Source organism: Globicephala melas, chromosome 1 (genome assembly GCF_963455315.2).
Source record: "Globicephala melas chromosome 1, mGloMel1.2, whole genome shotgun sequence".
In the NCBI taxonomy this organism is placed as follows: Eukaryota; Metazoa; Chordata; class Mammalia; order Artiodactyla; family Delphinidae; genus Globicephala; species Globicephala melas.
The window spans coordinates 171230632-171510764 of NC_083314.1; the positions used below are offsets into that span (position 1 = coordinate 171230632).

General features: G+C 48.6%; 3 protein-coding genes and 2 non-coding genes across 19 annotated transcripts; 4 read left to right on the top strand and 1 right to left on the bottom strand.

The window, feature by feature from the left end:
• The first annotated feature begins 10927 nt into the window (after positions 1-10927).
• Positions 10928-77786, top strand: USP48 (ubiquitin specific peptidase 48). Of its 4 annotated transcripts, none has more exons than XM_030875693.2 (27): positions 10928-11310; positions 23372-23492; positions 24661-24817; positions 27452-27579; positions 27918-28042; positions 28529-28637; positions 32434-32567; positions 33176-33258; positions 40927-41106; positions 44022-44150; positions 44840-44989; positions 48470-48667; positions 49585-49699; positions 50620-50750; positions 53450-53521; positions 59920-60044; positions 60207-60329; positions 60626-60687; positions 60953-61063; positions 61628-61758; positions 62096-62202; positions 64439-64543; positions 68147-68302; positions 71933-72058; positions 73683-73731; positions 76155-76181; positions 77244-77786. In XM_030875693.2, the coding sequence occupies exons 1-27, from the start codon at positions 11177-11179 to the stop codon at positions 77264-77266; spliced, it is 3111 nt and encodes a 1036-aa protein (XP_030731553.1). In that variant the 5' UTR covers positions 10928-11176; the 3' UTR covers positions 77267-77786. The 4 variants fall into 4 exon arrangements, with proteins under 4 accessions (XP_030731553.1, XP_030731561.1, XP_060165917.1 ...); XM_030875701.2 differs by having other exon boundaries at positions 44025-44150; XM_060309934.1 differs by lacking the exon at positions 40927-41106.
• LOC115867311 (small nucleolar RNA SNORA18) lies at positions 30717-30851 on the top strand. Its single transcript, XR_004045056.1, has one exon. It is a non-coding gene; the product is annotated as a small nucleolar RNA SNORA18 (small nucleolar RNA).
• A 9802-nt stretch (positions 77787-87588) lies between the features above and the next one.
• Positions 87589-153658, top strand: RAP1GAP (RAP1 GTPase activating protein). Of its 11 annotated transcripts, none has more exons than XR_009566313.2 (26): positions 87589-87703; positions 104563-104598; positions 124195-124288; positions 130647-130682; positions 131700-131747; positions 133001-133039; positions 133526-133711; positions 136911-137014; positions 137258-137336; positions 137711-137764; positions 138866-138949; positions 139151-139251; positions 139385-139514; positions 140568-140723; positions 141189-141260; positions 141873-141959; positions 142388-142525; positions 144352-144483; positions 146428-146505; positions 147476-147585; positions 148516-148671; positions 150242-150365; positions 151343-151445; positions 151808-151942; positions 152211-152252; positions 152628-152724. XR_009566313.2 is itself a non-coding variant. In XM_060309943.2 (26 exons), the coding sequence occupies exons 1-25, from the start codon at positions 102414-102416 to the stop codon at positions 152217-152219; spliced, it is 2304 nt and encodes a 767-aa protein (XP_060165926.1). In that variant the 5' UTR covers positions 102362-102413; the 3' UTR covers positions 152220-152252; positions 152628-152735. The 11 variants fall into 11 exon arrangements, 4 of the variants coding, with proteins under 4 accessions (XP_060165926.1, XP_060165936.1, XP_069901918.1 ...); XR_009566305.2 differs by lacking the exon at positions 87589-87703 and adding an exon at positions 102362-102457; XR_009566308.2 differs by lacking the exon at positions 87589-87703 and adding an exon at positions 102362-102457 and having other exon boundaries at positions 148558-148671.
• Positions 153659-168014: 14356 nt separating this feature from the next.
• ALPL (alkaline phosphatase, biomineralization associated) lies at positions 168015-225461 on the bottom strand. Of its 2 annotated transcripts, none has more exons than XM_030875827.2 (12): positions 225326-225461; positions 187518-187681; positions 182761-182880; positions 182333-182448; positions 181036-181210; positions 180081-180256; positions 176715-176858; positions 174750-174819; positions 172516-172650; positions 170251-170442; positions 169663-169782; positions 168015-168965 (listed from the first exon to the last, which is right to left on the bottom strand). In XM_030875827.2, the coding sequence occupies exons 2-12, from the start codon at positions 187576-187578 to the stop codon at positions 168700-168702; spliced, it is 1575 nt and encodes a 524-aa protein (XP_030731687.1). In that variant the 5' UTR covers positions 187579-187681; positions 225326-225461; the 3' UTR covers positions 168015-168699. The 2 variants fall into 2 exon arrangements, with proteins under 2 accessions (XP_030731687.1, XP_060145116.1); XM_060289133.1 differs by lacking the exon at positions 225326-225461 and adding an exon at positions 222296-222346.
• TRNAR-UCU (transfer RNA arginine (anticodon UCU)) lies at positions 188914-188987 on the top strand. The gene has a single exon. It is a non-coding gene; the product is annotated as a tRNA-Arg (tRNA).
• Positions 225462-280133: the final 54672 nt, after the last annotated feature.

Sequence of the window (280133 nt, forward strand, 5' to 3'; positions counted from 1 at the left end):
CAACTTCTCGCGGGTGGGGTTCGGGGGTGCATCAAGGCAAGATTTAAGGGCAAGGTTAACGAGGGAGAAGCATTTGCATAGGTTTTCAGGGAATGGGCGGGGCTCTTTCTGGGTATGGGTACCACCTTTTTTCCTGCCCTTTAATGGTCCTTTGGCATCTGAGTGAGAAGCTGGTCAAACCATCATGGTGCAGACAGGTGGAGGTCTTATGCAACTTGGTTGGTTGGTGGTGATTTAATCAGGAGTCAACATCATCAGTCTTCTGGTTCCCAAGGGTCTGGGTCTATATGCTTGTGGGCGGCATACAGTTAACTTCCTCCACCTGGTGGGGGGTTTCAGTACCTGCAAAATAGCCCAAAGGACATGGCTCAGGATATTATCTATAGCCCGTGAGGAGGAACTACAGGTCCTGGACTTTGTTTAATGGCTGAACTATTATTATTTTGTCTTGCTTGACTGTTTTCCTTTCTACGTTTTCTCAGTTCTCTGATTAAATTCATTCTTTGTAACTCAGGGAAGGCTAAAGTTTTTCTACAAATAAGAGGCAGGTGGAGGACATGGCAGGGGCAGGGGGTGTGTGTGCCCCAGGAAGGCCCCTGCTTGGTTACAAGATGGCTCTGGGTCAGGAAAGTACTTGATTCTGTCCCTAAAGTACAGTCATTGAGGGATACAGGTTGGAGTTAGGAGTGGCCAGATCATTTACTTTTTTTTTTTTTTGGCCATGCCACGCCACATGTGGAATCTTAGTTCCCCAGCCAGGGATCGAACCCATACCCCCTGTATTGGAAGCGCAGAGTCTTAACCACTGGACCACCAGGGAATTCCCAGGAATGGGCAGATTATGAAGTGCCCTTGTATTAGTTTCCTACTACTGCTGTAACAAATCACCACAAATTTAGTGGTTTAAAACAATTTATAATTCTGGAGGTCACAAGTCTGAAATGGGTTCACTGAGCTAAAATCAAAGTGTTGGAAGGTCTTCCCTTTGGATGCTCTAGGGGAGAATCCATATCCTTGCCTTTTTTTTTTTTTTTTGCGGTACGCGGGCCTCTCACTGTTGTGGCCTCTCCCGTTGCGGAGCACGGGCTCCGGACGCACAGGCCCAGCGGCCATGGCTCACGGGCCCAGCCGCTCCGCGGCATGTGGGATCTTCCCGGACCGGGGCACGAACCCGTGTCCCCTGCATCGGCAGGTGGACTCTCAACCACTGCGCCACCAGGGAAGCCCCATATCCTTGCCTTATCCAAGAATCCATTCCTTAGCTTGTGGCTCCATCTTCTGCCTTCAAAGTCAGCAGTGTAGCATCTTGTCTGACACTAACACTCCTGCCTCCCTCTTATAAAGATCCTTGTGATTACATTGGACCCATTCAGGTAATCCAGGATAATCTCCCCATCTTTAGATCTTTAGGGAGCTCCCTGATGGCCTATGGTTAGGATTCCAGGCTTTCATTGCCGTGGCCCAGGTTCAATTCCTGGTTAGGGAACTGAGATCCCACAAGCCATGCAGTGCAGCAAAAAAAAAAAAAAAAAAGATCTTTAACCTAATTCCCTTTTGCCACATAAGGTAACATATTCACAGGTTCAGAGGTTTTGGATATAAGGAAATGGACATCTGTCTTAAAACCTCTGGGCTCTATTAACAAAAATACCACAGCCTGCATGGCTTATAAACAACAGAAATTTCTCTCTCGGGTAGTTCAAAATGAAGGCACTGGCAGAGTGTCGTGGTGAGAGCTCACTTTGGGTACATAGAAGGCTGTCTTCTCACTGTGTCCTCACATGGTAGCAGGGGAAGGGACCCCTGTATCCTCTTTCATAAGGTTGCTAATCCCATTTATGAAGGCTCCACCCTCATGACCTAATCACCTGCCAAAGACACCACCTCCAAATACCATCGCATTGGGGGTTAGGTTTCAATATATGAATTTTAGGGGGACAAAAAAATTCAATCTATAGCAACACTTCGGAGGGGCATTATTCTGCCTACTACAGCCCTATAAATCATGAAAAGGAATTTATATTTTTATATTTGGCCATACCTTGCGGCATGTGGGATCTTAGTTCCCTGACCAGGGATCGAACAGTGCCCCCTGCAGTGGAAGCGTGGAGTCCTAACCACTGTCTGTGGAACCACTGTCATTTCTGGAATTTATTTTATTTATTTATTTTTGGCTGCATTGGGCCTTCCTTGCTCCACGCGGGCTTTCTCTAGTTGCGGCGAGCGGGGCCTACTCTTCATTGCGGTTCGCAGTCTTCTCATTGCAGTGGTTTCTCTTGTTGCAGAACACAGGCTCTAGGTGTGCGGGCTTCAATAGTTGTGGCACATGGGCTCAGTTGCTCCACGGCATGTGAGATCTCCCCAGACCAGGGCTCAAACCCGTGTTCCCTGCATTGGCAGGCGGAGTCTTAACCACTGCGCCACCAGGGAAGCCCCGGAATTTAGATTTTAGTTAAAGTGCAAAAGTATGCCAAAATGGAGTGACGTCTGATTTCTGGTTATACTTCTTTGTTTCTTTTTTATTGACTGATATAGAAGAGGGCCCAGGACAAACACGAGAACTCCAGCTGTGATACTGTGATTTATAAGAAATACGTATTAGTCTTCCGCCATTCCTCACAGAGCTCCTAAGATCCTCGGAACTTCTGAAGTGATTAGAGTGATAAAGGTGTCTTTTGTTATTTGTAACAAGCTCTTTTCAACCACACCTGAGTTTATGTTAATACAGTGAATTTTGGAAAGCCCCTAGGCGACCTAGGCAAGGGGGCTCATTGCCAGGGGAACCAACCACAATTAACTGGTGCTTTCATTTGTACTCCCACCCTCCATCCCTATCTCCCAGGAGATGACGTTGAGGGACTGGAGATTGAATTCCAACACCGATGGCCAATGGTTTAGTCAATCATGCCTGCTTGATTAAAGCCTCCATAAAAACCCAAAATGATGGGGTTTGGAGAGCCTCCTCGTTGGTGAACCGTGGAGGTGCTGGGAGGGTGGTGTGCAGAGGGCATGGAAGCTCTGTGCCCCTTCTCAGGAGCCTCGACCTATGCATCTCTTCCATCTGGCTGTTCCTGAGTTACATCCTTTTATAATAAACTGGTGATTAGAAGTCAAAATGTTTCCCTGAGTTCTGTGAGCCACTCTAGAAAATTAATCAAACCTGAGGAGGGGTCGGGGAATCTCAGATATACAGCTGGATGGTCAGAAGTATAGGTGAGAACCTGGACTTGCAATGGCATCGCAGAATCGCTTCCATGTGTGGAAAACCCACACATCCGGTGCCAGAAGTGAAGTAGCGTTGTAGTGGAGTACTGAGAGTAGAGAAGACACATAGGAGTTTTTTTTAAAAAAATAAATTTATTTATTTATCGCTGTGTTGGGTCCTCGTTGCTGCGTGCGGGCTTTCTCTAGTTGTGGCGAGTGGGGGCTACTCTTCGTTGCAGTGCGCGGGCTTCTCATTACGGTGGCTTCTCTTGTTGTGGAGCACAGACTCTAGGCACGCGGGCTTCAGTAGTTGTGGCTCACAGGATCTAGAGTGCAGGCTCAGTAGTTGTGGTGCATGGGCTTCTTTGCTCTGCGGCATGTGGGATCTTCCCCGACCAGGGATGAAACCCGTGTCCTTTGCATTGGCAGGCGGATTCTTAACCACTGCACCACCAGGGAAGTCCAGGAGTGAGTTTTTTTCTTTAGAAAGCCAATAGAGGAGGAGGAGGTGGCAAAGAAGACTGAGGAAGGAGCAGCCACTGAGGGAGGTTGAAAACCAGATGATTCTGAAGCCCTGCAACTCAGATTGGGACTTGAACTCGTGGGCTGGGACTCAAACCCAGCCAAAACCCACACTGGGACTTGAACCCTCGGTCTTCCAACTGAGATCACACACCTGGTCTCAGGACTTAATGAAGCTCAGGTTCTTGATGTCTCATCACAGAAAGAATTCAGTGAGAGACAAAGCCATAGGTAAGAAGTGGATTCGTTTAGAGAGAGACACACTCCACAGTGTGCGCCATCTTGGAAGGCAAGAGTGGCCCCAGTGTATGGGGTTGTCAGTTTTTATAGGGATGGGTAATGTCATAGGCTAATGAGTGGAAGGAGTATTCCAGCTATTTTGGGGAAGGGGTGGGAATTTTCAGGAATTGGGCCACCACCCACTTTTTGACCTCCTTGGAACAGTCATGGCACCTGTGGTTGTGTCATTTAGCTTGCTAATGTGTCACAATGAGCATACACTGAGGCTCAAGGTCTAGTGGAAGTCGATTCTTCCACCATCTTGGACCTATTTGGTTCTAATCAGTTTATGTCGTGTCCTCGGGCTATGTCATTCTTTTAACGGTTGTGCCCTGCCCCCTTCCCTCCTGCTTCAATACTGCCCAGAAACCATTTCTAGATGGTGAGAGTGGTCATCTGTGTAGGTGATTGCAAGGAGCTGAGGATGAGAGAGCACTGGATTTGGTAATATGGAAGTTATGGTAACCTTGATAAAAGCAGCTGTAGAGGAGTGATCAGGTCATGGGCCAGATTGGAATTGGTTGAAGAGTGAATGGTGTTACTAGAAAACTGGGTTCGCCTCTTGTTGGGTGTTGAGCCAAAAGCCACAACCAAGGCAAACAGCAGGAGAAGGAAGGATTTATTACTTGCAGCAAGTAAGGAGAACACTGGGGATCTTTCCCAAAGCAGTGTCTCCCTGAACAGCGAAACTGTGGAATTTTTAAGCTAAGGGTACACGTGTAAAAGGGAAGAACTAAATCGGAATCATCTGTTTGACTGTAACCTTTGCTTTTCGTTGCTTTTGTTATTATAATCAACATAATGGCCTGCCTCAGGGAACCCTGCCCCTTTGCCTCTGTGTTAAACCAAAGTGCCTTTGTACATCCTGACCCTGTCCACCTGTGGATGGCTGCAAGAAAGAAGAAATTAACACATCCCCTCCCTGAGGCTGGCCATTCCAGGGGACATTTGCAAATCTTATGGCCTTTTTACTTTACTTCCTCATCTCCTCCCCTCCTCTATTCTATGAAAGAAACTGGCATCCAAACCCCGATAAGATGGTTTATCAGAGACACTAGTCTGCCATCTTGTCTGCCGGCTTTCCGAATAAAGTCGTATTTCTTGCTTCAACACCTCGTCTCCGATTCGTTGGCCAGAGCGAGCTTGGACTCGGTAACTCATGCATATTCATGAAGGGGCTTGAGCAGAGGAGAATTCAGCATAGAATTAGGGCAAAGGTTGAGAGAGTCCAGCTTTAGTGGATTGAAGTCCTGAGGGTCAGCAGAGATCAGCATCATCATTCCTTAGGTTTTGGGATCTCAGCATGTAGTTACCATCCTCCACCTGGGTGGGGCATTTGTTCCGGCCGAACTCAGAGATTATGTATATCCCTTGAGGAAGAACTAGGACTCTGCTTTATTGATGAACTATTGTTTCTTGACTGCTTTTCCTGTGTTCCTGCCTTCCCTCACTTTCCTACAGATCTTTAATTGCTGAGACCGGTTCAAGGGCAAGCATTGTGGCCAGGCTTAGATCACAAAATGGCTTAGCCTAAAATGGCTTCTCTTTTGTCAAGGAAGCCGTGCTGGTTCTCTTTCTCTGGGGACCTCCTACCCTTTCTGCTTACACTAGGAGATGAGGATGTCGAGAGAATATAAAACTGTGCCATCTATTATGTTTTTCTGTTTGTTTTTTTGCGGTACGCGGGCCTCTCACTGTTGTGGCCTCTCCCGTTGCGGAGCACAGGCTCCGGACGCGCAGGCTCAGCGGCCATGGCTCACGGGCCCAGCCACTCCGCGGCATGTGGGATCCTCCTGGACCAGGGCACGAACCCACGTCCCTTGCATCGGCAGGCGGACTCTCAACCACTGCGCCACCAGGGAAGCCCTGTGCCATCTATTATGGTAGCCACTCACTACATGTGGCTATTGAGCACTTGAGTGTGGCAAGTTTCAAATGAGATGAGCTATAAGTGTAAAATGCACACCAGATCTCCAAAACGTGGTGTGAAAAAAAAGAATGTCTCATTAATGTTTTAAAAATATTGATTTCACGTGGAAATGTAAACATTTTGGCTATAGTGGGTTAAATATATTATTAAAGTTGATTTCACCTGTTCCTTTTTATTTTTTAGATGTGGCTACTAGAAAATTTAAAACTATCAATACATATGTGGCTCATATTATATTTATATTGGACAGTGTTGGGGTAGATAATTATTTCAATAATTTTACTGTGAAGGGAACCAAGAAATTAGAAGGAAAATAGAGAGGAATTTAACATTGCTGACCACTCCCATCTTCTTGAAACTATCCTCCCTAAGCTTCTGAGTTACTCAATTCTTCTGATTCTCCTTATATCTAACAATTGTTCTTCTGGACCTTCTTCCTAAGGTCCTCCCCCTGTTCCCAAAACATCAGGTGAAGAAGCTAGCCATGTGGCTGTGCAGGGGAAGAAAGTTCCAGGTAAAGGACACAGCAAATGTAAAGGTCCTGAGGCATGGGTCTGCTTAGGGTGGTTATGGAACTGGGAGGAAGACTGTCGTTGGAACACAGCTGGAGAGAGTGTGGTAGGAAATGAGCTCTGGCCAATAAGGTGTAGACGGGAGGGACTTGGTCATTTACTTTGAATGAGGTGCTAAGTTTTTGGAGGTTTTTGAGCAGAGGAATGTTCTTCTGGTTTACATGCCAAGAAGACTATAAAGAGGTGTTGGGGGAGGAGAAATTTTCCCCTCTACCCCTCTTGAGTTCTTGTGGCTGGACTAGTAATAAAATTGACACAAGACAGATTAAAAGGAGAAAAAGAAACAAATTTTAATTCATATGCATGGAGGCCCCATAGAAATGGGACCTAAGATGTGGCCAAAGCAGGCAGTTTTTATAGTTTTTAGACAAAGAAATAATAACTTTGTGAGAAACTGACAGGACAAAGAAACTAAGGTTTTGGGTACTCAATTAATGAAGAATCTAAACAGAGTTTGGTCTTGGGGCAGTAAATTAAAGAAGTGACAAGGCTTGTTTATCTAGGCTTCTCAGCCTGAATTCCCTACCTTTGGCGATTAAGCATGTCCTCTACCTCCAGATGCTGGGAGTGCACCTTTCACATGAAAGACTTATTTCCTGCTTTCAGGGAGACAGAAAGGAGGGTCAGAGTGTATCCCTCTTGCATTGCTCAAGTAACTGTAATTCAAAATAATCAATAGGCCATTGAGGCACATTTTGGGGCGGCCTACTCTGGGCCCCAAGAGGCAAGGGCGAAAACAGGGAGACCAGTTAGGAAGTTTTTGCAAAATCCAGGTGAGAGGCCAGGTGGTAACAGTCCCTGTACAGTAGTTGCATTCTGTATATACTTTGAAGGCACACACAGTTGACAGGATTTGGGGAAGTTCTGCATGGCGATGTAAGAGAGAAAGAGGTTAAAGCTACAGCTAAGAGTTCAGGAAGGATGGAGCTGCCACCTGCCGAGATGGGGAAGATTACAGAAGGACATTTGGGGGTGGCTGGAAGTAGAATATGTTTTGGATCTTGAAAGTGCAAAATACCTATCATACATTAGAGGTGCCAGGTATGCAGTAGGATATACAAGTCTGGCATTTTAGGAGCAAGGTCAGGCGATCATGGAATTTGCGAGTCATTAACACACAGCTGGTATTTAAAGCCACACGAGATGAGATCACCCAGGGAGTAAATGTAGTTAGAGAAGTCCAAGCACAACCCTAGGCCACTCAAGTTTACCGGTTAGAGAGATGAGAAAGAATCAGCAAAGGGCATTGAAAAAGAATGGCCAGTGGGTGATGGAAAAACCAGGAGAAGGTGGTGTCCTGCTGAAACTGAGGAGGACCCTATGGGGCTCTCTCGTACAAACGCCTTCTGTTTCTCCCATTTCTTGTTTGTAGAAAATAGGCTTCGGGCTTCCCTGGTGGCGCAGTGGTTGAGCGTCCACCTGACGATGCAGGGGACACAGGTTCGTGCCCCGCTCCCGGAAGATCCCACATGCCGCGGAGCGGCAGGGCCCGTGAGACATGGCCGCTGAGCCTGCGCGTCCAGAGCCTGTGCTCCGCAACGGGAGAGCCCGGCGTACCGCAAAAAAAAAAAAAGAAAAGAAAATAGGCTTCATTCAGCCTCCATGACGTTCCCTGAATTCCAAAGGGCAGGTTCAAACAGTTGCTAATCAGGGAAGGGAAAGAAGGCAGAAACAAGGGAGGAAGAGTCAAGAAACAATAGTGCAGCCTTGTGGAAGGGTCCTGGTTCCTCCTCAAGGTATACATAACAATATCTGAGTTTTTATGCAGGAACTAAGGCCCCCAGACAGGTGGAGGATGGTAACTTCAGGCTGAGCACAAGATTCCTGGAGTACCGCCATGTCATCTCACCACCAACCAATCAGAAGAAAGCCACATACCCTGCAGCCTTCACCCCAAATTTTGCCTATAAAACCTCTCCCCCCAAACCATCAGGGAGTTCAGGTCTTTTTGAGCACAAGCCAGCTGTTCTCCTTGCTTGGCCATGCAATAAACCTTTCTCTGCTCCAAACTCCAACATTTCAGTTTGTTTGGCTTCACTGTGCATTGGGCACATGAACTTGTGTTCAGTAACACTGCAAGTTAAGAGAAGAACCTGTTCCCAAGAGGAGAGAGTGAAGAACTAGGTCAATGCTGCAGACAGGTCAAGTAAAACAGAGTGTGAACTCACCACTGAATTTAACAACGTGGAGGACTTTGGTGACCTTTATGTGGTTGGTTTTGGGGCAAGAGCCTGATTTAGAATGGGTTTAAGAGGGATAGGAAATTAGGGAACTGGAGAAGAGTCTAAATCACTCTTTCCAGGAGTTCTGCTATAAAGAAGAGCAGAGAAGTGGGATGGTAGTTGGCGGGGGATGTGGGAGTCAAGAGAGAGTTTGTTAAAACTGGGAGAAATTACTGCATGTATCTAATGCTGATGAGAATCACCCAGTAGAGACTGGAAAATCCATGATGCAGGAGCAATATATCCTTCAAGATTCAGACTCACGTCTCCTATCTCTACATGGATGTCCCTGATGCACTTAAAATGCAATTTATTAAAAACTGAAATCATCATCTCCCTTCTAAACCTTCTCCTTCTTCTCTACTTTTTATCTCATTTGGTAGAAACTCTATTCGCTTAATTACTCAAGTTAGAAAACTGGCATATAGCAGGGACAGCACAATGAATAATATTCATGATTTTATCACGTGCTAAGTGAGGTAATGACACAGGGAGCTGTAAGCACCTAGGAAAGGGCTATGACCTACACCTGAAGGTCAAATAACAGAAAGGTAAACAGACTTTGCTTAGACCAACTTATCAAGTTTAGCAATTCCATGTCCTAAATATCTTTCAAGTTTGCCTCCTCATTCCATACCTATTACACTGCCCCATTCTGGCCTTCATTATCTCTGGCTTGTATTACTTCTGTAGTCTTACAAGGTTTCTCTGTCTCTGTCCTTGACCTAGACTGAGGAAGTTATACAAAATGAAAATCCCCCTTATATCACTCACCAGCTTTAAACATTTCAATGAGTCCCTCAGATAAAGCAAAGTCTTGGCCAGCCTCTCAAAGTCTCACCTCCCCTTCTCAGAGTTTGTGACCTCATACCAAGAAGTTTCTCTCTTCTGTGTTTTTGTTCCTTGTAGTTCCCTTTGTCTAGAATGGTACTTTTCTTCTAACCTGGCTAAGTTCTGCTCATCTATTAAGGGTGGATTTAGGAGTTATCCCTCCTGGGAAGACTTTCCCCAAGTACTCCAAACCTTCCAAGGAAGGGAAGGGGACCTTACTTTAAGTTTCTACTATTCTCCCCTCACCCCCTCTTGCATAAGTGCAAGGACCATGTCTTATTTTCATCGTTCCTTCAGTGAACGTTTGTCTAAACAATTGCACACATAAAGCATCCAGTCTGGGTAATTCCCTGGTGGTCCAGTGGTGAGGATTCCACGCTGTCACTACCGAGGGCTCAGGTTCTATGCCTGGTCGGGGGAAACTAAAATCCCACAAGCTGTGCAGTGCAGCAAAAAAAAAAAAAAAAAAAAAAAAAAAAAAAAAGCATCCAGTCCAAGGTTACCCAGCTGGCAAGCTATCGAGTATTGTGTCAGAAGTTAGTGCTTAGACCGCCATAGGGCTCTCATTAAAATGCAAAGTTTTCAAAATCCTCACTCAAGCAGTACCCTTTACAGTTCGCAAAACACTCTGATAAGGCTACTCTTTATATCCAGAAGCAGAGATTGAAAAAAGGAGATGTTTTCAAACCCTGGAGCTAAACAGGACCATCATTAAAGAAGAAATCAGCATATGGAGATAACAGCAGTGAGGAGGGTCCACCACCTGCAAGGATGACCTTCCAGGGCAGAGAAACCCCGCCCAGGGACCCGCTTGCACCCCAGCACAAGCCAAGGCACAGCAAACCCACTACTGCGAAGACTACAAATCCCGGCATGCCTGGCATCCAGTGAGTGACAGCACGCAACGCATGCCGGGACACGTAGTCCAGTTCTAGCTCAGGAAAAGGCCAGAACATCACGTGACGTCAGGAGTGCTCAGGAAAGGAGTCAGAACCGGTCCAGGCTCGAGTTAACCCTTCCAGAGAGCCGACCCTGGTTTCTTTGGTGACCCAGGTTTCAGGTCCCACCCCACAATCCAGCGGACCTATGGTGTGCGTTAAGTAGCCTCTCGCGTGATCCTTCACGGTTAAAGGGGAAGTACCAGAGGACAAGAACAGGCAGACTTTAGCTCCCCAGGTGCCCGCTTGGAAGATTAGTGGTGCGCAGAACGCTATCCTAGACAGGAGCTGAGACGTCGCTTCCCCTGCAGCGCCGGTGAGGACGTGGCAAGGGTCTCAACTAGCGGCTTCCCCTTCCTCCGCCCGTCGGGCAAGAGGCGCAAAGACTGCTGGGAACGCGCATGCGCCCACCGCGGCGGGGAGTACACCTACAACGTCTGCGGGTGCGGGGGGTGTCGGGTGTCCGCGGAGGCGCTTTGCGGCCGGTCGTGCGGGTCGGGTGCGGGCGCGCGGGCGGGCGCCCGGGCAGAGGCGCGCGCAGGTGATTGACTGGCCAGCTGGCTGAGGGAGCGCCTGGTCCTCATCGCTGGCAGGTGGCGGAGCCGATTTGGGCGGTGGTGGAGGCGGCTGCGGCAGCCTGGGCGGCCGGGCTCTGGAGGCACTCCTCGGGCCAAGGCCATGGCCCCGCGGCTGCAGCTGGAGAAGGCGGCCTGGCGCTGGGCGGAGACGGTGCGGCCCGAGGAGGTGTCGCAGGAGCACATCGAGACCGCCTACCGCATCTGGCTGGAGCCCTGCATCCGCGGCGTGTGCAGGTGAGGCCCGCGCACCGGGCCTCGCGCCCCCCTCGCGTCGGACCTTGGAAAACCAGGCCCGGGGCTGGGGGAAGGAAGACGGCGGCCCTTTCCGTGCATCTAGCGGGCGTGGAGAGAACAAGGTGGAGGTTTCCTCCTTTCCGCCTTCTGGGCGACCTGGGAGAAAGGCAGCCTTTCCGGGCTCTGCACGGAGGTGATGCTGCTGAAAGCCCTTCAGAAAAGGTTTTGGGTTTTTATTAGAAGATGGCGGTGGAGATGGTTGAAGGCAGGAACTAAGACCTTAGCAAACGTTGGTGGTTGGTATATCCTGGCCACTGCTCGGTTTTTTGGTTTGTAAAATGGGAACTTCTGCGAAGTGAGCTTCATCACTGTATATCTCGTATTGGTGTTGACGCTGAAGGCGTGATCATATTTTTGGGTAGGGCGGCTTTCGGAAAACGTACGGTTAGTCTGCGTCATCGGTACCCTTCATCCCCAGTTGACCTTCCCCTCTCTCGGTAATCTAGTATTTTTTAGCCTTTTTGGGGGGGGTGGGGGGTCGCTCTGGCTGAACACCACTCTACCGAGTACAAAGTTAGAGCTGTGTAAGTGCTGTCCTTCACTTCTACTTAGCCCGTGAACCTTGTCTTTCCTTTTAGATCGAATCCTTAGCTGTTTTTCCACCTTTTAACGCGGGAACTATAGTTTGTGTCCGGAATGTTGTTGAATTGACTTGGCCAAGCCGGGCATGCTCAGTAGCCTTTCATCAAGCATTTAGTAAAGACTTTCTGGAGTTTTTACATTCCACGGTGGGATCCGGAAGGAATGGAAGTCAAGGTCTCAGATTTGGAGCTTTAGGTCTAGTATGGGAAGTGAAACAAGTTAGAGAGCTTCCATAAAGCAGACGAATAATTCCAAGCTCTGGGAGTCTGGCTCATGAGGAAAGCAACAGTCAGTACTGGAATGACGTGGCCGTGTATAATATAAGCTTCAGTCAGTTTCTCCACATATTAGGTTCCAGAGCAACCAAAAAATATAAACTCTTTCATTGTAATAGTTATGATTTTAATGGAAGTAAAGGAGTAGAAATTAGCTGAGATCACTATAAGGGGAATGTCACGGATGTGAGTTTTAAGCTGCAATTGCAAGGTTTATATCCAAGCAGTTTTTTTCATAAATAGCTTTGAGATATAATGCACACATCATATGATTCACCCATTTAAAATGTACAACCCAGTATTTTTTATTTGTATAGTCACAGGGTTGTTCAGCCCTCAGCACAATCCGACCCCCCTAAAAGAAGCTCTGTACCCGTTAGCTTGGCACTCAATCCTCCCTGTAAACCCCACTCCCCGCCCTCCCCCAGTTCGAAGTAACTACTGATATACTTTCTGCCTCTAAATTTGCCTATTCATATGGCCATTTCATGTAAATGGAATCATACAGTATGTGGACTTTTATGACTGGCTTCTTTGACACCATAATGTTTTCAAGGATCATCCATGTTGTAGTATTTGTCAGTATTTCATTTCATTAAAAATCGTTTTGTAAAAGTCATGTAAAATGCACAACGAAATTTACCATTTTTTAAAAAAAATATTTATTTTTGGCTGCGTTGGGTCTTCGTTGCTACTCACAGGCTTTCTCTAGTTGTGGCGAGCAGGGGCTGCACATTGCGGTGGCTTCTCGTTGCGGAGCACGGGCTCAAGGCACGCGGGCTTCAGTAGTGTGGTGTGTGGGCTCAGTAGTTGTGGCTCGTGGGCTCTAGAGCGCAGGCTCGGTAGTTGTGGCGCACGGGCTTAGTTGCTCTGTGGCATGTGGGATCTTCCTGGACCAGGGCTCGAACCCGTGTCCCCTGCATTGGCAGGAGGATTCTTAACCCCTGTGCCACCAGGGAAGTCCCACTATTTTTAAAGTACACAATTACACGGCATTAAGTACCTTTACGATATTGTACAAACATCACCATTGTTTAGTTCTGGAACTTCTTCCATCATCCTAAAGGGAAACTCCATATCCATTAAACTCCAGTCATTTCCCATTTCCCCCTCCCCCACCCCGTGGCAACCACTAATCTTTTTGTCTGTAGATTTCTTTATTCTGGATATTTTATATACGTGGAATCATACAATACGTGGCCTTTTTTTGGTCTGGCGTTCACTTAGCATAATATTTTCAAGGGTCATACATGATATAGTATGTATCAGTATTTTATTCCTTTTTATGGTTGAATAATATTCCATTGTTGGATATACCACATTTTATCTATTCATCAGTTGATGGATTTAAATTTCCCCCCCCCAACTTTATTGAGGAATAATTGACAAATATAACTATATATATATATATTTATATATATATATATTTAAAGTGTACAGCATGGTAATTTGATGGACCTTGTGGAATGATTACCAAGATCAGGGCAATTAACACATCCATCATCTCACAGCATGGTTAAGTTGATGGATATTTTGGTTATTTCCGCTTTCTGGCTGTTGTGAATAGTGTTGCTGTGAACATTTGTGTACAAGTTTTTGTTTGAACACCTATTTTCAGTTCTTTGGGATATATACCTAGGAGTGGAATTGCTGGGTCATAGGATCACTATGTTTAACATTTTGAGGAACTGACAAATTGTTTTCCAGAGTGGCTGCACTATTTTACATACTCACAGACAATATATGAAGATTCCATTTTCTTCTCATCCTTACACTGTTTTTGTCTTATAGCCATCCTAGTGGGTGTGAAGTGCTATCTCATTGTGGTTTTGCTTTGCATTTTCCTGATGACTAATAAGGTTGAGCACCTTTTCATGTGCTTATTGGCCATTTGTAGATCTTTGGAGAGAGGTCTTTTCACATTCTTTGCCCATTTTAAAATTGGATTGTCTTTATTACTGAGTTCTAAGAGTTCTTTATATATTCTGGATATAAGTCCCATGCATTTGCAAATATTTTCTCATTCTGTGGGTTCTCTTTTCCCTTTTTTTAAAAAATGCTTTTCTTATTTATTTTTTGACTGCGTTGGGTCTTCATTGCTGCAGGGGCTTTCTTTTTCTTTCTTTTTTTTTTTGCTTTACGAGGGCCTCTCACTGCTGTGGCCTCTCCCGTTGCGGACGCGCAGGCTCAGCGGGCATGGCTCACGGGCCCAACAGCTCCGCGGCATGTGGGATCCTCCCGGACCGGGGCACGAACCCATGTCCCCTGCATTGGCAGGCGGACTCCCAACCACTGCGCCACCAGGGAAGCCTGAGGGGCTTTCTTTAGTTGCTGAGAGCAGGGGCTGCTCTTCGTTGCAGTGTTTCTCATTGTGGTGGTTTCCTCGTTGCAGAGCACGGGCACTAGGCACGCGGGCTTCAGTAGTTGTGACACGCAGACTCAGTAGTTGTGGCGCACAGGCATAGTTGCTCCGCGGCACGTGGAGTCTTCCTGCACCAGGGCTTGAACCTGTGTCCCCTGCATTGCCAGGCAGATTCTTAACCACTGCACCACCAGGCCGTGTCCCCTGCATTGGCGGGCGGATTCTTAACCACTACGCCACCAGGGAAGTCCGGTTTTGCCTTCTTTGAACCGGCACATAGCACAAAGAGCCTGGGAATGTTGAGTCAGTCACCAAAGTTTTGGAAAGGGGTTAAAGTTAGGCAGTGACCTGCTGTAGCGCCCCTCCCCCCCTCCCCCGTCAAAGGATGGGGAGCCTTCTGAATTCCTTATTTGTTGACGTCTGGTTAGAGACCCGTTTGTGATTATGAAATAAAATGGTAGAGGGACAAGAATGTTCTTAATTAGAGGGGACTAGTTTGGAAGGGAGTTCCTGAACTCAGTTAATGGACCTAACCTAACCAGCTGTCATTCTGATAGAGTGGTGACATTTGGAGTTACAGAAACAAGTTGAAGTTTTTGAGGAAAATTCAGACAGTAAATGGTTATTATTGGAAACATTTCAGTAATCATTGGTTAACCTATTCTCTCCCCCTCCCTCCCTCTCTTTCCTTCTCCCTTTCTCTCTCTCTCTCTGTGTGCACACACAAATCACTTTTTAGAAATCTGGTGCTGCATTAGGCAAAGCCTTAGTGGAGTCAGGGGTCTTCCCTGGAAGCAAGAGAGTTGGCTTACTATCCTTCATTGATTTCTACTTGGGCTGTGTGAAATGATGTCCTAAGAGCCAAGAAACTAAAAGGTGTTGAGGGAGAAAAACAAAGCAATAACTCTTTAAATGACCACGCAGAGGGAGTAATATCTCCACCCTCCTCTCCCATTCAAATAATAAAATTTCTTTGTATTGCATAGCATCTATGAAATCATTGACTAAATTTCTGTCCATTGTGCTGGAAAACATACTCCTAAATGACAGATCCTTGGAGATCTGTCAAAACAGAGCTAAAACTACCACTCTTACCTATGGTCAGTGTAGAAGGAACTTTGCACCCCTAGATACTTAGCCTACTGTTTTTTTCCCCCACTTTGCAGTTTTTGATTTGTGAAAAATTGTTTCCTTTCTGTACAGTTTTGGATATCATTGCAGATGTCTCCTTTTCCTTCTTGCCCACACCATCTAATCAGCTCCCAAGTCCTATTTCATTGCATTGATATGCTGGAATTCAGCTTTCTTCTATTGCTTGCATTGCCACTAAATTGGTTTAGACTAGGAAAATTGTTATGTCTCAGGCTTTGTTCAGCCTCGGTCCATCATTTACATTGCTGCGAAAGCGTTTGTTGGCCTAAAATCACAGCGAATAACGTCACAGCTGCTTAACATGTCATACCAAACATTTGGGGAACCTGCCCCCTGCCTACTGCTGTAGCCACTTGGTGTTCTTATATCCATGGCCCTAGAAAAAAAAAATGTACCTGTTAGAATTCTTCATTTTGTTTCATTGCCACAGTGTCAAACATATTCTGTGGACACGTGCCCAGAAGTATTGAAACAAAATATTGGTGCCATTTAACATTTTGAGACATTTTCTCAAGTTTTTCCCAAAGCGTTGTGTTTAACAATGAATGGACAGCGACTCTCACTTTACCGTGATTCATGATCAAAACTTTTTTCTTTTGGCCGCACTGCGCGGCCTGTGGAACTTCCCCGACCAGGGATCAAACCTGTGCCCGCTACAGCAGAAGCAGAGTCTTAACCACTGGACCACCACGGAAGTCCATCACCAAAATTTTTTTGCTGATTTCATAAGTGAAAACATCTTTCATGGCTGTTTTAAACTCACATTTCTCTGGAGCTGAATGTTTTCCCCTGTGTTTGTTAACTGGTCTTATAAGAAAGCTTAGAGGAAGAGGGGCAAAGCTGTTTTTAAGAATTCGGAGATCAAGGAGTTCCGTGGAAGTCTGACGGTTAGGACTTTTCACTGCCGTGGCCCTGGGTTCAGTCCCTGGTTGGGGAACTGAGATTCTGCAAACGGCGTGGCGCGACCAAAAAAAAAAAAAAATTAGGAGATCTGTTAGAGACTGAAATGGATTGTTGGCTCTTGGAGGTAAGTTAATAACAGAAAAAGCTTTATTTCGTTAGTCCATATTTGTTAGGGTTCCTAGATACAGGTGACAGAAACTTTAACATAGTGTAAGGGAAGTGCCTCAGTTAACAGATCTAGGGAGGTGTTTGTTTTAATTCAGGAAAGATGTGGACAAATAAATCATGGCTAGGGCAGGGAAACACTTGAGCCCAGGAGAGTCATGAACCTCTTAGAGCTGTTTCTCATGCAAATCAGCATGTTGTTTCCTTCTTAATGTTAGGACAGCTAAGCTGTCAGAAGGGTCTGCTACTGAAGAGGGATTGTTATTTTGGGGTTGTTTGTTTTGTCTTTCTCTCAGTTCCTATTTTAAATATCTTGTGAGGCTGGTTTTGGGTGCTAGATGGGAGCTGCATCTCAGCAGCCCTTGCTAGAACCACAAGAATGGAGGAACAGTTTGTTCTCAAAGAAAAATAAAAAAGGCGGGGAGCTGAAGAAACTAGGCATGTACAGTAATAGTCAACTGCCACACAAAACAGAAACCTAGTCATAAGCCGACTGATGCATAAGTAAATGAGATATGAGTAGTGGGAGAGAGCCAGGGGAGAACCAGGATGGTGCTCTTCATGCTTTGTTTTTGATTGTGATTCAGTTCTCCCTCTCTGATTCCCCTGTAGGCAGAAGGAAGGGTTTCTGGGAAGAAGACCAGTGGAGGGTGGGTAGAGGGTACCCACTAAGGTTGTAGGAACTTACTATTTCAGAGAAGGTGAATGGCATCACTCTACCTAGATTAAATCGGGGCTACTTGTGACCTTGAAAAAGTTACTTGCTTTTTAAGTCAGCATTAGCAAATTCAGATGCTTTCTAGGGCCAAGTAAGTTGTATAAATTTGAGTCAACAGGCTAGGGTATTTACACATCAAACATGTAAACATGTGTCCCTGTCTCACCTGTCTCTCAGCCTCCTTGATCTGTCTCTTACACTGATGGAAACAGGTATGCAGAAGTATTTTTCTACTATAAGAAAATTGGTACAAACAGGATGATAGCTGATACTTGACACCTGTAGCCTACTCCTAATGGGGATAAAAAGGAGCTTGGGGCTTTGGAGACTGGGAGAGGTTTTCTTCTACAGGGGGATTTCATCTAGCCTTCTGCACATGTCATTCTGCTGCACTGCTTAGGTTGGCTTGGAAGTAATGGCTTATAATATAAATTTTTATTTATTTACTTATTTATTTATCTTTGGGTCTTCGTTGCTGCACACGGGCTTCCTCTAGTTGCTGTGAGTGGGCGTTACGCTTCATTGCGGTGCGCAGGCTTCTCATTGCAGTGGCTTCTCGTTGCACAGCACAGGCTTTAGGCGCGCGAGCTGCAGTAGTTGTGGCTCGCGGGCTCTAGAGCACAGGCTCAGTAGCTACAGCGCACGGGCTTAGTTGCTCTGCAGCATGTGAGATTTTCCCGGACCAGGGCTCGAACCCGTGTCCCCTGCATTGGCAGGCAGATTCTTAACCACTGTGCCACTAGGGAGTCCCAATAGAAATGTTTTTATGATTTATGCTTCTTAAGTAGATTCTCCACTGCTCCAAACAAGAAAATAAATAAACAAACAAAAAAATCCTCCACAACATTGAGCCCATGTACCAAAAGAAGGCTTGGCCTCAATTTGGAAAGCTTTAGTTGGTTAGCCTAAGCTACTTTTAATGCAGTGGCTCACCACTGACTTTGGTTCTCACCTGGAGTGTGTCCTTAGGCACCCGGAAGCCATAGGTTCTCTGGGGAGGAGGGTGGCGGCTGGTGCTTTAACACAGGTTCATCTCATCTACACGGTGATGGCATTTTAGCTGATGGAACCTTATTCAGTAACACCTCACCATCAGTTAATTTAAGAAAAGCAAAAACAAAAAAACAATGCCAGCGTTCTAGGGCTAAATAATACAAGTCGCTCCCAGCTTCTCACATCTGTTTTTGGAAGTCTTTTTAAAGTTAAAGAAACCTATTGCGTGACATTTTTACTTCATAGCTGTGTATTTTATTTGCTCATTGAGGCCAACTTTGGACCAAGTGTACAAGATTTATTGTGTGTGTGGGAGGGGAGGAGCGTGGACAAGGAGAGCCTCCTTTTGTTCATTTTCTCTATTTTGCTGTTAGGAACAGGAGACTAAAATCAGAATGGTTCTAATGGAACCGTAGTTGAGAGAATGATCTGTGCTTTTGACCCACAGGAGAGTGCCTGTCTTCCCAGCCAAAACCTGTGAAGGACTTACCCCTCCCTTGTTTACGAGGAGAAAACAAACTTGGTATACCTTTGAAAAGCATATTGGAAAGAGCAAGTACATACTTACTTAGTTTTAGAGATAACATTTTCACTCTAGTTATTGATGCTAACTTTTCCTGTTCTAAAGACCTTGCAGGGCTTCCCTGGTGGCGCAGTGGTTGAGAGTCCGCCTGCCGATGCAGGGGACACGGGTTTGTGCCCCGGTCCGGGAGGATCCCACATGCTGTGGAGCGGCTGGGCCTGTGAGCCATGGCCGCTGAGCCTGCGCGTCGGAGCCTGTGCTCCACAACGGGAGAGGCCACAACAGTGAGAGGCCCGTGTACCGCAAAAATAATAATAATAATAATAAAAAATAATAATAAAAGAATCTTCCTTATTTATTTATTTATTTTTTAAAAGAATCTGCCTGGTAAGTCCTTGCCCCTATTCCAAGGAAAGATTTTAGGTTGCTTTCCCCTGTCTCTGAATCAGGTTTTTTTGTTTGTTTCTTTATATCTTCTCTTGGTAGAAGAGAAAAATTACTTTTGTGTAAAAGGAGAGATTGCTTTTACTCATTGTAATTTCCTTGTAGTAGTCCTTTACCATTAGAGGTGAGTTATAGGCACAAAAAATAACTCCTTTTAGATCCTCCCCCCTCCCCCCACAGTGGATCAGTTGTACTTTTATTTCCTTAGTAAGTTACTTTCCAACCTGGCTTTGACATAATCCTGAAAAAACTGCTCTTAAGTTGGCCAAACTTGTTTTCATTTTTATTTTTTAAAGCCAAGAAGACAGTGTGTTTAAGTGGAATATTAAGAACAATTATTTACTGATTTCCCGATTATGTAGTACTTTCCAGAGTTCTAAATCTGAAAGATACAAAATGTGATGGGGGAACATAGGAAGCCCTTTATTCTTAGTTTTGCAGCCAGCAGGTAGAGGTAAACCTCCTCAAAGATGGTTGTTCCCAGGTTATAGTGCGTCTTGTTATCTAAACAAACAAACAAACAGGTCTGTCATACCCCAAACACACACACTTTTTTTTGGCCACACCACCTGGCATGTGGGATGGGATCTTAGTTCCCTGACCAGGGATCAAACCCGGGCCCCCTGCATTGGGAGCATGGGGTCTTAGCCACTGGACCACCAGGGAAGTCCTCTTCACACCCTTTTCTTTATTTTTAAATTTTTTTTTTTTTTCTTTTACGGTGTGCGGGCCTCTCACTGTTGTGGCCTATCCCGTTGCGGAGCACAGGCTCCGGACGCGCAGGCTCAGCGGCCATGGCTCACGGGCCCAGCCGCTCCGCGGCATGTGGGATCTTCCCAGACCGGGGCACGAACCGTGTTTCCCTGCATTGGCAGGTGGACTCTCAACCACTGTGCCACCAGGGAAGCCCTAAAAATTTAATTTTACTTATTTTTGGCTGCATTGGGTCTTCTTTGCCGTGCGCGGGATTTCTCTAGTTGCAGCGAGCAGGGGCTACTCTTCGTTGTGGTGCATGGGCTTCTCATCTTGGTGGCTTCTCTTGTTGCGGAGCACGGGCTCTAGGCACGTGGGCTTCAGTAGTTGTGGCTTGTGGGCTCAGTAGTTGTGACTCGCGGGCTGTAGAGTGCAAGGCTTCGTTGCTCCGTGGCATGTGGGATCTTCCCTGACCAGGGCTCGAACCTGTGTCCGCTGCCTTGGCAGGTGGATTCTTAACCACTGCACCACCAGGGAAGTCCCCCCCACACCCATTTTTAAACACTGCTTTGTTCCTTGCTTTTTTCAACTAATGATATTGTTACATATCACAACATAATAAAGTTTCTCCTTATCTTTTTTTCCTAATTACAGTAATTTCCATTGCTTGGCTGTATTATTTAGCAGATTCCTATTGATGGGCATTTATAGTGTTTCCAATCTTTTACTGCTGTCAATAAAGCTTTAGTGGGTAACCTGAAATATTCAGAACATACTGACTTAATAAAGTCCTTCACAGCAAAAGAAAATCTAGGCTCGTATGTTACAGTCAGTTGTGTATCTTAAGTCTCCTTTAATCTGGATAATTACTCAGTCTTTCTTTGTATTTCATCATATGGAGGGGTTTTTTTTAACGTCTTTATTGGAGTATGATTGCTTTACAACGGTGTGTTAGTTTCTGCTTTATAACAAAGTGAATCAGTTATACATATACATATATCCCCATCTCTATATGGAGGTTTTTTAAAAGTATAGGACACTTACTTTGCAGAAAGCTTCTCAACTTGGATTTGTCTGGTGTTGGCTTATAATTGGGTTTAGGTTATTCACTTTGGTAGGAAAACCACAGAAGTGATGTTGTGCTCTTAGTGCACCACACCAGGAGGGGCATACAGTTAATTAGACCCATTACTGGCTACTTAAACTTTGATCCTTTGGTTAGGTGGTATCTGCCAGGTTTCTCCACTGAAAGCTATATTTCCTTTTGTAATTAATAAACAACTTGTGCTGAGATAACTTTGAGACTATGTAAATACTCCGTTACTCCTCAAACCTTCCTACACTGGCATCCATTGACAATCCTGCATGATTTCGTTATTAATCTGATGGATGCCAGCCAAACGGTGAATTTCTAATTCTGTCCTTTCTTCCACATTGATAGTTGGCTTTCTTCTTTAAGGAGGAGATTTCTCATCCATCCATCCATCCATCCACCCACCTTACTAATGGATTCCTACATTATTGAGCGGGTTGTAATCCAATCATTATTTTGTTGCTCCGATTGTTCCAGATTTGGGTACAACCTCTTCCTTTTAACATGTCCCCCTCATTCTTTGAGTACATCCTTATTTTGGGGGCACAGCAGTATGTCCATGTTTATCTTGCCCAGGCTTCAAATTGGCCATCTCTCCCAGGAGCTCTGGGTTCTTCGCGTGGGGAATATTTAGAAATCAAGATCTGCTTGCTCGGTGTGTTCGTGTTACTGCTCTTAGGCCCTCGGCTGACAAAAAACTGTCTCGTTTAGGCTGCCCATTAAATCTAAATTTCAGATAGACAACAAATACTTTATAAATATGTCATTGATCTGAAATTCAAATAACTTCTGTCCTGTATTTTATCTGGCAACACTAATCTACCTGTCTGTATATATTAAGACCCTGTGGATTTTGACTTAACACCTGTTATTCCTAATCAATACTGCAGGGTTGGTTTTATTCTTCTTCCCTTATTTGTAACTTTCCTCTCCAAAACTTGATTCCCTTCATCCCCAGTATACATGTACTTATTTGTTAAATTGCAGAATGTACAGAAAGTTTCAGAATTGTTAACCCATGTATCTTTGAAAAGGAAGCTATTAAATCAGTTTGTTGTTTGTTCCTTATGTCTTTATCCTGACACTAATAAACTTGCTAATGACCAAGTTCAAGTTACTTGGGTCAGTGCCCCACCCTCTTCCTTTCAGTGTATGTAACTCAATTGAAATATGTTATTGTTTGTGTTGAATTTAGGGTTCCCTCCATCCTTACTGATTTGTGTGTAACATTCACATGGCCCCCAAATTCAACAGTGTATGGAACGGTATATTCAGGAAAATGTCCAACGCTTCTTTTTTTAAAAAAATCTTAATCCTACTCATGTTCTACAGGTAACCAGTTTCACTAGTCTCTGATTTATCCTTTTGGTGTTTTTCTTTTTTTTTATACTGTTATTTTTTCATTGAAGTATTGTTGATTTACAATGTTGTATTAATTACTGTACAGCAAAATGATTCAGTTATACACACGCATATATACATTTGTGTTTTCCTTTTTGCTCAAATGAGCAGATACATGTGTATTTTATTTCCCCATCTTTCTTAACATAAAAAATGCCATGCTATAGATAACTCTCTTGTACTTTGCTTTTTGCTCATTAATATATCTTAGAAATTACATCAGTTCACAGAGATCATCATGTGTTTTTCCTGTCACAGTTGTGTGGTACTCCACTGTGTGGATGTACCATATTCCCTATGTTTGGTCATTTGGGTTGTTTCCAGTATTTTGCAGTCACAAACAATGCTGTAATGACTAACCTAGTGTATGTGTTTTTGCACTGTTGGAGGTCCATCTTCAGGATGAATTCTTAGAAGTGAAATGGATAGGTCAAAAAGCAGGTGTGTATGTAGATTTGTTAGCAATTGGCAAAATTCCCTCCTGTAAGAGTCCTACCAGTTGGCATTCTCATCAGCAGTAGATGAGTTCTGTTTCCCCACAGCCTCACAAACTGGGTGTGATATTATGCTTTCTCAGTTTTGCTAATCTAATACATGAGAAATAGAATTTTAAAAATGGTATCATTATAGTTTTAATTTGCATATTTCTTTACCATGGAACTATGGTATTTTTTAATCATACAATATTTTTTCATAGACGAAACTGCAAAGGAAATCCGAATTGCTTGGTTGGGATTGGTGAGCACATTTGGTTAGGAGAAATAGATGAAAATAGTTTTCATAACATTGATGACCCCAACTGTGAGAGGAGAAAAAAGGTAAGCCATCATTTTTTAAGCGATTTCTATATGGCATTCTTGTGTGTTTTATTTTGTGCCTATGATCAGAAACCATTACTGATTTCAGGTAACCTAAGCAGCTTTAAGATCAGTAGTGGAATTTAAGACTCTAAAGCACTTGAATTGGAACAGTTCTTGATGGTATGCTTTAAAACAGGTAGCTATGTAATCCAGTAAGCCTTTGAATAATAGTTTTAGTTCAGTGCTGATTCTGCGTTTGCTTTAATGTAGCATGTTTTATGTTGAGCTCTTTTTAAGTCTCTTTAAAGGAGGTGGTAAATCCAGGGCACAAGCTCTCAATGATATTACTTTGCTTTCTTGGGCTTGTATTTTTACATATTATACATACAACAGAAGTTTTACCTTTTTTTTTTTTTAACGGTAATACACATTAATACTTTCTAACGATAAAGCCTGGCCTTTACAATATAGTCACCTGTACAGGTATTTTCTCTCTTAAAAAGAACGATTCTTTGTAAGTTCAGGAATTCTCAGCCTTATCTTTAGAAAAAATTGCAACTAACTCCCTCCATCCCCCCATCTCCCAGATCTATAGGATAAAAAGGAACTTTTCTGGAAGTTTCACTTTGTCATTCTGCTGAATGCTGGGCTCTTAGGAATATAGCAAACGAAAAACCTATGTACATATGTTTAAAATTGATGTTTCCTAGAGCCAACTGTTCTCTTAAGCTTAGATTTAAGTGGCTGGAGAAGGCTAGAGATGCTGTCCTAAGTCTTTCCCCACTCCCATAGTCAACCCAAATGGGGCTTTCATGATAATTATGCCCTAACCTTTCCTGAGAGAGGCTCACAGGGTTTAGTGGTTGAGGCAGTTTAACACATTTTTAATCAAATTAAAAAAAAATACTTCTCAGGCTTCCCTGGTGGCGCAGTGGTTGGGAGTCCGCCTGCCAATGCGGGGAACGCAGGTTCATGCCCCGGTCCGGGAGGATCCCGTGTGCCACGGAGCGGCTGGGCCCATGAGCCATGGCCGCTGAGCCTGCGCGTCCAGAGCCTGTGCTCCGCGATGGGAGAGGCCACAGCAGTGAGAGGCCCGCGTAATGCAAAAAAAAAAAATAATACTTCTCATAATTTTTTTATTTAAGGGGAAACTGGTTTTATAATTGTAAATTCTGTGTCTTTGTAGAACTCATTTGTGGGGCTCACTAACCTTGGAGCTACTTGTTATGTCAACACATTTCTTCAAGTGTGGTTTCTTAACCTGGAGCTTCGGCAGGCGCTCTACTTATGTCCAAGCACCTGTAGTGACTACATGATGGGAGATGGTATCCAAGAAGAGAAAGGTGAGTGGGGATGGGTATGGGGAGGGCTTACTGCTGAGCTTTTTGCTAGCTAGACCACTTTGAACCAACCATATAGAGGAAACTTCAACTACAGTTTCCCTCTGTAAGACACTGTGATTGCAGTCCATTAAATTCTAGTGATTGAGAGAAATTAGTAAAGCAGACAATGTTACTCTTTTGCCTAGTTTGAGAGACTTAATAAATACTTCAGTGTACGCACAGCCTTTTGTCTTGATTCCCAAATAGGCTGATTTACAAAATACCCTCTAAAATTAAGATTAAATTAACCAACCTTGGCAAAGCAAGCTACTAATATGCGACTACACTCATTGCAAATTTAGAAATCAGTTTCAAACTGTTCTAGTGGAATTATTTAGTTTTTTTATGCATAATATGTGGATTATTATTCCTAATTGATATTTCTATTTAGAGATTATTCTCTTTGAGATGGAACTTCCATGGAATGACCAGGTTTTTCTTCTCAAAGCTGGGGGATAGAGGGAAGTGAGTATAAGATTACACAGGTCTAGGAGCTCCAGGTTGGGAACCTTTGACTCTTGTTCTCATTTGTAAATCCTGTGCTGTCTTTTATGTGATCTGACTTGGGCACATAGCTCATCATGTCTTTGGCTCTGAGAGAGAAAAGATAGGGTTCCTAAGTCCCACGTCTTCCTTCTTGCTGCTCTTTAGACAACTGTAATACTTTTGGTCCTTGTTAACAGTTCAAAACAGTGCTTAAAAATTCTTACGTTTGTTTCCCCAAAGCTTTATTCCTATAGTTCTGAATATTTAAATCTAGATTAATAGTATAGAAGATATTGATATTTAAAGAATTAGTGTATGTAAAGGATGAGTAATGGAAAATGGATCATTTTCAGTTTTAGCATTGTTTTTGCTGAAGTATAAATTTACCAATGAGAAGATAGCTAAATAACAAGTGGAAACTAAATGTCTATTTTGTAAAATGATGTACCATGGCCACCTTTGGGTATTGTGGTTTTAATATGTATCTTCAAGAGATGTGGTTTTTTTTGTTTTTTTAATTTCTAAACACTTAGATCTTACTATTTCACCAAAGCCCTTAACCTTGTTCTCGGATAAGAGTGTGCATTTCTGGTGCTATTAGCAGACACAGTGCAGTGTAGTGAGAAGGGTTTGTGTTGAAAATGATGGGACTTGAGTTCTAGTCCCAGCTCCACTACTCCTTTATTTTACAGGTAGGAAAACCAGCAGAGGATAAGTTATTTAAGATCTCATGTAGTATCTAATCTGTAAATAAGAAAGTTGGAGTAGCTACAAACTTACTTGAAGGGCTTTTAACATCCTGTAAAGCCCCTGCACCCCAGGAAGTAAGATTTTTATCTTTATTTTACAAAATGAACTATTGACTTCCTTTTCACAATTGGTGAGTCGCAATTGGTAGTAAAGAGGTAAACCATTCAGACCAGTCAGGAGACAAACTACACAGTGATTTGAACTGACAAAAAATTATTAATAGGAAATTAGAGTAATAGGGGAATTGGTTAGTAAGAATTGAAAAGGACTTGAAAAAACACAGATATAGCAGATAGGGGAGCAGCCACTACCCCAAGGGCTGAAAAAGAATACAAAAGGAGGAGTCCCACACCCCCACTGACCAGGCCTGAGATCCAGACCTCATTGGAGAAAGCACTGCCTTCCTGAGCTCACTGGATGGCCAAGAAGGTGCTGAGATGCCTCAGTGGGTTTCCTAGCTGGAAACTGTCCTCAGGGAGGTATTGGGCCTTGGAATCTCTTGCAGAGAGTGTCCAGGAGGTCATTCACAGGGTGGTCATTCAGGAGGAAATGCCTCACAAGAGGCATCCCACTGAAGCTACCAGAGGAGGTGCCGGGAGAAGCTGCTGGCCACTGCTGGCTGAGGGAGCCCACAGAGCCTGGTGAGACACGGAGTGGAACCCTGGAGCGCCCTCTACTGACAAGACTCAACGTTACACTAGCTGGCAAAGGAGGAATCTTTGCAGAGCTCATCTCTGTTAGCACAGAGCAAGCAAAGAACGGTGGATTTGGAGCTGAGAGGCAGTTAGTTAATCGATAACTGGCACAGAAGAGAATACACAAATCTTTTAGGGCTCTTGAGATTCATGCTTCCTATTTTCATACCTTCTCCGAACTCACTAGAACTTGAAACTAAATTTTAAGATCTTTAACAGTAAGTTGTTATATTGTTCATTCAAGTTTGAATCAGTGTGCTTGAGATTGCTGTCATTTGCTCTGTTTGTGGCAAGTTCACGTTAATGAGATTATATTAAAGTATTTGGCCATTTAATGCAAATAGTAAATATAGTGTATGGTTTTTATTACTGGAATGGATGTTTCGGTGTGATTTGACACTCTAGAAGCCATAGTCATGATTGCTATTGTTGTTGTAACATATGTATAGCCTCTTGCCTTTAGGGGATGCATATAGGCAGTCATGGCTGCCTCATGACTTCCAAAAGATGTGATTACTGATTTCTTTTAAAGTTTTAAAACTATAATAAAACATTATTATAGTTTGGATATAAGGGTGTTTAATTATAATTGTGTTCTCATGTGAAGAGGAGTACATTTTTTAAAAAGTAGCAGTTTTTAAAAGAACAAACATTTCTTTAATAGATTATGAGCCTCAAACAATTTGTGAGCATCTCCAGTACTTATTTGCCTTGTTGCAAAACAGTAATAGGCGATACATTGATCCATCGGGATTTGTTAAAGCTTTGGGCTTGGACACAGGGCAGCAGCAGGTAAGAACCTTTTATTTTTTTAAATATAAAAAGCATTCCTTACAATCTTTATAGAAAGAAATGAAGAAATTTTTTAAAATTAATTTTTTTCTATTTTATTTACCGTTCAGTATATTATACATTTTCCTTGATCTCATTTCTGAAAATCCATATGTGGGCACAAACTGATTCAGCATAGCTCTAGTCCTTGTTCCAAAATGCTAAGTTCAAAGTACAAAAGTACAAAATGCTAAGTTCAAAGTTTCTGGATTATTTTACTTATTACTATTTGTAACAGAAATTGAAAAGCAAGGTATGATTTTTTTTTTTCTTTTTATTAACCCAAACCTGCATTGTAGGATGCCCAAGAATTTTCAAAGCTCTTTATGTCTCTTTTGGAAGATACTTTGTCTAAACAAAAGAATCCCGATGTGAGGAACATTGTGCAACAGCAGTTCTGTGGGGAATATGCTTATGTAACTGTGTAAGTGTGTTTCCACTTTTTCATCATGCATTTTATTCTAAGGCGGTTGCTTCTGTGTCTTCTAGTTCAGTTCCAGGTTATGGATTTAGTGGCCTATCATGGGACCTGAAGTATTTATAGTAATACGTTTCCATGGGAACATGTAAACAACTGACTAGATAATTGCAGTTGAACGCATCCAGGTGTTGGGAACTGTGGTTGAGCTCTTGCTGTTTACTTCATGGCTGTGGTCTGGGCTGAAAGCATGAGATTGGAGCCTGCTGGAGTACTAAAAGTAAAACAACTCTTAAACTTTTTCCTAAGCATAAAGTGCATGGCCTCATCAATCACTTTGTTTTCATTTTTTTGAATATACATAGTGTAGATAATTTCAATGACAGAATTAAGGTAATAAATGCTTCTTTGTGTATTTCCAGGATGTAGTACAGTAGAATGTTATTGCTTTTCCCACTCTGATCTTAATTTTATCACTCTGCTTTATTACAGGTGCAATCAGTGTGGCAGAGAATCTAAGCTTTTATCAAAGTTTTATGAACTGGAGTTAAATATCCAAGGCCACAAACAGTTAACAGATTGTATCTCAGAATTTTTGAAGGTATTCAGATTTTGGCGTATATGTTGTTTCTGTTCATTAACACTATTCTGAATGTCTTTGATTTTATGAATAAATTCATCATTTCAACTTTTTCTACATACGAGTGTCTCTGTTTATGTAATGATGTAGAAGAGACTTTGTAAATTATAAAATATTAAAGTAGGCTGCATTTAAAATAATTTTGGGGGCTTCCCTGGTGGTGCAGTGGTTGAGAGTCCGCCTGCCGATGCAGGGGACATGGGTTCATGCCCCAGTCCGGGAAGATCCCAAATGCCACGGAGCAGCTGGGCCCGTGAGCGATGGCCGCTGGGCCTGCGCGTCCGGAGCCTGTGGTCCGCAACGGGAGAGGCCACAGCAGTGAGAGGCCCGTGTACCGCAAAAAAAAAAAATAATAATAATTTTTGACTGTTTCAGTTTATTTTATATGTAGAGTTATGTATGTGCAAAAACTTGTGTGATTGGGGTGTAACAGAGTAAGAAAATGTAAGTGATGTTACCATAAGGTTAATTTACTTTTTCATTTAATGAGAACTAGACAGTGTTGAATGCAAATATTTTTTTACATCAAATACGGCCATTCTTCAGCCTCTCCACTCCATATCTGTGTGTGTGTGTGTGTGTGTGTGTGTGTGTGTGTTTATTTTGGCCACACCAGGCGGCATGCGGGATCTTAGTTCCCCAACCAGGGATTGAACCCGTGCACCATGCATTGGGAGCATGGATCCTTAACCACTGGACAGCCAGGGAAGTCCCTCTTTGTATATTTAGATTTACGCAGAGACAGGGAAATGGTTCCCCTTTGTTTGGAGTGGAAAAGTTGCTAAGAGGCAGCCTTTGTTATCATGTAGGAACAGACACATAGCATGGTATTGATAGGTGAGCTTATTATATAGCTTCCTTTCTTAAAATAATTTTGTACTTTTCCTCCTCCTTTAGCACAACCATTAGAATGCTTGAAGTTCTCATTTATTGGGTTCATTCAGCTAAATATTGAGTGCTTACATGTTCAGGCAGTGTTTCAGCTGTTGGGAATAACCATATGGAACAAAACAGACATTTTTGCCTTTAAGAAGCTTATAGTGATAATGGTATGGGGACCAGTGACGGACAATAAAATAAATGGAAGTAAAACATCTAGTGTGTCAACTGTAATAAGGGCTATGGAGAAAACTAAAGCAGGGAAGGGGCATGGAGAATGTGGAGTGTGATTGAAGGTGGAGTAGTGAGTCATCCAAGAATTGGGGAGAAGAGTGTCTGGGGCAGATGAAATAGCAAGTGTAGAGCATGAGACAAGAATGTGCCTGGGGTTTGAGGAATAGCAGGGAGGTCAGTGTGGTTGAAACATAGGGAGGATGATAGAAGATGACATTGTGGAGGTAACTAAGGACCATATCAGACAGGGCCTGGTAGACCTTTGTTGGAAATCTGACTCTGAGTGAGATGAGATACCATGTAGGGCTGTATGCATAGGAGTGATGTAATCTGTTTCAACAGGATAACTCTGGTTGCTGTCTTGAGAATAGGCTGATGGTGGGGCAAGGGGGCAGACAGAAGGAGTTGATGGTGGCTTGGACCAAGGGTTAGCTGGAGAGGTGATAAGCAGTGTTTGGGTTTTTTCAAAGTAGAGCTGATAAAATTGTAGATTGGATATGGGGAAAAAGAGAGGAGTCAGGGATTACTAAGGTTTTGCCCTGAGCAACTGGAAGAATAAAGTTGGCATAACTAAGATGTGAAGGAGTGTGGGAAGAGCAGGTTTGGCAGAGGAATTAGGAATTTGCGGTGGGGCATGTTAGATTTGATAGGTATAGTTCAGGGGAGAAGTCAGGGCTTGATCAAATCACCAAGGGCATGAGAGAGACGAAGACCAAGGATGGAACCCTGGGACATTCAAACATTAAGAGATCAGAGAGATAGGGGAGCAGCTAGTCAGAGATGCTGAGGGGGATGTGAGTTGAGTAAATAGGCGAGTGTGGCTTCCTGGATCAAATGAATAAAGTGGTGGTACTAGTATTGTATTACTGTATTTATTGTCTTGTAGCGTAATCTGTACCAAAAAGCTCTTATAGAAACATAAACGAGGTTGAGGTCTATCCCGATGGAGCTTTTTCTGTAAACCTACAGCATTGGAAATGCCTCATAGAGTAACTATGTGGTTTCCTTTACTCACAGAACTACCTGTTGTATCTGTGGGAAAGAACTAACTATAAGACAGAGCTGCCAGGGCTTCCCTGGTGGCGCAGTGGTTGAGAGTCTGCCTGCTGATACAGGGGACGCGGGTTCGTGCCCCGGTCTGGGAGGATCCCACGTGCTGCGGAGCGGCTGGGCCCGTGAACCATGACCGCTGAGCCTGTGCGTCTGGAGCCTGTGCTCCGCAACGGGAGAGGCCGCAACAGTGAGAGGCCCGCATACTGCAAAAAAAAAAAAAAAGGACAGAGCTGCCAAGTAAACTGTGAAAAACCTAAGTCAAACTTTTTTTAATCTTAGATATTGGCATATCCCAACGATCTGTACTGTTGTAGGGTGTGATAGCTTAGGAATGAATATGATTTGAACTTAATACAATTTTAGAGGGTGTCAAATTCAGAACCAGACATATCCATCTCCTGACCCTAAACATGGTCCTACAGTAAATTGCTTGAGGAAACTGGATCCCAAAGGTTATAGGTGGGGAATTTTGAAGTTTGTCCGTATTCCATTGGAGATCAAAGAAGCCCAACTAAAAGAGTTGTGGACTGACTGACATGACAGCTGTGGATTGAGCAAAACTTCTTTTTGAAAGGGCTATCTTATCTTGAAGATTATGACTTTGGAGATTATCACTAAAATAATCACTAAGGTGATTGGCAGTGGAAAGAATCAGAACATGTGAAATTCCTTAAAAATTTATTGACTTAAATAATTTTGCCTATGTTACACATAATAAAAAAACCCTTTACACTGTGCAGAAAGTCAGCATAAATAAAAAAAGGAAAAATTTAAAAAGAAACCACCATTAGCTCTAACATTGCGTTTTTCTGCACTCTTAGTTTTGTGTCATGAATGTGGTTCAGTAACTTTAACTGTGTGTGTTTGAAATTTGTATATATAATTTCATATTCATTGCCCATATGTAGTTTCCGCCCATTTTCACTGTTTTAAAATTAATTTTGCTGCATCAAAGTACCTATGATTTCTTTTAATTAATTAATTAATTTATTTATTTTTGGCTGCGTTGGGTCTTCGTTGCTGCGCGTGGGTTTTCTCTAGTTGCGGTGAGCGGGGGCTACTCCTCGTTGCAGTGTGCGGGCATGGGCTTCTTATCACGGTGGCTTCTCTTGTTGCAGAGCATGGGCTCTAGGTGCACAGGCTTCAGTAGTTGTGGCTCACGGGCTTAGTTGCTCCACGGCATGTGAGATCTTCCCAGACCAGGGTTCGAACCCGAGTCCACTGCATTGGCAGGCAGATTCTTAACCACTGTGGCACCAGGGAAGCCCCTTATGATTTCTTTTCTAAACCTACTTCCTTACAATTCCCAGAATTGGGATTATCAGGAGAAAAGATCTAAAGCCAAGTATTTTTAAAATCATACGTTTTGGAAAGAGAAACATTAGTTTTAAATCATTGTATACAAATTAATAATGTCACTGCTAAGCTAATACAATCTTATGTGTCCTGCATTATTTATAATAACTTGATCTTAAAGAGCTTGAATAGAAATAGAAGCTATTAACTAAAATGAAATTATAATTTGCATCATAGGGTTGATCACTTAAAAAATCTTTTCTTTTTTTTTTTAATGTGTCTTATTCCTGATCAGGAAGAAAAATTAGAAGGAGACAATCGATACTTTTGTGAAAACTGTCAAAGCAAACAGAATGCAACAAGGAAGATCCGACTCCTTAGTCTTCCTTGTACTCTGAACTTACAGCTAATGCGTTTTGTCTTTGACAGGTAAATATGTGCATGTCGTAGTGTTTGTTGCTCACTGTGGACTAGTATGTACAGATTTTACCATAGATAAGATAGTAAAATGCTTATAATTTGAAAGTCAAGATTTGGGGATGAAAGTTACAGCCTGTCATAATTAAGAACTGGAAAAATAGAGAATCCTTATTTTTTATTCTGAAAAATTATTAAAAACTGCCAAGGAAAAGCAGACATTTAGGTAGGAACTGAATTTCCTTGACATTCTGTTTTACTGTATAAGGACTTGAGTAAATTTTCTACTCACTACAGTACGTCTGCCATTCCCATGGAGATAGATCAGGCAATTTTTTTTCACATGTGCAATTCTTCTGTAAAGCAGGAACATGTATGGTTTCCTTTGTAATAAAACTAAAACTTCTAGAAATGTACTGTTTGGAATTAGCACTTTAAATTCATACCTTTTAGGGTGTTGATTATTTATTGCCCAATTCTAAGACAGTATTATGTTTTGAGCAAGATTGCTAAATGAAATCTACCTAGCTGCTATCCAGTTTATTAAAATAACCAGTAGACCTTATACATTGTTTTATGGTTGTTTTAAATATAAATATAATTAGCTTTTTCTTGGTTAGGCAAACGGGACATAAGAAAAAGCTGAACACCTACATTGGCTTCTCAGAAATTTTGGATATGGAGCCGTATGTGGAACACAAAGGTAATATTTTTACCAAGCAGTGATAATTATAATGCTCAGAGACGAACCTGTGATCTATTTGTGTTCAGTACAGAGTAGCATTTTACTACTAAATTTTATTTGCTAATCTTTGAGAACAAAGGCATTTTAGGTGAGCCGATATGTTACTTTCATTTTCTATGAGTGAGTACATAACAAAGATTAGATGGTTCATGGACGTATATTGGGATTGACCAAAATGTTCGTTCACGGAAAAACCCGAACAAACTTTTTGGTCAACCCAGTATATAATTAATGGTATAAAAGAATAAAAAATGAAAAATACTTAGCTGTTCCTGTACTCAAGGCTTGTTACCTTAGCCTCAATACCATATCTGTAATTCCTCGTAAAATTAAGGGTCTCCAAGCTGCCTCCATTCACGTTTTTAAAAACCATTTTATCAAAAACATTAGATGGCCTAGTTCCAATATTTATGCTATAATTATATATATGACCACTGATAAGTTGTAGGATGTTGCGACAGAGTCTCTAATAACTTACTCTTCTTTTTCTTTTGGTAGTCTTCATCCTACCAAACAGGATGATTCTTGTTAGAGAAAAGAAACATCTTGCCCTTTGTTTCTCCTGCCCGTACTGGACAGACCATTTTACTTCTCTTTTAAGATTGACCTTAATGTTTGTGAAATTTTTAATACAGAAATTATATCATAAACTCTGTCTCCGTAGAAAAGTTCTGGTGGCAGCTTATAAATAGGAGCAAGCCATAAAGTAAAACCTTCAACAGAAATGATTGGGGAGGTTGGGGGAGGTGATGTGGTAAATATTTAAGCCTTAAAATGTATGGTGCTCTCTAATCAGTACTGGAGTTTAAAATTTACACCTGTGGAAGAAGGAAACTACTGTAGAAGTTGCTGCTGGACTTTGTTACTATTATATTTGGCTGAATGAATAAACTTTAGCAGTAGTTCACTTTACGTAGTAGTTTGCTTCCTGCCTCCTTTGTTTAGGTAATTATTTGAAATTAGAGAAGCCTGATGGCTTAGTGATTTCTCAGGGTCAGAAACTTAGGAGATGTAAAAGTATTCCTTTCCTTTTTTTTTTTTTTTTTTTTGGGGTGCGCTGTGTGGCTTGCAGGATCTTAGTTCCCTGACCAGGCATTGAACCCGAGGCCACTGCAGTGAAAGCATCCAGTCCTAACCCTGGACAGCCAGGGAATTCCCAAATTATTCTTTTCCTTGACTCCAGTGTATGATTTTGAATAGTTCTTATTATTCAATTTAGTATATATTTGTCCAATTTGTATTGTAAAGAAAACCTTTGACCATAATAAGTCAAAAAAGCTGTATATATAATTTTAGTATGTTGGATTACTAAGTAATTTTTTTTTTTTTTTTTTGTGGTACGCGGGCCTCTCACTGTTGTGGCCTCTCCCGTTGTGGAGCGCAGGCTCGGCGGCCATGGCTCACAGGCCCAGCCGCTCCGCGGCATGTGGGATCTTCCTGGACCGGGACACGAACCCGTGTCCCCTGCATCGGCAGGCAGACTCTCAACCACTGCGCCACCAGGGAAGCCCTACTAAGTAATTTTTAATTAGAGAAATAAAAATTCTTATTTTAGAATTGTTAGCTATGACTGGTAAAATTAATCCAGTAGTTTGTAGTTATAGACCTGTTCACACTCTTTTGTAATGTTTGTTATACAAATGTATTACCTCATATAGGTAGAATACTAGAAACAAGTTAACTTGTTATAATTGCACAGGGTTCATTCTAGATAATTAGGAAAATTCAGAAAGCATAAAGAAGAGTTATAAATAAGAGCCACTTGTAATTCTATCACCCAGATAACCAGTATTTATATTTTACTAAATTCTTATTCATGTATATCTACACACACATATCCACACAAAGTGGAAAAGATAGATCTAAAAGATGATCTATTTTTTAAAGAAGAATTCATTTGCTTCTTTAAATAGTGAACCTGCAGATATACGGAGATATGTAGACAGAGGGATTCTCATACCTTGAACATTTAGCAGCTTACCCTCTAACTCCTGCCATATTTCTTGGGGATTTTAATATCCCTGTAGACCATTTTAAGAGTCTGAATAAAATTCATAGACTTTTAGAAGAAACCAATTACATTTAAAGATTTTTGTTGATGTGGATCATTTTTGAAGTCTTTATTGAATTTGTTACAATATTGCTTCTGTTTTATGTTTTGGTTCCTTGGCCACGAGGCACGTGGGGTCTTAGCTCTCCACCAAGGATTGAACCCGCACCCGCACCCCCTGCATTGGAAGGCGAAGTCTTAACCACTGGACTGCCAGGGAAGTCCCAGAAACCAATTACATTTAAATGTAGTTATCAAAATACTGACACAAATTTGTAATACAGTAATATAAGTGCAAACCAAAGAACAGGTTCCAGTAGTCAAAACCACTGTAATTCTTAAGTTGATGAGTACAGTAAATTGATAAGTATAAAATCAGGTTATCTGCAACAATGATAATGTGATAATGAAAGCCGTGATGTCTATTGGTAGTAGAGTCACAGTTACTGCTAATCCTTCTGTGGTTTATTGTCGTCATTAATAATTTAGGGAATACTACTAAGTACCACTGTTGTAGACAGTCTTCAGCTGACCTCATTAACAACTACTCTCCTTCAGTGATTTTGTCTTTCACTCGGCCTCAGTCCTTCTGAGGGTCATAGCTACCTTTTTCTTCCATAGTTTAAATTTCATACATCTTATTCCATCCTATTTTTCCTCCTCTTCTTAAAATTATAAAATGTAACACATTCATCGAAGTTAAAATACAAAAATGTATGGCTCAGAATTATCACAAAGTGAATATCTTCACGAGTACCACCCAGGTCAAGAAAAAACATTCCCAATACTCCAAAGATTCCTGTGTGCCCCACCCAGTTGCAATCTCCTTCCTCCTGAAATATAGCCAGTAATCTGACTTATATGGAAATCACTTTTTTGTCTTTTTGCTTTAGCATTTTACCGTGTAAGCTTGTGCCCCTAAACGTTATAGTTTAGTTTACCCTTTTGCCTCCTGGGACATAGCCAGGTGAAATCTGACCCATCATTAAATCTTAACCTGCCTCCTCTGCTCCTTCATCTGGGCCATTGATCCCTGGAGAAAAACACCACAGGTCTGTCTGTCTTCTTAACCTTTTTATTTTGGAGAATTTCAAATTTATATGGGAAAATCCAATCTGACAGTTTTGATCTTTTAACTGGATCAGTTCATCTATTTACACTCTTAATTCCTCTAATTCAAATTTACATCACTTTTTATAGTTCCCTGTCACTTGCATATATTATCAAGTTTCTCTATAGAGAGCCCAGTTTTATAATCCATGACTGATACTGGTGGAATATTATTCAGGTTTATTTTTGCTGTCTGATTTGGTTATTTTAATGTTGCCATGTCTTCCGTACCTGGTTATCTCTGGAAAATTTTTATTTTATTTTTTATTTTTGCCGCACTGCATGGCATGTGGGATCTTGTTCCCTCACCAGGGATCGAACCTGCGCCCCCTGCAGTGGAAGTGCAGAGTCTTAACCACTGGACCACCAGGGAAGTCCCTGGAAAATTTTTTACGGCGATTCACTTAGGGCTGGGATGAAGCCACCTCCTTCAGAGAGACCTCAGGTTTCTTTCTGCCAGGCACCTGGGGTCCCTACTAGTTAGGTATCATCACAGATCAAGTTCGCTACTTGAGGTTCCCTTGCTCACTCACGCTATAAGAACCCGGCCAATTTAACCCCATGACATTTCCCCCCATTCTCTTCCTGTTGTTCTGCTCAGGGTTAAGGAGTTTTCTTTAGGTTCCCTGAGGTTGGGGAGTGGAGAGGTGGTTTCTCGTTCACCTTTTCCATGAAGTGATTGGGAGAGTGCAGTGTAGTAGAAAGAAGAGTGGGTAGGTGAGTCTAGGTAAGCCCCGAAACGTGGAGTGTGGAAGTGCCCACCTGGTGGATACAACCTGGGCTGGGCTGTTTGCTATTACTGTTTTGTTCTTTCAGTGATTAACCTGGAAATTATAACATACCTAACTCTTAGAGTTAACAACTTTACCCTCTAAAAACAGTACAAGGACCTCAAACCACTAGGAAATAGATATTCTCCTAAGTTGTTTATTGTTTTCATATGTGTTTTAGTTCTACCTTAAACAAAAAACTGATAAGGGGAATCCTATGCCAGGGGCCTAGGTTCGATCCCTAGTTGGGGAAGGAAGCTCCTGCAAGCTGCTTGGTGTGGCCACAGCTGCCAAACACACACACACACACACACACACACACACACACACACACACACACACACACACACACACACACACACACACACACACACACACACACACACACACACACACACACACACACACACACACACACCCCCCCCCCCCCCCCCCATAGGATGCCTTATTATCTGTAGAATTATTGGTGTTAGTTTACCTACCTCCTCTGTTTATCATTCCTTTAATATTCTAGACCTTCCAACTGGAACACTTGAATTAAGTTTGTAAAAATGCCTTTAGTAAGGGTCTGTTGGTATCAAGTTATTTTCAGCATACTGTCTGGAAGTATATTTATTTCTTGTTGTGAAATTTACTCTAAGGATTAACAGTTATTTTCACTCAGTACAATTAGAGATTCTGTTGTCTTAGGGCTTCCTTTGTTGCTGTTGTAAAGTTGGTTGTGGTTTAATTCTTGTTTCTTTATAGGTGACCTGTTTTATTTTGTCTGATTTTGAAGATCTTTTTTTGTTTGTTTTTGTTTTGGTGTTTTGCAGTGCCACTGTGACCTGTTTGGGTTGAATTTTAGTGTATTTATCCTCCCTAAAGGATAAATTTCTCAACCATTATGTCTTAAATTTTTTTCTTTTCCATTCATTCATCTCTCCTTCTGGAATTACATTAGTCATGTATTAAGATTTTAACTTTGCCATCCATGTCTCCTAACTCTTGCTTTGTCCTGCATTCTACATAACTTTTTTCAGGCCTACCTTCTACTTTAATGATTCTCTATTTAGGCAAACCTAATTGCGCTGTTAAAACTTGTGTAGAGTTTTGTCTTTCAGTTATTGTAATTTTCATTTCTAGAAGCTTGATTTGGTTCTGTATCACATCTTACTTTCATTTTTTATAATCTCATTCCTTACTTTTAGTTTTTAGTCTATCATTTATTTCTTTAAACATAAACGTTCTACTTATTTTTACTTTTTCCAGTAACTGAGATGAAAAACTTCATGGGTTATTTACCTGTTGTTTCCTGCCTCTCAGTTATAGTGACTTGTGTCCTTTGTGTTGTGTTTGTGTGTGTTTATGTGTATGTTGGACTGAATTCATATTCTTTAGAACTGTCACTCATTCTAGGACCACATCAAACTACACTCTTGGCTTGAGGTTTTTCTGTCTTCCTAGGTAGTATGAATTCTTGGTTGAAATATTCATGAGGGCTTGATTCTTAAAAACTTGCAACAGATATTTTTTTCCTCACCCCAAGAGTCAAAGTATAAGGCAGATAATTTTTTCCTACTATTTCCTCTGCAGGGTAGGTTCATTTCTCCTTATTTCTAAAACTGAAGAACCCTAGTTTCACAATGTGAGTCCTCTTCTAGACTCCTCACCTTTTAAGGATCTTAGCTTTGGTCCCACAAACCTCTTAATGTGAAAACAACAGTTGAAGTTGATAAAGTTTCACCTAATACTCTCAGGAGGAAATTGGTTTCATTTTCCTTAACCTCCCTAGCTTCCTGCCTTCACATAGTATTTGGCTTCTGAGAATTCTTCATTTGTTGCCAGATGATCATTGCATCTTAAAAGATTTTAAAGTATTTTTATCTTAGTATTTTAAATTTATTTTCAGCTGGGGGGGGGTTAGATGAGCTTTGCTTCAGGTATTAATCTGCATTACCGTGTTCCCCCACTGAGCTAAAGGAATGCAGGACTTTGTCATTTCAGTCAACTGCTGTATTCTCCATGCCTAAAACAGTGTCTAGGATGTTTATTATTTGTTGAATGAGTGACTGGCTATACCTTTATGACTGACTTCTTGCAGTTTTAAGGAAATTACAGTGATGAAACAAAGATATGTGTGCAAAGATTTTTATGACAAAGGTAATTATTTAATGGCCATAAAATGCTACCAGTTTAAATGTCCAGCAGTGAGGGAGTGGTTCAATATAATGTGGTACTTGTATATAGTCACTATAAATAATTTTCAGAAGAATATTTAATGATGTGGAAAGATGTTAATGATATATTTGTTGGAAAAAAATCTATAAGTTTCAATATTAATAGTGGTTATGTCTGTGTTGTAGGATTGCTGATGAATTTTTCTAATGTTTTATTAATAAAATGTAGTAGCAGTGATTGCTTTAAGTACATTTTCCTCCCTATAATTTAAGTTTAGAATGTTTAAAAGATATTTTTCAAACTTAAAAATATTTTGTCTTAAAACGTAAATGTTCTTTCATTTGCTGATATTTTGATGTATGGATAAAGCCTTCCCTTCTTGCATAAACCATGTGCATAGTAGATAGGCTGTGATATGTAGGTTTTGTTTATTTATTTTAATTTATCTATTTTATTTATTATTTATTTTTGGCTGCATTGGGTCCCCGTTGCTGCGTGCGGGCTTTCTCTAGTTGCTGCAGGCAGGGGCTACTCCTCGCTGAGTTGCGCAGGCCTCTCATTGCGGTGGCTTCTCTTGTTGAGAAGCACAGGCTCTAGGCACGCGGGCTTCAGTAGTTGTGGCACGCAGGCTCAGTAGTTGTGGCTCGCGGGCTCTACAGCGCAGGCTCAGTAGTTGTGGCGCACAGGCTTCATTGCTCCGCAGGATGTGCGGTCTTCCCGCAGCAGGGATCGAACCTGTGTCCCCTTTATTGGCAGGCGGACTCCCAACCACTGCGCCACCAGGGAAGCCCCGGTTTTGTTTATTTAAAGTGGAATAGTTAATAAGTTAAAATACTCATAAAGAAATCTGAGTGCAGAACCCAGTCTAGATTTTTATTGTTTCTTTCTCTGTATTTTCTATTTGTCTCGTCTACACCGATTTTTTTTTCCCCCTCTTTTGGCCGTGCCACGAGGCTTGTGGGATCTTAGTTCCCTGACGAGGGATCAAACCCACGTCATCAGCATTGAAAGCACCGAGTCCTAACCACTGGACCACCAGTGAATTCCCTTGTCTACACCTATTTTGAAAGCAATTTTCCTTAATGACTTATCTCCAATGTTTAAAAAACATTTTTCTTTTTTCTAGAAACAATAGCTTTTTAGTTTTGCACTCAAATCTTATTAGTTTGTGTGTAGTTAATTTTTGTAATAAGTTGGAAAATATGAACAACTGATTCTTGGTAAGCATATGGCTCAGCCTGTTAATGCAGAAGGGAAAGTATACTTCAGAATAGCTTCGTAACCCTGAGTGCCCAGAATGCCGTAGCTTTCCACCTGTATATTTTGCAGAGGGAATGGAGAGTTGATACAGTGAGCTGCTTAAAACAATGCCTGCTACTTTATTTTATGAGACTAAATTCTTTAAATCTTAGGTGACATATTTTGAACTCTGTCAGATGCATAAAGAATTGTAATCATTACAATTCAGGCTCAGGATATAAGAAGAAATAATGTTATCCAAAATTTCTTTCATTTTTCCCCTTTCTCCTTCCCTAGGTGGGTCCTATGTGTATGAACTCAGTGCAGTCCTCATACACAGAGGAGTGAGTGCTTATTCCGGTCACTACATTGCCCATGTGAAAGATCCACAGTCTGGTGAATGGTATAAGTTTAATGACGAAGACATAGAAAAGATGGAGGGGAAGAAATTACAACTAGGGATTGAGGAAGATCTAGGTAAAACCTTTAAGTTGTGAGTGCCCTTTTAAAATATAATTTTTTTTTTTACCAGAAATGTTTGTGATAAATTATTATGGCCCAAGATTGTTATGGACTATCAAGTCTATTTGCATTTCTTAAACACATGAAATCTCTGAACATCTGTTATAGAAATGCTTGAATTTTTTTAAAAAATGATTTTGCTCCAGAGATGGTTTCCATAATGTCATGTTTTCAGTACAGTTTGAAGGCACAAATTTAATTTTCAATTAACAGGTTAATTGTGGGCAGCTAGGGAAGAGGATGGTGAGTATTAAGGTAAAAATTATGAGTAGTAGATGTAATATAGTAGGATTTGTAGTCCTTTTCTCTGGGTCAGGAAATTTATTCTGGGGAAATAAGTATAGCAGGGGAGCTTTGTTCCCTGAGCAATGTCTGCCCCTCTCTGTTAAGTATCTTACTCCATCCCTAGAGTGCGGAGCAGTGCCTCTGGGGAATAAGCTGCTTGCTGTTTTGTAGTGATGAGGTCTGCTGTAAACGATACCTCCTGAAATAGTATTATTCTAGTGTGTAGCTCTCATCACCTCGGTTTTCGTGGGCTCCGTACCCATTTGTTGTCGAATGGAGTGGGCTGTTCTTCCAATAGGAGCCATCTTGGCTGAGGTTCTCATCACTTTCTTACCGTATTTGTCATTTTGGGGTGAGGCTCGGACAATGGGATGCGAAAAGAGAAAAGGATTGGGAGTAGGTGTGTGTCTCCTGCCACCCTTCTTTCTTAAAGGATCAGTACCTCTCTCCCAAGGTGGAGTAGCATGGCAGTTAAGGTTGGCTTTCAGGAAGGCCTGGGGAATCTTGCTGCAGATGTCCATGTGGTGGCTCTATTCTTGTAATTGGAAGAAGTATTTTCTATTTTTTTTATGTATACCATTTTTTTCTTTTTGCGGTACGCGGGCCTCTCACTGTTGTGGCCTCTCCCGTTGCGGAGCACAGGCTCCGGACGTGCAGGCTCAGCAGCCATGACTCACTGGGGCCAGCTGCTCTGCGGCATGTGGGATCTTCCCAGACCGGGGCACGAACCCGTGTCCCCTGCATCGGCAGGCGGACTCTCAACCACTGCGCCACCAGGGAAGCCCCATTCCAATGTTTTAATACCTCTCATTATATGCAGCTTACATTGCTCCTTTTATCTATTTTATCAAAAATAGAAAATACTTATTCATTAAATTCCATTAGTCAGTCATTACTATATTCTCTTGTGAACTTCTATGAATCATTTTATATTCCGTCTTATACAAATTAATGAACATGTTTTTTTGAGTTTTCCCTTTTTAAAAAATTTTTTAAAAAAATTATTTATTTATGCTGTGTTGGGTCTTCTTTTATGTGTGTGGGCTTTCTCTAATTGCGGCAAGTGGGGCCACTCCTCATCGCGGTGCGCGGGCCTCTCACTATCACGGCCTCTCTAGTTGCGGAGCACAGGCTCCAGACGCGCAGGCTCAGTAATTGTGGCTCACGGGGCTAGTTGCTCCGCAGCATGTGGGATCTTCCCAGACCAGGGCTCGAACCCGTGTCCCCTGCATTGGCAGGCAGATTCTCAACCACTGCGCCACCAGGGAAGCCCAATGAACATCTTAAATCTTAACTTTTTAGTTAGGAATGACCAACGTCTTTTCTTTGTATACATGCTCCTGACAGTTTTAATTCCCTATGACTGTGGTCTTCAAACATACTTGCTCCTGTAGTCCCTATAAGAATATTGAACAACTTTTGTATTTCATTGCACATTTTAAAATCCAGCATTTTTCATTGTAAATTTAAATAGCTTCAAATAATGTAACTTCTGACAAATTATAAATATTGAAACTTAAACTGCAGCATTACTGTTGTATCCAAATGAAATTACATAACATATAGATTCCATACATCCATGTCATCCTTTTCAGAGTTAAATGAACTGATCTTTTTTTATGACAGGATTTTTTTTTTTATGTTTCCTTTTTCTCCTATACTAGTGTTTCCATTACACTGACCCTATAGACTTTCATTCTAATGGAATATACTAAGTTTTCTGTAGCTATAAAGCTCTAAATAGTTAGAAAGTACTTCTGGATTGAGTGTTCTTTTTCTTTTTTTTTAAATAAAACTATATAATTGATCAAACCAATGTAAGTGTGTTAGAAATTTTTAAAAATTGAACTGCAAAATTTTACTGTAAACATACCTTTTGGTGAGATAAGATTTTTTTTTTGTCACAGGTAAGAAGAGGTTATATCTTTCTTTTGTAAGGTGGGGAGGCAGATGACTGAAAGGAGAGGTGGAAACCATCAGTGAAACCTGAACAATTTTAGAAAAATACATTGTCAATTGAGGATCTGATAATTGATTTCCTCAGAGCTATGCATGACCTCCTACCCATTGGAAGGTTATCCTGGGGTAATCAGACTCAATTTGAAGATCCCCTTCATGTGATGTATGTGCCATGTAAAACACGAATGTTTTCCACTTGCTTCTGAATTTATAGAGATTAGTGGCTAATCTTAGCATTTTATTTCATTTTTTTTCAGGAACATTCCATTTTATTTCTTTGCACAGTTAAGTCTGGATTTATTTTTGTAATTTAAGATCAACAGTAAAATAAACTCATAATAGTTTGTGGTTTGTTTTTTTTTTCCTGGTTCAGGTTTGTCATTGTGAAAAAGAATACTTTCTTTTCAGCTTTTAAAAATGGAATATGGCAGGCAATGCGGGTTAGTAACTTGTTTAAACATTAAAATATTTGTCCAGCCTGCTAAATTTGTATTGCCTTTTAATGTATTTTGAGTTCGTATTTTAGGAATTGTTTTCTATGACCCTCCCCCTCCCCCTCCCCTGCAAAAGAATGAATAAACTCTAGGCATTCTAATTTAGTCATCTTTTGATTTCTCTTACCTCAGCAGAACCTTCTAAATCCCAGACACGTAAACCCAAGTGTGGCAAAGGAACTCACTGCTCTCGAAATGCGTACATGTTGGTTTATAGACTACAAGCTCAAGAAAAACCCAACACGACTATTCAGGTACCAGGTGAGCAATTTTCCAGGATTACATAAGGCAAGTATTTTAGAATACCATGCTCAAAGGTCAATGACGAGAACGGATTGCTTTTATCTATTATGGTAGGTTGGTTGCATATGGTAAATGGTGAAAGTGTATATAATCACAGATTTGCTTTAAAGTGGTGAGTTTTTATGATAAAGGAGGCTTTAACAGAACTGTTCCACTGACTGCCCCTAAAGAAAAGCAAAAGCAATTAAAAAAAATTCCTGTGGATTATAAAGATGAATTTAAAGAGCAATTTGGTTCTGTTTTGCTCAGTTTTGTAAAGCAGTTTTGGGTTTTAGCCAGTTATAAATTTTCTAGATTTAATATAAGAAAGGAAGAGCTGCTGCTTGGCTGAAGGCAGTCGTCAGTTGTCATTTTACCTAATACTGTGCTTTGCTCTGTCTGTGGCACCATGTGTTTTGAATGGTGTTTCTGACCCATTTGATGCTTCCAGTTGGCTGATGATGTCATGCAGAATCGGGTAGGGAAACCCCCTGGTATTATTCCAGGGTCTGTCTTCAGTTTTACTTCTGCCTGCAGGTTGTAGGGAGACCATAGTAGGATTTTGCCACCAAAATCTTAGCCAGTATTTGTTGTAATTTACAAATCAGCATGGTTCTTTGTCTTTGAAAAACAGGATAAAGGTTTTTGTGTCTTTTTATTCTGAATAGCCTTTCTTCAAGAGCTGGTAGATCGGGATAATTCCAAATTTGAGGAGTGGTGTATTGAAATGGCCGAGATGCGTAAGCAAAGTGTGGATAAAGGAAAAGCAAAGCATGAAGAAGTTAAGGAGCTGTACCAAAGGTTACCTGCTGGAGCTGGTCTGTAAGATATTCTGGGACAGCACTGTTGCCATTAAGTGCCTTGTTTCTTTTATGTTCACAAATGTGTATGAACAAACTTTCCCCTGCCCTTTCTTATTTATAACTCGTTAATGCCAGCTTGTGCACTATACAATTACTATGTAAACCAACAGTAACTTAATGTGTAGCATTCCGTATAGTTTTCATTATCGTGTACTTTTAAAAATGGGAAGCTCTTAATAAATTATGAGGTTTAGGTCAGCACTCTGCATATATAACTCTTGTAGATATTTCTGATTTCTGAGGCATTAACTTGTTTTGAAAGAAAAATCAGATTGGGCTACTATGAAAGCAACTTGCCTAGTCTATTTCCTTGTGTACTTTGTGCCCTAAGAGTATTAACAGGCATTCTTTTATATGAGTACTATTTTTATGATACTGTTAGATTATTTTGAAATTTAGTATCAAATATTCTAAGAATAGGAAAGCTTTCTGCTGACCCCTAATTTCTTAAGAATTATCCCACACAGTCCAGCTCATTCCTTTACTGTGTATGTTTATTCAAGTTTATCTAATGCCTCAAAAAGGAAACCTCAACTCCTTAAGGCTGGTATGCCATTTGTAATAAAGTTTTCGGTCATTTCATAGGCAATTCCCCATACCCAACTCCTACTTTAAAAAGAGGCAGTTTTACTAATTTTAGAAAATAAATACTCAAGCATAATTGTACTTGTGGTTTTGTCTTTTTGATATCTCAGTTTTCCATTACTGGTATTACTTTAAGCAAAAGATGAATATAAATTGCTACATCTGTAAGAATATCTCTCAAAAGTTCTGTCTAAACTATACCTTAATTTGATTCTGACCTTTCTTTGTAACCTGTTAACTCTGCTTCAAGGGTTGGGATTATCCTAAATAAGTAGACCGACCTCAGTTTTATTGGAAACAATTTGGAAATGAACATGTAATTCAGATCTCTAAATTTATTCAAAGGAGTTGGTACCTAGAAATTTGTTTTCTGAACCTTATTCATGGTTTCCTGTATTCACTGGACAAAAGAAAGCAACTTACTGGGTCTATAAACTAAAGAGAATCACTCTTTAAAATTGTATGGTCCAAAGATGTTATGTGTCAAATTTACACTGTGTGGCCTCTTGCCTGTTTTCATTCCGTCTATAAGAACCAGTGCTTGTGTTCTTTAAATATGTATATATGTTATCAATACTCTTACCAATTATGAGGTTTATAATTTTTTCCCGTTTATAGTAACCTTATATGATAGTAAGTCCATGTTTTCCTAAAATATTGTCAGATCTCAAAGCTACTGACCATGGTTTTGTGCTGCCAATCAAAGTCTTATGTTTTTTCTAAATCTTATCTTTGTGAACATACTAAAAGAAGGGTCATTTATCCTAAAATATAAACCTCACTGGGAACCTGAACCCTTTTGGCCCTTTTTATTTAAGTTGAAATAAATTATCTCTAAATAATCCTAAATTATCTTTAGGTAAGTTGTTTCAAATATTTTTGATGCCATGATCTTTCTAGACTTTATAACTTTCCAAAACAAATTCCTATTCAAAATCCAGGCATTTAAAACTATATATAAATAAGTTTGAACCATAGTATACGTTTCCCTTTGGTAAATATTTTAACACTTGCTTTCCCGCTTCGTCAGATGCTGAGATTTTTATACAGTTTGTTATCCCAACTTAATAGAGTTCTTACTCCTGTTAGTTGATTCTCCATGCCTTTGGCATCACAATAATGGAGAACATCTGTGAGAACCTGCCAGGCGTCTCTCTCTAGTGCAGAAACATCTGTAGTGTAAAAACCTTCCACAAGCAGAATCTACTTTAATTATTGAGACTTGTGCTAGACCCCGATTGTTAGGGAAGCCCTTGGTAGAAATTGCTACAGCTCTTTCAAGATTTTTCTAATCTTCATATCTTACATCAATAGCCTTGAGATTACTAAAAGTTTTAACCTATGGGACTCTTCCTTGGGAAAAGATTAGATATGCTAAGACTTGTATTTTGCTCTCTGGGATAGGGATCATTCCATACATACCATTATACACTGTAAAATGCCACAACCATGTTAACCTATGCTGAATCTTACTCCACATTTATATATTGTGTGAATATATGATTAACTTTTCTATATCTCTTTTCTTCCATAAAAGCTCAAAATGCTTCACATATCCTATCTTTTACATTCAACAGCATCCCTGTGAGGTAGGTAGAAGGCAGGTATTATTACCTTCATTTTACAAATAAAAGATCTGAAGCATAGAGAGTTCAAGTGACTTGCTCAAGTTCAGTTTCTTGGTGGCAGAACTTGGTCTCAACTTGTAGTCACGAGCTCTTCCTCTGCAGCTGCATCAGAGCTGACCAATCAGTTAGGAGTCTCTCAGTTTATGATGTACAGTTTTAGCACAAATAAGGGATCCAACAGTTCTGGATTTTGTTTTTGTAAAAATTGAAATGTTTTATGCTAAACTTAAAATGGAAGTTAGTTTTTAGACTTGTAAATCTCAGGGAAGTGTAAAATTGGTCAAAATGGGCTTTGAGTTGAATTGTCTATCCCTCAGATCTCATCAGAAGTAGTATCATAATACAAATATATAAATTCAACCTCTGTATGTTTTCTTCTATGTTTTATGCTGGGACTCACTGGAGATCTTTGTAAGTAATCAAAGCTGGCCCTTTATCTTTAATTTTGGCTTTTACTGAACTCTGGGGCTCTGTTTTCCCAAATTAAAACACATTCTGAGGTGTTTGGTTGTATCTTTTAATTTTTGCAACTTCAGAATTGATAATATTCGATTCCAGTGCACTTCATCCTAGAAGTTGCTTAAAATAGCTTAATTTCCTGAAATACATAATAATGTAATGAATTGATTGTGATATGGATTTGGATGGGGAAATCAACTACCTTTTAATCAACATCAGTATCATCTTGGGTGAAGAAAAATTCAGTGGTTTAAACGGCCTTGTGAAAGTGCGGTTATAGCTGATGAGGTTAATTTTTAACTTAGAACCTAGTCAGACTCCTCATTTTAACTTTCAGTTGTATTATCACACATCGATGACAAGTGTTTATGAAAATCGTTATGGGGGTGAGGTTATGTGATTTGCGAGCTGGCCTGGAGTGTGGCTTGTAGTCACCAAGTGTCCTGATCAGAGCTCTGCTGTGCTATCAAGCAAGACACTTCTCTCTGTGGAAACCTCTTTTGTAGAATGTGGTTAATAATACCAGCCGATCTTACAGGGCACCGTGCAGACTCGTCCCTCCCGTGCACAGCTCCTTGAATTCAGATGAGTGCTAGTTAAACGGAGCTTTGTGCTGTACTCATGAAACGTCTTCCCTGAACAATGATTCTTCTGATTCTGCTAACTTTGGAAAGAGTTTGCATTGTCTTGAGGAAAATGAATGTATCGCTTAGTCAAAAAGCTGTAAAAATACATAGGCTCTTTCCCTTGCTTTCTTCCTCAGAGCCCTATGAATTTGTCTCTCTTGAGTGGCTGCAGAAGTGGTTGGATGAATCGACACCCACCAAGCCTATTGATAATCACGCTTGCCTGTGTTCCCACGATAAGCTTCATCCTGATAAAATATCGATTATGAAGAGAATATCTGAATATGCGGCAGACATTTTCTATAGTAGATATGGAGGAGGACCAAGACTAACTGGTAATTCGAGATGTCTTATCTGCTTAAAAAAGAGTAATGCAATAAGTCTGCATTATATGATCTTTATGATCATTTGACCCAGACTGTGCTTAGACCTCATATTCCTTGCACTTTGCAAAAATGATTTGCTAGGGCTTCCCTGGTGGCACAGTGGTTGAGAGTCCGCCTGCCGATGTAGGGGACACGGGTTTGTGCCCTGGTCCTGGAGGATCCCACATGCCGCGGAGCGCCTGGACCCGTGAGCCATGGCCACTGAGCCTGCGCGTCCGGAGCCTGTGCTCCGCAACAGGAAAGGCCACAGCAGTGAGAGGCCCGCGTACCGCCAAAAAAAAAAAAAAAAAGATTTGCTAAGTCAAGTATAAATTAAGCAGCGTCATACACAGTATATTTATAATGTTAGAAAAGAAACTGCTTATTCAGTTTTGTTGTGTGTTTTTTCTCACAAGACAGACAAAATAGGATACATTAGAGAAAGCCATCTAGTGTTTTGTTATTTTGTACAGTACTCTTCAGAGTATTGGTTTGGTTGATACCCACAGGAAGGTCTTAAACAATTAACATTACATTTATAGTTGTCAGATATATTGATTACCCTCCCCTCCTTTACACTCTCCATCATTTGATGGTGGTCTTGCAAAATTTGCATCTAAATCTTGTAAAATATACTTTCTGGCATAGATAGTTATAGCATATTATAACATTTTATGTCCTATAGTTCTTTCTTTATGCAGGATAACACTATTACTGTCTTGAGATTTATGTCACCAAAATAATTTAGGACATATACCAATTTGCTATATTGTGAAAATTTGTGACTTTGGGTTAAAATTCTTCATTGTTTTATGAAGTGCTGAAAACATTTTCTTAACAGGAAATCTGTATGTGAATACACCCTTCCCTTTCGTTTTCTCTCTCAGTGAAAGCCCTGTGTAAGGAATGTGTAGTAGAACGTTGTCGTGTGTTGCGTCTGAAGAACCAACTAAATGAAGATTATAAAACTGTAAATAATCTGCTCAAAGCAACAGTAAAGGGGTATGTTCACAGTGTATATTGTTTGATAAGCTAAAAAACCAAGTAGCTTATTATTTGTGGATAATAGGGACTTGGGATCTTTGGAAGAAAGAAGGGTGATGAGTGGTTGGCCACAGCAGAGTAAATTTTGTGGTGACTGCTGCTGTGGCAGAGATAAAGAGGGCTGAGGCACAGCTCCTGTGGCTATATTCCATCCATTAGAAAGGTTGAAGCAGAGATGTGCATCTGAGGCCTAAACAAGCTAAGGCAAGGTGCTCGCCTGTGTTCTGACATGGAATTGTGGAATACTTATGTTGGAAAACCATTCTAGCAGGCCTGGGGTGTCCCCTTTAGAGAGGCTGAAGTAAGTGTGTTAACCAGGGGTACCCAGTGGTGCATCCTTGTCAGGAACATACAGGCTTCTTGGAGTTTGCTGAGCCGCACTCTGTAGAGCACCTCTGGACTCAGGTGGCATTTATGATGTTTGGGTTTAATTTAAGTTGTATATTTTCCAAAGAAATATCAATCTAGTTCACTGTTTTGGGTCATTCCATAAACAGCCTCCTGAGTGGCCTAAACGTGTTTGTGTATATATATGTGAGTGCCTATATGCATTTGAAGGGTCAGCTATATGCAGTTTTGAGTAGTAATCAAGTGAAGGAAAGTGGCCAGTTGTTTGGTGTGATTGGCATAAATTTAAATGAGGGTTAGGAGTAGCAGGGTAAGATTTAGGATGGAAGCAAAGTATTTTCTATACGTGCAATTTAATATGAGGAGTGAAAATGGCCAAAATGAGGAAATAGGTTAAAAAAAATTGTGTGCACAGCAGCAAATACTGAACATTTTAATTCAGTTTAGTTGTGGCCTTTACAAGGAAAGAAGGGAGTAGGACATTAGGAAATGTCACTTGCATGATTTTACATTCTCTCTCTCTTCCACAGCAATGATGGATTTTGGGTAGGGAAATCCTCCTTACGCAGTTGGCGTCAGCTAGCTCTTGAACAGTTGGATGAGCAAGATGGCGATGCAGACCAAAGCAGTGGGAAAATGAATGGCAACACCTTGAATAAAGGTAGTATTTAAAACCTGTATGTAGATGGTTGTGAATCATACCACAAAATTGTAAGCATTTGTTTGTAGTAAAATAGTTTTGATTCCCATCCACGTAATTTCTAAGACAATTTTTGGAGTCTAAAGCTCTCAAAAATGTCTCAGAACACATAAAAAGACTTACAAGCTATTGAAAGTGAGCAAGGGCTCAACAGCTCAAGAGAGGCATTCCTTATGGCATAAGGCATTCCTTATGACCTGCTTCGGGCTTAGGGTCTCTCTAGTTAATCCCAAGCAAAATTACTTTTAATTTTGCTCCAGCTAAAATTTTTAAGAAAGGCAAGTCTGCTGCAAATTGCATAGTATGTTGTTAGCTCAGTACATTTTGGTTATAGATTATTAGCCACGCCAACAGGCTGACTTCGTCAAGTTAAATGTGCTTGAACTTGTGCATTTTTCATCCAGGAGAAGAAGCAGGTTTTGAATAGCTTTTTACTTATAAATTCTTCTGAGTTTTCTGAAGCAATGCTTTTAAATAGGAAATTATATTAATGTAAGTCAACCACTCAATTCCAATTTTGTAATCAGTATTTTATAAGATTATGGGAAATTAAAACATTAAAACCTTTTAGATTTAAAATAGAAATCAGTAGTTTGATCAGTTTACTAATTCATATACAATTAATGATCCATAAGCAATTATTTCACTTAATATTATCTCCAAATATTAGTACTTATATACATATATTTTATTATTTTAATATTCTTAACCTTTTTACTGAAATATTCTGTATTTTCTGCATTTGAACATTTGTATCATTTTATTTGGTGTGGATCTTCCCATATCACTGCTTTATTTTTGAGAATGTAAAAACACTAGAGCCACTAATAATTTTAAACTGATTTTTTTTTTTAAACATTTTCAAATTTGATGAGTGATTTTTTTCTTTTGGCTAAAGTATTTTGTTGTGCTGTGTACTTCATGAACTTAACATTTGTTTCAATTTTATTCTATCATTTAAAAAAGATATTTTAAATATAGCCAATATATTATAACAGCTATATATGGAATATAACCTGTACAAATTGTGAATCACCGTTGTGTACCTGAAACTTATTTAATATTGTACATCAACCACCTCACTAAAAAGAAAGATTAAAAACATACTGTTAGTGTGACGTGACCCAGTATGTTAAATATTTTGTACTCTTTTAAGCCTCTTTACATATCAGTGGCCCTTTTTTTTTTTAAAACTGAAGTATAGTTGACTTACAATGTTGTGTTAATTACAGCAAAGTGACTAAGTTATACATATATATATTCTCTTCCATTATGGTTTATCCCAGGATATTGACTATAGTTCCCTGTGCTCTGCAGCAGAACCTTGTTTATCCATTCTGTATATACCAGTTTGCATCTGCTCACCCCAAAGTCCCAGTGCATGCTGCCACCACCACCCCAACCACCAGTCTGTTCTCTATGTCACCGATTCTTTCTGTTTCAGATAGGTTGATTTGTGTCATGTTCTAGATTCCAGTGAATTCCTTCATTTTAAGGAAAGTTGGATGCCATAATAGAAAATGCCTTGATGTCCTAGGTTAAAAATATTTTTCATGTCGCTTTCAGAGTAAAATGCTCCTCTTCTCCCGCTTCCTCCATTCAAAGATTTTAAAAGCTTGAAGCAGAGTAGAAGTAACAAAGTAAAAAAAGCCTTTCCACCAGGTATAATCCCTGTAAATAGTGGCTTTTTATAATGGTGCTTGTTACTGGCACAGTTGTGCATCATCCTTTACCAAAACAGTTTTTATAAATTCATACATTTCATTGTATGAATATATATTTATTTAACCTATTTCAGTTTTTTACAATTAGTATGTAAACACAGATGCAGGAAATGTGTCCTTGTACCTACTTCTTTGCCTAATTTTCACATTATGTGATAGAGAGAGAGAGACACAGACAAACAGGCAGGAGACAGAGTTATCTGGTCATGTCTTTCCTTTGCCCATTTCTCTGCTTAAGCTTTTTAATGATTAGTAAATATTCTTTATGTATATTAAGTGTATTAAAAGTCTGTTATGTGCTTAACCTGGAAAATCCATGAATAAGAATTCTAATATCCCGCTACTTAGGACTTCTTCTATTTGATCCTGTTCACTGGTATACACAAGTACAAACTGGCAAGTGTCACAGTGTAGACAAGTAGGAGAAGCAGATGTTGAAAGAGAACTGTTAATAGGAAAAGGAAAGTTTTAATTATATCTATATTTTAAAAATTTTTTAAAAATTATATATGTTTGACATGAAATGTTAAATCCTTATTTCATTAGCCTTCTAAAGTTTTCTGTTCTTCCCTAAAGAGTTGATGGATGAAAGTGACATGACATGTAGATGATTATCCTGGTTTATGACACAGTAATCTGAATACCTTGACTAGAATGGATGGAAGGATATGTAAACTGTTTTTCAGTTTGAAAAAATGCATATTTTCTTGCATAACCCCAATCTTTAAAAAGCAAAACTGCCGTTCAGAAATTTTTCTTTCCTTTAAGGGAAAGAAATGAAACACTTCTTAGCAGGACTGCGCCGAATCACTTGGGTCTAATTTTTAAAATGTTTTAAAGTTTTCTGTGTTTGAAATTGTGTAGAGTAGTATCTTTGCTACTTTGAAATTTAAATACAACAGTAGAAGAGTTATTATCTGTATTTCTTTTGATTAGATGAATCAAAGGAAGAAAGAAAAGAGGAGGAGGAAGAATTAAATTTTAATGAAGACATTCTGTGCCCACATGGTAAGCTAGATAATGTAAAACTTCTGTTGTTAGCCTTACTTTAGCATATCATGTATATTTTGTTAAATATTTTACACTCAAGAGCTCAGGCCCTAATACGGCAGCCATGGTAGAGCAACTGGTTTTCTAAACTGCTCATGATCCTAATGTTTCTATTCTCTTGCCCTGTTCAGCTGTTAGCTTCTACTGCCTACTTTCAAGCCAATGCCTCTCACACATTTCCCTCTCTCCTCGCAAAAAAAATTTAAAATAATAGAATTTCCCCATATTTTATTTTATTTTATTTTATTTTATTTTATTTTATTTTATTTTATTATTATTATTTTTTTTTGCGGTACGCGGGCCTCTCACTGTTGTGGCCTCTCCCGTTGCGGAGCACAGGCTCCAGACGCGCAGGCTTAGTGGCCATGGCTCACGGGCCCAGCCGCTCCGCTGCATGTGGGATATTCCCGGACCGGGGCACGAACCCGTGTCCCCTGCATCGGCAGGCGGACTCTCAACCACTGCGCCACCAGGGGAGCCCTCCCCATATTTTAGTGAAGAAACTTATTGTCACTTGTCACATTGAAGGGTTTTCTGAGCTTGAAGGAGAAGAATTTCAGTTATTTCCCATTTATGTGTCTGTGTCTTTGTCCAAATTTGAACACTTCGAAAACAGCATTTGTATATTCTTCTTAGGGCTATTTCTGGTTTAGTTTCTTAGCTACTGTGTACTATATATTCTTAATAATAATTTCCTAATCCTTATTAATCCTGAATATTTGTTTATGTGTTTATTTGGTTTTAGTGAGTGCTCATTTGAAATAACTTTTTTTTTTGAGAAGGACTCCTTATATATGACACATGGTTTGCCATTCTGTCAGCCCTCTGAAAGCCAAAATGGTGTCTACTTCTCAAAGTCTTCTACTGTATAAGTTCCCCACTCACACTTTTTTTTTTTTTCTAACTCCACCTTGAGAAAAATTGGACCCAGAGAAGCTGGGATGTCAGTGATGAATCTGTTAACACGTTTGCATTTCTTGTTGTGTGCTAATGTATTGCTAATACTCAGAATTCTTTTTTTTAATTGAAGTATAGTTAATTACTATGTTGTAGTAGTTTCATGTGTACAGCAAATTGATTCAGTTATACATACATGTATTCTTTTTCAGATTCTTTTCCGTTACAGGTTATTATAAGATACTGAGTGTAGTTCCCTGTGCTATACAGTAGGTCCTTGTTGTTCGTCTGTTTTATATATAGTAGTGTATATCTGCTAATCCCAAACTCCTAATTTATTCCCCCTCCACCATCCCCTTTGGTAACTATAAGTTTGTTTTCTGTTGGTGAGTCTATTTCTGTTTTGTAAATAAGTTCATTTGTATAATTCTTTTTTAGATTCCATATATGAGTGATATGGTATTTGTCTCTCTGACTTCACTTAGTATGATAATCTCTAGGTCTATTCATGTTGATGCAAATGGCATTATTTCATTCAGTTTTATGCCTGAGCCTAATACTCAGACTTCTTGTTGGTCCCAATAAATTCCTTATTTTAGTTCTTACTTCATTGCCTCATTATGAACCCATACATGCCTCACCCTTTCCCTCATTCACACCGGTGCGGCGCGGCATGCGGAATCTTAGTTCCTCAACCAGGGATCAAACCTGCGCCCCTTGCAGTGGAAGTACAGACTCTTAACCACTGGACCGCCAAGGAAGTCCCCACACTAGTGGTTTTTTATGAAGAGTCCTGGTGGTGCTAGTGATAGTAGTTGTCACTTGAGTTATATTTGTGTGCCTATCTTTCTGGACACAATCTCACTGCACTTCACTAGCTGAGTGGCATTCTCATTTACTGGCTACAGAACTAGGAAGTGGGGGTGAAGGGTCATCCTGGGATGTGGATTTTTTTTTTTTTTAACATTTGTAGCATAGATGTGCACATAGCATAAGTGCCTCCATTTTGAGAGTTGAGGAATCTGTAGTAAAATACTAAGTTTTCATGCTTGGTGCTGCTTAGCAGAGTGAAACAATGCCAGAACTCAGACTGTCTTCCTCCTTCGTTCACTGACATTTGGTCTCAGCCCACCTCTCTCATCTTGTCATTTTAGTTTTACAGTTTTGACTAGAAAGCATGGCAGAGCTGAAAGTGATTTCAGGACTTATGCTGCTCCCCTCAGCTTGTCAGAAATTGTAGATGAGCTAGTTTTTTTAGATCTTCTAGCTTGATCTGCAGCTCAGTGGAATTTTGTTGCTGTACCTTGTTATCTTGCATTTAAAAAGCATAGTTCTCAACTCTTGCTTTTGCGGACGTCACCTGTCAGTGTACCATGTCCACAGGGGCAGGATACGGGACTTCACTTAAAACCTACCCCACTCTTTAGGTTTATATTAAAACTTGTTCCTGAGATGTTGTGATGGTCGTCTTAGCAAACAGATGATAGACATTTATCAAATGTTTACCTTGTGCCTAGTAGTTTTCTAAGTGTATAGATATTAACTTATTTAATCTACACAACGACCCTGAAAGGTCAGTATTACTAGTGTACCGATTGTACTGATGAGTAAGTAAACGGAGGCACAGAGAGGTGAGAGTCGTTTGCTAAAGGGTACCACACTTAATGCATAGGTTTCACCTAGTTATATAATTGTCTGAAATTCTTTTTCTTTGAAAATTTGAAGGACTTACTGTATCTTTCAATGTACCATTTGTCCAAAGCCCTTCTTAGGCAGTTTTTGTCCCTTCCACTTTTGGTAGCTTGTTAAGATCTCTGTCCACAGCATCGTGACACCTCACCCTGTGCAGGTCCTAATTCATTTATTGCTCGGGGGGTTCTGTGGAAGCCATGCACATGTGTGAGGGCAGGGGACTGCCAGCTTCCCTGTTTGGGTGTCCTGGCTGGGCCATTTCACTGGAGAATTCTCACTTTGATTATCCCTTCTTGGACTGCTCAGATTTCTCCATAAGGATCTTTCATTCTCCTGCCTGGAAAATGCAGAGCTGGCTGTCACTTCCAGGGCTGTAAAGAGGAGGGCTTGGGAGTCTCTGCATTCTGTATGGAAACATTCACTTATCCGCATCTCAGCGCACTACCTCTTATCTCAGCTTTGTGTCCCCCAGTGCAGAGGCCTTAGGTTTTATATCATCAGAGAAGCTTGTGTTGTCTTTTGTGGATAGCGGGTGCAGGTATCTGTAGGGTGTATAGAAGGGCAACTCAGAATTTTAACTGCCTCTTAGATAGTCTTTTAGTCTGTTCTCTTCTGGGTACCCCTAATTCCTGGATTTGTGGGGCCAGTTCTGTGTAGTAAGTGGGTTAATGTGTAGTAAATTGGGTTACTTCTTTTGTCAGTTTAGAATTCATTTTTCTTGTCTTATCCATCCACCTTTAAGCTTCTAAAATATTTGTTCCTGTTGTCCCATCTGTTTTCTTTTATCCATCATTATGATTTTGTATCTTTAAAAAAGGTCCCCTTACTGTGGTTTAATGGTGTTTCAGGAGGAACTGGAAGTAAATGCAGTTTTAAAACATTTTTATCAGGCTTCCCTGGTGGCGCAGTGGGTGGGAGTCCGCCTGCCGATGCAGGGGACGCGGGTCTGTGCCCCAGTCCGGGAGGATCCCACGTGCCGCGGGGCGGCTGGGCCTGTGAGCCATGGCTGCTGGGCCTGCGCGTCTAGAGCCTGTGCTCTGTGACGGTGAGAGGCCCGCGTACCGCAAAAAAAAAGAAAGAAAAAAACATTTTTATCTGGAAGTCCATGTTTGCATTTTTATATTTTAAAGCCTGGGTATATATATGATGGATTTTGTGTGAATTAATAATGGATTATATATTCCATTATATGATTGGCTACTATCATAGAGTTTAGCATTTACTGCAGATATTCCTTATCCATCAGGCTTTCTTATCCATTTCATTTTATATTCATTTAATGGTTAACAACTTCCTTAACTACCTTGTTTATTATACCTGTTTACTAAGCAGCTGAGCAGTTAAAAAAGCAGTTTTTTAATTTATTTTTTTACAAGTTCTTTGGATATTGTGTGCCCCCAAAGTATTAGAGTTTGAACTAGATTTTGTCGGGGAGAGGATTTATCCAGAATCTAAACTCATTGTTAACTAGATTTCTATTTTTACCAGAAGAATCTTTGGGGATTAGGTTATCGAATTATGTTTGGTGAATTCAATCTCTCATGACTAGTTTGATCTTGTATTGGGAGATGTTGCTTACAAAATGATTTTAGTTTATTGGCTTTGTTTTAAGATTTAAGAAGCAATGTTATATATTGCAGGATACAAGTCTAATTTCTAAAAATTCATATGTCACAAGTAAAAGTTTATTGTGGTGAGGTCGAACTATTCAGATACATTAAATCATGGTAGTTATTAAAATGATGTGAAACTAAATTTAGAAACATGACTAGGGGTAGAGTAGAGGACTTTCTGATTAATACTGACTTGGAAGTATTTAATATTGACTGCAGTATTTAATTTCTGACTGCAGTGAAGTGACTTATTAAGATACATTGCTGATTTTAGAAATAAACTTGTGTTCTTCTCTAATTACCTGAGTAATGCACATCTTACAATACAGCCAGTCATAAAGTAAAAGCAACCTTACATCAAAACAAGAGGCAGTGTATCCAGAGAGTCTGTGGAATCCTGTTTAAAATATGTGTTTGTGTATTTGCATTATTGTTTCCTATATTCTCCCTTTATGAACCAGATTGGGTTATAACGTATACAGAGGAACGGTCCCTTAAAAAAAAAAAAGAAAAAAGGAAACCACTTAAAAAGTATAATTGCCCTGGAGTTCTTTCTTTCTTTTCTTTTTTTTAAATTAATTAATTATTTATTTTTGGCTGTATTGGGTCTTCGTTGCTGCGCGCAGGCTTTCTCTAGTTGCGGCGAGTGGGAGCCACTCTTCGATGAGGTGCACAGGCTTCTCATCGCGGTGGCTTCTCTTGTTGCGGAGCAAGGGCTTTTTTGGCACGCGGGCTCTAGAGCGCAGGCTCAGTAGTTGTGGTTCACGGGGTTAGTTGCTGCGCGGCATGTGGGATCTTCCCGGACCAGGGCTCGAACCCGTGTCCCCTGCATTGGCAAGCGGATTCTTAACCACTGCGCCACCAGGGAAGCCCCAGGATAGCATTTTAAAGTAAGTTTTCATAACCTCAGAGGAAATTTGTTAACAGCCTACTCAGAAATAAAGTTAATTTTTACATTGTGATCTATTTTCTCTGGTAATAAGTATATTAAAGCAAAGTAATCATTTCTTAGGATCTGTCAAAGCTCAATAAGAGGTGACGGATGGAAGTTAAGAAGATGCATTTTGAGGCATTAGAAATTATGGGGTTTAGATGAGAGAGGTCTGGTTTCATATCCTAGCTCCATTATCCACCAGTTGTGGTGACCCTGGGTGTATTAATTTCTCTGATTCTTGGTTTATTTATTGTTATAAAACACATAAAGCAAAGAATCAGGATACTGCATTTAGAAAGCCCCTGGCTTTTATACTCATGTAAACATGCAAGTATCTTGCCAATGGGGGTAGAAACACATTTTCCTTTGGAAACTTAAAGATGGTTTTCTGGGTAAAGAACCATATAGGTACTATATGCAGCTCACTAATTATCTGTTGGGAACAGCTGAAGCAATAAAAACTGGAACCACAAGCACAGTGAGGGGTTGAGTGAGGAGAAAGGGCCTGAAATGCCGGAAGTATCAGTCAGCCCGGGAGGGGCTGCTGAGACTGAGGGTCACTGCCATCTGGGCGTTCCTGTGACCTTCAGAGGAAATGAAGGGTAGTGGTGACTAGCACTCTGCTCATTCTCTTCTAGGAATTTTAAAGACCCACGGGGTTCAGGGTGTTTGCAGTAGTAATAGCAAACTAACTGGGTCAATCGACTGGATATGGTTTTACGATTGAACAGTAGATTGCTTTACTATTTAAGCGTGAGTGTCACACAACTTTGAAAATAGCATTTCAATTCGGGATGAATTTAGTAAAGTAATAAGGTAAAACGGAGAAAATACATCCTGCAGGAAATCGTGGCATTTGAATGCGGGTGGAGATGAAATACAGACGAAATACTGTTAAACAACCCCTGGGGTGGCACAGGGACACCAGGATCCCTGGAAGCCCTTTTAGTGCTTCCTTCACTGGTAGGAAGAAAGGCCTAGATTAAGGACAAAGGAATGGCTGGCTTGTTTAGAATTAGATGGAATTAAAAGTTTAGAGACTTTGAAACTAAGGAAAGAGAGAGAGAATTACAGTACTTTAGAACAGAAGGAAAAGAGGCTCTACAAATTTGTCTTAAGTTTAAGAAATATAAAATAGATTTTTGGAGGGTATATATTGATTTTTTTTTTTAACCTTTTCTCTCTACTCCGGCCCCCCCCCCCTGCCCTTTTTGACTTAGGGGAGTTATGCATATCTGAAAATGAAAGAAGGCTTGTTTCTAAAGAGGCTTGGAGCAAACTGCAGCAGTACTTCCCAAAGGCTCCCGAGTTTCCAAGTTACAAAGAATGCTGTTCACAGTGCAAGGTGCTGCACGCTGTCCTGACATCTGTGGAAATTAGAATGCCACCTCCCTGGATTGACTTCCCAGGAGAATTGACATGCACTCTTGGTAGGGGTTAGGGAGGAGGCAGGTCCTGTGCTGTCAGCAGGAGATGGTTGATTGCTTCCTGCTTCCTTCTCTTTCAGATTTTAGAAAGAGAAGGAGAAGAAAATGAAGCCTTGCATAAGATGATTGCAAATGAGCAAAAGACTTCTCTTCCAAATTTGTTCCAGGACAAAAACAGACCATGTCTCAGTAACTGGCCAGAGGTATAATGATTCCCACAAGGGATAGAATTCATCTCACCTTTGTAAGACCCTTGCCAAATTCCTGATGAACAGTGGTTTCAGAACAACTGAGAGCTTCTCTAATTCTCATTTGTATAGTTTTCTTATCCCGGGGATTTTACTCTTAGTTCTGGTTGCTTGGTAGAGGGCTGTGTTTCCATTTTATTTATGAAGCTTGAAAGAGGAAAACCACAATAGGTGGAGACATTTTCCCTATAGGATTTAGGTTAAGAATGCAGTGAATTAGTGGATACTTTCATCTGATTTTTCTATTCTAGGACACGGATGTCCTCTACATTGTGTCACAGTTCTTTGTAGAAGAATGGCGAAAATTTGTTAGGTATATACCAAAAATTTTCTATTTCCTTTTTTATTGTTGATTTTATTATTTTTAAGAATTCATGGATCCTGATCGTAGTACCTTACTTTTACTAGCATATACTGAAAGTTTTATTTTCTAATAATCTAAATGAATAATCCTGAGAAACACATTAATTACTATCATTAAAATATATCTCTAATTTAAAAATAATCATCGTAAAAAAATCTTCTCTTTAGTCATGCAATAGTGAAGTATATTGATCCTCCTTGTTTCATTTGAGTAGAAAACCTACAAGGTGTAGTCCTGTGTCATCAGTTGGAAACAGTGCTCTTCTGTGTCCTCACGGGGGACTCATGTTTACATTTGCTTCCATGACCAAAGAAGATTCTAAACTGTGAGTTTCTTCTCTTCATGTGATTTTTTTTTTTCTTCTAGCGATTAATAGAACGTGTTTAGGAAGTTTCTCGTCTGACATAAAGAGTCTGTTTTAAGAATCTGTTTGAATTGTGGCGTTATTTCCTCTGGTATTCTCTGCTAGGTGGAGCACTAGCCTTTAAAAAAAAAAAAAGACTGCTTCTCCATAAAAATCAAGAGGCTGCCTGAGGCTGCCTTGCTCTTGTTCCTCCCTTCTCCTTCCTGGAGCCCTGCTTTCTCCTTCCAAGCTGCTGGTACCCAGGACAGTGCCTCTAGGTTACATCATATAGAATTTATCCCTCTGTAGCTAAGTTCTTTACTCAACTTCAGTTTTCGAGGTTTAGCCATGTTGATCCATGTATTGATAACTTCAGTCCATTTTGTTTTACTGCTGTTGTAACATTTTTTTGTATGAAAAAACTACTGTTCCTTGTTGATGTATCTTTTCCTTCTTAATTTTGTATTAAATATCGGTTTTGATAATTCTGGTTTAGAGATGGAGTATGTCCTTGTGTCTTAAAGCATGTTGTGTTTTTTTGCACAGTATAGCTCTCATATGGCCCAGTGAGTGGCAAATGATACAAAAGCTCTTTGTCGTGGATCATGTAATTAAAATCATGAGAACTGAAGGAGGGGACGCAAACCTTTCAGAAACCCAGTATATTTCTGAGCCTAGTAAGTTTTCATATCGCTCTTGGTTTATGTAGTTAAAAGTTGGCGTTTTAAGGGGGAAGGAAAGAGTATGTCATTATTGTATTTTCTACTTAAAGATCATGTGGTGTTCCAAAGTATATTCCGCAGATGGGAAGTATCATATAATTACCTCATTATTAGTATGTTTGTCGACAGTAAATGGATTTCCTTGTTTGCATACAATAGAATACAACGGTTAACAGAAAATATGAGTAATATTTTGATGAATACACTCTGGTAACTTTGATATGTTCTTTTAGATCTTTCATTCTTTGACAGTAATTCCTCAACCACTGCTATTTTTTTTTTTTTTTTAAAGAACTCTGTCCAGAATGTAGAGAAGGGTTATTGTGTCAACAGCAGAGGGACCTGCGTGAATACACTCAAGCCACCATCTACGTCCATAAAGTCGTGGATAATAAGAAGGTACCAGTCCCTCTTGTGGTCGTGCCTAGTAATGATCAAGCTTGCCTTTTGACTTGCTGTTGGATTTTCACTAGGGTTGCCTTATTTTTTTTTTGGTGGGAGGGCATTGTGCAGGCGGAGCCATTGGACTAGAACTGAAAAGGAATAGTTATGTGATTTATGTGGATCTAGTCAGTTATTAATCGAAACACGAATATTGGTTGAGTGTCAGCTGTGTGCTAGGAATGGTCTTGGTGCTGGGGATACAGGTGGTGCAGAAGACAGAGAAGTTACCTACCGTCAAGAATATTTGTACCTAGTGAGGTAGATCAAGAATAAGCCCATAAATTCATAAGATAATTTCAGACAAGAACAAGTACTTTGAAGGAAATCTAGCAAAGTAAAGCGAGAGACGGATAGAGGCGGAGGTGCATTGTTAGATAGGGCATGGGTATGAAAGGTGCGTCAGAGGAGGAGTTGTTTTACCTAAGCATTAACTGTCAGAGAGTCAGCCTGTGACGTGTAGTGCAGGCAAAACCGTAAGCCTAATGTGCTCAAGCAACAGAATAAGTTGTATCTAGAGCAGCACTGCCCAGTGGAGCTTTCTGCAGTGATGGAGATGTTCTGTATCTACACCGTAGCCATTAGCCGCATTTGACTGTGGAGCACTGAAATGTGTCTAGGGTGACTTGAGGAACTGAGTTTTTAATTCACTTTAATTTAAATAGCCATGTGTCACCTCTGGCTACCACAGTGGACAGCACTGGTCTAGAGAGAAGTTTCTTCCAAGGAGGGAAAGTGATAGGTGACGAGGGATCAAAATTTATCGGCCTTTATACATCACACCAAGGATTTGGGATCTTAGTCTAAGCGTAGATGTAAGCCACTGGAGTTTCAAGAGAGGTCATGATGTGTTCTCATTTATGCTTTCAAAAAGTCACCCTGACCATTGTGTTTGGAGTTGGTAAGGGCATAACGGAAAGAAGGACAGCCAGTTTAGAGCCTCTTGGATTTTTTTTATCTATTAAAGGGTAGGTGAAGTGGACAGATTTGGGTATAATTTGGGAGCAGGGGTGTTGCTGTGGATTGTTTTTGGAGCATTTTCACTATATTAGGAATGGCTCTTAGGTAGATCCTGACCTATATCTCTGGACATCTTGTTAATTTGATTCCAAGGTTTTGGGAATTAAAGACAAAATAGAATGTGTTTTATTTGATGATAGTTACCAAACACATTATTTTAGAAGGGTAACTTACAAATTATGCTCTAATGGTCTAGGGTTTTGCTTCACAAGTTGAATTAAGGCCTCATTTCCTAATTTGCTGAGAAAATGAAGTTGAGTAAAAATGTCTCAATTTTTCCCCTAGAATTTTCTTATATCTTTTGTACCTATTAGTGCATGTATATATTGGTATCTAGTACAAAATAGTATCCAATTTAGGTAAAGTTTTATTATTATTTTTTAGTTTGATAGCAGTATTTCATCCATCCTTCATTTTCTCAGTCTCAAGGAGCATTGGGACTCCTGTCTGAACTTGAAAAGGCTTGACGATCAGTGTACTAGGGAAAATGTAGAGCAATTTTGAACTTCTGCAAAATAACATCATTGTAAAATCTGATAACTGTTCTGCAGAGACCGCTTACAGTTATGGCAAACACATTAAATACGAGAATAAATCATAGGATAAGAACTAACATGTTAAAAGAGCACAGAAAAGAGAGAGAGCCCTTGAGTCTTGATCCTCTATCTGATCTATTACCCCACCATTGAAAAAGGTGTGCTTCCTCTTGATAAAGGTGGCCAGTCAAAGCCCCACAGCTGGGCTTCCCTGGTGGCACAGTGGTTGAGAATCTGCCTGCCAATGCAGGGGACACGGGTTGGAGCCCTAGTCTGGGAAGATCCCACATGCTACAGAGCAACTAAGCCCGTGTGCCACAACTACTGAGCCTGCGCTCCAGAGCACGCGAGCCACAACTCCAGAGCCCGCGTGCCACAACTACTGAAGCCCACGCGCCTAGAGCCTGTTCTCCACAACAAAGAGAAGCCACCACAATGAGAAGCCCACGCACTGCAACAAAGAGTAGCCCCCGTTCGCCACAACTAGAGAAAGCCCGCATGCAGCAACGAAGACCCAACGCAACCAAAGATAGATAAATAAATGTATTTTTAAAAAAAGATTTAAAAAGCCCCACAGCCTCCATAGCTCGCCTTCCTAGGGTCTGACCTACTTTTCTGTCTTTTCCTGACACATTCAGGTGATGAAGGATTCAGCTCCAGAGCTAAATGTGAGTAGTTCTGAAACAGAGGAGGATAAGGAAGAAGCTAAACCGGATGGAGAAAAAGATCCAGATTTTAATCAAGTATGTGTTGAAGCTGCTCTTCATTGTTACACCTTTTGCTGTTCTGAGAGCAGTCACTCTGAGCTCTTGGACATCTCTGCGTAGCCTATGCAGGATGTCGGTTCTCAGGACCCCTTTTTTTCCCGCTTTCCTGCATTGGGTAGCATGCTGTAGCTGCCCTGATTTCTCACGAAAAGCCATGGGCTACATTACTCTAGAGTTACTATGTGCTATTAAGCCAGAAAGGCTAAAATATACTGAAATGATTCACTTTTTACCTGGAAAGAAAACTTAAACTGACCCATATCTTGGCTTGTTGCTTAATCGTGGAATCTTTGTGTATGAAAAAATTATTAAACTCAGATTCCCTGACTACAAGGAAAACACACAGTAGCCTTTATAATATTGGAGTTTATAGAAGAGACTTTTGGGTCTCTTACATGTTAGGCAAATGACTAGAATCGGCATTAGTCTTTCATTTTTCTTCTATTAAAATTACCTATTTTCTGTGTATTTTGTTATGGTATTTCTACCCCCTTTTATTTGGTTGCTTGATTATATCCTGCATGTTCACAGTGATGTTGGAGAAAAATGTCAAGAACAGGAAATAATGTGGGCATATGTTTGGTTGATATATGATGTAGATAAGTTTAGCTTCTCAAAAAGTCAGACCATTATACACCAGAATATTCTAGATTTACCTTAAATTCATGGAATTTCTACTCTAATTAGAGTTTAGCTTTAATTAACTAGAGATATTTGTGTTCTTTCTTTACTGCTAAAAAACAGTGTAGTCAGATTATGGTTAGCATCCTCCCTGAAGGAATGAAAGTGATAAAATGGCCATCTGCTGTATCTGTTACAGAGCAGAGATTATCTGGGTTTCTTGGCCTCTCTGTGTATACATACTGATACTGTTACTTCATTTTCAACTGTGATTAAGAAAGTCTGAAAAGCACTCTTGACTTGAATCTTGGTCTCCCTGAGGAAAATGTTACTTGTAGCTTCCCAACTGGCATAAAGAGATATGTCAGCATTTGTTGATTTTAAAACACCTTTGGAAGAACAAAGTCAGGCGCTGCTGACCGTGATCAGCCACTCCTCCCAAATTTGTGTTTCAGTCCCTCAGCATTGGAGGGCCCCCTTGTCCCAGTGCTAACCAAATCCATACATTTTATGGGGATGTAGGTTTTCAGTTTTGTGGGGATATTTTCCTATAATAAATAATGCCCTCGTTAAAATTTATGTACATGTATGCCTTCTGTTCCTCGGGATGGTTTTTGAGATTATTGAGTTAAGTAATATGTCTCTTGAATAGGAGTTTGCAAACATAACAAACCTTGTTTGTTGTCGACTTGTTTTATGTTCCCATCTCCTCTACAGTCCATTTTTCAAGTCAGATCTACAAGCTAGTGTATTTGCTTTTTCCATTGATATATTTTAAATAGAAGTGTTTGTGTCCATCCTGATTTAGGACTCCATTCTCTTTCATTTGCTTGGCCGGCAGTACCATGGTAGTTTATTGGTAGTTTGTTTATTAGTGGGAGTATGGTGTAATAATCAATTGGGAATCCCTATTCTTCTGGTAAACTTTGTAAATAAGTTTGTAAAGCTAGATATATATCTGTGTTCTTACTGTCCTTATTTCTGTCATTTCAAGCTTTACTTTTCAGCCTAAGAGTTATTTACAAAACTTTTAAAAACGTTTTCAAGTGATTTCGATTTTGGGGAACTTTAGCTGTTTTAATGTCTGGTTTTACCTATTATTGTCATACCCACAGCAATTTTTAAATTGCTGTTCTGTTGCTCAGATACAGATGACAACAGATTTCACTTTTATAAATACGATAGAGAATATTTGTTGGGGAACACTGTTTTTTATGACATAATTATTTTTTGTACTTTCTTTTGTCTTCTCATTGTTGTATACTCTAGAATGTTTTAAACATTTTTGTCTTGCAAAAAAGGTGTAACCTTCCGTTTTGAAAAGAGTAGTTGGTCCCAGAAGAATGTCAAGAGTTTTCAGAATGTCGGCCTTCTCACATCTTTTCTTTGTAATACGTTGCACTATCTCAATACAAAGCTTCTGTAATTGCTGTTTTAAATCCTTGTAATATAAAATGATGCATTTCTATTTGTCCTTAATGGAAATGAACAAATCCCCTTTCCTCTTTTCTCTAAGCTAGATCAACCCAGTTCCTTTGACTTTGACCTTATCTACAATTTAGGTTAATAATGTACCCAGTATTGGATATTACTTAGGTAATTGAAAGCCTTCTAAAACCAGTGGATTGCTTTTCGTCAGATAAGTTCGATTTAAATTCTATGGATTTAAAAGAAATTCTGGGAAAGGCTTTTAGACCCATTAAAAAATATATCTTGCTTAATGTTCAGGGCTTTGTTATTTGGTTGTGTTTTATATTTCTGAAGTAAAATTTTAGGTTGTAGATATTTTCCCTTATATTCCTAATTGTGAAATTTAGGTCCAATTTCACCTTTTCTTGAATAGTTGAGATTGAGAAAAATGTGTCATGAATTTTTTTTTTTTAACTCCCACCTTGTTTCTTATGTTAGAATCACCTGTGTGCCTCTTCAGATGCACAGCTAGAGCTGAATCTAGCGTTGTGTGGCACCTAGCCAGTGGCCTATCACCCTGAGCAAATGCTCTTCTGTTTACCCCCTGATCCTCTCTGCTTTGTAAATCTCTGGAGCTCCATTGGTGATGCGTGGGTGGCATCTGTGTCCATAATGACCCCTGAACCGCTCTGATTATGCACACCTGACACTCAGTGACAGCCTCGGAAACCAGAGGCAGAGCCTGGGGGTTACCTCATCCAGATTTAATTAAACCAGGGGAAAAGATTATTTTAAAAATCTTGTTTCATTCATTCGCTGTCCTGGTTAGCAGAATAATCTTGACTGTTAACCTCTTGATGAGGCATTTATTGGAGTATTGTAGAAAGATACTTGGTTCTCATCTATAAAAGACTGGTACAATATATAGTATATACCCATATGTATGCCTGTACTTTTTGCTGAACCATCTTTAGGTCAATTGTGCACATCATGGCATTCCACCTCCAAGTTCTTAAACCAGCTTATCAGTAGAGACAGTGTCCTGTTTACCCAACCTCAGATTTCTTCACCTATCCCAAATGTGTCTGAAGCAATGTTCCCTCCTCAAACCAGCATACAATTAAGATATGCATTGTTTTGTATCAGTTCAGACTGTTATCCAGAACAGTTATCCTGCCTCCACACCCCTTTCTTTCCCTTTTGACACTGACTGGATTAAATTTAATAATCTTAAAAATTTTTCGGTTTATCATAATTGTGTCTTTCTAAGGTCAAAATTTTGCTTTTAAATCTCCTTTTTATAATACATACATTTTAAAATCCTGGAGCTTATATGCAGTTAGAAGTGTATTTTGTCGTTTAATTTTTTCAGTTTTGTCTGAGCCTACTAAGAACCTCCAGCGAGTTCCTATTCACTGTTGATATTGAATTTCAAATGGTTAACAGTTTGATAAATAAATTGCTTTTGCTTGCCTGATGAACTTTATGAGCACGGGTCACAGTGTGGGTAATTTCAGTGCTTTCTTTTTTTTCGGATCTTTATTATAGAGCAATGGAGGAACAAAGCGGCAAAAGATATCCCATCAAAATTATATAGCCTACCAAAAGCAAGTTATTCGGCGGAGTATGCGACATAGGAAAGTTCGTGGTGAAAAAGCTCTTCTTGTTTCTGCTAATCAAACATTAAAAGAATTGAAAATTCAGGTGAGGAGAATATAGCTTTTGTTTAATTATGCTCTGAACTTGGAGGACCTTCCCGAGTTTCTGCTTTGCACCTAAGTATTAGGCCATTGAGAGAGGGCTTTTTTGAGTTTAGAATAATGCTTGCAGGGTCACCAAATTAAAATAACTCTTTCTTTAGAAAGAGTTTCAAAGTTTTCAAAATTAGCCAAGAATCTTTCTGTGAAGATGAAAAGTATTTTGGGGATTCTGAAAACTTGAGCAGGTTCTGAGTAGCTTTCCAATAATAATGAGAAATGTTGAGAGCCATTTAACTTGTTACGTGTTGAGGTGGTTCTTTTTGGAGGTTCATTTTAGATCGTTCCCACTCTATCCCCCCCGCCCCCTCCATTGCTTTTGCACATCAGCACAGTGGATGCATTATGAAAATGCCTCACGATACTGTTGTTTCCTGGTAGCAATACTAAAGTACTGTAAATGAGCATGCCAATGGGACATCTCAAAACCCAGGAAAAAGAGGCTGATAAATTCAAGATGTACATGAAAAAAAATCTGGCCTCTTATCTGTTTTAGTCACTGATACGGATCCCAGAAGTTGACCGAATTGCCCTCTCTGCTGCTTTCATGCGGCCTGGTTTACTGGTTCTGCATTTTCCCTCACTGCTGATACTTATCGTTGTAATTGAGGCAAAAGTATAGGCTTCCTTTGAGGGTGTGATGTGTTCCAGATTGTCCCGGGAACAGTATTTCCCTTGGTTGAACCCATGGCTCTGAAAATAAATGTGTTGGCCTGATAGCTTTACTCTGTTACTGTAGCTTTTACATCTGAGAAAGCTTGTTTCTATCACCGGCGTTCTGCCTGTCAGTGGTAAACCTCGAACATTCAAAACCTTTAAATTACAAAAAGAGCCCCTGTGGATAAAGACATTTTCAAAGCCTGTGCTGCTTTTTATTGTGGACTACCCTTTTTAAAGAATAAATCAAAAGTCAGCAGAAATAACCTCTGTCTGTGAGCATGTTACCTGCACAAATGAGTTGCTAGAAGGCAGCAGCTGTTCACAGGACAGCCCCCAAACACGCTCTCCTTGGATGGCTCCTTTGCCGTGTCCCTCCTCTCATCTCCCGTCCTGGCTTCGAGGACCACTGTGATCTAAACAGTCCAAAGAAAGGGCAGTGAAGTGTAATTTCCCTTCAGTGATCCGTGGTGGTAGCTTCGAAAGCTCCCACTAGATGGGACCTTTTTGCCCAGCAGCCCGAGCACTGTTAGAGCTTGTGGTGGGCATGCATGTGAGCCTCAGCCAGTGGTGGGGGGTGACTTTTTAAGCATGTAGTGCATTTTTTTTATGTTTCATGGAGCCTGTCCTCTAGGGTATACTACATTTCCAAGTTAATAGGATGGCAACTACACCCATTTATAGTTGCTTAATTCATCCACCTATGAGGCCATAAAGTACAATTTATCCATCTCCTTTCTCGGAATATGCTTGGTGTTTAATTGTCTTATTCCATTTTCCCAAAGAGAGGTTTTGAGTGGGTAGTATTGCTTGCTTTAGAAAGGAGGGAATTTTCCTTATTTCACTTTCCTTATTGCATTTCCTTATTTCAGCCACACACTCACACCCCCATGGCAAGCAGCATGGAGCCGCTCACCTTGTAGGAACAGAGTTTTCATTGTTCCTTTTATGCCCCACAGATCCACAATGCTGCACCCGCTTGTTAAACAGACCTATAGAATGTTAATTCTTCTGAAGCATTCTCCTAGCACTTACGGTTTATGAATTATTATTATACAGGGCACAGGCCTCCATGCCTTTGGCCTGTTCCCTCATTCTGAAATACCGTTTTCTCCTCACTAGTAAGCACTGTTCATCTTTCCCAACATCTTTTCTGCAAAACCTGTCTTGGCCTTCAGCCACACAGCTAACTGCTCCTTTCCGTGTGCTCCGCTAGGAGCAATGTGTACTTTCTGCCACCATCTTCACTGCTTGGTTTTGTCCTCTCGACCTCTCCGGGGTGGGATTATTCACTTTATATTTCCAGTACCTAGCACGGTAGTCAACACACGGTGTGATAAATCTTCATGAGTTGGTGAATGAATTGAAATGTCCTTGTCTGTGCACTCAGAATATAAAGTATGAGCCTCCACCCCTCAGAGATGGAACTCGTGTCTAGAGGTATTTGCGGTTGGTCCAACGTGTGGTGGTGCAGAGACCCTGTGCATCCCACTTAGGCATGTGAACTAGCATTCCTACAGTCATGCAGCTGTGACATTGCCCACATTAAGTTGGTATCAGACACTTCCTCTGTAACTGTGCTTTCTTCTTCATGGGTCGTATTTACTGACTGGGGCTGTTGCCTCTGCCTGATGCCCGTGTGCTGGGCTGCCTTCGGTAGAACTGTCCCGTCAGTACTTCTCATGTACCAGAAATAGGCTCATTGCTTCATACACAGATCATTGATGATGTCACTGCACTGTAGCCACAGATCCCTGTTGAATCAGTCTCTGCTTGCTTCTGAGAGCCTGATGTCCTTTTGAGAAGTCCAATTATGAACCTGGCCTAACAGTTAGCGAGGAGGCCAGTGTTGTTATCCCTGTTGTTATTTACCTGTGTACTATTATTAAAATCACTTTTCTGGTCACAGTCTTCCCAGCTGGAAAGCTCTTGGGCCCAATTATATACACAGTTGGTTCAGGGCTGCTTGTTTTGTCTTTCCAGATTTTTCAAAGAGTAGAGGAATAGAGTGCATAAAACGGTAGAATGGTTTCCCTGTAACATGGATATTGGTGTAGTGAGATACATGTAATGGAACATATTCAAGGAGTATGGCACTCAGTTATGCAGCATAATAAAATGAATACTCTAGAATACACCCAAGTGAAGAATTAGAGTGTATCATTGAAGGGTACCTATGTGTGCCTCTCTGAGCCCAACTCCTCCTTACTTCGCACTGGTATTTACTCCCTGGACGTGATAAAAATTTTTCTGAATTTGAAAACAATGTTTAAGTATTATGCACAACAGTCTTTCTGAATGTATTCAACTTTTAAGACTTGGTTAGAACTGGGCTGGTGTATATGGCCCCTACCCTTAAGAAATTCATATTCTGGTTCCTAGAGGCAAGACTCGGTCTAAGAATATGTGACAGGCGCAATGGCTGAATTTTGTAGTCCGGCTGCTCACTAAGGGGATCAAAACGAGAAGAGTCCAGATAGCCTTCTGGTTAATTTAGAGATGGTCTTATGAAAGAATTTGGAATTGACTTGGTTATTAAAGCGATGTGGAACCTGGGCATGATAGGAGTGACAGTGACGGCCTTGCTCAAGCCTTATTACCAGAGGAGCTGTCAGCCCAGCCCCACCTTCTGCTCCTTTGTTTTCTCCGCACCCCAGCCCGTGGAGAGGTGGTAAGATGCAGAAGACAAGGTCCTGTGGGTATAATTGTCTCCTGATTCTCTATCAGGCCTCCTACTCAGATGTATTGGGATTAGAGTCTCAATAGGAATTTAGCAAGCGAGCTGACTGTAAACTGTTGTGTCTTTTGTATTCTGAAGTCTTTTATTTTGCCCTCAGAATCTATGCATTATTCCTTCAAATAGGGTATAAGTCTCAGTGTTTTGCTTTACACAAACTTTGTTTCCTTTATATTGGCACAGATCATGCATGCATTTTCAGTTGCTCCTTTTGACCAGAATCTGTCAATTGATGGAAAGATTTTAAGTGATGACTGTGCCACCCTCGGAACCCTTGGCGTCATTCCCGAATCTGTCATTTTGTTAAAGGTAGGTAACAGCTCTTTACCTGAGGGATTCTCATGTGTAAACTGCGTGCAGTGGTGGTTACAGTTACCTCAGGTTCTCGGCAGGGTGTGGTAAGAAGCTTCTGCTGTGAGAGTTTTGCTGGCCTCTACATTCTCCATCTCTGGATGAGCCATGAGAGACTTAGAGGAGGTCACAACATCATTGGGTCTTGTGGGGTTTTAATAATTCTTGTTTAAAATAATCTAGATTTAACCTCCTCCCTAACTTTTGGATCAGTGAATTACTTAACCATATTTCTACTATTAAAGCATCTCCACCTTTCCTCATAAGTACAAGAAACGGACATAAGACACAAGTCTTGGCCACAATAGTCAAAATACTTTTGGTTGGCTTAATGGGATTCTTGTCCAGGGTATGGAAATTGGCTTTGGGGAGAATGGATTTAGGAGAGGTAGGTGTGTTTTAGAAAGTAGGGGCTTCTGAGACTTTGTCACAGAAGAAGAATCATTCAACCAGCCTCTTTAGACCAATCCTGCCTTCCCTCAGGGCCTGATTTTGTCACTTTCCTTTGCCTCTTTTGTTTCTTTATGGCTGGAAGCATGCCCCCTGCATGATGTGATGGAATATTTTTCAGGTTTTGAACTGTGAAATATGTTTTTCATACCGTAGAGCCTCAATTCTGGTCAGATAAAGTTAGGCCCTGGAAGTGGTCATGCAGACCCATATCTACCCCTACACACACACACACCCCTACACACACACACACACACACACCCCTACACACACACACCCCTACACACACACACACACACACACCCCTACACACACACGCGCACACACACACACACACACACACCCTCATCCTGCTACCTACCCCCTGGAAATGATGGTGCAGGCCCATATCTACCCCTACACACACACACACCCCTCATCCTGCTACCTACCCCCTTCCTGTTTGCTTTTCTTGGAACTGTAGGTTCTGTGGAATTATTTTGAAAGCCTCTTTGGTTTGCTGAATCCTAAGGACGCCGTGTAAAATCCTAGAAACAGCCTGTGTAATTAAAGCGTTTGTACTTAAGATGGGCAGCTAGAGTCCATATTGGACATTGTCCTCTTGGCCCTTGCAGCTAATCCCACCGCAAGCTCAGACTCAGTGCTGGCTTCTGCCTTAACAAGGACGTGGGCATTTTTTGCTTGATGTTGAGGCGGGATGAAAATGTATTTTTAACCTAATTGGCATTTTTAGAGGACCATTCGGACTTGATTTCTGCCAACTCATGCTGTCATCACTGGCACCTTAAGTCATATCAGTTAGATCAGTGTTTAGTAACTCAGGGTATCTGAACCTTTCTGCATCTAAAGGTATTTGAGGAGCAGGAAAACAGTGCCACATCCAATGTGCAGTCTGTGCGGTTATCAGGGTACTGAGTCTAGACCTGCCATTGAGAAGGCATCCTTTGTTAATCCTGGACATTGCCAGCTCTGGTTTGAACCCTGTTTTCCACTGGACAGTGTTTGTATTTGTGTCTTGGAGCAACACACTGGTGGGCTCGGGACCAGCCTTTCGTGTGAGGTGGATGGGACGTTATCCTCCTACTGGCTTCCACTCCCTTGTGGTTTTGAATTGTTTTCATTTGTTTTCTAGGCTGATGAACCAATTGCAGATTATGCTGCAATGGATGATGTGATGCAAGGTAAAGACCAACTTGTTTTGGGGGTTTGTTGAGGAACTTGTTAAAGGAAGGTGGGATTATAGTTACTGATGCTTCAGTCGACAGTGCTTTTACTTTTAAACTTGAACAGAGCTTCTACATGTTAAGGTAGAATCTTACATTACTGCTCTGAAAAGATCTTAGTAAGAATGATATCTATGAAAATTTAGAAAGTGGAGAAAAACAGTACTAATTTACCATAGGAAACGAATGTAAGCCTGCAGGTGAAAGAGGTCAACAAAAAGCAAAGCTAATTCAAATTGCAGAACCTCAGACAGGTACAGAGGAATTGGATGCCCTAGGTGCCTTTGAACGTAAGAGTGAGGTCTAAACCTAAAGGCCGGTTGGAAGCTGTATAAGAAGCAGTTAGCTCACTACCTTGCAGATCCTCACAGCCCTTCCCTCATGTCACTGCCTCTTCTCAACCTGTAGCGTTTGTGTTTCAGCTCTTTGAAGAAATTAACCTAGAAGGGTGATAATGAGGCCCATTACCTACCAAACAAGGAGATCACCCATCAGCTCTTTCTTCAAATACTGGCAGCCCATCCCTTACCTCCCATAGTCGAGGGAAGGGATGATCCTCTGGGGAAACGGGCAGTTCAAGGAAACAGCCTACATATATTTTTAAGAACTGTTTCATCTCCCAGGTACCCTTGGGTTAAGCCCTCCACTGCCCACCGAACAGTTTTTAGGCATCTATTTAGTACCTCACACTTAAATAGGTGGAAATGGACAGCTAGAGAGCACCAGACAGTTGAGCAAAGAGCATGAAACCAAAAGACGTCAGTCAACAGACAGAAAAAAAAGGAGCCCAGAGAAAATAGACAACACAGGAAGAATAAGAAAGCTTAACAATTAACTATAAACAATACGAGAGAAAGAGCAAAATAGTCTGTGTGTAAGGAACATTCAGAGAATAGAAAATAATTCATGAAAATAAAAAATGGGTGCACCAAGGGCCTGGTACAATAAAGTATAAATCTAGGGATAAGAAGACCCGAAAAGCATCTAGAGGTATGGAAGGAAAAACCACATTCACAGGATGAAGAGTCAGGAAGACAAACTAATGGACCAGTGCCCACAAGATTCTGAGGAAGAGTGAGTTTGAATCTAGAATTCTGTAACTAGACAGACTTTATTTTAACTTCACACTTGATGGCTCTTTGAATGTAAGACCTCAAATTTCTCTCACACACCGTTTGCCGAGATACTCTGGGAGGGTGTGCTCTGTTAAATGAGAGAGTAAATCAAGAAAGAAGTCAACAGGGCTTCCCTGGTGGCACAGTGGTTGAGAGTCCGCCTGCCGATGCAGGGGACGCGGGTTCGTGCCCCGGTCCAGGAAGATCCCACGTGCCGCGGAGCGGCTGGGCGCGTGAGCCATGGCCGCTGAGCCTGCGCGTCCGGAGCCTGTGCTCTGCAACGGGAGAGGCCACAGCAGTGAAAGGCCCGCGTACCACAAAAAAAAAAAAGAAAGAAAGAAAGTCAACAGTGGAACCCAAAAACATGGATCCAGCATAGGAATAGATGCCCTAGAAGCTGGTGAGGGGGAAATTCCAGGACGGAAGCTCTGCAGCAGGTGCTGAGCACACCCGATCCAGATTGGAGCAGTGGGATGCAGGCTTTGGCAAAGGATGTCCCCTGGGAAGAGTGGAAGTGATAGATGGCTGTCTTGAGGTTTACAGCTCTTTCAGAGTTTACACTTGAATTGGAGATAGTACAGAGAAAATGAAACACGTAAATAATGCAGCAGTTACCAACCCCAGAAAGACAAAGTCATACCAGACAGGAACTATAACCAAGGTACACCAGGGAGTTCAACTGTGAGCAGTATTATGGAATAAAAACTAATGTAAACATTGGAGATTAGCTTAGCAAAAAATGTCACTGTTTCAGGAGGATGGGTTCCAGGGGCAGGTGGTATGTAAGAGGTGGGAGAAGAACTAAATTTTTCTTTCCGTGAAATTATTAGATAGTATCTAAAATTATGAATTAGCAATATAAGCATGTTATTTAGAAATACAGAGGTTAAATACCAGAAGTGGCTGCAAGGGCTGAAAGTGATTCCTTCTAGAGTGTGGGAATGGGAGGCGGAGGGGGAGAGAGGGCGATGGCCACATGGTTTTCTCCAGCCCCTCCCCCCATCATGCAGAATGTTGGCTCCAGTTATAACCCTTGTTCTCCCAGTATTTGTCTTTTGAGTGATTCATATGTATTGCTTTGATAAAATAAAAACAAAGAGAAAGATTTTCATTTGATTATTATCTATAATTTCAAAGGTAATGTTTATTGGTGAATAAGGTAATTAAAAGTTATTTTAAACTTTTCGTCTTTAGGCATTGAAGTGAACTTATTACTGTCGGTAGTGACAATCTTTTCAATTTGGAATTCTGTTTTTTTCCTTCCAGTGTGTATGCCAGAAGAAGGGTTTAAAGGTAAGTTACATTTGTCACGTTTTGTTCATGAATGTCAGAGTCATACTCTAATTTTCTATTAAAGTGAAGCCTATGATTTGATTTTAAAATTTAATTCAATCTGAGTCTCATGACTGAAATTAATTTTAGTTAAATGCATTTTTTATTCAAGCTTCTTCATTATCTGTATCAGCACTCAGGCCTCAGGCCTCAAATAGGGCCTGTGCGATAGACGTATCTACTTCCAGATGTCCATTCTGCTTTTTCTTTCTCATTTCGGGGGGGGCAGTTGGGGAATTAGCTAGTGGCATTTTGATTTTTATACTTAACCTTTTCAAATTCCTCCTGTCAGTCCCATCTTAGAGCAAAACAGTTCGTATGTAACTGATAAGAATTAGAGGAGAAGAATCTGCTGAATTATATTAGGTTCAGTGAAAAGGTTTCATCCATCTATTTAGAATTAGGCATTTTTTGGATTATTACTTTAAATGGATAAACGGCAGTGCCTCCTACTACATCTTGGCCACTATAGTTGTGCACATAGTCGAATCCAGACCTTTGACATTTACAGATTTAACTGTTGCCAGTTTGATTCTATGTGTCCTAGTCCAGAGGTCCGTGACAGGTTGCAACTTTGCCCAAGAATGAGGTTGAATCGAATACCGGGGTTTCTTTGCTAAAGCGAACAAGTGAGCCACGCTACTGGCCTAAATAAAGCCTCCCGCTCGGTGCGGCTTTTTGTCTACACGTTCCCAGTACACAGAAACTCCTGATGTGGTTAAAACAAAACAAACAAAGCAAAAAATTTATTTATGCAAAATGGCCATCAAATGAAAGCATGAGTAAGATGTGATGAACTTGTGTGAAGACAACTAACAGCCGCACGGCTCTCAACAGGAAGGTGCTTTAGCGGAAAACCTGGAGTCTGCTGATACTTTTTCTTACCCTTCAACGTCAAAAGGCTTCTGTGCTCATTTATTAAGTTGGATATTTCCTGTTGGTGATGCGTTCTTGGCAAATGGAATATATGAACTCTTACCTTGCAGTTCACAACTGTACCTCCACATGTGTTTCTTTCCCCAGGTACTGGTCTTCTTGGACATTAATCTTTTTGAACATTTGCTGACTGCTAAGAAATGACCAGAAAGGAAGAGGAGTTTGACATGTTAGGGCATTACAGAAAAAGTGGATTTAAGAATTAAACCATTACATGACTCCTCCGCAAGGCAGAAAACCATTCAAAAGTGACTGTCCCCAAATGCCTTATGTCAGATAAAGCAGATTGCACTGAAGGCCATCAGACTTGAAGGAAATGTTTCAAATTTTATATTTAAGGGGGGTGGGGGGGGAATGGGCAAGTAAAGACTGAAAAAGTTTAGTAGCAGTATCAGTAAATCATGTTTACATATGAGATTTATAGGCACGGGAGGGAATAAAAGTTCTGTTATATTTCCTTGCTTGAGTTTCATACCAGATGCATTGGTCCATAAAGGATTTGTATCACAGTAGATGGGACAACATTCTGCTCTGAACTAAAAGTAATTCTTTAGAGACATAACCTGCTTACCAATACCTGTCTTTGATTCATATTTTACTTTCAATAAAGCATGAAAGTGAAGAACTTGCCGTAATTGTGGAAAAGTGTCTTCAGAGTAGATTCCTCTCCGTGTCGGCTCCAGTGCACCTGCCTCACATCCTGCCCGCTGGTCTCTGACTTGGTGCTGGGAAAGGAGGGTGCACCTGCGTGTCTCCTGCAATGAGCCAAGGGATTGTGTCTCACTGGTGTCTTCAAAGGCTTTTTATTTCCATGCATTTCAGAAAGGATGGCGAATGTATTACATGTCATAGCATCCTCCAGTTTTACTGTTATTAAAAAGTGGGAAATCAAATACACCTTGCACTTTTGAGAAGTCTGACCACCTTATCTGAAGAGTAAAATGGCCTGAAATACATTTGGAAACTAACACGGGTTCTTACATAAAGTTTCTTCTGCCCATCCTCCAAGCCCGCCATTTCTTGGATCTCACTTCTCTTGTTTTGAAAGCATTCTTCCGAAACACCCAGAAAGGATCTTTTAGATCACATTGTTCAAAAATGAAAAAAAAATGTGCACGTGGAGTGTGCCCTGTCATCAGCTCAGGATTGTTGGTTAGCAACACGTGACCAAAGCAGGATTCGTTAGGATATCGGAGGATTTTCAAAGGAATTAAGACTGGAGTTTGTTTCACTGTTTCCTCTGAGTACGTATGTACAACTTTTTGGCCGAGATGCTGACTCAGGCGTCTCTCTTGCTAACACTTTATTTAGCCCTGGGTTTTGCTGGGCTTTTTTTTTTTTTAACCCCTCCCTTTTCTGAAAATTTAAACTGAAATACCGGATGGGGGTGTCAGGCTTCCATTTGAGGACCAGTAACCTTGGCAGCATCCCCTTTGAATAGATCTTTTTATCAGAATAATTATGGCTTTTTGGTAAGATTACAACTTCTTACCTGAGTTACCCCTCTGTGTTTGCAGTGTCTTCAGTCTGTACCCCCTGGGGAGGTAGGGGGTGTTTAATGAGTCTGTGTGGGAGAGTGCACTGCACACAGGACCCTCACAACCCATTCTAGGAACCTGTGGGCCCCACCCTCAGGTTGGCAAAGGGAAAGGAAGGACTTGAGGTCCAGGTCGTGAGCTAATCCTCATTTTTAGATCCCAACACCTGCAGTCCCCCGCCTCCCAATGGACCTGAACATAAAATAATAACATGCCAAGCAACTGCTACTTTCCAAGGGTAAAGACTTGTGTGCGAGTTCACTTAGTACGTGATGCAGCTGCTTCCTCCTCCCTGTAAAGAAGCTGTTTGTCCAGAGAAGTTTCTTTCTGGGGATTGACATAAGCATGTCAATAGTCACCCAGAAATCTGATGTATTTCCCCAGTTTGCTGTTAATAACAGTTTTAAAATGTGTTACTTGAGTCTTTTTTTTCCTCATGCAGTGATACAAAATAACAGCCTGTGGTAGGTCTTTCAGGCTGATGACCCAGTACTGGCTCCCTTATTGATCTGCACAGGTGGTGGGAGCGGGGTGGGCCCTGTGTGAGCAGGTGATGCTCGAGCAGTTCTGTCTCCTGCCCCCATGACTTAAACGTGTGCTACCAGCACTGCACTGCTCAGAGTGACGTCTTTGGCCCCACAGTACCAGCAGCACTGCGAAGCTGTATTAGAAATGCACGTTTTTGGGCTTCCCTGGTGGCGCAGTGGTTGAGAGTCCGCCTGCCGATGCAGGGGACACGGGTTCATGTCCCGGTCCGGGAAGATCCCACATGCCGCGGAGCGGCTGGGCCCGTGAGCCATGGCCGCTGAGCCTGCGCGTCCAGAGCCTGTGTTCCGCAACGGGAGAGGCCACAACAGTGAGAGGCAACGTGTACTACAAAAAAAAAAAAAAAGAAATGCACGTTTTCAGGCCTGAGACCCACTAAATCTGTATGTGCAAGCCGCCCCTGTTGGGAAGCCTTGGGCTGGGCCCTCTCCCGCCCACGGTCAGTCGGCAGAGTTACACAGTCATGTATACGTGTATTTAGTGGCCCTCACCACTTTGTACAGGGAAAACAGGTACAACATGTAACCTAAAATCAATTCTTGCCTTGTCTGTATTAATAGATGGAGATCAATTGTCTCCTTGACTTTGACCGCACCAAGGTGCAGAGACTTCCCATCAGGTTTCTTATGCATGTGGTTTTGTTTTTGCTTTTTAAAGACAGTCTTCTGTGGAAGGTAAAACGAAGCTTGAAGTCACCCCTGCCCCCCATCCCCGTTGTATTTCTGTCCATGCCTCACCCCCAATCTGATGTGTACAACATGCCATTCTGCTACGAATTGTTGCCATCACCTCAAACATAGGTCGCCGTTGGGATGTCGTCATTCCTTGGGGGCAATAAGTATCTGTATTAATGAACTTTATTGTGTAGAATTACAGTTACCATTCTGCCCAATTTAAAAGAAATGTATGTTTGTTTCTGTGGCATCATAATCCAGAGCAAGTTTTTTATTACTTTAAATGTCCATTTGGTTGGTCTGTGTGGTCATGGGCTTCTCGATCAGACCCTGGTTAATACCTGAAGTGAATGCTAGGGTTGAGTAACCTGTTTTAAATACCCAAAGGGTGATTTATCTCTTGTCTGAACAAACTGCTAAGGTGAAATGAGCACTGAAGCCTGCCTTTCCTGTTATAGAATCGCGCAGGAGTGTCACATCCTTTCTCTCTGGCATTTGGATGTTCAGCTTGTTCAGTGTTACAGGGGACTGTGAATAGAGTTCAGTCTCATGAACAACCAGCATTTTCATTTTAAGGAGATTCTTACCCCTTTGCCTATGGCCCGTGCATCCCCGCCCCAGGTGCAGGGTTTTGTCACAACTGTATTTCTGATTCTGAAAGCTAGCCATTTACCACCCCGAAAATCCAGGCAATGCATAGATACCAATATTGGCTGGGGATTTGATTATCGACATGAGTGGAATCCTTTATTCATTAAAATACAGATTACAGACATTGGTAAAATGGTAACACTTTGTTTCACATACTTCACTGAGTAACGGCTTTGTGCCAAGTCCTGAGAGCCAAGTCTAGTAGGGAGACTTGGTGCAGTGGTTAAGGGTCCGCCTGCCAAGGCAGGGGACACGGGTTCGAGCCCTGGTCTGGGAAGACCCCACATGCCGCGGAGCAACTAAGCCCGTGCGCCACAACTACTGAAGCCCATGCGCCTAGAGCCCGATCTCCGCAACAAGAGAAGCCACCGCAGTGAGAAGCCTGTGCACCGCGATGAAGAGTAGTCCCCACTTGCCGCAACTAGAGGAAGCTCGCGCACAGCAACAAAGACCCAACATAGCCCCCCCCCGCAAAAAAAAAAAAAGTAGTAGAGAGATGTAGAAAACAACGCCTCCATCTCATACATACGAAACATTTGTGGGTTTTTTTCAGATCTGGCTTTTGAGTTAATTGGGCTGAGGAGTCTGCTAGCTGTTCAGATAGCACATACTTGTGTAGGCGAGTGTTGAAAGGGCTAGTTTGAGAAGTTGGGTCACCTGTGTTACAGATAATCTCACCATTTACCTTTAACTAAGCAAAGTTGCTTAGCTTTGCTTTGTCTTGGTTTCCAAATTAGCTCTTCGAACAGAGCAGTATTTGCTGCTTTGTTCACCCTCCCACACTGAGGATCATGCAATAATAAACGCTGTTGGGGTAAAATACTTCGTGATTCTTTGTAATTAGGCTTCAGCCTTTGTGACGAAACACTGTGGAATCTTTCCCAGAAGTCTTCAAAAAGAGGTCTTGTAACTGCATAGCCAAGCTGCCTGGAACCCCCTCCCTGAGAACTTTAGGACATATGTTATGCTGGAAGCCGTTGGAGTTAAAATGATGGCTGGACAGGTGTGTTTGATTATTCTGTTATATAAGTATTTCCTCTTGGCCCATAAGGAAAGTGAAGCTAATGGCCAAACAGTAAGGTGCCTTGATTCTGTGTTTATTTGCAGGGTCATGTTGAAAGGAATTTGGAACGCGTTTGGAATGCATATTGAAGATTTATGTCTTTGTGATAGGCAGGTTCTGCCCCAGAGGGGCAGCTTCCAATGTTTTGATTGTCATTGCCAAGAACATCAGGAACAGGTGCCGTGAGCCTCAGAGGCCGGGCTGTGCAGGCACCGGGCAAAGCAGAAGACTGCGGCCAGTGCTTCAGGCTGCTCTCTGATCTGAGAATCGTGTTTTATATTCTTTGTTTACTTCTTGAGATTTAGTGAATAATGTTTTTCAAGAGTAGGGTACATGGACAGGTATTGTGCTTCCGGGAACTTCCCCAGCAGATAAGCCACAGGACCCTCTTTATCACATGACTGCAGTGTACTGCCAACCATATCACATTCAGCACTTTTAAAAAATGCATGTGTTTCTGACAAGTTAGTGACATTTGTTCATATGGTAAGAGGTATCTTTGCTGAGCCTCATTAGGTTTTGGGAAGAGGTTGCAGAATTGGTCTTGTGAATCAAGTCATCTTTGTAACTTGCCAGGAGTTGTCTGGCCTTTTTAATTATTATTATTATTTATTTCTTTATTGATTATTTTTGGCCGTGTTGGGTCTTCATTGCTGCACGTGGGCTTTCTCTAGTTGCGACGAGCGGGGGCCACTCTTCGTTGCAGTGCGCGGGCTTCTCATTGCGGTGGCTTCTCTTGTTGCGGAGCACGGGCTCTAGGCTTCAGTAGTTGTGGCTCGCGGGCTCCAGAGCGCAGGCTCGGTAATTGTGGCACATGGGCTTAGCTGCTCCGCGGCATGTGGGATCTTCCCGGACCAGGGCCCGAGCCCATGTCCCCTACATTGGCAGACGGAGTCTTAACCACTGCACCACCAGGGAAGCCCTGTCTGGCCTTTTCTAGGTGACATTGTTCTGCCTTTAGAATTGGGACCTGCACCAACTCTTTACTGGACTAAGCCCTGGCTGTGTCTCCCCCAGCGGAGGCAAGACCACGTTTCCCAAAGACATGTATCCTGCTGCCAAACGGGCTCCGTCCACGGGCACCAGTGACGCGGTGGCTCTTCTCGTGCCGTGTGTTCACACTTTGCCATTCATGAGACTGTCTGAATTCCCCCTGAAGTCAGTTCTGAGAGCTTGTCCAACATAATTACTGTATTGGTCTCAAACAGAGGGCATCATCTGTTCTCCCCCAACATGTTTAAAGGGGAAAAAACAAAAAGACGTGCTTTCAAGGATTTGGCTGGGACTGCGAAGGCCAGGGCCTTTGAAGTGAAATTGCTCTTGGTCAGGGAGGGAACCAGCCTCGTAACAGCAGCTGGAATGGCAGCATGAATTCCAGATCTGCGTTAGTGCTGCCAGGCGAGGCAGGCCCTGGGCCACAGGAAGTGGGGGACACACCCCAAGGAAGGCCTGGGCAGCGGCTGCCTGGGTTGAAACGTTGCCGGCTGGCACATGGGCCTCTGCAAGCTTGGATCTTGGTCTCCCCTCCCCCCATTCTCTGGCATAACCGAGAGAACACTAAACTGCTACCAACTCTTTTTATGGTCCTGGATAAGTGTGTTCCCCTTTGTGCCTCAGTGTTCGCTCTAAAAGGAAGTTGGGTGTAGAAACTGTCAAGCAGGAATTAGGTGGAAGGAGGCAGTGGGGCCTCATCTCTTCACCCCTACCGCCACCCACTACCTCAAAGTCCAGGGAGTGCGTTTGGGAAATTGCCCAACTGGACCACCTCTAAGGACTCTTGTTTTATATGTGAGTCATTTCTTTGATTGGTTTATGTTTGGAGTTTCTGCTGCATCTCCTCTCCCATCTGTAGCGTGCACTGGCTCTGGGTGAAGGAGGCTTCAAGTCGTGCTAGACTGTCTAGAATTCTGGAACTAGAGTGAATCACTTATTTTTGTCTTAACTGGGAGCCAGAGTTAGGGCTGTGCTGGATCTTATGTCTGCATTTATTTTATTTTTTTTTAATTTATTTTTTATTTTTATTTTTGGCTGCGTTGGGTCTTTGTTGCTGCACGCGGGCTTTCTCTGGTTGTGGTGAGCAGGGGCTACTCTTCGTTGCGGTCCGCAGGCTTCTCGCTGCGGTGGCTTCTGTTGTGGAGCACGGGATCTAGGTGCGCGGTCTTCAGTAGTTGTGGTGTGCGGGCTTAGTTGCTCCGCGGCATGTGGGATCTTCCCAGGCCAGGGCTCGAACCCATGTCCCCTGCGTTGGCAGGCAGATTCTTAACCACTGCGCCACCTGGGAAGCCTCTTACGTCTGCATTTAAAACCACTCCAAATCCCAGAAAATGAATCAACCTAATTAGTGCTGGACTGGTCTAGCTCCCTGAGGGCAGGGTCTCTGGCCATCTTATTCATCCTATGTCCTGCAGTGTGTCACATATGTTCTCAGCAAGGAAAAACCGGATGAACACTTCAGGACCCCCTGGAAGCTCTTGTCCAGCAACAGCAAGATTCCTGGGAGAGAGTTTCCTATTACTTTGGTGTGACCAGTGCTGTCCCCACCTTTAGGCTTGTCTCCTTTGTCCTCAAAATGGGGATTTCCTAGCTGTGTTCACAGTTGTGATCCAAGAGTGGGTCCCCCCAGGGTGGCATCCTCTCTGCTGTGTGTCCGGCATCAGCATGGCAGCCCACCGAGACACTGAGTCCTCAGAACCTTTCTTGACGGATGTGCCCTGGAGCTGACTGACTCTCAGTCCTCATCGGTCTTGTTCTCACTGGAGCGGAACTTTCTTCCCAGCCATCCCTGCAGCCCACCCTCCTCTTCACCAGCCCCTCCTAGACCTGGCTCAGTGTTCTGCGGACAACACACCTTGGGGACGCACCACTTTGGGGTTTTCTCCCTCTGCCTTTCCCACTGGGCAGTTCCCATCCCTGTCTTTCTGATCTGGCCAGGCAGGGAAGGGTGGCAGAGAGTAATTTCCATTCCCAGTTTCGGACTCCCTCGTGCATTATTCCAAGTTTACAGCTGTGCCACCCACGTTTTCACTCTCCAGCCTTCTTAGATGTCAGATTTTTTGAAGCCAGCTTTCATTTTTCAGCAGTGGGGAGGGAGGGCAGGGGTGGTTGCTGGGTCGCAATGTATTAAGTGTTTGGAAAAGAGAAGGCTTGTGCCCAGAGGCAGCCATGCTTGAGTGGTCAGTCTTGAGTGGTTTGGATTGAAATAGGGCAGGGAAAGCGAAGCTCCAGGGCCTTCATTCAATCTTCCCTTTAATACCCAGGCTCCATGCCAGGCTCTGTGCCCAGCCCTACGGCACGTGCTGGCTGCCTTCTCCCCAGGGCCCCTGAGAGTCTCAGCATGCTGCCCCCCAGGACACAGGAGAGATTATAAGCCTCTTGTACTGAGGTTTTCTGTAAAGAGGAAAGTGCTGTAATTGAAGAGCTCCTTGGTTAATAAAGAAGAAATAGAGGCCTGGCACAGAAGTGCCTTCGTTTCTTGACCTATTCAGCCAGGATTGGGTACATTCAGTCCCTCGGTGCCCATAGGACCACAGGCCCTTGGAGACCTTGGAGTTTGCTGGTCCAGACCACGAAAGATCACAGCTGCAACTCCTCACTTAGTTTGTTTCCGCACCTCCTCTGCCTCCATCGGGCCCCTTGCTGCGGCTCATGTGAGGCACTTTGGCTTCACTCTGGAGTCCAGTCTGGAATGGTACCACCAGCAGTGCTTTCCTGGCCAGAGTTGGAAGCCCATGGTCTCTGTCTCACAGCATGGAGGGGAAGAGGGCTTTTTGGGCGAGTAGTTGGAGAAGCTGAAGAGGCACCGGAATTTTGATGGGAACTGAATTCAAGGATCCATCTAGCCCAGTTCACAAAAAAAGACAAGAGGATGGGAGGAGATGTCGTGCTTCAGAGAACCCTGGAGTTGGTGTGCCCTTCCTGAGATGTGTGAGCCCAGCCTTGCTGTAGGCAGATTAGCCCAGTGCGTGCTGCCCTGGAAGGGCTTTGGGTTTTCAACCAGTGTTTCCCAAATACAGTTTTACTTCACCAAGCATCTCTCAGGACCAGTGTCCTGTACAACACACCAGTCTGGGGCAATTGCTGCACTGTGAAATCCCTTCTGCGCCATCCCCGGAAGTACCTTGACCGGTCTCATTGAACTTCGTCCCTCTTAACTACAGCTTTGAACCAAACTATAAAGCCCTGGCGCATCCTGAGAAGGATCCAGGCTCAGGCCTGCTGCTTAGGCAGGAAATCAGACGCCCCCCGGGGTGGGGGTGGGGGGCCCAGAGTGAGCAGGTGCTGCTCTCGGAGCCCCTGCAGTTTTGTTTCTTCTTCCCTGAAGGCCTTGTTCTGCCAGCACTATTCAAAGTGTTATCTGTGGCCCCAGAGCACCGGCAATGCTGTGAAGCTTTCTTAGAAATGCAGAAGCCCAGGCCCCAGACCCACTGAATCTGGATCAGGCCACTCCTGTGCTCTTAGAAGTTTGAGAAGCCCTGGGCTGGGAACTCTTTTCCATCCATGGCTGGGGGGTGCCTGCAGACGAGACACAGAAGGACGGGAAAGAATGCATGCCCCATCCCTACATCCCCTCTGCCTTTTCACATTTTCAGGCGGTGGGATGAGGGTGAGGAATGGCCTGCTACTCCCCCTTAATTCTAATCTCTGTTGGTTGAGGTGAGAGCCTTGGCAGGGAAACATGGCCCTGGTCCCAACCCCTGTGGGACTGAAAACTCAGGCTTGAAAGGCTCCGATTGTCCAGAGGCTGATAGAAGCATTGTTGAAGGCCCCAGGTCTTTTCCTTAATGAAATGAATCCCCATGGCTGGGAAGATGGAGGGGGGAATGGGGACCGTGGAAGTGACGGTCCCTTGTTAAGCACACAGCAGGCGCTCAACAAATACGGTGAGTAAATGAATACAAGACTTGAATCTTCCCTAAATCTTGCCTGTGAAGTGGGCTTCCTGGACTCGCTGACCTTGGAGGGTAGATGAGATGGAGGTTTTTCTCTACCCCTTTTGCGACCTCAGTTTCTCCAGTTATTAGAGCGAGGGCGTGAGAACCAGAGGTGTAAAGATGGCCTCTAAAATCAGCGTTCTGTGTGACGTGGGCCTACCAACCACAGCCTCACCCATGGTCCCCGACAGCTCCGGCCTTGCAGGCACACTGCCTGTTTTCTCTGTTCATCTAGGGTGGTTGCTCCTTGGAGGGGAGTCCAGTGGGGAGAGGAGCCCAGGAGCCGCTCAAGGGTCCATGGCATTGCTGCTGCTCACTTGATTGTGACCTTGGGCAAGTCTCTTCCCCTCTCTGGGCCTCAGAGGTCAGGTTAAGGTGATGTCTGAGGCCCCTTCGTGCCTGGGTTTTCACTCATGCCCTCACCCCACCTTTCTCCTGCAGCCTTCCCTCTACTTCTCCTTTCGAGCGCGTGGCCTGAGGTTCGCCACCCCCGTTCCCCGGTTAGGTTGGGAGTAAGAAGAGAGCTACCTAGTCCCCGGAGGATGTCGGAGAGCCGCTAATCGGCTGGGGGGCCAGCGCGCGGCCGCTGCCAGGAGGCACGCGAAGCGCCCGGGCGCGGAGGACGTGCTGCGGGGGTACAGCTTCCTCACCCAGCTAAACCTGGCCGCCTTTTCCTTCCTCCCCGCCCCTGCAGACTCGCGGGCCTAGGGCGTGTCCCCCACTTTCCCGTCGACCCCACTTGTCGTAGAAGTTGCCCCTCTCCCCTTGGAGCAGGGACAGTCGGCTGGACCGCTGGGTCCTCGCCCGGCCCTGCCAGTTTAGCCGTGTAACCTTGAGCCGGTCCTTGCCCTCTCCGGTTCTCAGTTACCCGACCTGTAAAATGGGGCGCAGAGCGCCCGCCTCCGGGACCTGCTGTGGCAGGCGGCCGAGTGGGGGCCTCCGCCGAGCCCGCGGCTCCAGCTCTGGCTCCGCAGTGAAGGGGGAGCGCGCCGGGAAGGAGGCTCCGCGGTCACGTGACGCCGCCCCCCACCCCCCCCGAACTGCGGCGGCGGCGGCGAACGCCGAGCCGCGTCCGACCAGAGCTGCAGCGGCTGCCGCGGGCTCCGGAGCGCCGAGCCCAGGAAGCCCCGGCCCAGGCCCGCGGGTGAGTCCGCCCCGCCCGGGCGGCGGCCCTGGGAGGGGAAGGGACGGAGGTGGCCCGGGCTCCCCTCGGCCGGCAGCCAAGACCCAGCGCGGGCGGGCCGGGCAAGAGGGTGCGGGCAACGGGCGGGGACCCGGGGGCTGGGGGCGCAGGCTGGCTTTGGCCGCGCTGCGGGCGGGGGATGGGGGGGCGGCTCAGACCCCTGCCTCCGGGGTGGGCCGAGGCCGAGGCTCGGGATGGGGGGGTGGGCTCGGGTCCCACCCCCCTGCGTGGGTGGGGGTTCCGTGTTGGACTCACCCTGAGGAGGGGGCGCGAAGAAACGGGCGCGTTCTCTCGATTTCTGGGGAGGGGCCCGGCCCCGACACCCACCAGGAGGAGGCACTGCGGTCCTCAGAGGAAGGAAGTGGGGGTCCAGCGACCCTGAACCGAGGGGGCAGTGATGTCCTTGCTTCCCCAGGGACAGCGCGCATCCCCCCCAGCCTCGTCCCCGACCCGCCGCGGAACAGGACACCCCCGCGTCACGCAGTCGGACGCCCCCTCGTTGCCCCCCCCCCCGCCACGGCTCCGCAGGATCTGAGGACTCGGTGGGAATCCACAGGGCGGTCCCTGCGACCCGCAGACGCTTTGGTGCCAGCCGTGGGGCGCCTGGGCTTCGGGAAGATCCCTTGTGTTCACACATGCACGCACACACACAGACACCAGCTCAGGACGTGAGCTCCCTCCCTCCATGGTGGTTAGACCCCGACCTGTGCGTGACCCCTAGTTTTTGTCGGGGTCCTACCACAGGCCTGGGGGTGGAATCAAGAAGGACACCCCTCCCTTCACACATAGCACATTGGCATCTGTCCCCGTGCTTCATCCCCCTTCCTCTCCAAAGTCAGAGGCCAGCAGGAGGGAGACTGGGAGGAGCTGGGTCAGGACAGAGCAGGAGAGACGCGCAGAGGGGAGATGAGGGAAGGAGGCAGCCTTTCCTCCCCAGGTTCCTAGTCCACCCTGCCTGCTAGAGGGTGCTGGTCCCTCTTTCCTGAGGGTGTCTGGAGGAAGAAGCTGGGCCAGGGCAAGGGGGTGGGCGGCCCTGAGTTTCCTAGCTAACGAGAGGGGAATCAGCCAAAGGGGCCCCTGGACAGGGAGAGGGCAGCGGCTGAGTGGGGCAGGTGGCAGTCATGCCCAGCTGGCCCCAAGATGGCCCCCATTCCTCTATCCGGGACCTGCGTCTCTCTGAGACCCCCTGGCAGCTGGAGGGTCTGGGGAAGCAGAGGGGTACCTTAATGGCCTTGGAAAGGATTCCAGGGTCACGATTAATCCTCAAGTGGCAGAGAGCCTTCCTTATCCACAGCAATGTTTCAGGGAGGCGAACTGGAGTGTCCATTGCACAGATGAGGAAACTGAGGCTCATAGAGGCTGACTGAACTTTCCAAGGTCACAGAGTCACCTTTGGCTGGCCTAGAATCAGTTCTCTGGCTCCTGGTCCAGACGGATCTCCACAGTGGTGGGGTGGAGACAGGGTCAGTGACAAGGTAGAGAGGTTCACAGGTGACCTGCTCTCCTGTGCGACCTGGGGTGCCGCGGGGGGAGGGGGGAGGGTGCCTCTGGGATGGAGGTGGGAAGCTGGGTCAGGTTGAGTAGGACTTTACCTCTCTTCAGGGTCCAGAGCTCAGACCTTCTCCCTTCCCAGAGCCCCGTGCTTGCTTTGCTGCCTCTGCCCACGGCCATGATGGTGTGTCTTCCCTCCCTGGGACCTTCCCAGCTCCCAGCCTTCCTTGGGCAAAGCCCTCTGCTCTCCTCTCTGCCCCGGGTGCCTGCCTGGCAGGGGTCTCCAGAGACCCCTCTCTATCCACCCTCCGCCCCTGTGAGACAAGAAGGATTCTTCCTTCGGCCTCTTGAAATGCAGGCGGTCTCCTTTTTGGCTTGGGCGTCTCTGCTGCTCTGGCCTCAGGCCCCCAGCTGGGTCAGCACAAGCCTGGGGTAAGGGAACCCTGAGGCCCCGCTCCACCTCCCTCTCACCAGGCCCCACCCCTGCCGGCTGTCCTGTTCCGGAGCCGAGAGGCCCTTTGAGGACTCCTGGGGCAGGTCTGCCTTCCACGCCACCTGTCTGTCTGTGGAGGCCTTTGTCCTGGCCGTCAGACACCGCTGAGCAGCCACACGGCTGCACAAACAACCAAGACCCGTGCACAGCCAGACACAGAGGCAAACACGCTCCGATTCACAGACACCCCGGGAGCCAGACACAGGAACGCACCGCACACTCAGGCCAAGACCCCCGCCTCTAACTCTGACCAATACCGCAAGCGGAGAGACCTGCCACCCAGACGCTGTGTGCACACAGAGGAGGAGGGTGTTGGCAGGAAGAAGAGGCGCCTCCAAAGCCCTCATGGGGCTGATAACGGCCTCCATTACCTCCTCCAGGGCACGCACATGACGCACACCCAGGAAGGAGCACAAGGAAGCCCCGCACCCTTGGAAGTGAACCTGGCAGATAGGCCCATGCACCCACCCACACCCAGGCCGCCATGGGTGCACACACGCATGCATTACATCAGCTTCCTGTGCGGGGGACACGAACTCAGCACCACCCCAGCAGGGGGTGGCAGAGGCCCCTCTGGCCGCTCCCAGCAAAGCCTCACCCTCACCTTCTTCCCTCTTTTTTGGTTCACATGAACCCAGGTTGGCTGACCCTGAGAATCCTGGGAAACTACCTGTGGTTACCCATCAGTGGGCCTTCCTCTCCTGCCCACCTTCCCCCCAGACATATACCTGCCAGGTGGCCAGAGAAGCGTCTCCCTCGGCTGCCCCTTTGCTGCCCCTGGAGGTGCTGTTCCTCAGGCCTCTCCCAAAACAGGACACCCCCAAGCCCAGGCTCCAAGCAGCCCGGGGGTTCCCTTTCATTTGCCACTTTTCCGGGAGACCTTGCCAAGTCCTGGTTTCTGCTTTGCCCTCCCAGCGAGGCTGGGGGCCAGCTGGTGTGCAGGGAGGGGAAACCTCGGAGTTCTCCTCTACCCACCTCCTCCCTCGGCAGAACCTCTGCCTGCCTGGGCCCTGGCACCCTGGCTCTGCCTCTGAGAGCCTGGCATCGCTGGGAGGCAGCTGCTGAGAGGTGCTTCTGGGGGCTCAAATGTCTTCTGCAGGGCAGACGTGGTAGGTGGAGGGCAGCGAGGGGCTCCGGGCTTTGCCGTTCTCACTCGGATGCTCACCCTGGGCTTGCCAGGGCGCTAGTTCTGAATCCAGGCCTGGCCCTGCCTCTTGCTGGCCGTGTGGCCCGGGGAAGTCATCTCCCCTCTCTGGGCCCATCTCCAGCTCTGGGAGGCAGCTTGGCCTGGCTAGGGAGTGTGAGGTGTGAGGTGGCAGCTCTGTGCCAATGAGGAAAGGAAGTTTGGCTCTGCTGGGCAGCGTGGGGCAAGAGGGGGCCCCTGGCTAAGGACTTCCGGTAGATTGAAAACTCTGGGTCCACACTAGGCCAAGCAGGGGTTGCCAGTCCAGGGATTTCCTGGGGCGACCACCCTGGGGTCAACAGAGGGGGACCTGAGGGCGGAGGGCCTGCTGCTGTAGTTTACATCTGTGAGTATTTTTATGCCCCCATATGTACTCTATTTTTAGGGCTGCAGACTGGTACTTGCAGGCAGTGACTCAGAGAGGAAGGAAGAAGAAGCAGAGGGGTGCTGGTGGGGAGACACCCCAAAACAGGGAGGTTCCGCTGGGATACCAGCCTTCCCCACTGGAAGAAAGGAGTCAACTCTGTGGTGCCCCCGCTGTGTGCTGGCACAATGGTAGGGCCCTCGTCGGCACACTCAGGAAGCATTTATCGAGTGTGTAGTGTGTCCCAGGGACAGTAATAGACACAGGTGAAACAGACATGAGCTGGGTGTGGCATCCTTCGGTCCCTGCCACAGCCCGGTGTGGTGCTACTGTGGCCATGTCTCAGATGAGGAGGTAAGGCTCAAAGAGGTCAAATGACCCGCCCACTCCTCTAGTAAATGCCTCTGCCAGCGTGGGGCCACCCTCCCTGGGGTCCCCTTTTGGAAGAAAGCCTGAGTTAAAAATCCGACTTTGCCACTGACTAACTGCACAACTTGGGACCCATTACTCCATCTCTCTGAGCCTCTGTTTCTTTATCTGTAAAGTGGGGATCGCCCACTCTATGTACCTGATGGGGTTGTTTTGAGGGTTAAGATTAATGTAGGCAAATACCCAGGGCAGTTTCCAGCTCATTGTGGCCATTTGTTGGGGACTCAGAGGAGATGGGCTGGGAGTTGTCAGGAATCCAGTTTCTGCTGTGTGACTTTGGATAAGTCACTCACTCCCTCTGTGCCTCATTTCCTTCTCCATAGAACAGGGATGATAAGCCCTTGTTTGCCTGCCTACCTGAGAGTGTTTTTTGTGCAGATCAGACATGGTGGCTGGGAGCTGCTTTGAAAAAAATAGAGCTGCACTCAGAGATATGAATGCACAGAAGAAAAAACAAACACCAGAAAAATATGGAGAAAAATCTGAAAAAAGAAACTTCAAATATTTTATGACAGCAAGAAAAAATAAGCCTTTTATTCAATGTTTTAGGGGCAGTGGGAATTGTTTCCATAACCTCACATTTCCAAGGCAGTTGGCATTACTCTTGTCACATGAGATGGGTAGCTTTCCCCCTTGGGGAGTCAGTGCCTGGCACATAGTAGGTGGTCAATAAATGGTCATGGTGGCTATGAGTGGAGTCACTACGAGTGGAAGGAGGAGTGAAGATATTTCTGGTGGCGTGACCACTACAGCATGAAAGGTGGCAATCAGGACACTGGTTTGGCTTCACTGGAAGGTGTGTGTAGGGGTGAGTTGGAGCCAGTTTATTAAGGACCTTGAATGCCAGGCTGAGGAATTTTCCCTGCAAGCCAATGGGAAAACCATTGGAGAGAGTGGCTGAGCCTTCTGTGGGCAGGCCTTGGGTAGGAATTAGCCTGGCCCGGTTCTCTGCCCTGCTCCTGCTGTGTAAGTGTGGCTCCATTGCCCGTTTCCCTGGGTCTCATTTTCCCTCTGTATGCAAAAGAGAGAGCTCCAGCATCTTCCATCCCAGGGACAGGAAAGAGGGCCAAGGCACCAAGCAGTCAGGAAAGGAGGGGGCGACCATCTGTGCTGGAAATCAGGAGACCCATGTCCCCCTTTGCCCTCATCCCAATAGCTGTGTGATCTTGGGCAAGTCGCCAGCCCCTTTGAGCCTCCCTTTCCATCTGTGCAATGGGTGGGTGCAGTTTCTGCCTTTGCAATGTGGCTCCAGTGAGGTGGAGCTGGTGACCGTGCTGTATGATCCTCAGGTGTGTCATATCTCTGGGGGAATTGTGCTGTTTCTTGCAACTACACGTTCCCCAGTCTCCCTTGAGAATCTGGGGCTGCTGCAACTTGCGGGGGACAGTGGGTGAAAACAGGCTCCTGAGTGGCCAGAGAGGCCGTGACCTTCAAGGCCACAGGAGCTACATGGCTGCCACAGCCAGGCTGTTGGGGGAGTGGACAGGTGAGGCACGTGGGTCCAGCCCTCTGCTCTGCTCCTGAGTTCTCCACCCCAAGTCTGCAAGAGAAAGACACCCCCATCCCAGCTCAGAGGACAGCCCTTTCCAAGACCCCACTCCTCTGAGTTGGGACTTTTGGGGGTGGGTGGAGGGTGACCTTGGGAATTTCTCTCTGCTTGCAAGCTCAGGGCCAGAACTGTTGGGGCAGCCCCAATTCCTCCGTTTCAAAAGTGGGACCCCTCATTAACCTGTGAGAGATTGCCAGAACGAGGCTGATGGCAGGCACGCCTCCCACCCTGGTGCCACGTCCCGACCTTGAGGGTCCAGAGAGAGGCCATGGGGCTGAGGCTCTGGGTAGGTGGGCTCCAGCCTGGCCCTATTTACCACCTGCCTCCGCCTGAGATGTGGGAGCTTTTCCAGGTGTATAGGCGTGCCCTTACGGTCCCTCTCCCAGGGCTTCAAGCCTCCGGAAACAGGACTGCACAGAGCCCCTGGGACAAAGCCTTCACCTGTCCCAGTCACCGGGCAGGGCCCCAGACCGCCCTAGCTGGAGAGGTGTGGCCCTCCGTGGTCCTCTGAGGGGCAGAGAAACCTGGGACCTGTCCCCTGCCCTTGCTCCCAGCTGCACCACTGGGGTCTGCCCTGTGTTAGCCAGGGTGGGAGCTGGCTGGCTGGCTTAGCAATGCAGGAGCGTTCCTGGCAGGGGAGAAGCAGAATGGAGGCTGAGTGATGGGGTGCAGGTGGGGGGCATTAATTGAGTACTTACAGTATGCTGGGCCCTGCGCTAAGCACTTTTCATGGATCTGTCTTATTTAATCCTCAGAACAACTGTCATTAGGCCCACTGAGGCTCAGAGAGGGTAAGCAGTCTGCCCAAGGTCACCCAGCTGGTGTGTGGCTGGAGCTGAGATTTGAATTAATGGCTGTCTGACTCCATTTTTAACCACTTTGGTGTACTGCATGCAGAATGAGATGGGGAGGGGGAGGGGGGCCTAGTTCTGGGCAGGGGTGGGGCTGGGGCTCAAACCCTAGGGCTACCTCACACCTGCAGGACCTGGCCCTGAACCTCCCAGCTCCCCCTCCCTCCCTTTTCCTTTCCCCATGGCCCGTCAGTCAGTCTGTGAGGCTCAGCACCCCGGACTGAGTTGGGGGAAGAGGAGAGAATGGGGAGATTTGTTTGCAGAGGTTCCCAGGGACGTACAATCCCACAGACCCCCCTGGATTCTCCTGGCCCCCTCTGGCTGCATGAACTCCCAGCTCATGAAATCCTCAGCATCAGATCTGGAGAGGAGCCCATGGAGATCAGCTGGTCCAACCCCCTCATTTTATAGATAATAATTATGATGATTACAGCCCATGGCAGCGATTCACAAAGGGCTTTCACATCTGGGTTGCCTCCGACGTGCGCCAGAACCCTCAGGGCCGGCAGGACTCGCTTTGCCGTTGTTATTCTCCTCACTTTGGCTGAGGAAACTGAGGTTCAGAGAGGTGAAGGGATGGGCCTCGGGGCACAAGCTGGACTCCAAACCCGGATCTTGCTTCGCCTGAGCCCACTGCACCATCCCGTGTCCCCTGAGACTTAGAGCCCACGTGGCGTGGCTCCAGGACTGCACCCTGCCTTAGGGACGGTGTTGGGGGCGTCTCTAGGGGGCGCTGCTTCTGAGACGTCTGTGTGGGCACGAGGCAGGTGTCAGGTGAAGCTCCGGGCGGGACTCCCAGTGATGCCTGCCTTCCTCCCCTGTCGTGGGAATACACCACCCCCTCCCTGCCGAGAGTGTAGACTGGGGCAGAGCTGTTTCCTAGGGGCCTCTCCACCTGCCATGCCCATGGGACCCAGGCTGCCCCCCAAATCAGACTGAGAAGGCACCTTGGAGAGCCCTCATTTTACAGAGAAGGAAACCGGGTGCCAGAGGGGTAGGGACCTGCCCACAGTCTCACGGAGCCAGTGGCAGAGCTGGGCCTAGGACCTGGGTCTCCTGACTCAGTGTATGACTGTGCTGGCACAAGTCCGGTAACAGTACTAAGGACAGCCCCCACCTATTGGGCACCTCCTGTGTGCCGGGGCTGAGCACTTGACACTGGATCCTAAGAACAACCCTATAAGGTAAGTACTATTATTCTCATTACCATCCCCTTATACAGATGAAGAAACTGAGGCTTTGAGAGGTTATGAAAATGGCCCAAAGTCATAAACCAGGAAGTGACAGACAGAGGTGAGAATTCAAACACAGGTCCACCTTACTCCGAACCCATGCTGATGTCAACCCCTGTATGTATTATGATAGGAATAAAATTTACTTTATCCTTTTTGCTCATAGCCAACCTAGGACATCATACGTTCATTCACTGACATTTATGGAGCGCCTTCTGTGCTGAGGGAGACCAGGGAGCTGATCTGGAGTCAGAGGCCAGGGGTTGAGGGTCAGAGATTAGACAGTGAGGTAGGGCGTCTCCAAACACTCCTAGACTCCCTGACCCCGCCAAGGATGGCTGCCCTCCCCACTTCTGTCCCCAGCCTGGCCACAGACTGTGTGTTTGCAACCTCTTTCTCTGCCCTTCCTCTTGCCCACGGTGTCTGCTGTCGCCTGATTGGCCCTTGTGAGAAACGTGGGCATGACTCAGCAGGGGCTTCTGGATTTGGTACACCACCAGGAAGACGGTACGGACAATAGCAACAGCAGCCACGACCTTGCAAGCTCTTCGTGGGCACAAGGCACCGTGCTCAGTCCTCTCTCTGTGTGCATCACCTTGTTTGACGCTCACCATCACCTTGTGAGCCAAGAGCTGGTATACCTCCATTTTCCAGATGTGGAAACTGAGGCTTAGAGCCCCACAGCTCAGGACTGGGCTGGAACCCAGCTGTCTCCAGCTCTGAGGCCTGTGCCCTTACCCCTGACTCACACCGCCCTGCTCTGTGTCCAGGCTCTGTGCCCAGGCTGTGTGTTTGTGCATTTAGAAGCCTGGTTCCTGGAAGGCAGGCTTCAGCCGAGCAGCAAATATTTGTTGAGCACCTACTGTGTGCCTTGGGGAAGTGCTTTGCGAGACTAAAGCTTATGAGGATGGGGAGATAGCACCCAAGTCTTGAGGCAGAGGCTCTCAGGCTTCCAGGGGTGTCAGGGCAGGGCAGCGTGTGCTGTTTGAAGGGCTTTCTTCTTGCAGGAGTGTCCCTGAGAGTGACTCAGAGCTGAGTTACCTTAGGGGGTCTTCCCTGGCCCTTGGGCAAGCCACTTAGTCTCTCAAAAGGCCTCTGTTTCCTGGTCTGTGAACAGGGATGATAATAGCACGTAGTTTACAGGGTGGTCAGGAGGACTGAACCAACGAGAGCGCTTGGTACAGGGCCCCGGGGACTCGTAGCTGCTCTTACTGAGCTGGGGTGCGTGTATGATGGAGGATGAGGTCTTGAGGGGGCGGCAGGAGAGCTGGATCTGCACTATTTGCAAACCTCAGTTTCTCCATCCATCACGGCTGACACACAGCTCTTGTGTAATCTGCCTCAGGGGGCTGTTGTGTAGATCAGCGAGGTCCCAGGGCACGTAGGTGCACCTCCATGGTCTGCACACCGAGGGATCGGTTCCCGGGGGAGAGGGGACGGCGGGAACACGGTGGGCGGCGGCACAGGTGCCACCATTGTAGCGCGCAGGTGTGTCATGGTGGGCCGGGAGAGGCGCTGCAGTTCGCGCCGGGGATTAGGGAAAAGGCACGTTCGGGAGGCCTCCTTCGCTCAAGGTGGGGGAGTGAGGAGTGCGGGGGGCGGGGGTAACCTGAGCACGGCCGGGAATGCAGGGCGCTTCCTCGGGGCTCCCTCGGGTCCCAGCCCTCCCCAGAAGAGACGCCCGGGGCGCTGTCCCTGGTCCTGGAGCCCGCCCGGCCCTAGCCCTGCAGTTCCCGTGGTGACCAGCTGAGGGCACCCGGGACCGCGGCGGACTCCTCAGGCCCACTTCAGAACACACGTTTAAAGAGCGTTCTTTATTCTCATGTAGTGGTATTCCCGGATAATGAGCCTACCCACACACACAATTTAAAAAACCAAACGACACGCTGCCCTAAGAGAAGTAAGAGCCCTCACTTCCACAGATAAATAGTCTGGCACGATCACACCACAGGACCTAGTGAAGTAACCAAATGCTTGCCCCTGTTTGTATATTAAAAAAATTTAGATTTAAGGGTAGAAAAATCTTATCGTGGTACCTGACTTTAGTTCAGAATCTTTTGAAGACTCAGTCTGTATCAAGCCATACTAAAAAATACTCTTATGTAAACCAGAGTTAAGTTGTAGGATGGGATAAACAGGCCTTTCCCCCACGTGAATATCTGGGGGGATATTTGATGCACAGCAGGTGTCCTTGGGTGGGATTCTCCCTGGCATAGCTTTCCTGGCCTCCACCCACTGAGTGACAGCCGTGACCCCAGTAACTGCAGAGGACCAAAACCACCCTCGCGTAGTTCCCTAATGCCCTTCAGGGGGCAGAGCCGTCCCCGTTGAGAACCATTGCCAAGGTGGGGGCCTTGGCTGGGTGAAGAGGGGTTCACAGCATCCCTGACTGGCTGAGTGGGAGCGTGGCACCTTAAGGAACTGTCGGGGCATCCCATCCCCCATCTTACAGATGGACCAGTAGAGGCCCAAAGCAGGAAGAGATTGTGCTAGGAAAACACAATGAGTGACCAGCTGAGCTGGGAGCCGCAACCCAGATCTCCTGTCCCCCCGTACAGGGCTCAGTCCGCCCAGCTGCCCCGGGTGGAGCTCTGGGTGTAACTAGTCTCCCTTCCAGTTCAACTTACCTGCTTCTGAAAATGGGCAGGGAGTGCCATGCCCTTAGCAGGGGGGCAGGAGAGGGAGGCTGGCTGGATTCCAGCCTATAATGTGTGAGAGGGTCTTGGCTTCCCCTCTCCTTGGGGATGTAGCAGTTGCACACTAGAGCCCTACCTTTATTTCTTCCCAATAGTTGGCTGAGCACTGTGTGTGTGTGTGATGTGTGTGTGCACGTGTGTCTGTGTGTATATTTTGTGTGAACATAATGTGATCTGTGTGGGCCTGTGATTTCTGTGTATGGATCTGTTGTCATTGGTGTGTATTCACATGTGTGTACAAACCCAGCCACAGTCAGTAGGTGAGCGCTCACCGATTTGGGACCTTGGGTGTGAGTTTGATTTGACCTTAGCATGCGTGTGTGCATGTGGGTTTGTAAGTGTGGGGCTGGTGTTCATGTGAGCACGTCTGCATGCATTTGACCTTGATATGATCGCTGCAGGCATTAGTTGGATGTATCTGTGCACAGTACAAGGACAAGTGCACGTGTGACCTGGTGAACTTTCTGTGCAGGTGCGCACACAGGTCCACTACAGACTGTCTTGTTCATCCTCTACCCCTAGTTCCTGAAGAGTGTCAGACACACAGTAGGTTTCTGAATAGGCAGAGGTCTCAGGAACTCGTTGAATGGGATGGCAGTCTCAGAGTCAGGATGGCTGGTTCATTAACTTCACTGGGCAGCCACTTGGGGAGACGCTGTGAGCCAAGCCACACCCACTCCTCCCTCCTTTCCCAGGGCCTAGGGACCCTCCAGGAGACTCCTTTTCCAGGAGCTCAGGGTTTGCAGCATCTTGGGATTGGGTGGGTGTGGCTTGGCTAGAAAGGTCATGAGCTAAGGACAATGATGCTTCGAACCTATGAAATTCTCATTTTTCCATGATTCAGTCTCTAACCCAGCAAAGTAAAAGTGGGTGTTTTAACAGATGAACAAGCTGAGGCCCAGAGAGGAAAACTGGTTAACACAGGAGGCTGCCTGGCCAGGCAGGAAGCCCGGGATTGCCCTGCCTCCTGCCCAGGATGCCCCCAGCAGATATCGTGGTTGGGAATGACAGGGGGGAGGGAGAACAGGGGAGGTTGCTGGGGACCCTAGCAAGAATTGACCCCACCAGTCCCATCTGGAGCCCAGACCTGAGATCTTCCCAGGAGCCTGCCCCTCCCTGTGCCCTTACATTTCCATGCTGAGGGTTGGGAAGTGGGAGCTGGAGGCAGGTGGGTGGAACTCCCAGAGTTCAACCCAGGGTGAACTTGGAAAGGGAGCTCTGCAACCCTCCACCCCTGCATCCTTCCCTCCTCCTTCACACAGTCTGGCACCTGTTTGAGCAACTCTGGTGCAAATCTAGGAGGGCTAGAAGGGAGGCTTCCTCCTAGAGGGAGGGCCTGGACCCTGGAGGGCAGCCTGGCTCTGGTTTCTAGGGGAGAGGCTGCAGGGAAAGGAAGAAGGGAGCTCTGTCCCACCCCAAAGACGGTAGTGGCTTCCCCGTGCCAGTCGGCAAGCACCGGTTCTGTACTGCCTAGAGAGTGTTGAGCTCCCTGTCACAGCGGCCAGTGGAGGCTGGACGTCTGGGGACTGTTAAATACGATACAGCGAGGAAATGTCAGAGCCTGGCCTGGCACCTCCGCCCTTACTGCCCCACCTCTGTGTGTGTCTGTGTGTCTGTCTTGGAGGTTGTTTCATGTGGCCACACATAGAGCTGCCCCCTTCTTTCCAACAGCTGCCTATACCGCATGGTACACTTGAACTTTGATCTATTTATCTGGATGGCTGTTAGTTTGTTTTGGAACTCTTACTAATAAATCTTTGCTAACTCAAAAAAAAAAATGGTGAGTTCATGTAGTTCGGCCTAATACAAATGATGCTGCAGCAAGTGTTTTATTTAACAAACTCATGCGATTCAAATACTATTCTCAATGCTTTGTAAGTATTAAATTAGTTAATCCTTGGCAAAACCCTTTGAAGTAGGTACTTTTATATTCCTCATCAACCCTATTTTGCAGATGAAGAAATTGAGGCACAGAAAGGTTAAGTGACTTGCCTAAGGTCACACAGCCGACAAGTGGGAGAGCTGGGATTTGAACCCTGAGAGGGTTCACAAGAATGAGGATATAAGCACTTGCCTTCCTGTCTCTTGTCCTTGGCCATTTATCTTGAGACTCACCTGTGGTGACGTAGAGGGTAAATTCTCAGAAGTGGTTTTCCAGGTTCAGAAGGTGCATGTAAATTCTGCTCTTGCTGGCGGGACCAGGAGCTGGCCTGGGAGTGTCCTGAGTGTCGCCGGCTGAGGGACTGTGACACCCACCCCCACCCCACCCCCAGCTCTTGCCAGTGAGGCAGCTGCAGCTGGTCAGAGCCCAAGAGTCCGGAGCCCACACTGGGCTCTTTGTCTTCGGTGGGAACCCTGCAGCCCCCATGGCCCCTCTCAAGGGCCCACTGTCCCAGCACCAACAGGGCCTCCCGGGGGCCAGGCCCGGCTGGGAAACTTGGCACATCAGAGGCCTCTTGGCCACCCTGCCAAGTGGACATGCAGAGCCCACTCAGGAATCATTCCCACTGAAAAGAGAGCGGTGAGGCTGAGGGAAATGTCCAGGTGGGTGCACCACCCTGGATGGGGCTGGAGTCCTGGGTCGCAGCCCTGACACTGTGCACACCCCTTATGACCCAGGCCCAGTTCCCGGTCCTTGCCTCCACCCCAGCTCTCTGGGTGCCCCTGCTGCTGCTACCACTTAGGAAGGAAAGACTTTCTCCCTCTTTGGGCCAATCTCAGTGCTCCTAGGGTTTGCCCCTCGGGAGCCCTACCAGACTGCCCTGTGAGGAGTGGGCTTCCCACACTGCCCCGGAATCTGCCACCTTGCCCGGAGCAGAAGGAGCCCAGCCCTGGCTCCAGAGCACCCTGCCAAGAGAGAGCCAGACCCTCCTCTGAGAACCAAACCAAGGGAGTGGTTCTAGGGCTGCGAAAATCATGCTGGCCCTGCCCAGGCTCTGAACTCCGCAAGGGGCTCTTGAGGGCTCCTCCACCCACCAGAATGTGTGGAGAGGAGAAGGGGTCCCGGGTGGGGCAGAGAGAGGGGCTGGCGGGGGGTGGAAATCCACCAAGACAGGAATATTTGCTGTGAGCCAAGGTCTCAGTTTCTTCACATCTGAAATTAGGAGTCTGCTGTGCCCCCCATCCCCCACCTGGGTGAGGCAAACTGTGGAGGCCGGTACCCAGACCAGCCACGTCCCAGGGGAAGATGGAGCTCACTGAGCCCTGGCTCAGGGCCCAGGCGGAACAGCTCCTGAGAGGCTTCTGAAGAATCCCTGCCACCCTGTCGTTGTGCCCTTGGGTGTCCCTTCTCCCTCGTCCCCCCACTGCATCTGTTCCCTGCAGTCCCTCTAAACAGAAAACCCCATAGAAAACCTCAGGTTTCTATGAAGGCCTCCCTGGGTGCAGGGGGTGGGGGCAGAGTGGGTGTTCTGGGAGGGGTGGGTGAGTCCTGGGGACAGGGGCAGTGTCCCCTGTCTCCTGACACACCTTTACTTGGGTCAGGAGAGACTGTGAGTTCTGGGTGAGTTGGGTGCAGAGGAGGGCCTCAGAGTGTTTGTTGAGTGAATGTGTGAACGGCTCTAGAACTTCGAGCCCAGTTTCCCTCCGAAGGGAAGGTTGCTGAGGAACCCAGGATGGATGATTTTCAAGAAGAGGTTGGGGCATCTCCATTCCCCCTCTTCCTCTTCACCTGGGCAAAGAAGGGCTCCTGGGAGTGGGGGATGAGAGTGGGCAATTCCTTCCTTCACTCTTTCAAGAGCAGAGCTTCGACCCACAGTGCGGGACTCTCCTAGCTGACACTTATTTAGCATTTACTGTGTCAGGCCTGGGCAGAGCGCTCCACACACATTAACTCACCACAAGGGCCCCGCGGGATTCGTCCTATTTTACAGATGAGAAATTCGAGGTACAATGCAGACCATTTTGACCCTGGATTCCAAATTCTGGACCCGGCTCACTATGAGCTTCCCCTTCGTGATGACAGGGGGACAAATCCGCCGACAGAACCGGAAGGCTCTAGGGGGGATGAAAGAGGGTGTCGCCTCCAGAAGAGGGTCTGCAGCCCGGTACGCCCTGGTCTGGGGGTGGAGGGTTGGCCTTGTCCTAACCTCTCCCCGACCCCCGCTACCGCCGAGGCCCCGCCCGGCCCTCCCGCCTCCCCGCCCCGAGGTCCCAGCTCGGAAAGTCCAGCAAATCCCCTGCCCCCGGCCCGAGGGCGGCGCGAACAAGCGGCCCTTTCTGCGCGCGGCTGCCGACAGCTGGACCGCAGCCCGCGGGGGCGCGGACAATCCCCGGGCTTGTGGCCGGGGGCGGGGCGGCCCGGGTTGCCAAGGTGACCCGGGCGCGGGGAGGCGGCTCCGGCTCGGCGCGGGCCGGACGGGTGGCGCGGGCGGTGGCAGCACCATGAGCGGCCGGAAGCGCAGCTTCACCTTCGGGGCCTACGGAGGGTAGGTGCGCCGGGCGGGGGCGCTCGTGCGCGCGCGGGGGTGCGCAGGGGAGGGCGGGGGGCGGGGGACGCGCGCGCCCGCGGGTGTCTGCCTTGGTTTCTGTAGTTGTGAATTTGTGCTTAGGTGTGAGGTGAGCGGTTTGATGTCAGTACGTAACTCGTAGGATTGGGAAGTCTGCGTGTGCGTGTGTGTGTGTGTGTGTGTGTGTGTGTGTTCCGATTGGGTGCCCCTGTGCACGCGTGGGGACGCGAGTGGCCGCGGGCATTTCTGTGTTTGTGTCTAAGTGTGTGACAGTGTTTATGTGTATGACTGTGTGTGGACCGGCAGGTGGGCCTGTGTGTGTGCACTCCTGGGTGCACGTATAGGTCGTGGGGGTGGGAAAAGGCAGGTCAAGGGGAGGCCCTGCAGGGGCCCTGACTTGGGCTCTGAAGCTGCTGGGCCCCAGCAGTGAGGCTTTGGAGGAAGGGAACCTAGAAGCCATTAGGAGGCCCCCGCCCACCTCCACCCCTGGGTACCTCGCTGCCCCTATCTCAGGCTGCCTGGCTCTCAGGAACCCCCTCCTCCCAGGGCTGCTGGCTGCCTGGACCTGGAGACCTGTGGAGGCGGGGGGAGTCAGAGTGGTGTCTGGTCCATCTTGGGGTCACTGTTCCTCCTGACCCCAAATGCCCACCCCAGAGGAGTGCAGAGGTGGGCTGGGAGGATCCTTGCCTTCAGCAGAGGTTTGGTAAATTGGAAGGAAGACTGGGTAGACAGACTGGCCAGAACCCCTTCCCTGGCTGGCCAAGCAGTTGCATAACCTTCACCAGGCCCTGCCTCCCTGTGGTCAGAGGGACACATGGGACCCACCTTTTGGGTGCAGAGCATTTGGGGCTCACACTGTAACACTGCAGAATATGTGCTCTTTGATCTGAGGGGATTGTGTCCAAGGTACTCCCCTCTCTGGACACCCAACCTCCAAGGGGACCCCGCAGAGGGGCTGGGTGGGGTGGGAGACAAGAGGGCTGCCCTCCCTGCCTGGGGCCCTGCTAGCCATCAGGTGATGGTCCTGGGTTGAGCCCTGAGCCTCCCGGTCAGCTGACACCGAGAGGCAGCCGGGCAGTGGGGCTGCATTCTGTTGTGTGACCTTGGGCGAGTCCTGGCCTCTCTGGCCTCACTTTCCCCATCTGCAGAGTCCGTATTAGCTGATCCCTGGGAGACCCCAGCCCTGCCTCCCCAGAAGATGTCTCCTTAGCTGGCGGAGTCCGGTTTGGGGCCCCTTTCCGGTTCTCCTCTGACCTCTGACCAGGAGGCAGGAGTTGTTTGTTGTCCCAACAGCTGCTGAGCCCCTCGGCCCCCAGCTGGGCTGGATGCTGGAGCCCTCCCCTATCTCAAGGTGCCCTCAGAGGGCAATGGGGGGAGCCTCTGGGAGGGGGCACTGCCTATACACCCTCTCTAATGCTGGACCTGGAGAGAGTGGGGGAGACGAGGCCAGCGGGTGGCCCCTGAGCTCTGTGGGCTTGAGGTCTTCCTCTGGTTCTGCTCTGGGTTGGGGGTGGGTAAGGAGAGGAAGCCCCCCATGGGTCTCCTGCTCCCAGATTCCCAGGCGTTTGTCCCCTGGGTGGATGTGAGTGAGCTCCAGCTCCGGGATCGAGGCAGGCCACTGGGGAAGTAGAGGGGGGTGTTCTTCCTGCCCACCTTTACAAATACCCACACCCTTCAGTCCCGTCTGGAAACACTCTAAGTTGGTCCAGCCACACCCCTACATCCTTGCTCTGATCCCAAACTGCTGTAGTCACTGTCCCACCCCACCTGTTCCAGGACATCCCATGCTGAACCCCACCCCTGCTGCCACCCCATAGCCTGGTCCTGGGCCCCTGCTCCCCCGTCCCCAATCCTGTCTCTCTTCCTTTCTTCTTCACCCCACAACTTCACATGTCCCTAAACTGACATTAGGGCCCCTGCAGCCTATGGGGGATGGTGACAGTGCGTCAGGCACCTTAGAAACAATACCTCCTCTAGGCCCCTCTGCAAGGGCGGTGGTGAGTTAGGATTGGCCTGATGTGCTGGGCGAGGCCTGGTAAGAGGGTCTGCCCCCCTCACCTGCTGTCCCTCTTGCTGTGTTTCAGGGTGGACAAGTCCTTCACCCCTCACCGGAGTGCGTGGTGAGTACTGAGGGGCTCTCGGGAGGGGCTGGGCTGCTTGGCCGAACTTTAGAGACACTCCCAAACCATTACTGCCCCCTGTAATGCCAGGCCAGACCCCACCAACCCTCCACCCATCCTCTGCAGGCCTTGGAGTGGGCAGACCCTCTTACCAGCTCTGTCCCATCACCACAGTTCTTTCTAGAGCTCTGCCTTGGAGTCAGGCAAATCAGGTTAAATCTCAGCTCTGCCATTGCCTGTGTGACCTTCAGCAATTCACTCACCTCTGTGAACTTCAGTGCTCTAATCTGTGAAATGGGGACTAAAATGCCTATTTAGCAGAGCGAAAGCTGTACCCCAAAAAAAAAGCAAAACAGGGCCTGGCAGAGTGTAGGCCACCAGTGAAAGGGTTTCCTTCCTTTCCTCTATCCTCTCCCATCTCATGGTGTCTCCTGGCCACTGACCCCCAAACCCTCTACTTCCACTCCATACATAGCCTTCAGGACGCCCTCCTCCAGCCCATTTCCTGTGTCTGAGGCTGCCTCTCTCTGGAGGAGGAAGTGTCTGCAGCTTCCCCAACACTGTGAGCAGTGGGTGGAGGTGCAGCCTCACCTCGGGATTCACACCCCCCAGCCCGATGCCCCAGCAGGCGGGTGCGTCCCGGCTTCCCTGGCACCGGCATCACTTGGGTCCGGCTGGCTGCTCCTGCTGCCACTTTAACTCCAGCAGGAAAGCCCCCAACTGCTCTGGCTTCTGCTTTCTGCCCCTGCTGAGGGCTTCCTGGGGTCCCCAGGCCCTGCAGTGCCCCCCAGCTGCTGGATGACTCCTATCTGGCACCATTGCCTTACCTGCTGCCAAGAGCTCCCTAGGAAGCCACACCTGGGGCGGGAGGCAAACGGGGTGCCCAGGCTGAGCTCCAGGGCCTGCCCTTTTATTTTCCTCTGATGCTCTCTGTGCCACCTGGAGCCAGTTACTCTCCCTCTCTGGGTTTTGTCTCCTGCTGCTGTGCCTCTGCTACGTGCAAAGCCAGTTTGAGTCTCTACCATGTGCAAGGCCATATGCCAAGCCCAGCGCAGGGGTAGGGCGAGGAGAGATACAGATGGAGGCGAGAAAAGTGCCTTTTCTGTCAAGGAGTTCAATAATAGTATCCCAACAACTGCCATTTGTCAAGAACCTGCTGTGCACTGGGTACTGTTAGGTGCTTGAATTGCATCATCTCACGTAATCTTTCCCACATCGCTGAGTCAGGGACTACTAGCCTTAACTACAGATGAGAAGAATGGTGCATGGAAGGGGTAAGTGACTTGCCCGGGTTCACACAGCTAGTCAGTGGCAGAGCTGGGATTTGAATCTTGATCTTCCAGGCTCTGTGCAGAGCCCAGAGTCTCACTCACTCCGTCCCAGGGCCTCCAGGCCACAGGGCAGATCTGACAGATGCACCTGAGGGAAGACTTGAAGATGGAGGAGGACTCAGAAGGATGGAGGAGTGACTCAGAAAGCCCACTCTAGGGAGCCTTGAATGAAGAGTCAAAGAGACGAGGGTCTAGGACTAATAGTAACTAACCACTGTGCGACTTTGGGCAAGTCCCTTCCCCTCTCTGGGCCTCAGTTGACACATTTACAAAATAAGGTTCTGGGATGACCAGGACTTGCCCATCACCCACAATGCCTTGCCCCACGCCCTCCTTGCTGGAGCTGCTGTCCTTGGTGCTAGCCCCTAGGCCCTCTCTTCCCTCATCCCCAAGCCAATTGCTTAGCCCCCAGCCTGTGCCTGGCATCTAGGTAGTGCCCTGTAAGTGGGTGGTCACTTTGACTATCAGTTATGATCTTCTGGCATTCAAGGCCTGTCTCCACCTCACCTTCCAGGCTGGCACTCACTTCTCCCATGCTCTGCATTTCCGATCAATGGGAATATGGTCCCCATGAGCACCACCTCCAGGCTTTGGCTCACATTGTCCCCTCCTCTCGACCTGCCCTCCCCTCCCATTTCCACAAGCCCTCACCACACCTGCAGCCCATCTTTATCACCATTTGTTGAGTGTTTGCTTTCCTGATCCCCACACCTCCTCTTTTTCTCCTTGAATGCCGTTTCTGCTGCTTACCATGCTTGTAGAGCACACAGTAGAGCTTACTCCTAGTGCAGTGGAAAGGCCATGGCCTTTGGAGTCTGACAGACATTGATTTGAATCTGCCTCTGTCACACACTAGTGGTGTGACCTTGGGTAGGTCACTTCCCCTCTCTGAGCCCCATTTGGTGCTCAATGGTATTTAATGAATTGGATCTTTCAGCGAGTTGACCTCAGTTGAGTTGAACGAATCCACACAAGAGTGTGGTGTGAGGCAGGGTCTGAGGTCCTTGAAAGCAGAGGTTGCTTGAGTTACTTTTGACTTAGGCCCACTTTCCAGCATGAGTCCCATAAGAGCTGGGCTGTACTCTTCTCATCTCTCCATCCTCCACACAGTCTTGCCCAGCTGCCCAAACCCAGTAAATGCTTAATGAATGTTTGTGGGATTGAATTGAATGTGTCCAGAGGGTGGAAGAGGTGAAACCTTGTCAGGTAGACTGAGAGGGGGTGTGGTTTTCACCACGTATTTTTTTTTTTTTTGCGGTACACGGGCCTCTCACTGTTGTGGCCTCTCGCGTTGCGGAGCACAGGCTCCGGATGCGCAGGCTCAGCAGCCATGGCTCATGGGCCCAGCCGCTCCGCGGCATGTGGGATCTTGCCAGACCAGGGCACGAACCCGCGTCCCCTGCATCGGCAGGCGGACTCTCAACCACTGCGCCACCTGGAAAGCCCTCACCGTGTATTTTTAAAAAGGATTAAGAGGTAGGGGCTTGGATCAAGGGAGCAGTGAGGCCTGGTAGAGACCAGACGTGATCATGGCTGGATTCCCCTACCCCCTGCCTCTCATCAGCAGATTATCTACAGTGAAAGAACACAGAACAAGTGTGCAAATGCCAAGGAATGAGGCCCAGTAGGGGGATTAGGAGCCAGTGGGATAGTGGGTGACTCTGGTTCCGCAGCCCTAATGGACATTACGGTGGATTCAAATGGTGGGGGGAGGAGGGAGGTGGAACAGTGTCAGAATGGGGGAATGGCTAGGTGGAGTTGTGCAGGGAAGGTGGGTTCTGGAAATACCCTGGGAAGAGGAGGTTCAGCTTTGACCTTAAAGCTGGGCCCCTCGGAGGAAGAGCAGGACCTGGCAAGGACTCAGTGCCAGTGCCTGCTGGGCATTTTACTGTGGTGGCCTCATTAAGTCATGATGACAGTCCTGAAAGTTGGCCTTAGTGTCCCCTTTATAGAGGCCAAAACCAAGACTGAGAACATTGAAGACTCTGGCCCAAAGTTGCACAGCTGGCGAAGGCTGGATTTGAATCCAGCTTTTCCTCCTGCCAGGGAAGGGTCCTTGGCCAGAGACAAGGAAGCCACAGGAATGAGAAAAATCCTGGTTACGCGGTGAGAGAGGAGGACGAGGAGAGTGAGATAATCCTGGAACACCTCCAAAGCAGAGGGCACTGCCCAGCCCCCTGTGTCCCACCGGGAGGGCCTCTCTGGTCACTGAGATTTTTCCCCGTGATAGTAATGGTACCAGTTGCTCCCATATATGAAACATTTCCCAGGTCTCAGGCCCTGGGCTGAGAACTTCATTTAAATTATTTCATTCCATCCTCATACCAGCTTTACAAAGTAGAGACTATTACTATCTGTCTCCCATTTTACAGATGAGGAAACTGAGGCTCAGAGAGGGGACCTGGCTGGCCCAGGGGAACACAGTCTGTGAGTGGTGAACAAGACTGGCAGCAGGGTCAGCCTGAGCCTGTACCTTTAGCTCCAGCTCTCCTGGAGGCTGCCTGTGCCGACTGGGGGTCTTGGGTGGGCAGCCCCTGTCCTCAGGTGGTTCCTTTCTGTAATCACTGAGCCGGAGGCCCTGGGCGGCGGAGGGAGCCTGTGTGCTGCTGCAGGAAGCATGAGGCTGGCCTCATTAGTGGTTCTGAAATGCCAGGCGGGCACAGCCTGCTGGGCCTCCTTTTCTATTATGCATCTGGTGGGCAGGACCCCGGTAGGCAGCTGGCAGAGCACAGGACAGGGGAGCTAGCTACCACTTCTTGAGCCCACACCTGCCACCACACCTCTGAGCAGGGATCCCTCAGGGCGAACGCCAGGGCAGCTCCTGCCTCATTCCCCCAGCCCAGCCTGGGTGAGGGGGTTCCGCGGGGGACAGGAGCGTGGATGCTGGTGCCCAGCTCATTAGTCTGCCTGTCTCAGCAGCTACTTCTGAGAGAGGCTGGGACCTTGATTGAGCTGAGAGTCATTTGGGACTAGGGTGGGCAGAGGCAGGCTGCTATAGAGTCTTAGGTGCACAGGCTCCTGGCTGCACAGCACCTCAGAGTGACGGTAGTCTTGGTCATTTATTCATCATTCATTCAGCTATAAGGAACTACCGAACACCTACTGTAAGCCAGACACAGTTCTAGGGACTGCAGGTTCAGCGGAAAATGAGACAGGCGCAGTCCCTATCTTCAGAGAGATTCATTTGGTCAGTTCTTCACCTCTTTGAACCTCAGTTTCCTCATGTGTCAAACAGGGAGTAGGGGAGACAGTCTATAAATAGACACCCCCCCAAAATACCAAAAGACAAACTCTGATGGTTGTGCTGAATTTTAAAGCAAGAGTACATGCTAACAAGAGCTGATCCTTACTTGGAGCTTAGCCAGCATGCCGTGTTCCAAAGCCCTTTCCATATATTGATGAATTTAATCCTCACAACCCCATGAGGCAGGTACTGTCATTACTCCTGGTTTAGGGCTGAGGAAACTGAGGCATAGAGAAGCCAAGTAACTTATTCAAGGTCTCTTGGCCAGGCTGAGATTTGAACACAAGCAGCTGGGCTCCAGCTTGTGCATCACCCTGTACTATGAAGCTGTGGGCTGATGGATGGAGTCATGGAAGGCTTTTCCGAGGAGGTGGCATTTGAACCAAAATCTGGAGAATGAGAAGAGCCACTTGAGAAAGCAGCAGATGCAAAGGCCCTGAGGCAGGAGTGAGTTTGGTGTGTCCTCAGAACAGGAAGGAGGCTGGTGTGGCTGAAGAGATGTGGGAGAGTGAAGCCAGGGGTGGATTTAGAAAGGGGGAGGGGCCAGACTGAGAGTCTCGCAGGCAGAGTAGGAGTCTGGCTGCAACATCAGTGACTGACATGCAGAACCACAGAGTCTCAGACTCTTGGCTTTGTGAAATCTTAGAATCAGAGAATTTGGGCCTCCTAGAATCTTTGGAGATGGAAGAAATGTTTGAGGCACCCTCCTATGGCCTCCCACTAAACAAGGAACCCTCCCTTGGTTCACAACCCTTTGAATATTGGAAGAAGACAGTGGGGGGCCCCTGAGGAGATCGTACCTTTTTTTCAGTGGCTTTGTAGCCCTCCTGGAGCTCATCGTCCCTGGCTGAGACCATCATGACCTCTTGGCAGCTCCTTGACTAGCCTTTGTCGCTCACTCCTAGTGATGGGGGGCTCACTACCCTTGAAGTATCCCATTCCATTCCTGAGCAACTCAGATGGATTTCAAAATTCTTCCTTACTTCAAACCAGCTGCCTGAGCTAGATGCACCTTCTGGGTGTCCCATCCCTGACAGTGGCCCTTCAGTGAGACAAGCATGGGGATTTTGTATCCCCAGGTCCACTCTTTCTTGTCTAAACAGTCACTCATCCTAGCCCACCCTCCTTTACATCCTCTATTTAGCTCAGTTTGTGCAGGCCTCGAAGCCCCCTTAGTTGTCCCTCTCTGCCTTCCTAGGGCCAGACAATGCCCACTCCTGGGGAAGGCCACTTCTTGGGCAGGGGGGACGCCTAGGAGAGACTCCAGACCAGAGAGGCCCCCTCTTCCAGGAAAGAGGCCTCCCTAACTTAAGGAGATAAGAGGAAGTCTCCTTCAGATGGGTTTTGGTCCTGGGTCTGCCGCTATGTTTCTGTGTGACCTTGGGAAGTGAATCCCCGTCTTTGGGCAGTTTCCCCATGCCCACCTTCAGCACAATCAAGAGGCAGAGATGGGGGACTTCCTTGGCAGTCCAGTGGTTAAGACTCCGCGCTTCCACTTCAGGGAGCATGGGTTCGATCCCTAGTCAGGGAACTAAGATCCTGCTTGCTAAGAGGTGTGGTCAAAAAAAAGGGAGGCAGAGATGGTCCTGGAGGGCACTTGCAGCTCTAAGTTTCCCAGTCTGGTTGGCCCTGCTTGCCTCTACATCCCAGCAGCGCTCAGGCTTAGGTCCCTTTGTTTGGGAGGTGCAAAGAAAGATGGGGGTTCTGTTTTCAGGCAGATCTGAGTCCAGATACCAACTTCAACTTTTCTTACTTGCTGTGTGGCCTTGCCCAAGCTACTTTTGCCTCTCTGAACCTCAGATTGCTCATGACAATAAGAACCAGGCTCCGTACCCCACGGGGGGCTAAGAATGAAATAAGTTCATTGTGTGCACTCAGTGGATGTTTTCCCTCTCCCTGAGCATTTGCATTTTGAGAGAAAAGACACATTAAACCAAAGAGAGACTCATTAAAATTTTAGTGCTAGAATTTTAGGCCCTGTGGAGGTGGCTTATTTGAGAAGTGATTAAGGAGGGGACCTTTCTGATATCCCTAAATCCCATAAAGACTTTCCTCTGCTCAGGGTCTCTCCCAAGACAGTCATTCCTTCATTTAGCAAATTAATTCAACAAATATTTAATGTGGGAATGCCCTCCAAGGGCCAACCAAACCCCATGCTGGACACTGGGGACATGGCAATGGAGATGACAGACAAGGCCACTCCCCTCGTGGAGTTCAAGGGCAGGGGGGAGAATAAGGAAAGAGAGCGTTCTAAGGGGGGGGGGGTGGTGATACGTGTTGATGGGGCAGATGTGGGGAGTTCTGAGAGCTCAGAGAAGGACTCCTCTCCCCTACCTGGGAATCAGGGGAGGCTTCCTGGAGGAGATGACCCAGAAGCTGAAACTCACAAAACAAGTTGAAATGGGCCAAGTGGCAGAGTGTCTGTGCGTGTATGGTGTGGGAGAGAGGGCCAGTGCCAAGAGAGTGTTCCAAGAAGAGGAGGTGGCAGGTCAGCAACGTGGAGGAGAAAAGCATTTGGTGGCACTTGCTGGGCACAGGACGGAACTGGACCTGGCAACGGACAGTGGGAGAGGCAGCCACCAGCTCATGTCCCTGTTAGCCCCACTGGGACTTCCTGTGGGTGCCCTAGAGGGTCTGAACCCCCAAGCCACGATGGGGCAGAGGCCTGCCGGGGCTGCCTGTCACCCACTGTAAGATGGGCACTCCCCACTGTAAGGGCTGCCCTGCTCTGTGCTGTCAGTCTGGGGCTGTGTACAATGGAGGATAACTTCTCTGGGTCTTATAAATTGAAGACCATAAAAGCACCTACCCTGAAGATTGTTGTGGGGATTAAGTGAGAAATGTATGCCAAGGTCCAAACCAAAGTGATGCCAGCGATCGTGGTCCCTGCCGTGTCATCCTTACAAGCTGGTCCTTGCAGTGGGGGCAGAATCGCTCAGTGTGTGGACTCTGCCCTCTGGAAGTTCACTGCCTGCCGGGAGGCAAGACCTGCCCACACTTGAGCATGCTCCTAGCCATGGGCACTGACCTTGACACTGGCCCTGAGAATGCTGGCTTTGCAGCCAGCCAGGTCTGCACTGAGTCCTGGCTGGGTGACCTTGGGCAGTACCTCCCTGGCTGAGGCATGGTTTCTTCCTTTGTGCAGCGGGGTTATTAGTTGTCACCACCTCAGGGTGAGAGGAGTGAGGAGGTGCTTTTAAAGGGCCAGCGCAGCCTAACAGTGCAGCTCTTTCAGACCATGGGAAGCCCCGGTAACCTGCAGAAACAGCACTCTCACTCTCTGAGGCTCATTTTCCTATCTATAAAATGGGAAGGTTAGCTACAAAACACTGTCGTGCTGGGGTTCTAGTGGAGTCTGATAGTCCCTAATCTTGACCTGGTCTGACTGATTGCTGTGTGACCCTGGACTAGAGACTTAACCTCTCTGAACCTCAGTTTCCACACCTATAAACAGGGACAATATTCACCTCACAGGATCTTTTCAAGGATTCGTTAGCCATTTGCTTGTTGTTTTTTTTAAAATAAATTTGTTTATTTTATTTATTTATTTTTGGCTACATTGGGTCTTTGTTGCTGCCCGCAGGCTTTCTCTAGTTGCGGCGAGCGGGGGCTACTCTTCGTTGTGGTGCGCAGGCTTCTCGTTGCGGTGGCTTCTCTTGTTGCGGAGCACGGGCTCTAGGCACGCAGGCTTCAGTAGTTGTGACACGCAGGCTCAGTAGTTGTGGCTCGCAGGCTCTAGAGCGCAGGCTCAGTAGTTGTGGTGCATGGGCTTAGTTGCTCCGCGGCATGTGGGATCTTCCCAGACCAGGGCTTGAACCCTTGTCCCCGCCTTGGCAGGCAGATTCTTAACCACTGCGCCACCAGGGAAGTCCCTCGTTAGCCATTTGTTCATTCAACAAATACTTATCAAGTCCCTGCCACGTGTCGTCTAAGAATTGGGGATACAGCGGCGAACCTGAGGTGCCTGGTGTGTGGCCTCATGCAGGTCACCTTCCAATGCAGGAGACAGATGCAAAACGAGCTAATGGGCAAATAAGGTGAATTCACATGGGTAGTGGGTAGTGAGTGACAGGGTGGCTGGGGAGGGGATACCCTTTGCTAAGGGTATCGGGGAGGGCCTCTCAAGGCCTGAATGGGAAGGAACTGACTGTGGGAAGGGTGATCCAAGCAGAGGGCAGAGTATGTGTAAAGGCCTTGGGGCGGGAACAAGATTCCTTCCCTTCCCCAAATCTGGAACATTCCAGATCATCTCCTGACAGCATGTGGAAGGTGGCTGAGTAGGCAGGGGTGTTGGAGGCCCATCCTCTCTCAGAAGAACTGCTGCTCACGAGGCAGGCCTGGGGGAGGGGGGTGGGCACTGTGGGCAGGCATGCAAGACCAGGCTTGGGTTGGGCCTCCGGTGAGATGGGGCGTGTGGCAGAAGGCGGAGCCTCTGAGCCCGCAGGGGTGGGGCCGACTGCAGGGGTGGGGCCGACTGCAGGGCACAGGCAGGAGGCCAGCCTGACGACCACCTGGCTGATCCCCCTGCCCAGAAGTATTCTGGGGTCTGGTGCAGAGACCCGGGGCCTATTTCAGGAGGGGTTTGGGGGAGGGGAGCAAAGGAACCTTGGCTGGCTTTCTCTCTCTCTGCAGCCAACCTGGGCCTGAGTACCAGTCATAGCGTGCTCCGGCGTTTCCCAGATCTGGCCCACCCACGGGCCAGAGGTTCTTTGAGATGCCCCCTATACACACGCACGTTTTTCCTGTGCACACTCCTAGACTTGACTCTTGTCCAGGCAGCTTCGTCACGAGCATACAGCTGTATACGCATTCACTTGTGTAGCATATCATAATCGGGCAGCGACTGTGTGCCAGGCCCCCAAACAGGTCGGGTCCACACTGCAGAAGCCCCGTGATCTGATAGTCACACTGTGACAAGTGCAAACCCGGGACAGGCTTCTGGGAAAGCTGGTCAGGGTAGGGGCAACCTGACCCAGCCTGAGGAGGGGGCTCCAGAAAGACTGTATAAGAGTGTAGCATGGGGCTTCCCTGGTGGCACAGTGGTTGAGAGTCCGCCTGCCGATGCAGGGGACACGGGTTTGAGCCCTGGTCTGGGAGGATCCCACATGCCGCGGAGCAACTAGGCCCGTGAGCCACAACTACTGAGCCTGCGCGTCTGGAGCCTGTGCTCCGCAGCCGCGATAGTGAGAGGCCCGCGCATCGCGATGAAGAGTGGCCCCCGCTTGCCGCAACTAGAGAAAGCCCTCGCACAGAAACGAGGACCCAACACAGCCAAAGATAAATAAATAAATAAAAATTAAACATGAATATCTGCTTATAAAAAAAAAAAGAGTGTAGCATGTAGGTGTGATGGGGGATGACGGGGGAGGGTGGAACAGGTGGAGGGTACGGTGTGTGCAAAGGCTGGGAGGTGGGACAGACGCTCAGGGCCTCGTGGGCCACGTGAGGCAGTCGAATCTCCATCCTGCACGTGGCGGGAAGCCACGGGGGGGCTTTTAGGCAGGTGGATGACGTGATAGACACAAACATGCTCGCCTACAAACCCACGCACGCCCCAGACACGAGCGTGTTTTCTCCCACCCACACTTCACGTTCCTGCCAGGCCTCCCACCTACATCCTCACCCACGGAGTTGCACACACCCTGTCGCACCAGCAGACAGCACTGCAGAAAACCCCGTGCCGGCTCCCAGCAGAAGTGTCAGACACTCGCCCCAGCTGCTTGCTGATTTTGTGGAGCAGCGCCCTCTGATCCAGCCCTTTGCACACTCCACATTTGCACAGATGTGCACATGCCCCCTCCCAACCACCCCCACAGTGTGCAGGATCATAACCCTCCCCTGCACATGGAAGGTGGCCCCTAGCTTGGGCAGTACTTTCATACGCGTTATCTCACTGAATTCTCCCAGCAGCCCTGCGTGGAGGAATTATCAACACCATTTTACAGCTGAGGAAACTGAGGCTCAGAGAGGTGAAGTGACTCTCCCCAGGCCACACAGCTAGAGCTTGGCCAAGTCAGGATTTGAACTCAAGTCCATCTGGCTTCTAGATCTGTCCATTGGTCCAGCCAGACTCAGGAGCACGCATCTGTGTTCCTCTCCTCTCCAGGCTTTCACTGAGAAGGCGGCAAGGAACTTAAAACGCCAGTTTCTTCCAGAAACACGTTGATCAACTTGGAAAGTTATTTAGAGCCCCAGTGCATGCCCATCCGCCTGGCGACCTTGAGGCCTTGGGGGGGTGGTTCCAGGGGTGGGGCTGGGCACCTGCCAGCCTGCTAGCCTGGGGCAGCTCGGGCCGGGACCTGACGCCAGGAGCAGAGGCTTCATTTATTTGCATTTGCAAATGAGGCAGACAGCCTTGTCTCCGCACAGGCTGACCGTGGCTGGCCTGGCTCCCAGGACCTGACAGCTGAGGTCCCAGGGTATAGCCCCGAGCCCAGCAGCCTGGATTGCTTCTCTCCTGCCTTCTCTCCTCCCTGCCCCTCAGAGCAGAGTGCCTTGTGTAGGAGAAAGAGCGTGGGCTTCAGAGTCAGCCAGACGAGGGTTACAGCCCAGCTCTCTCACTGCTGCTGGGGGACCTTGGCCATGTTGTTTAACCTCCCTCTGTGTCAGCTTCTCCTTGGAATACGGAGTGAAGAGTATCTCTTTCTTAAGATGATTGAGGAAGGTAAAGGAGTCAGGTACTCAGCTGACTCAAAGGACTCAGTTGTTTTAATCTTTCTTTTTTTTTTTTCTAATGACAAAACTAATCAGTGCTCGTTGTAAAAATCCAAACAATACAGAGAAATATATCCTGTAGAAGGCAGAAGTTCCTAGTGGTCCTGTTGCCCAGAGATAACCCATGTGAACTTTTACATGTAATTTAAAAGTTTTACAAGTGAGATTTTTTGGGGGCAGCCTGTTTTTTTTCACTTAACAGTATACCTCAAATTCCCTTTTCCGTCAGGACTAGAAACCTCCTTTGTCACCACTGCATGGTCTTCCATGGTTGGCACATGCCTTGTGTATTTAACCAGCTTCCAGGTTTCAGCTATGGCAAACCCTGCTGCAGTGAATGTCCTCTGTTCATATATTTTTGTGCTTTTTTGTAAGTATTTCTGGGGGATAAATGCCTAGAAGTGGAGTTGCTGGGCCAAAGCGTGTGGACATTTTCATCCTTAATGGGTGTGGCAAGCAAACCGGCAGAGAAGTAGCAGCAATCCATGTGTCACGGGAGACCCAGGAAAGTCCATCTCCTCGAAAGAATGGGAATTTATCCACTGCCTCTGCCTTTGACCACAGACCCTGGAGTCAAGAGGAATCGATTCCACATGTGGGAGGTGCCTGGCAGGTCATCTAGTGAACCCCCATGCTCCCATTATTCTCCCTGTTCCCATACTTTGGCATCTCCCCCTTCATCCCTTCCTGCCTTTGCTTGACGGGGAGCTCAGTACCTTACATGGCTCTATTCATCACATTATTTCTCATGTTGGACTCTGGTCTACCTTCTCACGACTTTTACCCAGGAGCCCTGCCTCAGTCCTCAGCAGCCTACAGAGGAAGGAAAAAAGGAAGAGAGAAGGGAAGGCCAGGAAATGCTCATGGTTAATATTTACATACTTTACATGTATGAACTCATTTAATCCTCACGACAACCCTTGGAGGCAGACACAGTTGTTACCCCCAAATTATAGATGAGGAAACTGAGGCTCAGAGAGATTAAGTAACTTGCCCAAGTCCCACAGCTGTTAAGTGGCAGAGCTAGGATATAAACCCAGGCAGTCTGGCTCCAGGGCCCACACCTCTGATGTTATGCTGTCTCTCCGGGCAGGAGCTTGTAATTTATTGAACAACACCTACGGTATTCTCAGCTTCTGCTCACCAGTGGCCTGGAACCCATGAGGGAGCAAACCCACTGGCTAGGAGGAAGACGGATAGATTTAACAAGGCCTCAGCACTGCAGGGTTTAGCATCTGAGCAGTGAGGCCACAGAGCAGCAGGCACAGCTAGAGAACAGGCCGGGCAGTGTCACTGGGCTTTGCTTTGAGGTGGGTGAGGCCTGGCTCTGATGCCAATGCCCAGCACCATTGTCTGGCCCAGAGCGGGCGTCAGGACGTGTGTCCTGAATGAGTGACTAAGCACAGGAATGAAGGGCACATGGGGGAGTGGGTGGGTGATGGAGTGAGTGAGCGAAGGAATGCATGGAGTTCAGCAAGGGAGACCCCCTGGGCGGCAAAGGCTGGGAAAGAACGATAAGGTTAAGGAGGGAGGTGGAGCGCGGGTGGCGCTAAGACTGAGCAGCCGATGGGTGCTGGGAAGGCCCCTGCGCACGAGCTCCGGCCACCCTTTCCCTGGGTGCTAAGGGCGGCGGCCTGTGCCGGCCCATTGGTAAGTTGTCCTGTGCCCACGTGGGCAAGGGCTAGAGCTGCTGGGTTTGGGCGTCGGGTGTGATACCATGGGCGAGTCATCAGCTCTGTCCCGGCTTCACTTTCCTTCTGTGTAGAATGGAGGTGACGAACGTTACCTGCCTTCGGTTCCTTGTGAGGCTGTAGGGAGGGTCTAGAGCAAAGGAAGTGTGTAAACTGTAAAGTGCCAGGCGGGATAAGCGGATGTTGTTATTAGGGAGCAGGGAGGCTCGGTCACCTCAGCGTCACTCCTCCCTCCTGCCCCCCGGTGCAGGGAGGGGTCAGTCCCCGGGGAGGAGGAGGGTCAGGCTTAGGCTGCTGCAGGCCTTGGGCCACCTGGGCAGGGGAGGCACTGGCGGGCAGCTGGCAGATGGGAGGCCCGGCTCCCAGGTGCTGTGCCCCGGGTGGGGGCCAGTCCCATGACCTCCTCTCGGGGCTGCCAACCTGTTGTTTGCTCAGGAGGCCGCTGCCTGGCGCAGCTCTGGGATCCGGTTGTCTCGGCGCTCAGCCAGCTCAGGGTGAGGGTGCGGTGCCCCCGAGCCCCCTTCCCGCTCCCCTCTGCCCTGCCTGGTGCCTGAGATCCTCTCCTCCTGCCCCCAGGGGGGCCCTGCCAGCTCTGCAGCTGGGCGGCTGCGAGACCCCGGCCCATCTTGCAACCTAGCTGAGCCTCTGCTTCCTTATCTCTGAAATGGTGTGAGGATGACAGCAGCCTCAGTCAGAGCTGTTGTAAGGATTACAGGACATCACAGCGCTTGGCTCGCCCCCCCCCCCGACCCCACCTTGTCTCCTGTGCCCTCAACACTCCCTCTTGAGTCCTGGCTGAGGTCAAAGGTGCCTGGGGAAAGGAGAGCCAGGAGCAGCCATGCCTGTGTCCCCGACGCCCCTGCTCTCGCCACCCCTCCCCAAGGGCCCCCAGAGGGGGCCCAGGCCTAGCTTCAGAAACTTGCTCACCGGCTGCCCCTGGCCACCTTCCCTGGCACCTTGGCAAGGCCAGGGGCAAGCGGTGCCGGATGGTTGAGCTCCGGAGACAATGGGCTTCTGTGGCCCCCGGGGGGAGGGGGCAGTTCCAGGGCGGCCTGTAGCCTCTGGTTTCAGGAGTCCCCTCAGACCTGACCCCGCGGCTGGGGGGCACGGGCAGCCTCCCAAGCCCATCCAGAGGGCCCTCTCTCAGGGGACTGAAGGTTCACAGGAGTGACCCTCCGGGGCAGGACCCCTTCTCACTTTGAGGTCTGTGCCCTTTCCCCATCCCCCCGCCCCAACGTGAATCACCAGTTTGGTAGAACCGGTTGATCTCATGAAGACCAGGGAGATTCAAGGGACCCTGAGCTCTGGTGACCAGTGCTGGGCTGGCCTGGACCCCTTAGGCCCCGGTCCTGGGCTAGCCCCCGACAAATCCTTCTCAGCCTTATGTTCGTTGGTTGGCTGAGCCCCTCTTCTGCCCTCCCAACACCCCCCAGGACTGGATTCCCAACTGGTGTGTGTGCCGTCCAGCACCTGCCCGGCTACCCTGCTCCCCGTCACAGGACTCCTGCCTTGGTGGTCATGTGTCACCTGCTCTGGCCACCAGAGTTTCACCTGTTTCAATTGCATTTTAAAGCATGAATGGTTTACCGGGGAGAAAAGAAGGAAAAAGGAGCTCCCAGCAAAGGGCAAAGCCTGTGCAGAGGCTCAGCCCTGGGAAACAGCGCGTTTGGAAAGCTGCCTGCAGCCCAGCCAGGTTAGGGCAGGAAGCGGCGGGTGGGGGCGGGGGATGAGGCTGGGAGACTCAGCAGGGGTCAGACCCACCTGGGGGCCTCCGTTCAGGGCAGCTCTCTCGGAATGGCCAAAGGGCCAAGTCCTACTCGCAGGATAGCTCAGCCACCCCTCTGGTGCCCTGAAAGGGTGGGTTCTCTGGGAGAGCGGCTAATAATAATAATAATAATGGCAAACACTTCTACTGGGCTTACTTGCTTACTGTAATCCGTGGCTTAGGAGGTGGGTACATTGTCTCTCATTTTGCAGATAAAAGACAGGACCCTCCCACCAACTCTCCAGCTGGTTAACAGGTGGGAAGCAACCCAGGGAGGCATCTGGTCACCTGTCCTCCGTCTTCCCTTTCTCCCCAATCACACCTGGGTCTGACCTGCAGTTTTGCAGAGTGTGGACACCCCCTGAGAGGCCCCCCACCCCAGCGCAGCATCTGTGGCCCTGGACCGGTGGTGGCCTGGTTCTAGTTCCTAATCTGCTCCCGCCTTGCTGGGTAACTTCAAGTTGGTTGTTTATCCTCTCTGAGCCTCAGTTTACCCTTCTGGGATAGCGACTACCTTATCTCCCGCTCCAGTTCCGGTGAGACTTCCAGGAGTGAGCAGATAAAGAGGGCTTTTGAAAAGTAGAAAAAGCTGCACTCACGACACTGCAATTATTACTGTTACCTCAACATGGAGATAAGGGAGGGGGAGGAGGTGCAGTGACAGTTGCCAAGTTACCGGGAGCTGTCTGCAGCAGCTTCCGGCCTGGCCCATCCCACTCAGGAGCTGGGCCACTGGGTCCCTCCCCACACACGCCGCTGCACCCTTTCCCTGGAAGAGATGGGCACTCCAAGAGGGAGGGGAGCTAGGGCCAGATGGCTGGTGGCCACACACCTGCAGGGCCGGAAGGTGACCCTGGAATGTGGCTGGCCCAGACTCCAGGTGGGCTCTGGCTTTCTGTGTGACCTTGGGCAAGTCACCTCCTTTCTGGCTGCTGCCTATTCCTGTGTCCAGGTGTCCTGTACCTACAGGCAGGTGTCCAGGCCAGACAGGGCAGCATTGGAGCTGGACCTAGAGAAGATGCTTGGCGGTGGCGGCAGGAACCTGGGGCTGTGATGGGGAGGCCGCTGGGGGCTGGGTGACAGGACTGAGGGCCTGGGTTGAGAGCGGCTGTGATGCATGTAGTAGAAGAACCCTGGGCTAGAGTGCAACCCCGGCACTGCCCTTTCCCTGGAGTGACCTTGGGCTTGTCACTTAACCTCTCTCAGCCTCAGTTTTCTTATCTGGAAAAAGGCTGATAATAATCCAAGCTCACAAAACTGCCATGGTGATTGAATGAGACAATGTCTATGTAAACTGTAGAGCGCCGTGCAGCTATGACTACGGTCCTGGCCAAGGGAACGGAAAAGTGGGGAGAGTTCCCCATGTCCCAGCTGCTGCGTGTGCAGGAAGAAGGCAAAGCATTTTAAGCTGAGCCAGGCCCTAGGGTCAGGAAGGTTTCCAGAGAAATGGGGAGCGGGCAGAGACTTGGGAGGCCCCTGTGTGAACGGAAGGATGGAGGTCGGGAGGAGACAAGGGTGGGATAGGAGAGAAAGAGAGATTCAAGTTCATGAGAGGGAGGAAAATAACCAAATAGGGGGAGGTCTGCGGAGACCAGAGGCAGAGGAGAGTGCATGGGGGGCTAGAAAGGTGGGGGAGAGGTGTGTGAGAGGTGAGGAAGGCTAAGACGAGGAAGAGGAGGCATCAGGAGGGGAGGGGGGAGGGAGGGAGGCAAGAACCTGAGTTTATTCATTTCTTCAGAAGCCCTGATTGAGCAGCTACTATCTTCTAAGAGATAATAGTGTAACATTAGGGCAGCGTCTAGATCCGACGGCTGGAGGTTCAAAGCCTCTGTATTTCACTATCAGCGTGACCTTGGACACATTGCTTAACCTCTGTGTCTTAGTTCCCTCCTCTGAACAGAATTAAATGAGGTAATACAAGTGAAGCCATTCGCTCAGGGTCTGCACGCGGTACATCCTGCATCAGGGTTGGCTGCCCTTGCTGTTGTTACTGTTATTATTATTATTATTTTTTTTGAGGTACGTGGGCCTCTCACTGCCGTGGCCTCTCCCGTTGCGGAGCACAGGCTCCGGACGCCCAGGCTCAGCGGCCATGCTCACAGGCCCAGCCGCTCCGCGGCATGTGGGATCTTCCCGGACCGGGACACGAACCCGGTCTGCATCGGCAGGCAGACTCTCAACCACTGTGCCACCAGGGAAGCCCAGTTACTGTTATTATTACTTCCCTGATGTGACGTGCTGGGTCCACAGGGCTGGCTGCCCATGCTCTGAAGTTCAGATCTTTGGCTCTGGAGTGACAAACCTGGGCTCAAATGCCTGCTCTGCCTCATTAACCGTGCGACCTTGGGCAAGTTAATATACCTTTCTGAGCCTCAGTTTCCTCGTGTGTAAAGCAGGTAGATTTTGAGCACCTGCCTCACTGGGGCGCTGTGAGGATTAAGAAAACTCATGGAAGGCACAGGGAGGCTGTGGCTTTTGTCATTATTGTCCTTCTATCCCTGCAGAGCTGGGATGGATTGGGGCAGGCAGGACCCAGGGCCTCCGATTTCTGCGCTATTCTCATCCTGGAGCCCCTCGCTTCCCCTGCCCCTTAGGGCCTCAGCAATGACCTTTGAGGTGGAGGGGTTGCCTGTGAGGGGCAGACTCTGGACAGCCAGGAACTGGAGAGCTGAGGGCCTTGGGCAGCACTCCAACAGAAGCAAGAGCCCCCTGGTCTTGAGAGACCTACCGAGTCCTGTGCCTACGTGAGCAGTCCTGCATGAGGGGGCACCTGGACACAGGGAAACGGAGACGTGTTCTGGAAGGGGAGCGTGTTGGGGAGCTGCTGCCAGGCTGACCTGCAGTGGCCACAGCCTGAGCCTTGGGGTATGAGAAGGGACAGACAGAAGGACAGCACCCGAATAGCTCAATCATGGGCAAAAACCTCCACTCGGCAGCCAGGGCCACCGAGACAGTGATCGCTGCCATCAAGGGGACCCAGCTTCACCTGGGCTTCAACTCCAGGGCTTCCTGGACTTTGGACAATCTCCGCTCTCCGTGCTGACCTGGCTGTGTCAAGGGCTTGGCTTTAAATTCTGACCCTGTCACCCACTTGCTAGGGGAAGTGGCTTCATGTCTCTGAGCTTTAGTTTCTCCATCTGTAAAAAAGGGGAAGAATAATGCCAGCCTCCCAGCACAGTAGTGAAGGTGTAATATGCCTGACACAGTTCCAGGCACATAGTCGGTCTCAAGGGTCCCCATGGCAGCCTCAGTGGAATTTGCCCGGACCATTTCTATGGGCCTCTCTCCACTCCCCCTTCCCCAGTCTCTCCCCGTGTCACTGTACCTTGTAATCTACAGAAACCTGTGTTTAGGCCATTGTTTTGCTCACAGACCTTTAATGCCTTCCCACTGCCAACATTCATTCATTCACTCACTCATCCATTTAACAAATACTTAATGAGACCCTACCATGGGGAGCCAGAGTTTCCCATGAATGCATGAATACCAGAGAATTCACTGAGTGAATAGCTTCTAGCTGCCCAGGCTCTATGATGATTTTTTTCTGGAAACTGAGGCTGAGAGGGGTGTGTCACTGATTTAAGGTCACACAACAGTTAAGTGCCTGGGAATATCTCCCCTACAACGATGCCACAGGCCTGAAATGTCACTGCCACCATGTCTATCCTCTGGGTCAAGCACTCCCCAGTTCAGGACCCCCTTTTAAGGTGCTAGTCCCCCTGGGAGGTGGAGAGGCAGCTGGTGCCTGCGGCAGGGCTATGGACAGTTCCTCTGAGCTGTTTCTCCCTGAGTAGCTGGGCCCAGGGGAGCCAGCAAGGGGGCTCAGACCTTCCTCAGCATCTCCTTCCTGGGCCAGGTTCCCACAGGCCCTTCCCCTCTTGGGGTGTGGCAGTCCCAGCTCCGCCTGACTCAAGCTGGCCGTGGCCTGAATGACTCACCCTCTCAGGACCAGCCTTCGAGGGACTGGGGCGGGGGTGCAGCCACGTCAGGGTGGCCCTAGGTGGTGGGTGGAAGCCAGGACTGCTTGCCCAGCCCTGGGCCACCTGGGTCCCAGGAACCACTGGGCACTTCCTCTCCCCGGCCCCAGAATGAGCCTCCTCGGCAGACTTTCTAGGGTAATAGGAGCTGACTTCACCCTCACCAGACCTGCTTCCTTTCCTCAGGGAAGGCCGTGGGTGTGGGCAAAGAGTCTGGGCTTGGTGTCAGTCAAGCGCCACTCAGATGCTGCTCTGCTGCTGACCCGCTGTGTGACCTCTGCGTGCCTCTGGGTCCTCATCCGTAAAGTGGGAATGCCAGTGTGGTGATGAGTCTGTGCCCTCAGGCCTGGAAGGAGGGGCTTGGCACGGGACCTGGCACATAGTCGGCCCAATGAGTGTCCGTTAGTGTTATTGTCATTAATAATAGCAGTGGCCCAGGTGGCCTCTCAGCCTTAAGGCTACTCTGTCCCTAAAGGCTCAGGGAGAGGTGCATAGAGGCTGGGCTACCTTGCTTAGTCCAGAAGTCAGGGCTCAGCCCTCTACAGCAACCCTCACTGCCCCCCTGCCTCAGTCTGCCCATCTTCAGAATGGGCTGTGGACATCCTCTTGGCTGGAGTACGGGTTAGGGAGGCCTAATGGAGAGCTGGAAGTGAGACCCTGTCTACAGCTCTGATCCCTGGGGAAGGAGAGCCTGTTTGGCAGCCCCGCTCAGGAAGCCCTTCTTCTCCTGCCTCCTGGGGAACCCAGGACCCCCTCCTCTGTGAAATCTGTCCCCCTTAATGTCCCCCAACTCTGAGAGTGACTCTCCCTCCCAAAGTTCACAAATCTCCCAACTTGGGGCCCTCCCTGACCTCAGACTCTTTTTCTCTTTCAGGAGGAGTGATGGGCAGAACCAGCGCTTCCCTCAGGCACTAGACCTGCCACGAGTGGACTTAGCTCCCTCCCAGACTGCTTCACTCCACCCTAAGGTAAGTGCCCGTCTCCCCACGGCCCCTGGTCTGGAGACACCCCTCCCCGCCCCGACCCAGGGCCAAGAGATACCTAGGAATGACTGCTGTGCAGAAGTAAATGTTTGGGTAGATGCTGCTTGGGGTTTAGCCCCCCCCAAGGGTATACAACTCCTCACCCCTGGGTGGGCCTGGTACAGTCTCAGAAGTTGAACCAGGGTCTGTAGCACTGTTGGGGGCAAAACAACTGGGAATAAACTGGCCAAACAGCTATTCTTCCTTATATTCGTTATCAACATCACCATCAGTTTCCTCATCTGTAAATCAGGTATAATGATAATACCCCACTTCACAGGCTACTGTGAGAGGTCGCCCTCTGAAGTGGGGTCAGGTGTGAAAAGTGATGATAAAACACTCTGTGCACAGTATCTGGCACAGAGTAAGCTCCCTATAAATGAGGCTATTCTTGTTGTTATCATCAAAATCAAATGTTTGCCCAGCACCTGACCTGGGTCAACTTTGTGTTGGGCACTGAGGTGCCAGAAATCAATTTGACACAGACCCTGCCCTCAGGGAGCCATAGTCCAGTTAGGAGATAAATAACTAAACAACTTATACAGGGTGTCAAATACCAGTAATAACCACTAGCATTTATTGAGATTTCCTATGTGCCAGGTGGGTACTTAATGCTTTACGTGCAGTATCTCATTTCATTCTCAAACTCTAACTACTATGTACTTATATTAGTACTGTTATTAGTTCCATTTTGCAGATGAGAAATCGAGGCTCAGAGAGGTTAGGTTACTTGCTCAAAGACACACAGGTAGGATGTGATGGGTCTAGGACCAGAACTCATGTTATCTGACCAGAGTGCCTAGTCTGGTGGCATCTCTAATGCAGAGGGTAATAAGCTGTCACTTTCGTAGTACACTTTTCAGTTTCTAAAGCACGTCCACCGATATCATGCCTCTTGGTCCTTCCATCAAACCTTGGTGGTAGGCATTCTCCAGATGAGGATCCAGATGCTCAGAGAGGGGAAGTGGTTTTCCCAAGGTCACACAGCCGGGAAATAGCAGAGGCAGGATCTGCCAAGCTCCTTTCCCAGTGCTCTGACCTGGAACAAGGGCCATATACTTCTTCTAGGCCAGGAGGGCACATGTCCAAGGAATGGTGTACTTTTGGATCACCACCTCCAAGGGGGTCCAAGTGCAGCGAGTCCTAGGGATCGTATCAAGGGGTTCTTGAGATCCTCTCCTGTTGTCTGTGCCTGGGCGACAGCCCAAGACTGGGCCATGTGGATCCTGGGACCTGGCAAGTAGGGAGCGACTCCATGGCAGCTGGGCTCAGAAGTGAGTCTCCCAGTCCCTCTCCCCGTAAGCATCCAGTAGGAGGCCTGGGTTCACTTCCCCTTCCTGGGCCTCAGTGTTCCTGTTGGAAAAATGAGGGTTAGAAGAGCCCATCTCCCTGAGTCCTGCCTGCTTGGCCAGCCTGGGGCTGGCCTTCTCAGATTAGCTCTGAGCTACCTCCCCTCTTCCCAGTTTGGCTAGAAGCCTCCATTTGTGCCAATACAGCCCAGCCGGCTGCGGGCTCCAAACTGCCCCATCCCAACAGCCCGCCCCGACCCCAGAATCAAGACACAGTCTGTACATCGTACTCCTTTGACAGCAAAGGAAACCAGGGCCCAGAGAGACTGGGTCCCCAGCAAACCAGTGGGGGGGCTGAGGGGTCCCAGGTCTGTGACACATTCTCCACTCCCCCTCCCCCAGCTCTGCACGCGTTTATAATGTTGATGGTGGAGCCAGTGTGAGGGGCAGTTGACCTCCCTGTGCCAGTGGGCACATCCCTGCCCCTCTGTGGGCCTCAGTTCTGATCTGTGATATAGAGGTGGCAGTTTCTCTTCTACCCACCTTGCCAGCTTGCAGTTGGGGGATGACTGTGAAAGTAATTTTGGAAAGTTCAAATTAGGAAGCTGAACTATTATCCGCATCATTACGTTCCCAGGGCAGGACAGAACACCCAGAAAGGACATCCCCCTCTCACTGGGAAGCCGCATTTGTATAGACACTGAGCTATCCAAGACCCTCCTACCCTGCCCTGCTGTAGGATTTTTTCTGCTTGAGGATTTAGAAATCTGCACACATGTACATACACAGCCTACCCACACCTACATACATGGGTGCATTCACATGTCTGCAGATGCATTCAGAGACTCGCACATGTACGCATGCATGTATATACAGATAACACATGTACAAACACAAATACGCACACCCAGGATGTCCCCATCTGATCTCAGTCACACACATCTACACAGCTGCATGCACACACGTGCACACCCTCCACTCCTGGCACACAGATGTCTCCGGTGATGCGAGCAGCTCTTGCCTCCTCCCAGTGTGGGAATGAATGTTTCTCTGGCTGCATTTCGATGGGTGCCCGGAAGCGCTCAGGCCTGGAAGTGCCTGCGTGAATCAATATTTGCTGCTGTTAATTATTAAAAACAAAGCTACACTGTGTCTGGAATACACATCTCCAGAGTTCCCACCGGCTTCCTGGGCTCCAGCTTGACCCAGGGCCAGGTCTGGGGGAAAGAAAGGTGCGGTGCGTTCCTTCCAGGAGGCCTTGGCCCTGGAGATGGAGAGTGGTGGGTAGCTGCCAACAGCTCCTTCAGGAAGCTGAAGAGAGGTTGGGCACTGAGCTGGTGGGCAGCCCTGCCCCGCAGGGTCTGAAGCAGCTGGTGTTGACTTGGCCACAGCTCAGGAAGCAATTGCTGCTTTCCCAGCATCTGTCTGGGGAGGGGATGCTGAGGCCCTGCCCCCCACTGTACAGTGGCAGACACAGTGCAGGATCAGCTGGAAGGGCTTTCAGAGGCCTTATATTTTACAGATGGGGAACCTGAGGCCTACAGAGGTGGCAGGGACTCACTCAGGTCTACTCAGCAAGTTGTAGCAAGGCCAGAGCTAGAACCTACATATGCTTAAGTCTTCTCCATGTGTGGGTCCTTGGCAGGCCCTGTTCCCTCCCTCTCCCAGGATCAGGGGCAGTTAGGGACAGGTATGGGCATGGGGCCTGGGGAGGGGAGGGTACAGGTCAGCCACTGGCAGGCATTAGAGGAGGGTGGAGGTGAGGAGGTGGGAGGGGAGAGAGCTCCAAGCCTTTCCCTGGATTCCTAGTTCTGCCTTTTCCAAGCTGTGTGATCTTCAGCATGATATTTTATCTCTTGGAATCAGTTTTCTCTTCTGTAAAATGGGGATGACACTCGTACCTCTTGAGTTGTGGGGCGAGGATAAGACTTGCAAAGGGTCCAACATTAAGTAGATGCTCAAGAAAAGCCCTCTGTCTCCAAGGTAACCGCCCCAACCCCCGCCACTTCCTCCCCGACTTCAAAGCCCAGCCCAAGAAGCCCATCCCTGAGGCCCTAAGGCGTGGTACCCAGAGTTTGGGAAGGTAGAGGACGCACGCTACGGGTGCGCTGAAGAGCCTCGGGGCCCAAGGGCCCGCGCCGAAAGCTCCCAACGAGCTAGCAAGAGCGCGCAGGCGCAGTGTCCGGGGCGGGGCCTCCTGTGTCCCCGCCCCGGATCCCCGAAGCCCCGCCCCGGTCCCCGCGCTGCCCGTACCTGGCGCCCCGCCCCCTCAGGGCCCGGCAGCCCGGCGAGCCCAGCGCAGGCAGCGCGCCGCGGGAGCCCGAAGCCGGGAGCGCGGAGCTCGGCGCTGCGGGGCCCGGGCCGGGGCTCGCGCGGGCCGGAGCCGGCTGGGTCAGCTAAAGCGCTGCCGGGGTGGGGGCCGGGGCCGGGCCGAGCTCAGGATGGCGCAGCCGCGGCCCCTGGAGCCCCCGGGCCGTCATCGGAGGGGATCACTGCCCTCTGGGGCCGGCTGGCAGGTGAGGACCAGGGCGAAGGCGGCCTGGCCGAGGGGGTCTGCGGGAGACGGATCAGCCCAACTTCTTCGGAGCCCGGCAGGCTCTGCCCCAGTCAGGGCGGGTGTGCGAGGCTCCGTCATGGAGGGTGTGTTAGCTTCTGGGCTGACACACGGCCATCGAGGCCACAGGGCACACCCCTGCCCTGGGGTCCCAGGCCTTGAGCTCTTTCTGCAGCTGCCTACGGAACAGAGTGCTCGTGGTTGCACTGTGGCTCTGGGCTGCGGGGGCACTCTGTGTGTGTGTGGATGTGTGTGTGCGTGTGTGTGGATGTGTGTGTGTGGGCGCTAGCCTTGGGACCACTTCATCCATCCCCTTCCCCCTTTAGGAAGGGTCTGAATGTCACAGTGTAACTTTGCTTGGTGCCCTGGGGCACTTCACTCACAGCCTTCCATGTGTCAGAGCGTCTGATGCACTAGTGAGGCTGTATCTGTGGGTATCACTTGTTGCTGTGTGTGCGCTCTGGGTGACAGTACCATGTGTCAGTGTTTATGTGGCTGTGACTCCCAGTGCGTTGTTTCTGGCCATGTAAGGCCATGTTACCCTGAGTGGGGTATTCTGGGGGACATCAGTGCACCTGTATCACTGGTGCTGGGACTGTGCTGGGCTGAGGTTATGTGGTTCACCCAGGCACGGATGCTGATGTTGCTGCTGTGCAAGGTGTTGGCTGACAGGCGTGTTTGTCTACCTGGACTGCAGATGTGTGTCTATGGTCTCTGCTCTAATTGCCTGTGGAATTGTCTTCCAAGCTCAGAAGTGTTGGGTGTGGCCACAGGGGCCATGGGTCACCATCTCCTGTGGACTCCTGTCGTGCATTTTACAGGGTGGGTTTTGCCTCTGTGGACAGGCCTCACAGTGTGCACATGGGATGTCTGTGTCTTGTGATCTTTAACAGACAGCTCCGTGTAGTGTGTGTGTGTGTGTGTGTGTGTGTGTGTGGTTCAGACCAATGCCCCTCATCCTTGGCGATTAACCACTTCCATAGTTGCTGCATGCTTTTTCTTTTTCTCAAAACTCATTTAATGTTATGGGATCAAGTCTGTCATGTCTGTTATACAGGGAGTGTGACTGATGGGGAAGGGTGAACTTGTGCATGGCAGTGGGGCTCTGTGGCTCAGTTTCCATGAACACACCTGCCTGTGTCTGCGAGTGCATGTTATTTTGTCTCTCGGCACGTGGATGTGAGAGTAGTTTTGTGGCGTTCGTGTAGCTTCGTGTGCAATTACCGGTGCAGTTGCGCAGATCTGCATAGGGGCGGGTTTGCATTTGTGTGTGCGGCTCTTACGCGACATAGACCTGTAAGTGTGTGAGGGAATGTGCTGTTGTGTAACGTAGGACACTGACACGTGTATTTGTGTGTTAGCGTGTAGCTGTAAGAATTGATGTGCACAGACCCGGTGGGTTTGTGCATGTGGGTTTCTGTGTGTTTGCTTTCTTTGGTACAGTGAGACTGTGTTTAAATATTGGTGTGCAGGCCTGTGTGTGTTTGAGCAAGAGAGAAAGAGAGAGAGAGGGAGTGTGTGTTTCCTGGTGTACAACCCCACAGCACATGTGTGTGTGAGCTCAGGCAGTGCCCCCACTGGACAGCAGGAGCCGACTGAACTGAGGACTTGGAGGTGCTGGGGGAGGGGCGCTCTCCTAGAGACTCTGGGGGCTTCCCAGGCCCAGCCCCCAGCTCCGCCAGCCGGCAAGGATGCCGCCTTCCAGGAAGGCTCGTAGGGAGTTGGCGCTGGAGAGGCTGAAGCTGCCAAGCACAGCTGGCAGATGCCCGGATTAACCCTGTGTGTGCCCGGGCTAGCCTCAGGAGAGGCTGGCTGGAGTGTGAGGAGGGAGGAGGGAGGAGGGGGAATGTGTGGACTCAGACACAGGTATTGGGCCAATGGGACATCCCAGCATTCTCTCCCCCAACAGACGCCCAGCCCACACTGCTTGGGGGGGAGGATGGGGCCCTCCTTCCAGAGGTGAGTGGAACCACAGACTCTCCTGAGGATCCCAGCTGGGCTCGTCTCTGGAGTTGGGACCTGGGGCTCTTCTGAGGGGTCCGTGGGCCGATCCGGGCACTGCCAGTCTTGCAGTGACATGGGGGAGGTGTGTCTCTCCCCAAAGGTCAAGACCTTCTTTGTCTGAGGCAGCAGCCTCCTCCTTTGGGGAAGGGGACTGAGTGGGGTGGGCTGCCTGGGGAGGGTGCTGGACTCTGGGCAGACTTCTCTGGGCAGTTGGTCAAACTCTGCCAGTCAGTGGCACAGAGCCCCATCCTATGATGTCCCTTCCACTCCCTCTTGCTGCTTGGACAGGTCCACGGTGTTTGGTCCCTTCCACTCCCTCTTGCTGCTTGGACAGGTCCACGGTGTTTGGTCAGAGTTGGGGCACCAGGAGGGCTGGGGCAGGTGGAGACTCCTCAGAGACTTGCAGGATCAGCTGGGCTACCCCGGTGCTGACCTGCTCTCTCCATCTCTGTTGCAGAACACAGATCTGTTTGAGATGATTGAAAAGATGCAGGTGAGGTGGGCTCTGGAGCCCGTTCTGGGGAGCCACAGAGGGGGCTGGACTGGGGGCGGGGGGCCCTTGCTGTGTCTGCAGCCCTACATCTCTCTGAGGACGGGCCGGGAGCTCTCGCAGACCGTGCCAGGAGGAGATGTTGGCAGTGTGCTGTCCAGAGCCCTTTGTCTGGGGATGGGGACTGATAGTGCCCAACTGCCTGACTGACCCAGGGCACAGGCCCCACTTGCGTCTCTCCAGCTCCCATCCCTGTGTAGGTTGCTGGGGTCAGTGCCTCAACCCACCCCGCATACACATACCATCCCCCATCTCCCAAGAGGCATCACAGGCTCTGCAGGACCCTGTGTGGAATGGGGGGGAGGGACAGATGCCAGGGCACAGGGCAACCAGAGGCTGGGCTGCAGGTCCGGGGAGGTGTTAAGGAACTGGGCAGCCCCCGCCCCCTCTGCCTGACCCCTGGCCATCCTCCGCCCCCCAGCCCTGGTCTTCCAGGCCCTCATCTGTGTTTTTCGCTTGGGTGTGTGTTGGGAGGCGGCCGGGGGACTTGAACCAACCTCAGGAGCTTTCCTGATATCGGGTCACCCTCCAAACCCCGTCTCCTGCCATCTTCCTGTTTCCCTGCCTCTCTTAGTCTTTCCATCTCCACCTCTCCCCCTCCTTCTCTCCCTCCCCCTCTCTCTCCCCCCTCCCTCTTCCTTTCTCTCTCCCTCTCCCTCTCGCTCTCAACAACACGTATCTGTGTGGATGCAGCGGCCTCCCTCCCCAGCTCACACACCAGCGTGCACGCTGGCCCTGCCCCCACTCCCAGCAGTGACCAGAGCCCCGAGCCCTCCCTGCTGCTGCCAGCCTCCCGCAGCCCCCGTTCCCTCCAGGAGGGCCAGCCCGGCAGAGGCCTGAGTAACCCGGCAACCAGCGCCCTGCCCTGGGAGCACCTCCACAGCACCATCTACCTGGAAGGGGTGCTGCGTCCAGCAGCAGGGGAAGGGGGTGATGGGATGTGCTGCCTTCTCTTTGCAGGGAAGCAGGATGGATGAACAGCGATGCTCCTTCCCACCACCCCTCAAAGTAGGTCTGAATCTGGAACCACTCCACCCTTCTGGGGGCCTTTGGCTTCCTGAGCAGTGCTCTCCAAAGGGCTTGGGGATGGGAGGGGACGGGAAGGGGGAGGCAGACTCCCTCTCTAGGGGTGGGGGAAGTGCTGCCCCAGCCGAGCAGCCAGCCCAGGAGAATCTGCGCCCCCCTTTCGTGAAGTAGCCTTACTGCGGGCTGGTGCTGGGGCCAAGGGGGAAGCAGGGTATACCCAGCCCCACCCCTCGAGGAGGCTAAGGTGTGGAGAACCCCTCCCTGCCTGTAGGCCTTCATTCCAGCTCCTCCTCACCCCATCTGCACCACTGTAAACTCACCCTGCCTCTCCAGGCTTCCCCATCGCAAAATCGAAGCCCCATCCCTCACGATAGCCTGCCGTAAAAGGTTTTCCTTGAAGCCACTTATGATCAGCAGTGGCAGAAAGACTCATACCCAGGACCCAGGAGGCTTACGCTCCCCCTCTCCATGTAGCTCCTGCCTGGGACGGCTGAGGGGGAGGGGGAGAGACGGAGAGATGGGGAGGGGTAGCCTCGTTACCCCCCAGCCTTCATGAAGAGACTAACAGGAAGCTGGGGACCAAAGGAGGCGTGAGGAGGCTCTTTAGACTCAGGATTTTCTTGGGGTGGGAGCTGCAGAGCCCCTCCAGGTAGGTACACGGTACCATGGTTGGTGATTTGGGACCCCGATAATCCAAGAATATCAGTGGCTGGGCTTAGGGGAGTGGACCCAGGGCTACAGGGATGAGGGTTAAAGTGGGGCTCATGGGCACAAGGCTGATGCTTTGTCTGGAACAGGGCTTCTCAAAGTGTGGTCCTCAGGCCAGAAGCATCGGCATCACCTGGGAGCTTGTTGGCATATAAATTCTTGGGCTCCACCCAGACGCACTGCATAAGAAACTCCAAGGGTGGGGCAAAGCAATCAGTTTAGTGAGCCCTCCAGGCCATTCTGATGCACTGAGAACCACTGGTCCAGAGGTCTCTTCTGGGGATGCAGTGCGCCTCCTTTTCCCCAGGCAGGAGACCCAGAAGAGGCTGCCAGCACTCAGTGAGCTAAGCCTGCCTCAGTCCCTGCCTCGTGGGGTCAGCCCACATGGGATGGGGAGATGAGGAAGCAGCCCCATCCGCAACCCCAGCCCGGGGGTGCTGCCTGAACAGCAAGTGTTCTGGGGAGGCTGGAAGTAAAGGGTAAGGACCCCACCCCAGCTGGGCCTCTGCCCTGCTTGTGTTTTGCAGACGGAGGAGGACTACATTCCCTACCCGAGCGTCCACGAGGTAACCGACCGGATCCCACCGAGCCCATCTCCATCCCGAGCCCAGGAGGCACTCCCTCGGGGAGTCTGGACAGCCGGGTCCTCCTCCTTGTCAAGAGCCTGACCACAGGCCTTGCTCGGGGTGTTGGAGACTCAGTTTACAAGCCCAAGACTTCAGAGCCCATGTGAACCCTTAGGCCTCTGAGCCAAATATGCCAGCCTCTCGGCCAACGTCATGCTCTCAGCTTTACCTGTCCCCACACTCCCATCCTTTGAGACTGGGACATGGGGCTCTGTGCATCTGGGTCTGTGCCTGCAGTGGGAGGAGAAGGGCTGGAGCAAGTGCCATGAAGGAGGTGGATTTGATCCCTGGGACCCACATAGGCTCTGGGCTGTCCCCTAGTACTCCTTAGCCATGGCAGAAGTGGCTCCAGGTCTGAAATGGGGGGTGTCTTGGGGCCCCCAGTGGCGTGCGGTGTGGGTGGCTCTCAGCTGTGTCCTCCTTCAGGTCCTGGGGCGAGAAGGGCCCTTCCCCCTCATCCTGCTGCCCCAGTTTGGGGGCTACTGGATTGAAGGCACCAATCACGAAATCACCAGCATCCCGGAGACAGAGCCGCTGCAGTCACCCACGGCCAAGGTGAAGCTGGAATGCAACCCCACCGCCCGCATCTACCGCAAGCACTTTCTTGGCAAGGTGTGTGGCCCGCTGGTGTTGGGGGGCTGGGCTGGCTGGGGAGTGGGTCACAGCCCAGCCCTGGGGGACGCTGGGCCTGGGAGGGAGCGGAACCGTGGGCTGGGCTGGCTGTCTGTCGCAGAGTCCAGGGAGCATGCGTAGTGGATTCACTCATTCAGTCAACAAACATTTATTGCAAAAGGCAGTGTTACGGCATAGTGGTTAACAGAGACTCTACCAGGGCTTGAATCCTGGCTCTGTCACTACATGGGACATCAGGCAAGTCACTTACCCTCTCTGTGCCTCTGTTTCTTTCTTTCTTTCTTTCTTTTAAGATGGGGAGACTGTTTTTTTGTTTTTAATACATTTATTTATTTTATTTACTTTTGGCTGCGTTGGGTCTTCGTTGCTGCGTGTGGGCTTTCTCTAGTTGCGGCAAGCGGAGGCTGCTCTTCGTTGCGATGCGCGGGCTTCTCACTGTGGTGGCTTCTCTTGTGGAGCACGGGCTCTAGGTGCATGGACTTCAGTAGTTGTGGCACGTGGGCTCAGTAGTTGTGGCTCGTGAGCTCTAGAGCGCAGGCTCAGTAGTTGTGGCACACGGGCTTAGTTGCTCTGTGGCATGTGGGATCTTCCCGGACCAGGGCTCGAACCTGTGTCCCCTGCATTGGCACGCAGATTCTTAACCACTGCGCCACCAGGGAAGCCCCTGCCTCTGGTTCTTCATCTGTAAAAACGGAGATGGTGATGATACCCACCTCATGCCTTTAATGTGACGATGTTTGTGAGGCATTTAGAATGGTGTCCGGCCCAAAGTGTCCGGCACAAAGGGCTCAGTCGGGGTGAACAAATAATGAGCACCAGCTGTGTGCCTGGTCCTGTTCTGGGCACCAGGTATACAGCAGCAAACAAAACAGCCCCAGGCCCTGCCCTCAGGCAGCTTGAGGTGGGAAGACAGTAATTCCATGGTGTGACCTGGATTGGTACAACCCCTGCCCCACCACCTGCCCCAGAGCCGGGACCCTGCCCAGTAACGACTTGTCCTCGTGTCACCCGATGACAACGGCGTTCCAGGCAGGAGCTATTGGGCAAGGCTGTGGGAGCTGGAGGGGAGGTCACACGCTGGGACCTTGTAGGTGCCACGTTCCATGCCGAGTGCGGTCTCTGTGTCAGTTTACAAACGAGGTGGTGGCATGTAGCGTGGGCTCTGGAGTCTCGTGGCCTGGGGACGCCTATTGACTCTTCTGTTTATTGATGGTGTGACCTCGGGCAAGTTCGTTAACCTTCCTGAGCCTGTTTCCTCGTCTGTAGAAATGAGGATGATAAAGGCATCGAGAACCATGTTTGGCACATAGTAAGTGCTCAGTAAACGTTAGATGTTATTATTACATCTTCATAATTACTCTGTGAGATCAGGATCGTCCTAATTTTTACAGAAAAGGAAACTGAGGCTCAGAGAGATAAAACGACTTGGTTAAGTTCACACAGTTACTGAGCTAGGAACTGGACATAGCTCTGGCTGACCTTCCATTAAGATACACTAAGGGAGGGGTCACGTTTCTAGTGTGTGTGCGTGCACTCGTGGGTGCTGGGAGGAGGGGTGACTCCTTGGGGTGTTGGGAAGCTGTGTGGGCTCAGTCTGGGCCCAGGGCATTAGCCTGATGCTGGTGGGTATTGGTGCTAAGGTGGGGGGACAGGTTGACTGAGACTAAACCAGCAGGCCCAGATGCAGGAGCCATTGCCTGGAGACAAACTCAGAACAGGGCAGGGGATTCCACCTGTGGGTGGAGAGAGAACTGCATCCCCGGAACCCACTGTCCAGAGGCTCTTAATTGGGTCTGGCAGGTGGTGGGGCCTGGAGGACTATGTGGGCCTAGCATATAGTTGGTGCACAGAAAAGTTTGCTGAAGAAGTGGTGAGTGATAGAATGAAGGTGGTGCCTTGGGCACTGGAGGATTGGAAGAGGCACAGGTTGGGGGGTCTTAGAGGAGGCATGATGGCCAAGGTCAGGCTGGCAGCACAGAGAGGAGGGGCCCCAGGGGCTGGCAGAGAGGCCGGGCCATTCCCGGCTCCAGGTGGGGTGCTGGGGAAGCAGTGGGCCGTGTTCTGGCAGAGGGAGGAAGTTAGGGTGACTTTGGCATTGACCCACTGGGACCCTGAGCCCACTCTCCTTGGGCTTCTCTGGGCCCAGCCAGGGGGGTCCGGGGAAACTCCGCACCCCAAGACTTCGGTGCAGACCTCCTTGCCAAGTGCCTGCCACTCCCTCTGCACAGATAGTGCCAAGCCTTTGGGGGTTTCCGTCACTCTGCCCCAGGTCCCCGCGGACTGCCCCTGAGCTCTGGATTTGTGGCGCACGTCCCCCGGCCCCTACATCTTTTTCCTCCCATCCTTTGAGCACAGCTGTTTGTATTTAAACAGGGCTTCCTTCTACGATGACTCCTGGGGTGGGTGTGGCTGAGGAGCCGGGCTGGCAGGGGAACCCAGGGCCAGGCGGGGTGAAATCTTCTGGCACTTCCGGCTCTTGGCTCTGGGGCTTCCCCACCTGGAGGTACCAGACTGCCAGCTCCTCTCTGGGGGTGCCATCCCTGCTGCAGTTCCCCTGGGCCCTCGGGAGCATTTCTTCCCCACCCTGTGTCTTCCCCAGGTGAGGCAGGAGGGCAGGAACCGGCTCGGTCAGCCGGCCGGTGTGTTCATGAGAGGTTTCATTTCCTGATTCTCATGGGCCCTGGCTTCAGGGGCCACAGAGCAATCAGTTAAACAATCAGTCAGTTGACATATTTTTATTGAGCACCTCCTGTGTGCCCAGCTCTGAGAGGGGCGGGGGCTGGGAGACAGCCATGCAGGTACAGATGTGGTCCTGACTTTGCTGAAGACCCAGAGAGCCAAGGTTACTACAGACGTTCAGAGAACACCTACTCTGCGCCGGGCACTATCTCTTTCAGTGCCTGCCACCCTCCCACAAGGTAGTGGGCCTCACTGCCATTTGATAGACTAGGAAACTGAGGCACAGAAAGGTGAGGTGACCTTCTCAGGTTACCCAGCTGGCCAGTGGTAGAGCTGGGATTTGAATGCAGGTCTCTCTGAGGCAGACAGTGCTGTTAGCCCCGACACCTGCTGCTTGGTGAAGGACCCCCATCCGGGGGTGAGTTGGCTTTCTCGTCTGGTTTCTGGAAGCCTCAGGCTCAGCCTCACCCTCTCCCCTGGCCCCTGCCTCCCACCACAGGAGCATTTTAATTACTACTCACTGGACACCGCCCTGGGCCACCTTGTCTTCTCACTCAAGTATGATGTCATCGGGGACCAGGAACACCTGCGTCTGCTGCTCAGGTGAGGGTGGGGTGAGGGGACCTGTGACTCTCAGAACCTGAGAGCCCATCTTATTTTACCCAGAGAGGGCCGGGGATTTGCCTGAGGTTGCCCTGCAAGTTAGTGCCCAAGCCAGGCCTGACCGCCTCATCACCTCTGGACCTCCCTGGGGTCTGCCCTCTCTGGTGGTCTTACTTGGTGTGGAGGGGCTCCCATCTCCCTTTCGCGCTGCCTCACCCCTCAGCATGGGTCTTCTCCTCCCAGGGCCAAGTGCCGGACATACCATGACGTCATCCCCATCTCCTGCCTCACTGAGTTCCCCAACGTGGTCCAGATGGCAAAGGTGAGGCCTCTGATCCTTCATGCTGAGCCCCCCGTGGATATCTCAGGTGGGCACAGAGCTGGGCTGCAGCCTCGCCTTTGCACACCCTCATCTTTAGCCCCAGATCCTGGCCTGCCTGCTGTGGCCTGTCTCCAGGGTCCTGCTGCTCACGTGTTCCCATGATGCCCACCCACTTGCTGGCTGTGTGCTTTGGGCACTCTTTAGAGCACCTTTTGGAGACAGGGGCTCCAGTTCTCTGTACCTCATTCTGAGTGACAGTGGGCCTCCTTCAGCCTTGGTTGTCCCCTCTTTGTCCTCCACTGTCCTCCCCCCAGACCTTGGCCAGGGAGGCCGAGAGGCCCCACCCTCAGGCCCTCCCTTATCTGCTCCCGCAGCTGGTGTGTGAAGACGTGAATGTGGATCGATTCTATCCTGTGCTCTACCCCAAGGTATGGCTGGATCTGGGCCCTGCTCACTGGGAGTGGGTGGATAACTAGGGGGCCAAGCATTTATTGGGCACCTGCTGTGTGCAGGGCATTTTTCCTAAGTTCTCTCATTTAAACCTCACAATAACCCTGCGAAGAAGTCCCCAGTTTGTGGAAGAGGAACCAGAGGCCCAGAAAGGGTTGGTGCCTTACCCAAGGATGCACAGCAGATAAGGAAGCCTGCATTTGAACCTAGTGCTGTCCTCCTTGGAGGCGAGCCTTCCTTACCTCTGGAAACTCTCAGTGCCATTTGGGGACCCTCCTAAGGGTAATCTGTGCTCCTGAGCCTAGGCTCCACTCGTCTTGCCTTCTGACCCCAGAGGGGACCTGGGGAGAGAGAATAACACAGGCACCTGCATAGGTGCCGCCCCACAGACTGCAGCTGCACTTCCAGCTCTGGTGCTGGGTGCTGGGTTTGAGGCACTGTGACAATGTGGGATAAAGGGGAGGGACTTCTGTCTTCAGTGAGCCAGGGGGTTTCTGGAAAGAAGTGGGCCCTGAAAGACACGTACAGCCTGTGGCTCTGACTGAATTCCAGAGTGAGGTGAGGTCGCTGAAGGGCGGGTGGTCCAGGAAAGGTCCCCTGAAGGAAGGGGCCTCAGAAATCAGGCCCTGCTTCTCAGTTACCGAAAGCCCAAGGTGAGGAGGGGAACTTGCCCAAGGCTCCACAGCACACTGGGGGGACTCGGCCTGTTCTAGAACGATGAGGTGGCTTTACAGAAGAGCCGGGGAACAGGTTGGGTGTTAGAGCAGAGTAGGGGCGGGAGCTTATGAGCAGAACTCAGGAGCCGTGCGCTTAGCCTTTGGAATCCAACAGACCTGAGTTCAAGTCCCAGCCCTGCCATTTGCCAGCTGTTGACCTCAGCAAGTCAGTTCCTTAAGGTCTCGGAATGTCGGCGTCTTCATCCGTGAGATGCAGTCCGCGGGAGTGCCTCCCTCACGGGCTTGTTCTGAGGAGGAAATGAGTGGATGCATGTGGAGGGCCTGGCACAGCGCTTGGCACATAGAGCAATAAAGGGCAACTTGAAAAAGCAGCGCGTTTCACCCATCGTCCTGTCCCCGCAGGCCTCCCGCCTCATTGTCACCTTCGACGAGCATGTCATCAGCAATAACTTCAAGTTCGGAGTCATTTATCAGAAGCTTGGGCAGGTGTGCTCACCTCCTCCTCCCTGCCCCCCACACATCTGGCCACGTACCTGGGACCTCAGACCTTTGCCAAGGAGAGCACCTGCCGAGGGACTCAGTTTCCCAGGAGCTCAGGGCTGCCAGAGGTCCCCTTTCCAGCCTTCCTGGGTGTGAGTGGGGGTAGGAGGCCCAGCTCGATGACCTCTGCCCTCTGTGCATCCCTAGACCTCCGAGGAAGAACTCTTCAGCACCAACGAGGAGAGCCCCGCCTTCGTGGAGTTCCTCGAATTCCTTGGCCAGAAGGTCAAACTGCAGGACTTTAAGGGGTGAGCATTGGGGTGGGACAAGCAGAGGATAATCCGACCCATGCCCTTGGGCAGGGAGGGAGCCCCCGTCCTGGCCCCGTGGAGGCCTGGCTGGGGCTGGAGACTGAGCCGTGGCCTGGGGGGCCTGGGGCAGGTTCCGAGGAGGCCTGGACGTGACCCACGGGCAGACGGGAACCGAGTCTGTGTACTGCAACTTCCGCAACAAGGAGATCATGTTTCACGTGTCCACCAAGCTGCCCTACACAGAAGGGGACGCCCAGCAGGTAGCCTGGGCACCCACCCACCTGCTTCCCACCTGTCCTCCTGTCCCCCATTTACCTACCCATTCAGTGTCCACCACACCAGACTCAGTGGGCCCTGGGATAGAGAGATGGAAATGATCTAGTCCCCCAACTTGTGGCCTCTAGTTGGGGCAGGGTGACAAGCTACTACGATGTTGTGAAAGCCTCAGTTTCCACGTCTGTGAAATGGGGATAATGCACCTACCTTATAGGTGAGCATAAACGAGGGTATGCACCCAGAGTGGCTAGAACAGTATCTGGTACATAGCAGGAGCTCAGTAAATGCGAGTATTTTTACAGGAAATGAAGGGTATTGTCAGGTCACATGGGGGCACTTAGACTGGGCAGAGGTGGGAGTCAGGCAAAGCTTTCAAGATAAAGTGACTTTTAGGTGGCAAAGGAGGTAGGAGAGGGAGGAGGAGCATTCTGGGGGAAAGAATGGCTTCCGTCTTCTGCAAAGGCCTGGTGATGAGGAAGTGCAAGGCATGTTCCTGGAGCTGAACTTGGAAATTTGTCACCTTGTCCTAAGCTTCCTGCAGGGCTGTCCTCCTTATTTCCCCATGCCCCCACTCCAGGGGTACAGGGGGATACAGGGGTCATGTGAGAAAAATGGAAATGCTTATTCCTTGTTTTTAATGTCTTTTAATTTTCTTTTAATAGATTCTCTGTTCATTTTAACAACAAAGATATATTGAGTGGAACTTACTTGTTCAAGAGGAGCCCATGTTTGGGGTATTTAGACAGGAGGAGGGTGAGAGGTAGGGCCTGGGGACCAAGAGCCCCGGGTTCAAGTCCCCTAATTCACTGTAGGGCCTTGCAAGTCACTTCTGTCTTGGCCTCAGTTTTCTCATCCGTCACAGGATTCCAAGAAAACGAGAATAATTTTAAGACAAGTTTCTCACCACATTTTTTTGGAGGAAGCAACTCCTTAGACATGCCCTCTGCCTACCCCAAGCCCCCTGCACCTCTGCGGGCACCCTCCCCACACTCCACGGGCCCCCGGCCAGGTGGTGAAGGCTGTGGCCCTGTGCTCAGTTGCAGCGGAAGCGGCACATCGGGAACGACATCGTGGCTGTGGTCTTCCAGGACGAAAACACGCCCTTTGTGCCGGACATGATTGCATCCAACTTTCTGCATGCCTATGTGGTGGTGCAGGCCGAGAGTGGGGGCCCCGATGGCCCCCTGTACAAGGTGGGTGATCTCGGAGCTTCCTAAGGGCATCAGCCACCATCCCAGCCCCACCCTCACTCACTGTGAGGCCTCTCTGAGCCTCAGTTTTCCTAACTGTAAGTAGGGGGACTGTCCGGAGGGCTCTGAGCCCCCCTCTTGCTCTGATGATGGAGGAGTCCCATCCCGCCCTCTCTGCCCCCTGAAATCCCTCCCCTCAGAGAGGCTGGTTACCCTCCTCCGCCCCTTAGCCTCCTCCTCCCTCTCCATCCTCATGACTCCTGAGACCCTCCAACCCTTCCCACCACTCAAATTCAGGACCAAGGATGGAGGAGCTGAAATCCTGGGGTTCACCCATCCAATCGGCAGTCACTGAACCTCCCCCGCCAAGGGGCAGCCCTGTGCCCAGCACGGGGCAGGATAGGGAGGTGAATCAGTGGTTTCTGGCTGGTGTGGGGACTCCATGGGGACAGCTGCCCTCCCTTCCAGGTCTCCGTCACTGCGAGAGACGATGTGCCCTTCTTCGGGCCACCCCTCCCGGACCCTGCTGTGTTCAGGAAGGTGAGGGGCAGCCCCCAGCACCCCCCCCCATCATGGGTAGAGCAGGACTAAATGGGTGGGGGCTGAGAGGGTGCACATTCTGCTGTACGAGGTCCTGAAGCCCCACTGTGTGCCAGGGCAGCCGGGCTCCCCTAACTGAGCAGCTGGGGCCTGGCTTTTCTGTTCATCTTGATAAAAACTGTGACTTTATTTTACAACGTCCCAGAACAGACTATATCATTGTTTTACATTTGGTATAGCAGACTCTGTGGCCTTTCCTCACTTCTGTTGTCTTCTTGACAATTTCTACCTTCTTCTAAAATGTTCGGGGAGAGGGGCACACATCTCTCTCACCTCTCAGGAGCCCTCACTTTGAGCCTTGGCTTCGGCACCCCCCAATCCCCCAGACTGAGGCAGTGGGAGACCCCAACCCAGCTCTCCCGAGGGGTGGGCAGCCATGAAGGGCATAGGGCTCACAGGTGCCTGGGCTGGGGAGCTGAGCCCAAGGAGATGCCCTTCTGGGAGTGAAGAGGGCAGCCCGAGGCCCCAGCAGAGCGTGGCTCAGGAGCCCCAGACCCTTGCCTCTGTGTTCGCCTGACCCCCCTTTCTCTTCTCCACGCTGGGGGCTCCCAGGGGCCTGAGTTCCAGGAATTTTTGCTGACAAAACTGATCAATGCTGAATACGCTTGCTACAAGGCAGAGAAGTTTGCCAAACTAGAGGTGAGTATGGGTTCTTGGGGTTGAATCCCCCACCCCTTAGAATTTCAGCCCCTGGGGAGAGAAGAGTTGTGTTCAGACCTTGGCCTTAGGGAAGGCTGCCTGGGGGAGGACAGATTTACAGATGAGCAGCGTCAGGGTCAGGGGAGAGGAAGTAAGGGTTCATAAGGAATGCTCAGGAGGGCCTTGGAGGTAGGCGGGCTGCCACAGAGGACGCAGTGGAGGAGGGGCGTGGGGACATGAAGTCAGATCTTTGAGGGGCCACGTCGAGCCCTGGGGGCTGCCTGTGCTGCGGAGGGGCCTGAGGGAAGCCGTCTAGGCTTCTGGAGCCCAGGCCCACTTCCCACTCAGAGAAGGTGGCCACGATTGCAAATGTGGGAAGAAGGGCTGATCCCTGGGGTCTCTCCTAACGGCCCCGGCCTGGCCCTCAGGAGCGGACACGGGCCGCCCTCCTGGAGACGCTCTATGAGGAACTGCACATCCACAGCCAGTCCATGATGGGCCTGGGTGGAGACGAGGACAAGATGGAGAACGGCGGCGGGGGCGGCGGCTTCTTCGAGTCCTTCAAGGTGAAGAGCTGGGGTCTACCTGGGTGCGGAGGGGGACGGGTGTGGTTTTCTTGGAATCTGGGCACGTGGTTGGGCTACAGCAGGGGGATGCCGTTAGCTACAAGGTGTGGGGGTGTGGCTAGAGGTGAGCTCACATTGGAGGTGGAGTCGGGTGGGGGCGTGGCTCAGGGTGGAGTCACGGGTGGAGTTAATAGGCGTGAGCTCGGACTAGGTGGGCACGCATCTGGGGTAGAGTTTGGGTGATGGTGAGCCTCTGGGTGGACCTGGGCTTTAGAGTGGGCTTAGACTTGGCGGGGGGGTGGTCTTGGCCTGGGGTAGAGCTGCGGTTGGGAGTTGTAAGGTGGGCTCTGGCTGGGGGAGGAGTTGCTGGTTGGAGGCGGGGCTAAGCTTGGGGGCGGAGTCTGCCTGGGAGCTGTGCTGAAGGCTGGAGCCCTCTGGTGCCAAGGGTGGTGGCTCCCAGGTCAGCAGGCAGAGAAGAGAGGAGGAAGCCTCTGTCCTGACCGAGAGAAAGAAACAGAGGTCAGGGAAGGGAGGTGAACGAGGGGCTATAGGAGAGGGACCTGGTCTGCATGACCTTAGGCCGTGTGACCCACCCTGGCTATCTCTAGTTTAGCTTAGTGTTAAGAGCATAGACACCCTGGGTTCAAATCCCAGCTCTGCCACTTACCACCAGCTTGAGCATTCTCTGAGCCTCAGGTTTTCTAATCTGTTGTTTAGGGTAATGGCAACTTACCTCATACAACTGTTGAGAATTATTTGTGAAGCAGTTAGATCAGTGTAATCTAAGTTAAGAAGCAAAATGCAAAGCCCTGCCCATCTACCTCAGCAACTACCATCCAAAGTGAGAGACAGAGGAGGAGAGAGTTCCTCCTCCCCCCACAGGGCCTGGACTCCCCCAGGCTGCAGGTCCCCAGGCGGTGGCCTCTTTGCCACTGTGTCCTCCACCCACAGGAGGAGGACTGCCCATCCTCCAGGTGCCCAGCAGGCTATTGGGGCCTCACATTTACCCCAGGGCAGGCCACAAAGTTGGAGGTGTGGGTTTGCGTAAGAGGATTAGCCCAGCTGCCCAGGCCTGCCTTGGGCTGAGGCGAACAGAACGTCTTTGAGAAAGAGGCTTGAAGAGAGCCCTGCCTCTGCTCACTGGAGACAGGGAGTGGGTGGGAGGAACACGGACCTGGGGTGTCTTCTCTGAGGGGGCCTCCAGTGATCCCACATCTGGTGAGTGCTGGATGGTGGATCGGGCTTAAGTTACAGACCTTCTTCGAGGCAGCGGAGCCCACGGTCAAGGGTTTGGGTTTGGCATCTGGGTTCCAGCCCCACCTCTGCTTCATCACGTGTAAAATGGGCTTGGTGGCCGTGCCTGCTCCCTGGGGCGGATTGAGTGAGAGCGAATGTAAAGTACCCGGCCCTGAAGTGAGCGTTCAGTGCAGACTGACTGACAAAAGTGAGGCACGGAGGGAGGGAGGGAGGGAAGAAAAGCAAGGAAGAAACAAGCCCTGAGAGACGCTAGAAGGAGGGAACTGGGGTTTCTGGAGGTCTCTCTGTGCACGCTTTTGCTCATGACCCAGCGTCCTCTGCGGGCTTTACAACAACTGCACGACCGGCCATGAGGCTCAGAGGCTCAGAGGCGTGGGGTGGCTTGCCCAAGGTGACCCAGGAAGTTGGTGGCAGAGTCAAGGCCCACACTACCCTTGGCACATGTGGACCTGACTCTTGTGTGGTCTCATGGGAAGGAACTTCCTGGGGTCACCGAGATTGGCATCGGTGGCTCCTGCGTTTCCCTGAGGGGGTGGGGCCTTAGGAAACCCCTACCGCCACCTCCGCAGCGGGTCATCCGGAGCCGCAGCCAGTCCATGGATGCCATGGGGCTGAGCAACAAGAAGCCCAACACGGTGTCCACCAGCCACAGCGGGAGCTTTGCGCCCAACAACCCGGACCTGGCCAAGGCGGCTGGAATAGTGAGTGCCCTCCCCCAGGGGCCCCGCCTCCCCCCGCTGCCCTGCTGTCCGAGGGCTCATCCTGGGCTCTAGGCTAGGTCTAGCCACTGCCCTCCATGGGGTCAGGTGCCCAGGCTGTGACACTGGGATGCTGAGAGCCTGCAGCCCCCTCCCCAGCTCCTCGGCCCGCCCCACCTCCTGGCCCCTTATTCAGCTGTGTCTGTTCTGGGGCAGCTTCCGTGTCCCATTCCTTATGAAGCACCTACTGTCTGTCGTATGCTGGGGATCGGGCTGCTGTGTGGACACCTCCTGTCAAGCCTTGAGTTTCTGGGAGCACCTACTGTGTGTCAGGCTGTGGGCACGCACTGTGTGTCAGGACCTGGATTTCTGTGTGAGCATCTGCTGTGTGCCTGGCTCTGAGATGCTGGTGGGTACCGCTGTGTGTCCAGACTTGGCCTGCTGTGTGAGCACCTACTGTGTGTTAGGACCCGGGCTGCTGTGTGGACATGTACTTTGTGAGCACCTACTGTGGGCCCAGCCCTGAGATTCTGTGAGCACCTATTGTATGTCAGATCCTGGGCTACTGCGTGGACCTAACTCTGTAAGCGTCTGCTGTGTGCCCAGCCCTGAGCTGCTGTATGAGAATCTACCATGTGTCAGGAAATGGACTGCTGTGATAAGCCCTGGATATCAGTGAATACCGTCTCTGTGTCAGGAGATGAGCTGCGTGAGCACCCATTATGTGCCAGGGCCTCTGTGGTTGTGCCCACCTGTTGTGTGTCAGGACCTGGGCTTCTGTGTGAGCCTCTCCTGAGTGAGCACCTACTGTGTGATTACTTCCTGTCTGCCAGGCTCTGCGGGATTCTGCTACTAACACTCAGGGGGTGTGCTGGGCACAAAGGCTGAATGAGGCCCTCAACTGTGGGCCAATCTGCTTTCCACTGCCCAGTGGTCACCCCCAGCACTGCACCTACTGCTCCGCTGCCCCTTCCCCATCCATCTTTCCCTCCTTCCTTCCATGCACCCGTCCTTCCATCCATCCGTCTGTCCGTCCATCCATCCATTCACCCACCCACCCATCATTTACTGACTGACTGCTGCATGCCAAGCAAGCCCTGTGCTCGGTGCTGTGAGGCTGTGTCATGTGGCAGGAGGGACCCCCTCCACCCCACCCCTGCCCCATGGGCTGACCTGGCCAGGGAGGCAGGGCGAGTCCTCTGTGTTCCAGCAGTCACCAAGCCCACTGTCACTGGAGAAGCAGGCCCACCCTCCTCCAACCCCAATTCACTAGCCACTCCCTTCCTTCCCCGCCAGAGTGGCCCAGCCTCCTGTGGGTGGCTGTAGAGGGGCCCCAGGGACAGGGCCAGACCAGCAGCACCCACCGTGGCAGTAACCAGACCCATTTCTGTTTTTGTTTTTGCACAACTGTCCCCTCTCTTCATGTTGCTTCCTTTTCCTTCCACTCTCTCCTCGTTACTTGTTTTCCCTTCCCTTTTTCTCTTCCCCTCCTCCACCCCCTGCCTCCCTCCACCTTCTTGCACTTGTGTATTCTGTCCTCTTGCACCTGTCTTTTTACTCCCTCTCCTCTTTCAAACTGTTTTCGACCTTGATTTTTCCTTTGTGCCTGCCCCTCCCTCTCCGTCTCTGTCCGTCTTGCTCCCCGGGTCCATCTCTGTGTCTGTCTCTCCGTGTTTCACTCTGCACCCCTTCTCATGTGACTGTCAATCTCTCTCCTCTGTTCTCTCTGTGTCTCCTCCCACCTCTTCTCTCCTTCCCTTCCCCGGCCTTGTCTCTCTCAATCCCCTGCCCCGCTCTCTTCTTTGTCCCTGTCTGTCTGTGTCTGTCTGTCTTTCCCTCCTTTCCCTGTCTCATTTCTCTGTGCCTCCCCCTCCCGCCATCTCTGTCTCTCTGACTCTCTCTATGCCTGTCTCTCTTTCTCTGCTCCCACCCTCTGCTGCTTGCCAGTCATTGCTTATTCCTGGGAAAAGTGCGAGTAGATTCGGACGCCGGGGCAGTGCCATAGGCATAGGAACCGTGGAAGAGGTTGTCGTCCGCGGGGCCGCCGTCTCTGGAGGCTGCCTGCACGCGCTGTTCTCTGCTCGCCCTCAGGACGGAGGCCATATTGGGGACGTTGCCCCCTTCCCCCCGGGACAGGCCCGAGGGCTGGCAGGATGGAGTGCCAGCAGCTCTGATGGCGCTCAGCACCTGCTTTGGGGCCTGGCACCTGTGCCAGTGCCAGTGCCCCCCCCCCACCAGGGGCTCTGGCCCTGCCCTGACCCCTGGGACTCTGGCCCAGTCCCTGCCTTTAGGATCTGGTACCTAGAGACCCTCTGTCCAGCTGCACGTCCCCCAATATCGCCAGTTCTGCATGGAGCGCCACCGCCCTCCTCTGCCCTAACTCCCTGTCCCGACCATGAACTGGCCTGGGGGTTTCTGCCCATCTGTGCCTCCATGGGGCCCACCTTCCCACCTCCCCAGAGAAATGGGGGACATGCTTCTGGTGCCTGGGGCATCCGACCATTGTATATGTGTAACCTGGGCTCGGGGGCATCTTCCAACTGCTGGGCCAGAACCTCCCCCAGCCAGTTTGGAGATTCCGAGGTGTAGCAGGGGGCAGGGGCTTGGGTTGCCTCACCCGCTCTCTCCCCGCTGCCCGTAGGCTGCAGGTCCCATGAAGTCCTGGGGGCAAAGAGGCAGCAGTCATTCTGAGGACTTGGCCTCCTCCAGTCCCAGCCCAGAGTGGCTGTCCAGCTCCCTCAGGCTTCTGCTCTTCTCCTGGACTAAGATGCTGGGTCCAGACCTGCTGTGTGACCTCAGGGGGGCCTTTGCCCTCTCTGGGCCTGTTTCCTTATCTGTAAATTAGGACGGCCCTCTCTGGAGATGGACAGTTCTCTCATTTTTCTTGCTCATTGTCTCTGCTTCAGGGCCTGGGCAGCAGGGCCCCAGGGTGGCATGTGGGGGGCACAGGGGCTCCTGGAGCAGGTGGGTACTGAGTTGGGACCTCTCCCCGCAGTCCCTGATTGTCCCTGGAAAGAGCCCCACCAGGAAGAAGTCGGGCCCGTTCGGCTCACGCCGCAGCAGTGCCATCGGCATTGAGAACATACAGGAGGTGCAGGAGAAAAGGTGGGTGCAGCAGAGAGGGTAGGATGGCGTCCTGCGTCTCCTCTGGCTCCCCCCGACCCCCGTTCAGTGGCAAAGCACAGCAGGCAAGAGGGAGCTCCCACCCTTCTCCCCCTCTGTCCCCACCGGTGACAGCTACACGGTCAAGTCCCTGCTCTGCGTCAGGCACCACGGCCAGCTCGTCACCTAACATGAAGCCCTATCATCCAGTCCCAGCTCTGCCGGCTCCCAGGGGGTCACACCTTGCACATCAAGGAGCCACAGGTCAAGGGGTCAGGGGCCTGCCCAGGTCACACAGCTGGTGAGGGGCAGAGCTGGGATTTGAGGCCTGGTCCATGGAGGTCTGTAAGTGCATCTGTGTGGGCGGGGTGTGGACAGCACACCGTATTACCAGCAGAGAGCCTCCGGGAAGCAGAGGATAGTTCCTGGGTGTGAGTCCTGTCTCCACCACACTGGGGCTGTGTGACCTTGGGAAAGTCACTGTCCCTCTCTGAGCCTCACTGTCCCAATCTGAAAAATGGGGATAAGAACACAACCAACGGCATGGTGCTGCTGCGCCGGGTGGGGTGGGGTGCAGTGCATGTGAAGCAGGGAGCAGGTGCACTGAGGCCTCAGGAGTGGAGCTGGCATTGTCCTCAAAGGCAAGAGAGCCCAGAATCCCATGAACCCAGGGTTCGAGTCTTGGCTTCGCCATGTCCTAGCTGCGTGTCCCTGAGCAGGTTCCTTCCCATCTCTGGACTCCAGTTTCCTTATCCATAACAGGGTCTTCAGTAGGTGCTCCCACAGCACCTGCCCCCTCCTTGGCCAGGCCAGCCCAGGAGCTGCAGGGACTGCTCTGGGTCTGGCCCCTGAGGATGTAGGGTGTGGGTACAAGGCAGGAGGCACCCAAGACCTCCTCTCACCACCTGGGCCTCCTTCTACCCTTGATGCCAGGCCTGGTGCTGAATCCCCCCGCTGCCCCCATGTGCCCCGCAGGGAGAGCCCCCCAGCTGGCCAGAAGACCCCAGACAGCGGGCACGTCTCACAGGAGCCCAAGTCGGAGAACTCATCCACTCAGAGCTCCCCAGAGATGCCCACGACCAAAAACAGGTTGGGGCTCGGGGCATGCTGAGCCGGGGGGCTTGGGTGTGGTGGGCGCATTCTTTCTACCCCCTGTCTGGGCCCAGGCCTGCCAGGAGTGTTGACACAGCCATACCATGGCGGCAGGGTGCCTGATTACTCTCCTAGGTCCTCCTTTGACACACACCCGCTGAGCACTTTGTGCATGCCAAGCTCTGCAAGACAGCAGTGAGCTGGACATACACGGCCCCTGCCTCGTGGAGCTGACAGTCCAGCGTAACATAACCTAATAAGCTACTTCCAGATAGTGATGATAGAAAAATAGAGCAGAGGATATGATGAAGAATGAGTGGGGGTGGGGCGTTAGGTGGGTGCTCAGGGAAGACATCTACCAAGGGTTGGGGTTTGAATTGGGAGCTGAGTGAGGAGTCAGCCCTGTTAGGTCTGACTTACAGTGGCATGGCAGAGGGAAGAGGGTTTCAGGTAAGAGACACGGCAAGTGCAAAGGCCCTGAGGCATGCTTGGTGCAGTTGGAGCTGAAGGAGTGAGGCTGGGCCCAGGCGGACACCGGTAGTGGAGGGGATGAGGGTGGAGAGGCGGGTGGGGGCTAGGTCACGGCTTTGAAGGCCATGTGAGAACTTTGAGACTGGCAAGGAGGCTTTGGAAGATTTTCGTTAAGAGGAGCAGTGGTGCTTTAACAAGCTGACTGTGGTCACCGTGTGAAGGCTCTGAGGGTGGGGGCAGGAGCAGAAGCAGGGAGGCCAGCCAGGAGGCTGCCCCTCCGTTCAGTGCTTATTGGCTGAGCCCCTTCTGTGCTGGCTGCCGGGGGTGAGGGGGCTGCTGAGAGGACCCGGCCTGGGCTGAAGAGTCAGGCAAGTGAACAGAGAAGCAGGAGAGGGCCACAGGGACAGGGAGAGACAAAGCTCAGCAGAGAGGGTCATTCCCACAGCAAGGAAGAATCAGTGAGGGCCTCCTTGAGTGGTGACCCCTGGCTGGTTTTCCAAAGGTAAATTTACTTTTTTGGGATTTGAGGGAAGGAGTGAGACTCCAGGCAGGAGACACAAAGGCCCTGAGCATGGGACAAAATTGTGAGAGAGTTAAAAGAGAGTAGACTGTGGAGTTGGCAGGCCTGGGTCCTGCCGGTTCTCCCACCTATGGCTGCGTGACCTCGGGCCGTGTGCCCATCCTCTCTGTGCCTCGGTGTCTGCTCCTCTGTAAGGTGGGTCTAATAATGGTAGCAATGAGATAACTAGGGAAAAAGCACTTAGAACAGTGCCTGGCACAGAGCAAACCTGCACTAGATGGCAGTATTGTTGTTAATAGTTACGATTGAGCATCCAGCCAAGGAAGTTGGACTTTATCTGGGGCAGTGGGGATCCAGGAGGGGGAATTGAGCAGGGGAGGGGCATGATAGGGTCTGCGTGTTAGCAAGGACAGTGGCATTGGGGAGGCTCAGAGGCCCAGGGAGCTGTAAGAGACCAAAAAGGCACTTGGCTGGCTGCAGGCTGGGCCGCCCTGGGCCGGGAGGGCAGGGGCATGGGGTCTTGGCCCAGGAGGTGCCCAGTGTGGATGCTGGCTGATAGGATGCTGTCTGTGGCAGAGCGGAGACAGCAGCTCAGAGAGCAGAAGTGCTGAAGGACTTCTCCCGCTCCTCGTCCAGTGCCAGCAGCTTCGCCAGCGTCGTGGAGGAAGCAGAGGGTGTGGACGGGGATGATACAGGCCTGGTGAGAGGCCCAGGGAGGGGAGGTGCCCCACAACGGCCTGAAAGGGGTGCTCTTTGGTCCCTGGAGATGCTCTGGGTGGAAGCATGAGGTTGGGTGTGGTTGAGTTGTGATCAAGGGACTCAGCCCAAAGGATTAATGCAGACTGACCTTCTCTTACTCTAAAGCCTTCCGTGGCTCCCCGGTACCCCCCACAGCCCAATCTCTGAGGCCATCTAGCCCCTCCCTCCCCACCCTCGTCTCTTACCACTTCAGCCATTCTGCCCTCCTTTGTAGTCCCCCAAACCAACCAGGCTTACTCTACTTCCGGGCCTTCGCACGCGCCATTCCTCTGTCTGGAGCACTACCTGCCTCCTCCTTCCCACTTTGTCTGACTGACTCGTATTCATCCTTCTCAATTCAGCCTCATGTCACCTCCTCCTGAAAGCCTGCCTTCCTGGTCCCAGGGTAGGTTAGGAGCCCCCTTTACACTCTCATAGACCCTGGGCTCTGTCCTTGGAACCTGTCTGTCATGCTTCACTCAACAGTCCTTTGGCAAGCGCTGTTCCTTGCCACGCCCCGTGCCAGGTGCTGCGTGGGCAGAGGGGACAGTGCAGACCAAGGCCCTGCCCTGTGGGGCTTGGACTAGTCTCTTCACAGCCTGTCTCTCCTCTCCTCTTCAAGCTCTCGGAGGGCTGGGACCTTTCCCGATTTCTCTCGGTGGCTTGGCTCACGAGAACATCAATGTTTGCTGAATGAATGAATGGGAGCGCATGTGCGCGTGTGCACGCGCGCCCCTGGGTCTGTGTCTGTTCCCACTCTGTCCTCCTTTGGTCCCCCCTGGGGCAGACATTGCTGGGCCCTCATCCTCTTTGCAGAGGGGCAAGGGTGGGGGGTTGTGGATTGCAGCGGCGAGGGGCTGGTGAGGAGGGGAGAGGGCAGCCAAGCCAGTGCCATGGCCAAGGGCTGACCTCCCTCTCTCTCTCCTTCCCCATCCCCAGGAGAGTGTCTCATCCTCGGGGACGCCCCACAAGCGGGACTCCTTCATCTATAGCACGTGGCTGGAGGACAGTGTCAGCACCACAAGTGGGGGCAGCTCCCCAGGTACTGGCCAGGGCCAGCTTCCCCCGCCACAAGCAGGGCCAGTCTTGTGGTGGGCAGGGGACAGGGCTGGGCACAGAGGGTCAAAAGCAGTTCTCAGGGCCCAGGTGGTGGGTGTGTGATGGGACTGCCCCTGACATGGGGACAGTGGGCTGGTCATTATCCAGCCTAGGGTGGTTGGTGGCTTGGAGGGCTGGTGGTTTCCAGAAAGGCCTTGGAGGGTGATGCAGGAAGGGGGGAGGGGGGCGGTAAAGAAGGGAGTTAAGGGTGGGAGTCCCAGAGGGAGGGGCTCGGTGGGGTTGGGGAGCACTGGTGCCGACCGCCCCTCCATGCCCCCCGTCTCCCTGGTGCCTCCCCGCGGCCAGTGAGGTGGCTCCCTCCTGCCTCCCTCCCCAGGCCCCTCTCGGTCACCCCACCCAGACGCCGGCAAGTCGGGGGACCCTGCATGTCCCGAGATCAAGATCCAGCTGGAAGCATCTGAACAGCACATGCCCCAGCTGGTACGCACAGCCCCCAGGGGCCTGGCCACGGTGGGGACGGGTGGCCTGGAGCCTGGCCCTATGGGGAGCCCTACCTGGGAGGGAGATTGGCTGTTGGGGAGAGGCATCAAAGCGACCAGGGGTCCCCAGGGATGGGGGCTGGACCAAGGGCCCCCCTTAATCCTGGGGGGCTGGGCTCGTCCAGCCTGGGCACAGCCAGTGACTTCTGCCTGCGTGTATCTTCCATGTCATCTGTCCTGTCACCTGCATTGCCGCCATCTCTGTGCAGGGCTGTTAGCCAGGATGCCCCTCTGAAGGTGACACTGAGCAGGTCAGTACCAGCCCCCAGCTTCTGTTTGGTGGGGAGAGGGCGGGGGTGGGCCAGCTTCTCTGTCTTCCTCTGTCACCTCTCTTGGGTGAGAGCTATGTATCTAGGTTTGAGTCCTCTGCCACTCAGTTGCTAGGTGACCGCGGGCCTCAGTTTCCCTATCTGTACAATGGGGCTAATAAATGCTGCCTCACCTCTGCCCATGAGTTTCTGGGAGGATCTGATGGGAGCCTGAAAGGGACTTGGGAATTTTTGGGAGGGAGGGGTCTAGGGTGTTCCCAGTGGGATGGAAAGACCCAGAGCCTGGAACTCCAAGGGTGGGCCCTTCCGCATCTGTCCCCCTGCTTCACGGTGCCTCCGTCTCCCCTTACCCTGCAGATGAGGCCACAGAAGCACAAGGTGAAGATGCTGTGTCAAATCCAGGCAGACGGGACCTCTGCCCCCGAGGCCAGCGCCAGCCTGTGGGCTGCCCCCCGCCTCGCCAGCCCTCCTCCTGGCCCACTGTCTGGGCTGTCTCTGCAGGGCGGAGCCATCCAGACCTGGGAGCGGGGAAGCTGCTGGCACCATCCCCACCCCCTGGGCTGGGGGGCCGGCTGGGGCAGGGAGTGGTCACTTGAAACAGGACTCCAGGCCTGGCCATCCATCACCCCTGGATGTCCCTCTGGACTCAGGGGGAGTGAGCTGGAAGGGGGGGGTTGAGACATCTCAGTGCATACAGAGCCTACTGTGGAGGCCGTGGGGTGTGAGGTGTGGTAGAATGAGCACTGGGCTGGGAGTCCTAAGTCCTAGCTTTTAATTTGGGTTCTGCTCTGTGACTATGGGCAAATCACTCTCCCTCTCTGGGCGCCTCTGCTATAAATGGACAAGATTATTTCAGAGGTCACTGAAGCCTGTGAGTCCATGCACCTGCCCCAGAATGGAGGATCGTCGTCCTAGAGACCTCCCATCACCCTACCCTGCTTCTTGGGGTTCCTGGGGCCCCCGGTGGGCCGAGGCTGTGCCCATTGCCCCTCCTGGACCCTCAGTCTCTACCGCAGATCTGCCGATGCCCTGTCCACTGCCTCCACGACAGACGAGTGACCCGCTTGTGGGGGAAGTGGGAGCTGCCTGGCTCCTCAGCCAGCACCCAGCTTAACCCCTGCCTTCCCATGCTCCTGGGCACGCCGGGCCGAGGGGTCTCAGCTGGCTAGAGTTATGGGCCGCACCTTCGCGCCACCCTCACCCACCACGGAGGGGGCAGCCAGGCACAGCTGCTGTGAGTCCACATCCTTGTGTGCGTCTGTCCACACTTTTTAGGCGCCACGCCAAAGGCCAGCCTCCTGGCCCCAACACCCATTTTGGAAGCCCCCCGTGGCCGTGTGTATGTCAGTAACAGTTGTACAAAATAAATTCTATTTATCGCTATTGTACCCCGAGTCGGGTGTGGCTTCACGTGACCCCGCCCCCCACCCGGATCAACCCGACAGATCTCAGTGGCACCGCGGTGGCGAGGGAGAGCCTATTCACCCCCCGAATCAGCAGCTGGGTCTGCGAGCACCTCCAGGGCCAAGCCGCAGGCTCCGTGACCACCAGCTCTGGCTTCCCCGCCATGGCCCTGCCCTTTCTTCCACCTTGCTCCCCTCTCCACAGTGGGGAGAACGTGGCTTTGAAGGTCCAATCAGGCAGACCTAGATTGGAGTCCTGACATGGTCTCTTTAACTCTCTGGGTGACGCTGGGAAACTTACAAGCTTCTCTGAGCCTCAGTTTCCGCTTCTGTAAAACGGAAGCGATAGTACCTCTCCCAAGGGTTCGTCATGAGGGTTCACTGAGCTGGAGCAGGTGGAACGCCTAGCACAGGGTCTGGCACCCCGTGGGTGCTCAAGGATCGGCTTTCCTCTCTTTTCCTATGCCCAGTGAAGCTCAAGGGCTTCCCCTATGTGGCCACCTGGGGGCGCCAAGGGATTGCTTACCTGGAATGATGGGGGTGGGGAGATGGCGATGAATCTGTCCAGCTGCTGGAAGGAGCTCACAGTGCAGAGCGGTTACAATAAAGGGTGACGAATGCCCTGGCGGGGGTGGGGGGCGGGGACGAGCATGGGGTCCAGCCTGGCTAAGGGAAGAATGGGGAAGGCTCCGGAACAGTGGTGCCCGGGCATCCTGGAAAGGCTTAGGATAGTGTCCCTGGGGAGCGAGCTGCAGGTGCAAAGGCAGGAGGCGAGACAGTGCTGCTTGCAGTCGGGAAGGGAGCCAGCAGTTCTGAATGATGGGAAGGTGGTGATGGGCAGGGAGATGGGGCAGAGATGAGGCCAGAGGTCACGTGGCCTTGGGTGCCAGACCAAGGGGCTAAGGCTTTACGCTGAGGGCACTGGGGCGCCATGGAGGATGCGAAATAGCAGTAGAAAGAGAAGAGGGGGCTGCTGGTGGGGACTGGCTGGGCAATGTCAGCCCAAGGAGGGGAGGGCCCAGGAGGCCATTGCTGGGTGCGGAGGGTAACCAGGACAGTGGGCAGGTCTGGAAGATGCTGGGAGACTTGAGCGTCTGGGCGAAGGGCCTGATGTGGCCTGATGCGATGTGGGGCTGAGGGAGGACCTGAGGAACCTTGGGGCGGGGGAGGGGGGGTTCCTGGCCTGAGTGTTGGGTGAATGGGAGGGTCTCCTCTGAGGTAGGAGCACAGGAGGAAGAGCAGGTTGGGGGATTTGGGGTCTGGGGGCACGGGCACAGAATTGGGTTCCAGCGGGACTAACCATGGCTTGGCCTCGCCCCCTCCCCACCACAGCTCCCATGCCCTCCCCTGGACGATGCTGGGTGCACCCCAGGGGATTTCCCGACAGGGCCCTGCTGTGACACTCAGATGTCTGGGGCCACCCAGGGGTGGTGACTCACATCCACTCCCCAGCCCCGCCCACCTGGGTTTGGCCCTGGGCAACCCTGGGCTCAGTGGGTCCCCTGGTAATCCCCCCTCCCCTCCTCTGCCTCGGCCCTGTTCTCTCACCCCTCCCAGGCCCTGGCTCTTCCCCACTCTCTGCCCCAGTCTCTCACCCTGTCTCCTCCCATCCCACCACCAAGGGCCAGTAGCCCCGCTTCAGCACCCAGATGAAGAGCTTAGCTCTGAGTCTGTTCACCTCCCGGCTCTGTGACTTTGGGCCCGTGATTTTGGCTCTCTGGGCCTCCGGGTCTTCATCTGTGCAATGGGAATGCTACCAGTCCTGCCCTTGGTACCCTGAGGTGAGGATTCAATGAGATGATACCTTAGAAAGTTCTTGGTGCTGCCCTAGCACACAGTGGGCTCAGAAGATAGTGTGTGTTGTGTGTGGGGACATGCAGTTAGCCATTAACGAGGGCCACCTCCGTGACCCGCATCAGAGGCTGTGGAGTCCCTCTCTGAATGGGAGATGAAGCAGCTGGCGTGGAGCCCGGCACAGGTGTCTGGATACGAGGCGTTGGGAATGTACAGTTATCAGTTGCTTCCCTGAACCTCAGCTTCCTGGGCTTTACTGGGGTTCATGATCCTTGTATAAAAGAAGTGGGGCACCCCTGCTTGTATCCCTTTATGATGTGCCCCACCTCACAGCTCCGGCCCGCAGCTGAGCTGGGGCGGAAGCAGGGGGCAGGCCTGATGAGCAGAACCTGCCTTTGCCCCTCGGCCTGCCCAGGTTGTGGCAGAGCCCCCGTCAGCGGGAAGGGCCGGCCTCTGGGCTGGGTTTCAGCCTGGGCCCCCGCCCCACCCCTCCAGGCTCCAAGGTGGGGCTGGGGGAGGCGGAGGACGAATCTGGCCTCTGGGATCAAAGCGTCCAGCGCTGTTTCTCTTGTGCCCGCGCCAGCTCTGTGCTCGTCCTGGGTTCTGAGGTGGGGAGGGCGAGCCAGGACACTGACCCGAGGCCGAAATTAGGGCTTGGGCGGGGGGCGCCGGGCTCCGGGAAGCACAGGACTCTGCTTAGAAATAACTCTGGTGGTGGAAACGGCAGCCAAAGGTTTCTCTGGACGCAGGAGGCAAGAGGCCTCCATGGAGGGACTTGGGCGCCTGGCTGACCCGACAGCCACATCTCCCCTGCCTCAGAGCTGGGACCTTTCTCTCCAGGTCTCAGTTTCCTCACCTATAAAATGGAGGCAAAGCCCTACCTGTTGCTGTCAGGCCAAGAAGCTGTCATGGCCTCTAATGGATGTGGCATAGACCCCATGCCCAATAGGAGGGGTCCTCCCCATCCCCCAGCAGCTGGGGCATCCCTGGACATCCACGGCTAACTCTGGGGCAACGTTGCCAAAGAGCCGGCCGCAGGCCCAGGCCCGCCCAGTGCCAGGGGACTGGGACCTGGACAGTCTCTGCTGCTCAGGCCACAGGGGGTACTTAACCAGGGACCCTGGAATGTGGAGGTCCCTCCCTCCTTCCCTGTATCCGCCCTGCCAAGGGGACAGTCGGGGACGGAGCCTCCTGAAATAACCAGATCTGGTTAGCAAGGCTAATTTTAAAAGCCACTCTGGCTGCCCCATAGGCCCTTCTGGGAAGCCATGAATGTCCCTGTGTTTGCCCCTGGGAGGCAGGGTGAGGGGAGAGCAGAGGGGCTGGGAGGACTCCCACCCCTGACTGCCAGTGCCGGAGACCCCAAGCTGCCTCCCAAGGCCTGCCCATCCAGGGCGCAGAGCCCTGGCCCAGTACAGGGGCTCAGGGGCCCAGCCTCTGCCCTGATCCACTCGGAATGAACCCTGGTGGGCTCTCAGGATCCTCCACCCTCTGCACTGGTCTCCCTGAAGCAGTTCTGGGCAGGGAGCCTTAAGCTCTCTGTCTGTCTCTGTCTTGGCTATCTCCCACAGTTTCCATCTGCTTACTCTTTATGTCCCTTTATCTCTGTGTCTCTGCCTCTCTCTGTCTCTGACACTCAAGGTCCCTCTCTGCAGCTGTGACTCTATCCCCGTCTCTCTGGGTCCATCATGCAGGAGGCCCCCGCAGGCTTCTGACAGTCTGTAGGCTGGACTGTGCACTCCAGGTAAGGGGTGAGTGTCCACCTGGGAGCTGGGGCTGCAGGTGGGTCCTGGTGGGGGAGGACAGTAGTCCTGGGGACTGACAGGAGCTGTAACTGGGCAGGCAGGGGCTCTGTCATGGCCTGGGCCATCCATCCAGGCCAGGTGTGAGCAGAAGAATTGAGCTCCAGGGGTAGGGTGGCCAGATTTAGCAAGTAGAAACACACAGAGCCCAGTTAAACTTGAATTTCAGATAAACAAGGGATGATTTTTAGTTTAAGTATACCTCATGCAATATTTGGGACATACTTAAACTAAAAATCATCCCTTGTTTATCTGAAATTCAAGTTTGACTGGACATCCTATGTTTTATCTGGCAGCCCTATCGGGGAGGCTCTAAGAATGAGAGGAGAAATTTCTTAGGAGCAGCAGGTTCTATAGACCGAGGGAGCCCCCGCCTGGCGGGGATGTCACAGCCACGCCTGGGGGAAATCCCTGTCTGATGTGGGAGGAACAGCTCCTACCCACAGGGAGCTTTCAGTTTTCTGGGGTGGCGCCAGTCCTCAGGAGTTTGGCTGGCGGGGTGCGGTTCACGTGATACACAGACACCAGTTACCTCCTCAGGGGAACCATAGACATCAGAAGGGAGGGTCTCTCCTGAGCCCTGGTGCCTCATCCAGGGCCTGGCACACAGTAGGAGCTTCATAAATATTTGTTGAATGAATGAAGAATTCTCCCAACCCATGCCCACAGCAGTGGGGTGGTGCCTGGTCAGCAGGGGCTCCAGCACCCTACCTGCCCCTCCCAAGCTCCTTGGATCCAGCGGGAGGGTGCACCGCCCTCACCCCAGCGGCTCCCCAAAGTGAGCTGTGGAGGGGAGGAGCAGGGCAGAGGGCACAGAGAGATGATGCCAGCTTTTCTCCTACCCCACCCTCACCCCAGACCCCAGTCCCAACTCAGAGTCCAGCCTGGGCAAGCATGCAGGTCGGGGCTGGGAACTAGGGCAGGGTGACCTCTGGCTTCCGGCACTGGGGGCTTTTGGGGACTAAGGTAGGGGAGCGGGCCAAAGAGGTGCTGATCAGTGCTCCTTAGGGAGACATTTGGACAGTTGGGAGATCCTGGGACCCAGAAACTTGAGGACACTTGTTTCTGGGGAGGTAAGATTTGGAACTTTTCCTGAAGCGCATCGATCTCAGGGGTCTTCCTGAAGGGGCCAACTAGGGAGAGGCCTGTGGTTCTCCCACACCTCCCCCAGGACAGAGTCCCTTAAACAGCCTTTGTGTTCATTCATGCATACATCCATTCATTTATTCACTTGCTGATCCCTCCCTCACTGCCTCCATTCGCTGGGATGACCCGGCTCCAGGCCAGGTGATAAAGGACTGCAGCATCTCTTCTGGTCTCAGTAGGAACATACCTGTTCCAGTGCTGGCCCTGCCACTGGCTCCCCATGTGACCTTGGGCAAGTCACTGACCACTTTGAACCTCAGTTTCCCCATCCCTACAATGGGGATAACGGTAGCAACTCCCTCCCTGGCTACTGTGAAGGGTATGAGATGATGCCAGCCCTTGGTGAGAGAGCTTCAGAGGGGGAGCCACCATGATTATTGTTGTTATTATTATTATCAGTATCATTTTTTAAAATTTTATTTATTTTTGGCTGCGTTGGGTCCTCGTTGCTGCGCGCGGGCTTCCTCTAGTCGCGGCGAGCGGGGGCTACTCTTCTTTGCGGTGCGGAGGCTTCTCATTGTGGTGGCTTCTCTTGTTGTGGGGCACGGGCTCTAGATGCACAGGCTTCAGTAGTCGTGGCTCGCGGGCTCAGTAGTTGTGGCTCTTGGGCTCTAGAGTGCAGGCTCAGTAGTTGTGGAGCACGGGCTTTGTTGCTCTGCGGCATGTGAGATCTTCCCGGACCAGGGCTCGAACCCGTGTCCCCTGCACTGGCAGGCGGATTCTTAACCACTGCGCTACCAGGGAAGCCCCATATTATCGGTATCATTTTGAGGCCCCTGTGGGTTGGGCAGGGAGTGGCTGGCCCCAAGGCCCAGGTCCCATGGCCAGTGTCACACTGAACCATCCCGACAGGCCCGCTTCCTCTCGGGGCTTCAACCATCTTGGACCCCATCCCTCTTTTTCAAGGCATGTCAGCTCCTTCAAGGTGCCTCTGGCTTCTAGATCAGCAAGAAATCCTTCAGAGAAAAGTTAGAGTTGGGGACAGAGCTTGGAGTGGCCATCCGGTGGCAGGGCTTGGGCTGCAGTGTGAGCTGGAGCTAGTCCCTCCTGCTCTGGCCTGGTTTCCCCAGTTGTACAGTGAGGGGGCGGGGCTGGATGTCCTGCCACGGCCTGGACGGGGCCCTCTGTGTGTCATCCTGTTAGTAACGGGTTAGCTCCGAGCCTATAATCACATCTGCCCTGGGAAGAACTAACAGTGACTCTGTAAATTGAGCTCTAATTGCGGCTTTTAGTGGAGTCAGCTGCTCCCCCATTCCCCACCCCCCCGCCCTGCCCACTGCTCTGAATCAGCGAGGTTGTCCCGGCCTGCCCTGCCAGGCCCAGGAATCCCCCAGGATTGTTCTGGCTCCCACTGAGCCAGCGATGGGTCAGGGACTAATGTCCTTCCAGGACCTACTGTGCACGAGGCTCTGAGCCGGGTGCTTTCCATGCAGTGGACTCCAGGTCATGTGACTACAGCTCTGGGAGGCAGGGGCTACTGGGGCTGTTTTTGCAGAAGGGGAAACTGAGGCACAGGGCAGAAAAGTCACTTGCCCCAGGCCACTCAGCTAGGATGTGGCAGAGTCTGGATATAAACCTAGATCCGTCTGATTCCGAGGCTTTGTTCCCGGCCTGAGGCGGAGGAGACACACCCCACCCCACCCAGGGGCTCCGAGCCCCACAGCTGATGCACCTTCCCCACTGGTGTTTGCTGACAAGGTCAGAGGCAGCTCCCCTCCTCAGGCGGGGCGCAGGCCTGTGGTTTCCCTGTTTGTTCTGGAGGTCCCAGCCGCTACCCCGAGGAGACAGCTAGTGGTTCCCAGGCCACAGCCCCTCGGGCGGAGCCAGACCACGACTGGCCGGCCTGGGAACACTGCCCGCCAGCCCCACTGGGCTCCACCAGGCCCTGGCGCTGGGTGGTCTGGGCAGGGGCCGGGGAGGGCCTCGATCCTGGCCACGCGGCAGGAGCCACAACTGGTTCCAGACTCGAGGCTGCCCTGACAGAGACCTGGAAGGGTCCTGAGGCCGGGGATGGCTAAACTGGGGCAAACATTGCCCTGGTGGGGAGCCCAGGAGGGAAGGCCCCAGGCCCCAGTTCTCTCTGAGGACCTCAAGAGAAACATCCACCCCCTTCAGGATTGTCATTGTTGGGTGGCTGCAACTCAACCACTGAATTGGTTCAGACAGGAGCCCTCCTTAGAGGCTGGTGGAGAAGCCAGGGTTGGCAGGCAGAAGACCTAGCGTCCAGCCCTGCCCTCCTCTGGACCTCAGTTTCTCCATCTGTACAATGGGCAGGGGTCAGGACTCCATGCTTGACCAGGGCTCCACCAGCTGGGCAGGCTGTGGTTGTGGGGTGGGCAGCTCAGGCTGCAAGGATCTCAGTTGTTCCCAAAGTCATTTTCAGGGGCTTCTTCTTGCCCCCGCCCCCAAGTCTTACAGCCCCCGCCCACACCTCTGACACAGCCCCCTCTGCTCCCTCTCCCAGGTGACTGCCTGATGGAGTGGAAAGAGCTCCCATGGGTTTTGGAGTCTGACAGAGCCCAGTTCAAATCCTGGCCACTGGCTTTCTGTGATCTTGGGCACGTTTCCTCCTCTCCCTCCCCCATAGCTTTAAATGCCATTGTGACGCTCATCCTTCTATCTCCGGCCTGGGCTCCTCGCCTGAACTCCAGACTCTTTCCCAACTACCTACCAGCATGTCCACTCCAAAGTCCAATGGGCATCTCCAAGCTAACGTGATCCAAACCAACTCTCTATTTTCTCCCCAAATCTGCTCCCCATATGCATAAATGGCATCCCACCCAGGTGCTCAGACCCCAAACTGAAGGGGCATCCCTGCTTCCGCTGTTTCCTCCGCTCCCTGCATTCAGTCCGTCAGCAAGCCCGGCTGGCTTTAATTCCCAAACGTGTCTGGGATGAAGCCCCTTCCCACCACGCTTAGCTGGTCCAAACCATCACCACCTCCACCCCCAGCAACAGAAAGGCCTCCAGACTGCCCTCTGGCATCTGCCCCTGGCGTTGCTGATCCCTGCATGGCAGCCAGAGCAATCTTTCCATAAGCTGGATTGTGTCGCTCCCTGCGTCTAACCTTCCCGTGTGACAGAAGAAGATGCAGGTGCCTATCGTGCCCCACGCGACACAGCTCCTGTCCGCCACTCCCACCTCATCCCATCCACCGTCTCCCCTTTCTCTGGGCTCCAGCCACATTGGTTATTTCTGTCCCTCAAACATATTAAGAGTATTCCTGCCCCAGGGTCTTTGCACTTGCTTTATCCTACTTGGAATAATCTTTCCTCCAGCTCTTTGAAAGGCCACCTTCTTACCGACTGGGTCTCAAACCAAGTGTCACCTCCTCAGACAAGTCCTCCCTGCCCACCAGCTACAGCAGGGCCCCCAGGCACTCTCTGGACCTTGGTTTTCTTATTTGTAAAATGGGGCCAGTGCCAGTGCCCTACCTAAGAGGGTGGAGAGAGATGGCTGGCGGGGAGGGGGTGCTGAGATGCCAGCGTGAGGCAGGCACTGGGCTCCTGTGTCCTCCTCTCTCACTGGCACCCACAGTCCCAAGGCATGGCTGACCCTGAGCTGGCTGGACCCAGGGTCAGGAGACGGGGAGAACCCTTTGCCAGAGGTGGAAGCTGGGCTCCTCTGCCTGTTTTACTGTGTGACTTCAACTTGGTCTCTGACCCTCTCTTGGCTACCTTCCTCCCTGGCCTGTAGAAGCCAACTCCAGCCCTGAGCTTTGTCTGGGTGACAATGGAAAGAGGCCTGTCCCCAGGAGATCCCTCAGGAGTGGAGGGATCAGGGCAAAAGGCCCATCCAGCACTGAATCTTGCCTTGAGGTTGGATGTCAGGACAGCACCTGTTCATACCCTGAGAACAGGCAGCAGCTGCTCAGGCCTTAGCCCTGGAAGGGCTCTGGGAGAAGAGGGAATGGTCACACCTTGAGCCTGTCCATATTCTGCCCCAGAGCCCTCTTCTCATCCTGACCCAGCCCCCATCCTCAGGGCACAGCCTCTTAGCCACCACTGTTCCCCAACCAGATCACCTGAGTGGGCAGGAGGCTGATTACAGGGCCCTCAGCCAGAGTGTTCAAGCCCAGGCTGACCTCAGAGACCCTGGGGCCACCTGCCCTGGCCTGGGCAGCGGGAGAGAGGAGGAGGGAGGGGGAGGGAGGAGGAGGGAGGGGAGGGAAGAGGAGGGAGGGGAGGGAGAGGGAGGCAGGGGGAGGCAGGGGGAGGCAGGGGGAGGCAGGGGGAGGCAGGGGGAGGCAGGGGCTCTGCCTGAGGCTGCTGGGCACTCCCCACCGGGACAAGGGCACAGGCCCAAGAGGTCAGGATCTCCTGACTGACGCCGGCAGCCCTGCTCCCTCAAACCTTTGCAGAGTTACAATCCCGACTCCTGCTTTCTGCTGCTCATCCGGCCCAGTGCGCGGTCGCACTGCCTGCCTTCACATCCTTCTCATCTCCTGTTAGTTGTGGGACTTCACAGAAGTTATCAGATTGCTCTCTGCTTCCTTTTCCTCATCTGTAAACCAGAGACAGTAACAGTCCCTGCCCTCGGAGAGTGGTTGGGCGGATAAATGAGTTAAGTGCGCTGTGAAGCACTAGGAAGGATGCTGGCGCTCAGGGAGCACCGTGGAAATGTCCACGGCTGTGCCTGTAGCCAGTGTTTCCAACACCTCAGCGACTCTAAGCCTCGGTTCCAGTGGGCAGGAGGGAGAGCCAGCACTGGCCGGTGGCGGCCCCACGCCCCGCCTGCCCCTGCTGGGCTGGTGGGTCATGTGCGTGCCCCCCATCCTGAGGTTGCGGGCAGATGGCCGAGGAGCCGGAAAAGAGCCTGGAGCCATGATCAAGGCAGCATCACAAGGAGGCCCCAGGAAGCCACACAGGAACTCGGAAGCCCAAATCCTCTTCTGAGAACTTAATCCCCCACCCCACCCCCAGATCGGCTGGTACTAGATCTTGGTGGGAGGTCTCAGGGTTAGCCACCAGGGCTAATTATAAACGCTGCTGCTTTGGGGATCTCACTACCTGATCGAAGGGCTTCTGTGGCTGATGGGGCTGGGGTTGTTTTCCTTGGAGAGATTAGCGCCTCGGAGGGCCTTGGAGGAGGTGGACTGGGGGTCAGGCAGACCTGGGTTCAACTTGCAGCTGTCACTAACAAGCCATGGAACAGGTCCCTGTGCCCTGCCAAGCCTCAGCTTCCTAATCTGTAAAATGGGGATGATATTGTCCAGCTCACAGGATGGTGGTGGGGTATGTGGATGTGTCTAGCACCTGGGGATGCTACTAACCGTCCTACAACTTCACTGCCATGTCTGGGGTGCTTAGTAGGGTGTGCGATGCATTGTAGGTCCCCTGCTCCCTCCTGCCTTCAATCTCAGAGCAGTAAGTTTGCTGACAATCTATCCACTTACATGCTGGTCCAGTTTCCTTCTTCACAAACAGGACTGAGACTCTCAGGCACAGGTCTGGGGACTGCTTCCTCCTCCCCACCTCCATGACCCCAGCTTCCCTTGCCTGGCCTCTTGCAGCAGACTTCCTTGTCGGTTTCCCAGCCTCTAATTCTTCTCAAAGCTGGCAGCCAAGATGATCTTTCAAAAATGATGCTCATGTCCCAGCTCCAGAATCTTCCATGGCTCCCCAGGGTCTTCAAGGTCAACCCCCGGCTTCTTGGAATGGCATTTGAGGCCCTCCTGCCCATCTTTCCCGCAACATTTCCTCTGAATTCCCCTCTGTAGCCTCATGCCTGCCTCAGTCCTCCTCGCCTTGTCAAGCCCCAGTTCATTCTTTGCCTTCTGTCTGTGCCCACCCCACTTGTGCCCCCAGCTGGTTAGGTGCCCCCTCCATGCCCCCACAGTTCCTTGCCTCCCCACTGCCCTGGAATTCCCCCTGGTGGTCTCTACCATGAGACATGAACTTCCTGAGGACAGAGTCCTGGGGCTATTCGCAGTTGTCTCCCAGGCGTGGCCCAGGCTATGGCCCAGAATAAGGCAGGGGCCACAAGCTCAGTTTCCACAACGACCAGACAAGTAACACCAGTCCAGAGGGGCTTTGCATAGGGTCCAGGGAACCCTGGGGACTGAGGCAAACAGGAGAGGTACCCCCAAGATGGGCAGCCGTCTCTCTGCTCCAGCTGACTACTGCCTTGCAGAAATGTGGGGCAGTGCCAGCACACCTTCCAATTTTTCAAAAAAAGCCAGAAATTCAAATCTTTTGTGCAAGTTCCCAATGTTCTGAAACACTGTGAGTTGGAAGGTGGCCTGAGCGTAAGTGAAGCTAAGACAAGACAACCCAAGCTTCCTACACCCCTTCCTTTCTGTGGAGCAAAGGTGCTCATTGTTGAGTGGGGTGGGGGGCAGTGGTCGCATCCCCTAGAAATCTAGTGAGGAGGGGCTGGGCATGTTGCTAACCATCCTATAATGCACAGGACAGTCCTCACAACAGAGAAGCACCCAGCCCCAAGTGCTGGTAGTGCCGCAGTTGAGAACCTGCTAGAGTTGTTGGTGGGAAACAGCCACTCAACTGAAGACTACATTTCCCAGCCTCCTTTGCATTTGATGGGATCATGTGACTAGTTCTCACCAATGCACCCTGAGTAGAAGGGACATATGTTACTTCCAGGAAGAAGTGGTTAAAGAGTGGGTCCCTCCCACCCCCCCATTGGTGAGCTGGTCAGATAGACGTTCTGGTTAGATAGAACATCTGGAATTTAGAAGACAGCAGAGCCACATAGTGGAAAGAACCTGGGTCCCAGGCACCTGACCAGAGGCACCACCAGCTGTTTGAGATAGAAATAAACTCTTATTGTGTTAAGTTCTAGATTTCTCTTTAACAGAAGACAGGGTTATCTGGATGACTAGAAGAGGACTTGTCAGCTTAGCTTCAGTCTTCCTCCCTGAGAAAGCATCTTACTGTCACCCTTAGCTTCTAGTTCTGCGGGTGGATGGGTGGAGCTGGGACCTCTGTCTGGACCCCTGGCCTGGATTAGGACTCAGAGCCACCAACAGTTAGACTAAAGGGGTGATGAGTGACGTGAAGGTGTGGGGTGCAGCCTGGGTGAGGGAGGCATGGGGAAGACTCTGGAGCAGTGGCGCCGGAGCATCCTTGATTACCCTTGAAGCAGACATCAGCCCACAGCCTGGACTCACGGCAGGAGGAGCTCCTTGTTTCTCATGGGATCCTAAAGGCTCAGTATGTGTTCAGCATGGTGCTGGGACTGTACATTCAGATGCAGGAATGGAACGTCAGCGAAGTTAAAGAACTCTCCTGAGCTCATGGCAACGAGAAAGTGATGGAGCAGAGACAGGAACCCCTATCTCTCTGACTCACAGCCCATGCTTTTGAACCCATCCCAAAGTCTAACAGATGTGATGGTGCTTTGTTTGTATCCTTTGAGCATTTACTGTTCTAGCACATGCTTGGGAGCTTTGTCTCAGCCCTTCCAGGGGCCGGTTGGAAGGGCCAGGGTGTTCATTTTCCTGGGAGCAGCCCTCAGCCAACGAGGGATTAGAGCTGGAGAATAAATACCCCAGCTCCCTCGCCCCACAGTGGTATAACTCTGAGATACATCTTCTACACAGTCTCCTGGAGGCCCACAGTGGGACTGAGCCCTAGTTGTCCAGAATGGTAACCTGCTTAATAACATATCCTTCCCTTTCCATGCTGACTCCCTCACTCTGCCTGGTGCTTTCTGGGTTCCTTTTATAAACCAGTTGTACTCAGATCCTTGTCTCAGAGTCTGCCTCTGGATAAACCCAACCTAAGAAGACACAAAGGATGGTTTGCATACCCCAGAGACGTGTAAATTGATTTTGGGTGGTACTGGCGAAATTTTTTAAAATTTATTTTTGGCTGCGTTGGGTCTTTTTTGCTGCACATGGGCTTTCTCTAGTTGTGGCGAGCAGGGGCTACTCTTTGTTGCAGTGCGAAGGCTTCTCATTGCAGTGGCTTCTCTTGTTGCGGAGCACAGGCTCTAGGCATGCGGGCTTCAGTAGTTGTGGCGCACAGGCTTAGTTGCTCCACGACATGTGGGATCTTCCCGGACCAGGGCTCGAACCTGTGTCCCCTGCATTGACAGGCAGATTCTTAACCACTGTGCCACCAGGGAAGTCCCTGGCAAACTTTTAAAAACAGACTGCTTAAATGTGAATTTAAAGAAGTGTTTAGGGGGACTCCCCTGGTGGTCCAGGGGGTAAACACTCCATGCTCCCAGTGCAGGGGATGTGGGTTTGGTCCCTGGTCAGGGAACTAGATCCTGCATGTATGCCGCTACTAAGACTTTGCATGCCCCAACTAAGAAGTCCGCATGCCGCAACTAAGGATCCTGCATGCCGCCAACTAAGACCCGGTGCAGCCAAAATAAATTTAAAAAAAGAAAAAAGAAGTGTTTAGGAAATGATAGTACAGAGATATGACAAAAATTGTGAGGATGGTATGAGAATAACAAATGAAAATGCTGTAATGTACAGCTGAAGATGAGGTCTCCGTCCTGGCGAGAATGTAGGCATGTAGTTTAATTTGTTATCCCAGCATCTGCTCGGCTGCGCTTCCCTTTTTGCTAGGACTGCTTGGAAACTCAAAGAGAAATCTGCTCAGCTGCATTTTCATTCTTGAAGGATGTCTGCTTCTGACATACAATTTCTCATCTTTCCAAGTTCATATTTAACTGGCCCCTGTTATGAGTCATTAGTATTGGCTGCCTCAGAGCCTGGTTGGCAGGAGGTCGGAAATGCATTATAAAGAAATAAAGCGTGTCATTAAGTATGGGAACTTTGTAATCAAATTCCAGCTCCACAACTTGAGGGACCTTGGGCACTCACATCCCCTCCTGCACACTTGGCTTCATCATCTAGAAATGTGGATGATGGAGGCCTACTTCCTAGTGAGGATTAAATGAACTGAACGCATACAAGCATCAAGCACAGAGATCGGCAGATGGTAAATGATCAATATTAATTGTTAGGATTAGTATCATTATTGGGACTTTGATTCTAATTGAGGAAAGAGGAGCAAACTTGGGCAACTCTGTATACCCCCAATATCGGGTGTAATCTTGAGTCTGGTACCCGGGCTTGACAATCAGGAATGGAAAAATCACAATCATCTAGGCTGAAGCTCTGTGAGGGCAACCACTAAATTCTTAGGACCTAGTACAGTGCCTGGCTCATACTCAATGCTTATTGAGTGAATGAATGGAGGAACAGCTACAATGGGCCAAGGTGGGCAGTTGTTTGTGAGCGCCATGCAGCAAGGGTGTCCCAGGGCCCTTGAAGGCCTTCCTGCCGTGGGTTTCAGGGCACCGAGGCAGTCTTCTTTAATCTTCATGGCAACCCCAGAGTGGACTGCCTCCCATTTTACAGATAAGGAAATGGAGAGGCAGAGACACAAAGGACTTTGTCCAAAGTCGCCCAGGTAATGAGCGGTGAAGTCCCCAGGTCAGCAGGAGACCCCTTTCTCCCCGTCCAACCCCACCTGTGCTCCTGGGCCCTGAGTCCAGTTCTTCCCAGAGGAATGATCTTATTTCAGTCTCTTCCTCACTGACCACAAAGACTCAGTCCTGTCCTCAGAAATATTTGGAAAGTTTTATTTAAATGTTTTGTGTTCCCTTTTAACCAACGTCAAAAAGAGAAAAATTTTTGGCTGCTCCAAACAGGAGAGTCACTTCAGAGAGGAGCTGGCATGTGTGTTCAGAGCTGGGAAGTGTCTGCTCTGCCAGGCTGCCCTTCCCAGCCTGGGCCACCCTGGGCTGGATGGCCAGTCCCAGGAGCTGACTTCCTGGGAGCCCCAGGCGGCCTTGGAATGAGTGAGCAAACCCCCATCCTGAGGAGAAGGACTTGGTCTCCCCTGCAGTTAGGACTGGGCTTGGGGACAGGGACATGAGCCTGGTGGGGCCTGGTGGCTTCCAGAGGGAAGGAGAGGGGAGTGGGAGGGTCAATCCGGAATGTTCTGTAGAAGCTCCAAGGCCTCTGGGTCTGGAGAAATACGTCTGCTAGAAAAATCAGATGCTTTGAGAAGTTCTGCAGTCTATGCTCTCTGCCTGCCCAAGAGAAACCTACCCTGTTGGCCAAAGGGGCAGCGGGTGGGGGCAGAGGCTGGAGGCCAGCAACTGGTGGAGATTTCCAGCGGGGAGCGAGGTGGGCAGCAGGCAGACTTTGGTTTCCTGGGTCCCCTTTCTGGCAGCTGCAGAGGCTGTGGAGGCCTCTGCCTCCCGCCCCTGGAGGTGTGGGCTGCCGGGGGTGGGCAGCACTTGGAGAGGGAGGCCAGCCATCTGTCGTGGGCTGGTAGATGCCCAGGCCCTGGGCCCTCAGAACAGGATGGCCAGGGGGAGCAGGGCCAGCAGGAAGAGCAGAGGGCCTGGGGAGGGGCTGCCTGACAAGCTGGCGGAGGCACAGTGGTCGCGGTTGGCACCGATGCAGGCTGCGTAAGCCATCACGTGGGGGATGTAGTTCTGCTCGTGGACGCCGTGCAGCAGGTGTGCCATGGGGCCCTTGGCGAAGACGGCTACATCCTCCCCGCCATGGGTCTCGTGGCGCAGGGGCACGGCGGACTGTGCCTGGTAGTTGTTGTGAGCTGCGGGCCAGAAGAAACACTTGCTGAGAGCCTACCAGGGGCCTGGCACTATGCAGTAGCTTCCCCGTGCCCCTTCCAGGTTGGCTTGAATGCCCCCATTTTATAGAAGAGGAAACTGAGGCTCACTGGAGGGAAGTCATTTCGCACCAGGCCACAGGATTTGGGCCTGAGTCTGTTCTGACACAGAAGCCTGCACTCTCAACCCCCAGACCTCATCCGGGCTGTCTGGATTAGAAGGGAAGAGTCAACCCAGGAGAGCCTCTTACCATTGGCTGTGCCATTAGGCCCCCAGGGACCCCTGGGGACATCATGAACAAACATCCAACAATATGGAATTGCATAAGCAGACTGGGAAGACTCACACGCTGGAATATCATACAGCCAGTAAAAATGACAGTGTAACATAGCAAGTACCTACACATGCCAGGTACCACGCTAAGCTCATCAGATCTATCTAGTCCTTCAGACAAACTTGGGAGGCAGATATGGAGGAAACAGAAGCTGAGGAAGGTGAAGTTATTTGCCCAAGGTCACAGAGCTGCTAGATTTTAGGAGGGATTCAAATTAAGGTTGTTCTGACTCAAGTCCTGGCTATTCTGAGACACCCCCCCAGCCTTAACCACAGGACTACACTGTTTCCAAGCTCATCCCTAGGGGGCGCCCTGTCCCCTCCCAGCTCTGGGCCGTGCAGCCTTACCATAGTCCACCATGGAGACATTCTCTCGCTCACCGCCTACCACCTTGTAGCCGGGCCCGTTGCCATACAGGATGGCAGTGAAAGGCTTCTTGTCTGTGTCACTCACCATGGGGGCCAGACCTGCACAGGGAGGCACTGGTCCAGGGGTCATGTTGGAGTACAGTCCCCAGCCCCCAGCTTGGCAACGCCTGGGTCCCCTTTCATGGAGTCGCCTTCCAAACCCAATTTATTTCCAACCAGCCACCCTTCAGTTTTCACTGTGCCCACATCCTCCCATCTGTTGGTCTGTCCTTCCATCCTTCACATCCATCCATCCATCCTCTCCTCTCTCCTGTCCATTAATCCATCCTCCCTCTCATTTTTCTACCCATCCATCATCCAGGTGGCCACCCATACACCCACCCAGGCATCACTTCACTCCATCCCCCATCCTGTGTTCCCCCACCTGTCAGTGACTTCTCCTCCCTGCCCAATTCTGAGTCTCACACGTGCCAGGCCCTGGGCTTGCCAGGTCTCCCACCCCACTCCTGCTCCCAGAGGGCAGACCCTGGGAGTGCCCAATGCCCACCCCAATGGAGGCCCACCTACCAAAAATAGAGTTGCCACGGGGGGTGTACCCGCCAAAGGTAAAGACGTGGGAGTGGTCGGCGGTGACAACGGTCAGCGTGTCTTCCACGGAGGTCATGGCGCCTGCCTGCCCGATGGCCCGGTCCATCTCCACCACCTCGTGCAGTGCCTGCTTGGCTTTGCCCTCATGGTGCCCGTGGTCAATCCTTCCCCCTTGGGACACCAAGGCAAAGGCCTCCAGTGAGGGGGCAGGGAAGGAGATCTGACCCCCAATTCCCATCCCATGATGGCCAGGGGACTCCCCTGGGCCAGGCACCACACGAGGCACTTGACACAGCCATTCGACCTTCACAGCACCTCAGAAGGCGAGTTGTTGGACCACAGGCCCACGCATGGAGAGTGCAAAGCCAGGGTTTAAAGCAGCCCCACCACCCCACTCGGCTCCCAGCACTGCTTCTTCAGCTTCTCGGGGTCCCTGAAGACCTCGGAGAGGGAGGGAAGGGACCCAACATGCCTGAATGGCTACTAGGTGCCAGGCATCATAAGCTGATGTCTTGTTTCCCTTTCACAACAACCGTGGGCAGAGATGGGTACGATTAGCCCCGTTTACAGATGGAGCAGCTGAGGCCGGGAGTGGGAAGTGATGTGTCCAAGGTGGGATCTGCTAGGATTTGATTTCAGGCGTGACTCGCTGTAAAGCCCTGTTTTTCCATCTCCGCTTTGAATACATCCCCTCCGAGGGTTAAGCACGCTCCTAAAGGGGAAAAACCCTCCATGCCTGGGCAGTGCCTACGGCAGCCTCCCATAAAGGCCCGGGGAAGCCTGCACCTCATGCCACCTCCCCAGACGAGCACAGGAGGCCTGGCGTTAAGCCTGGCTTAAAGGTCACGGCTAAGGCTGTGTGACTTCGGAGAACACCTTCCATCTCTAACAGGAAGACGATGACTGGTGGACACTCCCGTCTCTGAGGCTCCTAAGCCTGGGGGCCTGGCCGCCCTCCTTCCTGCTAGCCTGGGCCTCACCACTCTGGCCCGGCAGGCTAGCAGGGTGGGTCCCTCCTTTGTTGTGGCTCTGGGAGCAGCTGGTCTGGCAGGCCCAGTCTTGGCCGCGCTCACAAAGAAGACCGCTCCCGGGGGAGCCCGTGCTCACCACTGGTTCCTGGTTGGTTCTTCGGCATCAGAGGCCCGTTCAGGGCCAGGCCGAGACCGCCGTGCTTCAGTGGGAACCCCGGGGCTTGGCAAGAGAGCCGCCGAGTTGGGCTGGCGGCCGCTGGCCTCTGGAGGGCGGAGGGGCCTGAGCGTGTGCGTATGTGTGGTGACAGGATGTGTGCAAATACGTCCGTGTGCGTGTGTCCATTTAGAACATGAAAGACAATAGTTGTTAGAACCTTGGAAGATTCTGGAAACTTTATCATTTCCTCTCACTTCCTATTGTGATTGACTTAGCTACTGTGTAATCATAATAATGATAATAACAGAAGCATAAAGGATTTATTCTCTTTTGGGCCCTGCTCCAAGTACATTATGTCTCTGAACTCAATGGATGCTAATAACCCTTCTTGGAGAGGGGGACTATTTTTGGCCTCGTTTTACAGAAATGTACAGGTAGAGGTCACAGAGCCAGTGGGTGGCAGCATCAGGACAATGACTCCAGGGCCTCACAACAGTGCTGGGAAACCCCAGGAATGTCGGCATACAGCACCGCTGCCTCCTGAAGGGTCTGGCTCTCCCAACCCAGGGGACCCCGGGATATCCCAGGGCCCGCCCTGGGCCTTCTCCTCTCTGACCTTGTTCCTACACGGGCCCAGTAACATCAGAGGTCTGCTGTCCAGCTGCGAGGGTTCCTGCAGACCGATGGGCACCTACAGAGGAGGACCCTGGGCCGGCGTCCTTGGGCCCAGCCAGGCAGCTGCTAAGAGCACATTTGTCTACCGGGGCCTGCTGATTTGTCTTTCGGGAGGAGTGAAGCTGAGGGGCCTGCACACCCCTCCAGAGCCAGGCCTTGGGGAGGTATTTCCAAAAGGAAGAAACTTGCCTCCTCTCTCAGGAAGCCTTCCTGGACTAGTAAGCCAGATGTGCCATCTCCACGCCCAGAGGAGAGCTGCTTGTTGGGCTGGGAACTTCAGCACCGCCCCCTTTCCCCCCCTCCCTCCACAACCCATCTCCCTAAAGGAATCTCCCTGCTCATCCCCAAACTGGACAGTTCTGAGAGCTGGACCGCCCTACCCCTGAACCCATCTGGAAGCTGCCAGGGAAGTGGCCCTGCAGTCAGGTCCTGGACCCCTACCTTCCACCAGCAAGAAGAAGCCTTTGGGGTTCTTGCTCAGGATCTTGATGGCCGTCTCCACCATCTCGGAGAGTGAAGGGTCAGTCACGTTGTTCCTGTTGAGCTCATACTGCATGTCCCCTGGCTCAAAGAGACCTGAGGAGGACCCGGGAGGATGTGGGTGTCTCCCCACACACAGCTTGGGGGTAAAGTGGGGGGATGGAAGCTCATCTGGGTGGCTCTTGCGGGCCTGACTTGTGCCAGGTGCTTTGGGCGCACTTCCTCCTTTCATCTTCTTAGCCACGCCATGGTGAGAGGGACCACTGTGTCCATTTCACAGAGGAGGAGACTGAGCCTCAGGTGTTTAGTACCTTGCTATTTTCAGCTGCTAAGTGGGAGACCTGGGATTCCAATCCGTCAGCCCACCCTGAGCCCATAGAGCCCTGGACATGGCAGAGGATTGTGTCCTGGCCTCCACAAGGCAGCCTGGGCGTGTATTTACATGTCATTTACAGGTCAGCCTTGAAGGGCTCAGTGCCCTGTGCAGTGAAACAGAAGAAGGGTTGGGGTCACTGTCCCTTCTGTTCACCGAGCTCGGTTTTTTCCCTTGTGAAGTAAGGAGAGTGATTCATTTCTTACCCATGTCACAAGATTCCACAAGTACTGGGTTGGTGCTTCCAGTCCTGGATGTCCTTCCAGAACACCTTGCCCTTCCATAATTGCACGCAGCCAAGCAAGGGCTCCGATGAACAGAGTGCTTACTCTGTGCCACACGCTGTCCTATGTGCTTTGGAAGCACTTAGGCGCCAGCCTCCGAGATGGTGCCCAATAACCCTCCCTCCTGGAATTCATGCCCGCGTGTGCCCCTCCCTCACTGACTAGGGCTGGCCGGTGTATCCAACAGAACACTGTAGAAATGATGGCGTGTGACTTCCAGGCCAGGGCATAACACACTGTGGCCTCGGCCTTGCATACTCTTACATTTCTGGGGGAAGCCAGCTGCCATGTTGTAAGGACACTCAAGCAACTCAATGGAGAGATTCACGTGGCAAGGAGCTGAGGCCTCCTGCCAACAGCCTGCACCAAGTTATGAGCCATATGAGTGGTCCACCTCGGAAGCCCCAGCCCCAGACAAGTCTGCAGATGACTGCAACCTCACGAGAGACCCAGCTAAATCACTTGCAAACTCTCGACCCAGAGAAACTGTGAAGGAATAAACTGTTCAACAATCATTATAAATAAAACAACTTTACAGTTGTTTTAAACTGTAAAGTTTTGGGATAATTTGTTATGCAGCAACAGGTAACATATATTAGCTCACTTAATCCTCATGACAACCCTGAGGGAGGCCCTATTGTTATCCCCATTTTACGGAGGATTCATTATCCTTATTTTATAGAAGAGAAAACTGTGGCACAGAGAGGAGAAATCACTTGCCCAAGGTTGCACAGCTCATGGGTGGTAGGAGCTGGATTTGAACCCAGCACTCTGGCTCTAAGATCCATGAACAGAACTTTCTTGCTCCATGGGTACATGCATAACTCTACACAGCCAGTGTGGGGCATGGGGTGTGTGCTGTGTGAGCCAGGCAAGTAGAGAGCTGTGTGTGTATCTGAGGGATCCTCCAGGTGCCCAGCTCTAAGCCTATAACTTCCAGTGACACACCCAGGACCCAGGGGCTGTGCTCCTTGAGAAAGATTTGCAGGAGGTCTTGCCACCACTTGCTTGGCCCAATAGCCAGAAGGGAAAGAGGACCCAGATGTCTGCATGGTGGCACTCAGGGTCTCATTCCACCTGGCCTGGAGCCGCCCCCAGGCCCCACACCTGTTTCCCATTCCCTGGGGAAATGGGGGTACCCACCCCCCCCCAGTCAAGACCACTGGCGACAATCTAGCTGGCTTCTGCCCTGGCAACGCAGCAGGGCTGGCTCTGGGTCCCCTTGCTCCTCAGTCTGGGATCTGTTTAAGTCCCAGCTCCAGCCAGGGTTCAAACTCACCTGTGCCCTAATTCTAACTGGCTGTGTGGCATGCCAGAGGCCGCTTCCTTTCTCTGAGCTTTGTTTCCCTTTGTGCTCAATGGAGCTATTCACCCTGCACAGCCAGCAGATTTCAGGTCTAATTCTATGAACCAGAACCCCTCCCTCACCCCTCCCAGGTCCTGGAGCCTGAGGGCGAAGGTCCCTAAGTAGCAGGGCAGCCTGGGACCTCGTCCCCGGGGCACCCAGCTGGATGTCCACTCCACCCCCCTCCACTTACCCAAGAGGTAGTCCACGGTGTAGGGGTCGAGGGCCAGGAGTTCGGTGCGGTTCCAGATATAGTGAGAGTGCTAGGAAGGAGGGCGGTGTCAGCCATGCGGGGCTGGGGAAGTCGGAAGGACTAACCCCAGCTGGTCTCAGAGTCTGCGGCATGTACTGGTTCTCTTCAGTCATTTAAAATCCCTCCCCGAAGACCCACCATCCCTGCCTTCAAGAAATGGCAAATAAATGGGAACATTTAATGCAGGGAGATGAGAATTTGGAGACCAGAGACCACTGTGAGCCTTGAGGCAGGATCAGAGACAGCTTCCTGATGTCCTAATGGGGCCTTGAAGGACAAGCAGGAATTGATCAGCCTGGGGTCAGGGAGCAGAGTTCCAAGCACGGGGAGGCATCAGGGAGCAAAGAGGGAGGCGCAGATCACAGGCGGCCTTGAGTGCCCACTGAGAGGTATGGGCTATGTGTATTCTGAGAGCTGTGGAGAGCCAGGGAGGAAGCAAAGCCCTAGCTCTGCCCTGGGGAACCCCTCCAAGGAGGAGATAAAGGAAGTGCTGTTTCCCCAGGGCATAGAGGCCATGGGAAGGGCTGGCCAGCTTGCCTGGTGATGGTACCATTCAGGCCTAGACCGGGGGGTCCCGAACTACTAGGAATCAGCTGTGTGTCCATTAGAGAGCCCCTTGCCTTCTCTGGCCAATGGCATTGGGATCAGAGGTTTCTGAACCTCAGGGGCTGCTTTGGGAAGGAGGGTGGGAAGGCTAAGAAAGTGGAGCTCCCCTCCTTCACTGAGATGATTCTCCTACGTTATCTCATTTGTCCCTCACATCACCCACCCAAGGTAGGTACTGTATTCTCATTTCACAGATGGGGACACTGAGACACACAGATTAGCCCATACTAAGGCACGATTTGCAAAGAATGTGTGGCTTATCTGAAACCTCAAAGTGATACCCTGTTCGGTCCAGTGATGTGGGTGCCTCTCTCCCTCTTGGTGTCTAGACTGAGTTCCAGGGTAAGACCCCTGCCTGGGCAAGAAGAATTATAAGCTCCGGTCCCATGTTCCAGGTAGAGAAACTGAGGCTGAGAGTGGCGGTGTCTCTCTGACTCGGGCTGGGATGGGGCTCTGGTCCAACCTGAGCTGACTCAGGAGTGGGAAAGGTTCAAAGCAGCTCAGTCCCACCCCTACCAGCCCCAGGGGGCCGTTTCCCAGCCCCTACCCCCCACCTCGCTCTTGGCCCAGCCCTATCCCACAAGGCCTCCCCGGGGGCCAGTCCTGGAACCCTCAGAAACCCAACCCCAGAGTGACATCAAAGTGGCTGCCAGGCTGCTTCCCACTGTCTTCAGCCCTGACCGCAGTCATTTCCAGACCCCAGCTGCCCCAGGCCCAGCGGCCAGCAGATGGATTTTAAGGGCCAGAGCTGCTCCAGGGAGCCAGCGCCCAGGTCTTCCCACGCTCCGGCGGGCCAGCACGTGCCCGGCCCGGCCCCTCCCTGCCACCTCTGCCTGCAAGACCCTCCCAATATTGCCTCCTCCCCCTCCTCTCCCTTGTCAGGGCTTCTCAGCCCCACCCTTGTGGTCTGTCCCCTCTGGGTTCCCGTAGCTCCTGGGCGTCTCGCCATCCAAGCACACAGCATTCCACGTTTCCTTAACCATCTGACTCATCCTTTGGACCTCATGCCTAGCCAGGGGCCCTGCACACAGTAGGGGTGCAGGTGGACTGAATGTCTCTGCAGGTTATCCTTGGCCTGCCTTCCTCCTTACCGCCTGAAGGTATTTCACTGTGGTCTTGAAGGAGGGAATTGATGGGCACCTACTATGTGCCATTCATATATCTGTAAGGCCCTCTGAGCCCGCTGAGGTAAGAATTATGACCCCATTCTACAGAAATGAACACGGATTCAGAGAGGACTCCCGCAGCCCTGCCCACTGCAGGCGTACCCTGCAGCCATCAGGCCCCCGGACAGGCTACCTTGTGTTTCGGTTTGAAGCTCTTCCAGATGTCGATGAGGTTCAGGCCGTCCAGCCTCGTGCCCCTGGCCTTCTCGTCCATCTCATACTCCACATCGGTTCTATTCTTGGGGAACATGTACTTCCGGCCGCCCCCCATGATCACCTAAAGGGGACACAGCCATGAGGAGCCCAGGGCGCCATGACATCCAGAGGCTCCAGAGGCCCCGCCTGGAGAGCTGGGCTCCTGGAGGCCCGGCGGGTGGAGTGGAAGCTTCTCCAGCATGGCGAGTCCTGGCTTCAGTCCACGCTGCCCTCCCCGAGCCTCCACGTCTCCAGCTCGGGGGCAGGGATGAAATCACGAGGCTATTGGGACTGTGATTCGGGCTTCTGGGTGAAATATTGGAGCTAACCTCCCTTATTCGGCTTTCCAGAAGCCCGACGCATAACTTGGGCTTCTGTGAGAATAATACCGTGTACAGAGTGTGTGTCAGGCACTAAGGACTTGAGATACATGATCTTATTCAACGTCATACCAAGGCTGTAAGGGAACCCGTGTCACCTGTTTTCCAAATAAAGAAATGGGTGTAGAAATGTGATTTCTTTCCCATAAGGCCACACGGCCGGTGAGGGGCAGAGCCAGGATTCGAACCCGAGCCTCCTCCAGCCCCGGCACCAGGGCCCGGCGGCGTCCATGGAGCTGAGGATGGGGACTCTGAGAGCCTCCTCCCCCCACAGCCAGGGAGGTCTTGGGGCAGCCCAGCTGGGAGCCTGGCAAACAGAGGACCAGTGCTCACGTCTGTGTAGTCACCGCCAGGCTAATTTTACCCACTGTGCTGACCCGCTTGGGCAGACGGACGCGGGACTGTTTGTTTTCCTGGGGAGTCCGTGTTTGAAGTTCTGGCTATTTTTAGAACGGAGGCCAAGAGCATACTAGCCGCCGCCCGCAGTGACCACCGCACCGGTGTCCTCCTGTCACCATGGGCGTCAGCCCAGGCCGCTGCCCCTGGCTGACACCTTGGGAGAGCAGACCCAGTGACAGCTGGCCTCAGATCCACTGGCATTTCATGCGCACCCTTCTCAACCTTCCATTCCAGCTCCCTCCTCAGAACCCAGGTTCCACAGGGTGGAGGGGGAGCCAGGAGTCCAGGCCGGTGGTACAGGTGGTACAGGTGAGGGGTACACGCTGGCCCCCAGGACCAGCCTGGATCCTGGGGAACCAGAAAGAGCTCTGAAGTCAGACTTGGGTTTGAATCTTGACTCTCCTGCATCTTGACCAAGGGCTTGTCACTTAAGCTCTCTGCACCTCAGTTTCCTCAACTATAACATGGCAGTAATGCCCACGCACAGGACCGTCCCAGCCACTGGACTGTCCCAGGAGGAAATGCAGTGACGCAGTGCAGTCCCGGCACCTGGGGCTGGCCTCCCGTGGAAGGTATTCTCAACGGCCAGAAGCAGTAGAGATCCAAGTAGTTCCAAGTTCCTCACTGCCAGCTCCAGCCAGGAGCTCTGGGGGCAGGGCAGGCTGTTAAAAAAGGAGAAGGGGACCCCGGGTCACTGGTCCCCCGCCCCCCCCAATTGTTCCCACAGAACCTGACCCCTTGCCATTTCCAGAATGGAAAATGAAGCCCCCAATCTTGTTGCCTGGAGCCTCATCATTTCCAGCCCCAGCACGCACTTCACACACTCATTAAACTCCCAAATAACAGACTTGCTGTTTGGCTTTGGGGTTTGGGTTTGTGTCTTTCATTTTTCTTTTTCTTTTTTTTTTTTTTTTTTTTAGCAAAAGATATTTATTTTCAGGGCGGACACTAGGATTTTTGTTTCATGTACAGCCTGGGGGCTGGGGGGCTTTGGGGTGGTGCTGGTGCAGGGGCAGAGGGGAGAGGGAAGGACGAGGAGGCTGAGAGAGGAAAGGGAGGAGGGGCAATCCTCACAGCTGCCCCACCTCCACACTCACGCCCTAGCTCATCCCCCAGTGGCCTCTGTGGCTTACCACCCCCCTAAACCCAGTTAACACCCCTCCCCCCACCGCCTCCCCCCCAGAAGCCTTCATTTAAGCTCCTGTCCCCTTCTCAGGCTGTCGCTGCCAAATCTCTCTCAAGAGCAGCCCCGTAATTACACCCTGTGCTTGTACAACAAATGTTCTCACGTCCATGACCTCATCTCAGCCTCCAGCGGCCCTGGGAGGGGGCAGGTGGGGCTCTCGGCCCCTGTTGCACAGGTGGGGACACTGAGGCTTGGGGAGGGGAAGCGACTTGTCCCAGGACATGAGTCGGGTACAGGCAAAGTCAGAACGGCGGCTTTGCCTGACACGGTCGCTTGCTAGGAGCGATCAACGGGACTACGTGTCCCGAGAGGGGCAACTCAGTCCACTGCTCAGAAAAACAAGGGGTTGGAAGAGGGGCCAGGTGGCACTTAGAAATTGGGGGGATGGCATGGGGGGGCAGAGGGTGGGTCTGGGAGCCAGGAAGTTTGTCTGGTGGGGGTAGAAACAGAGGTAAGGGGTAGGAGGGACCTGGGGGCTCTCTGAGCCTCACTGAACCCCCATTCTAGGCTTGGGGGCCGAAGTCCCCTCACTCCCTCACCAGCCCCTGGCAGTAGGTAACAAGAGTCTGAAAAGGGAACAAGCCAGAGGTTCTCATTTAAGAACAGAGAGTAGGGACCCATCTGAACATCAGGTGGACAATGCTGGGGTGCACATGTGCTGAGCCTGCCCCGTATGTCAAAGCTGGTGTTTCAGGGCAGGGACATGAGGCTGCTCGTGCATAAATGCTGCCACTTTCTGAGCACTCACTCGGCACTGGGCCCAGGGCTAAGCTCTACAGGGATTATTTTATTTAGATCTTGCAATGGGCTTATAAGGTAGGTACATTTCACAAAAGGGCTGTAGAAGGGAAGGCTCAGAGAGGTTAAGTAACTGACCCAAGGTCACACAGCTAGCAAACAGCAGGGCAAGGATTGGAACCCAAGTTTTAAAAGTAAGAGCTCGGGCTAACCACGGCCCACACCACCTTTTCTCTGGGCATGCTGCCTGAGTGCACGGGACGCGTGCCTGTCTGTGCATGTGGGAGTGTACAGGGCAGGTACTCCCCTGAGATGGCACTGTGTCACCCCCACGCTCCAGTGCAGTGCCAGTTTCCCATTTACAGAATAATCCCTGGGCGTCTGGTTCTTGAGGTGTGGTGGCGGCCACATCAGGATTCATCCCTCAGCCCCACTGCGGAGAAATCCTACAGTGCCTCCCTGCCCCAACCGCAAATCCCCTAATGGGCTGGGAGCCCTCCCAGGTGTGTGGGGAGCCAGGCCAAACTGCTTTTCCCGGGCCAGTCTAGGCCTGAGGCCTCGGACCCACAAGCCCCTACTCTGACTGCACTCCCGCACTCGCCTCGATGTCCCTGACGTTGTGCATGAGCTGGTAGGCGATGTCCTTGCAGCCCTGGCTAAGGGCCTCCGGGGGCATCTCGTTGTCCGAGTACCAGTCCCGGTCAGCAGAGTGGGCGTAGGCGGCGCTGGGGGTGGCGTGGTTCACTCGCGTAGTGGTCACGATGCCCACGGATTTCCCTGGGGTGTGGGAGAGGAGGGGTTGGTTTCGCCTGGAAATGGGCGTGTCCAAGCTGTCTTCCCCCTCCCTCTCCTAGCTAAAGACAGGTTAGTTCTGCTGCCTGACTGGGCCCCAGTCTCCGCATCCGTACTAAAGGTGGGGTTGGTGGCTTCCAAATATCCCGGCAGCTCAGATACTCTGCCTCTGTGACCCTCCCCTGTCCTGAGGGCCCTTGAGCTGTGAGCCCCTGGGCTGAAGCCCTCCCTTCCACCAAGGACCCTGCAGAGCCCCAGCCTGCAGGAAGCCCCCCCGCTGCCCTGCAGGAACACAAGGGCCCCTCCGAAGGGCTCTCAGGTGGAGTGTGGTTCCGTCACCTATGTCAGCCAGCCTCATAGCCTGACTCCAAAGTCCCTGGGGGCACGTGCCAGGGCCTCCCAATTCCCAGGAGGAAGGGAGAAGGGGTAGACATTTACTGGACTTCCACGGGAACAGTGCTGGGCTAGTTCCTGACCTCCCTCACACTAAACCTGGGAGGGGGCTACATTTTCATGCCCATTTCATAGTCAAAGGAATAGACTCAGGGAAATGAGCTGGGAGCAAACACACACCTGAGTGACCCCCTAAACCACTAGCTTTCGCTGTCATGGAAAGGAATCCATGACTATTTCACAGAGGCCCAGAACCTCAGAGCTGGAAGGGCCCTGGAGAGCATCTTCTTCCCTCTCCCCGTTGTACGGTTGGAAAGAGGCTCAGACAGGCCACAGAGCCAGGCCCATTCCCCACCACTCGCCCCACTCACCTGCGTCCTTGGCCCAGCGCAGGATGGAGGTGACCTCGTTGCCCTGAGTGGTGTTGCACTCGGTGCGCTGGGTCGCTGCGCTCACCCCCACGGTGCCCTCGTTGGCCTTCACCCCACACAAATAGGCGGTGGCGGTGCCTGCGCTGTCAGGGACCTGAGCGTTGGTGTTGTATGTCTGCAGGCGGGAAAGGAGGGTCAGGAGGTGGCCCGGCCTCGGCCCGCTCTGCTGCCCTCCGACCCCCACTCACACCATGGGGCCTGGGCATGAGGGAGACACAGGCCTCCTACGGCCTTGGCCGAGCCCTGCTACCCACCGAGGTCCCCCCAGAGCCACAGGATCACCTAGCTGCCTGCTTCCTGCCCACGCCCAGTGCCCTGGCAGCCAGGGTTGCAGGAAGGGGCGGGAACGCAATGTTCCAATATGTGGAGACTCGGTTGGCAGAGAAATGGGGGCTGGGTCAGCTCTCTCTGGGTCTGGGGCTGCAGAAGCCAGTAAGGGGGAGGGGGAGGCAGGTGAGCCGTGGAGAAGGGAGACGGAGGGGGTTCTTGAGGGAGTGAGGGAGGCTGGGGAAGGGGAGGGAAAGTTAGGGGGAGGCAGGATCTAGGATGGGGAAATGGGGACCCCCCCACTATTCAGACCTCTGGTCTGAAACTATCTGCCCGTCTCCCTGCCCCACCAGCCTGAGAGCTCCTTGAAGACCAGAAAACATTACGGTCCCTGCTTTCCCCCAGAAGGGAGCCCAGGGCCTGGCCCAGAGTGTCTAAAGGACCTTTATTATGTGACACCACGGCCACCAGCAATTACAACACCAGAAACAAAGCTACCACTTTCTATCTGAGCCGCCTTGGGAGAGAACGAATGTAACAGAACCCCATGCAAAGAGTACACACTGCGTGAACCCATTTACGTCAAGTACAAAGGCAGGAACAGCTAAGCTATGGTGTTAGAAGTCAAGGAGCAAGGACTGGAGCGGGGTGCGGGGGGACCCCTGGCTGCTGTCATGTTCAGTTTCTCAACCTGGATATTGGTCATACAGACACGTGCCAAGTTTGTGAAAATTCACTCTGTACACCGGTGCACTTCTCGCTATGTATGTCATGTGTCAATAGATTTTGAAATCAATGAGCTGAAATCCCCAGAGTCTTAGGAAGCAGCCGCTACTGTCCTCAATTCACAGAGGGGCCACAGAGCCCCCGGGAGGGCTGACTGCATTGCCAGCAGGTTTGAGGGCTCCAGCGAATGCCATTCCCCTGCCCTTTCCTCCTGAGAGGTGGGAGGCTTGGGGCTGGAGCTCACCTTGGAGAGGGCCACGTAGGGAAACTTGTCCATCTCCAGCCTGGTCTCCTCCCCTGGGCTGTGGTGGAGCTGACCCTTGAGGATGCGGGCCGCCGTCACCGTGGAGACGCCCATCCCTGTGGCGGGGGGTGGGGAACGGGGGTCAGGGGGGCTCAGTCTCTCGGGCTCCCAGCCTCTCCAATCAGCTCTCTTGGGCACCCAGAGCTCCCTAGAGTTAGGTGCCAAGGCAGGCTGAGCAGTGGGCACCAGAGCATGACTGGGTGGTCCCTTTCCTCCTTCCCTCCCGAGACCCTTGGGGTTCACAGCCCGGCTCTCCCATCCTCTTCAACATGGCCCCAGGGCCCCAGCCTCTACAACACAGCCACCTTCACCTCTGCCTGGCTCCCTGGGCCCCCATCCAGCCCCTCCCTTTGGCCCCCAGGCCTCACCATCTCCAAGGAACATGATGACATTCTTAGCCACGTTGGTGTTGAGAGTCTGAAGCCTCAGGGCATTTTTCAGGGTCTGCTGAGCTTGGTCTCTCCAGTACTTGGGGTCTTTCTCTTTCTCTGTACCGACAGAGAGGCAGAGTTATTTGGGAGGGGGTGGGGCAGCTTCCCATCCCCAGCCACTACAGACACCGACTTCTCATTGCAGAAGGCTGCCTGGACTCGGCAGAGGAAGCAGTAGCTGTCCATCTCAGACAGCCATTGTGAGATCTGCAAAACCTATGCCAGTCCCATCCTCCAAACGAGCCTGTGGACCCTGGGTCTTCTACCTACAACTGAGACTGGAAAAACCAAGGCTCAGAGACACCAAGCGACTTGCCCAAGAAGGCCACACCGCTCTGGCAGACACTGGCAGAGCTGGGCTTCGCTCCAAAGCCCACGCTCTTTCCTTCCACCCAGCAGAGAGACATTGTGCTACGGCAGCAAATGAACTGTGCTAGCACAATTAGGAGGGTGATGTTTAACTCACTCAAGAGAACAAACTACTTCCAACTGCAGGAGCCCCCAGATGTATCCAGCCATCAATTATAAACCCTGCTTGGCTTATTCATTAAAGTAGGCTCCGCAGGAACCTGACTTAGCAACAGCTATTTAGCTGTGCTGGAAAGCAAGACTTGCCTGTTGTTTAACGTATCAAACTTAAAGTAGCCAAGAACAGCCTCACTCCTGTAAGGATAAGTTAGCAAAGACGTTCTGTGTCCCTAATCTTGAGAAAAAGTGGGAACCAGGAATGCCCTCTCCTCTCTCTCTCTCATGTCCATGAGTCTAGTCGTCAATTCTCCAGTGGAAAGAACACTCTAGTGCCCGACAGTCCTCAGTTAGAACCGCATCTGTGCCAAGCAGCAGCTGTGTGGACAAGTGAGTTCCCTGGACCTCAGTCTCCTCCCCGTAAGATGCAGGTGTTTGTACCTTCCTCTCGGGGTCTTCACGAGGACGGGATTTAGATAAGGAAAGCGACACACCTGACCCACAGGCAGAGGATCGATGCCCCCCCACCCCAGTGAGTCCTGGAATCCCCTTTTCATACAAGCAGAGGCCCAGGATCCCTTTCCACGGGGGTGGGGGTCCCTGCCACCATCTGCTGGTTTGTCTTCTGTACTTGGGCCCCATCAAACCTGCCCATCAAAATACAGAAGCCTAGAGAGGGGAGCTCCTTGGGGATTCTCTCTTTCAGTGGCCTCCATTGCATGGAAGGAAGGCTGAGGCCAGCAGAGGTGGGAGGGTCCTGTCCAAGGCCATGTTACACATTCATAGGCTGAAGACACAGGCCTCATCCCTTGGCCCAGCTCAGGCCCATGCTGTGCGGGTGAAGAGCACAGCTCTCCTTTCTTACACACTCATGGTACCCAGGCTCGTGCCAAGTGCCCCGTACACGGCAACAGTGCTTTCCCCTCCCCCAGCCTTACAGGGTGGCTACCATTACTTCCTCCACGTTGCGGAATGAGGAAACAGGATTCTGAGACTGAGCCGCAGGGGAACCCACACATCTCCATGGCTGTGCTCCTGCCTGGGGCAGGTAGCGCAGGCAAGGAGATGGAAGGAAGCAGTTCTCCACCTCAAGCCTGGGACCTACCACGCCCCACTCCTCCCCCTAGAGGTCCCATCCCCACCCTGATCCCTTAGTCCCCCACCTTCACGCTGGCAGCCCCCCAGCGCCACATCTCTCTTCTGAAGCTCCCCAATTTCAGACCTCACGGGCGGAGGCCCCTGGCTGGAGCCCGGAGAGCCCTGGCCCTTCCATCCAGCTGTGCACCTTTAGGCAAGTTCCTGCCACTCAAGTTTCTGCCCCAGAAAAATAGGAGGACATAGCTACTCGCAGGCAGTTCTAGGATCAAGTGAGGTAAAGCCTGGGCAAGTGCCCTGAGCCAGTGTTTTTTTTTTTTAAAACTTGGGTTTGTTTTATTTCCAAATATAAGCTTTTCTTATAAATTTATTTATCTATTTTTAATTATTTATTTTTATTTATTTATTTTTGGGCTGAATTGGGTCTTCGTTGTTGCATGCGGGCTTTCTCTAGTTGCAGCGAGCGGGGGCTACTCTTCGTTGCAGTGTGCGGGCTTCTCATTGTGGGGGCTTCTCTTTGTTGCAGTGTGCGGGCTTCTCATTGTGGTGGCTTCTCTTTGTTGCAGAGCACGGGCTCTAGGTGTGCAGGCTTCAATAGTTGTGGCACATGGGCTCGGAAGTTGTGGCTCACGGGCTCTAGAGTGCAGGCTCAGTAGTTGTGGCACACGGGCTTAGTTGCTCCGCAGCACGTGGGATCTTCCCGGACCAGGGCTCGAACCCATGTCCCCTGCATTGGCAGGAGGATTCTTAACCACTGTGCCACCAGGGAAGTCCTATAAATTTATTTTTTAATTGAAGTATAGTTGACTTACAGTGTCGTGTTAATTTCTGCTGTACAGCAAAGTGAGTCAGTTATACACATAGATACGTTCTTTTTCATATTCTTTTCCATTATGGTTTATCCCAGGATATTGAATATAGTTCCCTGTGCTATACAGTAGGACCTTGTTGTTTCTCCATTTTACATGTAACAGTTTGCATCTGCTAACTGCAAACTCCCTGGGCTAGTGGTTTTCATCAGGGATCCCACTAGCTCTGGGCGGGTTTCAATCTCCCTCCCGCCTTCCTCCCACATACCACGGTGCCAGGGCTTTGGTCAAGGAGCTTCTTTGGCCATTTGGGTGCCATCTGGGTGGTGATGAACTTCTACCCACCTTGCCCTCCTCCAGCACCTGGCACAGCACCCCCGGGGCTGGGCTGCCATCAGCCTCCCCATTCCCGTTGCTACTTCTCCAGGTGAGCCCTGTTACCCGTTTGCCAGTTCCCTGCTGTGCCTGCTCCCTGAAGGACTGGGACTCGGGCAGAGCCCTTGTCTTTTTCACCAGCACCATTCCAGGGTCCGAGAAGGGTTCAGTGGGTGTCAAACTGACTTTATTGTCAGAGGACTGGTTTAAGCAATGGTGGCTTTGGACAAGTGAGTATCAGGAGGCCATTGTGTTTGGAGACCATTAAATGACACTCAGAAATGCTCGTGCTGTAATGAATGCTACGTGAAGAGTGCTTGTCAGTACGTACTGTATGACTCCATTTATACAAAGCTCAAAACAGGCAAAACTCGACTAAGGTGACAGGAGTTAGCCTAATCACTTCCTCTGGCTTGGGGCAGGGCAGGGCGGGGGCAGTGGTTGGGAGGGGCACAGGAAAGCCCTTGGTGTCCCATGATCAATATTCTTTCTTGATCCCAGTGATGGTTACATGGGTACAAAAATATGTCAAAACTCATCAAGCTATACATTTAAGATCTGTGCACTTTGCTGTAAGTTACACCTAATTTTTTAAAAAAAGTTAAAGACCATGATGTAACACCATTACACACCCATCAGAATGACTAAAATGAAACATGCAAAAAACTGAAGTGCTGAATATTTGAAGATTTTTCGTTTTGTCACTTTTTCGTCTTCTCACATTTCATCCATCTGCTCACCTTTTGCTCAGGTGGGTTGTGAGTGCTGAGAAAGCAGGGACTCGGTCCCAGAGTGACCTTGGGCCCCCAAGGACACAAGCCGAAAGGCATCATGGGATCGCAGAGGGAGCAGTGGCCTGGGAATCTAGCGGCTCAGGTTCAGTCCCCAGGGCTGCTACTGACTTGCTGTGTGACCTGGGAGGGCCAGTCCCTTCTCTGAATCCCAATCCCCTCATCTGTTGAAATATATTCTTCCTACGAGCACCCACTCCCTGCCTGCACTGTGACTGTCCCTTATAATTCCCACAACAGCCCTAAGGAGGAGAGATTATTATCTCCACTGGACAGATGGAGAAATTAAGGTTCAGGGAGGGCAAGTGGGGACTTCCAGCCACATGATGGACTGAGCCAAGGAGGGCTCCTCTCCTACAACAGACACTAAAATGTTGAAAAAACAAAATCAAGAACAGTATATTACTTGAAAAAGGAAGAAAAGGGGGAAGGGAAACCCCCAGGAGGCAGAAATTCAGAGGGTATTCAAAACCAGAAAGGTAAACAGGAGCTGAGGCCGAAGGACCCTTGCAGTGTCAGACCAAACACAAGTCTAGGCTGAAACTTTTCAGGTACATGTTTTGCCTGGGAGCTATGGAAGGGATGCGGACAGAAAGCCAGTCATCAAAATGTGAACTCAACTCCAAATCTGCACCTGAATTTGTAGCGTAAGAACCAAAAACTGAGAAATTAACATAAGTACTCTCATAGAATTAGTTGAAGAATCAAACACAATACTGCACTGTAGAAACACTTTTGTACGCGTTTACAACAGGAAACAAATACAAAACGACAACAACAAAAGAACTGTTGAAGGTGAGTTTACAAGCAAGAATTACAAAATATAAGGAAATGTACTATCATGAGGGAGAGTTAAGCAGACGAAGCCAACAGGAGACTTAACATACCGCGACTTGGAAGAGTTTATAGAATAAAGTTCTATTTCAGATTCTTGGAGTTAAGAGAGAATAGAAACCCCAATTAAAGAATAATAAAAAGGGAAAAAGAGTGACCTTTCCAACACTAGCACGTGTAGAGGCTGGGATTTCCTGCTCTGAACATTTGTTTCCAGCTCTTAAATACTTTGGATGGTTCTATGACCCTGAACACAGACACTGCCCTCATCCTATCCTACCTGCACCATGTCTCCCCCTCCCTCCACCCTTGCCCCCAATCCTACCTGGCACTAAGGAGTTGGTAAGGCAGGTGCCAATGGCCAGCACTAAGAATGGTGAAATCATGGTGCACTCCAAGACCTGCTTTTTCTCTGGAGCCCAGAGGTATGATGGATATGGGTGGGAAGGGTGGGCTGCCAGTGGTCAGTAGTTAATTGATGTTCCAATCCTAGGAAAAAAAAAAAAAAGACATGAAGGTCACAGCTCCAGAGTTCATTTGTTCATTCACTTATTTATTCGTTGATTCATTCATTATTCACCTATTACAAGACACTAGGCATTTAGATGCAAAGCCTAGGTGGTCCCTCCCTCAAGAAGCTTCATCACATAAACAGTTGTATAGGCATAAATGAGTTCCATGCTGCAAAGCGGTTCCTTCTCCTTTCCCAAGTGAATTCCCACTTTCAATCCACCTGAAGCCCAGAACCCACCAGAGTTCACGTTCTGTGTAGTGCTTCTCAAACTGCAGCATGCATCAGAATCTTTTAGAAGGATTGCTGAAACAGATTCCAGTACCCTCCACCCCTCGCCCAGAGACTCCAGCTGCATTTCTAACAAGCTCCCAGGTGCTGCAGCTACTGCTGCTGCTGGTTCGTGGACCCCACTTTGAGAAGCACTGTTCTAGAACATCAGCCTTTAGCCTTGAATTACCCATGTCCCAAGCACATCAGAGACAAAACCAAGAGTCCACCTTTTCTTACAGGGACACCTACATTTGCTCTTACAGGACAACTGTATTTGCTACGTTCTACAGCTTGTCATTTATGGCGAGAGATATAAAAACTATAGGAGGGACATACAGGAAAAGATTGTCTTATAAGTGTGGCCATTTCTGGGCAGTGACATTTTAGATGACTCATTATTTTTTCATTGTCTTTTTTGCATTTTCCAAATTTTCCTTCTGTGTTGAGATGTTACCTTTATAATTTTTAAAAAAAATGTTATTAAAAAAAAAACTGGAAGGAAATACACCAAAATGTTAACTGGTTTTCTCTGGGCAGTAGGACTGTGAATGATTATTTCTTCTTTAATTTTTTTTTTGAATTTTCCAAATTGCCTAAAATGAGCATGTATTAATGGCCTAAGAATGTTTTTAAACTGTGGTCATCCTGTTAGGATCACATGGGATAATCCCATTGGCAGCTGCGAAATGTAAATACTAACCATGTTGCGTATAAATGTTACTGGAAGATGAGGAATTTTAAATGGTAAGAGTTTCACTGGGAAATAATGTTATTATTTCCACCAAAATCAAGAGAAAAATGATCATTTCATTTGTTGTGGGAAATGGCAGTGATACACAACATTCTACCATTAGACAGAGTGGGCTGTTAGGTAAGAAACCACTCTAACTGGAAAAAGGGCTTTTGATTCAACCTTAAAAATGTGCATGGAGGGAATTCCCTGATGGTCCAGTGGTTAAGACTCTGCACTTCTACTGCAGGGGGGCACGGGTTCGATCCCTGGTTGGGGAACTAAGATCCCACATGCCACGAGGTACGGCCAAAAAAAAATTTTTTTAAGTGCACTCCGGTGCTTTTCTACTGCGTTCCTTGTCCACCTGGCTCCTTACAAACCTGGCTTGGGGCAGGGACAGGTGGCGGGAAGGAAAGCATAGGAATTGAAAGGAAATACCTTTCATCTAACGTCTAACAGCATTTAACTCTGAGTGGTGGGATTTCAGACGACTTCTAATTCTTTAAGTCTACTTCAGTTTCCAAACATTACTAGAGTAAATTCTAACATCAGAAAAAAAGTTATTAAATTGATATACAATATCGGTACAAGCACTGCATGTACCTCTCTGTTTTGAAAGTAATTCCTTCCTGGTCCATCTCACCTACCACACTGGGAGCTTCTAAGAGCAGAGACTTTGCCTTGTTCGTTTCCACTCCAGTGCCTGGCATAGTAAGTACTTACATCATCAGTTGAAAGTCAGTGCTCTAAGAAGTGGAGGTAGGGAGGAATCACCCCCAAATCCTCCCTTTGTGTGTGAAGAAAAGTCCAAGTGTTGGCAAGGAATTGGGACTACCAGAGCATCTGTTCACTGCTGGTAGAGTGTAGATTGGTACAACCACTTTGGAAAACTGACAGTACTACCAAGGTGACACCATACACATGCCCTCTGACCCATTTAACTTCAACAGAAATGTACATGTGTTCACCAAAAGAATATATAAGAATGTTCATATCAGCCCTGTTCATAATGGCTTCAAAACTCTGTCCAACTTCAGCAGGATGGATAAATCCATTGTATGGGTTCACAAGAAGGTAATCCACACACAACAATGAGAATGAATAATTGAGAACTCTATACACCAACATGGATGAATCCCGCAAAGGTGAGGCTGAGCGAAGGAAGCTGACCCGAGAGTATATATAGTGTGATTCTAATGATATAAAGCAGGGGTCGCCAACCCCGGGCCTCGGACCGGTACTGGTCCTCAGCCTGTGAGGAACCAGGCCACACAGCAGGAGGTGAGCGGCGTGCGAGCGAGTGAAGCTTCATCTACTGCGCCCCATCGCTCGCTTTCCCACCTGAACCATTTCCCCCCGCCCCGTGAAAAAACTGTCTTCCACAAAATGGGTCCCTGGTGCCAAAAAGGTTGGGGATCGTTGATATAAAGTATAAAACCCAAGGGGGGGGGAGGGGCAATATAGGGGTAGGGGATCAAGAGGTACAAACTACTATGTATAAAATAAGCTACAGGGCTTCCCTGGTGGTGCCGTGGTTGGGAGTCCGCCTGCCGATGCAGGGGACACGGGTTCGTGCCCCGGTCCGGGAGGATCCCACATGCCGCAGAGCGGCTGGGCCCGTGAGCCATGGCCGCTGAGCCTGCGCGTCCGGAGCCTGTGCTCCGCGGCGGGAGAGGCCACAACAGTGAGAGGCCCGTGTACCGCAAAAAAAAAAGCTACAAGGATATATTGTACAGCATCGGGAATATTGCCTGTATTTTATAATTATAAATGGAAAATAACCTTTAAAAATTGTGAATCACTATACAGTACACCTGTAACTTACATAATATTGTACATTCAACTATATACTTCAATTTAAAAGAATTTTTTGAAAAGTATAAAAACCAACTAAGGGTATTACAAGACAGGATAAAGGCAGAGGGAGATTTGACACAGAAGAGAAGGCTGAGTGAGGACAGAAGATTCATAGAAGGAAGATGCTAAGCGACTGGCTTTGAAGAAAAAGGCCACAAGCCAAAAAATACAGGCGCCTCCAGAAGCTAGAAAGGCGAGGAAGTGGATTCCCTCTGGAGCCTCCCCAGAAGGGAGCGGCCCCACCAATGTGTTGATTCTCAGCCCCAAAGACTCTCTTGGAGCTCCTGACTTCCAGAACTGAGGATAACTTTGTATTGTTTTAAGTCACTGTGTTTGCGGTCATTTGTTATGGCAGCGACAAGAAAGTGAATATTGAACATCAAAAAAAAAAAAAAAAAAAGGCACTCTGCCTTATATGGGTGGGTTCAATCTGAAAATCCAACATGCTGTCAATTGAGGATATAGACATTTTGCTGTATGTATGTTATACTTCAATAAAATGAAAGCACTACTCTCTCAGATTATATGAACAATCCCTAAAGGACACTGATAAAATGTTCACCGTAATAACTTATGTGGTAGACAGAGCTGTATGATCTCCTTTGTAGATAGGAAAAACAAGGCTCTGAAAGGAAAAGTGACTCGCCCAAGGTTACAAACAAGCAGGTAGCAGAGCTGAACTCTAACCACTAAGCTGCCAATTACAAAATTAGCAACGAGGTTACCACGGTGATCCCCCAAGGGTGGGATCACCAACTACAGGTTCACCAACTACAGGATGAAGGTTCTGAACTTTAACACATGGATAGATTCGTGGATATGGATATCCACATGGATATCCACCACAATCAGGATAGAGAACAGCTCTGCCAGCCCAAAAAACTCTCTTGTGCTTTCGCTTTGTAGTCAGAAGCTGCCCATGCCTGTACCTGGCAGCCACAGGTCTATTCTCCATCACTATAGCTTTTTTTTTTTAACTAATTAATTTATTTTATTTATTTATTTTTGGCTGCGTTGGGTTCGTTGCTATGCGTGGGCTTTCTCTAGTTGCAGTGAGTGGGGGCTATTCTTTGTTGCGGTGCGCGGGCTTCTCGTTGCAGTGGCTTCTTGTTACGGAACACAGGCTCTAGGTGCACAGGCTTCAGTAGTTGTGGCATGCAGGCTCAGTCGTTGTGGCACACGGGCTTAGTTGTTCCGCTGCATGTGGGATCTTCCCGGACCAGGGCTCGAATCCGTGTCCCCTGAATGGGCAGGAGGATTCTTAACCACTGTGCCACCAGGGAAGCCCCATCAGTATAGTTTTGATTGATATTGTATTAAATCTGTGGATCAATATGGGGAAGATTTGCATTTTGACAATATTCAGTCTTCCAATCATGAACACAGTATGTCTCTCTGTGCGTTTAAATCTTATAGTCTTCATCATACAGATCCTGTTAGATTTATACTGTTGTATTGCACTTTGGGGGAAGCTATTAAAATAGCATTGCTTTTTTTTTCTTTTGGCCACGCCATGCAGCATGTGGGATCTTAGTTCCCCGACCAGGGATCGAACCCCTGCCCCCTACAGTGGAAGTGCAGAGTCTCAACCACTGGACCCCCAGGGAAGCCCCTTTTCTGTTTTGTTTTCTTTTTGGCCGTGCTGCGTAGCTTGCAGGATCTTAGTTCCCTGACTAGGAACTGAACCTGGGTCCTTGCCATCTTCTGTGTAGTCAATCATGTCATTGACAAATGGGGACAGTTTTAGTTCTTCCTATCCAATCTTTATGCCTTTTATTTCTTTTTCTTGCTTTATTGTGCTGGCTAGGACTTCCAGCACCATGCTGAATAGGAGAGGGAAGAGTGGACATCCTCACCTTGTTCCTAATCTTAGAGGAAAAGCATTCAGCCTTTCAGCATTTGGGGCGGCGTTTTGAGGTGTGAGGTGGAGTAAATTTGGTGGGGAAAATCAGGAACGTGGTTTTGGACATGTTGAGTTTAAGATGAAGTGGAGATGTTAAGCGGAACGTTGCATATAGGCATCTGGCAACCGGGAAAGAGTTCTTGGCTAGAGGTATACACTTGGGAACCCTGGGCATAAAGGTGGCATTTAAAACCTTAATCAAACTTACAAGATCATTTAAGAAGAGGGAATGGGGGTGTACAGAACTATATGATAAAAGCCCTCAGAAAACCAGGAATTGAAATAATATTTTTAAATTGATAAAGACTTTATATATCAAAAAAACCCTACAGAACGATCATATTTATTGAAGAAACTTTTGGCGTGTTCCCTTTAACACTGGCTTATGATTAGAAGATTTGGGGGCAACCTCTAGGTCCATAACTAGGGGAAGGAAGTTATAAAGAGTGGTGGGGCAATAACTATGTGGCAGTAGTATTAAAACTAGAAGTAAAACAGTAGGATCGGTGGAGTTTAAAAACACAGGATTTCAGTAGTTCGTATGTCAGTGTAAACCACACTCATATACACAACACAGCGTTACTTGCAAGGACACTTATAAATTCAACAACATATTAAATAAAGCATATTAGCATGAAGACCTTTGGAGGGTGATGGGATTGGTACTGGGGAGCAGGTATGAAGGGGAAAATGAGCAAATAAAACAAAAACTGAGCTCATGATAGTACCCCACGCACTGAGGAATATGACTTGTTCAACCCTCTGCACCGCAGGTCCAAAACAAACACATAAATAAGGTCCAAAGCAAACACATAAATAAGGAAAAATAAAAGTGAAGCGTGGCTCCAGGAGCTCTAAAGGGCTCATGCAGCCCTGCACGGTTATTCTCATTTGTCTCTCTTCTCTGCTAGCCCGACACTCTGTGCGAGTAAAGACCATCTCTTCTCCATCTCTGACTCCCAACCCCGTGCACATAGAATCAGCTCTGAAAATGCTAACTTCATGAAAAGCTCCATGATTCAGGCTGGAATGCTTTGAATTTTGGCCCCAGAGATGTGGCATTGAGAAGGGCCTGTTCTGGAGACACTCAGGTGCCTTCTCCCATTGCCTCTGCCTGGAAAGGAGAATCTAGGAAACCCTTCAGGAGCCAGAGTCTCTCCTGCTGGCTCCTCTTCACGGCCCCCGTCCCTACTCAGAGGCTCCAGGTCCGCTCTCTGGCAGCCCTAGATGCTGGGCTCCGTGGGGCCCAGCCTGGGGCTGAGGGGCCCCAGCTGCCCACCACCCTCTGCCAATGCTCCACCAGTTCATAATGGAGCCTCCGGGTGTGTGCCAGCCCCATCGTTCCCCACCTCCCAGCCGAACCATCTCTGCCAGGCTCCCAGCTACATGCCCTGACTATTCATGACAAGTGTGCAGAACCCCTGGCTGCGCTCTGGCCTTGGAGGAGAAACAGCCACTTGGCAGGTCAGGGGAGGGAGCGGAGGCTGGGCCTTGCCCCTGGGGACTGACTCAGCATCCTGGGACAGAGGGCACTGGAGCCCTTTGGAGCTGGGCAGAAAGCCAGCCCTGGGCTGGGTCTCAAAAGGTCCAGGACAAATGACAGAACAATAGGACTGATAAGAATCACTACCACTTCTTGGGCATCTCACTTGATCCTCACAAGTGTTATTAACTCCTGTTTTACCGTTTAGGAAACTGAGCAAAGGATCTCAGCTCGTCCATGGCCAAGTGCAATTCGATCCCAAGCTGACTCAACCTCTCTGGGCCTCAGTTTCCCCACCACGGAGAGGGAGAGAGACCGGCGCCCACCTTTCCACTATCCCTCAAGAGCAAATAGAAGCCAAATGAACTTAGGGCGGGAGATCTGGCAGAGGAAGGAGTCGGGCCGGGGTGAGTTCTACCTGAGCGGCCTGGCCAGGCGGCAGGTGAAGAAGCAGACCAGGCTCAAGGTCAGCGCCAGGAGGAGAAGGCTGAGGACGGCTGTGAGGACCACGTCCATGGTGGGGAACGGGAGGGCCATCTTGGGTGAAGAGAGCCCCACGAAGTAGCCAGCACAACCTGCAACACCTAGTCACAGTAGCCTTGGATGTCTGCTCCAAAGCTCTGGGTCAGTGGCGGTGACCTGGCTTTGTTCCCTGGGGTTAATCTTTGGGGCTTAGCCCAGGAGGGGTGAAATGGGAGGGAGGACAGTCCATGGGGCTCCCCTCCCCCAGCCCAGTCCTTCCCCACCTGAAGCTTGTTCATTCCTCTTTGTCCATTTATTCTTTATTCCCAAACATTTACTGAATACTTGCTATGTACCTGGCTCTGTTCTAGGTACTAAGGACTCAGTGCGGAGGAGGACAGACACAGTGTCCCTCAGTGGGGAATGGGAGGGGAGTTGGAGGGGGTCCTGCAACATCAAACTGGGCTGCAGCAGCTGCTCGGGGAGGGAGTGCCGCTAAAGGTCAGCCCAGGAACATCTCACCTGCAGGGTCAGAGAGAGGGAACATAGAACTGCCCAGCGCCTCCGGCAAGCCTTGCTGGTTGGGACTCTGTTCATTCACTGATGGAGTCATTTATGGCTGCCATAAAGCAGCCTCTGGGTGAAGGGCTCTGGAAGGAGTGTGTGCTGGTCAGAGTAGGCTGCAGGTCAGACCCAAGAAGGGACTTCCCCAGAGGGTGCTAGGCCAGGTGCTGGCATAGAGCAAGGCTCAGACCTCCAGCCGCTGCAGACAGCACCCCATCTCGACAAAAAAACAGAGGCGGGAGCGCCTGGGGAGGCTTGGCGTCAGCCCTGCCTGCTGCCAAGCCACTGCATCTTTAGGGCTGTGATGACAAGCCAGCTGTCCCTCTGAGCACCTCCAGCCTCAGCACCTCTGCACACTGCGTTCCCTGGTCTGGAATGTTCCCTGCTGTCCACCCGATAAAGTCCTCCCATCACCCTTCCCCCTTGACCTCAGCTCTGCTGGGCTGTCCTGCAGCCCAGCCCCAGCCCAGGCGGTAGTTACAGTTCCTCCCCAGTATCCCAAAACCCAGCCGCTCAAGACCTTGGTCACGTTTATCAGAGTTGGAGAACCATGGGGTGAGCTCCTAGAGAGCAGGGATCTTGCTCTGTGGATGCTGGCAGCCCCACGGCTGGCAGAGCCGGGTGCACAGCCGGCTGGCCGGGCAGGAATGTGGGTAGGTGGGTGGAAGGGTGGCGAGTCAATAGTGAGTGACCAAAGAGGCAGCACGGCAGCAGGAAGCACGCTCTGGAGCCAGGGCTCCAGGCTCAGATCCTGCCTCTGCCCCTCGTAAGCTGAGTAGCTCAGGGCCAGTGACCCCACCCCTGGGGCCTCAGGTTTCTCATCTGCAAAGTGGGAGACGAATAAAATCCATAGGGTCCTTGTAAGGATTATATGAGTTAATGCACAGAAAGGCTTAAAACAGGGCCTGGGACACAGTAAGTGGGCAATGAATTCACCCAGCAGCTGTGATCACCGGGCAGGGGAGGATGGAGTGAGGGGTAAGTGGGCAGGTGAGGGCCTGGAGCTGAGAAGGGACAGACCCTTCTCTGCCCACTCGGCCAGCAGCCATTTACCCTTGTGCTCATCACAGACCTGCCCACCTGGAAGGCCCACAAGGTCTTTCCAGCTCCAAGGCTCTAGAAACCAAAAAGCTTACCTGGCTGCTATGCACCTCCACTTGGGGGAGGGGTTAATTAGGGGGTGGAGGTTCCAGTTCCTATACTCAAGGGGCGCTATGTTTCCTGAGAGGACCAGATTTTCTGTCTGCCTGTCTCTCTCTCACAGACAAACATCCCACCAGGAGGCCAGATGCTTTCTCTTCCTCTTGAAGGAGAAAGAGAAAGAGACCACCTAGGGTCAGCCGGGAAGCTTCCATGGAGTGGGTGGGAGGAGAGCCAGGCGGGAAGGATGGTAGGGTTGAGATGAACAGAGAGAGAAACAGTGCTCTCTACAGGAGAACCTGAACGTGCAAAGGCAAGGAGGTAGGAATGAAGTACTTAGAGGTCGGGGAGAAAGGCAGGAGCCGACAGCTGGTGACAGAGGACAGAGAGGCAGCCGGGACCGACCACAAAGGGCTTCTTCGCTCCCTGAGCTCAGCCTGGTCAAGAGCGGGCGCTTGGCGTCCCCGCCTGACTTACACGTCTCTTGCCAGCCCATTTCACAGGTGATGACTTTGCAGCTCAGATGGTCTGCCCCTCGCCCAAGGCCACACAGCAGAGCTGGAATCGGAAGCCTCAGCGGTCTGGGTTCCAGAGCTAAAGATCTTTCTGTGGCTTCCTGGGGTGCCTGGCCGGTCTGGATGCCACAGACTGGCTCTGTGGGCAGAGGACAGGAGCCAGTCAAGGTTCATCTGGTGGGAGGAGAGCTGGCAGCAGGGAGGCGGGGGAGGGAGATGGCAGGGCCCAGAGGCACCGTGCCTGGGGTGGCTGGAGCGCCCGGGCAGAGGGGTGTCAGGGATGGCTGTTCCACGGGCACACAGGCTCCCACCATCCCACGCAGAGGACATGTTCTGTCCCAGGCCACCCTGCTCTGAGCCAAGCCTGGGAGCTGAGTGGTAGGATCGGGGGAAGGAGCATGTGCTGTGTTTGTCATCCCCTGCACTCTGGTACCTCACCCAGCACTCCTGCAGTGGGAGCCCCTCTGGTACCAGGAGACGTCGCTATCACAGTGGACAACAAGAAAAGGAAGGCACAGAGAGGGTATACAACCTGCCCAGGGTCACACAGCAATCATCAGCAGGGATAAGTCTCCCCACTAACCAGCTAAGATTTGGGAGGCTATTACCAGAAGCACAAGGCAGTCTGTGAGGCATAGCATGGATACCAGCGTCTTGGAATTCCCGAAATCAGTGATTTCTGTCAACTGAAAAGAACATTTCAAACTGAGGCTACTCTAGAGAAACCCTTACTTGATATACTTTGTCGCTGTATTTGTACTAATAATAGCATACCTTTTACTATGTGCCAGACATTGTTCTAAACACTTTACCTATATTAACTCATTCAATCTCCACAACAACCTACTAGGTAGGCACTATTATTATACCCATTGTACAGGTAACAAACAGAAGCACAGAGACATCGTGCTTGCTCAAGGTCACACAGCCAGAATTCAGCGTCACCTGTAGATGTTTCTGTCCCAGGGCCAAGTATAAACTCCTGAAGCAGTCGGTAAGACTGAAGACAAACCACATTTGTTCTATCTGCAATATGTACATTATATGTTTGTAGATGAATGGAATACACACACCTACCATTTGACTTATACACTCTTCCCAGATGTCATTTTATTGCATGTGCATCACAGCCCCCTGAGGCAGGGCTTCTCATCCCCACTTTATGGAAGAGAGGTGAGGTGACTCGCCCCAGGTCACATAGCATGAGAGTGGCCAAGGACTGACTGAGTCCAAGTCCTTGATCACAGGTGGTCTGCCCTGCGGTGTGCAGCAGAGACGGGGGGCGGGGTGGGGAAGACCTCGGCTGGAGACCTGGCTCCACCCCTGGACAGGCCAGTGACCCTGGACACACCCCTCCTCCCCCACAATCTCCTACTTCAGCTGGTCCCCATGCAGGACCCTGGACCACCGTGGCTCTTCCCCCCTCCCTGCCCCCGATGCCCCATGTGCTCTGGCAGCCTTCCCCTAGGAGATGAAACCTCCATTCCATAGACAGCCCCACACAGGCCCTGTAAGAAGAGGCTGAGGCGGCTCTGGACTTCAGGGAAATAGGCCATGAACTTGTAACCTTCTGAGTGGCGGCCAACACAAGCAGTATCCCTGGGTGGCAAGTGCCCGGTTTCTCGAATGCCCAGCTTGCGTCAGAACAGGGAGTACACAGATGTTCCCAGAGACAGGTCTCACTGCCCTGGGCCCATGGTAACAGCACTCCTCGTATTCCCAGAGAACCTTCCAGCTGGTAGAGGCTCCTGGCACTATCACGTTTGATATCCATGGTGACCCTGGGAGGTACAGGGCAGGGATGCACCCCAACCTCCAGGCAGGAAATATGGACCCACAGAGGTGAGGGTCTCACCCAAGGGCGCACAGCTGAGCAGAGCCCCCAGATTGCTTACTGGCTTTATGACCTTGGGCACATCACTTCCCCTTTCTGGGCCTCAGTTTCCTCACTGGTCCAATGGGGATAATCACAGAGAGTGCCTATATCACTGTGCTATTATAAGAAGGATAATTGCACAATAAACAATGAGATCAAGGCCCAGGGCTTGGCCCATATTAAACACTCAAAATAAACGTTAGCTAGTAGTAAAGGTGATAACGAGTGTGCCAGGCACTGTTCTAAGTGCTTTCCAGGCATTCCTTCATCTACTCCTCACAACACCATGTGGTGGGTGCTATCATTGCTCCCACTGCACAGAGAAGTTAAGTAACTTGGCCAGGGTCACACAGCTATTAACAGGACACTATGAAGGGGGAAAAGGAGAAACTCAGAATGAATGAAGCCCCTATTATGTACTGGGAGGTTTTTGTTCAGCCTTCTAAGAAACCAGTCATGTGGGAATTATCAGCCTGGGTCAGAAGAGAAAACTGAGGCTCAGAAGGGAGAGGGAAGTGCGGGGTCACACAGCAACCATGTGGGAGAGCTGGGATGCAGGCCAGGCCTGACTGGCTCCGTATTCAGTGTGTTGGCTCCCCTGTCTCAGTCACATGCCAGAACAGCTTCCATCATGGTCACCATTATGGGCAGCAGACCCCAATGCCTTGGCCACCCCCGGTACAGGGAGCCCCACGTCAGTGTGTCACGTGACCTCCCTCTGCCTGTGTGGCAGTGTGCGTGTGTGAGTTTGTGTGCACGTGTATGCGCGCGCATGCTGGGGTCCTGGCAGTGAGCGAGGCAGGGCTCCCATTGTGTGTGTACCCAGCCCTGTGACCAGTCCTCACATCAGGCTGTTCCCTCTGCCCACTGACCAGCTCCTCCTGGGCTTTCACATGATTGCAGCTTCCTGGGGACCTCTCATATCTGGAACGGGCGCTCCCTCTGTAAAGGGAGGGCCTTCAGTCACACTGGCTCCCTCCCGCCCAGGTCAGCCCCTCTGGGTTTATAATTTTACACAAAGAGGCTGAGGTGGGTGGGGGCAGCTCGGGGTTACAAGTCAGAGTCCTGGCCAGTTACTCAAGGGCTGTTTTCTCATCTGCAAAGCAGTGATAATAAGTGCCATTCTGCTTCCAATATTGGCTTCTTAGGAGGGAAGGAACTTTGCAAACTGTAAAGTGCTATGCAGATGTTTCTATGGCTTTCTGTTGTTTCCCCTTCTGATGACTGTAGTAGATACGTGCTATAATTTTTGGCCACCCAGAATCCATTCCCCTTTCCTAACAACACCACAAAGTTTCCTTGGGAAGTGGCTCTCCCTTTTCCAGCCAACTGGTTTGGGTAGGGCTGATCCTACCTCCAGCGGCTCCAGGTGGGTCCTGACTGACTGGCTTAAGCTCAAGGCTCTCTCCACCTGGATGGTGTGTTGTGAGGGAGTGAGGCGATGGGAGGGGCACTGTGTGCAGCCTGAAGATAAGGCAAGCTCTCAGAAGGTAGAGTAGAGAGATGCAGAGAATCTGAGTCTTTGATGATGCTGCTTGAGCCCCTGGATGCAGCCACGCCTGAAGCCTGCTTCTGAACATTCAAGTTACAGGAGCTAATTAATTCCCCATATTGCTTACCTTGGATTTTCTGTTACTTGGAACACAGAGTCTGACCTCAGAACTCCAGTTCAGCCTGTTTTTCTCAGCCCCTTACATTGTAAGCAACCACATCATGTCACTCATCTAGTTGTTTCTACCAAAGGAAAAATCTTGCAAACAAGCTAAAGATGGGTCAATAAGTTTCCAGTGCATGGTAAAATGAGGCCAACCAATACAAGCTTGGTTTTCTTCTTGGAATCTATAAACTTGTAGAATTGTAGGAGGTCCTTGGGCAGGATTTGCCTAAAAGCCCTACTGTGTGCAGGACTCAGACCCTCCCCTTCCAAGGTTGTTGTCAGTTGAGTTTAACAACTCTTTGACCACTAGGTTCCAAGTGTCTACTGTGTGGCTGGCCCTGCACTAAGGGCCGCAGGTACAACTTCTGCCTTGTAGGCCCTTCAGTCTAGTGATGATTGGTCACAATACACATTTTTACTGTATTTTACACAAAGCCCTAGGAGGCTGGCATACAGGGGGGAAACTGCTACACCCATTTCACAAGAGGAGGAAACAGAGACTCAGAGAGGTGCGGTGATTTGCCGAACATCCCTCTGGTAAAGAGGGGCAGGGCTAGGCCATAACCCCGGATCTGCCTGCCTCCAAACCCAGTGCTTTTTCTTCTAGCCTTTGTGGTGGCAGGGATGGCACTGGGACTGACATTTCTTTGAGGTAGTCTGTTCCACTTAGGGGCCATCAGAATGGTTTAAAAAGCTAAAGAAAGCAGGGAAGCCAAGTATCATGGGCTTCCTGTTTGCCCCAAGAGTCTTGGCTCCATGAGAAGCCCCAGTACTCAGGCCCATCCAGCTTTACTCTCCTAAAGGACTCACCTCCTACAGGCTGTGGCCAGAGACGGCCCAGCCACAACCTTAAAATCCAGGCCCCAGTTGCTTTCATGGGCAGCCCTTGGCACCCCAAGTGAGCTGTCCTGGCTTCTCTCGTGCCTCTGTCCTGCATCTCTAAGATCCAACTGACACGGCCTCAACATCCCCTATCCCCTAGGGTCTTCCCTATATGTTATTCAACCAACATTCATATGACCTCTGTTTATTGGGCACCTACTATATGCCAGGGGCTGTTCTAGGTGCTCAAATCCCTGCTGGTGGGGTGAGCAGACAATAAGAAAGTAAGTAAAATCAATAGGATGCCAGGTAGTGGTAAGTGAGATGGAGGAAAAGAAGTGGGGGAGGAGAGGTGGTATTTGCAGTTTTTTTTTTTTTTCTTTTTTAAACATCTTTATTGGAGCATAATTGCTTTACAATGGTATGTTAGTTTCAGCTTCACAACAAAATGAATCAGTTATATATATATGCAGTTTTAAATAAAGAGATCAGAGAAGGTCTCACCACGAAGTCATCTCACTGGAGGCTTGCAATAATCCCACGCAGGCAAGAATGTGATTCCCAAACTGCAGATACGGAAACTGAGGCTTCAGGATTAAATCGAGCCTACACATGCCAATCTAATCAGCTGTGGAGCTGAGGTTCTGGTGCAGGGCTACTGCCGCTCCCCCACGTACCCTCTCCCCTACCAAATGGTACTAGCAGCCCTTTTGCAGGCTCTGAGAGGTAAAGCCACGTATCTGGACCAGCAAGAGTACAGGGCGGGGCTGGAGTCAGCCCTAGTGCCACCCTCTGGAACTGCCTCTTAGCAAGACCTACATCTGCTTCCACAGGCCTCGCTCTTCAGCTTCAGCTCTGGGCTTGCTGAATCTCAGTCCTCCTCTTCGCTGACTCCGTGTCCTCCAAGACCACTGCTCTCTTTCCCAGAGCCCCTTTGGCTCTCTATCCCAGGTCACATGAGACGCTAATCGTCCAACCCACCCTTGTTCTGCCTCCTCAATTAACTTCTGGCCCATCATTAAATCTGCATTTGCATGAAACCTACAAAATACATCTTGTGGACGGCCTAGGCGCACAGACAGCTGGCGTACATGTGTAACGGGGAGGGGGAGTTTCTCACCAAGCTTTTCCATCTGGATTTGTTCAGTAATCTCCCAAAACCCCAGACTAATCTTTCTGAACACTGTGGCATAGTGGAAAGGCCTTGACCATGGAGGAGCTGGATATCGGGTTAAGTCCTGGCTGTGTAGCTTTGAAAGTGACTTTATGTTTGGGGCCGCAGGATCCTTATCCATAAAACAGGGTTACAGATCCTCATTCTGCAAGGTTGTTTTAAAGATAAAATGCAGGGACTTCCCTGGTGGCGCGGTGGTTAAGAATCCGCCTGCCAATGCAGGGGACACGGGTTTGATCCCGGTTCCGGGAAGATCCCACATGCCGCGGAGCAACTAAGCCCATGCGCCACAACTACTTAGCCTGTGCTCTAGAGCTCACGAGCCACAACTACTGAGCCTGAGTGCCACAACTACTGAAGCCCGCACGCCTAGAGCCTGTGCTCCACAACAACGAGAAGCCACCGCAATGAGAAACCCTCACTGCAACGAAGAGTAGCCCCAGCTCGCCACAACTAGAGAAAGCCTGCGCACAGCAACAGAGACCCAACACAGCCAAAAAAAAAAAAAAGATAAAAGGCAAAAGAGAGTATCTGTTAAGGAATAAAATTTGGTAGAATTTAAAAAAGCATTTAGATAGAGCCTGGCAGACAAACATCAAGATTTTGTTGAATGGAATGGGAAGTCTGTATAATGGTGAACAACCACCAACAGCACAACAACAGCTGCATTTATTGTGCTCCTACACTTGGAGGTAGGCACCCTTAATATCAACATTATTTTACAGAAGAGGGGAAAAAAAAGCACAGGGAGGCTCAGTAACTTGCCTATGGTCACACAGCAGGCAAGTGACAGAGATGGGATTATGAACCCAAATTGTCCAACCCCAAAGTATAAGCTGTTAACCATTATGCTAGGTTAGTAAATGAGCCTGAAACACAGCGATTAAGTCCAGAACTTTCTTTTTTTTTTTTTTTTTTTTTTTGCCATACGCGGGCCTCTCACCGCTGTGGCCTCTCCCGCCGCGGAGCACAGGCTCCGGATGCGCAGGCTCAGCGGCCATGGCTCACGGGCCCAGCCGCTCTGAGGCACGTGGGATCCTCCCGGACTGGGGCACGAACCCGTGTCCCCTGCACCGGCAGGCGGACTCTCAACCACTGCGCCACCAGGGAAGCCCAGAACCTTCATTCTTAACCACTGTACTAGCTTGTCAGAGCTGAAAGGGGTTCTAGGACTAATCTAACCCAGCACTCTCATTTTTTTCCCAGCAGGAGCCGAAGGTCCAGAGAGGTAGTGTGACTTTCCCAAAGTCACACAGTCAGTTAGTTGAAGAATAGGACAAGCACCCTGGTTTCCTAACTCTTGAACCCCATGCCATCACTGAGTATCGCAATGACCGTGAGAGGCCTTCAGGGAAGGAGTCTCGAGGATGTACCAGAATTTTTCCAGCAGAAGTGTAGGGAAGGCAGACTAATCAGAGGGAAGAGCCCATGCAAAGGTCTGGCGGCCATGAAAGTCTTTTTTTGGAGAAGAGTGAGCTGTGAGGTGCATGCAAAGGTTGGGGCTGGAACAGATGATAAGGCTGGTTTTCATATTAAACCATATTTCATATTTCCACATGGTTCTTTTATTGTTTAACACTTTCTCATTCTGTCTTATGTTGCTAATATACTTCCTTATTTCTTTCGTATGTTCCTAATGTTAATTAAAAATTCTTGGTCTATCTGTTCTAATGTCGCTGACTCCAGCGCTATCTCAAGTCAGTTTGCTGTTTTTCTTTTGAAGCCTCTGTGCTCCAGCTGCTGATACAGTGGGGTTGAGGGTGCTGCACATACCATCCCTAGAAACAGTGAGGGAAGACATACGGCTCCCGGCCCCTCATCCTCAAATCAACACCAGAGTAACAATAGAGCAAAAACGTCACTAAGCCTAGGAAATCCTAGAGAGACACGGAATCTCCTGGGGAGACGGAACGGGGTTTTAACTTGGTGTGTGCAGCGCTGGAGGGTGGGAACGCAGCAGCCAGGAGAAGGGGCAGGGCCTAGTCTTTAGCAGGTGGAGAATATTGTAGAAAAGACAATCGGATTTGAGCTCTGCTCTTGCCTCTTTGCATCAAGCCTTCCCCAGCACACCTCCCCACACCCCCTGCCCCCAAACATGCCCACGTGCCCTGGAGCAATCGAGGCCAGCATTCTCACTTGCACACGCGGGGCCCAGGCAGACGGTCCAAGTATATGCCGGAGTAAAATCAGGGCCGTGCAGCAGGCACCGTGGAATTGCAGAAATCAAGAGGGAACTAATGAGCTGACAGGCCTCCACGGTCACTCCACCACCCCTTCTCTTCTGGACCTGGAGGCTGGTGGATTCTGACCTAGGCAGACAGCCCTCTCCCTTGCTGCTTCTTCCTGGCATCCAGAAAGTGAGGCTCAATGCTGTAGAGTTGGTTACTTGGTGGGGGGGCTGGGGGTGAGGGTCCTGATGACAAACCCAGGGAGGAACTATGCAGTTCTGACACCTGGGGGCCTCCACTCTGGGACTGTCATCTCCTTGGGCTCATCAGTGCTGACAGAGACCAGGGTCAGGCTTGGATTCTTACCCCAACATGCAGCACCAGACAGAATAGATGAAACCCTCCCACCCCGAGGAATGAGCTCACGGGTTACAGAACAGGGAATCCGAGGAGTACACTGGCTTCAAAAGAAAAACAAACCAATTAGAGATACCACTGGAATTGGCTGTGTTCAACAGATGGACTGAGAATTTTAAAATAAGCATTAGAAACACGCCAAAGAAATAAGGAAAGATATTAGTGAAACAAAACAGAATAAGAGAGTGTTAAAGGACCCAAGTGGAAATATTCTATATGAAAAAACAGTTGAAATAACAAACATAACAGGTAGAATTAACTGCAGAATGGATACTGCAGCTGAGGAATGAAATAGGGAACTGGGATATCAGACGGAGGAATATTTCCAGGAAGAAGCCAGGAAGGATTAAGAAATCGGAAATATGAAAGAAATGGTAAAAGATCTGTTAAAAGTTAAAACAGCAGCCCCAATCTTACTCCATTAATTTGAAATGGATCATAAACCTAATTGTACAAATCTTGTTTGTTTGTTTTTTTGGCCGCAACACAGAGCATGTGGGATCTTAGTTCCCCAGCAGTGGAAACGCCGCGGCTTAACCCCTGGACAACCACGGAAGTCACCATAATCCTAACTATAAAAGCCAGAACCATAAAGCCTCTAGAAGATAACATAAGCAGATATCTTTGTGACTTTGGGGTAAGGCAAGGAGTCCTAACTTCATTAAAAAAAATGATAATTTGGACTTCGTCAAAATTTTACATTTCTGCTCATCAAAAGATACCATTAAGAAACTGAATAGACAAGACACGTAATGGGAAAGAATACGCACAATACACATAGCTCCCAAAGGACTTGTATCCAGTAAATAAAGAATTCCTGGGCTTCCCTGGTGGCGCAGTGGTTGAGAGTCCGCCTGCCGATGGGGGGATGCGGGTTTGTGCCCCGGTCCGGGAGGATCCCACATGCCGCGGAGCGGCTGCGCCCGTGGGCCGTGGCCGCTGAGCCTGCGCGTCCGGAGCCTGTTGCTCTGCGGCGGGAGAGGCCACGGCGGTGAGAGGCCCTCGTACCGCAAAAAAACAAACAAACAGAAAAAAAACGGAAAAAAAAAAAAAGAATTCCTAAAGTTGCCAATAAAATGATTAACAACCCCCACACACACAATGGGCAAGAGATGTACTCACTTCAAAATGAAAACATACGAATGACCAATAGTTCATGGTGCTCCACATAATTACCATCAGGTAAATGAAAATTAAACCCGTTTCACACCCACCAGAATGACTAAAACCAAATCAAAATGACTTGCAAAATCAAACATTGGCAAGAATGTAGAAAAACTCATGGTTATGTAATAAAGTACACTGACTTTGGAAAAGAGTTTGGCAGTTAAACCAACATACACTTATCACATTATCCAGCAATTCCACTCCTAGGTATTTGCTCAAAAGAAATGAAAATACACCCAAAGGGCTTCCCTGGTGGCGCAGCGGTTGAGAATCCGCCTGCCAATGCAGGGGACACGGGTTCGAGCCCTCATCCGGGAAGATCCCATGTGCCGTGGAGCAACTAAGCCCATGCACCACAACTGCTGAGCCGGTGTGCCAACAACTACTGAAGCTCGGGCACCTAGAGCCCGCGCTCTGCAACAAGAGAAGCCACCACAATGAGAAGCCCGCACACCACAACGGAGTGTAGCCCCGCTCGCAAGCAACTAGAAAAAGCCCCTGCGTGGCAATGAAGACTCAACGCAGCCAAAAATAAATTTATTAAAAAAAGAAAGAAAATATACCCAAAGAGTCATACATTAAGTGTTCATAGGAACTTTATTTATAATACCCCCAAACTGGAAACACGCTATTTATTTAATTTTTGGCAGCATGACATGTGGGATCTTAGTTCCCCGACCAGGGCTTGAAGCCACGCCCCCTGCATTGGAAGCACGCAGTCTTAACCACTGGACCACCAGGGAAGTCCCTGGAAACAGTTTAAATATTCACTAAGAGATCAATGAATAAACAATGGTGGTATATTAATTCAACGGAAAACCACTTGACTGAAAAAGGAGAGAACTATTGAGGCAACAAACATAGATGAATCTCAAAAACATTATGCTAAGTGAAAGAAGCTAGACATAGAAGATTATCTGCTGTATGATTCCACTTACACGAAACTCTAGAAAAGACCAATCTAATATATGGTAAAAGAAATCAGAATAATGATTGCAATTTGGGAGGAAAAATAAACTGGAAACGGTTGTGAGGGAACTTGCTAGAGAGATAGAAAAAATTTTTTAATCTTATTTTAAAAATTAAAAAAAATTTTTAAATCTTATTTAAGAAAATTTTTTAATCTTATTTTTAATCTTATAATTATTATTATTAAAATAATAATCTTATTTTAATCTTATTTTGGGGTTATGGTTACAAGGTAATGTAATTGGTCAAAATACCACATTGAATTGAACACTTACGATCTGTGCATTTTATTGAATGAAACTATACATCAACCAAAAAAAAGAGAGAGATGGAAATATAAGCACCAACATCTAGATATTAGGAGTCCCACGAGAGGAAAATAAATCAAAAGAAGAGATATTTGAAGAAATAATGAAGACAACCTTGGAACTGAAGAAAAATGATAGATCTCAGTTTGAAAGAATCCCAAATACATCAGACAGGATAGATAATGAAAAACCCACACTCAGAAATATTAGAGTGAATATCAGAAGACACATTCTCAAAGTCTAGAGAAAAACAGATCACTTACAAAGGAATAAGTAACAAATTGAATTGACCAAAGTACCAAAGGAAAAGAATTTGAACTGAGAATTTTATATCCAGCTAAACTGCCATTAAAATGTTAAAGGCTAAAAAAAAAAACATTCAATGGCTCAGGTTTATACAAAAAGACACCCCCCCCCAAAAAAATTTTGAAGTAACTACTTCAGTAATAGAAACAAATTCCACATATGATACTAAAGATATGTGAAAGCTGAGCAAATAACTTAGTTTAAAAAAAATCCCCAGATCAAAGAGAAGAACAAGACAAATATATAATATCTAAACAACTGAGAACTGTAAAACTGAGACAGTTTTAATGTGCTGCCATGGGGGCTCAAAGGCATGTCACTGAAGAGTATAAGGGTTGAAAGGGAAGAGAGAGACCAAAGGGTATAAGAAAGCGCTAATCTTGTCTTTGCAGGGAAGAGCTACAGCTAACAATTTTTTTAAAGTAATAAAATATTAAAATGAAACAGAAAAAGCAAGATAAATTGAAATTAAAAAGTAGGATACACACATACTTTTCAGGAACACTCAAACATTTTAAAAATTAATCACATACCAGACCACAAAACAAGTCTCACATTTTAAATAACAGGTCTTCACATAGTCCACATTCTCTGACCATTAAATTTGAAGTTAGTTTTTAAAAGGACAAACAATTTTCCATACACTTAGAGATTTAAAAATCCCTAAATAACTCATAGATCAAAGAAATGTCATAGTAGAAATTAAACACCACTTAGAACTGAACGATAATAAAACACTATATATCAAAAACTGCAACGCAGCAAAGGAAGTCTAAAAATTAATGAGCTAAGTTTCCAATTTAGGAAATTAGAAAAAACAGAAACTCGAAGAGAATAAAAGGAGATTACAAAGAGCAGAAATCAACAAAACAGAAAACAAAGATTAAACTGAGAAGATCAAAGCCACAAGTTGGTCCTTTAAAAAAGTCAATAAACTTGAGGCAAGATTAATTTTAAAAACTAAACAGAGGGAGAAAGAGATAATATACAATTATTACGGAAAAGAGGAATATAGTAAGAAAATGCTATAAGCAACCTTACACTGATAAATATGAAAATGCAGATTAAATGCATACATTTCTAAAAATACATATATAACATACCAAAACTGACTCAAGAAGAAATAAGGAAACTAAATTTAACAATTGAAACAGTAGTTAAAATCTTTCCACAAAGAAAACAGGCCAAGGTGATTTTACAGGTGAGTTCTATCAGACTTCAAGAAGCAAATTATCTCAATTTTACCAAGACTTTTCCAGAAAACAGTAAAAGAGAAAATATTACCATCTACTTCTGTGAAGCCATTATTATTGCAATACCAAAGCCAGAAAAGCACAACATAAAAAATGAAAATTACAGACCCATTTTATTCATGAAAACTGATAAAATAATTCTAAACAAGATATAAGAGAATAACCAATATACAAGTTAGACTTATCTTAGGACTGCAAGGATGGTTTAATATTAGAAGATCAAATAAGTAATTAACTACATGAACAGATTAAAGGAGAAAAACCATATAATCATCTCAAGATACTTTTTGAAAGCATTTAATGCAAATTAATTCAACACAAATTATTATTTTTAAAAAGCTCTCGGTAAGTTACGAACAGAACAAAGCTTCCTTAACCTAAAAAAAGCAATTTATAAAAAATCTTTAATACATATATATTAAATGGGGAAACATTAGAGCATTATCTCTAAAATAAAAAACAAGACAAAGATACCTAATACCACCTTTTAAATTTTTAAGATTGTACTGGTAGTCCTAGAGAGTGTAATAAGATGAGAAAAAAAGTTAAAAGCATAAAGACCTAAAAAGACAAAAGAAAACTATCATTACTTGTAACTGATTGTCTGCATAGGATCTACAGACAAATAATTGGAAATAGAGTTTAGCAAATTAGCTTGATAAGATCAAATGCAAAAAAGCCTATTGCATTTTCATACATCAGCTACAAAGAGAACTGGAAAACATAAGAAAAAATGGGTACCCAGATGGGAAAAAAGTTGAATTGGATCCTTATCCTACACTATACACAAAATCAACTGAACATGGATCAAGGTCTTAAATGTGAAAAACAAAACTCTGAAACATTTAGTAGAAACTGTAGGTGACAGCTTTCTGATCTTGGAGTTAAGGCACACTTTCTTAAATAAGATCCAAAAAGCACTAAATATTAAATAAAACAGTGCTAGATTCGACTCTATTAAATTTTAGAATTTCAGTTTCCAAAACATCAGTAGACTCAGAAATATAAAGAACTATTACAAGGGAGTTCCCTGGTGGCCTCGTGGTTAGGATTCCGGGCTTTCACAGCCGTGGTCTGGGTCCAATCCTTGGTCAGGGAACTGAGATCCTGCAAACCACACAGTGGGGGAAGGAAGGAAGAAAGGGAGGGAAGGAGGAGAAGGAGGGAGGGAGGGAGGAAGGAAGGACTATTACAGATCAATAAGAAAAGAACAAAAAAAGGACAAATAGAAAAATGGGCAAGGGACTTCCCTGGTGGTCCAGTGGTTGGGAATCCACCTTCTAGTGCAGGGGACGTGGGTTCGATCCCTGGTCAGGGAACTAAGATCCCACATGCCTCGGAGCAACTAAGCCTGCATGCCTCAACTATAGAGGAGTCTGCAAGCCTCAAGGAGGAGCTGGCGCACCGCAGCTGGGACCCGACACAGCCAAAAATAAATAAATAAATATTTTTTAAAAAAGAAAGAAAAAAATGGGCAAAAGACATCTCACACACACACATTCATACACACTTCTTCAACCTCATTGGCAATCAGGGATATGTAAATCAAATCTACAGTGAGAAATCGTTATGCTTGTTGAGTTGGAAAAAATAAGAAGTCTGACAACACTTATGGAAGATGTAGAACAACAGGATCTCTTATATGTTACTGGTGGGAGTATAAACTGATACAATCACTTTGGAAAACAGTTTGCTCTTAGCTTGTGATACTGAACAAATATTCATATACCCTATGACCCCACAATTCCACTCCTAGTTATATATCAAGAGAAAATTTCTATATATATGCATTAGAAAGCATATACATGAATATTCATAGTGCTTTTTCTACACTAGCAAAAACCTGAAAACAACCCAAATGCCGTCAACAAGAAGTTGACTAAATAAAAACTGTGGTGGGAATTCCCTCGAGGTCCAGTGGTTAGGACTTGGCGCTTTCACTGCCAAGGCCCCAGGTTCAATCCCTAGTCGGGGAACTAAGATCCCACAAACAGGGCAGCACGGCCAAAAAAAAAAAAAAAATTATGGAATACTCAGTGGAATATTATCTTGTAGTTAAAAAAAGGAATTACAGCTACATGCAACCATTGGATCAATCTCGGCAATGTAAGATTGAGTGAAAAAAGCAAGTCCCAGGAGATTATGTAAAGCATGATACACTTTCATAAAGTAAAAAAATACATATTTTACATAATGTGTATAACACACACATATATATGATTTTAAATACTAATCAAAAAAAGGCAAAGCGAATGAGAAACTTCATATGTGTAACACGTATATCTGTGTGTGATAATAATACTAATAAAGTATTAATCAAAATTTTAAAATAATAATTTTAAAAGGCAAGGGAATGAGAAAGCCCAGACTCAGAAGAGTGGTTACCCCACATGAAGAAAGGTGGATAGGAGACAGATGGAGGAACCCAGAGGAAGATGTAAGGTATTGGATGATGGCTCATAGGCATTTAAAATTTATTTTTAATAATAAAATAGGGACTTCCCTGGCAGTCCAGTGGTTAAGACTCCACGCTCCCACTGCAGGGGACATGGGTTCGATCCCTGGTAGAGGAACTAAGATCCCACGTGCCAGGCGGTGCGGCCAAAAAATAAAAATAATAAAATATACAAGAGGGCCATTATGAACCAGTGATAAATGTGCTTGAACAAGGATCATGATTAATCCACTGAGAGATCCCAGGGTCCATAAAACAACTTAAATGAAAATAAAAATGCTCAGTAAATATTCACATTTTGTCAAGCGCTATAGAAACTGTTCAACACGCTTCATATCTCATTGAATCCTCAACAGTTTTACGAGCTGGAAACCATTACTGTCCCCATTTTATGAGTAAACTGAGGTTCAGTCACTCGGCCAGGGTCAATCATCTGGAACCCAGGTCACCTCCTCCTGTCAAAGTAGGCAAGATACGTAACTTTCTTGGCAAACAGTAAGTGCTTAATAAGTGTTTGCCTTAATTCAGAGGGGCTGTGTGGGCATATTGGAGAGAAACTGGTTGGTGGCTAGGGGACCCTTATACAGTCCTACCACCGCCCTTCACGACCTGGGAGGGTCACTTTCCCTCTCTGTGCCTGGAGAGGGCTGGAGTGGCAAACCCCAAAGTCCATTCCTGCTTAAACAACCATTTAAGGGGCCACCCAACAAACAGGTCACCCTTACCTTACTTCTCCTGGCAGGCCCTGCTGATTCTCCCAGAGTCGGTCTGAGGTCTGCAAGCTTTGGGTCCAGCCCACCTTCTGACATCACCTCCTGGCCCCCTCCGCTCACCACTCAAACCTTCTGTGCTCTGTTCTCAGGGTTTTTGCACGGCCTGTTCCCCTGCCTGGAACACTCATCCCCAAGGTCTTGCTTGGATCACTCCTCATTCTTCAGGTCAAAGGCCACCTCCTCTGAGCTCCTACCGCACCCCAGTCTCTCACTATTTCACAACCCTGCTCATCGCTGGCTGAAATTAACCCAATTTTATTGTGTGGTCTGTCTTTTGCATTACAGAGGAGCTCCTGTATCCCCAGCGCCCAGAGCCACACCTGCCTGCAGAAGATGCTCAGTATTTGTTGGAAAGAGAGAGGAAAATAAAAAGGATGCTGCCTCCCGCAGAAACGCTTTGTGGTTGTTCTGCCTGAGGCTTGGTTAGATGGCTCCTCTGGTCCCACAGCTCTTGAACTTTCTCCTTCACCCTACACCACCTGGTGAGTGTGTCTGAATGTGTCTGTTTACATGACCATCTCCTGCACACACTGGTTGATCTTTGAAGGAAAAGCTAGACCAGATTCGTCTGCGAATTCCAGCAGCCAGCCTGGGGCCTAGAAGGCAGCTGGGCTAAGGAAATGTTTGTTGAATGAATGAATGAATGAATGTTCTGCACCCATCTTTCCCCCTTCCTGACTCTGCTCCCTCCTTTTTCCAGCCTGACAGGCGCCAAGAGGTGACACCCAGGTGAGCTGACAAGAAAGGCCACTCCAGCGTGAATTTTCTGAAGTGGGGACAGCCCCTCCTTCCACCAACCAGTAGTCACTCCAGACAGTGAGGGAACAAAGCCCAAGGTCAGCCCTGCCTCTGCCACAGGAACCATCTGGGGCCTGCCCAGCAAAGCCAATGGGACAGGCTTTTCTGTGCATCTCAGCCTCGCTGATTAGAGCGTGCTACAGGATGGGGAGGCTGGCAGGCCTGCCTCAGAGCCCCAGTGAGAGGCCGTGCCAAGTGAGCTCAGCCTGGCCAGGGGCCAGTGGGGAAATACTTGATTATTCCAATCAAGTCGCCACGCAAGAGGAAAGGATCTGCTTCCTCCAAAAGGACGAAGTGGGGCAGGCAGGCCAGTCCAGGGACTTGGGTGTCGAAGGGGGAAATTGCAGAGCACAGTTCTCACACAAACCAGGGCTCTGAGATTTGCCACCCCAGGAAGACTCTGGAAGCCTGAGACGGAACTCCAGGAGGGTGAGGTCCAAGGCCAGAGCCCTGGACTGAAGCTGGGGCCAGTCCCCCACTGAGGATTCTCAGTTAGCAGTAGCTCCAGCCAGGCTAATTACTCTGGCCTCCTTCTGACCCTGGTTCTGGAGACACCGGGACTGCCCCCCTGTGCTCCCCACCCCTGTCCGTTCCTCCCTTTGACCAGGATCACACAAGGGGTAGATAAACTCTGCATCCTCGGCTCAGGGGGCCAGGGAGTGTCCCGCAGTCTATTCCTGCCACTTGCTTAACTCCTGCCTTGCACCCCCTCTCTGAGTCAGGCTCTGGAAGAACCATCAGGTGCAAGAAGAGTTTATACATCTGACCTGCAGAGATTTATCTAATACTTATTAAGTGACTCAGGGCCCACACTCTGGAGCCAGGCTGCCCAGGTTCCAATTCTGAGCTGCATGACCTTGGGCAAGTCCCTTCCCTTTTCCGTGCTTCTCCTTTTCACCTGTAAAAGCTGGGATTGGAGTACCTACTCGGTGGGAAGTTTAAGAGGACCAAATGAAAAAGGGTGTGTAAAACACTTACTTAGCAGGCCATACATGGGGATTCAGCAAATGACAACTCTTAGTATTATTAAACAAATTAAGATTGTTTGGAGGCAAGCCTAAGTCTCTGGACCAGGCATCCCCAAGACAGACAATTTTTCCCTCACCAGAGGCAAAACCAGTCAGCTCAGAGCAGACTGAAAAGCAGAGGGGAAAGCCCCCAGACTCTGGGTTCAAATCCCAGCTCCTCCACCCATCAGCTCTGCAACCCTGGGCAAGTTACTTAACCACACTGAGTCTTGTTTCTGCCTCTGTGTATTACAGACCACAGTAGTACCTCCCTCAGAACTGTCACGAATCTTCCCCATCGTGGGGGGGGGGGATGTTAGTCCCTGTTGCTGTCGGCTCTGAGCAGTGCCAGGGAATTAGGGAGCTGACACGTGCAGGGGCTGCCCCAGGCAGGGGTAAGGTGATGGGCTGGTTTCCTTTCCTGAAAACCTCCGTCTGGGCCCAGCCTCAGGGTGTGATGTGGGGAAGGCTCCCCAGGAGGTGGGGAAACTCTCCTCCACTGCAAGGATCATGTAATATCAGCGTGTACACTCACCCAGGCCTGCCTGCCAACAGCCAGCCCTGAGCAGAGGCGAGAGGAACTGACAAGCAGGAAACTTAGATGAGCCTTTCCTTACAAAAGGAGGCAGTACGGCCAGACTCTATAGCCTGATGGCTGGGATTTACACGCCGGCCTGCCAGTTGCTAACCATTTCCCCGAGCAAGTGAGTTCGTTTCTCTGTTTCCTCATCCATGGGGTGGGGATGATTAATTATGGTGCTGCCTCCCACGGCTGAAGAGTTCCTACATCTAACACACTCGGGGCAGTGTCTGCTCCTAGGAGGTATGAGCTGATGCTATTATAGTCATTCAGGACTGCTTTAATTTCTTCTTGAAGGATCTCCTGGCTTTCTCCAGCAGACTCAGGTCTCCCTCCTTCTATACAGGGCAGGATCCACGCCTGTTACACGGATGAGGACCACAAGATCTACTATGTGCTCGGCACTGTGTCTTAACACATTTCAGCATATTTTATATCCATGGAGATGTTTCCTAGTCAGGGGGCAAAAGCACCACTGGACTCACCTACTACTTATGACCACAGGCTCTGGGGCAGGGGCTTCTGTGCTATGCAAAGCGGTTGGGGGAAAACGGCCACCACATTATATTACTTGGAATACATGTGCCCTGGAAGGTATGAAAATATTTGCACTTGGTACCGACTGTGTGACTTAGGAGACATTACTTAGACTCTCTGGGGCTCAGTTGTGAGGAAAAATGAATAAATATAAGTGAAACACTTGAAACAGAGCCTGGTCCATGACATATTTAAAACAAATATCTATTGATATATATGTATCAATCACTCCTCCGGGTACCTCTCAGGGACAGAGGAGGAAACAGGCACGGAGGTCATACAAGGTCTTAGTTCCTAAGAGATGTTATTTCCTGCAAGTATTCACTCACCCATTCACCATATATATATTGAGTGCATGCTATGCACCAGGATGCATGTTATATAGATTCGGCAAATGATGGCTGTTCCTATTTTTAAAGAAATTAAGGTTATTGGGCACTGAGGGTCCATCTGTGAACAAGAAGATTGGTCAGAGGTATGACGCTGGGGAAACTCATACCTGACTAAGGGTCTGAGCCACCAATAGGGAGACTGGATTGTCCTGCTTCCAATCATTAACCAATCATTCATGACCTGATGTCACTGATGGAGAGAAGAAGACACCAATGCAGATGCGGGAAGGGCAGCCAGGCTCAGCCTGGAGTGGCTCAGGTGTTAAACCCAGCGGGACAGCCTTTTCAGATTTCCCCATGGGAACCAAGCCCAGCTGGGCTGCAGAAACCCCTGCCAGGCGGGGCAGCCTTTCATTACGTTAACGTCATTGGACGCTTGCTGAATGAGGGTACCTTGCTAGACACTGGGATTCACGAATGGCTCAGCTGGGGTTCCTGCCCTCCAGAAACTCAACTCACACAGAGCCAGACACTACCTGGATGATCAGATTACAAAGGGCTGAAGATTTCCAAGCAAGATCTAGAAAAGCAGCCATGATGCCAACTGGCAACACAGGCAGGGAGGACACTGCAGGGGAGGGGACAGCAGGTACAAAGGCAAAGATGGGACAGGTTGGGGGACACATTTGGGGAAATATCTTTAGCCTGTGATCCTGACCTGAGTTTGAGGGCTGGTTCTGCCATCTGCTTGACCTGAGCCTGTTTCCATTCTGCAAAATGAAGATAATACTTTATTGGGCTGTTTCAAGGATTCAGCGAGTTCATGAATAAGAAAGAGCTTTAAAAATGGAAAAGTATAAGAGTCTGGATACTGAGGCTGGCAGTATCCAGTATTAAAGTTACTATTAAATGAGTGTTAACGTGACTCATCTGCGGTCCCATGGCTGATTAAAACAGGATCTAGTTTTGGTTCATCCAGGATGAGGGGTCAGCAACTCAACCCCACCTCAGCTGCAACACTCCCATGTTCCCATCCCCCAACCCAGGCTCCCCTGGCCAATCCAGGGCCCAGGGATAACCATTTCCTCACCGTGTGATCCCAGGCCCAATTTTCTAACCTGCAACATGGAGATACCATTTGCTGTGCTACTCCCATGTGTACACGGAAGGCTCTGCACGTGGAAGAGCGCTTTCCACAGGTGAAGGAATGTCAGGGTCACAAATGAGAGGTGATGATGGTGAGTGAGGAAGAGCCAGTGTGGAAACTGAGCCAGGGAGGGGAGCCAGCTTCAGGGCTGGACGGATGTGAAAATTCCAATCTCAGCAACTCCGCTGGTTCACCAGCTGAGGACACTTGGGCAAATTATTTCACCTTCGAGTCATTTCCGTCACTTGAAAAATGGGCTGTTATAAGGATTAAAAGCATGAATGTATATAAAGCACTTAGTAGAGTGGCTTGGTGCATAACAAATATTCAGTAGCTGTTAATAACTCTTATTACTACTATTACTACTACTACGGATATTATCATGGAGGGTGGGGGAAGGGGTTAGCGGAACTCTTTCCGGGACGATCTGAAACCAGACTCTTCCTTTTCCTTTTTACTTTAAGCCTGAGTTGTGACAGCCCCAGAAACCATTCCCCACCCTTCCTTGAGGAGTGAACCAGGGACACAGCTCCATGGAAGTTCTGCACCCTACACCAGAGGTGAGTTCTGGCACAGCCTAGCTCAGGAGTCCTCCTGCTTTCCCAGACCAGGAAAAGAAGACTGAGGAGCACAGTGACACCGACCTGGGCACCACCCTGGGCCTGTCCCTTCTCTGCCCCTGTTCACACAATGCCTAAGTCTAATTTGGTTCCGGGATGTCTTTCCATCTTGTGTGCCAATTCTAATGAGTGGATAATGGCTGCCTGTAGGACTGCATTTAGAAGGAACTTAAGGTTTAGAAGGAAAGAGAGCAGTGGTTGATTAGTCATGTCTGACATGTACAGGACAAGAGGGTGACAGCATGCATGCCAACTATTTGCCACACGTGAACTAGAAAAGTCCTAACCTTGCCTCCCTCAAACAAGCCATAGTTGTCAGGCAGGGTAACTGAAAGCCAAGAGGGAAAGGGATGTGTCCAAGGTCACACAGCTTGAAATGGCAGGGCTGGGATTCAAACCCAGGCTCCTCTGGCTTTCTGAGGATGCTTCCTGCTAGGATTGTCATTTCCTTCCTCCTGACCAGAAGAGGAGGTGTCCAGGCCAAAACCCATTGTCTGGGAGAACAGAAGCGTCTATCCAACCAGGAGTGTGCCTGTGCTTGGTCCCCTCCCTCTGAGACCTCCCACATGACTTTGCAAACCCTAGAGACAGATGGTTCCACTGAAAACAAATATATACAGCAAGGTCCCCTGAGGGCTTGTATCCAGACAAAAAAATTGAATCCAGATGCTAATCTGTTTGGGCAGGAAGGCATGAGACCTAAATTTGGGTCTCACCGCCTCTTTCTGGCTGTGTGACCTTGAGAAAGTTACTCAGTTTCTCTGAGCTTTAGTTTTCATCTCTATAAAATGGAGAGGACAACAAGTTAAATAGAATAAGGTCCTTAAAAGTGATTTGCTCAGTTCCTGACACAGAGTAAGACCTTAAATGTTAGTTGGAAGGATGAGGTCAAGGGGAAAAATGAAAACTCACAGCATTTTCACAAAAACTACTCAGGTGATTAAGGCAAGGCTCAAATGAGCTTTTGAGAGGAACTTGTTTATCTTTGATATCCTGATAGGCTAACTGAAGCTGAAATATGAATTACTATATTTGATCATTTCAAAATAAGCAACCACACTCTTCTAGGGAAATAGGGTGTGTCATTCATGTCACAAAGAAGGAAGCAACCTTGAGTGGGTGGATTGGCAATGGTAGGGGATGAGTGTGTATATTTCCGACTTTCAGGCTGAGTGATTTTGTGCCTCAGTCTCCTCATCTGTAATGGGATAATTGTACTTGCCACATAGGGCAGCCGTTAGACCAACTGAACAGTTCCAGGACAAGCACTGAGTACCACATGGCATGTGGCATGGCAACGTTAGCGGTGGTGTGTGGAGGTGGGAGGGGGGTGCTCGCTTAATGAGGCAGAGGAAACAGAGCAGCTATACAGGTGCTAAGAAGGAGCGAAGGAGGGGAGGGGGTCTCAGAGTCAGCTGACACACTTTCCACCCAGAATGGTGGCAGATGAGTACGTTATTAACTCCTGTATGTTAAGAGGCCAGTAAGTCAAAGTGGGAACAGGTGGAGTAGAAAGAGACAAATGATACTCAGAGAGGCCAAGCCTGACACAGCCAGCTTAGAGGATTATAGGACATGGAACTGACAACCTCAACCTGAGGTCTGGGAGAGTGCCCACCCTGCTGTTCTGTAGACAAAGTAAAAGGTGGATCAGAGAAGGCAAGAGCTTGACTTCACAAAAAGTCACATGGCAGATCCTTTTAAAAGTGAGATTTACGGGGACTCCCCTGGTGGCGCAGTGGTTAAGAAACCACCTGCCAATGGAGGTGACATGGGTTCAAGCCCTGGTCCGGGAAGATCCCACATGCCGCAGAGCAACTAAGCCCGTGCACCACAACTACTCAGCCTGTGCTCTAGAGCCCGCGAGCCACAACTACCGAGCCCGTGTGCCTAGAGCCCACGCTCCGCAACAAGAGAAGCCACCACAATGAGAGGCCCGTGCATGCAGCGAAGAGTAGCCCCCGCTCACCACAACTAGAGAAAGCCCGCGTGCAACAACGAAGACCCAATGCGGCCAAAAAATAAAAATTTCAAAAATCAAAAAAAAAATTTTTTTAAGTGGGATTTATGGTTTTTCAAGTAAAATCCACCTAAACATTTTTTTAAAGAACATAAAATGTTAGCTGGGCCTGGCCGGCAGCTTGCAGACCTGGCCAGCGGAAGTTCACCCACCTGAATCACAAACTGAGATCTGGGAAGATGAAGACGCTTCTCTCAAACAAGCCCTGGGTCAGTGCCTCACTACAGGGTCTCAGAGGAAATAGCCTCCCAGCCGCCATTCCCCTCTCTCCCTTCTCTGGGTCAGGGCAGGGTGACTGAGGCACCTCGGGAAGGGGTTTGGACCCAAGGTGTCCATCCCTTGAGTCTCAACTGCCAAATGGCAGGGGGTGAGGGGTAGGTGAGGTTCAAAGATGATGTGGAAAGTGCCTGGTACCCAGCGGGTGCTCACAAAATGCTACTTCCCACACAAGGTCATTCCTATCACTCCTCTGCAGCTGCAGGGACCAGGGGCCCTGTGGCTCTGTCAGGAATCAGGGCTCCCCCTTGTTCATCTTGTACCCCGCAGAACAGCTAGCTTGTGGAGACCTTCTAGGATCTCATGCTAGACAGCTGACTCCAGAGCCTTCACCGTGAGCTTTAACCATAAGGTTTCATGGCCTCCTACACTGCCCTTGAGCTCAGACACGGCGATTTGGAGATCTGTGCTACAGCGGGGCTATGGCCTGTCCTCAACACCAGGCCTTGGCCCCCAGCAAAGGGGGCAGAACAGAGAGCTGTGGGTTCAGAGTGCAAGACGGTGTTTCCTGTCTGCGAAGTGACACCAATGCACAGGGCTACTGGGAGTATTAGGTGAGGTGGCAGATGTAAAGGGGGTCCCTCCCCTCAGGGGGCTGCATAATCTCTAGTCTGAAGCACCCCAGGTTGCCTGTCCCCTAGGGGGTGGGCCCCAGGCCCAGCTTCCTAAGCACTGACAGGCTGATGCTCTGTTAGCCCCCAAACTCTAGAGCCCTTAGCCTCTTCCTGGGACCAGAAAAGCAGAAAGGAAGCTCCCTCCTCCTGGCTGACATGTTTCAGAGATGCTGCCAGGCCCCGGAAGAGGGGTTGGTGTCTATGTGTCCCACATTCCTAACCTGAGCCTCCTGAGGGCTGGCCCAAGCCTCATGCACCTAGCCCAGAAACTGCAAACTCAGAAGGCAGGCAGGGAATGGCAATGAAGCAAATGGGCTGGGTGCGAGAGCAGGGCACAGTGGGGACTGCGGTCAAGTGGGTGGAGCAGCTGCTAATCAGCTCCAGTCATGGTGGCCAGGCAGGGATGCAGCCCAGAGTGGCCACATCTTTTGATCTTTTGAGAGAAGCCAGAAACCCTTATTTTTATGTAAAATGCAATCACCAGCAATGAAATCAACGTTTTAAAATCACTGCAGGAGACTTATAGACATCGAAAACAAGCTTATGGTTATCAAAGGGGAAACGTGGCGGGGAGGGATAAACCAGGAGCTTGGGATTAACACATGCACACTACTATATATAAGATAGATGACCGACGGGGACCTACTGCATAGCATAGGGAACTCTACCCAATATTCTGTGATAACCTATATGAGAAAAGAATCTAAAAAAGAATGAATATATGTATAACTGAATCATTTTGCTGTACACCTGAAACTAACACAACATTGTAAATCAACTATATTTCAATAAAATTAAAAAAAAAATCACTGCAGGAGTCAACAATGCCCCCACCCCCACCCTTTTCTGCCTCAGGAGGGCAGTTTGTGACTGACCTGCCATAACCTAAGTCACAAATGTTTGAGGACCAACTCAAATTAAATCAGACCCATTCCAAGTCTTAGGGATGTCCCAACCCCCCAACTCCTGCTCTTCAGGCAACTTGGTTTACAGATGAGGACACTGAGGCTCAGAAAGGGGAAGGGACTTGCCCAAGGTCACACAGGTAGTATATCAACAGTTCAAGGGCTTAAACTCTGCTCTGAGTTGCGGATCTTTTTCTACCAACTCACACCACCTGTATTCTCCCTTCAACAATTCTTTCTTTTTAAAAAATAGATATATTGGGCTTCCCTGGTGGCGCAGTGGTTGAGAGCCCGCCTGCTGATGCAGGGGACACAGGTTCGTGCCCCGGTCCGGGAAGATCCCACATGCCGCGGAGCGGCTGGTCCCGTGAGCCATGGCCGCTGAGCCTACGTGTCCGGAGCCTGTGCTCCGCAACGGGAGAGGCCACAAAAGTGAGAGGCCCGCATACCGCAAAAAAAAAAAAAAAAAAAAAAAAAAAAAGATATATTAAGGATATGCTATGGAAATGATACACACCAAAATCAAGATAGTGGTTACTTTTAGGACAGTCATGGGTGACCCTGAGCAAGCCGTTCCCCTCTCTGGACCTCAGTCTCCCTGGTCTGCAAAGCAGCCGGTTGACAGAGGCAGCCTTTAAATGCCTTCCAGCTCTGAGGAATCTATGAGGTCTCGTCTCTGGCCAGTACTTTGTGACCTCAGATGAATATAAAATAGTAATAATAATAATAATGGGGAGGGCTAGTCCACGGTAGCCAGGAAGGAACACTACAATTTTAAGTGAAACTTGACTCCTGGTTACTGGAATTCAGAAAGAATGATCTTAATACCCAGGCAGTTTAACCACCATCCAACAGTTAAACAAAAACACATCTGGTTTAACTTCATTTTCCTCATCTCCTCCCCCCCACCCCCTATCCTCATCTCAAATTTTACCTCTTAATTTGAGAAGTCAAATTAAATGCAAACAATTGATTTCATGCCACAGTGAGGTTGAGAATTTCAGCATGGAAAACTTTAAGCATGAAGTTTTTCTGGGAGTAATTAGTAAATGTTGGGGGGTGGTATGAGGGGGGTGGAAAAATATGGAGACTATTCTTGAATGTTCTTTGGACACTGAGCATCAGAGAAGAGTTCCTGGGGGCCTACTATGAACCCAGCACTCAGAGAGGCCAAGTGACTTGCCTCAGGTCACACAGCTAGGGATTGGAACCCAAGATGCTGATCCCAAAGCCAGCACTTTCCCTCCTGTCTAGGCCTTTGTAACCTACATAGGGCTTTTCCTCTGGCCCTTATGGATCACCTGGTAGTGGCAAAGAAACTGTCCCATAGGAAATATTAACTTCTCAACAACAATCTCCAACAGTGGGTCAGCCCCAGCTGAGCCATTCCATGGTGAAAAGCCATTTATGATTTTGCTGGCCCCACATATCAACTCTGCAAAGTACATATTATTAACCCATATTACAGATGATTTCCTTACCTGAGGCTCAGAGAGGGAAATAAACTTGTCTAGGGTCACACAGCAGTGCTGGGAATGAACCTCCAATCTACTGCCCACAACTGCCCTCTAAAAGTGAGGCCATCTCTAAAAACAAAACAAAAAAACACACCGCGCAGCTTAGCTCCAGCCTGCTGAGGATGAGGACGACGACGTAGCACGGGAAAGCTGAGTGTGCATTCCTGTGGCCACGCGGAGATTGCTGGGTGCCGGTTCTCAGCTCAGCTTGCTCACTCTCCCCGTAATGTTCTCTTCAAGCCCTGAGTTTTGTATTAATAACTCAAGGTGAGAACTCTGAGCTATGTCACGGGATCCTACCCCTCGATTAAGAGGCCTCATCCCCAAAGATGGGTACTCGTGAAGGTCGCTAGAGTCATCACCAGGGCTCCAGCCCCAGCTCCCCAGGTAGCATCTGTGTGTCCTTGAACAAGTCACTTCCCTTCTCCAGGACTGATTCCTAGTTTGCAGGGAATGTTGGGTATGTAAGCCATGGGACAGGCAGGGCTTGAGTTTGGTTTCACCTCATTTCAAAGCTGGGACACACAGAGGCAGAAGGCACTGTGGAGATAACAGCCCCAGGCCTGTTCCCAGCAAGGACCTCCAGGCTCCTGGCCAAGGCTGAGTTTAGGATGACAGGAGGTGGCACCTGAGTGTGGGCAAGGAAGACGCCATGCCACTCCACAGCACAACCCATGAGGGAAAGGACAGGGCCTAGGCAGGGGGGTGACAGGTTTCCAGGGTTCAGGGGCAGCGACATAACCCTATGCCCAGTCTCAGGGTTGCATTTTCTGCTGCGATTAGAGCTGATTATAGACAATATTTTCTTAGGCACAGACACCAGCTAAACACTTCGCATACATTAATCATACTATTTATTGATCTCCTCAACTTAAAGGAGGAGACTGGGGCATGACAGAGAACAGAATTTGTCCCAGGTCACACAGCTAGGTTGCCTTTTCTATTAGTGAAAACCAAAGGCTGGCTGATCAGTTTTACCCGTGTTATTGCATTTTAATCTCCTTCCTTGTGAACTGCTTAATTCCAATTCTAAAGTGTCAATTTCAGAGCCTGAAAACATTTTGTAACACAAGCGTCCAGATGGCTGTTTAATTTACCCGCTGCATTCTCAGCACCTAGAACAGGGCTTGGTGCATTCACAAGTATTTGTTAAATGAAGATAGCATTTTGTTTCTGGCCTCAGTTCAGTTTTTTTCCTCACAATAGTCTCATGAGAGAGGCATACTCCCTATTTTCCAGGTGGGGCCACAAATACAGACAGGGGCCATCACTCAAGTCTGTCTTACTCCAGGGGATGGGAAGTTAGGAAGCCATGTCCAGGAGCCTCTTCTGCTTAGGGAGTTCAGAGGCATGAAGTTCAGGAAGAAAAAAGGAGGCAAAGGGACAAGAAGAGCAGGGGCAGGGAGTGGAGTAGGTGGTGGTGGGGGGAACAACACAGTGGGGAGGACTAAAGATTTGAAGAAGGCAGGTCTAGAGCATGGGCGGAGGTAAGCCTGAGCACCAGCAGGGCCAGAAGAGGAAAGGTCAGCCCCTCATCTCTTGGGTCACATAAAGGAAGCAGGAAGGGCTTCCCTGGTGGCGCAGTGGTTGAGAGTCTGCCTGCCGATGCAGGGGACACGGGTTCATGCCCCGGTCCGGGAAGATCCCACATGCCGTGGAGCGGCTGGGCCCGTAAGCCATGGCCGCTGAGCCTGTACGTCTGGAGCCTGTGCTCCGCAACGGAAGAGGCCACAACAGTGAGAGGCCCGCTTACTGCAAAACAAAAGAAAAAAACAAAAAAAAAGGAAGCAGGGAGCTAAGGTTGTAAGGTTTAGAGTCTGGGTTCACATCCTGGTCTCATATTTACATAACTTCTCCAGGCCTCAGTCTTCCTATTTGTAAACAAGATGATGCATGTGAAGTGTTGGAGTCTGGCACACAGTAGGCATTCAATAAACAGTTGCTGTCATCTTTGCTGGTGTGGGAGCCAACCCCTTGCTCACCAGGGAAGCCCGGCCCACCGGAGGAGTCTTTCTTTCCCAGGGCCCAGAGGCCCTTTCTGGCCTGAGAATTGCCCCCTTTTGATCTCCAGGGTTTTCCCCCTCCACCCTCAGGCCTTTGTAAAGCCCCCCCTCCCCCAATCCCATTACGCTTGGAAAAAGGGTCAGAAGGGACATTGTATGGGAAGGATGGGACTTTCCTTAGCTTCCCGCCCCACCATTGTTACCATGCATTTAACACTTTCTTATCAAGACTAGGCTTGGGAACCAACCCTGAGCTATCTGCTCACCTGCACATGCCCAGAGATGGATCGCAAACTCCCTCAGCTTCCCGGGCTCCGGAGCTTTGCCCTAAGGCTGCTGTGGCCACCCGGGACTCCCAAACAGACTCCAACACGCCGGATGTCCGTTCCCCCACTCCCACCCCCCTGCGGCTCCCGGACCCAAGTGCCTCCCTCCCTCTACTGTTCCCAGCTCTGGCCCAAAGTACTTTGGAGCCCACCCAGGCAGACCAGCCCCCTCCCCGACTACTGTGGCAAGATCTAGAGATTACTAGGTGGTTGGCAGTTCTGGGTGGGCAACCTGACTCGCTTGATCTCGGACACAGGGGGTTCCGTAGAAGCCGCTCAGTCACGGAGCACCGGGAGGAGGTGCCTAGACTGAAGGTGGGGGTCTCGGGCAGCGGCCTCGGAGGTAGGAGACCCCAGGGCTGCAGCAGCGGTCGCGAGAGCAGTCCCCTTGACTCGCCGGCTCCGCGAGCGCCAAGTCTGATTTCCAGCCCGGCCCAGCGCGCCCGCCGGGAGCCTCGGATGCACGCGAGCACGGGAGCGGGACAGGTGGCTGGGGGGTTCCGAATGGGCTGCCTTGGGAGGTGTCGGGGCGCAGAGGTCCCTGCCCCGCCACTGATATCCGACCTCGCCACCGTCCCCAGGCGAGGGGAGGATGTGGGAGGGGCCGGGGAATTGACCACATCCCTGGGGCCGCGGGGAGCCTGGAGCCAGCGTCGAGTCTTTACCTGCGCAGAGTTCGTGGGCGAAGGTCTGTCCTGGCACAAGTGACGAGAGGTCGGTGCGCTGGGACGGAAGGCGCGGAGTGGCGGGAGCGCGACGCTACCGGGGCCAACTCCCCCGCGGGCTTATAAAGGCGACCACGGGGCCCGAGCGCGGCCGGGGCAGCCCTCCCCTGCTCCCGACCCCGCCCCCGGCCTGGGCCCCGGCCCTCTCCGCCCCCGCCCCGCCCCCGGCCCCGGCTGGAGCGATGCCCGCCGGTCCGCAGCGTGGCCAGGGCGCCCCCTGCCGGGGAGTGGGGCACCCTCCCCCTTCCCGCGCCCTGGCTCGGCTCGGGTCCCGCGTGGGGTTGGGGAGGGCTGGGGTGCCACTGTCTCCGTGTTCTCCTGCTCTTTCCGCCTCCGCGCTTCTCTCTCTGTCTCTCTCTCTGTCTCTCTGTCTCTGTCTCTCTGTCTCTCTCTCTGTCTGTCTCTCTCTCTCTGTGTCTCTCTCTCTCTCTCTGTCTCTCTCTCCCTGTCTCTCTGTCTGTCTCTGTCTCTCTGTCTCTCTCTGTCTCTCTGTCTCTCTCTGTCTCTCTCTCTCTCTCTACTTTCTCTCCACGAGCTCCAGCTCTGATTCCGTCTCTGTGCACGACTCTTTGGGGTTGTCTTTAGCTTTGGATCCAACTTCCTTCTGTGTCTCTTTGTGGCTGTCTTTCTCGTGCCCTCTGTCTTGTCTGGCCCTTTCTGTGTGTCTGCCTCTGTGTCTGACAACCTGTCTCTATTTGGGTCTCTGTCTCTACCCATCTCTGTCCACGAGCCTGTCTCTCCATCTCTGTGCACCTGTGTCTCTGACTCTCCTCACTGTCCCCTCTCGCCTTCCCACTCCAACCAGACCACTAGCCTGTCTCTCTCTCCCCTGCCCTTGGGCTGAGTCTTTTGCTAGGGGCTGAGGAAGCAGAGGGAGACCTAGAAGGGGGTGGCTTCGGGGAGGGGAGCCTCCCCTAGACAGAGCCAACTCTCCTAGACAGGGACTGTTCCCTCTTTCTCCTTAGAGCCAGCTAGGGTTCCTGCAGACTGCATCCCAGCCAGATCCTGAGAGCCTGTCTCCTGGGTGACCAGAGGAGGAAGCCAACATGCCCCATGCAGTAGAAACAGACAGCCCAGGTTCAAGACTCCACCCTGGTGACCTTGGGCAAATCATTTGAGCCCTGTGGCATGGCCGGCCCCTTAATAGGCAGACATGATCTCCCCTGGCTTCCCTTATCACATGCTGAGAGGCAGATTAATATGAGACAGGGTTGAAAAGTGCACAGGAAACTCTAAAGTTCTAGATAAAGGGGGTTGGAGCTGGGACTGGAGGGGATTGAGGCCAGAGCAGAGCAGAGAAGGTGTCAGCACCAGCAGAACCAATACCAGCCCAGAATTCTCTCTCTTACCTACTCCATGCCAGCTCAGAGCAAGGCATCTTGCATACTTTATCTCCCAACAACCCCATTTTAGGGAGGAGAAAACAGAGGTCCAGAGAGAACATGCAGGCGGCTTGTCAGTATAATTGGAACAAGAGCTGGGGCCTGGCACCAGAAACCAAGAATGTATTTATTTTTCTTTTTTCTTGTATTTTTAGCAACTGATACTGCTTCTTTATTTACAGGAGTGATATGAAGTTTCTTTTTTGACATAAATTTATGTTTTTAGAAAGTGAAGCAAAACATTCATTAAATATTATTTATTTATGTATTCAGTGGGTTAGATTATTATGGCAAAAATCATGGAGGTGGTAAATGACTCAAGTTTGGGAAACAACACTTTTGCATAAGAAATTGTGGGTGAAAGCATCCAGGACGTGGGAGGGGTTCTGTAATTGCTCACAAACTCCAAGGAAGGATTCAGGGATACGAAGAGGCTTGAGATGGTGTCATCCTCAGTGAGCCAGGGGTAAATCCCCAGGTATGGGAGGTCTGCCTGTCCCAGCCTGAACAGAGGCTGGGGGGCTGAGGCAACAGGGAGTTGGAAGGACCCCATTTCACCAATCTTGGGCCCCCATGCCTGCCCCTGACTTCTGAGCTCCCCAAGACTGGGGGGGATGGACACTTCTGGTTGCACCACGTGGCCAGCATTGGGCCTCCTGTGTGTCGATGGTTTTTCCCCAGGTACCACCTTGGGAGCAAGACGGACCACTACCTTGCCAGTCCTGCTACCTTCCTCCCTCTCTCTCCCTACCCTGCTCCTGGGCTCTGTGCCCCAAGAATTCAACTGAGGTGGAGTCACCCAGCAGCCATTGCCTCCCCTGTTCCCTGGATGCCACCCCTCCTGGTGCTGTCAACACAGCAGGAAGGAGGCCCGAACTGGAAACCAGGAGCCCCATCTTCCAGCTCTGCTTCCTGGGTGAGCTGAGCAATCTCTTTCCCTGTCCAGGCCTAGATTTCCTCTGGCTGGCTGGACTGGACAATCTCTAGAATTCCAGGACTCCTGGACCACTCAGCTGTGAGAACACAGTTCATTATATTAGGTTTCTCTGCATCTACACATACCGTGTCTCTGGGGATTTGTTTCCTTCTAGAAAAAATAAGCAAATTGGACTGCGTGACCTCCAAGCTCCCTTTATTCTAAGAGCTGATGATCTCATTTGATTCTTACAACAGTTTTTTAAGGTGGACAGGGAAGGCATTTATAACCCTCATTAGAGATGAGGAAACCGAAGGCCAGAGATGTTAGTTACCTAATGGTCAGGGTCAGAGCTGGGGCTTTTCCTACTCATTCATTCACTCCATGTTTATTAAATGCATGCCATGAGCCCCCTGCCTTGAGCAAGGTCTGAAGCTCACCAGGCATCAGAAACTGAGTTAGAGGTGAAAAGACCCAGGAGCTCAGAGTTTTCTCATTTCCACTAATCCTGGGGAGGTTCCCACAGGGATAAAGGCTGAGATGGAGATCACAGGGATGTCAGGTCCTCAAGGTGAAGGATGAAGGAGAAAGGATGGAGAGAGAAGAACAAAACTCCAAGGCCTATTTATGGGTGGCATCGAGGAGTCAGCTGTGACCCAGCGCTGGAGGATGGAGCGCCTGAAATCTAGGGAGATACTTAAAGAGGAGGGAGTCTGGAAACCCTTTGTCTGTTTTTAGCCTTGGATTTGAGGAATCATTTTATCTTAAGCTTAAGCATAACCAAAGGTTCAACGATTTGACTCCCAGAGTCACCTCCAGCCTCTCCTTCAACTCAATAAAACAAGGACCCAAAAGCCTGAGATGGAAGGAACTAAGGGTGGTACTGCCCAGCTGACCTCATGTGAGGCTCTGACCTAATATGAGGCTTTGTACATATTAATCCAGCTAACCCTCACAACAACTTTTATTCCCACTTTACAGATGAGGAAACTGAGGCATATACGAGCTGTCATTTGCAGAAGTGCCCGCCAGCCTGGTGCAAAGCTCTTCACAGGCGAGATCTCATTGGCTCCTCCCTGCAACACCGAGGCAGCATCATTAATGTCATCCTCGCTTTTCTTTTCTTTTTTTTTATTAATTTATTTATTTCATTTTTGGCTGCGTTGGGTCTTTGTTGCTGTATGCAGGCTTTCTCTAGTTGTGGCCAGCAGGGGCTACTCTTCTTGTGGTGCATGGGCTTCTCATTGCAGTGGTTTCTCTTCTTGCGGAGCACGGGCTCTAGGCATGCAGGCTTCCATAGTTGTGGCGCGCGGGCTCAATAGTTGTGGCTCACGGGCTCTAGAGCGCACGCTCAGTAGTTGTGGCGCACGGGCTTAGTTGCTCCTCGGCATGTGGGATCTTCCTGGACCAGGGCTCGGACCCCTGTCCCCTGCATTGGCAGGCGGATCCTTAACCACTGTGCCACCGGGGAAGCCCTCATCCTCGCTTTTCAAATGAGAAAGCTCTCGGCTCAGAGAGACTTAACAACTTTATTCACTCAACAAATATCTATTGGATGCCTGCTCAGTGGCAGGCACCGTGCTAGGATCCGGGGACACAAGTGAACAAGATAAAGATTTCTGTCCTCATGGAACTGACATTCTAGCTAAGGAAGACAGATAAACAATAAACAGTATAATTAAGTAAATTATATAGTAAATGAGAAGATGTTAAGGGAATGAGTAAAGAACGAGCACAGATACAGGGGGAGGAGGAGTGCCAAGGGGGCCAGATGGTGGCATTAAATAGAGTGTTCAGGGGAGAGAAGATGGGATCAGAGCGAAGATGGAAGCCGAGAGAGGGCCTGCCTGAGACCACCCAGACAGTCAGGGAAGAACCCAGGCCGCCCATGGCTAAAGCCTGTGCTTTGAGCAGTATACATGCTCTCCCAGGACCAGCTCTAACCCCCAAGCCTCTTCCCAGCTTCCCAGCCCTGGCTGCAGCCCCAGGCCTAGACTTACCCACCCGCCCCAGTCCTGCCCTGGTCCCTGTGCTGTCCCGTCTTGAGGCTTGCCCTCGCTCAGCCATCGTCTTCTCTCTCTTAGGCCAATCTCTCAGGCAGTATTAACTCAAGCACACTTCCAGCCCCATCTGTAGTCCCAGGCCCCACCCTCCACCACCACCCCCACCACCCCCGCAGTCAGCTCAGTGCTCAGGCCGAGACCGGAGGGTGTCCTCCAGCCCCGGCTGCAATTAAAGGAAGTCTTCCTCACAAAGGCCTGGGCAGCCCACCCTGTGAGAAAACCCCATTGTCCGAGGAACAGTGTCCCCATTTTGCCCTTTATTTCTAAAGGGACTTGTGAGCAGGCTCGAAGCTCCAAGAGGGAGTATGTTGCTTCCTCTTCTCAGCCCCGGAGAAGGCTGCAGGCCAAAAGGAAGGGTCAAGGCTGTCTGCTGGGGGCTGGATTCCAGAGGTCAGGGCAGATTCAGGCAGGCCCAGCCATAGCAGTTCCATGGCATTTCCAGAATGAAGGCAGGAAGGAAGCCATTCTGAATAAGCAGAAAGAGAGTTTGGCCGTACGCAGGACGGCGGAGAGATCTCCTCCACCCTCGCCCCCCTCTCCCCCATGCATATAATGGCCTTTATCATCACTGATAAAACCTTCCTGAAGATTCACCCATCCTCCTGGCTGTGCATCAGTCTGTCCATCCATTTCCCTGTCTTGGATGGACACTCCTGAGATGGGCCTTGGAGATGCTCTCCCTGGGGGCTGTACCACTTTAGCATCCCACATCCTGTTAGATGCAAATTTGGGGACCCAAGAATACTTTAGGCCTTGGGCAATGGCAGGCTGATAATGGGCAGATTGGGGATTACTTTAGCAATGTTCTAAAAGGCTCAGTAGGTGTCTGACTTATTTGCTTTTAGCCAAATACATGGAGACTTTGCCACTTATCTGTGTCTAGGACATGACCTGGGGATATTCGTCTCCTGACAACTAACGTTGGGCTCAGTGCACGCCCCTGCCCTTGGTTTAATGGATGGCTTCTTCCTTGACGTGTCAGAGCCATAGCAGGTGTGGAGAGATATTGCTAATTGACCTCTTGTCCAGAGTCTGCATCCCAGCAGAAGCGTGAGAGGAGGAGTTGGGTCTCCTTGTCAAACAAAGAATACTTGGGAATTCCCTGGTGGTCCAGTGGCTAGGACTCAGCACTTTCACTGCTGCGCCCCAAGTTCAATCCCTGGCTGGGGAACGAAGATCCCGCAAGTCGCTTGGCGCAGCCAAAAAAAAAAAAAATCATCTCAGACAAAGAATGCTTAACGGGATGAGTTTGGGAAGGACCTGAGGGGTCTTCAGCTTTATCTCCTGCCAAGTCCCCCGCCTCCTGCCTCTGCTTACACTAAATATAGCTGGGCATGGAGAATTCAGCTCTTTGGCTGTGATCCTGGACTCACTGTTAACTTGGATCACAGACCTCAGGTCTAAAGTGTCTAGTTCTTCTTTATCTTCTTTCAAACAGGCCAGTTTCAAAGGAACCACGCACGTCTCTTGTAGGAATTTACTAAAGACTACAAGACATGAACAACCTCCAAAATCCTGAAATTTTCCCACAAGTCTCACAAAAGAGCAGCCTTGGAGGTACCTTGGTTTGAATTCCAAGATTCCGACTACAGCCTAACTGACTTCTTCACCACCAGCTCTTTGAGAATTGCCAACCTCCCAGGCAGAAGCCCTGGCTCCGCCTACACCATACCTCCCTCCTCAGCCCCACAAGTTCTGCACCACAGGGTCTATTATTTGCCCTATCCCACTTCAGGTCCCTGTTTCCTCATAGTTAGGAAGTTGTAAATAACAAAATCTAACTTCGTAAACCGGTTTTGAAAATAAAGGAAATTTACGGCTTGTGAAACAGAAAAGTCTACATTCAGGAGAGGCTTTTTTCCCCAGCGGTTCAGTGATGTAATCAGGACCTGGTTTCCCTCTCTTTCCATTTCTCAGCTCCTTTTCCTCTCTTTTGGCCCCAATTTCACCCAGGTGGAGGTTCCCAGGTGACATATGGATGTGTGTCCCCTATAATATATCAAAAACGTGGAAATCTGTTTCCCCAGACAAACACAAGCCTTGGAATTAAGTCTCGTGCACCAAACCTCCATCACGGATTCCCTAATCCAGTCACCACAGTGATTGATTTAAGCAGATCCAGGCCCACCTGTGGAGATGGGATAAGGTTTCCACCTACCCAATCTGCTCCAAGAGGAGAAGAGGGAAGTGGATGTGGGAGAGGCAACTCACAAATGTCCCCCCCACATGACTCTAGGACCTGGACAAGTACTCACACTCTACATTTATGGGCTCTGTACTTGCCAAAGCACTTTGAAGTAAATAATAATAAAAATATTTTATATGTGTAAAGTAAGATATATATATATATATATATATATATATATATATATATATATATATATATTTTTAGCGGTACACGGGCCTCTCACTGCTGTGGCCTCTCCCGTTGCGGAGCACAGGCTCCGGAGGCGCAGGCTCAGCGGCCATGGCTCTCGGGCCCAGCCGCTCCGCGGCATGTGGGATCTTCCCGGACCAGGGCACAAACCCGTGCCCCCTGCATCGGCAGGCGGACTCTCAACCACTGCGCCACCAGGGAAGCCCGTAAGATATATTTTTAAATACATAAATCATCCATGTTCATGTCAGAAAGTTTGAATCCAAAAAATAAAAAGTGAATTAAAATGCCCAGTAGGCTCATCACACAGGGATATCCAATTTAACACCTTGGTGTTTATCTTTCCCAATTTAAAAGCAAAACAAAACAAAAACTCTAAGAATGCGATCGTAGGATACATATGAAACAAAAAAGTCTACATTTAGGTGAGGCTTTTCCCAGTGGCTCAGTGATGTAATCAGGACATGGTTTCTCTCACTTATTGAGGAAAGCACAAAGGCCCCCACTTTTCTCACTTAATACATAAACATTTTCCCATTAACCTATTTTCTCCTCTGGGTAGGGGTTATTATAACCCCCATTTTACAGATAACAAATCCAAGGCTTGGAGATCAAGTTAGGAACAGGCAGCCAGGGTGCAATTCCCAGCCCAGGCCCCTCACCATGGTGGCTTCAAGTGGGAGAGAGGATGCGCTGCTGGTCATTCGGGAAGTGCCCAGAAGCAATTCTGGAAGGTGAGAGTGACCACGTGCTGCACCTCCCGAACAGTCTTGTCCCCTTTCCAGCCTCCTTCGAGGTGGTTCCAGAGGTCTCTGGGCACTCAGAGGAAGGAAGACCAATGGGTTTAATGTTTACCACCCCAAAGTGCAGTGTCATGGAAACCCAGGGACTCTGGACTCTCCCTCTACTTCTGCGGGTGGGGTAGGCAGGGCAGGGGGCAGAGGGCAAGCACTCCCCCTCAGAGGCCAACTCCTCCAGCTTGAGTTTTCTGTGTGGGTGCAGGGCTGGAATGAGCATGTGATGCGGGGGCAGCTCAGAAGGCCTGAGTCCCCACCTCCTAGCAGTCTCAAATGAAAAGGCTGTCATAATGGACAGTGGCCCAGACTCTGAAGCCAGATGACCTGCGGTCAGATCTGGCTCCACTAGCTGTGTGACCTTGAGCAAGTGAACCTATCTGTGCTCAGTTTCTTCAGCTGTGAAATGGGAATAATAATACATACCCCTACAGAGTTGTTGAGGGGTTTAAATAAGATAATCTATATTAAACCCCTTGGGAGAGTGTATGGCATATAATAAGCATTCAATAAATATCAGCTATTATTATTATTATTTTATTAAATATATGTGTTAATGAGTATTCTAGTTGCAGGCAATAGAAAACCACTCCTGCTGGACTAACAGAAAAGAGGAATTTATTTATTTATTTATTTATTTTTTTGCGGTACGTGGGCCTGTCACTGTTGTGGCCTCTCCCGTTGCGGAGCACAGGCTCCGGATGCGCAGGCTCAGCGGCCATGGCTCATGGGCCCAGCCCACCTCCGCAGCATGTGGGATCTTCCCGGACCGGGGCACGAACCCATGTCACCTGCATCGACAGGCGGACTCTCAACCACTGTGCCACCAGGGAAGCCCCAAAGAGGAATTTATTAAAGGGAAGATTGTCATGAAGGTAGGCAGCCAGGGTTCCAGAAGCGACTGGAAGCAGGGATTTTTTTTTTTTTGGCTGGGGGAAACAGTCAAAAGCCTTTGTATTCAATTCTTTTTTTAATTGAGATCTAGATGATGTACAATATTATATAAGTTTTAGGTGTACAGCATAGTGGTTCACAATTTTTGATGTTTTACTGCATTTATAATATTGTAAAATATTGGCTAAATTCTGTGTGCTGTACAATATAACCTTGTAGCTTATTTATTTTATACATAGTAGTTTGTACCTTTTAATCCACTACCCCTATCTTACCCCTCCCTGTTTTCCTCTCCCCACTGGTAACCACTAGCTTGTTCTTTATGTGTGTGAGTCTGTTTCTTTTTTTGTTATATGCATTAGTTTGTTTTATCTTTTAGATTCCACATGTAAGAGATATCAAACAGTATTTGTCTTCTCTGTCTGACTTGTTTCACCTGGCATAATACCTTCCAAGTCCATCCATGTTGTTGCAAATGGCAAATTTTCATTCTTTTTTATGGCTGAGTAATATTCCATTGTATATATATGTACCACATCTTTATCCATTCGTCTGTCGATGGACACTTAGTTTGCTTCCATATCTTGGCTATCATAAATAGTGCTGCTATAAACATTGGGTGCATGTATCTTTTTGAATTAGTGTTTTCATTATTTTTCAGCTATACACTCAGGAGTGGAATTGCTGGTCATATGGTAGTTCTGTTTTTAGTTTTTTGAGAAACCTCCATACGTTTTCCACAGTGACTAGAAGCAGGGATTTGATCAGTCACCAATTCAGACCATTTTCAAACTTAGTTTCTTCTCTCTGTACCTGCTTCACTCTGCCCTCCCTGCAGACCCACTTTCTCTTCTTGCCAGTCGTTGCGGCAGGACCTGGCCCCCCAGGGCTATCTGGCAAGTGCACTGAGTCATTGCAGTGCCAGCGCCCAGGAGAGAAAATTGGATAGTCCCGTCTGGGTCACATGTCTACTCCTGGTCCAGTCAACTATGGATGGGGTCGGGGTCATGCAGTGCCAACATGGCAGCTCTTAAAGAATTGGGGACTGGCCTGTGAAGGGGTCTGTACACTCAGATGATGAGAGGCTATCATCCCACTTCCTTCTGTTACAAACCACGTTTGCTCCTTGGTTCTCAAATTGAGAGAACAAACTCTCATTCCCACTCGACCACACTTACTTAGAGGGCCTGCTTGCAGCATCCCTCATCCCAGGGGAAACCCTACCACAGCATCTGTTACTCTAGGTAGCCACCACAACACACCCTTTCACACACACACACACACACACACACACCCCTCTGGACGTAGCTGATCAGCTCAGGTTCAGCCAATCCCTAGACTTGTCCCCTGACTCCACAATCAATCAGAATCTGAACCAAGAAGCACTAATGGGAGGGCAGTTGTTGACCATGAGAAAGGGAAGGCCAGGTTCTCCTGGGTGCCAGGGGCCATGTGGAGCTATGTGGAATCTGAGCAAGTGGAGTGTGTCCGCTGGATGAGAGGAGAAGGGAGCAGTTGCTCAGAAAGAAACTGAGGTACGAGAGACCTGCAGCCCAAGACACTGGGCAGGTAGCTTCAGTCTCCAACTCTCCAGTTCGCATGTCCAGCACCAGAGGGACCTGGCTGCGTTTAGCTTTTCTGGGCCCATGGAGCTCCCTGGAAATTCCCATATGGCCTCACAATGCCCTCCACCCAAGGTTTTGTTTCATGTCACCAAACGTGCCCTGTCCAGAAAAAATTCACTTTCTTATTTCTCCCTAAAACAAATAATCCAACTTCCTTATTTCTCCGAGGAGAGAAGACGCCACAACCAACCCACCCCCTTATTTCTCCTACTTAAAGCCCCATGGACATGTGTGCATAGAGCATGTACCAGAAACACCCATTTAAGGACACTTAGAACAATGGTTGGTGCCACAATACTCTCCTTGTCCCGACGCCACCTGACCTCCCCCAGTAGAGAGAGGACAGAAAGCAACTTTGCCAAAATGGCCAGTAGAAACAATCGTTATGACTGCCAACTCCAGATTGTGGGCATGGCATCCCTGGGGGCAGAAGGGGAAGATCCCCAGTGTGCACGGCCCTTCTCCATGCCTCAGAGCTGGGCTGGTCATGGCACGTCAAAGTGGGGCCAGAGTAGGACTTTGAGGAAAATATCTCCTCCGAAGCACCACTCTCAGTGCTTCTGCACTTAATTAGATGCAGAAGTTGTTTGTAGACTAAGCAACCATTCACTGGGAGGGAGGTGGGTTAGAATCTGCCACGGAGGCCACCCCTCTCTCTCTCTGTTTAATATATATTTTATTTATTTATTTATTTTTGGCTGCGTTGGGTCTTCGTTGCTGCGCGTGGGCTTTATCTAGGTGCGGCGAGCAGGGGCTACTCTTCGTTGCGGTGCGTAGACTTCTCATTGCAGTGGCTTCTCTTGTTGTGGAACACGGGGTCTAGGCATGCGGGCTTCAGTAGTTGTGGCACGCGGGCTCAGTAGTTGTGGCTCGCAGGCTCTAGAGCGCAGGTTCAGTAGTTGTGGCCCACGGGCTTAGTTGCTCTGCGGCATGTGGGATCTTGCCGGACCAGGGATCGAACCCGTGGTTAAGAATCCGCCCGTGGCAGGCGGATTCTTAACCACTGCAATACTGGAAGTCCCTAGAGGCCACCTCTCTCCCCACCACGTTCCCACCACGGGTAAGTAGCTCAACCAAGACCTGGTTCCAACTCCTCTCTCCTGCAGCAAATCAGAAGATTTATTTGAATTCAGTGATGATTTTTTTTTTTTTCAGCCCATGGTGTGCTAGGACCTGCCCATGATTAAATTACACACATGCTAATTCCTCCTCGGCAGGAGACACTGTTAACACCGAAATCTTATTTCCTTATTTATAAAATGACAAGGTTGGACAAGGTATGGTCTCAGGCCCCGACTTGCTCTGATGGTCCAGAAATGAGGTATCTCATTGCTACCGTGTGTTATGACAGTGGATAGTAGACTGTTTTATTCTTGGGCCATTTTCTACACCTGTTTCCTGATCTCTTGGTGTCCCCAACACAGAGAGTCTGTGTGGAGTAAACTGATAATTGCTTGCTGAGAATCCAGCTAGTGCCTGTGAGATGAGACAGGTTCCTGTTTGGCTGGCTAAAAGCCTGATGTCAGACTGACAGCACAGAGTGATCCTGACAGGTGACATGGCAACATCCTGAGCCTAGGTGCAGCGGCAGTCCCTGGGCTGGGCCGGGTCACACTCCCACCTCATCTTGCTCCACACCCACCCTCCCTTAGCAGCTAGTGGTTAGGTGAAAAAAATGTGGCCAGGGTGCCAGAAAAGTGAAAGAAACACCCCCAGTCCAAACAATACCCGAGAACAGAAGTTCATTTCAACAATCCTATTCAAATTCTGCCATCAGTAAGTTTAAAATATGGAAATATAAGCTAATTTTAACTTTGGCCTATGTGTTAGGTGTTTGTGGTTTAATGTTATTTATATTTCAAATTACACAGAAGGTAGTAAGGGGCGCCACAGTGCTCAGACAACTAAAGGTCTAAAGCGGGCCCTGGTGCTGGAATTCAGGTCCGCAACCTTGGAACTGGTGGCCCCAAATCATCGCTTTTCTCTTTCTCTGGGTGGACGGCCCTGTCTGTTTTCTTATCACCATCTCTTAAAATATCTTAAGACCGTAGTTGCAAAACAACGCTCAACTCACCCAAACAACACTTAATTAGTTGAATCCAAGTGGCTTTGTTTATATTAACTTTTTTTCCCAGGAGGAGGGGTTGGAGGGAGGAAAACAGTCCCTGCAGAAATTAATACCAAGGTTGTTAATTGCTCTTTATCCCAAGCAGGTTGAGTTGATCCCAGACCAAAAGGAAAATCCTCCGTTCTCTGGAGTATTTTGGAAATAGGTGGGACAGGGATTCCACGGGACAGTCAAGAGCCTGTGGGGCTGGGCGGAGAGAGCTTGTTTCCTTTTGCTTACCGCCAGGTGGTTGTTGGCCTGTGTGGGTCACCACCTGTGCTATTACTGGTTGATACGCTTCTTCAAGTGGGTGCACGCTTACATTTTTCTAAATTCCAATAGATTCATTTTAGAATTAAATCACTATTTCAAATGGGAAACCAATTTCATTTGCCATAATTAGAAGCTAACCATGACCATAGATTCAATGAATGCTAGCTTGAATCTGTTGCCTGCCAAGGGCTTTTAACAAGTGGTGGGGAGGTGGTGATGATGTATTGGCCCAGGGAGAGTGAAATAAAATTGAAAAAGGAAAGCTTTCTCTATATGTGATTTGAGGTTATTCAAGATCACATCTGGATACCACCCCAGATGTGATTATGGGTCATTTTTTTTTAACATCTTTATTGGAGTATAATTGCTTTACAACGGTGTGTTAGTTTCTGCTATATAACAAAGTGAATCAGTTATACATATACATATATCCCCATAGCTCTTCCCTCTTGCATCTCCCTCCCTCCCTGGGTCATTTTTATGAGGCTGTGAGCTCCCTGGGAGAGAGAGGTGGGTTGATGTCCTTGTTAGCAGAATGTCTTACGTATATTGAGTGCTCGGTAAATATGTCTACGTGTTGGGTGCCCTGAGCACGAGGGCAGCCTGCCAGGGCTGTGACAGCCCAGGGGCCAGGTCCTCCCTCAGACTTCTAACTTGGTGAGAGGTGGAAGAGCCTATGGGTAGGAGTGGGGGATGGAGCTTCACGATCTTGAACTGCCAGTAGGTCCCAGGGTCTTACAAGCAGGGCAGGGCTGGGGTGAAAGTTCCCCACTTGTCTCACCCTGGTGTGACCCAAAAGGGTCTGGAGAGCTGGGTGAGGCCGACCTCTTTTCTGGGAGAACAACGCCCAACACAATCCATGAATTGGCCTTTTGGTATTTGTAATTCTTAAAAGAACAATAATTTGTTGCCACTTTTCCTGTGGCCTCCAGCCAATGTTTGCTTTCTGCCTATTTTCAGCTTTCGCTGCTAATTTGAGGCAAATTGCCAAGTGTTTGAATAGGATGGAGTTACATTCCCAGCTTGGGAATTTTATCTCTTCCCCCACCACCCAGGAGCGGGGGAGGTGTTTTGGAACTTGAAATTCAACTTTGGCAATTATATTTCATCTTTTCAAATTTCCGAGCCCTGGGGGCTTCAGAACCAATCTTGACCTCTTTGTTCTGATACCTAGTTCCTGCCTTGGGTAGAGTATCAGCCCCGAGGCCCCCAGCCTGGAGGCTCTGGGCCCCCCTCAGCAGAGGGCCTTTGCTTACTGAACACCTACTGTGTACCAGGCACTGTGCACTGTCAGCCGGGTGGCTACTGCCAGGATATTCTTGTGCTCTTAGGAAACAGTTTCTTGGCTTCGTTCTCGCTGGCTCTGTCGTCCATCTGAGGTGTGAAGTTGATTCCAGAATGCCCAGACAAGAATGCTCCCAGATCTTAAGCAATGGAGCATTTCTAACTACCACCTCCACTCCCCACCCCACCCCTACACGCCAGCTGGAAATTTCCTCAGGCGCAGCAGGTGTTCAGAATAGCATTACCACCCATCCCCACCTCATCCTGCCATCTGGCCATAACCAGTCCCTTTACCTCACAGAACCTTGGCTTCTTCAGCTCAGAATGGTCTCCCGACCCCTCAGGTCTGGTCCCCACTAGGAGTTCCTACCTCACTGGCGTTGCCTTTTATCCATGGCTCACACCAGTGTCCTCCCTGGCTCTCCCTCCTTATGTCCAGACCATCTCCAAATCCTGTTTGTTTTACCTGATAAATCCCTAAATATTTCTGACCACTCCCCTTCATGCCCACTACCACCATCCTGCTCCAGGAAACCAGTTCCTCACCAAGATGAGTGCAGGTCCTCCCCATGGTCTCAGGATGTGACACTGCTCTCTCTTCTCAGGGCAGATCTGATCATATCATGTTCCTGTGCTAAAGACCTGATTTCTAACTACAGCTGCCTGAGGTCTTGTGAGGTCTGGCCCTCACCACCTTCAGCCACATCTGGTCCTTGCTGTAGCTACCTGGGCCTTCCTTTGGTTCCTTGAATGCACCATGCTCTTGCCTGCCACAGGGCATTTGCACATCCTGTTTCTTCTTCCTGGAAAGCCATCCTTTACTCCCCCAAAGCCTTGCTTCATTCTGTCCTATTTACTAAGTTCTTAGCTAAAGGGTCACCTCCTCCTCGATGCCCTCTCTGATCAGCAGCCCTGAGAGAGTCAGGGCCTCATTATACCCTCTCAGAGCACTGGGTACTTCTTCACCTTACTCTAATGTGGTTATTTGATTAACCATCTTCTTGACTGTAACCTTCATGAAGGGAGGGACAGTGGCTATTTAAAGTCACATTGTTGTCCCAGAGCTTAGCACCTGACACACAGTAGTTGAGTGAATAAACGATCGTATGAAGGCTGTTCTGAGAATCAAATAAAGAAGAGGGAGTGGGAAATGGAGAGGGAATTAATGTTTGGAAGGTGCCCACATGGTGCCAGGTGTTTAAGATACATTGTTCTAACTAATTTTCACGAACCACCAATTTTACATCTGAGAAAACTGAGACTTAAAGATATTAGGTAACCCACCCATAGTACACAGCCAATAAATGGTAGAGTTAGGATAAGAGCATATTCTATTTAACTCCAATGCTCATGATCTCCCCTGTTCCCCAGTCTGCCTCCAAGTTAAAAACGTGAAAGAATGTGTTTTGCAAATTCTTGAGATAAATATTAGTCTTTTATGACCATCCCCAGAGCTATCATTACCATATTCATAATAGATGTGGAGGGAGGAGGGGGAGTTGTTGGAAAGAAAAACATTCGGGGTAATGGAAAGGTCTGTATTCTGTTTGGAGTGGTGGTAGCACAGGTATGTATATATTTATTGTAATTCATTGAAATGTGCACCTTAGAGCTGTAAATTTTACCGTATATGAATTTTACCTCCATGCCACAGCTATGAATAGTTGGTACTACTGAGGAAATTTGACTATGTCTCCATTAGGTAATATTATTGTATCAATGCTAAATTCTGTCAAAGTTTAACCACAGAGTTACCATGTAACCCAGCAATTCACTCCTAGTACCTAAGAGAATTGAAAACACGTATACACCCACACACAAAAATTGTACATAAATGTTCATAGCAGCATATTCAGAATAGCCCCAAGGTGGAGATAACCCAAATGTCCATCAGCTGACGAATAGATGAATAAAATATGTTTTTTTTAAAGTAGAAAGAACATGAACAAATAATTTTCAAAGAAAAAATCTCAACCTGAAAAAAATAAAAGTAAAACAAAATGTCAGCTACATATAAAAGAATGAAATTAGAACACTTCCTAACACCATACACAAAAATAAACTCAAAATGGATTAAAAACCTAAACGTAAGGCCAGACACTATAAAACTCTTAGAGGAAAAGGTAGGAAGAACACTCTTTGACATAAATCATAGCAAGATCCTTTTTGACCCACCACCTAGAAAAATGGAAATAAAAACAAAAATAAACAAATGGAACCTAATGAAACTTAATTTGCACAGCAAAGGAAACCATAAACGAGATGAAAAGACAACCCTCGGAGAAAGTATTTGCAAATGAAGCAACTGACAAAGGATTAATCTCCAAAATATACAAACAGCTCATGCAGCTCAATATCAGAAAAACAAACAACCCAATCCAAAAATGGGCAGAAGACCTAAATAGATATTTCTTCAAAGAAGACATACAGATGGCCAAGATGCACATGAAAATCTGCTCAGCATCACTAATCATTAGAGAAATGCAAATCAAAACTACAATGAGGTATCACCTCACACTGGTCAGAATGGGCATCATCAGAAAATCTACAAACAGTAAAGGCTGGAGAGGGTGTGGAGAAAACGGAACCCTCTTGCACTGTTGGTGGGAATGTAAATTGATACAGCCACTATGGAGAACAGTATGGAGGTTCCTTAAAAAACAAAAAATAGAACTACCATATGACCCAGCCATCCCCCTTCTGGGCATATACCCAGAGAAAACCATAATTCAAAAAGAGTCATGTACCACCATGTTCATTGAAGCACTATTTACAATAGCCCGGACATGCAAGCAACCTAAGTGTCCACTGACAGATGAATGGATAAAGAAGATGTGGCACAGAGAAGCAAGAAGAACTACAATCCTACAGCCTGTGGAACAAAAACCACATTCACAGAAAGAGAGACAAGATGAAAAGGCAGAGGGCTATGTACCAGATGAAGGAACAAGATAAAACCCCAGAAAAACAACTCAATGAAGTGGAGATAGGGAACCTTCCAGAAAAAGATTTCAGAATAATGATAGTGAAGATGATCCAGGACCTCGGAAAAAGAATGGAGGCAAAGATGGAGAAGATGCAAGAAATATTTAACAAAGACCTTGAAGAATTAAAGAACAAACAAACAGAGATGAACAATACAATAACTGAAGTGAAAAATACACTAGAAGGAATAAATAGCAGAATACCTGAGGCAGAAGAACAGATAAGTGACCTTGAAGACAGCATGGTGGAATTCACTGCTGCAGAACAGAACAAAGAAAAAAGTATGAAAAGAAATGAAGACAGCCTAAGAGACCTCTGGGACAACATTAGACACAACAACATTCACATTTTAGGGGTCTAAGAAGGAGAAGAGAGAGAGAGAAGACCTGAGAAAATATTTGAAGAGATTATAGTGGAAAATTTCCCTAACATGGGAAAGGAAATAGCCACCCGAGTCCAGGAAGTGCACAGGGTCCCAGGCAGGATAAACTCAAGGAGAAACATGCTGAGACACAGAGTATCAAATTGGCAAAAATTAAAGACAAAGAAAAATTATTGAAAGCAGCAAGGGAAAAAAAGACAAATAACATACAAGGGAACTCCCATAAGGTTAACAGCTGATTTCTCAGCAGAAACGCTACAAGCCAGAAGGGAGTGGCATGACATATTTAAAGTGATGAAAGGGAAGAACCTACAACCCAGATTACTCTACCCGGCAAGGATCTCATTCAGATTCACTGGAGAAATCAAAAGCTTTACAGACAAGCAAAAGCTAAGAGAATTCAGCACCACCAAACCAGCTCTACACAAATGCTAAAGGAACTTCTCTAAGTTGGAAACACAAGATAAGAAAAGGATCTACAAAAACAAACCCATAACAAGAAAATGGTGATAGGAACATACACATCGATAATTACCTTAAACGTGAATGGATTAAATGCTCCAACCAAAAGACGCAGGCTAGCTGAATGGATACAAAAACAAGACCCATCTCTATATAGGCTGTCTACAAGAGACCCACCTCAGACCTAGGGACACATACAGACTGAAAGTGAGGGGATGGAAAAAGATATTCCATGCAAATGGAAATCAAAAGAAAGCTGGGGTAGCAATACACATATCAGATAAAATAGATTTTAAAATAAAGAATGTTACAAGAGACAAGGAAGGACACTAGATAATGATCAAGGGATCAGTCCAAGAAGAAGATACAACTACTGTAAATATTTATGCACCCAACATAGGAGCACCTCAATACATAAGGCAACTGCTAACAGCTATAAAAGAGGAAATCGACAGTAAGACAATAATAGTGGGGGACTTTAACACCTCACTTACACCAATGGACAAATCATCCAAACAGAAAATTAATAAAGAAACACAAGCTTTAAATGACACAATAGACCAGATAGATTTAATTGATATTTATAGGACATTCCATCCAAAAACAGCAGATTACACTTTCTTCTCAAGTGCACATGGAACATTCTCCAGGATAGATCACATCTTGGGTCACAAATCAAGCCTCAGTAAATTTAAGAAAATTGAAATCATATCAAGCATCTTTTCTGACCACAATGCTATGAGATTAGAAATCAATTACGGGGAAAAAAAACGTAAAAAACACAAACACATGGAGGCTAAACAATACGTTACTAAATAACCAAGAGATCCCTGAAGAAATCAAAGAGGAAATCAAAAAATACCTAGAGACAAATGACAATGAACACACGACGATCCAAAACCTATGGGATGCAGCAAAGGCAGTTCTAAGAGGGAAGTTTATAGCAATACAAGCCTCCCCAAGAAACAAGGAAAATCTCAAATAAACAATCTAACCTTACACCTAAAGGGACTAGAGAAAGAAAAACAAGCAAAGCCCAAAGTTAGCAGAAGGGAAGAAATCATAAAGATCAGAGCAGAAATTAATGAAATAGAAACAAAGAAAACAAGAGCAAAGATCAATAAAACTAAAAGCTGGTTCTTTGAGAAGATAAACAAAATTGATAAACCATTAGCCGGACTCATCAAGAAAAAGAGGGAAAGGGCTCAAATCAATGAAATTAGAAATGAAAAAGGAGAAGTTTTTCATAGGAGAGAAAAACAAATACCATATGCTAACACATGTATATGGAATCTAAAATAATAAAAAATGGTTCTAATGAACCTAGGGGCAGGAGAGGAATAAAGGCACAGACGTAGAGAATGGACTTGAGGACGTGGGGAGGGGGAAGGGTAAGCTGGGACAAAGTGAGAGTGTAGCATTGACATATATACACTATCAAATGTAAAATAGATAGCTAGTGGGAAGCAGCTGCATAGCACAGGGAGATCACCTTGGTACTTTGTGACCACCTAGAGGGGTGGGTTAGGGAGGATGGGAGGGAGACGCAAGAGGGAGGGGTATGGGGACATATGTATATGTATAGCTGATTCACTTTGTTATACAGCAGAAACTAACACAACATCGTAAAGCAATTGTACTCCAATAAAGATGTTAAAAAAATGTGGTATATCTGTCTAGTGGAATATTAATTGGGAATAAAAAGAAACAAAGAGATGTAGTGAAAGCAGTGCTCAGAGGGAAATTTATACCTATATATCCCTACACTATAAAAGAAGAAAGATCTCAAATCAATGACCTAACCTTCCACCTTAAAGAACTAGAAACAAAGGAGCAAACTAACCCCAAAGCAAGCATAAGGAAGGAAATAAAAAAGATCACAGTGGAGATAAATGAAATTAAAAAGAGAATAACTATAGAGAGGGTCAATGAAACCAGAAGTTGGTTCTTTGAAAAGATCAAATTTTTTGTCAAGAGGTTGGCAAAGCTTTAGCTAGACTGACCAAGAAAAAAAAAGAGAGAAGACTCAAATGACTAAAAATCAGAAATGAAACTGGGGACATTACTACCAAACTTATAGAAATAAAAAGGATTATAGGAGAATACTATCAGCAAATGTATGACAATAAATTAGATAATGTAAATGAAATGGAAAAATCCTAGAAAGACACAAACTGTCAAAAAAACTAAAGATAGCACCACTATATGACCCAGCAACTCCACTCCTGGTTATGTATCCGAAGAAAATGAAAACACTAATTTGAAAAGATAGATGCACCCCAATATTCATAGCAACATTACTTACAATAGCCAAGATAGGAAGCAACCTAAGTGTCCATCAACAAATTAATAGATAAAGAAGATGTGGTATATATATATACAATGGAATATGACTCAGCCATAAAAAAGAATGAAATTCTGCTCTCTGCAATATCGATGGATCTAGAGAGTATTATGCTTAGTGAAATAAGTCAGACAGAAAAAGACAAATACTGTATGTTGCCACTGGTTTGTGGAATCTAAAAAATAAAACAAACAAATGAATATAACAAAACAGAAACAGACTCACAGATGCAGAGAAAAAACTAGTGGTTACCAGTGGGGAGAGAGGAGGAGGAGGGGGAGGGGCAATTATAGGGGTGGTAGATCAAGAGGTACAAACTGCTATGTATAAAATAAGTTACAAGAATATATTGTACAGCACAGGGAAATATAGCCATTATTTTATAATTTTAAATGGAGTATAATCTATAGAAATATTGTATTCCTATGTTATATGCCTGAAACTAATATATCAATAATATTGTAAATTAAAAAAAAATCTGAATAGATACATAGTAAGTAAGGAGATTGAGTCAGTAGTCAAAAAATTTCCGGCAAAGAAAAGTTCAGGACTAGATGGTTTTACTGTTAAATTATATCAACATTTCAAGGAAGAATTAGCCAAAATCCTTCCAAAACTCTTCCAAAAAAATAGAGGAGGAGGGAACACTTCCCAGCTCATTCTACAAGCCCAGTATTACTCTGATACCAAAGCCATTACAAGAAAAGAAAACTACAGACCAATATCCCTTATGAATATACATGCAGAAATTCTCAACAAAATACTAGTAAACCAAATACAAACCAAATATACCGTGACCAAGTGGGACTTTTCCCAGGAATGCAAGATTGGTTTAATACGCAAAAATCAATCGATGTAGGGCTTCCCTGGTGGCGCAGTGGTTGAAAGTCCGCCTGGCAATGCAGGGGACACAGGTTCGTGCCCCGGTCCAGGAGGATCCCACATGCCGCGGAGCGGCTGGGCCCGTGAGCCATGGCCGCTGAGCCTGCGCGTCCGGAGCCTGTGCTCCGCGGCGGGAGAGGCCACAACAGTGAGAGGCCCGCGTACCGGAAAAAAAAAAAATCGATCTATGTAATATACCATATTAATACAATAAAGGGAGAAAACCACATGATCATCCCAACTGATGCCAAAAAAAAGCATTTGAAAAGCTCCAACATCCTTTCATGATAAAAACACTCAACAAACTAGGAAGGGAAAGAAATTTTCCTCAACCTGATAAAGGGCATCTGTGAAAAACCCACAGCTAACATCAGACTGGTGATGCTTTCTGCCTAAGATAAAGAATAAGACAAGGATGTCTGCTCTCACCACTTCTATTCAACATTGTACTGGGGGTCCTAGCCAGAGCAAATAGGCAAGAAAAAGAAATAAAAAGCATACAGATCGGAAAGAAAGAAGTAGAATTATCTCTATTCTCAAATGACATGATGTTATATATGGAAAATCTTAAGGAATCCATTAAAAAAACTATTAGAACCAACAAACAAGTTCAGCAAGGTTGGAGAATACAAAATCAATATACAAAAATAAATTGTATTTCTATGTACTAAGCAATAAACAATCCAAAAATGAATAAGAAAATTCCATTTACATTTCATTGAAAAATAAAATATTTAGGAATAAACTTAACAAAGGAGATATCATATATGTACGCTAAAAGTTACAAAACATTATTAATAGAAATTTATTAACCCTTAAGTAAATAGAAAAATATCTCATGTTCATGGATTGGAAGACAATATTTATATGATGGCAATACCAGATTGATCTACAGATTCAATGCATTTCCTATGAAAATTCCACCTGATATTTTTGCAGAAATGGACAAGATAATCATAAAATTCATGTGGAAACTCAAGGGACCCAGAATAGCCAAAACAATCTCAAAAGAAAAAAAGAACAAAATTGGAGAATTCACAATTCCTGATTTCAAAACTTACTACAAAGCTACAATATTCAAGACAGTGTTGAACTGGCATAATGGAACAGATCTGAGAGACCAGAAATAAACCCATAAATCTATGGTCAATTGATTTTCTACAAGAGTGCCAAGACCTTCAATAGGGAAAAATGGTCTTATCAATAAATGGTGCTGGGACAACTGGATATCCACATGCAAAAGAATGAAAATGAAGTAGAACCCTTATCTCACACCATATGCAAAAACTAAGTAAAAATTGATCAAAGACCTACACATAAGAGCTGTAAGCATAAATTCCTAGAAGAAAGCATAGAGTTAAATCTTCATGACCGTGGGTTTGGAAATGGATTCTTACATATGACACCAAAAATACAAGCAACAAAAGAAAAACTAGGTAAATTGGATCTCATCAACATTAAAAAAATTTGTGCATCAAAGGGCACCATCAAGAAAGTGAAAAGACTTAACACAACATTGTAAATCAACTATATTTCAATAAAAAAGGAAAGTGAAAAGACAATCCACAGCATGGGAGAAAATATTTGCAAATCATGTCTGATAAAGTTCTAGTATCCAGAATATGTAAAGAATTCTTACAGTGCAACAACAAAAAGACAACCCAATTACAAGATGGACAAAGGACTTGAATTGACATTTCTCCAAAGAAGATATACAAATGGCCAATACCACATGAAATGAGACTCGGCATCATTAGTCATTAGGGAAATGCAATTAATGCCACTTCACACCCACTAGGATGGTTCAGGTGTAAAACATTTCTATCATCACAGAAATTTTTATTGGCCAGTGTTGATATACATAGAGATAAAGCAAGTGTGGTAAAATGTTAGCAAACGGGAAATCTCGGTGAAGCATATATAGGTGTTTCTTATATTTCTGTCAACAGAGGATAATAAAATGGCAAAGAATTTCCAAAGTTCATTCCATGGGCCCAAGCACCATGTGAATCCAAGTTCTTTGGAAATTCCGAGATCCTTGTCCCAACAGCCTGTTTTGCTTATTAACGCGTTGTTCCCAGGAGCCTCTCCCTAAAGTGAGGTATGTGCATAGTACACAATGCTCTTTGTGCCCCTGTTCATCTACTTCCTTAGAGAGGAATTACAGGGTAGTGGTTTTGGAGCTAGTCAGACTCAGGTTTAAATTTCTGCTCTGTCACTTAATTAACTGTGTGACCTTGGTCACATTGCTTAACCTCTTAGTCATAGGTCTCTCACCTGTAAAAAGAGGCTGAGGATAGAGATTGACTCTTGCATTATGGAGGACACTTAGCTTTGGTCCTAGCACAAAGCAAGTGTTTCTTACAAGCAGCTAGGCTTGCTCTAGGGTGGTGGAGAGATGGATCGGCTGAGACTGCGGGTTGAACTGCCATGGCTTCTTTGGTTTTTTGTTTGTTTTGTTGTTGTTTGGGCATTTTGTTGGGGTTTTTTTGGGCATTTCTTTTTTAAATTTTTATTGGAGTATAGTTGATTTACAATGTTGTGTTAGTTTCTGCTGTGTAGCAAAGTGAATCAGTTATACTAATATATATCCACTCTTTCTTAGATTCTTTTCCCATATACGTCATTACAGAGTATTGAGTAGAGTTCCCTGTGCTATACAGTAGGTCCTTATTAGTTATCTATTTTATATATAGTAGTGTGTATATGTCAGTCCCAACCTTCCAATTTATCCCGCCCTCCCTTCCCGCCTGGGTAACCATGAGATTGTTTTCTACATCTGTGACTCTATTTTTGTTTTGTAGATAAGTTCATTTGTACCTTTTTTTTTAGATCCCACATATAAGACATATCATACAATATCTGTCCTTCTCTGACTTACTTTACTCAGTATGAGAAACTCTAGGTCCATCCAGGTTGCTACAAGTAGCATTATTTCATTCTCTTTTAACGGCTGAATAACATTCCACTGTATATATGCACCACATCTTCTTTACCCACTCTTCTGTCAATGGGCATTTAGGTTGCTTCCATGTCCTGGCTATTGTAACGAGTGCTGCAGTGAACATTGGGGTACATGTATCTTTTCAAATTATGGTTTTCTCTGGGTATATGCCCAGGAATGGGATTGCTGGATCATATGGTAGCTCTATTTTTAGTTTTTTAAGGAACTTCTGTACTGTTCTCCATAGTGGCTGTACCAATTTACATTCCCACCAACAATGAAGAAGGGTTCCCTTTTCTCCACACCCTCTCCAGCATTTATTTTTTTATTTTTTATATCTTTATTGGAGTATAATTGCTTTACAATGTTGTATTCATTTCTGCTGTACAACAAAATGAATCAGCTATATGTATACCTATATCCCCATATCCCCTCCTTCTTGAGCCTCCCTCCCACCCTCCCTATCCCATCCCTCTAGGTCATCACAAAGCATCGAGCTGATCTCCCTGTGCTATGCAGCAGCTTCCCACTAGCCATCCATTTTACATTTGGTAGTGTATATATGTCAATGCTACTATCTCACTTCATCCCAGCTTCCCCTTCCCTCTCTGTGTCCTCAAGTCCATTCTCTATGTCTGCATCTTTATTCCTGCCCAGCCACTAGGTTCATCAGTACTGTTTTTTTAGATTCCATATATGTGCGTTAGCATACGGTATTTGTTTTTCTCTATCTGACTTACTTTACTCTGTATGACAGACCGTAGGTCCATCCACCTCAACACAAATAACTCAATTCCATTCCTTTTTATGGCTATTCCATTGTATGTATGTGCCGCATCTTCTTTATCCATTCATCTGTCGATGGACATTTAAGTTGTTTCCTTGTCCTGGCTATTGTAAATAGTGCTGCAATGAACACGGTGGTGCATGTATCTTTTTGAATTATGGTTTTCTTGGGGTATATGCCCAGTAGTGGGATTGCTGGGTCATATGGTAGTTCTATTTTTAGATTTTTAAGGAACCTCCATACTGTTCTCCATAGTGGCTGTATCAATTTACATTCCCACCAACAGTGCAAGAGGGTTCGCTTTCTCCACACCCTCTCCCGCATTTATTGTTTGTAGATTTTCTGATGATGCCCATTCTAACCAGTGTGAGGTGATACCTCATTGTAGTTTTGATTTGCATTTTTCTAATGATTAGTGATGTTGAGCATCTTTTCATGTGCATTTTGGCCATCTGTATGTCTTCTTTGGAGAAATGTCTGTTTAGGTCTTTTGCCCATTTTTGGATTGGGTTGTTTGTGGGTTTTTTTGATATTGAGCTGCATAAGCTGTTTGTATATTTTGGAGATTAATCCTTTGTCAGTTGCTTCATTTGCAAATGTTTTCTCCTATTCTGAGGGTTGTCTTTTCATCTTGTTTATGGTTTCCTTTGCTGTGCAAAAGCTTTTAAGTTTAATTAGGTCCCATTTGCTTATTTCCGTTTTTATTCTCATTACTCTAGGAGGTGGGTCAAAAAAGATCTTGCTTCGATTTATGTCAGAGAGTGTCCTACCTGTTTTCCTCTAAGAGTTTTATAGTATCTGGTCTTACATTTAGGTCTTTAATCCATTTGCCATGGCTTCTTACCTCAAGGAGTTTCTAGTCTAAAACAGAGGTTAGCCATCTGCCGGGGGACCAGGGTAGCTGTGCTGACAATTGAGCACATAATTTTGTCAGCAATAAAAGAACAAGTGTTATGACTATTCAATAAAATTAAGTATGCCCCTATGCTTGCATTAAAATGACCTTAATTTCTGGACAGATGGAGCTAGGTTGCCAGGAGTTGTGGTTTTTAATGACCTTATATGGCAATTCTACGTCAGTCCCTGTGTCTTTTGACACTGTACAGTCTTGTGAAATCCCAAGTCTGGGAACCACTTACTCAAAGGACACCTGAAGGGGGCTCAGTGGACAGGGAGAGCCAAACTTCCGAGTCAATAAATTGAATTCACTCAAGTATTTGCATGTTTATAACCAGTCAGTGAAGTAGTAGACATTTGCCTGTGGGAACGAGTTCCTAGGAAGGTTTTTTTTCTATTATCTTTTGCTTGAACAATTGTTTCTCTGGGGCTGGCATTTCCTTCCTGTGTCTGCCTGCTCCCTGTTACCCAGATTTGGGACAGAGAAGGGCAAGGGTGAGGTGAGGCTCTGCAGAGCAGGAAAGAGGCAAGGTCAGGAGAGAAGGCTGAGCTGGACCCCAAGGTGTCAGAATCGTATCCTGTCACTCTCCTGCTTTGTGATCCAGGGAACTCACTTCACCTCTCTGGGCCTCCATTTTCTCATCCATTAAAATAACATCTCTTCCCAGTGTTGGACAGTTTCTGCTTGTATGCTGAATTTTAAGGCTTAATTTCCTCAGCTGTAAAATGGGCATAAAAATCTTACCCACCTTATAGCATGGAGGTGAGGATTAACACTTTAGCACAGTTCCTGGCACATAGTAAGTGCTCAGGAAATGCTTGCTAATGCTGGCCATTAGCTTTTACTACAGATCTACAATCCCTTATCTGCAATTTGAAATTCATAAAGCTCTGAAAACGCAAGTGTTTTTGTAACTTGGCCACCAAAACTCATTTGATGGCAGAACCTGATCTGAATGGATGCCAGGCTATTTATAGTCTTAATGGAATAACCCACTGATTGTATGTTAATGTGGTGGATTACCAGGTGTGGTCCCAGAATAGGCACCAAATCACCTTTTTACAGTCTGAAAAATTTTGAATTCTGAATCACCTCAGGCCCCTAGAGTTTAGATAGAGGACATTGAGCTTATAGTAAGGGAGATATGATAGAGACATAAAATAATGGCTGGTTATAGCCAGGACTTGCTGGCTGCAGGGAGGGGGAGATCCTTTGTGCTGCAGGAGCCTTAGAAGTGAGAGAGAAGGACAACCAAGAAGGACCTAGCAGAGGGGGGTCTTGGTTACAACAGAAACTGACTCTGGCTAATTTAAGGAGCAAGGAGACTTGTTGGAAGAGTATCGGATTCATTCCAGGGTATTGGTAGGAGGGAGAACCAGGCTCAGAGGCCTCAAGGCCAAGAAACTACCGAAATCACCCACAGAACTGGCCAGGTGGATAACAGCCGAGCCCCAGAGCCACAGCCTGCAGTGCCAATCCTGACCCACAACTGGTACCAGATGAGGGCAGCCACTTCCAGCCTAGCTGCGGCTGCCCCACTGGGCACAGTCTCTCTGTCCCTGCTTTAAATTCAAAGTTTAGAGTGGGAACATCTGATTGACAGAACCAGGTGACGTGACCATGCCCAGACTGCAAGGGAAGCTGGGAAAACAAACATCTAGAAATTTTTGCTTTTAAAATGGGAGGTAGTTCTGCCTCCTCCCACGACTCCTAAGGAAGAGACTCCTCTAGAATAGGAAAGAGGGTTCAGATGTCAGGCAGTCAAAACAAATAAGAACAGGCAAAGGCTCAAGCAACAGTTTCTCAGAGGAGGCATTGATTCTACCAGCGCCTTGAAGAGTGATCAGACTTAGTCTGGAAGGGGTATGAAGGGTGGAGGGGTTCAGACCAGGGCAGGGGCTTACGTGTCTGGCTGGAGAGTGCTTACTAGATGACAGTCACTGAGCTCAGCTCTTTATTCATACCTAATTCTCACAAATGTAGGCAGCAGGGGAACTATTATTAGCAACATTTTTCAAAGAACCTGAGGGTCAAAGTTGTTAGGTCAACTTGCCCAAGATCATACAGCTAGAAGGTGGCAGAGCTGAGATCTGAATGCAGGCAATCTGACACCTGGCCTATAATCCCTACACTCTACAGGAAAAAGGTTCCCTATTGAGGTCATACTCCTATCAATTGATAGTGGCTGCCTGGAGCCCTATGTTGAGAAGGATTCTGAGGTTGCCTCTGATATATAATGTAAGAAGGGCTGTGATCAATTAGTGATATTTTCTTAACAAATTTGACCTGAGAACTCAAAATTCACGTTTTCAAGTGAACATGCAATATTTATCAAAATTGACCATATACTGGCCCATAAAAAAAGACTCAACATATTTCAAAAGATTGAAATTATTCAGACTATATTCTCTAACCACAAAGGAACTAAACTATAAATCAATAACAAAAAAGAAAAATTAAAAACCCCAAGTGCCTGGAAATTAAACATTAAACTCATCAAAGGAGAAATCAGAAAACTTTTTGGACTGAATGATAATAAAGATACCTCATATTAAAACTTGAAGGATGTAGCTAATGCAGTTCTTAAAGGAAAATTTGTAGCCTCAAAATGGGTATATTAGAAAAGGAGAAAGATTTGGAAATTAGTGATTAAAGCATCCATCTCAAGAAGCTGAAAAGTAACAGCAAAGGGAAAAAAGAAGAAAAAAGGAAAGAAGGAAACAACAAAGATAAGAGCATAAATCAACAATGCTAATAGTTGGTTCTTTGAAAGTATCAATATTAACAAAAAATTGAGTAAGTCGTATCTATCATAGACAGGGTATTGAGGTAATGACAGAACATGTGCCAGAAAGTACCTATCCTTGGAACCCTCTACCTTTTATATGGTATATGCTTACAACAGTATTAGTTAAACTGAATTTGAACAAGAGCAGAGAGACACAATATTTAAGGGATGGTGAGTAATTCAGTTAAGTTGGAGTTGAAATGCTGTGAGGGAGACGAATTAGACTGGATTCTGTTGTAGGTGACAGAAGCCCATATCAAATTGACTTAAGCAAATAAGAGACTTTATTTGTTTGCATAATTGAAAAGTCCAGGGGGAAGTCTGGCTCTACGCACAGTTGGCTCTAGGTGTTTAAGTGCTGCTGCAGGAGTGGCTCTTTGTACTTTTTATCCTCATCTTTCTGTATTCATTTAGTTCTCAGGCAGACTCTCCAGCCTAGGCTGGAAGGGCAGTGAGCTACTTGGGTGTTTTCATGGTGATGGCAGAAGTGCAAGAGAACAAGGGCACAAGCATATTTCAGGCAGCTACGTGTGACTCATTTGCCAATACACTATTGGTCAAAGCAAGTTACATGACTAACCCCAAGGTCTAGGGCTTGGGAAATTCTCTCTGCCCATCCTGAGGTTGTGGCAAGGATATAAAATAAATAATTAGGAGCACTATTCAGTCTACATAGATTCTAACTCAGCATTGGGCTTTCTGAGTCATAGGGTACGTGCATGCTTAATTTCACTTACAAACTGCCTGACTGTTCTCCAGAATGGCTGCACCAGTCTACATTCCCACCAGCAATTCACAAGAGTGTCTCCCTGAATCCTCACCAATGCTCAGCATTATCCACTTCTCTCATTTTTTGCCAGCCTGATGGATGTGAAATGGCATCTCACTGATGGTTTACTTTGTGTTTCTCTGATTATAGATGCATCTAAGTATCTCTGCACCTTGTTAGTCGTTTGGATTCCCTTTCTGTGAGTCGCCTAATCACATCCTTCACTCATTTACCCTCACGTTTTGGTTCCTTTTCTTATTGATTTGCAGGAGTTCCATGTATAGTCTAGATACGAATCCCTTGTCAGCTTTTGACATTGAAAACATCTTTTACAAATCAGTTTTCCATCTGTTAATTTTGTTTACAGGGTCCTTCACGGAACAAAAATCTTTGATATAATCAAGTTCAACATTTCTTCTCATGGCTTTTGCTTTTTGGGTCTAGTTTAGGAGGTGCTTTCCCCCTTTCTAGATCACAAAATATTCTACATTTTTTTTCTTTCACGTCTAGGTCTTTCATACAGCTGGAATCCACGTTTGTGGTGGCCAAGGGCAAGGAGTCAGTTTTGTTCTAAAAAGTCTGTTCCTTCCTTCTTTGATTCATGGTGCCATCTTTGTTATATATCAGATCTGTCTATCATTTATTTTTATCTATCTATCATCACCATCATCATTGTCATCATCTGTATCTATGTCTATCTATCTGTGTATATGATAAGACAAGTTCTCCCATTTAGTTTTTCTTTTACAAAGTTGACTTAACTCTTTGTGGACCTTATTCTTGCATATAGAATTTAGAACAAGCTTGATGAGTTTCTCCAAAATGAAATCCATCTAGAATTTTGCTTGGGATTGTACTGATTCTGTAGCTCAATTTGAGAAGAACCAGCAAATTTATGATGTTAAGTTACTCTAACCATGAGTATGGAGTAGGTATCCATTTATATCTTTTTTTATATTCTTTAATAGAATTTTAAAAATTTCACCTTAGGGATCTTTTGCATTCCTTAAGTTAATTTCTAGAGACCTTTTTTTTTTTTTTTTTTTTGAGGTACGCGGGCCTCTCACTCTTGTGGCCTCTCCCGTTGCGGGGCACAGGCTCCGGACGCGCAGGCTCAGCGGCTATGGCTCACGGGCCCAGCCGCTCCACGGCATGTGGGATCTTCCCAGACCGGGGCACGAACCCGTGTCCCCTGCATCGGCAGGCGGACTCTCAACCACTGTGCCACCAGGGAAGTCCTAGAGACTTTTAATGTAAATCTTAGGATTTAAAAATTTTTTTAAATAATCTTAAACATACAGGAGAGTTGTAAGAACAATACAAAGAGTTTTTTTCCTGAACCACTTGAGTTTTTGTTGCCAATCTGATGCCCCATCATCCTCACATACTTTATTGGGTATTCCATACAAACAAGGACACTCTTATACATAGCCACCCTGTAACCATCAACGTTGGGAAGTTAACACTGATGCATTACTATCATCTCATCCCCAGACCTCATTCAAGTTTCAACAATTGTTCCAATAATGTTCTTTTTTTAAAAAAAAAATTTATTTATTTTATTTATTTAGTTTTGGCCGTGTTGGGTCTTTGCTGCTGCGCGCAGGGCTTTCTCTAGTTGCAGTGAGTGGGGCCTACTCTTCTTTGCGGTGCGCGGGCTTCTCATTGCAGTGGCTTCTCTCGTTGTGGAGCAGGGGCTCTAGGCACGCGGGCTTCAGTAGTTGTGGCACACGGGCTCAGTAGTTGTGGCTCGCGGGCTCTAGAGCACAGGCTCAGTAGTTGTGGTGCACTGTCTTAGTTGCTCCACGGCATGTGGGATCTTACCGGACCGGGGATCGAACCCGTGTCTCCCGCGTTGGCAGGCGGATTCTCAACCACGGCACCACCAGGGAAGCCCCCCAATAATGTTCTTAATGGCAAAAGGAATCACATGTTCGGAACACGTCTTGCATTAGCTTTTCATGTCTCTTTAATCTCCTTTGGTTTGGAACTGTTCCTCAGTCTTTCTTTGACTCACATGACCTTGATACTTTTGAAGATCACAGGCAAGTTATTTTACAGAATGTTCCTCAATTTAGATTTGTCTAATATTTCCTCATGATTAGATCCAGATTATGCATCTTTGGCAGGAACATCACAGAAGTGATGCTGCATTCTTCCTGTGGCATCCTCCCAGATGGCACACAGTTTCAGTTTGTCCTGTTGCTAATGGTGTTTACTTTGATTGCTTGATTAAGGTGGCATCTGCCAGGTTTTGCCATTGTAAAGTTACTCTTTTTCCCTTTGTAATTAAAAGTATTTTGTGGAGTGGTACTTTAAAATTATGTAAATAATCTATTTTCATGAAACTTTCAATTTATTCATGGTTTTCATTTTATTCAGGCCTTTATTATCATTATTTATTTTGCTCTCAGTTTGTCCTATTTTTGTCTAGTGGAAGCCCTTCCAAGTTGGACATGTCCTTTTGGCATGTCCTCATCATTCTTTGAGCCCTTCCTTGCTTTCTCTTATAACAAGATGATCTAGGCTCCTTTTCTACTTTCTCTGCCCGAAACCTGGAATCAGCGATTCATCTAAAGACACCTGGTTCCTTTTAGTGGAGAATAGTATTTAGAAACTAAGAGCTGAGAACAGGTGTGCTTATTGCTGTTGGAGTATCACTGCTCCCAGGCCCTCTCAAAGCTAAAGAATATATGTTGCTCTCTTCACCTGTCTCAGGCCCCAGCTTCTCATGCCAGGCTTGCCCCATGCTGGATGCCCTCCTCACCCCACTTGGGCCCCAACACCCCACACAGGCTGCCCCTCTGCACAGATGTCACTTTTCTGTGTGCCGCCTAATGGCTTTAGGACTGAATTTCTGGGGGAAGGGCAGGAAAACGAATAAAAAGGGAGAGGAAGCTAATTTCCCTGTTACTTTAGTATTTTATTTTCCTTTATATTTTTCAGTTGGCTATTGCTGATATGGAAAAATGCTTTCACTTTTTATAGGCAGGTCTTTTATGTGGTGATTATTGCATTGGTTTTTCTGTGTAGGTGATTAGTAAATAGTCTGCACGTAATGACAGGTTTACCTGTTATCTTCTAATCCTTACATTTCTTTTGCTTTTCTTTGTAATGTGGGCTTAGAATCTCAGGGCTAAGTTATATAGTAGCTGTGATAGCAGGCACCTTTGAGTTGTTTCTGGTCTTAGAGGCATCTAAAGTTTGTCCATTAAGAATATATTTGTTGGACTTCCCTGGTGGCGCAGTGATTAAGAATCCGCCTGCCAATGCTGGGGACACGGGTTCGAGCCCTGGTCTGGGAAGATCCCACATGCCGCGGAGCAACTAAGCTCGTGCGCCACAACTACTGAGCCTGTGCTCTAAGACAGCCCATGTGCCACAACTACTGAATCCCGTGCTCCTAGAGCCCGTGCTCCGCAACAAGAGAAGCCACCACAGTGAGAAGCCTGCACACCACAACGAAGAGTAGCCCCCGCTCGCGGCAACTAGAGAGAGCCCGCATGCAGCAACAAAGACCCAATGCAGCCAAAAATAAACAAATAAGTTTATTTTAAAAAAAAGAAAGAATATATTTGTTCTAAATTTTTGGCATATAATTGTTTGTTTGTTTGTTTGTTTTGTTTTGTTTTTGTGGTACGCGGGCCTCTCACTGCTGTGGCCTCTCCCGTTGCGGAGCACAGGCTCTGGACGCGCAGGCTCAGCGGCCATGGCTCACGGGCCCAGCCGCTCCGCGGCATGTGGGATCTTCCCGAACCGGGGCACAAACCCGTATCCCCTGCATCGGCCGGACTCTCAACCACTGCACCACCAGGGAAGCTCCTGGCATATAATTTTTATCAAAATTTGCAGGTTATTTTCTATTTCTAGTTTGTAAAGAAGAATTTTTTAAATCATAAATTATTGCTAAATTTATCAAAACCTTTTTTTGTGTATATGTGCCTATAATGAAACAAATACGATTTTTCTCCTTCAGTCTATTAATTAACATGGAAAATTTAAAGAAATAATTTTCTGATGGTTAATTCTCGTTTCTTTTTTTTTTTTTGTGGTATGCGGGCCTCTCACTGTTGTGGCCTCTCCCGTTGCGGAGCACAGGCTTCAGACGCGCAGGCTCAGCGGCCATGGCTTACGGGCCAAGCTGCTCCGCGGTATGTGGGATCTTCCCGGACCGGGGCACAAACCCATGTCACCTGCAGCGGCAGGCGGACTCTCAACCACTGCGCCACCAGGGAAGCCCAATTCTCGTTTCTTATATGTGATAAACCCCACTTGGCTGTGATTTTATAACATCAACAACATAGGATCCAGTTAGCCAATATTTTGTTTAGGATTTTCATCTTCATGTTCATAGGTGAAAGAACCTATAATTCTTGTCGTTTATTTTTCCAATTTTGAAAGTAAGATTATACCACCTCATCAAATGTCTTAAACAATTTCTTCTCCCCCTTTTCTCTGATCCCTCTGCTTGAGAATTGAAACTTTGATACCCAGAAAGAGGGATGGATTTAACAAAGATCACAGAAAGAGGAGAGTCTGTGACGTTTTCTACCCTGAAAAAAATCCCTCTTGGACATGTCACCCACCTGGGCTCCTTTGTCAGGCAGAAGTGCTCCAACCACTGCGTGATTATCTATACTTTGTGTGACCAATCAGGTAGAACACTGGGGCCTCAGGTTCAAGTGCTTGCTTTGCCGCAGGACTTTGCCTCTATGACCTTGTGCGTTGCTTTCCTCCTCCTTAAAATGAGAACACGGGATCAGGCAACCCTGAGCCTGTTCTATCCCTGACAGTTGAGGCCTTTGTCATTCTCAGACACCCTCCTGGGGTTTTAGGCCGAGCTTCAGGGCACAAATAGAATCTGGTGAAAAGGGAAGTACTTGATGGGAGCATCATCTCCACGGGCAGCCAGGGCCTTGTTTGTGATTCCAGTCTTGGCCTTGATGGCAGCCGTGTGTGGATCTCCACATCTGAGAGAATGGGCTCTGGGTGATGTGTCTGCTGAGGCCATGGGCAGGGGAGTGAAGGACCTGGGAGAAGCAGCAGGAAGAACAGACTGCCTTACTACTGACTAGCAGCAGAGTCAAGCCTGCTGGAGCACCGGCCCCGCCCCAGGACCTCCCTAACCCTTCAGAGGCCTCGTCTGGGTAGAGGAGTGCTTGAGGCCAGGGGAGGCCAGCTCAGCGGGGCTCCAGCTGCTGGGTCTGGGACTCCAGCAGAAAACTGCATCTGGGGCCTGACTCTCCTCGAGGCCTGATTGGTTCTCCCTGGCCCTCCTCCTTTGGCACCTCCACCATGACTCCCTGCCCTAGCTCCTGGATGCCAGCTCAGCTTTCCAACTCCCAACTGCAAAGCCCATTTCACACCCCAAGCCCCAACCCCCAAATCCCAGCGTAAACTCTGCCCTTTCAATCCCAGTACAATTCCTTCCCCCAGACTTACCTAAACAAGGCTCATTCTTAACTGAGTTCTTCATCTCATTCTCCCCAGGGTGTCCTTGGTCACCCACACAGGTCTGTTTTGGGCCCAGGGAAATATCTAGTGTTGATCTACTTCCCTCTTGACTCATCCAGGCTGCCCATGAAGCTGTCCTAGCTATTCCCAGGGACACTCCATGAGTCTACCCGCTGGCTCCCACCCCACCTGAGCTGGGGCTCCCTCTCCTCTGCCACTCCTAACCTTATTACCTACCAGACTGGGGCTCCATGCTGGCCTGGGCCCCCTCCAGCCTGCGTCATTGCCCCCTTGAGTATACTACAACCTGAAGGTTTGCACCAAGTCCTTCCCTCCATGGACATGCTGCCCCCTGCTGGTCAGTTGGTTATAAAACATGAACGGTTTTCCAGGCCCAAGGGAGGCTTGCAGAGCTGCCCTGCTGCGCTCTTACCACAAGTTGTAAGCACTTAATATGCTTTATCTAATTGAATCTTCACAGCAGCTTCATGAGGAAGGTTCCGTTATTACCCCTATTTTACACATTGGGATGAATGGAGCTGGTTTTGCACCCCGTACAACTAGGAATAAGAACGAGAGCAGCTCATCAACCCAGCTCTTCCTTAGGATTCAGAACTGCATCAGGCCTTTCCAACGTATTGTCTCCTTAAAACTTCTCTCCCACTTTCCACAAGCTGGTATCAAAGGTTCTCCATGGGCCCCACACGGCAGCCACCCCGTCCACAAACACAGCCTGCATGGTCTCCCCTGCTCTCAGCTAGGGACCCTCAAACTGCCCACAACACGTGCGAAACTCCCCACACCTGCATCCCTCCTCAACTTCCTTCCCACTACCCACCGCAGGCCAGTCTGCCTCTGTCCTCTGGGTCCTATTCCTTCCTGTCGCCAACTAATTATCCCTCTTTCTCCAGCTCCTTCCACCCCCCATCTCAACCAAAACTTTCCCGGAGACATTTAAAATGCTGAAGTCTTTCTCCTCTTAAAAATATAAGCAAAACATCCCTGGTGATGCAGTGGTTGAGAGTCCGCCTGCCGATGCAGGGGACACGGGTTCACACCCCGGTCCGGGAGGATCCCACATGCCGCGGAGCGGCTGGGCCCGTGGACCATGGCTGCTGAGCCTGCACGTCCGGAGCCTGTGCTCTGCAACGGGAGAGGCCACAGCGGTGAGAGGCCCGCGTACCGCCAAAAAAAAAAAAAAAAAAAAGCAAACAACCCCTCCGCCCCCTGCTCTTGAACTCTAGCTACCCTCCTATTTCTCTGGAAGGGCTGTCTACACTCACTGTGCTCATTTCATCATTTCCTCCTCATTTTTCAGCCCAGGCCATTTTGGCTTTTGGCCCACAGCTTCAGCAAAGCATCCTAAGGTCACCACTCAGGGGACATTATTCAGGCTCTGGGCACTTGATTTCTCTCTCAGCTGCGCATAACGCTGTTGGCCACACCCTCCTCTGGCAAGAGTCCCTCACCTGTGTTTCTGGCTTCTGGTTCTCCTCCCACCTCTCAAACGTCTCCGCCCCAGCCTCCTCTGATGGCCTGTTATAATTATCTGGCCATTAGATGCTGGCGCTCCTCTACACTCGGTCCTGGACCCTCTCCTCTTTTCATCCCATTCTCTCACCCTGGGTAATCTCATCCGCACCCATATAGATGCTGATGACTCCCAAGTGTATACCTCTAGCCCAGGGTCCCAACTGGGAGCAGTTTGGCCCTCCAAGGGACATTCAGCAATGTCTGAAGACATTTGCGGTTGTCACAACTATGGAGGGATGCTACTGACATCTAGTGGGCAGAGGCCAGGGATGCTGCTATACATCCTACAAAGCACAGGACGGTCCCCACAGCAAAGAACTGTCTAAGCCGCCAATGTCAGCAATACCCAGGCTGAGGACCCCATTCTAGCCTAGCCCTTCCTCTGAACCCCAGGTTGGTACATCCAACCACTTGTACCACATCTCCACTTGGATGTCTCAAACATACCTCAAACTCAACTTGTGCAAGTTGAACTCGTGATCTACCCCAACCTGATTCTCTAACAATCTTCCCCACCTCAGTTGCACCCTGTTATGTGAGCTACAAATCTGGGAATGTCATCCTGGAAACCTCCCTCTCCCTTGCCTCAGTATCCAGTCCATCACCAGCTACTGCCCATGTTCTCTTACCATCTCTCCAACAGCCTACTCCAGATACCATCATCTCCTGCCTAGGCTTTTATAAAAGCATCCTGTCTGGTCTCCTGGCAATATCTCAGGGGATTCCCTCCAATCTTTTCACCACACAGCAGCCAGAGTGGTCCACATCAAACTGCGGATCTGATTGTGACACCTCCTTGTTTGAAACACTGAAGGCTTCCCATTGCTCTTTGGATTAAGACCCAAAATCTTAACACAGCCTGCAAGGCCACATGTTCCGGACCCTGGCAATTCTCCAGCCTCTCGTAAAGCCCTTGCCCACCCCCCTCTCGGCACTCTAGTCACCATTGCTCTATTTTTCAGTTCTTCAAATCCACTGAGCTCCCTCCCACCCCAGGGCCTTTGCATATGCTGTTCCTCTGCCTGGACTCTTCTTCTGCTTCCATTCCCTTCACCTAGTTCACTCCTACTCATCCTTTAGATATATCAATAACTTCAGAGGTCACCACTTCAGGGAGATATTACATGACCCCAGCATCTAGGTCAAGTTCTATGGTAAACCCTATCAAAGAGACATGTTTCTTTCCTCACAAAACTTAGTTCAGCACGTAATTTCCCTGCTTATCCATGCAATGACCTGGTTAATGTCTGTCTCTCTGAGTTGATTCTGTGCCCACCAGGTGGGACCACATCTGTGCTTGTTCACCAGCCCCTAGCATAGGCCGAGCACTTAGAGGGGGTCAGTACAATCTCTGAAGGATAGAGTGAGTGAAATCTGATCTTTCCTTCTGGCAACACAGTGAATCACACCAAGAAGAAGCATCTGAGTCATCACCTTCTCTTTTCCCCTGAAAGGCATTGCTTCTATTCCTTCCTTATCACAAAAGCAATCCATGCTTGTGATGGTAAAATCAGAAATACAAATAAACAAAAGGAAGAAAATATAATCCTGCTACACGTACTATTTCGCAAACTACTTTTTAACCTGAGCAATAAAGCATGAACAATAGGTATAGAGGTGTGTCAGGAGTTACATTTCTTTATTATTGCTTTTCCTGCATAATATCCCATTATGTACAGTGTATAGATTCTTTCTCAATGGACCCGCTGCATTAGAATACCAGGAAGCTCTTTAAAATACAGATTTCAAGCTCCATGCCCAGGAGACTGATTTGGGAGGACTTGGGTGGGTCCCAGGTATTTCTACTTTAAAATTTCCCCTGGAGATTCTACTGGGCTTGCCAGGGTTGGGAACCACTAATTGAACGAATCCTATATTTGGGACCACAAAGGGAGCACCCAACATTTTGTTATTCCTAGTTGTGCAGCAATGAGAATCCTTATGTCTGCACTAGCAAATGATCTCAGTTCTTTCAGAAAGCTGGTTCTCGGGGTGGCCTTGCACAGTGGTAAGCCTGGCTGGGCCATGCCGCCAAACCACTTTGAGTTTTCAATCCCCTTTCTCTTGATCAGGTCTCTTCTCCAACGTCAAGTCAAGACTGACTTGATCTGGGAAGGGTAAAGCAGTGGTGGGAGAAGCATGATTTTCATTTCTTTACTTTATGCCCTTCTGAATAGTTTGATTTTGTGATGACTGGCATGTATTTTTTAAATTACTTTTACACTAAGACTTGGGATTTACTTTATTTAATTTTAAATGTTTTATTTATTTTATTTTATTTATTTATTTTTGGCTATGTTGGGTTTTCGTTGCTGCCCGTGGACTTTCTTCTAGTTGTGGTGAGCAGGGGGCTGCTCTCTGTTGCGGTGCATGGGCTTCTCATTGCGGTGGCTTCTCCTGTTGCAGAGCGTGGGCTCTAGGCACACAGGCTTCAGTAGTTGTGGCACACGGGCTCTAGAGCGCAGGCTCGGTAGTTGTGGCTCGTGGGCTGTAGAGCACAGGCTCAGCAGTTGTGGCGCACGGGCTTAGTTGCTCCGTGGCATGTGGGATCTTCCCGGACCAGGGCTCGAACCCGTGTCCCCTACATTGGCAGGCGGGTTCTTAACCACTGCGCCATCAGGGAAGCCCGGCATGTATTCTTTTTGCAATTAAAAAAAAAAAACAAATAGGATTTTCTGAAATGTCAAATGAGCTTCCAGCCTGGATAGATTTCTTTTGCTGAGCTCTGACCTTGCTCTCCAGATGCTTCCTCGTGACCCTCAGTTGTCGAACAGACATCTCAAAATTGACACACATGTGAAAATTAACAGAGCCAAACTCATTCTCCCCTCTCAGACCTGCTTCGCCACAGCAAATTGTACCTCCGCTCACCTAGCTGCTTGGACAGAAGCAGGGAGCCCTCAGCACCCTCTCCCTCCCCCCCAATATCCATCCTTCCCAAGCCCTGGGGATTCTGTCTACAGATCCCATCTCACACTGGTCCAGTTCTCTCCATCCCCACCACCATCATCTTGGTCTAAGCTGTCTTCATCACTTGCTGGACTTCTGCATCTCACCCCCAAACAAGCCATTTTACCCGTGGTAACCAGAGTGGTCTTTCAAAACCTAAGTTATATCAAGACAACCTGACTCAGGATTTTCTGATAACTTCCTGTTGTACTTAGGATGAAATCCAAGTCTTGAAGGTGGCCTACCAGCCCCATGTGGTCTGGCCCTTGCCCACCTCTTCTTACTTTACTTCTCTCTCGGCTGCAACAGCCCTGGCCTCCAGTGACTCCTCCTGACAGGAGGTGAAGCTCCTTCCCACCTGAATGTCTTCATACATCTCTGGAACATTCTTCTCAGCAAGCCTCACCTTCCCTTGGCTCTCAACTTGAGGGCCCTTCTCCAGGGGTTTCTCTGACCTGATCTAGAGTAGAGTCCCTCTCCACCTTCTTTCTAGCTGCTTGTGCTTCTTCATAACCCTCAGCCTCCATTGCAATGATATGTTTAGGTGTCTGATAATTGGCTATTGTTGGCTTCACTTACTGAAATGTAAGCTCCCTGAGAGAGTAGAGACATGGCTGTTTATTCACCGTGAATCCAGCAATAGCGCAGTACCTGACACATGTAAGTTCTAAGTACATGTTCATTAAAGACGTTGAAGGACAAGAGTATCATTCTTCCTGTTTTAAAGGGGAGACAATACGGGCCTGAAATGTAAAGGGACTTACCTGATGTCATACAGCAAGTCAGTGGAGCTCAGGGAACTCACCCTGTAGACCCTGGATGCAGTGCTCCCCTACCATTTTAGGCTGCCCATCATTTAAACTTACCATAACTCTGAGAGAAAAGGGATGGTCTCCTCATGTCACAGGTAACTGTGCAAATTCAGGCCCACTGAGGTCATGTGACTTACCGAAGGTCACCGGGTTAAGAGAGTGGACACTGTACTCACACCCAGTCTGTTCTCTCTCTGTTCTTTCTCCTACAACAAACTACAGTCCACACATTTTTACTGAGTACCTACTAAGTGCCTGGCACTGCGCTGGGAGCTGGGGAAGTGGAGTGAACCAGAAGACACATCCCTGCTCCCCTGGCACTCACATCACTGTGGAAGGAGGCAGGATAGCACCGCAGAGAAAAGCCCACTAATAATTATGAGTTGTGATATCAGGTTTAGAAACCCAGCCAAGTGCTTTAGGCATCATCCCTGCCACCACCTCTGTCTCTGGACATCTGGAAGTTCTTCTGCTCCCAGCCCTTCCCCAGGGCCTCCCTAGCTTGCCAAAGCTGGCCCCTTACCAGAAATAATAAAGGTCAGAGTGGAAATAAATGAAATAGCAACTAAAAACAATTTAGAAAAGATCAATGAACAGAGCTGGTTCTTTGAAAAGGTAAAAACAAAATCAACAAAACTTTAGCCAGACTAACCAAGAGAAAAGAGAGAGGACTCAAATAAATAAGATAAGAACTGAAAGAGGAGAAGGTACAGCTGATAACTTAGAAATACAAAGAATCATAAGAGACTACTATGAACAATTGTACACCAATAAATTGGACAAACCAGAAGAAACGGATATTTTCCTAGAAACATACAATCTTTCAAGACTGAAACATGAAGAAAGAGAAAATCTGAATAGACTGATTACTAGTAAGGGGATTGAAACAGTAATCAAAACTCTCCCAACAGCAACAACAACAAAACCCCGGACCATATGGCTTCACTGGTGAATTCTACCAAACACTCAAAGAAAAATTAATACCAATCCTTTTCAAACTCTTCCAAAGTAGAAGAGGGGGGAATTCTTCCAAACACATTTTATGAGGTCAGCATTATCCTGATACCCAAAGCAGACAAAGATACTACAAAAAAAGAAAACTACAGGCCAATATCCTTGTTGAACATAGATGCAAAAATCCCCAACAAAATATTAGCAAACTGAATTCAACAATGTATTAAAAGGATCATACACTATGATCAAGTGGGATTTATTCTAGGGGTGCAATGATGGTTCAGTATCCACAAATCAATTAATTTGATACATCACATTCACAAAATGAAGGAAAAAATTATGATCATCTCAATAGATACAGAAAGAGCATTTGACAATATTCAACATCCATTTATGATAAAACTCTCAACGAAGTGACTATGGAGGAATGTACCTCACCATAATAAAAGGCACATGTAACAAACCCATAGCTAACATCATACTCAGTGGTGAAAAGCTGAGACTTTCCCTCTAAGATCAGGAACAAGACAAGGATATTCACTCTTGCCATTTGTATTCAACATAGTATTGGAAGTCCTAGCCACAGCAATTAGGCAAGAAAAAGAAATAAAAGGCATCCAAATTGGAAAGGAAGAAGTAAAACTCACAATTTGCAGATGACAGGACTCTATGTACAGAAAACCCTAATGACCACCAAAAAATATTTAGAGCTAGTAAATGAATTCAGTAAAGTTGCAGAATAAAAAATCAATATACAGAAATACATGACATTTCTATACACTAATAATGAAATATTAGAAATTAAGAAAACAATCCCATTTACAGTTCATGAAAAAGAATAAAATGCCTGGGAATAGATTTAACCAAGGAGGTAAAAGACCTGTAAACTGAAAACTGCTACATACTGATGAAATAATTTGAAGAAGACACACACAAAAAATGGAGAGATAGTCCATGCTCATGCATTGGAAAAATTAATATTGTTTAAAATGTCCATACTACACAAAGCAATTCACAGATTCAATGCAATCTGTATCAAAATTCCAATGGCACATTTCATGAACTAGACAAATAATTCTAAAATTTGTAGGAACCACAAAAGACCCTGAATAGCAAAAACAATCTTGAGAAAGAAGAGCAAAGCTGGAGGTACCACAATCTCTGATTTCAAACTATACTACAAAGCTATAGTAATCAAAACAGTATGGTACTGACACAGAAACAGACACACAGATGAACGAAACAGAATTGAGAGTCCAGAAATAAACTCAAACATATATGGACAACTAATTTACAACAAAAGAGCAAAGAATATACAATAGAGAAAGGATAGTCTCTTCAATAAATGGTGTTGGTAAAACTAAACAGCCACATGCAAAAGAATGAAACGGGACCGTTATTTTATACCATACACAAAAACTAACTCAAAATGGATTAAAGACCTGAAACCATAAAATTCCTAGAATAAAACATAGGCAGTAACCTCAATGACATTGGTCTTAGTGATATTTTAGTGGATCTGACTCCAAAAGCAAGGGAAACAAAAGAAAAAGTAAGCAAATGGGACTACATCAAACTAAAAATTTTGCACAGCAAAGGAAGCCATAATCAAATCAAAAAGGCAACCTACTGAATGGGAGAAGATATTTGCAAATTATATATCCAATAAGGGATTAACACCCAAAATATATAAAGAACTCACAGACTCAACAATAGAAGAACAAACAACCCTGTTAAGAAATGAGGATCTGAAATAGACAGTTTTTTCCAAAAAAGACAGAGAGATGGCCAACAGGCACATGAAAAGTTGTTCAACATCACTAACTACTAGGGAAAATCAAATCAAAACCACAATGAGATATCACCTCACACCTAATAGAATAACTATTATTGAAATGACAAGAAATAACAAATGTTGGAGAGGCTAGAAACCCTTGCACGCTGTTGGCAAGACTGTAAATTGGTGCAGCCACTATGGGAAAAGGTATGGAGATTCCTCAAAAAAAGAATAGATCTACCATATGACCCAGCTATTCCACTTCTGGGTATTTATCCCAAGAACAGGAAAACACTAATTCAAAAAGACATATGCACCCCTATGTTCATTGCAGCATTATTTACAATAACCAAGATATGGAAACAACTTAAGTGTCCATAGATGGATGAATAGGTAAAGAAGATGTGGTATATATAAAATGAAATACTACTCAGCCATAAAAAAGAGTGAAATTCTGCCATTTGCAGCAACATGGATGGAACCTGAAGGTATTACGCCAAGTGAAATAAGTCAGATGGGGAAAGACAAATACCATATGATCTCACTCATGTATGGAATCCAGGCAACAACAGCAACAACAAACAAACAAAAACAAACTCACAGATACAGAGATCAGAGAAGTAGTTAGCAAAGAAGGGTATTGGGAGGTGGACGAAATGAGTGAAGGGGAATCAGCTGTATGGTGATGGATGGTGACTAGACTTGTGGTGGTGATCACTTTGTAGTGTATACAGATGTCAAATGATAATATTGTACACCTGAAACTTATATTAAAAAAAAAAAAAGCTGGTCTCTTACCCAGGTCTGTCCCCACCATCACATTTCCACATCGGACTACCACCAGGGGGCAGTTGTGCTCCATCTCAGATGGTTCCTCCACCAGCGCGGCTTGGGATGGGGAGAGAAAGGGAGAGAAGCAGATATCTAGGGGACAGAAGGGAGCTAAAAGGCTGCTAGACTCCCCAGCTATCGGGTGTCTTAGGGAATCGGCTCTGCCCAGATCTAGAGAAAAGTTTCTCAATTGTTTTTCCTCCCTTGTCTCCCTCCTACTTTTATGTCTCCTCATTCATTCATTTAATAAACTTTTAAAATAGGTTTATTGAGATAATTTCTATCCCATAAAAGTTCACCCCCTTAAAGTGGACAAGACAATGATTTCTAGTATATTTACAGAGTTGTGCAACTGTTACCATAATCCAATTTCAGGACATTTTCATCCCCCAAAGAAGCCTTGTACCCATCAGCAATCACTTCCCAGCTTTCCATTCCCTGTTCCTCTCCCTCCCTGCCCTAGGCAACCACTAATCTACTTTCTGTCTCTATAGATTTACCTATTCTGGATGTCTCCTATAAATGGAATCATAGAATATGCAGCCTTTTGCGACTGGCTTCTTTCACTTAGTATAATGTCGTCAATGTTCAACCATGTTGTAGCGTGTGTCAGTACTTACTTCCTTTTTATGGCTGAAAAATATTCCATTGCATGGATAGACCACACTTGATCCATTAATCAGTTGATGGACATTTGGGTTTTTTTCTACTTTTGGGCTATCATGAATAACACTGCTATGAACATTAGCTTTCCAGTTTTTTTAATTGAGGTATAATTCACATACCATAAACTTCATCCTTTTAAAGACTACAATTCAGTGGTTCTTAGTATATTCACAAAGTTGTGCAACCGTCACCACTACCTAATTCCAGAACATTTCATCATCCTACAAAAGACCCCATACTCATTAGCAGTCATTCCCTATTTCCCCTTCCCTCTAGACCCTGGAAACCACGAATCTACTTTCTGTCTCTGTGTATTTGTCTATTCTGGACGTTTCATGTAAATGAAATCATACAATATGTGGCCTTTTGTGTCTGCCTTTTTTACTTAGTTTTTTTTTTTTTTTTTTTTTTTTTGCGGTACGCAGGCCTCTCACTGTTGTGGCCTCTCCCGTTGTGGAGCACAGGCTCCGGATGCACAGGCTCAGTGGCCATGGCTCACGGGCTCAGCCACTCCGCGGCATGTGGGACCTTCCCGGACCGGAGCACGAACCCGTGTCCCCTGCATCGGCAAGTGGACTCTCAACCACTGCGCCACCAGGGAAGCCCAGTGTATGTTTTTGAGGTTTGTCCATGTTGTAACGTGTATCATTACTTTATTCTTTTTGTTGCTGAATAATATTGCATTGTAATGATATACTACATTTTATTTATGTATTTGTCAGCTGGTAGACATTTGGGTTGTTTCCAATTTTTGGCAATTATGAATAGTGCTGCTATGAGCATTCATGAACAAGGTTTTGTGTAGGCATGTGTTTTCATTCGCTTGTGTATATACCTCGGATTGGAATTGCAGCGTCATATGGCACACAAAACAGCCGCACCATTTTCCATTCCTACCAGCAATGTACGGAAATTCTAATTTCTCCGCATCCTCGCCCTTTTGATTCTAGCCATTCTTGTGGGTATGAAATGTTATCTCATTTACTCGATACGCTTTTACGGAGCACCGAACTATGTGTCAAGCCTGTTCTAGGTGCTAGAGATGAGCAGTGAACAGGACAGAGGTGGCCCTGCCCTCATGGGGGCCCAAGACCTACTATCGATTTAGATATTCAAGGAGTAATGAATACATTAACCAGACAAGTTCAGGAAGTGCAACGATGACTTGAAGCAGAGTATGGGTGGCAGGGCAAGGGCAGTGGTGGCGGAGCTGCCTCATCCAGGGGATCAGGGGAAACGGTGCCGCTGGGAAGGTGACATTTGTGATGAGACGTAACAGGTAAGAAGGGGCCATCCTGCTCAGCGCTGGAGGACAAGGTCCCGAGTACAGGGAACAGCAGGGGCAAAGGCCCTGAAACCTGATGAGCGTGGTGTCTTCTAGGGACAGCAGGAGAACAGTGTGGTGGGAGCTAAGTGAGCAAAGGAGAGGAGAGGAGGTGACAGGGGCTGTGCAGGAAGATCGCTCATGCCTTTGGAGGCTGCCATGAAGAGCCTGAATTTAATTCTGAGCTTGGTGAGAAGCCACTAAAGTTTTGAGAGCAGAGTATCTACATTCTCAGCATCTCCCTCTTTCTGCGTGTGGGGAAGTGGCTCTCGGGAGACAAGGGCAGAGCAGGGAGACTGATGAGGGCACCATTTGCACAGTGCAGGAGAAGGATGGCGGAGGCTGGGAGGGTTAGGCCTGGTCTGGATATGCTTTGGAGGTAGAACTGAACAATTTACTGGAGGATTGCATGTGAAGGATGAAGAGAGGAGAAGCGTGTTCTTTCTGGCCCCTCGCATTTGGCAAACGTGCAGTGAGGCCTCAGTGTACTGATTCGATCCAGTGGACCCACCGGGACCAGAAGAGGTACATCTTCTGCCTTCAGCCCGGAGAGCCAGGACTCTCCCCCACCAGAAAATTGCAGGCTGGCGGCCAGTCTTCATCAAGCTTCTGTGGCATCCTGGGTCCTACCCTTGGCACTGTGAGGGCTCAAAAGAAGACCCTTATTTTTGCCCTTAGGAGTTCAAGCCTCATGCCAATCCTACGCTAACTGCTTCTGGTCATCCAGAACACGCTGCCCAATTCATCTCCCTGGCGCCGTGCTCCCACCAGCTCATCCCCGACTCGGAGCCCTTCAGTAGGTCGCCGTGCCCCTAGCTGTGTTTCCCAACTTGAGTAATGTATAGGCAGGCTCTCCAAAAAGAAGCTGATCCTCCCATGCCAGATACTGTTGATTTAAAATGCTTTTTTTATACTGTTCCTTAAGATATAAAGCTAGGTCCAAACTCCAAGGGCTCCTATACAACCATAAAACCGAGTTATAAATTCAATACAAACACACTACAAACCTGGTAACACTCAGACGAATGTTGTTCATTTAATGGGCTGGATGATGTGGTTTTGCAGAATCAAAATCACCCCCTTGCAATTTTGAGCATTTTATTGGCTGTGCCAGTGTGGTGTTCTGTTTTGTCTTTGTTTGTTTGTTTGTTTTTACTTTGGAGCTCCTACACAACTGTGTGGGCTGAATTGATTTGCTCACTTCTTTTCTCATGTGGGTGAGGGGAACCCTCTCAAAGGGTGAGCACATAGCCCATCTTTTGGCTCCCTTGCTGTGGCCATGTCCATTCCTCTGTGTTTTAAGCCCGGGACTGTTACAAGGACCTTCATGGGCCCCCAGAATTCTTACCTTTGGAGGCTCCACCTCACCCCCTGTCAAACATATGAACATGTACCCACACTTCACATCAACTATACTTTTTCTTTTGGCTATTAAAAGGGATTTATTTTTATAATTCTGCAGTTGAAATTATTTCAAGGAACAATGTTTGCGGGTGTGTCTGTTATTTTAGTTGTTGTTGTTTGTTACTTCAGAGTCATTAACATTCTTTTCTCAGATGTGAAACACTGTCTGGGCCCTTGGAATTCTCCCAGGCCCAAGGGCTGAGCTCACAGTGCTGGAAGATAAACCAGCCAAGCCGAGGCCTGCTTCTTTCTCTCCTCATCAGCCCAAGACTATTAAAGTGGGGCAGTTGGCACCAGCCTGATCCCAAGCACAGACCAACACGGGCATGAAAATGGGGTTGGCTGCTCTGGGTTACGAGACCTGGGTCATTCAGAGGAGTCAGAATTATGCTTGTACTCGTTTTTAGATTATCAGTGAAATGAAAGCCCTAAATTATGAAAACCCTAGTGAAGCCAGATTACTGGGAACATGCCTGAGGTTCCCCAGAGGTCAGAGACCCCAGTTTGAGGCCCCTGGGCCTGCAAGGTCAAGTCGCAGCACCTTGGCCTGGGACCAAGTGCTGCACATTGTACGGCTGGTTCTCCTTTCCAGAGGTTTTGTCCTCATCACTCCCCTACCCGATACCAGATACAGGAGCTTCTCCACAGCCAGCCTTTGATCCTACTGTTGTCTCTGCTCAAAATGACCCCCTTACAGTTTTCAGACTATTTTATTTTTTTAAGGTTTTAAAACATTGTGCAGGTTATACATGTTAACTCTAGGAAAATCAGAAAATACAGGTATAGGAAAATAAAAAAATAAAAATGATCAGTGATCTCATCTCAGAGAAATAATCATGATGAACTGATTATTTGCTATATATACTCTTTAACTTCAGTTTTCCACATGCATATATTTATATTAACAAAATATAATGAGTGTGATTTTTCAAATGAAGTATCATAAGTAAATAAAAACAGAGAGAGTACTATAACATGTACTCCTCACAATAGAGTTTTGATAAAACTTAACACTTTTAGCATATTTGCTTCAGCGCCTTAAAAAAAAAAAAACAAAAACCTGACAGATGTGGCTGAAGCCCCCTCTACCCCTGACCTAGTGCTCTTTGGCAATCCCTCCCCTGCATCCCCCTACCAGAGTCAATCTCTCTTACAAATTTGGGGTTTAGCTTTCCCATCCACGCTCTAGATATTGTTAAACTTCAAATGAATTGCACTGTTGTGCATATATCCTTCTGAAATCTGCCTTTGGGTCTGACACTATGTTCTATAGGTGCGTTCGTGTTGACTCATGTCACCTAGTTTGTTCATTCACACTGCCATTCACAATTCCGTGGAATGAATGGACCACAGTTTCTTTACCAATTCCACTGATAATTGATTGTGCAGACTGTGCTACAGAACACCTTGGTACGTACAGTCTTCTTGTGTTGGGAACATGAATTTCTCTGGGATCAATACCCAAGACAGAATTGCTGAGTTGTAGGGCACATGCAATATCATAACCTTCCTTTTTCTTACTTCACTCACAATTCATGAACAGTTTTCCATTTCAATACCTATCCCACATCAATATATTTTGTTTGTTTGTTTGTTTTGTTTTTTATAAATTTATTTATTTATTTTGGGCTGCTTTGGGTCTGCCTTGCTGTGCGCGAGCTTTCTCTAGTTGCAGTGAGCAGGGGCTACTCTTCATTGCGGTGCGTGGGCTTCTCATTGTGGTGGCTTCTCTTGTTGTGGAGCACGGGCTCTAGGCTCGCAGGCTTCAGTAGTTGTGGCATGTGGGCTCAGTAGTTGTGGCTCGCAGGCTCTAGAGCACAGGCTCAGTAGTTGTGGCACACGGGCTTAGTTGCTCCACAGCATGTGGGATCTTCCCAGACCAGGGCTCGAACCTGTGTTCCCTGCACTGGCAGGAGGATTCTTAACCACTGAGCCACCAGGGAAGTCCTAATATATTTTTAACAGCTATAGAAGTTCTGCCCAAAATTTCTCAACATAATCAAGATAGGCATAATTAGTTTCTATTAAAATCTACTCTGTGAGGGAGTATCTTTGCAGCTATATTTTTATAGCATATCTTTATTTCTGTAGGAGGAACGCATAAAGGTAGAACTTCTGGGTCAAAAGGGATATGTATTTTCAAGACCAACTTCCCTGAGAATTCTTGAACCAACTGCTCCTTCCACCAGCTCCCACCTCCTACAAGGGTACGAGGGCCTGTTTCCCCTAAATCTGGCCCAGTCGCACCCTTAAAGCTTTTGCCTCTGGAAATACTGTCCTTACACCTTCACCTCTCCTGCCGCTTCTCCTCTTCCCTCGGCCAAAATCTGGCTTGCGGACTTTCAAAGCCCTTAATAACTCTTGTTTAACATTCATCACTTTCTCATTTCCTCCACAGCTATTTTGGTGTGTGATCTATCTTTGCTCCAGATATAAATATTTTAGTATCAGGAATTCTATTTTCTTCAATGTTATTCTTTCATAATTTATACACTTCCAAGTAACATATACAACATCTATAGTAAACTACACATGCAGACTGTTAAAAAATACATGGACTTCTGGAAAATATTTGATTAAAATGTTCTAAGTCAGTGAAGTTACTGCATTTCCATTCCATTCCACCCAACCAACATTTGTTGAGAAAGCTCTCCAGGATAGGAGCTGTGCCAGGCCCCAGGGAACCAGAGGCAAATAGGCCCTGGTCCCTGTCCTCCAGGAGTTCACAGTCAATTAAATGTTGCCCTGAGCATCCTCTCATGCAAGGCAAAAAGGGAAACATGATGTATTATCTCCAACTCATGATTAAAGAACGAAGGCTATTTCAGCTGTGAAAGACCCTTTAGCCTGGTGTTAAAGTACAAGAAGGATTTTTCACGTAAGTGCTGCTATGAGAACCTATGTTTTGAACAATCTCTTTAGCAGTCTTTTAGAGACAATGCAGAGATGCTCCGCTCCATGTGGATTTAATTCCTCCATCATACGTCAGAGAGGCAAGGACATACTATCAAGACATCATTCAGGCGCTTTCCTGGTGGCGCACTGGTTAAGAATCTGCCTGCCGATGCAGGGGACACGGGTTCGAGCCCTGGTCCAGGAAGATCCCACATGCTGCGGAGCAACTAAGCCCGTGCGCCACAACTACTGAGCCTGCGCTCTAGAGCCTGCGTGCAACAACCACTGAAGCCCACGCGCCTAGAGCCTGTGCTCCACAACAAGAGAAGCCACCGCAATGAGAAGCCCGCGCACTGCAACGAAGAGTAGCCCCGGCTCCCCGCAACTAGAGAATGCCCGCGTGCAGCAACGAAGATCCAACACAGCCAAAAATAAATAAATATTTAAAAAAAAAGAAAGACATCATTCGGTAAAGGTCCTTCTGGGGGTTGGGGCTGGGGTTCCACCAATGTAGCCTGGGTATAAAGTGGCTTAATGTCTGCTGGCTTAATGTCAACCGCAGAGGAGGACAGCCACTGGGTGATTAGCACAGTGTTAGACGCCTAGTAGGGGTCTAACCACACGCCAGTTCAGCCAGCATTTGTTTACTCACTTACTTAACTGACTGCTTACTCTGTGCCAGGCATTCAGGCTAAATCCTGGGGACATTTTGGTAGATAAAAGACATGTTGCCACCTCATACACTGCTGGTGGGAATGTAAAATGATATGGCCACTTTGGAAAAGAGTTTGACAGTCTCTGAGGAAGTTGAACATACACTGACCATAAAACCCAGCAATTCCATTCATAGGTATCCAGGTATTTACTCCAGCAAAATGAAAATGTGTGTCCACACGAAGACTTGTAGGCAAATGTTCATATCAGCATTATTCTATAGAGAAAGCCGGAAGCAATCCAAAATTGAAAAGGCGAATGGATAAACAAAATGTCGCACAACCATGTTAGGGAATACGACTCAGCAATAAAAAGAAACAAACTTCCAATACTCGCAATACGGATGAAGCTCAGACTTCATGGTCAGTGAAAGAAGCCAGACACAGAAGGTCTCATATTATACTGATTCCATTTATGGGACATTCCCAGAAAAGGCAAAACTGGAGAGACAGAAAGCAGATGGGTGATTGCCTGGCGATGAGGGTAAAAGCAGGGATTAACTGCAGACAGGTCTGAGGGATCTTCTGGGGGTGATGAAAGTTCTAAAACCAGATTGTGGTGATGGTCATGCAATTCTGCGAATTTACTAAAAATCATGGAATTATACACTTAAAATGGGTGAGTTTTCTGGCATGTCTTGTAAAGAGACATGACAAAACAGAAAAGACACAGGCCCTGCATTCATGGGTTTTATCATCTAATTAGGGAGAGAGTAACCAAGCACCTAAGTATAGAATAATAAAGTCTGTCAAAGAGAAGGAAGGAAATACAGTGGGTGCAGTGACAGAGAATAAAAAGGGGAAGCTCCTTGGAGAGGCGGCCAGGGAAGGCCTATCTGAAGGGGTGTCATTTGGATAGAGACCTACAAGGAGGACAGATGGGAAGGGCACTCCAGGAGAGGGAACGGCATGGTCAAAGTCAGGGTTGGAAGCCCATGAGCTATAATTTTATGCATATTTTGTAGTGCTTCAAAGAGGTGCCCCGACCTACTAACCACATGGCGCATGAGCGATGGGGCAGGTGTTTAAAAGAAGGTCTGCCTGTGCCTTAAGTTGGCATCAGTTTTCCTGCCTGTTTGTTCCTGCAGCCATTGCGACTGCCCCAGTTACACAGAAGCTGCCCAGCATGTCCACACTGGCCTGCCACTGCCCAGGGCTTGGGACACAGTGGGTAGTAGAGGTGCCTGGCCACATGCTAGGCAAGGAGACGGCCAAGGTATGTGTGACCTGATGCTACCCCAGCACCTGCTTCCCAAACTGTAAGTCACGGGACAGGGATGACTGCAGGGTCCCCCTTGACAGACTCTGCCCGGGCTCAGGCAGTCCAGAGGGCCAGGGGAGCTATAGGCCTCAAGTGGACCTGCCTGCCTGCACCTCCTCTCCATATCTAGACCTAATGCCCCTGAGGGCCGACCTGGATTCAAACTGCCACAGCGGCACTTCTGAGCTGTGTGACCTTGGACTTCACTGAGCCTTGCTCTCCTCCTTTGCAGGATGAGGACGTTGGGGTATGGGAAAGAGCAGATCCAGGATTAGAACCCACACCCGCTTGGTTCTGAAGCCCTGGTTTCTCCGCCATGCCAGATGGAATGGCTTCTTGCAATGGGCCTCACTGAGGGGCTATCTGGATGTTCTCAGCCCTGACCGTGCAATCAGATCACTGGGGAGTTTGATGGACTTTGGGATCCACCCTCAGGGATCAGGTTTAATTGACCTGAGGTGGGGCCCAGGCGCCAGTACATTTTAAAAGCTCTCCAAATAATTCAAATAAATAGGCTGCCAGGGTTGAGAATCACTGATCCAACCCCTTCATTTTCTTTCCTTGTTTAAACCCCTTCATTTTAGAGATGGGGTGACTGATGCCCAGAGATTCTGAGTGGCTGGCCCCATCCCCAAGGTCCTCCAGCCATTTGAAGCTGAGCTGGAGTCTTTTGAATTCTCCCCTATGTGTGAAAGAACTATAGTGAGGACATACAAAGCCTCAGTCCAGAGCGGGACCTTTGTAATCAGATAGAGGTGGGTTCATTTCCAAGTTGTCACTTACCTACACACTGTGTGACCTGGGGCAAGTCACTTCACCTCTCTGACCCTCAGGAACTTCATCTGTGAAAATAGGGGTTATGTGAAGTCTAAAGCAGATAGTGTATGCAGAGAGGAGGTGCTCGTTAATCAGGCGGCATCCCCTAGAAGAGACCGTCAGTACAGTTCGATAGACATTTATTGAGCACCAGCTATAGGCTGGTGCCTGTTTCTGGGGCCACAGAGCTGGGATCAGACAGGGGAGACCGACAGAGGGAACACAGGAAACAGACTGGGCTAGACAGAGTGGAGGGGCGATGTTAGCAGTAACATAGGCTGTGGGAGCACAGGCGTGGGAGCCCTAATCACACTTGAGATGGGGCAGGGGTGTAGGGTATGGGGATGGTTCCATCAAAGGCCTCTTTCCTAGTACCCTGGGTTTGGGGAAGTGAATGTTCGTTGAAATAACTACTTTATGTTAAGTCTTTTGCTTTTGTCTACTCAGGATAGGTAACATTACTTGCATTTTAGAGATGAGGTTCAGAGAAGTACGGAACCTTGGCCAAGGTCCCTCAGCTGAGGTCAGAATCCACTCAAGGAGTCTGATTCCAGAGTGGAAGCTCATCCCATGGTCCCCAGCCCTAGTCACATGGCGTTTTTGGGGGGGTCTTAATCCACCATCCTTGGTTCTGACTGGCTGGGCAGCCCCTGGGGAGTTGTCCCCTGAGTCAGTGGGGCTGAGCAGCTGGTCTGCTTCAAGGGCACCTGGCTCGATGCTTTTCTCCTACCTGCACCTGCTCCCCCAGACCAAAGTCAAAAACACCCAGGAGTGGGAAACAGCAGCTCCCTGGGAAACCTCCTGAGAACACAAATATTCAGCCCTTAGGATAAAAGACACCTCCCTGAGTGGCAAGCCCTGGCCTGGCTCTACCACTCCCAGCCCCAGCTCACCACTGTCCTCACTTCTCTAAGCACTCCAGCCACTGGAGCCTTCTTCCTGTCCTCCAGCACCCTTCCCACTTCCGGGTCTTTGCACAGGTTGCTCCCACTGCCTGAGCCCTCTTCCCTTCTCTCTGGGTGTGTGACTCCATCCTTCACACTCAGCTACTCCCTCTCTAGTGCCCCTGACCTCCCCACCACGTGGAATATCTCCAGCACCAAGCACCTATTCCCCATGTGACCAAAGATATTTGCTAAGGGACTTCCCTGGTGGCGCAGTGGTTAAGAATCTGCCTGCCAGTGCAGGGGACATGGGTTCGAGCCCTGGCCTGGGAAGATCCCACGTGCCGCAGAGCAAGTAAGCCTGTGCGCCACAACTACTGAGCCTGTGCTCCAGAGCCCGTGAGCCACAGCTACTGAGCCCGCGTGCCACAATTACTGAAGCCCGTGCACCTAGAGCCCATGCTCTGCAACAAGAGAAGCCACGACAATGAGAAGCCCACACACCGCAACGAAGAGTAGTCCCCACTTGCCATAACTAGAGAAAGCCCGTGTGCAGCAACAAAGACCCAACAGAGCCAAAAATAAATAAATTAATTAAAAAAAAAAAGATATTTGCTAAGATGGTCTTGACATCCTCTCCCTCCTGCCTGATCCACCTTCCCCCACCTTGGCCCAGTCCAGTCCTATGCCCTATCCTATTTCTCTAGGACCCGACTCTCTCCAGTTGTCAACCAACAAATTCACATTACAGAATGTTTTTGTTTATGATCAAAATCTCCTCCATTTACAAAAATTCAGTGGAGCAGCTGCTCGGTGGTAAAGCAAACATTATAAAACATGGATTTAAAAGAGACTGAGGGCTTCCCTGGTGGCACAGTGGTTGAGAGTCCGCCTGCTGATGCAGGGGACACGGGTTCATGCCCCAGTCCGGGAAGATCCCACATGCCGCAGAGTGGCTGGGCCCGTGAGCCATGGCCGCTGAGCCTGCGCATCCAGAGCCTGTGCTCTGCAACGGGAGAGGCCGCAACAGTGAGAGGCCTGCGTACCACAAAAATAAATAAATAAATAAATAAATAAATAAATAAATAAATAAAAGAGAGATTGAAAGCTACTAGAAAGAGATAGGGAGAAATCTATCAGGCTTCTGTACCAAATTAGTAACTGAGGTTCAATATATAACTTACCTAAGAGCTTCCTAGCAGCCAAAGCAAAAGGGGAAATATACTGGGTTAGAGTAGTCTGGCTCTGGGGTGACTTGGTCTCTTGAAAAAACACATCCTTACTCCCCCCACTGAGAGGGGCTGTATATAGAAGAGCTGCTATTGGCAGGGAAGGCCTTTGAGCCTATGTCACTCAAATGCTCTTTCAAAGCTCAGCCTGCACTGTTCTTACCTCCTTGGTCCCTGCTCTAGCCTCTCCCATCTTTTCCCATCCAGCAATCTCTGCCCTTTCTCTCCTAGCTTGTTTGTTTCCCCTCCCTCCTCCTGTTACTTGGAGGGAGTGGTTTTCCATTCTCTCT

Bases quoted from the DNA above. Each gene is read 5' to 3' on its own strand.
- RAP1GAP (XM_070045817.1), top strand. From the start codon at position 102,414: ATGAGCGGCCGGAAGCGCAGCTTCACCTTCGGGGCCTACGGAGG. The intron at 137,765-138,865 runs GTATGGCTGGAT...CTGTCCCCGCAG, and splicing joins ATCCTGTGCTCTACCCCAAG to GCCTCCCGCCTCATTGTCAC. The intron at 139,252-139,384 runs GTGAGCATTGGG...GGCCTGGGGCAG, and splicing joins AAACTGCAGGACTTTAAGGG to GTTCCGAGGAGGCCTGGACG.
- USP48 (XM_030875693.2), top strand. From the start codon at position 11,177: ATGGCCCCGCGGCTGCAGCTGGAGAAGGCGGCCTGGCGCTGGGCGGAG. The intron at 33,259-40,926 runs GTAATATTTTTA...CTCCTTCCCTAG, and splicing joins GCCGTATGTGGAACACAAAG to GTGGGTCCTATGTGTATGAA. The intron at 61,759-62,095 runs GTAAGTTTTCAT...TTTTTTTTAAAG, and splicing joins CCAGTATATTTCTGAGCCTA to AACTCTGTCCAGAATGTAGA.
- ALPL (XM_030875827.2), bottom strand. From the start codon at position 187,578: ATGATTTCACCATTCTTAGTGCTGGCCATTGGCACCTGCCTTACCAAC. The intron at 172,651-174,749 runs GTAAGTGGAGGG...GGTCCTCCTCAG, and splicing joins CACCGTGGACTACCTCTTGG to GTCTCTTTGAGCCAGGGGAC. The intron at 169,783-170,250 runs GTAGGTGGGCCT...CTCCCTGTGCAG, and splicing joins CCGTGGCAACTCTATTTTTG to GTCTGGCCCCCATGGTGAGT.